The 259,272-nt window shown below is 44.6% G+C and overlaps 4 protein-coding genes across 4 annotated transcripts; all 4 read right to left on the bottom strand.

Annotated features, from left to right (window-relative positions):
- Positions 1-13,205: 13,205 nt before the first annotated feature.
- h1-10 (H1.10 linker histone) lies at positions 13,206-15,508 on the bottom strand. The gene has a single exon (XM_080218631.1). The coding sequence runs from the start codon at positions 15,048-15,050 to the stop codon at positions 14,520-14,522; it is 531 nt and encodes a 176-aa protein (XP_080074757.1). The 5' UTR covers positions 15,051-15,508; the 3' UTR covers positions 13,206-14,519.
- Positions 15,509-22,762: 7,254 nt separating this feature from the next.
- rab7a (RAB7a, member RAS oncogene family) lies at positions 22,763-55,165 on the bottom strand. Its single transcript, XM_080218632.1, has 6 exons — positions 55,024-55,165; positions 42,097-42,158; positions 32,193-32,319; positions 30,160-30,378; positions 27,576-27,704; positions 22,763-23,797 (listed from the first exon to the last, which is right to left on the bottom strand). The coding sequence occupies exons 2-6, from the start codon at positions 42,147-42,149 to the stop codon at positions 23,702-23,704; spliced, it is 624 nt and encodes a 207-aa protein (XP_080074758.1). The 5' UTR covers positions 42,150-42,158; positions 55,024-55,165; the 3' UTR covers positions 22,763-23,701.
- Positions 55,166-72,703: 17,538 nt separating this feature from the next.
- Positions 72,704-179,351, bottom strand: LOC145363106 (host cell factor 1-like). Its single transcript, XM_080218633.1, has 26 exons — positions 179,063-179,351; positions 159,434-159,582; positions 155,596-155,756; positions 154,056-154,261; positions 151,349-151,433; positions 151,137-151,243; positions 150,470-150,649; positions 146,817-147,179; positions 144,190-144,365; positions 140,523-140,720; positions 139,254-139,481; positions 134,788-134,889; positions 133,246-133,465; positions 127,005-127,141; positions 125,956-126,103; positions 122,600-122,808; positions 120,755-121,013; positions 119,862-120,022; positions 106,112-106,502; positions 103,323-103,625; positions 100,493-100,611; positions 87,606-87,749; positions 85,143-85,331; positions 81,872-82,169; positions 76,685-76,733; positions 72,704-75,754 (listed from the first exon to the last, which is right to left on the bottom strand). Exons 1-26 carry the CDS (start codon positions 179,220-179,222, stop codon positions 75,709-75,711), a joined length of 4,788 nt encoding a protein of 1,595 aa, XP_080074759.1. The 5' UTR covers positions 179,223-179,351; the 3' UTR covers positions 72,704-75,708.
- A 5,844-nt stretch (positions 179,352-185,195) lies between these two features.
- rpn1 (ribophorin I) lies at positions 185,196-213,939 on the bottom strand. The gene is made up of 10 exons (XM_080218634.1): positions 213,604-213,939; positions 202,058-202,122; positions 198,995-199,301; positions 198,285-198,494; positions 197,015-197,207; positions 195,585-195,684; positions 192,828-192,966; positions 189,481-189,600; positions 188,061-188,306; positions 185,196-185,978 (listed from the first exon to the last, which is right to left on the bottom strand). The coding sequence occupies exons 1-10, from the start codon at positions 213,838-213,840 to the stop codon at positions 185,796-185,798; spliced, it is 1,800 nt and encodes a 599-aa protein (XP_080074760.1). The 5' UTR covers positions 213,841-213,939; the 3' UTR covers positions 185,196-185,795.
- Positions 213,940-259,272: the final 45,333 nt, after the last annotated feature.

Genomic DNA, 259,272 nt, shown 5'->3' on the forward strand with positions numbered 1-259,272 from the left:
TTCTTACTATGACTGTACCTGGAGAAGGTCTACATGCTCCTGAGGGTGGACAACGGGGCCCTGGTGTTCTCCATTTATGGAATTTCTAACCCTATTGGGTGCTGTTAACCCCATTAGCTGATACCCAGAAGGATGTGGCTAGGGAAATAAGAGACATCAGGAGGCCCATTCCCAGTGAATCCTTACCCCACCCCCCACCCCCCCCCCACCAAAAACCCGGTGAAAACTAGGCAGAGACCCAGTGACGCTGGAAGAGGGTGTGAGAGACTAACCTTAGCGAAGAGGACCCTGAGTCCCAGAGGCAGCAGAGCTCAGGAACCTGGGTCCAGCACCTCGGGCAAGTTCATCAACACAGTATCAGATATCATAAAGTATTAAGTTATTCTGGAAATTAAGAGTTAATGAATTAAATATGTAATAGGGACTTGTTGTGGGCTGATTGCAGAATGAATTTTATCCTTCTTGTGAGTCGAGGCACCTGGGTAACATGTCTGCCCAATTCCACACAACAGACACAATCGCAAAGGGAGGGTGTGGGAACAGAGGAACCTGGTGACATAGGAACTAAAAGCAGGAGTAGACCGTTCTGCCGTTCATTATGGTCATGGCTGATCATCAAATTCAATATCCTGATTCCCCCATTCCTTCCCCCCCCCCCCACTCCCCATATCCCTTCGTTAGGGCATCATGGTTAGCACAGGCTTAGAGGGTCGAAGGACCTCCTCTGTACTGTACGGATCCTATCAATTTCCTCTAACCCATCCCATCAAGATCCTGGTTAACACGATCGTTGAAAAGAGCAAACCAGGAGCTTGGATACATTTTTATCAGATAGAATTAAGTCGAGAACCTCGATGAAATTTCTATCCATGCTTAGACCATATTCAGAATACAAAACGTGGTTCTAATTGTCATGTAATAAAACATATCGAGGCACTGGAGAGGGTGCGGATAAGATTTACAAGGATGGTAATGTGAGGTTTTATTAATCAGGAAAGATGGAACTGCCTGGGTCTGAGTGCTGAGATCTTTTGAACTGTGACAAATTCTGGTAAAGTAGAAGGAGTGTTTCCATTGGTTGGGAAGAGGAAAGTTTGAGGTAATCAACATAAGACCATCGCCAAGATATCAAATGGGATTCAATAGAACCATCTTTATCCAGAGAGTGGTGAGAATGCGATTGAAGTGAATAGTTAGAAATAGATCAGAGGGGAGGTTTGATAAGGGTATCACGATTCAAGGGTTACTGGTACAAAGCTCAGAGGAGGCTCAACTGAAGCATACGTGCCAGCATGGACTCGGGCTGAATGGCCTGTTTCTGTGCCTTATATTCTACGCAATTGACAATCATTATGGGTTAGGGTTGGATTGATTTTCATGCCTCCTCCTTTATGTAACTTGCCCTAAATGGGCATTGGTGATCAGAGACTAGATTGGAATAGTACAGTGCAGTGCCTTCTGCAGTCTGGCATGGTGAAGAAACTCTCCTTCTCTCACTGCCTGTCACCGGGTGTATTGGAAGGATTTACAGGTTGGTAACCAACCTGTTTTGCGACATTACAATGCACATTACATGGCCATCAAATCCTGGAGTGGGAGCTGAACCCAGAGCATCTGTCCCAGAGGTCAGGATGCTAGTCACTGCGCCCCAAAACCACACAAACTTTGATGCTATGACCATTAAATTGTTTGTTCACACTGACTGTGATATGTTAGAGGCTGGATAGACTGGGACTTCTTCCCTGGAGTGTCGGGTGATCTTACAGAGATCTATAAAATAATGAGGGGCAGAGATCAGCTAGCTAGTCAATATCTTTTCCCAAAGGTAAGGGAGTCTAAAACTAGAGGGCAGAGGTTTAAGGTGAGAGGGGAGAGATACAGAACGGTTCAGAGGGGCAATTTTTTCACACATTGTCTGGATCAAGCTGCCAGAGGTAGTAGTAGATGTGGGTACAACTTTGTCTTTGAAAACGCATTTAGATAGTTACATGGATACGATGGGTATGAAGGGATGTGGGCCAAACGCGGGCAATTGGGATTAGCTTAGTGGTTAAAAAAAAAGGTGGCATGGACAGGTTGAGCCAAAGGACCTATTTCCATGCTGTAATCTCTATGACACTATGTTGATTTAAAAGCCATTAACTTTGTCCACATAATACTCCACACTCTCACTCGAACCCATCCCCGCAATTTTCACTGCAAAAAAAGCAAAGGTCCCAAAGCATTTCGCAGGAGAAAAGCATTCCCTAGACACTGCTCCCATCAAACACTCCCAGGACAGGTACAGCACGGGGTTAGATACAGAGTAAAGCTCCCTCTACACTGTCCCCATCAAACACTCCCAGGACAGGTACGGCACGGGGTTAGATACAGAGTAAAGCTCCCTCTACACTGTCCCCCATCAAACACTCCCAGGACAGGTACAGCACGGGGTTAGATACACAGTCAAGCTCCCTCTACGCTGTCCCCCATCAAACACTCCCAGGACAGGTACAGCACAGGGTTAGATACAGAGTAAAGCTCCCTCTACACTGCTCCCATCAAACACTCCCAGGACAGGTACAGCACGGGGTTAGATACAGAGTAAAGCTCCCTCTACACTGTCCCCATCAAACACTCCCAGGACAGCATGGGATTGGATGAAATTCCCTCACATTGTTGCCACACCATTTGCCTCAATCCCAGTGGTTGGAGGACACCCCCTTATACATCAGTGACAGTTTGCATTGCCTGCGCTATGGTCCGTATCCTCACTCTGTACATCCGGGATAACTGGACAGCCAACAGGAGGAGGTATCTTGGGATGATTTTCTCACAATAGCCCAGTGCGATTCAGAAACTGTAATCCCAGCTCCAGCTGAATAGACTTCATTCAGTTCATATTCATTGAGAAACAAGGCAAGTATTGTTAACATCCACTTCACTGTTCTTTGTTTGGGAGCTGCCACTACCAGAGTTAATCAGTTTCTTATTCTTCATCAATTCCTTTGAGCAGACAATTTAAAGGACGATAAGAGGTTTCTAAAATCCTGATTGGTTTTGGTAGCATAAATCAGGAGAAATGATTTCCAGTGGTAGGTGGGAAGGAAGGTTACAGATTGTAAATTCATGCCAAATTTCTGTGACCTGAAATATACTGCCTGAAACAGGAAACAGATTCAAGAGAAAGTGAGAAGGGAATTGGACAAAAGCCTGATTTGGTGAGTCATTTAGTGGTATTATTGCTACACAATTAATCCAGAAACTCAGCTAATGTTCTGGAGACCTGGGTTCGAATCCTGTCACGACTGATGGTGGAGTTTGAATTCAATAAAAAATATCTGGAATTAAGAATCTACTGATGACCGTGAAACTATTGTCGATCGTCAGAAAAACCCACCTGGTTCACTCATGTCTTTTAAGGAAGGAAATCTGCCGTCCTTACCCAGTCTGGCCTACATGTGACTCCAGATCCACAGCAACGTGGTTGACTCTCAACTGCCCTTCAAGGGCAACTAGGGATGGGCAATAAATGCTAGGCCCAGCCAGCAACACCTGTGCCCTATGAATGAATTTAAAAAACTCTGGGGGTCAGTGTTGTTCCTGCTGTCACAGTGTGCATGTTCTCAAACATCATCCATTTCATAGTAACTAGAAGCATAGTAACTAGAGGCCATTCAGCCCTTCCAGCCTGCTCCACCATTCAGTTTGATCATGGCTGATCATCAAATTCAACATCCTGATCGTCCCCCCCTTCCTCCCATATCCCTGCTATATCTAATTCCTTCTCCAAATCAGGCAATGTTTTGGTGTCAACTGCTTTCTATGGTAGTGAATAGTTTCACCATTCTCCTGCTATATGTTGGGTACTATGCAAATGACAAGTCTATTCCCAAAAGGCTGATGTTGATGGTGAAATACACCATCAAATTCAATATGTGAGTTCAGCCTTTGGTTAAAAAACTTGCTGGGGTTTTGGAGAATGGGGATCTGAAATCCAGCACTAAACCGACAGTCTGTGGTTCTCTCCACCCTTCCCCAGAGTGGTGAAGCTGAGACAACCTATAGACGCCACAAGAAGGCCCAAAAATAGCATCAATGCTGCTTGAGGGGGAACTGGGAGAGCAGAGGAGCAAACAGGAATGTTGCCCAAGACACTGAGCTGCCAGGTGTGGAGACAATGATAATCTTACAGCCTCTGGGATGGACGGGACGTGTTGTCCAGGTACCTGACTGAAGGCTGCTCAAACAGGGACTGGGTTCAGAGCGAGGCCAGGGAGCCCGGCTCACACCGGAAACAACTCAAAGACAATCTCAAAGCCTTCATGAGGGTCTGAGCCACTCACGTCAGCACATGGGAAGCTGCTGCCCATCGCGACTACAATGGCCACTCATCGCCAGGAGTGACGTCCATCTTTTTGGTAAAACCACTAAACTCAATCAAATCAACTGAGGGACAAATAAACATTCTGTCCCTCTTCTTGTTAACTTTGTTTTTTAAAAAGCGTTTACGATGGCTATAGAGGGGCGTGGGCCAAATGTGGGCAATTGGGACTAGCTTAGTGGTTAAAAAAGGGGTGGCATGGACAAGTTGGGCCGAAGGGCCATGCTGTAAACCTCTGTGACTCTAATTAAACCAAATGAAATTAGCTGAGGGACAAATCAAAAGGGGCAGTCCCCAAAAAGAATGGAACCACCCAAAACAAACAATAAAATAGGAATTAAACTTAAAGCATCAAATTAAAATGTGATTACAGGGCTGGATAACACACCCCAGCCCCTGTGGTGCCCAGCAGGCATGGAAGGCTTCAACAGTGCCCTTGGACATCTCATGCTCCCTCTCTCCAGGAAATGGTTTCCAGACCTTCCCAACAACAAGAGCAGTGACTGAGGGAGAATGATGAGAGAGATAGGAAGAGAGGGCAACAATTCTTCACCATCTCCACCAGCCCATGGCCAGACCCTCACTGTGGGAGAGACTGGAAGCTTAGAACAGTTTTATAAATCATTGATAGAGCTACAGTCAATGTAAATATCTCACTTAAACCACAAAAGATGATCCTCGACAAGTGGGCTTGCTAAAGATGATGACATGATCAACCTTAGCAGTGAAGACCTCAACAGTAGAGCAGCCACAGAGGTAAACTTTCCAAACTCAGGCACCCAGGAGGATTACCTGTGGTTAGGGGGTGGGTATTTTACAGATAAAGCACAGAGATAGCGCACAAAACAAGATTCCACACGACTCAATCCGGGAGTGTATCACCGTGCCCTCTGGCAAAGGCTTGAGATGGTGGCACAGAATCCTGGGATTGGGAAATGTTCTGGAGAATCTCATTCACACATTCAGCCCTGCCAAAGTGACCAGAACAACACTGACCCCCAGAGTGACCCAGGAACCACACTGACCCTCAGAGTGACCCAGGAACCACACTGACCCTCAGAGTGACCCAGGAACCACACTGACCCCCAGAGTGACCCAGGAACAACTCTGACCCCCAGAGTGACCCAGGAACCACACTGACCCCCAGAGTGACCCAGGAACCACACTGACCCCCAGAGTGACCCAGGAACCACACTGACCCCCAGAGTGACCCAAGAACCACACTGACCCCCAGAGTGACCCAAGAACCACACTGACCCCCAGAGTGACCCAAGAACCACACTGACCCCCAGAGTGACCCAGGAACCACACTGACCCCCAGAGTGACCCAGGAACTACACTGACCCCCCGTGACCCAGGAACCACACTGACCCTCAGAGTGACCCAGGAATATGAACTGACCAACAGAGGGTCGAATGGATCAGTGCAAAAGTGAGTTGCATTTTTGAGGAGGTCGCTAACATGGGAGACAGAGGAGTAGCTATAGGTTTGGGCCGGAGTTCTCCATGCTCGCCAGTAGTCGGGATTCTCCAGTCCCGCTGCAGTGAATACGGATTTTCCTGAGCGCCAAATTCTCTGTTCTAGCTGGCAGCGACAACGGGATTGGAGAATACCAGCCACTATTTATATAAACTTTTCAAAAACAATCGGCAAGTTTCCACATTGGGTAACAAACGAGGAGAAGCAACGAATTGTGGAAAAGCTGCTTGGGAAAGGGAGGGAAGAGACAGAGAGTGGGGATAATGACGAGAGACTCCCTTTGGCAGGATGTGAGTAGGGGTGCCTGGACTGGGGACAGTAAACACAGTAAGAAATCTGACAACACCAGGTTTCAATCCAGCCGATTTATTTGATAGTAAACTCACAAGCTTTCAAGGTTTCCCTCTTCGTCTGGTGAACAGAGAGTTCTGGCCTCAGACAGAGCAGATAAAGCACAGACAGTTTACAGATTACTGATTAGAATGTGAATCTTTACACCTAACCTGCTCTCCAAGTGGCCGACAGTGTGAGTGGGGACAGTCAGTGACTGAGGGAGGAATGCAGAACAGAATCTCAGTGTTCACAGGTTAATAGGCAACAAAGTAAATATTGTTGATGGGAGAAAGTTACAGAAGAGCGAGTGACCGAGAGGTCAGGGTGCAGCAATGGAAGTGATTTATCTGATATGGACCAATAGGGATTGGTTAGTGTGATGGGTATATCGTTGGACAGTAACGCAGAGATTGTGAGATTAAATTCCACCAAGGTTGAAGCAAAAATACGGTTTGTAAAAAAACGTGGAGATAAACAGCTATCAGGATTATTGTAAGTAATTTGTTGCTATCCTTTTCCAGAACTTGGTCCACATGATGCCCCAGTCACACAATAATACAACTGCCATCTTACCCTGGCTACGCAGTTCAACGTTTCAGCAACAGATACGTTAACTGTTCACCGTGAGTAATCAGCACCTTCGCCAAATTCAATTTCCACAGAACCACAGAATCCCGATAGGGCAGAAAGAGGCCATTCGGCCCACTGAGTCTGCACCAACCACAATCCCATCCATGCCCTATCCCTGTGTTTACCTTGCTAATTCCCCCTGACACTAACGGGCAAGTTAACACGGCCAATCCACCTAATGCACATCTCCATGAAGAGTGGGAGGAAACCCACACAGGCACGGGGAGAATGTGCAAACCCCACACAGACAGTGACCCAAGAGTGGAATCGAACCCGGGTCCCTGGTGCTGTGAGGCAGCAGGACCAACCACTGTGCCACTGCGCCACCATGATAGGGTTTTAACTCATGAATTGTATTGCCTCTTCCCCCATTAAGAAATCTCACAACACCAGGTTAAAGTCCAACAGGTTCATTTGGTAACGCGAGCTTACAGAGCACTGCCCCTTCATCAGGTTAACCACAACTTGCATTTATGTAGCGCCTTTAGGTATTGTAAAAGCATCCACGCGTTCTTCATAGGAGCCTAATCAGATCAAATCAAAAGGAGATGTTCGAGGAGGTGATGAATAGTTTGGGCAAAGGGAAGGTTTGAAGGAGTGTTTTAAAGGAGGAAAGTGAGGTGGGGAGGTTTAGGAAGGGAATTCCGGAGCTTGGGGCCCAGGCTGCTAAAGGCAAGTCTGCCAGTGGTGGGATAATCGGACCAGGATCTCAGGAGACTGGAATGAGAAAATGCAGAAATCTCAGAGGGTAGTGAGGCTAGAGGGGGTTACAAAGAGACAGAGGGGCGAGGTCATGGAGAGATTTACAAATAAGGTTGAGAATTTTAAAATACAACCTTTGCTAAAGCAAGTGTAGGTGAACCAGCACCAGGGTGAAGGCATTTCATATGAACTGGGACAAAGGCAGCAGAAATATTGAAACCATCATGTTTACACAGGGTGGAATGTGGCAGGCTGACTGAGGGAGCTTTGGAATATTCAGGCTTTGAGGTAGTAAAGACCAGGAGAGGAACGGAGACGGGAATGGATCCCAGCAATGTTACAGAGGCGGGAAAATGCAGCCTTCACTGAGATTGCAAAGGAATAATGGCTGAGGTTCCACTGAGTAAAAAGTCTGACAACACCAGGTTTTAGTCCAACCTATTTATTTGATAATATACTCACAAGCTTTCGGGGTTAGCCCCTTTGTCAGGTAAATGGAGTTCTGGCCTCAGACAGAGCATATAAAGCACAGACAGTTTAGAGATTAGACAAGCCAGATCCCAGTGAGAGTTGGCAGCTTCAGTGAAGGAAAGAACATAAGAACATAAGAACATAAGAAATAGGAGCAGGAGTAGGCCATCTAGCCCTTCGAGCCTGCCCCGCCATTCAATAAGATCATGGCTGATCTGTCGTGGCTCAGTTCCACTTTCCCGCCCTCTCCCCATAACCCTTAATCCCTTCTCTTATCAAAAACCCATCAACCCGCTTCTTAAAAATATTTAGCGAGGCAGCCTCCACCACTTCAACGGGCAGAGAATTCCAGAGATTCACCACCCTTTGAGTGAAGAAGTTCCTCCTCAACTCCGTTCTAAACCGCCTCCCCTTTATCTTGAGGCTGTGCCCCCTAGTCCTACTGTCTATTTTGAGCGGGAAGAGTCTCTCCACCTCTATCCTATCCATCCCATTCATCATCTTATACGTCTCAATGAGATCTCCCCTCATTCTTCTAAACTCTAACGAGTACAAGCCTAGTTTATTCAGCCTCTCCTCATAGCTCAATCCCCTGAGAGTTAAAAGCAAAAATTGTGGTTTTGCTTCAATTTCACATCACACCCTTAACACAATGAACCCATTATATCTCCCACAGCAACACACACACACACACACACACACACACACACACACACACACAGACTCTCACTGGGGTACAGGTCCCACACACACTGACTCTCACTGGGGTACGGGTCCCAAACACACTGACTCTCACTGGGGTGCGGGTCCCACACACGCTGACTCTCACTGGGGTGCGGGTCCCACACACGCTGACCCTCACTGGGGTACGGGTCCCATACACACTGACTCTCACTGGGGTACGGGTCCCACACACACTGACTCTCACTGGGGTACGGCTCCCACACACACTGACTCTCACTGGGGTACGGGTCCCACACACGCTGACTCTCACTGGGGTACGGCTCCCACACACACTGACTCTCACTGGGGTACAGGTCCCACACACACTGACTCTCACTGGGGTACGGGTTCCACACACACTGACTCTCACTGGGGTACGGCTCCCACACACACTGACTCTCACTGGGGTACGGCTCCCACACACACTGACTCTCACTGGGGTACGGCTCCCACACACACTGACTCTCACTGGGGTACGGCTCCCACACACACTGACTCTCACTGGGGTACGGGTCCCACACACACTGACTCTCACTGGGGTACGGCTCCCACACACACTGACTCTCACTGGGGTACGGCTCCCACACACACTGACTCTCACTGGGGTGCGGGTCCCACACACGCTGACTCTCACTGGGGTACGGGTCCCACACACACTGACTCTCACTGGGGTACGGCTCCCACACACACTGACTCTCACTGGGGTGCGGGTCCCACACACGCTGACTCTCACTGGGGTGCGGGTCCCACACACGCTGACCCTCACTGGGGTACGGGTCCCACACACACTGACTCTCACTGGGGTACGGGTCCCACACACACTGACTCTCACTGGGGTACGGGTCCCACACACACTGACTCTCACTGGGGTGCGGGTCCCACACACACTGACTCTCACTGGGGTACGGGTCCCACACACACTGACTCTCACTGGGGTACGGGTCCCAAACACACTGACTCTCACTGGGGTGCGGGTCCCACACACGCTGACTCTCACTGGGGTGCGGGTCCCACACACGCTGACCCTCACTGGGGTACGGGTCCCACACACACTGACTCTCACTGGGGTACGGCTCCCACACACACTGACTCTCACTGGGGTGCGGGTCCCACACACGCTGACTCTCACTGGGGTGCGGGTCCCACACACGCTGACCCTCACTGGGGTACGGGTCCCACACACACTGACTCTCACTGGGGTACGGGTCCCACACACACTGACTCTCACTGGGGTACGGGTCCCACACACACTGACTCTCACTGGGGTGCGGGTCCCACACACACTGACTCTCACTGGGGTACGGGTCCCACACACACTGACTCTCACTGGGGTACGGGTCCCACACACACTGACTCTCACTGGGGTATGGGTCCCACACACACTGACTCTCACTGGGGTATGGGTCCCAAACACACTGACTCTCACTGGGGTATGGGTCCCACACACAGCTCTGTGATATCGCTCAGTTGCCTGTAGCAGCCTATCAGCTGCTGCAATTTTCTCCTAGGCGCACCTTCAGTTGCTTCATTAATGACATTCTTTCCAGCAGAGGGTCAGCAGTGGGGATGTTGGTTAATGACTGCACAATGTTCAGCACCATTCGCGTCTCCTCGGACCCTGGTCGAAGGGTCTTTGTTGCGCTTTGTGACTCAATGACTCTGTGACTGTGTCCAAATGCAGCAAGACCTGGGCAATATCCGTGTCGGGGGGATTAGGGGGTAAATACGTGGGGTTGGAGGGGACCTGGGTGGGATTGTTATTGGTGCAGGCTCAATGGGCCGAATGGCCTCCTTAAGAACATAGGAAATAGGAGCAGGAGTAGGCCATCTAGCCCTTCGAGCCTGCCCCGCCATTCAATAAGATCATGGCTGATCTGTCGTGGCTCAGTTCCACGTTCCCGCCCTCTCCCCATAACCCTTAATCCCCTCTCTTATCAAAAACCCATCAACCCGCGTCTTAAAAATATTGAACGAGGCAGCCTCCACCACTTCAACGGGCAGAGAATTCCAGAGATTCACCACCCTTTGAGTGAAGAAGTTCCTCCTCAACTCCGTTCTAAACCGCCCCCCCTTTATCTTGAGGTTGTGCCCTCTAGTCCTACTGTCCTTTCTGAGCGGGAAGAGTCTCTCCACCTCTATCCTATCCATCCCATTCATCATCTTATACGTCTCAATGAGATCTCCCCTCATTCTTCTAAACTCCAACGAGTACAAGCCTAGTTTATTCAGCCTCTCCTCATAGCTCAACCCCCTCAACTCCGGAATCAGCCTAGTAAACCTCCTCTGCACTCCCTCCAAGGCCAAAATATCCTTGCGTAAGTACGGCGACCAAAACTGCACACAGTACTCCAGCTGCGGCCTCACCAGCACCCTATACAGCTGCAATACTTCTGCATACTTCTGCACTGTAGGAACATTATGGTTCCCTAATGTCTCCTTAAGTGACTGTGTTGTGTATAAGCACCTTGGGTTTTTCATTAAATTTAAGGTTCCATGTCAGTTGCTGCTGTTTCTCACATTTGCTGGATTTTTTGCAGGTTTTTTTTTGCCATTTTATACCAAAAGAGCGATTCCCGGAGGGAGCTGGGATTGAACCCATCCTGGCTTCAGCTGACCCCCGGGTCTATTTGCAAAAGCTGCACTACCTGCAGACCTGCAGTAGGTGGCAGAGCTGAGCAGCATGGCGGTCCAGAGAGGAATCTGCAGATTGTGGAGAATTTTCATATCCACTGAAGGGAATTAACAGAATCATAGAATCCCTACAGTGCAGGAGGCCATTTGGCCCATCGAGTTAGCACTGACTCTCCAACAGAGCATCCCATCCTAGCCCTATCCCTGGAAACTCATGTATTTACCCCACTAATCCTCCTAACCTACTCAAATTGGGACACCAAGGGGCAATTTAGCATGGCCAATCCACCTAATCTGCAGATTGTGGGAGGAAACCGGAGTACCCAGAATATTTTACATGTGAATTTATATTTAATTAACACCTAAAGCCAATAAAACAAACCATGGAGCGTAAAAAGTAAAATTTGACAATGAGCTACATAAGGTGATTTGAGACCAAATTGCCAAAATGCACTTAGGTAGCACCTTTCACATCCTTAGGGCACTCCAAATCTCTTTGCAGTCATTCAAATACTTTACATGGTCATGTAGGAAACACAGTAGCCAGTTTGTGCACAGCAGGATCCCACAAGCAGCAGTAAGGTGATAAATGGCCAGATGTTTTGCTAATGTTGCTCACTTTGTGGTTGCAATGAGGTTGGGGGGGTGGGGGGGGGAGGTGCGAGAGGTTTTGTTATGGAAATGGACATGATGGAAATCCAGCTCTGGGTCCAACTCCACATCCTGACATCCCTAAAATCTCAAATTATTATTAAAGCCAATTATTGTCCATGCTGGAAATCTGAAATAGAAACAGAAAATGCCGGATAATCTCAGCAGGTCTGGCAGCGTCTGAGAGAAACAGTTAACATCTGGAGTTCTTACAACCACTCCACCCTTCTACAGAATGAAATGGGATAGAAATGTGGGGATATAATCCATCACATCCCTATTCTTTCTCAGTTCTGTCGTACGGACATGATGGGAGGGGGGAATTTTCCCGTCTCGCTGAAGATCACACCAATCCGGGAAAATAGCGAGCGGGTTTTAACGAGAGCTTTCACACCCAGTGCGAAACGATTTGCGATTCTCCGGGTCCCTTTCCATCGGCGCGAACCAGATCCCGCCCAGAAAAGGAGCAAGGTCGATCAGCACAAGATTGGCTGGATCTCAATCTCATCAGTGAGTTCCCCCGCTCCCGGAATCTTCCCACCTCTCCCCGCGGGAGGTCACACCGACGTGAATCACACTGGTTTCCAGTAGCAGAGGCTGGCGCGATGGTCACGCCGGGATGGGGGGAGTCATTGAAGCCCCCAGGTGGTTGAGACATCGCCAGGCACCCATCAGTCAGCCCGGCAGTGCCAAAGTGGTGGGGGCCATAACAGAGGGGGAAAAGAGGTGGAATCTGCTGGGGGGGAAGATTATGTAGGAGGTGGGTCATGAGGGGGGAGGACCCTGATGCCAGTGGCCTGTGTCAGGGAGGCGGTCTGAGAGATCAGAGTACCATTGTAAAAAAGCCCCAGAGCTCTGAAGCCAGCTCTCTTCACCCCCCACCCGGAGACAGAGCAGACTCCATGGGCTGTGTGGCCCATTCCTGCTCCTATTTCTGAGGAGGCAGGGAGATGGCAGCGAGATTTTGTGGTTTGTTACGTGTGGGAGCTAACTGTACAGGACCAAGATATGAAATAAAGGTGGGAGTGAAATACAAAGGATTTTTATCACACCTCAAGCATATAATTCTATTTCAGATCATTGGGACATCGAATTGCAAGCCCATTACTAATAAAAAAGCTACAAAATGTGTTTTGAATGTTTTAATTGCCCTTCACTCTCTGTGGGAGTTCCAGCTGCCGTTTTAAGTGAGTGCTTCCTGACCAGAAACTAACCACCGATGTCTTTTTTAAAACATTTATTCATTTCGCAAGTAGAATACACTACTGTGTAGGTTTGCGGTTACAGTATTGAACATTTCCACAGCTTTGACACATTATACAAACTGCTCAGTAAAGAAATTCGCTTGGAAACATCAAAATCTCGAAACAAAACCAGAGCGCCGCTTTCCCCCGGTACACTGAAGCCGAGATGAACCCGAAACAAGGAAAGGCACATGGCGAGATTCCGGCAATGGGATACCCACCAGGAGCTGGGAGAGGAGGGGGAATCCATCCAGTGCTCCAGAACCTTGCATTCTGCAAACAAATACTGACTGGTGGAGGGTGCATTTCTGAATTGAGAAGCTGGAAAAGCAAAATCATTTTAAACCGTTGGTCCCATTGTTCTTACATTTTACTTACAAACTCCTTTTATTTCCCCCGTCCCCAAGCCCCCCATTGTAACATGTTCCGAAAGGGGAAAAAAGGGGCTTTAAAAATCCCATTTTAATCTGGAGATGCCATTGCCGGTTTGAAGATGTTGCAGCCGCCAATCAGCGCCCGGATCACATTCCCGCCACCAATGTAACTATTATTTTGGCTGCACACTGATTGGCTGAGAGCCTCAGCTTGGCAACAGTTGCCAAGGGAACAGCAAACCAGCAGCTTCCTGCACCTTTAAACCCGATTTGAAATTTAAACGCTGGGTTATCCCCAAACAGCCTCAAAAACAAAGGGGAAATATTTTAAATTCCCAATTATACTTCTACCACCGCGGAATTTCTAAGTCTGAACGAGGAAAATGAAATTTATGACCCATCGGAACAAAACTAATTGCATTCTCTTGATCCAAAGTCAAATTAATCAGATCAGATTGGCGGTATCAATAGTTTTATCCCTCAAAAGTGTTGCAAAAATAAACATGTATCAAAAAAAAATCCGTATCCTTCCAGGAAATTACAAAATTTCCCGCGACCATCCCAGAGTTTTTGTGACCACTGATTCAGACGAATTCATTCAACCGGCTGGAAGCTTAGGCAATGAAAATAAAACAGACACAAAAAAAATCTCCAAAACAAACACACACAAAAAGAAACAAAAGCTACTGCCTCCCGGGGAGGGAAAATATCAACTCTGCAAACAAAAAAAACAATCTGGAAGAAAATCTTCCCGCGTTCTCAATCGGCGGCACATGATGGGACCTCAAATTACAAAATAACCCCCTCCCCCCCAAAAAAACAAAAAAGGTGATACAATAACTGGAAAATTGTTAATATCAAAAAGTCAGCTGCACTTTTTTTTAAATTTTGCAACAACAAAACACAAAGAGATGAGTTTTAAGCTTTCTTGGATTTCTTGCTGCTTTTGCTCTTTTTACTCCTGTCTTTGCTGGATGTTCCCGAGCGGCTCTTGCTGCTTTTCCTGCTCTCTGACTTCTTGCTGGAGGCGCCTTTCTTGTGGGACTTCTTGGTCGCGCTGCTGGAAGCCGAGCTGGAGGCTTTCTTCCTGGCCGCCTGTATGGCCTCCCCCTTCTTGGTGATCTTGAAGGAGCCGTTCGCCCCTTTGCCCTTCACCTGGTTGAGGGTGCCGTTGATGACCAGGGCTCGCAGGGCGTAGCGCAGGTAGGTGCGACCCTGCCGCTCGTTGAACCAGGGCACGGTCTTGGCCTCCTTGTAGATGGTGGCCAGGGAGGAGCCGTTGCGGGCTCCCAGCCTCTGCACTATTTCCACCAGCAGCGCGCTGTACTTGCCCTGCTGGTTCTTGCCTTTGCCGGATTTCTTCTTCTTGGAGCCCGCCTTCTTGGCCGGGCTCTTCTCCTCCTCGTCCTCGGCCGGAGCAACAGGCAGGGTTTCCACATCTGCAGACATGTTCAGGCTGTTGCTGCAGAGACTGATGTTAAAATTGCAGAGAGAAAGAGGTGGGGTTGGGGGGGGGGGGGGGGAGGCGGACAATGGGGGAGAGGAGGGCTGGGGGCAGCTTGCAGAGGTGCCCCTGTTTGCTGGGAGATTCTAATCTGTGGGTTTGTCTGTCTCTGAGATATTCTCTCTGTCCCTGGGTCTCTCTGTCTCTGGGAGACTGTTCCTGGATCTCTCTCTGATCTCTGTCCCTGAGTCTCTGGGTTTCTCTCTATCTCTCTCTGTCTGACCCTGGGTCCCTCTCTGTCCCTGAGTCTCTCTCTGTCTGTGTCTCTCTGTCCCTGGGTCTCTGTCTCTCTCTGTCCCTCTCTCTCTGTCCCTGGGTCTCTCTCTGTCTCTGGGTCTGTCCCTCTCTGTCTCTGGGTCTCTGTCAGACTCTCTGCTCTCGGATCCTCTCTCAAACTGCGGGATTTTTTTGCTGCAGCCGCTTATTTGGCTGCTCTGAGCGAACGTCAATGGAAACAGCAACATCCCCGGCCAGGATCCGCATTAACTTGTGCTTCTTGCCGCCCCTTCCCGGCTCCTTCCCGGGCCCGGGCTGACCCGCAGGCGGCCGGAGGGGGGCCAGGACGGAAGGGCGGGCTGTTTGCTGCCGGCTGCCGGCGGCGGGCGGCGGATCCGCGGCCCCCAAAGGCCAAATACCCCGCAAGTGAGAGCGGCTCCCCAGCCACATGGGGCAGCCAGAGATGGGGGTGCTGCCTTCAGGGGGGGATTTGGAGCCCGCCCGGGGGTCGCAGCCCCGCCAGAGCCGCGGCTGGAGCCGGGGGAGAGAGTGGCCCGTCCCCCCGGGTCACCCTCAGCACCTTTGGGTGCGAAACAGGACCATAAATCCCGGTTTAATTTGTTACAACTAACACAGTGCGCGCCCCCGCGCGGCCGCTGACGGAAAGGCGGCTGAGATTTGGGGGAAAGTCACAGATTTCCGTCTGAAATTTACATCCAAAAAAACAACCAAACATCATCATTCAGCCGCAGAAACAAACTGCAAACCCAAACAAGGACCCCACCACCCCCCACCCCACCCCATTACCCCCATCACCCCCCACCCCACCCCATTACCCCCATCACCCCCTAACCCTCAACACCCCCATCACCCCCTAATCCCCATCACCCCCCAACCCCCATCACCCCCCACCCCACCCCTAATCCCCATCACCTCTCTAACCCCCATCACCCCCCCAACCCCCATCACCCCCTAACCCTCAACACCCCCATCACCCCCAATCCCCATCACCCCCCAACCCCCATCACCCCCCACCCCACCCCTAATCCCCATCACCTCTCTAACCCTCATCACCCCCTAACCCCCATCACCCCCCCAACCCCCATCACCTCCCAAACCCCATCACTCCCCTAAACCCATCACCCCTCTAACTCCCATCACCCCCCCAACACCCATCACCCCCTAACCACCATCACCCCCCAACACCCATCACTTCCTAGCCCCCATCACCCATCACCCCCTAACCCCCATCACCCCCTAACCCCCAACACCCATCATCCCCTAACCCCCAACACCCATCACCCCCTAACCCCCAACACCCATCATCCCCTAACCCCCAACACCCATCATCCCCTAACCCCCAACACCCATCACCCCCTAACCCCCATCACTCCCTTAACCCCCATATCCCCATCACCCCCCCAACCCCCATCATCCCCTAACCCCCATCACCCCACTAGCCCCCATCACCCTGTTAACCCCATCACCCCTCTAACCTCCCAATCACCCCCTAACCCCCTCTATCCCGCATCACCCCCAATCCCCCATAACCCCCTAACCCCCCCATTGCCCCCTAAACCCCATCACCCCCCTAACCCCCACCAACCCGCCTAACCCCCCATCATCCCCTCTCCAGCTCCCACCCATCTCAACATTACACTTACTCATTTTGAAACATTTCCACTTTATTTCCAGCCTTGTTCAGTGTTTTCCGCGATTTTTTTTGAAATATCGGGGTTTTCTGTGGATGGACAGCGGTGCAAATTGTAAAAGTCAGAATTTTCCGCATTTGATCTTGTAGAGAATTTGTTGAACTGACCTTTAAACTGTGCTGAGCTTGTGTTTAATTTTGAAAATGTCAGAGTGGGCGGGGAACCATTTCTGGGGATTTAAACTGATACAAGTTGGAGGTGAAATGTATGGAGACAGATTGAAATCGTTCTCTTGTTAAAGCTTGTTTTTTTAAGTATAAAAAGTTACCTAGATTAAATAATGTCACAATTAGTGTCTGTTCCCCATCTGGGCTTAATTCATTCCATGAGCTCTCATTTCAAAAAACTTTTTAAATGAACTTTGCCACTTTCCCCCTTCCTGAGCCGCTCCTCTCCTGCTGTTTGTGGATTTTTTTAATGACTTTAACATTGTTGGAAAATATTCCGAGGGACAGCATTAATCTGCACTTGGAGAGGCAAGGATTGATCAAGGATAAGTCAACATGACTTTGTCAGGGCAGGAGAGCACACATTTGATTTTGTTTGAGGAGGTGGTTAGGAGTGTAGGTAAGGCCAGTGCTATTGCTGTAGTCTGCATGGATTTCAGCAAGGCTTTTGACAAGGTCCCACATGGGAGACTGGTCAAGAAGGTAAGAACCCATGGGATCCAGGGCTATTTGGCAAATTGGCTCCAAAATTGGCTTAGTGGCAGGAAGCAGAGGGTGATGGTGGAATGTTGTTTTGTGATGGTGTCTCTACTCCTCACAGGAGACATACTGTTCTCCACTGAATCTCACATAAGCCTCGCTTTTTTTCCTTATCCAGTCTTGTATATCCCTTGACATCCTGGGGTCTCCGGGCTTTTTGCTTCCACCCTTTACTGGAAAATGTGGAGATTGCATTCTCTCCATTTCTTTCTTGAGTGGGTGGGTGGGGGTAAGTGGAGCTGAGTCCATGAAAAGATCAGCCATGATCTTATTGAATGGCGGAGCAGGCTCAAGGGGCCAGACGGCCAACTCCTGCTCCTAGTTCTTATGTTCACCACCTGAAACACTTAGGTGGCACGATGGCACAGTAGTTAGCATTGCTACCTCACAGCACCAGAGACCTCAGTCTGATTCCCAGCTTGGGTCACTGTCTGTGTGGAGTTTGCACATTCTCCCTGTGTCTGCGTGGGTTTCCTCCAGGTGCTCTGGTTTCCGCCCACACTCCACAAAAATGTGTGGCTCAGGTGGATTAGCCATGTTAAATTGACTCTCATATATGGGGGATTAGCAGGGTGAGGTTAAGAGAATAGGGGCTGGGTGGGATGTGGTCTGTGCAGACTCGATGGGCTGAATGGCATCTTTTTGTACCATAGGGATTGTATGATTCTATGGTATGACTCAAAGTGTTGCCTCTTGTACAGCCTTGATTCCCTTTACCCTACCCCTGGTGACCATGCTTTTAGGTGTCTGGATCTCAATCTCTGGAATTCCCTCTGTCTCCTTCTTCAAGACACACCTTTAGACCTGCTTCCTCTGTTCTGAGGAGGGTTGATGAGTGTGTTTGATGTCACCAACATGGATTTTAACAAGGACAATGACACACATGACAAGCTGGTCAGAAAATTAAAAGCTCATGCGATTCACAGGGAAGGAGCAAGTTGGATCCAAAATTGGCTCTGTGGTGAGTAGCAAAGAGCTCAGGGTAATGGGTGTGACTGCAAGGCTATTTCCAGCAGGATCCCAAAAGGCTCTGTACTGGGTGCCTTGCTTTGTGCTACATATATCAATGGTCTATGCTTCGGGGGGGGGGGGAGCAATTAAAAAAATTGCATTAAAATTTTCAGTTAGCAAGCAAGAAAGCAGGAAAATATCGATGGGCTACAGACAACTAGGCAGAAAAATGGGCAAATGGAATTCAGTCTTGAGGTGAAGTGGTGTGTTTGGGAAGGAGAAAACAAGACAAAGGAATAGACAATAAATAGGATACTAACATGGGTAAAGGAACAGAGGGATCTCAAAATCCATATCCACAAATCCTTGAAGATAGATGAACGAGAAGAGAAGAACATTTTTATTAGCCATGGCATAGGATATAAGAGCAGGGAGGTTATGCAAAAAAGTTAAAACACCCAGATTTTTAAAGAAATGTTATGGGACATGGGCCTTGTTGCCTAGGCCAGCTCTAACTGCCCTCCATTTCAGCACCAACCATATTGCTGGAGGCACTTGTAGGCCAGACCATCAGATTTCCATCCCTAAAGGACATTGTCAGAAAAACATCTGTTTCGCTAATCAACAATACTTTCCTAGTCATCATTAGACTTTTAATTCCAGATTTTTATTGAATTCAAATCTGCCAGTGCAGAATTTGAACTCAGGTCCACAGATCTTGTCACTGGACTAGTAATCCAGAGCAATACCACTGTGCCACAAGAGTTAGGAAGTTACATAATGTGGTGCCAGCTGAGATACAATGAATTAAATAAGCTCCTCTTGTGCTTAAAAAAGTTTCCAATTTTTCCTCTGGTTTTTAATTCAAGCAGGAGTTGCTGTTGCGTTTGAAGTCTCCCACTGTATTTGACTACATCTAGAGAATTGGAGAACTGCACAATTGCTTATACTTTACTTGGAATGTGTACTAAGGCTTTGTCCAATATGATTAGACTCTGTTCTGTGGGCAGTGGTTAGAACTGCTGTCTCACAGCACCAGGGACATAGAGGCTGTCAGACCAGAGCCTATGTCCCAAATAACCCTTTGGCAAAGGGTCATCAGGACTTGATATCAGCTCTTACAGATGCTGGAAAATCTCAGGTCTGGCAGCATCTATGGAAATGAGAGCCAGATATTTTCCAGCAAATTCTTTGTTTCAGATTCCAGCATCTGCAGTAATTTGCTTTTATACTGGAGAACAGCTAACATGTTCCCACTAAGAAAGGTTGTAGAGAAGCAAGGCAACTACTACAGACCAGCCTCATGTCTATGGTCAGGAAATTACTGGAGAAGATTCTGAAGGAGAGAATCTTTCCATTTGGAGAGGCATGGTTTGATCAGGGATAGTCAGTATGGTCGTCAGTGGGAGGTCATGCCTAGCAAATTTGATTGAATTTTGAGCATGTAACCAAGTGTGTGGATGAGGGTAGTGTGGTTGATATAGTTTACATGGAATTCAGCAAAAGCCTTTATCAAAAGTCCCACATGAAAGACTTAAAAAGGCTAATGTACATTGGATACAGGGTGATCTGACAAGGTGGATTTATAATTGGCTTGGTGGTAGGAGAGAGGATGGTGACTGGTCAGTAGTGTACCACAGGGATCCATCCTGGGCCCTTGTCATTTTTAATTAATATGAATTACTACATGGCAGTAGGATCATTAAGTTTGATGACCAAGATTGGTCAGGTGATTGAGGTTGTCTTGGGTTACAGGGAGATAAGACAAGGTAGTCAAACAGGTGGATATAAAGGAGCAGATGGAATTTAACAAAGGTGATGCACTTTGGGAGTAGTAATTTGATGAGTAAACCATGAAAGGTCTGACAGGCAAAATAGGGTGGTGAAAAAGGCACATGGTGTGCTCACCTTTGTCAATTAGGGTATAGTTGCACAGCTGTGGCCTCACCAGTTCTATGCACTGTTCTGGGTCACATTATGGGATGTAAATGCACTGAAGGGGGTGCAGAGGAATTCACCAGAATGCTGTCTGGGAGTGAACATTTAAGTTACAGGTTGGATAGGCTTGGATTGTTGTTGGAGCAGAGAAGATTGAGGGATGACCTGATTGAGGGTCATGGACAGGAAGCAAATGTTCCCCTTTGTTGAAAGATCAGTTAAGGGATATTAAACTAGAAAGTGCAGAAAAGATTTACTAGGATGCTACCAGGACTTGGATTGCGTTACAAAGAGGCCAAATAGACTGGGACTTCTCTGGAGTGTAGGAGGCTGAGGGGGAACCTTAGAGGTCTATAATGAGGGACATTTTCCTCAAAAATAGGGAGTCCAAAACAGAGGGCATAGATACAGAAGTGTCCAGAGGGGCAATTCTTAGAGGGTGGTGTCTGAACAAGCTTCCAGAGGTAGTGGAGGTGAGTACAATCTTTTAAAAAGCATTAAATAGTTCATGGTACAATGGGTATAGAGGTATATGGGCCAAATGTGGGCAATTTGGATTAGCTTAGGTTTAAAAAAAATAAGGGCAGTATGGACAAGTTGGGCTGAAGGTCCTGTTTCCATACTGTAAATCTGACTATGACAAACTGAGTGAGGAGTGGGAGGTTTTTTTTTCGGGGGGGGGGGGGGGGGGGGAGATTGAGGAAAACTTTACTCAGGATCCTGATGGTCTGCAACATGTGCCTGGGAAGGATGCCTCATCCTTTTAAGTACGAGTACACCATAACATTCAAGGTTATGGGCTAAATGCTGATGAGTAGGAGTAGTGGGTAGGTCAGGGCAATTCATATGTCAGTGCAGACATGGGCTGAAGGGCCTCTTCTGCACTAGTATTCTGATTGAGTGATTAGCCAAATGATGCTAATGGAACTTGCCCAATGAGAATGCATCCAGCTGTTTAGTAACCTTGGGTGTTCCTCCCTACAAGGGAAACCAGGATTTTAGGGAAATCATGCACAAGTCTATTGAATTTAGAATCTAACTAGAATGATGTTTATTTAGACTGATTACCAAATTAAGAGTGCATTGGATTGTGGGTTGTCTTGAGATGGATAGGAAGTAGGTTAGCAGACAGGAAGCATAGGGTTGGAATAAATGGGTCTTTGGCAGGCAGCAACTACAGGTTATTGCTGTGATCTGCCCAACTGATTTGGACAAAGGACATCTCCAAATTTGTAGATGATACACAGGCATCTCTGCAGCCACCTCTCAACTTGCCCTCCCCAACTTTGTAATTTAGACAGGCCAAATGGACAGATGCAGCATGTGGATTAATAGTTATTCACTTTACTGAAATTTGTTAGATTGAATGGATGTAAACAGATGGATATTCAGACCTTGGTGTCCTTGTGCATCAATTACTGAAGTGTACAGGTACAGCAGGCAGTAAAGGCAAATGGTAGGTTGGCATTCATAATAGATTCGAGTATAGATTTAGGGATGTTTTGCTGCAATTACTGGAGTTGGTGAGCCACATCTGGTGTGGTGTGCAATTTGTGTCCTTGCTATAAAGGGGAGTACAGGCTGATTCTGGGAAGGCAGGTCTATCAAATGAGAGTTCATTCATTGGAGTCAGATTTCACAATTCTAACAGGGGTAGATAGGGTTGATTCAGAAAGAATGTTTGATGGGGAAAGGAATAGTGGATGAGAGAAGAACCCAGAACTATGATAGTTCTGGATAGGAATAAACCTCAAACTTGGAAATTTTCATTGGTGAATTCACTAGGACAGAAGAGGCCAAAATGAGAGAGAGTTAATTATATATAGCTGTCAGGGAGGAAGAAAATCAGGGTAGGAGCTTGATAAGCTATAGCAGAGTGGGCTTGAAATGCCAAATGACTTATTCCTGCTCCCACTTTACACAGAAATATGCACAGGGTGGTTAAAATGGACCAGATAGGACAGCAGAGAAATGAGAAATCAGGCAACACAGCAATGTGGAAAGGGGATTTAAATCTGTCAAGGATAGAGCAAGGGTTATTTCTGGGCAAATCAGATCAATTGAACATCAAGAGTCCAACACATGGGGCAAGTGGGTAGAGGGGGAATGACAATGAAATACAAAAACACCAGAGTCACTCCTGTTCTATTTATTGGCAATATCCTCATGATTACAGAAATTTATCCCATTTACCTAGAATGTGAACTTTTTAGGAAGTACATTGAAGTGTTGTAACTTTAAGCTAAGAAGCAAGACTAGTAACTTTGGCAAATAGTCACTAGTACCAGACATGCTACTGGCAAGTCTGTTCAGAAGTAACTTCATGTCACTAATCTTAACAATGGGTAGCTACAGGCAAAACAAGTGGACTTTCTAATTAACTTAATACTGATTCTTGCATACAGTACTTCAAGCATGTTAAATCAATTTAAGAACACTTATAAACTGAAAAACCCAGATGCAAAGATAAAGCAGTGTATATAATATTGGACCAAAGTTATTTACTTGTATTTGCCAATAAAAAGTATTGGACTGGTAATGCCATCTCCCAAGAATTGCTGGTGCCCATTTAGCATTTTGTCCCCTTTGTCCCAAGACTTGATCAATAATGTGGGTTTAAAATGGGCTCAACTCTGGAGCTGAGGCAATGTGCAACACTAAACAGGGAGTGGAGAAGGAACAGGGTGAACAATCCACAGCAAGATAGTTTTGCTCAGGTCATCTCCAAGAACTGGGTTCAAAAGTGAGCTCTGAAGAGGATTTGGGGAGAACATTGGCCATTTCCAGTTCTTGCCTTCAGACAGAACAGACTTAAAAATTCTCAATTATTCATTTTACAGTACAATTGTAAAACATGGGTCTTCAGACAAATTTAGTTCAATATACATTAGTTTCCTTCCAATGTTACTACCAGTTATACAACAGCTCTGCTAATTAGATGCAGCTCTTCCTTGTGCACGCTGGCACTATGCAAGGTGCATGAAGGAATCTTGGCTTGTGGTCAGGAAGGGGAAGGGCAGGATGAGGACTGGTGTCAAAGGCCTGATCTGTGGAAACTACCCCCTCCCACACTCAGCAGCTGCAACTCTCCGCTGAAGTCTTCGCCCGGTCATTCTTGTCTAATTTGATTGGTTCTGGGAATTCGTTGTAGAGTTCCACTTCAGTTTCCTAGGAGACAGATTAAATTACATTTTAACTCGGCCTACAAATTAAAACAATTACATATGATAACTAGTCTGAGGAATAAATACCTTTGCTATAAAAGCAATGGTGTCACTGCTTAACACAAACTTTCACTAGTACAATCCTAATGTGATTAGAGCCAAGTAATTAGAAGCCAAATGATTTTGGCCATGGCTGAAGAAATGCTGGATAAACTATTGCTCAAAAAGGCAGCTGGCAAATAGCTACAGTGACAGTGTTTTAAATCAGATATTATATTAGTGATACCTCATGGGCCATTTGAAGTAAGGAGTGGATTGACAAAGTTAGCAACCCTCCTGAGGTCAAATGACTATTTGGGCTGATGGCAGCTCCAGATCAATGCAAAATTTTCCTCAATGGTTTGTCAATGAGTCAACTTTTTACTGCCTGATTGGACTTGTGCCTGGAGTGGCACAAGGTCCTGGGCACTTGTGGACTAGGTAATTTGAACATATGCTGTGACAAATGACAGTAGTCCTGGGATCAATTTGATTTATGTCACATGTATTGTGATGTCAAAAGCATCATTTCTTGTATACAATACAGATGAAGCTGTTCATAGAATACATGGGGTGAAGAAAGGGGATGACACAGAATAGTGTTAGTCATAGCTAAGGTGTAGAGAAAGATCAGCTTCATGTATGGCAGGTCCATTCAAAAACTTGATGGCAGCAGGGAAGTTGTTCAGCATCAAAACACCACAACTTAGTTCCACAGTCCCTCAGAATGGCTGTGGGCTCATTTCCTCTCCCCACCCTTTTGCGGCTCCCATTCTGGTGGGATGCCAGTTTAAGCATCAAATGACATCTCTGGGAAAAAAGTTTGGGAAGCACTGGAATAAGTGACTGATCAGAATTCCATAAACCCCAAATTGTGTTTAACAATTGGTAGTAACTCAAGGGCTGGATAGAGATATTGATAACAAATGCAGGGAATTGGTAGGCAGGACAAGTGGGTGAAGGGAGAATTGAGCAGGTTAACTGGTATGGAGAATTTGGCATATGCCACAACCAGGGTACAAAACTGAATATTTCAAATAAGGCAAGGTCATAAAACAGCACAAAGATGCTAGCAGAGAGTTGTTTGGGTTTTGACATTGAGACTACTAGTACAAGGGGAAAATAGACAGTTCAAGCAGTTGCAAAATTATTTGGCAGGAGCCTGAAATAACACCCCACCTACTGAAGAATGGCAGATATTGGCCAGAACTCTACCATCTTGCCTGCCACAGAATTGGAGTGGATGAGGGATATTTTATCTTTAAACATAAAGGATAGTAAGAGTTTTTATAAAGAGGCTGGCTAGGGTGAATGTTTGACCCTTAGAGGATGAGGGGGGATTTAGTGGTAGGGGATGAGGAAATGGCTGAGGGCTTATACAAGTTTTTTGCTTCAGTCTTCATGGAGGATGCAAAGAGTTTGCCAGGTATTAAAGATAGAAGATGGTAGGAGTTGAGGGCCTGAATGCGATCTGTCACTAGAGAGGTAGTGCTCAATAGACTAGTGGGACTGATGGTGGACAAGTCCCCAGGACTGGATGGAATGCATTCCAGGGTTCTGAAGGAAATGGCAGAGGTGATAGTAGATGCCTTAGTGATTATTTTCCAAACCTCGCTGGATTCCAGGGAAGTGCCAGAAGATTGCAAAATGGCTAATGTTACACCACTGTTTAAGGGTAGCAGGCAAAAGGCAGGAAATAAGCTGGTTAGTTTAATGTCTGTTGTAGGAAAAATGCTCGAATCTGTCAAAGGAGAGATAGCAAGGCACCTTGAGAAAAATTGTTTGACAGAGCAGACGCAGCACAGATTCATTAAGGGGAAGTCGTGTCTGATGAATTTATTGGAATTATGAGTATGTGTCTAGTGTGGTGGACAGAGGGGAACCGGTGTTTGATTTTCAGAAGGCGTTTGATAAAGGTGCTGCACAAAAGGTTGTTACAGAAGGTTAGGAGGCATTGAGTGGGGGTAAGGTATTAAGTGTGGATAGAGGATTGGCTGTCAAATAGGAGGCAGAGTAGGTGTTAATGGGTGCTATTGGAGTGGTGGTTGGTGACTAGTGGAGTGCCCCAGGGATCAGTGCTGGGGCCTCAGCTATTTACCATTTATATAGATGATCTGGAGGAGGGAGCTGAGTGTAGGGTGTTGAAATTCAATGACACAAAGATAAATGGAAAAGCAAATTGTGTGGAGGGTGTGCAAAGTCTGCAGAGGGATCTAGATAGGCTAAGTGAGTGGGCAAGGACCTGGCAGATGGAGTACAATGTTAGCAAGTGTGATGTTATCCACTTTGGTAGGAATAATAGGAGGGACTACTATTTAAAGGGCAAAAAGCTGCAGCATGCTATGGTGCAGAGGGACCTGGGGGGTCCTTGTGCATGAGTTGCAAAAACCCAGCCCACAGGTGCAGCAGGTGATCAGGAAGGCAAATGGGATGCTGGCCTTCATAGGTGGGGGATTGAATATAAAAGTAGGAGGTCTTGCTGCAACTGTACAGGGCACTGGTGAGGCTGCAGCTGGAGTACTGTGTGCAGTTTTGGTTGCCACACTTACACAAGGATATTTTGGCCTTGGAGGGAGTGCAGAGGTGGTTTATTAGGCTGATACCAAGTTGAGGGGGTTGAACTATGAAGAGAGGCTGAACAGACTGGGCTTGTACTTGGAGTTTAGAAGGATGAAGGGGATGGATAGGGTAGAGGTTGAGAGGTTCTTCCTGCTCAGAAGGACAGTAGGACTAGAGGGCATAGCCTCAAGATGGGGGGCAGTTTAGAACTGAGTTGAGGAACTTCACTCAAAAGGGTGAATCTCTAGAATTCTCTGCCTGTTGAAGTGGGAGGCTACCTCGCTAAATATATTTAAGACGGAGTATAGGTTTTTGGTAGGCAAGGGGATTAAGGGTTATGGGGAGAAAGTGGGAAAGTGGAACTGATCCACTTCAGATCAGCCATGATCTTATTGAATGGCAGGACAGGCTTGAGGTGCTAGATGGCCTACTCCTGCTCCTATTTCTTATGTTCTTACAATGGAAATCTGTTGACCTTGGATGGAAATTTCTGCCCTCAAGCCTGTAAAATCCTGCCCAACATGTTTATGTCAAGATAGTATAGGTTTGTTTTTTTAATTCTCATGCCACTGGCTAGGCCATTGTGCAAATCAGCAATCGCCTGAGTGAGCTGCCTTCTTCAAAAGTACATTGGTGCAAGTACCAGTGAAGGAATTATGCAGTTCCAATTCAGGATTGAGACACTGGGGTGAAGATGGTGTTCCCAGTGCAAGGGCAGTGTCATTAGATCCAATTAATGAATTACAGCAAGTGAGCTGAAGATTAAACATTTGGCTGTCAGTCAGTCAAGAACTCTGATGCCAAATTAGTTCACCAGGAAGTGTAAATGCCAGACAGCTGACTTTGTCAAGTGGACTGTACAACTAAACAGCTTCAAACTTGTGAAGCAATAGTGGTGTAATTGTACCTTTTACACCCCCCCCCCAATGAATTTGGAGGTCTTCCAGATATTAAGGACATTATGGGAAGGGGGCAAAGTTAAAGACTTGGAAATTTGCAGGAAAGGGAGTGACATACATCCATCACTTCAGATGTGTTGGTGAATTTTACAAGACCCAATTTGGCCAAAGCTACAAAACAGGAAAACATGTGCCATATCACAAAGATGGTCTTGAAAGAGCAAAATTTGTTCTAAGGTTAATATCCCCAGCAACTAAAGTTAGAACTAAGCAATCAGACCATACCTGTTTAAGTGCATTCCGTGCAATTGTTTGAAAAGCCTGTTCCACATTTATTGCTTCCTTTGCACTGGTTTCAAAGTATGGGATATTATTTTTGCTCTGACACCATGCTTGTGCTCTTTTTGCAGTGACCTAGAAAGAGCAACAAGGGGACATTTCAGCAAACACTAGTTACAAATGCAAGTTTGATAGCTTTTGTTCAGTGCAGGAATATTGAGGGCTGCAACCACAGCTCCTGCACTGCCAAATATACATTTCTTGGATGCAATGTGGTCTATTTTGTCTATTGACTGTCCCTAGTTGGCCTAACTGGAGGTTCACTGAAATCACTAGCCCTGGTGATATTTGATTGCAGGATTCTGATTCATGACAATGAAGGAACAGCACATTGCTATATCCAGGTTAAGATAATGTACTTGCAAATTCTTCAGGACTGCATGCAGGAGAGCCAACTTTATTTAGTGGAGTGTTGCACTAGGAAGTGCAAGCTTCTGGCTGCAATAGGTCCCATCTGTCACTTACATACAAAAACCATGACACTACTTTGAAGAGCAGAGAATGATCCTGCCAACATTTATCCCTCAAGATTTTGCCAAAAATTTGTTTGAGAGTTTGTGCACACACTGGCTGCTCCATATCACCTACAATGGTGACTATTGGAGGGATGGGTACTAAATCTACTGGCTGGGCACCAAAACATCCTGGAAGCCATCAAGCAAATACAGCACAGCCTCTTTGGATCACCAAGCTTGTGCTTATCAGGTTGTCTTATCTAAATCAACTGCCTGTACCCCTCTATACCTGTCTGCTCATGTGCCTATACAGATGAGTCTTAAATGTCACTAATCTCTCAACCTCCTCACTTGTGTATTCCAGGCCCCACTATCCTTTAAAACATCCCCTGCACATCTCTACTGAATCCTTCCCCGTGAAAAAGCTTCCAACTGTTGACCTGATTCATGCCCCTCATTTATAAACTCAGGTTACTCCTCAGCCTCTGAATAACTTGGAGTGGTTCTCTCTCCTTAGAGAATATCCTCCATACCAGACAAACTAGTAAGCTTTTTTGTATTCCCCTAAGCTACATGTCCTTCTGGTACTGTGATGACCAGAATTGGAGACAGCATTCCAAATGTAATCTGAACATTATACAGTAATATTTTGCCAACTTTTATATTTGATGCCCTGACTAATGAAGGCAAGCATGCCATATGCTTTCTTCACCACCTATGCTACCACTAGGCAGTGTGGACCTGCACAAGCAGATCTGTGTCTATGCTCCATTGGTGAGAAACTGAAAATCACAAGCCCTAATGTGGTTAATTCTGTCCTAAAGACAATACTAGTGCCATCACAACTGAAGGCAGAGAAAGTGCAATGATACAAAACTATTTACCATTTATATAGATGATCTGGAGGAGGGAACCGAGTGTAGGGTGTCGAAATTTGCTGATGACACCAAGATTGGGGGAAAGGCAAATTGTGCGGAGGGTGTGGAGAGTCTGCAGAAGGATCTAGATAGGCTGGGCGAATGGGCCAGGAAATGGCAAATGGAATTTAATGTTGGCAAGTGTGAGGTGGTCCACTTTGGTAGGAAGAATGGTAGGAAGGACTATTACTTACGTGGCGAAAAACTGCAGCAGGCGACGGTGCAGAGGGACCTCGGGGTCCTTGTGCATGAGTCGCAAAAACCCAGCCTGCAGGTGCAGCAGGTGGTCAGGAAGGCGAATGGGATGCTGGCCTTCATAGCGAGGGGGATTGAATATAAAAGTAGGGAGGTCTTGCTGCAGCTGTATAGGGCATTGGTGAGGCCGCAGCTGGAGTACTGTGTGCAGTTTTGGGCGCTGCACCTGCGCAAGGATATTTTGGCCTTGGAGGGAGTGCAGAGGAGGTTTACTAGGCTGATACCGGAGTTGAGGGGGTTGAGCTATGAGGAGAGGCTGAATAAACTAGGCTTGTACTCGTTAGAGTTTAGAAGAATGAGGGGAGATCTCATTGAGACGTATAAGATGATGAATGGGATGGATAGGATAGAGGTGGAAAGACTCTTCCCGCTCAAAAAAGACAGTAGGACTAGGGGGCACAGCCTCAAGATAAAGGGGGGGCGGTTCAGAACGGAGTTGAGGAAGAACTTCTTCACTCAAAGGGTGGTGAATCTCTGGAATTCTCTGCCCGTTGAAGTGGTGGAGGCTGCCTCGCTAAATATTTTTAAGAAGCGGGTTGATGGGTTTTTGATAAGAGAAGGGATTAAGGGTTATGGGGAGAGGGCGGGAAAGTGGAACTGAGCCACGACAGATCAGCCATGATCTTATTGAATGGCGGGGCAGGCTCGAAGGGCCAGATGGCCTACTTCTGCTCCTATTTCTTATGTTCTTATGTTCTTAAAACATACTAAAGCAATGAGAAATTCTCTACAAGCTATTTGAACAAAAGAATTTCCCCCCCTATGATGTAGTGTCCTGTAAGTGTGGTGTTCAGCTTGCCACCACATCATAAGGCATGGGGTCCACAGGCAAGTGCAGAGTGGACCGCTTTAACAAGCAAATGAACAGTTTATTGTATACATCATTGAAAGAATTATACATACTTGTCTGTTTTCCAAATCTATCTTGTTCCCTAGGACAACAAATGGGAAGTTTTCTGGATCTCGTGGGCTAGCTTGAATGAGGAACTCATCCCTCCAGCTATCAAGGGTTTTGAATGTGTTGGGTGCGGTTACATCAAAGACCAACACACAGCAGTCAGCTCCTCTGTAGAATGCAACTCCCAACGACTGAAATCTCTCTTGTCCTGCAGTATCCCAGATCTGTAGACAAGAACCACAAGGTTTAAAGCTTAGACCCTGGGAGTCTAGCAACACCTGTACCACATGGTACAGTTATTTGCAAAACAATTAGGAAAACATTTTGGGAATCTTCTTCAAAAGACAGACAACCTACTAGAGATGAGAATGAAGCTGTTTTTAAACTTGGGCACTAACATTTGGGTCAAATTGAGCAGACATTGCAAAGTCTAGGTTCATGCAATGTCCAGTCAAACCTCAAACAAAAGTAGTGTTAGCTTAAGCTACGAGTTGAAGTCTGCAGGATGCCCAAATAGGAAAGAATGGATACTTGAGGTCCAAAGAGGGCTAAATGCCCTCCCAAACATTGCTCAGAACTGTGTGAGCCCCATGATTAGAGTAGAAAGTGTTCGTTTCCTCTTGGGTGAGTGGGTTTCATAAAACCCACAGCCATAAAACAATTTCAGCACTATTCCATCATTTATAACCAGTTTGAGTTGCATATTGCAAAACTTAACGGGCAGGAAAAGAAAAAAATCAAAGTGTCACGATTGTAGCTAGTGGACCATTCAGTCCTTCAAGCTTGCAATGCCATTCAAGATAGCAGCCTTATTTCACTTTATCCTCCTATAACCCTCTACTCTGAACAGATATCCAACACCACTTAAGAAAAGCAAGACCCTCAACTGCTTTGGAGACTGAATTCCAGATTTTCCTCATCTGCATTTAATAAGGAGGCCCATTATTTATTAAATGGTGTTCCCCTAGCAGAAACATCTGACATATCCACTTTTAACCCAAGCCACTTAAATCTTGTCAAAAACCCTTCATCCCAGGAATCAGGTTAATGATCTCCTTCAATTATAATTTGAGATGAAATGTACATACTCCAGATATGGATTAAGGCCTTGCACAGCTATAACAGTCCCCAACTTCTAAAAACATTTAATTTGCTTTCCAAATCAGTTACTGTACCCATGTGATTCTACCATAAATTTCTATATTCATACATCCCATTTCTCTACTTCTGTCAAATCAGACAAGCTGCTTTCCTCCCCACACAAGTCACCCTTTTGCAGTCTGCCCCCTTTTAAAGTCTTTTCTACCTGATCTGAGATCACTTGGTCCTTTCATCCTTGAAGTCTTGATGGAAACATTCCACTGAAAATTACTGAGTTTGTCAACCAATAAATCCTCTATCTACAAAACTAGTTGTCACAGCATCATGTAGCAACATGGCACCTTAAAGGCCTTCTGGAAATTGAAATACACTACAGACACCCCTTAGTCAAAATGGCTCATTGCTACTACCTCCTTAAATGGTTTGACATTTTCTCAAGTTGGACTAACGGTTAGTTTCTGGCTTCACATTCCTCTAGTGCCTTCCCACAATTTGAAATATCACAACCAATGCATCCACTATCTCTGCAGCTACTTAGGATACAGGCTATTAGGTCTAGTGGTCTCAGCTACCACCCTCCAGTGTTCCCAGTACCATTTGTCTAATGATTGTTATTGTTCCAAGTTCATCCATTTTTCTTCTATTTCAACAGCTTGTCTTCTGTCAAGACTGAAAAATAGTTCTATTTGGATTTCCCATTAGTTTGCCAATCTCACCTCCACTACAGGAATACTAGTTACCTCAATTTCTATTTAGGAGACACTGCTAGTTTCTAACCTTTATCCAATCTTCTGGCCTGCCACTAATCTTTGGAATTGAAGTGACACCCTGAATTAGCCAATCATTTGAATCCAAATGGAAACAGTTCACCTTTACCAGCTTCCAAGTCCCAAATAAAAAAGTGACCAAAGATAAAGGAAATTTGGTTTAGCATTACCTGCATCGTCACCAATCGATCGTCCACCATCACCTCCTTTGTTAGAAAGTCTGCCCCTATTGTTGCTTTATACTGGTTACTGAACTTTTTGTTTACATACTGGTTCATCAATGAAGTTTTCCCTACCCTAAAAAAGAAAGTTTGGTAAATGAGGTGTGCTGAAGCAAATTGTACTTGAGTTGCTACAAATTAGCACAATCTACTTGGTATTTATTGGCACAAGAACAGGTCAAGCTTCTCCCTAATGAATCCAAACCAAGAGGGTGGCATCTGCAAGTAGCCCATGGCATAAGTTACCAGGTTAAAAAAGTCAGGACCATTCCCTAGAGTGCTAGGTGAATTCCAGAATTCCAAGATGGCACCAGTGAGGTGACTTCTTGCAAGCTGTGCCCAGCATACCTTCCAATTCTTTTATTCTGTGCTATGCTTTTGAAAGTTTTAGACCAAATGCTTTAATGCAATTTTTAGATTTGGCAAATGGACTGATCATTAAGTTGATCTTTCTCTACACCCAAGCTATGGCCAACTACATTCTGCACTTGTTTCCTATGAAAGATAGGCTGAATAAACTAGGCTTGTACTCGTTAGAGTTTAGAAGAATGAGGGGAGATCTCATTGAGACGTATAAGATGATGAATGGGATGGATAGGATAGAGGTGGAAAGACTCTTCCCGCTCAAAAAAGACAGTAGGACTAGGGGGCACAGCCTCAAGATAAAGGGGTGGCGTTTTAGAACGGAGTTGAGGAGGAACTTCTTCACTCAAAGGGTGGTGAATCTCTGGAATTCTCTGCCCGTTGAAGTGGTGGAGGCTGCCTCGCTAAATATTTTTAAGAAGCGGGTTGATGGGTTTTTGATAAGAGAGGGGATTAAGGGTTATGGGGAGAGGGCGGGAAAGTGGAACTGAGCCACGACAGATCAGCCATGATCTTATTGAATGGCGGGGCAGGCTCGAAGGGCCAGATGGCCTACTCCTGCTCCTATTTCTTATGTTCTTATGTTCTTATGTTCATCTGTATGGCAAGCAAGAAACAATACTTTTCACTAAGTCATGTTTGATTTATCACATGCATCAGAAATTGAATCAATGAATCAAGTCAATTCTGATTGTAGTTAGCACTATAAAACCAGGTTTAATGAAGACTTAAGACCAAGACCATTTGTTCCAACTAGTCCATGCCTCCTCCCATTTCAAAATCTACTAGTAACCATCTTCCCCTTAAAATCTGCAGTCACTTCACCCATTCTATAATAGCAAGTTCCACATCATTAGATTAAGATACCTCAAAATACCCAGGATGGTGACTATTCAGCTGGAAAAGAATTAACTTGTGTATATATACCATCTCACTGAGCCAGACCTGAAGCAGAATGGTATTAAGTTGGTCTAATAGTTGAAATAGAAAAGCTTTAACATGTGAACTTAGCTAGCAACCTGGAGATGTGATACCTGCAATGTGCAATCCAGAAGTTTGAGATGTAACCAAAAGCTTTAGTTTACTGAAAGTGTTAAATTTAACATAAGGAATTAAGAGGAATAATTGAAAGGCTGGTTTAAGGGCAGCCCAGAGTAAGCTATGTAGATAAATGGAGCTTAGGGTTTCTGGTTTCAATTCCTACAGGTGTATAGTTTAGAACTGTGCAGTTTGCAGCTCTGAAGATGGACTTGGAGCAAAACTTCATTGAAAGCAGAAGAGTGTCTGGGGGAACAGGAGCATCTCCCTTTTGGTCTCAAGTCTTGGGAACATAGAAAGCAACAAGATTAGTTTGCAAGTATTGAAAAGAGAAGAATAAGGGATTCAAACACCCACAAGTCCGTGAGACTGTAAGTTAAAGCTTTCTCAATAGCTGGAGCCGAGGAGAATTCTCTAGGGAACTGGGTGGCCCCTGCACAAATTCAGGACTTCTTGGGGAAGTAAACCCAGCACATTATTGTATATAAAGTTCAAGTGAAATCCTGTGGTAGATCTATTGGTTAAGGTATTAAACAGTTCAAATGTATTTTAATGCAAGATAGATAAGAACATAAATAGGAGCAGGAGTAGGCCATCTAGCCCTTCGAGCCTGCCCTGCCATTCAATAAGATCATGGCTGATCTGTTGTGGCTCAGTTCCACATTCCCACCCTCTCCCCATAACCCTTAATCCCCTCGCTTATCAAAAACCCATCAACCTGTGTCTTAAATATTTAACGAGGCAGCCTCCACCACTTCAATGGCAGAGAATTCCAGAGATTCACCACCCTTTGAGTGAAGAAGTTCCTCCTTAACTCTGTTCTAAACCACCCCCCCTTTTATCTTGAGGCTGTGCCCCCTAGTCCTACTGTCCTTTGAGCAGGAAGAGTCTCTCCACCTCTATCCTATCCATCCCATTCATCATCTTATATGTCTCAATGAGATCTCCCCTCATTCTTCTAAACTCTAACGAGAACAAGCCTACTTTATTCAGCATCTCCTCATAGCTCAACCCCCTCAACTCCAGTATCAGCCTAGTAAACCTCCTCTGCACTCCCTCCAAGGCCAAAATATCCTTGCGTAAGTGCAGCGACCAAAACTGCACAGTACTCCAGCTGCGGCCTCACCAATGCCCTATACAGTTGCAGCAAGACCTCCCTACTTTTATATTCAATCCCCCTTGCTATGAAGGCCAGCATCCCATTAGCCTTCCTGACCACCTGCAGGCTGGGTTTTTGGCAACTCATGCACAAGGACCCCGAGGTCCCTCTGCACCATCGCCTGCTGCAGTTTTTTGCCACGTAAGTAATAGTCCTTCCTACCATTATTCCTACCAAAGTGGACCACCTCACACTTGCCAACATTAAATTCCATTTGCCAGTTCCTGGTCCATTCACCCAGCCTATCTAGATCCTTCTGCAGACTTTCCATACCCTCTGCACAATTTGCCGTTCCAATCTTGGTGTCATCAGCAAATCGACACCATACACTCGGTTTCCTCCTCCAGATCATCTATATAAAAGGTTTTGGTGCCTGTATACTGTACCCTCAAGTCAACACCCTGGAAGGGAATGGGTGTAATGCAAGTTTAGACAGACTTGCATTTAATGGTCTTCAATGCTTTTGAAAGACAGATATAACAAGACCAGGAAAAAAACTGGGAAATCAGGAGTACAGTAATTCTACAAGAGGTTTCAGGCTTTGAAAATACCCTGATTACATGCTAGGCTACATTAGATACAGGTCTTTTCAAAATGGAGGATGTGAAACTGTAGAGTGGTCACCAACTTAGAGGTAGTTGATAAACCTGAGGGAGCTGAGATGCAAAATACAATTGTGATGCAACTGAGATGCAAAACAATAGCCAAGAGCTCCTGTGCCTCCAATCCAATTTTGATTGGTATTATTGTAATTTATTCATGCAAGTTCAGATTTTATTAAATCCCAGGATATCAACTAGCATTTGGGAATCACCTGCAATTCCAATTTCTCATTTAAACAGGTAACCCTTACTGTTGTGCTAGAATTGTATTAGAGGACAGGTTCTAGGCAACAGCAGTGAGTGTTTTACTATTGTTAATCAGCAGGTGGCAGCTTGCAAACTAGTCTGAAATTCACTATCCCTCATGAATGACTGATAGTATCGCTGAGTATTTCAGATAAGGGATCCTCCTGTGCTTGGGTGGCTGTTAAAATGATCCCATGGCTTAAAGAAAAGCAGGCACTTATCCTGGTACTGTTAAGTAGACAGTGATGTCAGCAGGATATATACTGCATGAAGAAAGCACTATGGTTAAAGATTTCTAGCAAAGTGATTTCAAATGGTTGTCCCAGGGATAATTTCAGCTTCAATTTCATAGGCTATTTTGCAATTTTGTCCATGTTCTCTCTCACCTCCAAAATGAGGAGGTGGTCACTATCACAACCAGCTGGCACTACATATACATGAAAAAAAACTGTTTGTTACAACCTTCAGAATTTAGATCATGAGACACAGGAGGAACAGAACAATCCATCTTGAGCACTGTAATCTGAGATTCAATCCATTTTATTATGCACCACTTGTTTTGCTGGTTTGAAGAAATGACGTCAGATTTGTTTATGTGCAGGCTGCAGATCCAGTTACAGCCGCAAGTACAGAGCACACTGGCAACAGCCTGCCTACATAATCTACAGTTTTCTACATAGTCTGATGAAAGACTAAGCCTTTGTTCCACTTGATTTTTCAGTGTAGGCCAACAAATACACAATTTTTCCAGTCACTATTATTCACAGGTCCCTTAAGTTTCAGTAAAGCAATGCTCAGTTATTCCAACTAATGAGCCAAGACAACTGCTACAAAAGTCAAATTTAGAAGCCTCAATTCAGTGATTATACTGATAATGTTAAATCCAATACCCTAGACCAAATACCACATGCACTTGAGCCAGTGCTTCCATCAGTACTAGAAACAGATCAGCTCGTCATCTGGCTGGCATTTGAAAATGAAAAAAATCCAAGGGTCACCTGGATCCTGCACCTTCAAGTAGGAGTCACTGGATAACTGCAAGCTCACCATGGTCCCAAGAGCCACTTCTAGTGTTAATATTTCAAGTGGAAAGGTCACAATCAAAGTAGTGGTCTGGGACATTTCTGGTCCTGAAAGTGAAATACCAGCTCCCCTTTGATTTTTAATCAGACAACCACAAGATGACAATTTTGATCATGAAATTGGACAAAACCAGCCTCAAATGAAATTCCAGTTAAACATGCAGGCCTGTACATTCTGCCTTTCATGACCAAAATACAATATTGATCAAAGATGTGTCTAAATAGCTTCATTTTTGAAAGAAAATTTACAAAAGGCTATTTGGCTGAGGTGTGCTCCAGCTTCTAATAGCATTCACTATAGGCCACATCACCTGAATGAACTTGGTGTGCTCAAGAGACTGATTTTGGTACTCAAGTCTGTTGATCAGCTATCATAGTACCAGACATGCTTTTTCCTTTCTTTTAAAAGGAGCAAAAATGTGATAGTACAGGATGGTTTTTGATCTTCCAAAAATGGGTTATGGACCCACTGTGCTTCTGCTGTGCCTTATTTTTGTAGCACCAAGTTGAAGGATGGAATATGGAGCTGCTAGCCTCATCCAATGAAGGTGGCCAAATACTAAGACCCAAGGATTAGAAGGACAGATACTGACTAATCTTTCAAAAAAAAGCAGCCTGTGAAGAGGTAGAGACTGCTGCGATTATTCCTTTATTACTTGGGCTGAACAAACAGAAGATTAAAAATCAGTGAGTGAATGTCAGCCATAAAAGTTAAATCTAGCACCAAAATAAAGAGCTTAAGCAGTTACTCTAGGTCCAGTTGTGACAATCCTTAAAGTTACTGAGCATTAAAAATGCACAGGTTTCATATCAAGTGAAATCTACATATTTAAATTAGGTGACTGATGGGGTGTACTAGATACAAAGTGGTTAAAGCTTGAAATGAAAAGACAGTTGGCAAACTATTTTAGTCACTGCTTTAACACAAGTGCATCAAATGGGCAAAAGGGGATGGCAAGGCAATTTAGAACAGCACAGGAACAGGCCCTTTGGCCCTCCAAGCCTGCACTATCATGCTGCCTGACTGAACTAAAACCCCCTACCCTTCCAGAGACCATGTCCCTCTATTCCCATCCTATTCACATTTGTCAAGACACTCCTTAAAACTCACTATCTACTTCCATTACCTCCCCTATGAGTTCCAGGTACCCATTACTAAAATCTGCCTTGTATCTCCTTAAACCTTGCCTCTTGCACCTTAAACCTATGCCCCTTGTAATTGACTCTTCCACATTGGAAAAAAGCTTCTGACTATCCACTCTGTCCATACCTCAATCTTGTAGGCTTCTAACAGGTTTCCCCTCAACCTCTGTCACTCAAGTGAGAACAAACCAAGTTTCTCCAATCTCCCCTCATACCAGGCAACATCCTGGTAAATCTTCTGTACCCTCTCCAAAGCCTCCACATCCTTCTGTTAGTGTGGCAACCAAAATTGAACACTAGATTCCAATGCAGCCTAATTAAAAGGTTCTATGAAGTTGCAACATGACTTACCAATTTTTAAAATTCAGTACCCTGGTTGATGAAAACAAGCACGCTGTATGTCTTCTTGACTAACTTCTCCATCCACATTGCCACTGACCTGTGTACTGTACACCCAGATCCCTTTGCCTATCAATAATTAAAGGTTCTGCCATTTACTGTAAATTTCTGTATTAGACCTTCCAAAATGAATGATCTCATTTGTCTGGATTAAACTCCATCTACTATCTCCACCCACATCTCCAACTGATTTATATCTTGCTGCATCCTCATTGCTATCTGCAAATCCACCAACCTTTGTCTGCAAAGTTAAAATCAATCCTGTTGCATTTTCCTCCAGAACATACACAAAAAGGTCCCAGTACTGATCCCTGAGGAACACCACTTGTCACAGCCCTCCATTCAGAAACATCCTTCCACTGCTACCCTGTTTCTTTGAGGGGCAGTTTTGTATCCATCTTGCTAGCTCACATCTGATCCCATGTGACTTCACCTGCACCAGTCTGCCATGAGGGACCTTGTCAAAGGCCTTACTGAAGTCCATGTAGACAACATCCACTGCTCTATCCTCAGAGGTTTTTCAAGGCAGTAACAACCAAGTTTGAAAGATGTGACCTCCCCTTCACAGAACCATGTTGCCTCACTAATACATCCACTTATTTCCAAGTGGGAATAAATGCTGTTTTGAAGAATCCCCTCCAGTAATTTCCCTACCACTGAAGCAAGGCTCAGCTTGTAATTACCTGGATTATTCTTGCTACCCTTAAAGGAACACTGGCTATTCTCCAACCCTCTGGGACCTCCCCTATAGCCAGTGAGGATACAAAGATTTCTCAAAGCCCCAGCAATTTCCTCTCTTGTCCCTCTATTCTGAGATATGTCCCATCAGGCCCTGGGGATTTGTCTACCTTAAATGTTTCTCAAAAACCCCAATACCTCCTTTTTGATTCCAACATGACTCAAATTATCTACACTTTCCCAGACTCATTCACAAAGTCCTTCTCTTTGGTGAATACTGAGAAAGTACTCATTTAAATATCTTGCCCATTTCCTCTGGCTCCATGCATAGATTCCCTCCTCTGAGTGGGCCAACTCTCTCCCTGGCTACCTCTTGCTCTTTATACATTTTCCTTAATCCTGCTGATCAATGCTTTTTCATGACCCCTTTAGCCCTTCTTACTTCTTGCATTCCACACTTGCTTTGTGTATTCCCAGCCTGCAGGCAAGTACATGATAGAGGGTAAGGAAATATATGCACCAAGTAGGTAAAACCTGAAAGCCAAAAAAGAGACCATGAGCAGATTGTTTAGGTGGTAGAACAGTAAACATGCTCATAACTTTTGTCCCATTTGTAGAAAATGGGATTGACAATGACACAAGGTGACTGAATGTAGCATGAGGCTTGAGATCTTCTATAGGTGCTGAGACTTCTTACTGTGCTTACCCCAGTCCAATGCTGATATCTCCACATCATCCTAAAGTAGGAAATGAACTGAAGTAGCTTTAAAAGTTGACTTGCAGTGTCCATAAGGTGGTTATGGGAAATTGAATTTGGCATGCTTTAGAAAATATCCCAACCACCTTGTCTTTGATACAGGTAGCATGCTAAATGCTAAAATAGGTGCAAAACTAAGTGACACTGCAATACTCCAACTTAGAAGCCAGACAAAATCTGTGGACGGAGAAAGAATGGCTGCAACAATGGCAATAGTGGCTTTAAGGTGACTATTCTGGCTGAGTCAAGCATTTTGGTTAACTTAAATTAAAACCAGATGTAGGTTGTGAAGAGGCTCTGGTCTGGAAGCTGTGATCTGAAGCTTCCTGTGTTGGTCAGATCAGGAAACTGTCTACATTAACTGAGACACCATGGCTTGATTTATGGCTGCTTTGTAACAGAGATGTAAAATGAACTATACAGTGTTGTTCAAAAGTAATTTCTCTGGATGTTTGAGCCATGTGATCAGTTTCTGGTTACATAATTGGCTGGATGATGGAGAATCATGGATAAAAGGCTGAGTTCTTTGTTTAGGAGTGACAACTCAGACCAACCATTGCAAAGAGACTTTGTACCCTGAAGTAGATTCTACACCTAGGATATTTTTGGCCAAGGCTTTCTTAAACTTGATGGTATCTATTTTCAGTTTAGTTAAAATTGATGTGCAGTGAGAGTTAAAGTACAGTTTAGAGTTAACCGTTGCAACTGTTGAGTTGCTACTAAAGAATGTTAAATAATTGAATTACTGTTCTTGTTCATCTCATTAAACTGGAATGCTTGGAAGGTGTTTAAATTAAAGCTGTAACAAATTCATACCTCAAGTGAAATCAAGAACACTAACAATTCCTTAGCTAATTGTTTGGCTAGCTCTGGGAAGAGCTATCCTTTTATTACTCTGCAAAACCCAGCAAAATTCAGCTCTTGGTAAAATGATCTAGCCTGCTTTTGCCACTCTGCATTCAGATCAAATTTTCTCCATGCCCATGCCAAAGATTGCTCTACTTAGGTTTATACACAGGAATGAAACTTGTCAATTCCTCTAGTCACCTGGCCCATCATGCTTGCTGTCAGATTGTGACACTTTGGGCCTTGAACAAATTATAATCTTTATATTACAAGCAAATAAGTGATTTGGTCTGCTGAAACTAGAGCATGGTTTCATGTGTACAATAGACAAGGTGCTCTATGCTTGGGTCATGCTCCTTGGTCAGCAGTCAGGCTCATTTGAAAATTTAATAGAACTAGTTCTAGTACATTGAAGTACCAATCATTGCTGATCAACAAGTACTGAATGATCAAATGTCCTCAAATTTGACAGTAACTAAGGATATAAATAGTCTGAGTGGGTAGATGGAATACAATGTTGTTAAATGAGGTCATCCATTTAGGTAGGAACAGCAGCAAAATGGGCTATTATTTAAATGGTAAAAAATTGCAGCATGCTGCTGTGCAGATGGGCCTGGGTGTTCTTGCACAAGAACAAAAAGGAGTTGGTTTGCAGGTAATTAAAGTAAATGGAATTTTATCCTTCATTGCTAGAGGGATGGTGTTTAAAAGCAGCAAGGTTATGTTGCAGCTGTATAAGTTGCTGGTGAGGCCAAACCTGGAGTAGCGTACAGTTTTGGTCTCCTTACTTGAGAAAGGATATATGGCACTGGAGGGGGTGCAGAGGAGATTCACTAGGTTGATTCCAGAGCTGGCTTGAGGAGAAACTGAGTAGACTTGGGCAATACTCATCGGAAGAGTAATAAGGGGAGATCTCAAACATGAAGGGAATAGATAAGATGCAGGGAAGTTGTTTCTACTGGCAGATGAAACTAGAACTAGGGGGCATGGCAAAGGGGCAACTAGATTTAGGACTGAGTTGAGGAGGAACTTCACCCAAAGGGTTGAGAATCTGGAATTCCCTGCCTAGTGAAGCAGTTAGGCTACCTCACTGAATGTTTAAGACAAGGATAGATAAATATTTGAATAGAAAGGAATTAAAGGTTATGGTGAGCAGGTGGGTAAGTGGAGTGGGTCTATGGAAAGATCAGCCATGATCTCATTGAATGGCAGAATGGGCTCAAGGGGCTGGATGGCCTACTCCTGCTTTTATTTCTTTTGTTCAGATAGAAAGGTCTGAGCTTTAGAATGAGCTTCCAAGATGATCATTAAAATTGCTTTTTGAACTTGCATCAAACTGAATGAAGGCCACTACAAAAAATATGGATTACTTGCTTTTAGTTAGAACATCTTGCACAAAGATTTGTAAGTTGGAGGAAGTGATTTAATATTTAAATAGCAAAAAGCTAGGACAGAATCTGTTGCAAATTGTAACCCTTTTCAGCGACTGCATGGAGATGGGCAGGAGTATAATTGTGTTCAAGGAAGTGAAATTACTTACCCTGAATCTCCCAGGATGATAACTTTCAGTAAAACCTTCTTCCTAGATGTCATTTTTTAAAGCTGGAAGAAAAGAGATTTACTTTAGGCAAGTTTATTCACAGCATAGATGGAAATGTTCAGGGAGCTCACTACACTTGCTTGCAACTTCACACTATATGCACCAAGTTGCAGGATCCCATCTTTACAATCGAGTGCAGGATGAATGGCCATACAATGAGGAAACATTGGTGATTCATTGCAGTGCACCCTATGCCCTACCTCATTGTACAGCATTTGATTCAACTGAAAAAAGTTGGTGTGCTGTGGAATTGTCAGAGGTTGGGAACCACTGGCATTCTGAACTGCTTCCAATGCAATTTACATTAAGTGAAGCACTTCCTTGGTACAGCACTGCATTGTACTAGTATTGTGCTCAAGTCTCTGGAGAGAAGTTAACACAAGCTCTGCTTCAGGCTTGTGCCAGCTCATTGACTGAGGCACAACTGACAAGCTACATCACACCCAGGGAATCAAAATATAGTTTATCCCCATTACATGAAGGGGAGAAGGAAAACAAGCTGCATCCTTTCTACAAGTGTGCCCACTGCAACCCCAGTTAATTTTCCAGCAACATTGCATAATCACTAGTTAGCGACACATTCAGCTACTTGTCAGTTTCCTGACATAAGACACTGACATAGCACTTGATTCTGGTCACTTTGGCATATACAGCAAAGGAAAGCCAGATCCAGAGTTTAAACAGATACCTGCAATCAAAAGAAAACCCATTTACTAATTTTCATTTTGAAGCCATGTCCAGCCTCTTTGGCTTTCCCTCCAACACTGATTGTTCCAAGAACACAGTCATGTAATGGAACAAGTTAACCAGCAGTAGAGATGACTATTCAGGCCACCATGCCCATTCTTTTGGGCTGAGCCCAACTGTATCCCATTAGCTGGTGAGGAAAAACTAGAAAATGAGTACAAGCGTTCAGAGGCAAAAGAGGGAAAAAACAACCTTCCACTTAATCCTCCAATTCTAATCTACATCCCAACTGTCTTCCCAACATGATCAACTAACATTAGGTTGGCTCATGTACACAGCAGTAACCCACAAAGATTAGTGACATTTCTGAAGTTCTGCATTCTAGAAGGGGGAACTTCAATAGATTTTTGCATTTCAAATAAGGCAAATACAACTGACATGAACAGATTAAAGTAACTACAATGACAACCATGAACTGAGTTATTTACCAAGGATAGGCAAATGCTGGCCTTCTAGCCACACCATCCCACAAAAGAAAAGCTGGCTTTAGCAGCAACTTGAAGTTGTCCTCCAAAAGCCTAAAAAGAGCAGAGTGATATTGGTGCCCAAGTCACCTCTGATTTGTTCATTAGCATTCCTTATTTCTCCTGAGAATGCTGCAAATACTTGATGTGGCCACTGAAGTCTCAGGGATGTAAATTAATGATTGCCAGTATTGTCATCTAGATTGGATGCCATTTTATGAATTTACTGAGATTTGCATAATTCTTAAGGCAGAAGGGGTTTGCATATTCTCCATGTGTCTTGTGGGTTTCCTCCCACAATCCAAAGATTTGGATGTTAAGTGCATTGGCCATGCTAAATTGCCCCAGTACTCCAAGATGTAGGATAGGATGATTAACAGGGAAGGGTGCACCTGGGCAAGATGCTCAGTTTGTGCAGGCTCAGATCAGAGCCTCCTTCTACACTAGTGAATGAATCTAGGGGTATTGGGCAAATTGATACACCTGAACCCAAAATCAGACCCACAAATCATGCCATCAATACTAGCTTTAAATTGGCTATGTTGCTGGCTTGTATATCCTTAATTACATCAGATGTCTCCTGGTAATCAACAGTTCTGATTTTCAATGCCAAAGGTGGCATCCATTTTAATTTTCAGGACCAAGTGTATGAACAACCTAAATGGACACTGCCCTGATGTGAAGTGCTCATGTGATCAAGTTTGGTTGCCAATATCAATGACCAAAACAAATGCAAGCACTGAAACAGGGACCATAAGCCATCTACACTAGCACCTTAAATTTTTAGTGTTTTGGAATAAAATATGTACAAGATACTCTTGTTCAGTCACATGCTTACAGAAACAGACCCATTCACCCAAACATGTACACCAGGCAGATGCCTTAACATTTAGATTATGCAATAAAATTTAAATGAGCACCCTCCATTGAAATATTTCTTAAAATTAGCATTAGTTTTGCACCAGTGTCCAAGACACCAGTCTCATCCTTAGATCAGTTTCATTTTATGAGATGCCATACTGCAGACTTGACCCAACACAAATAAGATGACACTAATCCAAATTGGCCTATAGAGGGTGTTTTGACAGTAAGAAACATGCTAGTGTTCAGAAGACTTAGAGTAACAGGCAAGGAGACATTGCAGAAGTTATAGGACCACAATTCATAATGTGAGTATACTACATTGAGCTGACTCTGCTATTTATGATCATGGCTAAGTGAGCTTCCATTCCATTTTCCCCCATCATATCATTTCTCTATTCTGATACCCCAGGGTACAGAAACAATTCACAACGTGAGCAAAAAAATTTCTCAATCTGTCCTCAATGATCAGCCCCTAATCTGGAGACAGGGTCTGTTGTAAATTCTGATTAAGTGGAACAGTAAAGCCCCTCCAGAATGTTGTACATTTAAACTAGATTGCAGCTTCAATTTACTCAGTCCCCTTCATCTGACTGAAAGTAAATTTCAAGTACAGGGCATAATAAGAATTCTGAAGCTTCACATGCTTAGGAAAATCTTAAGACTTCAAAATTAAGATCTGGAAAAGCAAAAGCTGTCCTTGTGAAATCTAGGTACAATGTTAAATTGGGAAATTCCATTGAAAGATAGCTTTACATCTGAGATTCATTGTACACTTATTCTGCACATATTAAAAGCAGCTTTACTATAAATTTGGTTCTGGATTAAATTTCATGTTGCTGTTTGAGTCAGTTATGCTATGGCATGCTCACTGATTCTATACACAAAGATTAACTCTAATAACCCCAGATTTCACAAATGTTTAATATTAGAATCAAGTGATTTCCTAGTTTGCCACACATTGGACCTACCCATCACTTCATTCATCTTTCTTCCAATATCCCACTGGAAAGCTTACCAACCATGATAATTTTGATATTTGAAAGGAAGGGAGCACAAGAGTGTTTTGTTCTCCAGTAACATCCCACCATCAACTATTAACATTCATGTGTCAGCAGCAACCTAATCAGATGGACAAGTGATCAAATGGAGAGAGTCTGAAAACATAACTATTTAATGCCAACATCAAATCTGGCAGACAAGTTACTGAAGGTCTGCAAGACTTATTTGGACTCCCATTTCTTTCTTCTTGTCAAAAGTGGTTACATTTCAATCCTGAAAGGTAGGGAGGGGCATCAGACAAGTTACTTCTACAGAGAACCAGTCCAGATGACAGGTCAAGTGTTGTATTGATTCATTCATAACATAAGAAATAGGAGGAGTAGGCCATCTGGCCCTTCGAGCCTGCTCTGCCATTCAATAAGATCATGGCTGATCTGTCGTGGCTCAGTTCCATATTCCTGCCCTCTCCCCATAACCCTTAAATCCCCTCTTAGCAAAAACCCATCAACCCATGCCTTAAAAATATTTAGCAAGGTAGCCTCCACCACTTCAACGGGCAGAGAATTCCAGAGATTCACCACCCTTTGAGTGAAGAAGTTCTTCCTCAACTCCGTTCTAAACCACCCCCCCCCCCCCCCTTTATCTTGAGGCTGTGCCCCCAAGTCCTACTGTCCTTTGAGCGGGAAGTGTCTCTCCACCTCTATCCTATCCATCTCATTCAACATCTTATACGTCTCAATGAGATCTCCCCTCATTCTTCTAAACTGAGTACAAGCCTAGTTTATTCAGCCTCTCCTCATAGCTCAACCCCCTCAACTCCAGCATCAGCGTAGTAAACCTCCTCTGCACTCCCTCCAAGGCCAAAATATCCTTGTGCAAGTATGGCGCCCAACTGCACACAGTACTCTAGCTGCGGCCTCACCAATGCCCTATATAGCCACAGCAAGACCTCCCTACTTTTATATTCAATCCCCCTCGCTATGAAGGCCAGCATCCCATTCGCCTTCCTGACCACCTGCAAGCTGGGTTTTTGCGACTCATGCACAAGGACCCCGAGGTCCCTCTGCACTGTCGCCTGCTGCAGTTTTTCCCCACGTAAGTAATAGTCCTTCCTACCAAAGTGGACCACCTCACACTTGCCAACATTAAATTCCATTTGTCAGTTCCTGACCCATTCTCCCAGCCTATCTAGATCCTTCTGCAGACTCTCCACACCCTCTGCGCAATTTGCCGTTCCACCAATCTTGGTGTCATCAGCAAATTTCGACACCATACACTTGGTTCCCTCCTCCAGATCATCTATATAAAATGGTAAATAGCTGAGGCCCCAGCACTGACCCCCAAGGCACTCCACTAGTCACCAACCGCCAATCCGAATAGCACCCATTGACCCCCACTCTCTGCCTCCTATTTGACAACCAATCCTCTATCCACACTAACACCCTACCCCCAACTCCATGTCCCCTGACCTTCTGCAATAACCTCTTTGGAGCCCAGGAAGTCAGAAAGACTCATACTTGCTATAAGCTCAGTCCTGCTTTGAATGGAGGTTACCTCAGGTTTGAGCATAGCTTAGGTTTCTCCTCAACTGCTGCCCAAGCCAAGAATAAAAATGTATCCTTGTTCTTTTATATAACCTTTTATGATCCTGCAGCCAAAACATTGTGTAGTAAGTCACAATGTAGGAAACAGCCAGCCAATGTGCACAGCAAATTCCTACAGGAGAAAATGACCAAATTACTTGAAATAAATTGACTGAAACAGAACTCTGCTGCTACTTTAAATTCACCCAAAAGTAGGCAACTCCCTACAACAGATGGCTCTCCCAAAGCAAGAGTAATACCAGATTACCCCATGTGTGGAAGGCCTTGAACCCATTACCTCCTGACAAGTAAGCTGGTCAAACATGTTTATGGTCCAATATTCTGACACCCATAGTAATTCATTATTCCAGTGGCTGATGTACACCAGTTCTCAACTGCATGGAAGGGTAAAATTCTAAACTTGCATATCTGGTGGCAAAATAGTCCCTGGGTGAAAGATGATTTTTGAAGTTCGACTTATCCTAGCCAAAGCTAAAGAAACATTCTAGAGATCAGTGAACTAAAACATTTTCAACAGACTACCTGACTGTTCCAGCAACCCCATTTGCTGGATCTTCAGTATTCTGGGCACACTTAATTTTTAGCATCCACAGTTAGAGGCATCAGGTTTAATTGCTTTGCTGAAATAGCTGGGAAGACATGGGGAGTAGGAGAGTTGATGCTAAGATTGCTGGAATTGTGGACATCAGGAGGGCAAGATTAGATTCTGCTGATCAGAGTTAAGCATCTAGTTAGCATTTCAGATCCAACTGTGAACACCATTAAAAGTAGAATATCCAAAATTTGTGATAAACCAGCCTCTTAGGAGAATAAGCAGTTCTGACAGGTCACTGCATCCAAACTACTAGACAAGTGGAGTGGTAATTACACTAGTTACATCAAAGTTAAATAAGTGTAGCATATCAAGGTGGGCTGCCAATAAGCTACTACAAATGGATAGCTTGGAGCAATCTGCTTCTACATAGAAAAATATTTGACTGTTAAATTTAATCAAGTGTATTTCATGGGGTGGGGGAGGAAAGACAATAGTGCAGTGATAAAGGTCCAGGCTCTCTAGATGCACCAATCAAATCTAGTGAAAGTCAAGTTAAATTAGTAATGGTTAAATTATAGTGAAAACCAGCAGTTTACTAATGCTGTTTAGGGAAAGGGAATCTCCATCCTTACTTGGTCTGGCCTACATTCAACTTCAGACCCAGAGCTCTTGGCAACAAGGGCAATGAATGTTTGTCCTGCCATCAACACCCATCTACCACTCAAATGACTGTTATGACTAGCCAATTCTACAAGTAGAGTTAACTGTCAATAAGTGACAATGCAGATCTAGAGAATGGTCATTTTACTGTAGCAATCCTGGAGAGGAGATAACATCAAGACATTATGACAAGAATCAACTAATTAACAGGAGTTGAGAAAGTGACAGGTCAATAAAATGCTGGAAACATTCAAGAATACTACAGCACAGGAACAGGCCCTTCGGCCCTACAAGCCAGCACTGACTATGCTGCCTGACTCAACTAAAATTCCCTACCCTTCCAGGGACCATATCTCTATTCCCATCCTATTCATGGATTTGTCAAGGTGCCCCTTAAAGTCACTATTGCATCTGCTTCCACTACCTCCCCCTGGCAGTGAGTTCCAGGCACCCACAACCCTCTTAATTTCATAATGCATTATGAGCTGATGCTAGTTCATAGAGGCATGCAGTAGGACACCATATTGTGCAATGTGTGAAGGGTCAGCCAGATTTGAAATGCTGGCTCCATTCTCAGATGCTCTCAGGTCAGCTGAGCTTTTCCACTGTCTGATTCCAGGATCTGTAGTTTACTTTGTGTGGCATAAAGTAGCCAAATTAGGAAAAGTAAATGCAATTGTGTCAGCATAGCAGGAGATTAGGAGGGGACCACAGGATCAACGCAAAATGGACTTTCAACCTAGATTTATATAGCACTGCTTAACTTAATACCCAAAGTATGACAAGATTAGGAAATGATCAGAACCTCAAAGTTAGATTAAAAGAACAAAGTTTGAGATCTAGAGCTCAAGGCCTTTACAGTTGAAGACAGCCAACAGTGGAGCAATGCAAAACTAGGAATTTGCAAGAGGCAGAAGTATGGCAGATATGACGGCTGTGGGACTGCAGAAGATTACAAAGGATAGGGAAGACAGTGTAGTGTTAATGGAATTGTAATCCAGAAAACCAGGCCATGTCTCTTTTCAAATGCATCCTGGGCATCAATGGCTGGGTTAGCATTTATTGCCTATCCTTACTTGGCCTCACTGCAATCCATAGTGTATGTACACACCCAATGCTGGTGGGGCATGTTCCCAGGATTTTGACCCACAAGGTGGACATGGGTTCAAATCACTACAGAAGGCAGTGAAATTTGAATTCAAATCAATCAGTCTAATAGCAACTGAAATGGTCATCCATCTGGTTTGTTAATCTCATTTACAGAAGGAAATTTACGTACGATTTCAGATGTAGTGTGGATGATTTTTAACTGCCCTCTGAAATGGAGAAGCCACTCAGTTCAGGGGCAACTGAGAATGGGCAAACTTACCTGCCAACAATATCCTGATCCTATGAAACAGCATATAAGACTAAAGTTGGGGGGTGAAAGACAGGTAACTGAACATGAATGGTAATGCAGCCAATAGATCAGACAACAGCAAAGAGCAGCATGAATGATGTGGTCAACCACATCTAGGGCAGCAGGTCAAAAAAGATAGTGGTGTCAGTCACAAATATGACATTGATAAAGACCTCAAGTACTGTGGTCTGTGGCAAATCACACCCAAAAGAGAAAGTTGCTAGCTGTTCCTATTGCTATCTCTAGTTTCAAATTCAGTTTCTCTGAAGAATGTTCTGATCACCAGGTCACACCCTGAGAAATTGCCTATACTTTAGTTGGATTAGAATCCCTACTGTGCACAAAGAGGCCATGCAACCCATCAAGTCTGCAGCAAACAATTCCACCCAGGCTCTATTCCTGTAACTCCATTATCCTGCTAATCCCTTGACACTAGAGTTAATTTAACATGGTCAATCAACCTAACCCACACATCTTTGGACTGTGGGAGGAAACAAGAGCACTTGGAGGAAACCCACAAACAGGGTGAATCTGCAAACTCCAGTGACCTGAGGCTGGAATTGAACCTGGATCCCTAGTGCTGAGGCAATAGTGCTAACCACTGCCACCCCACTTGAAGGTGGCAATTTTATCCTCGTGATCCCTGTTGGAGAGGGAATCACAATTTACCAATTTGTCATTTGCATTGGTTAACACATGAAGATACTTTATAGCTTGGGTCAGATTCAACACAAGAGCAGGTTTTCAAATAGACAGTACAAACCAGGGAGGACTAGAGGAACCCAAATGATAAATTGCAAGGAGGTAGGCAAAAATATGATGCAAGTGTGCCCAGCCACAAGCTGGTGTATAAGCAGGGAGATCAGTGTGAAGGGTGAAGTCCACGTGACAGGTTTCCGCTGCAGTGGTTAGAGGTGGCTGCAATGACACATCTTAGTAAACCAAGAACAGGGTAAAATATCACAGATTAGAAAACTGGCCAGGAGGAAAAATTCTCCATTTCCTCAGTGAAGCTTAAGCATCAAGAGGGTTCATCACCCAACCAAGTCCACACTTACTTTACACAATGACAATATTAATATTTTAATCAGAGTTCAAGACAACCTGCTGCAGATTTAAAAAAACTGTGGCAGGCAACAAGTTGCCACTTGCAATGCCCAAGAAACACCAACTGACTACACTTACTTAATGGAATACACTAATAGTACTGGCCCTCCCAAGTAATTAAGCATCTATCTTCATTTCATTGGTGTGGACTTGGTATTGTATTTAGTTGTCCAATCCCAATGATCTGAGCGAATTCAGAATCTCCATTCAAAGCAGACTGTTGCTACCTCCCCTCCCTCCACTAAGGAATGCTGCAAATGTCTCCTTTATCAGGTATAAATATCCAATTAATTCTTAAGGGATGAATATGCTTTTAACACCCTTTCAGGGATTACTTGTCAGCTCAAGTCATTCCTCAAGGTGAATTGAAGCTTCCTCTGTCCACAGGACTGACACCCCCAACTCCATGCCATTCCAGTAAATATACCATGAGCTAATTTTCCTGTACCACCCAGAATTGGACAGTGCTGAGTCAAACTAGTGATTTATGAACTATCAAACTTCCTTGTTTAGTCATTTGAAATGATTTTTAAAATAATGGACTGTCAGAATGTCCTGCAACCTAGCCATTTGTTCCTGCACCCCAAAATGAACCAGTCCTTATAGACATACAACAGCCTTTACCCACTGATACTTCATTGGAGTGTTAATTTCATCATGCAATGTGGTCAAGTATAAAAACTATTTAAACAGAAGTGAACCTTTGCTACAAGAAAAAAGAGAATTCAGGGTTAATTGGAAGCTAATATAGTACTCTAGCCAGAACTGTTTAACCTCATGTTCTGTAAGGATTAGGTTGTCATGAATAGAATGTGTTAACAAACAATGAACCACCAAGTGATTTCATGTTAACAGCAGCCAGAGACCAGCTGATGTCCTGTATAGTTTGGGTTCTGCTCAAGTTCAGAATAGCAGCTGAATGTCCTTTAAATTGAGCTGAAGGGCCTTTTCCAAACTCACAGCAATACCTGACTTAAACAAAATCCAGGGATGTGTCTGTACTTGCCACAGATGATCTAAAACACTAATGTAGGGTTCTCAATTCCTGTATCACTGTACTAAAATGCAGAAGCACTATATTGGTGGTACCTGTGTGAGCACCATTTCAGACTCAAATAATTCCCTATATACTGGCATCAGGAAGAAAATTCCCAATATATAGGAAAATATACAAATATATAGGAACTCAGTCAAAATGAAAAAGATATGCATTAGTTTTGATACTTGGGCACTGATGTGCCCAAGTTCCTGCAATAAAAATTTGTGTAGATAGGACAGATCCTTCTGCAGGTCCCAACATGTAGAAATTTAAGACTGTCAGTACATATTTCTGAAGAGAATCTCATGTAATCTAAGTGTATACTGATGGCAGGAACTCCAGCAGGAAGTGCAAGGGAGATTAGCACAGGAAAGAACATTAGAAATCCTGTTAAATGCTGATACTTCAGTTCCTGGAGTGGAAGGAAAATGGTACTTGTGGAACTGGAGCCAGGAAATACAGGATAAACAGAAGTGGGTATTCTGCTTTGTTTAGATGCACAGGTATGTTTTGTGTAACACCATGATGCTACTGGGTTTGAACACATGGGAAACATTTGCAATTGATTGCCAATTACTGACCCAGCAAGTCCAATAAACTTGCTTATGTGAAATAAGAACTTTGTGTTCCAAATGTCTTATGATCATGATGTCCCTATTGGCCTCAAGCTATACTTTAGTATCAAGAATGTTAAGGAATTTAAAATTTCTCTGCTCTTCCAAGTGCTATTAAGTTTGAGACTCAATCAGGGCCCTAGTTTAGCATCACCTCCAAAAAGACAACCCAGCACTGATGTCAGCTGCATTATCAGCAAGTTTCTGGGCTGACATACAAACCACAAATTTGTGGACAACATAGCCAAGTATAGAGTACAAGTCAAAGCTGGAGAATGAGGGGGGGGGAAAACAAGACACTCCACTTGTGTTAATTCCTAATTTTGTTGTTTCAAAGTGGAATCATGAAGAGAACTAACCATCAAGTGCCTTGCTAAGGGGACAAGGCAAGCCACCACCAAGGAGTCAGAATTCCATGTGAAAACATCACTGTACTTCTGATTTAATTATTCAGAAGTGGTGCAGTCCATTCCTAAATTAAGTGACATGCAATCCCTACCAGTCCATCTACAACAGCTTGTGGGAACAAAAGACAACTTGTCAGTAAAATTACTTCTGAAGTGGTTTTATCAGCTGGCTTGGTACTGGATGTTTCAATCCTCTGCAAAATTGCCTTTCCCACCCTCCTGACAGACAGTGACCAATGGGAACAAGTACCCAGGACCCATTAACTTGTTGCAAAACTTACTAGGAATTATTTTGTTGAGGTCTATAAAATAATGAGGGGCATAGACCAGCTATATAGTCAATCTTTTCCCAAAGATAGGAGAGTCTAAAACTAGGTTTAAGGAAGGGGGAGTTACAAAATTGAGGATGGTGTGTCTGGAACCAGCTGCCAGACCTAGTAGAGCAGGTACAATTTTATCTTTTAAAAACATTTGAGTCAGTTACATGGATATGGGCTAAAAGTGGACAATTGGGACTAGCTTAAGGGTCAAAAGGGGCAGCATGGATAAGTGGGACTGAAGGGCCTGTTTCCATATTGTAAACCTCTGACTATGTCAAGATCCATTAACACATTCAGCTGAATCACACTGGGCACTTCAAGTCATAAATTACTAACACCAGTACTTAAGGCACTTACATAGCACTCAATTCTCACCTACAGCTGCTCCCACCACTAGATTTCATATCACTGGAATCCCAATGACATCATACCATTGTAAATTGCTGGCAAATTTGCCATCAAGTTTCAGCAACCCACCCTCAATCAATACTTGAGGACTTCCCCTCAAGAGCACAAGCCAGAATTATTTACACAGCAAAAGAACAAGTTGACATTCAAGCCCTCAAGCCTGTTGTCAGCTGATATCATGGCTGACCATTTACAACACCTTAGAGGTCAGAAATTGACTCAGACTGAAATTTACACATTATCAACCCCTTTCCAATGTAATCCCCAGTTCTAGACACAAGGGAAACTACATCTTGCAATCTCATTGAATTTGTCTAGAATGGAAAGTGCGTCATTAAAACTCTAGGAGGGATAGCACTATTCTACTTCTTGTCTCCTCATGGAACAGTTAGTACAGGAGTAGTGAATAAAGTGATAACCCAAACATGAACAGCTGTGCCTTTTACATCATACACACTTCCAACACTAATATCTACATAGAAAAAACTGAAATATTTTAAAAATTAAAAAAACAAGCTGTCAGAAAAGCAGCCATGTGACTGGCTCAGTCTGTAGTATTAGTCATGCCCCAAAGCAAAGGATCCTACCACAGAAATACCCTCGGCAACATATGAACTGGGCTTGGATACTGGATTCAGAGTGTAACGTTAAGTCATGTGTTTCATCAGCTGCAAGGATCACAAGGAGCAGGTTTCAGACTTCCAGCACCACAATCTTATTTACATAGAACCACCTCCAATTGGACAAAGGCTGTAACATGAAACCCAGCTAGCCACAAAATAGGTCCCAGTTGGTTCACTCAGCTGTTCATCATCCAGCTTAGATACAAAGCCAGTCAACATCCAGTAAACAGAAGTCACAAATGCCCAATGTGACAGTAAATAATAAAACTAGGGTGTAGTGTTATAAGGGGCACACCCCAAAACCTGACATTTTGACAAGCAAAATTTCACTTTTGCACCCCAGAAAAAGCTTCTGGAACAACACCAGCCAAATGAGAGCTGTGTTTTTAGCATAAACAAGGAAGTAAAGGGCATTCAAAATAAAGCCCACTCCATAAAATTGAGCTTAGTCACCCAGAAGCCTAGACATACACTTTGAGACAGTTTGGAAGTTATCACTGGGTCTAGATACATTGACCTGTCAACAACCCAGATCAAACACTATGCTTGCCAGAAAAGGGGAAGAAAGAGCTTCATCAAGTAGCAAGATTATAAAGCTACACAAGCTCGCGAAAGAGAATATTATACACATGACACGTTAAGTGAAATCATGCTTCAAATCTGAATGCTTTGAAAGACAAATTGTGGTAGAGGTTTAAAACTGTATTGGGTTTAAAAAAAAGTTGGCAGCAAACGCAGCGTGTAAATCAGGTTATTGGCTAATGTTTGACTTTTTGTTTTGCTGAATGATTGTTAAAGAGGGAGGGAACTCCCCAGCCGCACGGGAAGCTGATGAATATTTGATACAGGACAGATGCTGCTGCAGGGCCCGCGAGCCACCGCTCCGGTCACCCACAGGGCACGGTTACCAGGGGCCCGGGGGCGGTTGCCAGGGGCCCGGACCGCGCGAGCGGAGCCGTTGGCCAGGCCTCGAGCCTCCCGCTGGGCCCGGCTCCCACAGGCCGCATTCCCCCCCCCTCCCTCCTTAGGGCGGGATCGCCTCCTCGATCCCTGTGGGAAGCCCTCCCCGGGACCGACCTGAAGCGGGCGGGTGGGCTGACTGTTCTCTCTCTCTCTCTCTCTCGCTAGGCCGGGGCCGCTTTCTCCGATCCTCGCCGCCTTCCCTGTCGAAGCTGCTGCTCCCAGTCGCCGCTTATCAGCCGGAGGGCGCGTCACCGCGTCTGACGTCACCACGTCGCCCCGCCCCCTCACTTGTCTTCCGGGATTGGCCGCCGGGTCCTAGCGCCCGCTATTGGAAATGAGTCAGTGGGAATGGGGTTGCCAACCCTCCAGGATTGGCCTGGAGTCTCGAGGAATCTTCAGGACGCAGCCATTCTGAAGAAATATCGTCCGGATATAATTAACTATTGTTTCCATGTGTCATTTTTATAAAGTATTTCTCTGTACCTTTTTGTATTCGTGGCACCTGTGCATCGCTGGCTGTAAGAAGTCTGTAAAAAGTCTGACAACACCAGGTTTTAGTCCAACCGATTTATTTGATAATAGAAGTGTCACAGCAGATTGAAGTCCAACCTGTTAGACTCTAACCTGGTGTTGTGAGACTTCTTACTGTGTTTACCCCAGTCCAAAGCCAGCATCTCCACATCATTGCTGGCTGGCCAGCATTTATTGCCCATCCCTAGTTGCCCTTGAGAAGGTGGTGGTGAGCTGCCTTCTTGAATTGCTGCAGTCCATGTTCTGTGGGTTGACCCACAGTGCTGTTAGGGAGGGAATTGCAGGGTATTGACCCAGTGACTGCGAAGGAACAGCAATATTTTGCCAGGCCAGGATGGTGAGTGACTTGAGAGGCGCCTGCAGGTGGTAGTGCTCCCATGAATCTGCTGCCCTTGTCCTTCCAGGTGGAAATAGTCATAGCTTTGGAAGGTGCTGTTTAAGGATTTTGGTGAATTGCTGCAGTACACCTTGTAGGTCGTACACACTGCGGCTACTGAGCATCGGTGGTGGTGGGACTGGATGTTTGTGGGTGTGGTGCCAATCAAGCGGGGCTTCTTTGACCTGGATGGTGTTGAGCTTCTTGAATGTTGTTGGAGCTGCACCCATCCAGGCAAGTGGGGAATATTCCATCACACTCCTGACTTATGCCTTGTGGATGGTGGACAGGTTTTGAGGAGTCAGGAGCTAAGTTACTCTCTGCAGTGTTCCAACTTCTGATTTGCTCTTGTAGCCATTGTGTTTATGTGGTGACTTTGAGTTTTTCAGTTGAGTTTCTGGTCAATGCAAGGGTGTTGACAGTGGGGGATCCCAATAGTAACACCATTGAATGACAAGGGGCAGTGGTTAAAGTGTCTTTTATTGGTGATGGTCATTGCCTGGTATTTGTGTGGCGTGAATGTGACTTGCCACTTGTCTGGATATTGTCCAAGCCTGGATATTGTCCAGATCTTGTTGCATTTGAACATGGACTGCTTCAGTATCCAAGGAGTGCAGAAGGACCTCGGGGTCCTTGTGCATGAGTCGCAAAAACCCAGCTTGCAGGTGCAGCAGGTGGTCAGGAAGGCGAATGGGATGCTGGCCTTCATAGCGAGGGGGATTGAATATAAAAGTAGGGAGGTCTTGCTGCGGCTATATAGGGCATTGGTGAGGCCGCAGCTGGAGTACTGTGTGCAGTTTTGGGCGCCGTACTTACACAAGGATATTTTGGCCTTGGAGGGAGTGCAGAGGAGGTTTACTAGGCTGATGCCGGAGTTGAGGGGGTTGAGCTATGAGGAGAGACTGAATAAACTAGGCTTGTACTCGTTAGAGTTTAGAAGAATGAGGGGAGATCTCATTGAGACGTATAAGGTGATGAATGGGATGGATAGGATAGAGGTGGAAAGACTCTTCCCGCTCAAAGGACAGTAGGACTAGGGGGCACAGCCTCAAGATAAAGGGGGGACGGTTTAGAACGGAGTTGAGGAAGAACTTCTTCACTCAAAGGGTGGTGAATTTCTGGAATTCTCTGCCCGTTGAAGTGGTGGAGGCTACCTCGCTAAATATTTTTAAGACGCGGGTTGATGGGTTTCTGATAAGAGAGGGGATTAAGGGTTATCGGGAGAGGGCGGGAATGTGGAACTGAGCCACGACAGATCAGCCATGATCTTATTGAATGGCGGGGCAGGCTTGAAGGGCCAGGTGGCCTACTCCTGCTCCTATTTCTTATGTTCTTATTAATTGTGAATGGTGCTGAACATTGTGTAATCATTGGCAAATATCCCCACTTCTGACTTTATGATGGAGGGAAGGTCATTGATGAAGCAGTTGAAGATTGTTGGGCCTAGGACACTAACTCCGAGGGACTCCTGCAGAGATGTCCTGGAGCTGAGGTGACTGACCCTCCACAACCACAACCATCTTCCTATGTACCTGGTATAATACCAACCAGCGGAGAGTTTGCCCCCTGATACCTAGTGATTCCAGTTTGGCTAGGGCTCCTTGATGCCACACTCAGTGAAATGTGGCTGTGATGTGAAGGGCTGTCACTCTCACCTCACTTCTGGAATTCAGCTCTTTCCATGTTTGAACCAAGGCTGTAATGAGGTCAGGAGCTGAGTGACCCTGGCGAGACCCAAACCCAGCATCTCTGAGCAGGTTATTGCTGAGCAGGTGCTGCTTGACAGCAGTGTCGATGACCCCTTCCATCACTTTACTGATGATGGAGAGTAGACTGAATGGGCGGTAATTGGCTGGGTTGGATTTGTCCTGCTTTTGTGTAGAGGACATATCTGGGCAATTGTCCACATTGTTGGATAGATGCCAGTGTTGCTTTTCCAGTAGAGTTACAGACTCCGCACAGAAGTGACCCAAGCCGGGAATCAAACCGGGTCCTTGGTGCTGTGAGGCAGCAGTGCTAACCATTGTGCCACCATGCCACAGGGGCACCACAGCAGTACCCAATGCACACAGTATCAACACAAACACCTTCCCTGAAAGAGACTCATTGAATCAACCTTCCAAAAACAACAATTTACAATTTCATGATAGCAGGAAAGAGTTTAAATAGGGGCCATGAAGTGTCCTTGGCAGGCAGACTTATGGAGAATCCCAAAGCTTTTTATGCATGTATAGGGAGGAAAAGGGTAGCTAAAGAAAGGATAGGTCCACTCAAGGTCAGTGGAAGAAATTTGTGTGTGGAGCCAGATGAGGTGGGTGAGGTCCTTAACAAGTATTTTGCATCAGTATTCACAAAGGAGAAGAATGTGGTGGATGGTGTGTGTAGAAAGGAGATTATTGATGTTCTGGGACATGTTGAGATAAAAAGGGAGGAGAAATTGGAGGTTTTGAAAAACATTAAGGTGAACAAATCCCCAGGGCCAGATAGAGTCTATCCCAGAATACTGAGAGGCTAGGGAAGAAATTGCTGAGGCCTTAGTCAAAATCTTTGTATTCCCTTTAGTCACAGACAAGGTATCAGAGGACTGGAGAATAACTAAGATCATTCCTCTGTTTAAGAAGGGCAGAAGAGACAATCGGGGAAATTACAGGCCTCAGAGGTGAGATTCTTAGGGACAGGATGTACTCACATCTGGAAGAGACAGGCAGCATGGTTTATGAAGGGGAGATTGTGTCTCACAAACTTGATTGAGTTCTTTAAGGAAGAAAAATTGACCAGGGCAGGGCAGTGGGTGTTGTGTACATGGAGTTTAATAAAGCCTTTGATAAGGTTCCTCACAGCAGGATGACACAGAAGGTGAAGTCATATGGGATCTGAGGTGAGCTGGTAAAATGGATATAAAACTGGCTTGGGCACAGAAAGCAGAGAGGAACAGTGGAAGGGTACTTTTCTAACTGGAGGTCTGTGACAAGCGGTGTTCCCCAAGGATCAGTGCTGGGGCCTCTGCTGTTTGTAACATATATAAATGAAAATGTAAGTGGTCTGGTTAGTAAATTTTCAGATGATACAAAAAGTGGGAGAGTAGCGGATAGTGAGGAGGATTGTCAGAGGATAGAGGAGGATTGTCAGAGGATAGAGCAGGATATAAACCAGCTGGAGACCTGGGCCGAATGATGGCGGATGGAATTTAACCTGGACAAATGTAAGGTGATGCGATTTGGAAAGTTTAATACAGAAGGAAAGTATACAGTAAATAGTAGAACCCTTCAAAATATTAGCATACGGAGAGATCTGCAGATCCACAGTTCCCTGAAGGTGGCACCTCAGTAGACAAGGTGCTCAAAGTGTATGGCATGCTGGTCTTCATCAGTCAGAGTGTTGAGTATAGGAATTGGAAAATCATGTTGCAGCTGGATAAGACTTTGGTTAGGCAGCATTTGGAGTATTGTGTACAATTCTGGTCACTACACTAATGGAAGGATGTTGATGCATTGCAGAGGGTTCAGAAGAGATTTACCAGGATGTTTCCTGATGTGGAGGATATGGGCTACAAAGAAAGGTTGAACAAACTTGTAATGTTTTCATTGGAGCGTTGGGGGACCTGAAAGAGGTTTACGAGATTATGACAGGCTTGGATAGAGTGGATAGTCAGAGTCTTTTTCCCATGGTCAAAGGGTCAGTTACTCAGGGGCACAGGTTGAAAGTGAGAGAGGGAAAGTTTAGAAGAAAAGGGGCAAGTTTTTCACACAGAGAGAGCAGTGAATGCTTGGAACGCGCTGCCAGAGGAAGCAGATTCTCTAACAATGTTCAAGAGGTATCTGGATAGATACATGAATAGGCAGGAAATAGAGGGATATGGACCACACAGAGGCAAGAACATATTAGAGAGGATAGACTTGGTGGGCCGAAGGGCTTGTTCCTGTGCTGTACTGCGCTTTGTTCAAACAGCAAAGTGAGAGAGAAAGAGCAAAGGGAAACTTTCCTGTTGAAATATGCATGACAATTGATAAAGGGAGCAGCAGAGTCATGTGGATGGAATCCATGAGTCATTCAATCTTGGGGATACCAGTCATGTATCTTGTGATGTCGATCTTTACAGCATGAGATGAAATAATTTCAATTCATCTGGAGACAGCTGATTGACGAATGTTACTGATACCCCATTGTCAGGTAGGAATGATCCTCTGGTGCTGAGGTCAAGAGCATTCCTGCCCTGATAGTGTCCGTGTAAGAAGTCTCACAACACCAGGTTGAAGTCCAACAGGTTTATTTAGTCGCAAAAGCCACTAGCCTTCAGAGCGCTGCTCCTTCGTCAGGTAAGTAGGAGTTGTGTTCACAAACGGGGCATATAAAGACACAAACTCAATTTACAAAATAATGGCTGGAATGCGAGTCTTTCCAGGTAATCAAGTCTTAAAGGTACAGACCCAGGTGGACAAGGACCATCATTTGCTGGTGATCCATGCTGTCACTTAATGCAGACTTTCTCTGAAAACAACAGTCAGCTTTCCAGGTTCCTTCACTGAGTGTTGTTTGCTTATCTTGACTGGAATGTTCTGCAGTAGATGATATGTGACTAGCATGGTGCCTCACCAATCAGTCATGTGCCCTAAGGTGTTGGATAGGACAGTGTAGAGGGAGCTTTACTCTGTATCTAACCCCATGCTGTACCTGTCCTGGTAGTGTTTGATGGGGGACAGTGTAGGGGGAGCTTTACTCTGTATTTAAACCTGTGCTGTACCTGTCCTGGGAGTGTTTGATGGGGACAGTGTAGAGGGAGCTTTACTCTGTATCTAACCCCGTGCTGTACCTGCCCTGGGAGTGTTTGATGGGGGACAGTGTAGAGGGAGCTTTACTCTGTATCTAACCCTGTGCTGTACCTGTCCTGGGAGTGTTTGATGGGGACAGTGTAGAGGGAGCTTTACTCTGTATCTAACCCCGTGCTGTACCTGTCCTGGGAGTGTTTGATGGGGGACAGTGTAGAGGGAGCTTTACTCTGTATCTAACCCTGTGCTGTACCTGTCCTGGGAGTGTTTGATGTGGACAGTGTAGAGAGAGCTTTACTCTGTATCTAACCTTGTGCTGTACCTGTCCTGGGAGTGTTTGATGGGGATAGTGTCAAGGGAGCTTCACACTGTTTCTCTAGCCTTGAAGAGTGATAATGCCTCTAAATACTTTAATTGCTTTCTTATTTTCTCACAATGACTGGGTGTAAAGGCAGTAATATGATGTCAGAGTTACCTTGGTTAATGAGATACTCAGTGTGTATCGGCTGATACATCAGATGTTCCAGGTTCAATCTTGATTTCTCCTGAGTCAGATGATCTCAGCCAATGAGATTGAGGAGAATTGGATAGATGAACCTTGCACCATGAGTTTTTTGTCATTTAATCTCTCTGACTCTCCATTCTATCACACACTTTGATCTTCATTCTCCCCCCCATACCCTCCCCACTTTATTTCTCCAGTTCTGATAAAAGGTTACGCAGCCGCTAACTCAACTTTACTGACAGATTCTGCCAGTTATGTTGAGTTTTCCCACCAATTTTCTGTTTTATTCAGGTTTGTGTCACACCGTGTATTTACCTTATGAAACAGATGGGGTTCCTGACGGGGGTCTGGATCTTAGAAAGAAGGAATACCAACGTTCTGCAGATCCCTTTCCAACCTCAGGCTGATTCTTGCACAGTCAGTGAAGGAGTTCTAAAGTTTATTCACTGTTGCAATGTAGGAAACGTAATGGCCAATTACCACACAGTAAGATCCCACAAACTGCAATGAAGGAACTGCTTTTTGGCTAGATTCTGGAATCATGAGCTGACGTTAGGTTGGGACAGGCTGCTGCTGCTGTTAGATTTAAGACTGCTTTGTGTGTTAGACCACATTCCACCAGATGTTTCATTTTGTACAACGTGTGAAAATGAAGCAACTTCCTTCTGCGTTTGGGGCATTAAATCATGATGTTTGCTGCTTCCTCATTTCTGCTTTGATTAGAGCCTTAGAGGTTTACAGCATGGAAACAGGCCCTTCGGCCCAACTTGTCCATGCCACCCTTTTGTTTTTTAAAACCTCTAAGCTAATCCCAATTGCCCCATATCCCTCTATATCCATCTTACCCGTGTAACTGTCTAAATGCTTTTTAAAAGATAAAATTGTACCTGCCTCTACTACTACCTCTGGCAGCTTGTTCCAGACACTCACCACCCTCTGTGTGAAAAAATTGTCCCTCTGGACCCTTTTGTATCTCTCCCCTCTCACCTTAAACCTATGTCCTCTAGTTTTAGACTCCCCTATCTTTGGGAAAAGATATTGACTATCTAGCTGATCTGTGCCTCTCATTATTTTATAGACCTCTATAAGATCACCCCTCAGCCTCCTACACTCCAGAGAAAAAAGTCCCAGTCTATCCAGCCTCTCCTTACAACTCAATCCATCAAGTCTTGGCAGCATCCTAGTAAATCTTTTCTGCATTCTTTCTAGTTTAATAATATCCTTTCTGTAATAGGGTGACCAGAACTGTACATAGTATTCCAAGTGTGGCCTTACCAATGTCTTGTACAACTTCAACAAGATGTCCCAACTCCTGTATTCAATGTTCTGACCGATGAAACCAAGCATGCCAAATGCCTTCTTCACCACTCTGTCCACCTGTGACTCCACTTTCAAGGAGCTATGAACATGCAACTCTCTCCAGTACCCTGCGATTGACTGAATAAGTCCTACCCTGGTTCAATCAACCAAAATGCATCACTTCGCTGTTATCTAAATTAAACTCCATCTGCCATTCGTCAGCCTACTGGCCCAATTGATCAAGATTCTTTCTAGTTTTCTGCCATCCTTGAGCTGCTTTGACATTATCCTTAATAATGGCGGGATAGCATGTTAAAGTGTTTCGAGAATCTCCTTGACCCCTTCATTGCTTAACCATCCATCACCATTCAAATGGGATGTTAAACTGAAACCTTGTCTGAATGTTAACAATTAGCCACTATTTCAGAGAAAGGCAGAAGAGCTCACCCCAGTGTCATTTACAACTTTTATCCCTTAGCTTCGATGCTGAAATGCAGATTATCTGGTCATTAACACAATGTGAAGACAAATTGGAGAAGTGAGGACTGTTTTCCTTAGGGATGAGAAGGGAAAGAAGCAATGGGGACACGAGGAGAAACCTTTTCACTCAGCAAATGGTTAGGATCTGGAATGTACTGTCTGAGAGTGTGGTGGAGACAGATTCACACAGCGAGTGGTTAGGATCTGAAATGTACTGTCTGAGGGTGGGGTGGAGACAGATTCAAACATTGAGTGGTTAGGATCTGGAATGAACTGTCTGAGAGTGTGGTGGAGACAGATTCACACAGTGGGCCCGATTTTACCATTTAGGTGCGAAAACACAGTAAAGTTGGGTGTGAGGCCATTAATGCGATCTGCACCCGCATTTGCGCAGATGCCCACTTTACCAAGGCCAGGAAATGGCCGCAATCCAAATCGTGTCTTTCCCGTCATATTCCTACATCCAAATTCGGCCCGAAACAGACCTGCTCGGCAAAGGTCTGTTTCAGGCGCTCCAGCTTCTCAAGAGATAAGTTCAGAGCTTCCAACGGCTCTCTGACTCACATTAGTGGTGGAGACAGGCCAGATCATTCTCTGGTGGGTGAGGGGAGGGAGGGGTGGGGGTGGGGAGGGAGGCCAACTCATTCTCTGGTGGAAGAGGCAGGAGAAGGGAGACCTGATTACTTTTTTGTGGGCGGTGGGCAGAGGCAGGTCAGATGTATCTCTGATGTAGTGGGGGAGGGAGGGAGGACTTATTGCTCTCTGGTGGTGGAGGTGGGACAGTGGTGGGGAAGACAGGCCATATCATTGGTTGGGAGGCAGGAGGAGGGCAGAGGGAGACCACATCAATCTCTGGGGAAGAAGGGGTGGGGGAAGCCCACTCATTCTCTGGTGGGAGGGGGTCCAGTGTTGCGGGGCGGGGGGGGGGGGGGGAGAAGGGGGCAGGGAGTCATGACTGGTCTGGGTAACCGGGGGACTGGGTGGATAAGGGGGACAGTTATGTTATGGGAGTGGGGTGATATCTGTGGGGGCCATCGCTCCCACTTTTTGCTCCTGGGCCGGTTTATCTGCTTTTTGCGGCCCGGGAGAGGCACAATTTTCAAATTTTTTTCTAACCGTGCATGCGCATTTCAGAGTTCCGATCGTTTCGAGCACACTAAATCTCACCCACAGTGCGATTCAGACTTATGATTTTTTTTTCAGGCTAAGTGTGTGTGGGGGCACTTGAAAGCAGATTTCCAAGTCAGGTCTGAATTGCGCCCAGACTCAGCACTTAAAACAAAAATGGTAAAATTGGACCCAGCGAGCGGGGTTAAGATCTAGACTGCACTGTCCGAGTGTGTGATGGAGACAGAGTTACACAGTGAGTGGTTAGGATCTGGAATGCACTGTCTGAGAGTGTGGTGGAGACAGATTCACACAGCGAGTGGTTAGGATCTGGAAAGTACTGTCTGAGAGTGTGGAGGAGACAGATTTAGTCAAGATTTTCAAAAGGGAATTAGATTACTCTCTGGAAAAGAAGAACATGCAAGGTTACAAGATGAAGGTGAGGAAATAGCCACTGGTTAATTGCTCAGAGAGTCAGCACAGATATGATGAGTTTCCCACTGCACTGTAACAAATCTTGGCCTCAAGATGTACTAAAGCTCTCCATGACTAATAAAGTACTTTTTGAAGTGTTGTATTCACTGTAGTAATGTAAGAAATGGGTCAATATGGAAAGATTCTGTAAAAACTGGTCTGTAAATCTAGTGCAGGTGAATGAGATGCTGAAATGAGGGTGAAGCTTCACTCTCCCCATTCTGTGCACACCACCTTTCGTAGAATCATAGAAACCCGACAGTGCAGAAAGAGGCCATTTGGCCCATCGAGTCTGCACCAACCACAATCCCACCCAAGCCCTACCCCCATATCTCTACATATTTTACCCACTAATCCCTCTAACCTATGCATCTCAGGACATTAAGGGGTAATTTTAGCGTGGCCAATCAACCTAACCCGCACATCTTTTGACTGTGGGAGGAAACCAGAGCACCCGGAGAAAACCCACGCAGACACAACGAGAATGTGCAAACTCCACAAGATAGTGACCCAACCCAGGTCTGTGGAGCTGTGAAGCTGCAGTGCTAACCTCTGTGCCCTATTGAACTATGCAATCTGCAATTTATACCCTGGCTAAGAGAGAGAAATCAGGCAAGTACCTCCTCCTGATGGGAAAGGATTTTATGGGGAATCAGATGAGGGCAGGTGCAGGCTCCAGTATGAGCTGCATTAAGGTAAATACAAATCAACACTCAGTGACTGGGCTCACCTCCAACTGCTGGCCTCCCACTTCCCATTCATTTAAGCCCAAAACTCTGCCATTCATATCCAAACTTGTGTCAAATCCTATCCACCCATCACCCCTGTGCTCTCTGACCTGTTCACCTATCACCTGTGTCCTCTGACCTGTATTTCTGGTCTGTCAGTGCTTTGAATTTAAAAATTGCATCCGTGATTACAAATCTCTCCACAGCCTATCCTATTGCTCCTCCAGCCCCACAACCAATGTAACCTATCATTTCTTTTGGAATGTGGGAGTAATATATTTAAGCGCATGGCCTCTTTATGCTAGGGCAGCACGGTGGCACAGTGGTTAGCCCTGCTGCCTCACAGCGCCGGGGCTCCCGACTTGGATCACTGTCTATGCAGAGTCTGCACGCATTTCCTCTGGGTGCTCCGATTTCCTCCCACAGTCCAAAAGGCGTGCTGGTTAGGTGCATTGGTTATGCTAAATTCTCCCTCGGTGTACCCGAACAGGCACCGGAATGTGGCAACTAAGGGATTTTCACAGTAACTTTATTGCAGTGTTAATGTAAGCCTACTTGTGATATTAGTAAATAAATTTAACTTTAATCTGCAAAGCCATGCATGTGCAGTAACTTAAAACAGCCTGCACAAGGACTTTCAGATGATTTGATTTATTATTGTCACATGTATTAACATACAGTGAAAAGTATTGTTTCTTGTGTGCTATACAAAATATACCAATCATAGAGAAGGAAATGAGAAAGTGCAGAATGTAGTGTTACAGTCATAGGTGGGATTGGGGGGGGTGGCGGGTAGAGAAAGATCAACTTAATGCAACCAGAAAGAATACTTTCTGTGGTATATCGGCACAAATTGGTGAGAGTCATAGCTGACATGCCAAATTTCCTTAGTCTTCTGAGAAAGTAGAGGCATTGGTGGGCTTTAACTATAGTGTTAGTATGGGGCGGGGTGGATGGGAACCAGGACAGGTTGTTGGCAATCTGGACACCTAAAAATTTGAAGCTCTCGCTCCTTCCCATTTCGTCCCCATTGATATGGACATGTTCTCCTTTACGCTTCCTGAAGTCGATGATAATCTCCTTCATTTTGTTGATATTGAGGGAGAGATTATTGTTGCCGCACCGGTTCACCAGATTCTCTATCTCATTCCTGTACTCTGTCTCATCATTGTTTGAGATCCAACTCACTACAGCTACAGCCCACTAGGTGGCTGTGCAGCTTGTAGGGAACATTGCATGCAGCCCTCCACGATTTCCACGCTTTGTAAATTCTGACCCCTCTGATTTTCATTGTTTCAATTTGCAGCCGTACCTACAGACCCTAAGCTCAGAGATTCCATCTCCAAACGTTCCTGCTTCTATCTCTCCTCTATGTCGTTCTTAAAATCTATCTCTTTGTCCAAGCCTTGTCCTGTCACCTAAGATCCTCTCGCACGACATTGTAATCAAATGTCATGTTGCCTTTGATTACACTCTTCTGAGATGCTTTAGGTTTACAATGTTTTTTATTTGTTCATGGGCGTTGCTAGCTCGGCCAGCATTTGTTTCCCATCTTTTACTGCCCTTTGAGGAGTAGGGATGAGCCGCCTTCTTGAACCGCTGCAGTCCACTGTAGAGCCTGCGTAAGATGCTTTTTCGGAGTTTTGGTGCAGACCTGATACGAATTACCTGTAGGAGGCCATTCAAATCACAATGATCCTTCCACAGAAGTGGAAAATGTGGTATGGATCTTGATTAATATTTTGGCCCATGGTCACAAAGGAGGGGGAATTACAGATATTCTAATTAAGGAGGAAGAGTGGGAAATATTAGATGTGATAAACATTGGGAAAGAGAAAGTTTCAATGGGATCAGTATCCTTGAAAGTGGATAAATCACCAGGGCTGGATGATGTGTACCCCAGGGGTAAAACTAACCCGAGAGGAAATTGCATAGGGTCTATCATTTTCCAAACCTCACTAGATACAGGTTTGGTACCGGAGGATTGGCGATCTGCTAATGTTGTATCTCTGAAGCGAGGGATAGGCAGTAAATAACTATAGGCTGGTCAGTCTGACCTCAGTGAGGGTCAAGTTACTGCATTTTTTTGAGGAAGTAACAAGGATTGGCAAGGGTTGTGCACTCACTGCAAATGCACAACGTAGTGGATTTTAACAAGGCTTCTGGCAGACTGATTAAAAAAAAGGGGATCCAGGGAAATGTTAGCAAGCTGGATCCAAAATGAGCTCAGTGGCAGTAAACAAAGGGTAATTGTTGATGGGTGGTTTTGTGACTGGGAGACTGTTTCTAGTAGGGTTCCACAGGACTCAGTTCCAGATCCCCTGCCTTTTGTAACAGATCAACAATTTGGATTTAGATGTAGGGGGATGATAAAGACAGTGAAGGAGGCAGATGGAATCCTTTCATTTATTAGCTGAGGCACAGGATAAGAGCAACAGGGAGCTTATGCTAGAATTATAAAACATTGGCTGGCTGCAACTTGATTACAGTGTGCAGTTCTGGTCACCCTATTACAGAAAGGATATAATTCTGTAAAAAACAACGCTGATTGGTTAAGGCATTGAGGTTCTGTGGAACGATCATTTTGATTAGGTCTACGTACTGGGTAGACTTGAAACTGGGAGCGTTTCAGATCTGACTTTTAGACCCATTCTCAGGCACTCTGGGAAAAAAAAAGCAGCAAGTCCAAATTACACAGCAGAAGCCTGTGGGCTGGGTTTAACACACCCAAATCCTGCAGTTCCAAATCCACAACTCCAACTGCACACACAGTAAAAAAGATAAATGTTACCCTGCCACATTGCTCCCGGCTGAATAATGCCTCCCCTGGCTCCCCACCGACTCTGCCCCATCCTCACAACATTATTGACCCCCCCCCAACACCTAGACCGATCGCAGGTCACTCCCCCCACCACCCATCACAGTAGACCTTCCTGCACCCTCCAATCTGAGTCAGAGAGCCATCTGACCCATCTCCCCCCCCCGCCCCACCACCCCCAAATTGAGTCAGAGAGCCATTTGATGCCCCTGCCCCTGCCCCTGACCCCGATCTGACTCAGAGAGCCACCGGAAGCTTGGAACTTACCTCCTCAGAAGCTGGAGTGCCTGATTCAGACCTTTGCGGACCATATCTATTTTGCACCAAATTTGGAGGGGTGAATACAGTGGTAAAAGGGGCAAGTTCCGGTAAGTTTGGACATCCAGCCCAGTCAATTCAAGTGCAAGCAAATGCATTTAAACTCACGTCACACCTGCTTTGGGTGCCATCCCAATGGTGGCCATTTTCAGCCCTTGGTAAAGGGGGAACTAGTGTGGAGGCGGGCGTGGATCTCACTACTCGCCTCCTGCCCAACTGTACCAAGTTTGTGTGCCAGAAAATGGGCATAAAATTGGGCCCGTTAACACTGTTTCTCACTCCACAGACTCTGCCAGACCTGCTGAGTTTATCCAGAATTTTCTGTTTCTACATCAAAAACATTTCAGTATCTGTAAAGCACTTTGAGATGTCCAGAAGTCATGAAACGACATGTATAAATGCAATTCTTTATTTTCTCCTCAAAAGAACCCCACTGTTATCTTTGGAATAGAGAAAATACTGTTGGTAAAGCAACTTTTAAAAGTGGTTGGTTCTGGCCAGTACCTTGAAGGCAGCTGGGATAAGTTGACATGGACAGTTACTGTTACAATAGTGTTTCAGGCAGTAAATTACTTGTGTTTATCGTGTCTTTGAAATAACAGTTCCACAGCACTTTACAGGAGCTTTATAAAACAAAAGTTTAACACAGCCACATAAAGGTATTAGGATAGGTGACCAAAAGCTTGATCCAAGAGGCAGGTTTAAGGAGCACCTTAAAAAAGGAAAGCAAGATGAAGAGGTTTAGAGAGGAAATTCCAGAGCTTGGGGCCCAGGCAGCTAAAGGCATGGCTGTCAATGGTGGAACAATTAAAATCAGGTGCTCTCAGAATAAGAAGTCCAGCCTTGTGTGAAATGGTTAAGCAAGCCACTCAGTTGTACCCAACTGCTACAAAGGAAACAAAAATGAATCAAACCTACTGACATTAACCTGGATATGACTCCTGACTAACACCTGGAACTTGTGCCAAAATTGGGAGAACTCTTTGACACACGGGCCAAGCAATAGCCTGATAATAGCCACACTCATGGAATCATACCTTAAAAATGTCCCAGACACCACCATCACCTCCCTGGGTATGTCCTGTCCCACCAGCAGAACAGATACAACAGAGGTGGTGGCACAGTGGTATACGGTCTGGAGGGAGTTGCCTTTAGAGTCCTCAACATTGACTCTGGACCCCATGGAGTCTCATCAGGTCAAACATGGACAAGGAAATCTCCTGCTGGTAACCATTTTCTGATCCTCTCGGCTGATGAATCAGTACTCCTCCACATTGTACAGCACTTGGAAGAGGACTGAGGGTAGCAAGGACGCAGAGTGCACTCTGGGTGGGGGTCTTCAATGGCCATCCAGGAATTACCGTTGACCAGAAACTGAACTGGTCCAGCCATACAAACACAGTGGTGACAAAAGCAGTCAGAGACGGGGAATCCTGTGGCGAGTGATGCACCTCCTAACTCCCCAAAGCCTGTCCACCATCGATAAAGTCAGGAGCATCTATAAGATGCACTGCAGGAACAGACTCCTACAGCAGCACCTTCCAAACCCACAAGGGCAGCAGATACCAGGGAACACCAATGCTCGGAAGTTCCCCTTCCAGCCATTCACCATCCTGACTGGGGAAATATACTGCCGTTATTTTACTGTCGTCGGGTCAAAATCCTAGAACTCCCTAACAGCGCTGTGGATGGACATAACCCTCAGTGACTGCAGTGGTTCAAAAAGACAGCTCACCATCACCGTCTCAAGGGCAATAAATGCTGGCATAGCCAGTGACACTCATCCCGTAAATAAATTTAAGAAACTCCCACTGGTGCTGGATATACAAAATAAGTGACGAGGAAGGCAGACATAAACACCCAATACAGGATCAGGAGTCAGTCACAACCTCTTGAGATTTTATTGAATGGTAGAACAATCATGGCTTATTTGACTGCAACCACTCGCTTACCCCCCAACAACCTTTCACCCCCTTGTTTATCAAGAATATCTCTAGCTCTACCTTAAAAAAAAATCAGACTCTGCTCCCACTACCTTCTGAGCCCCTCAGGATCTTCTATGTTCCGATCAAGTCATCTCCTACTCTAAAAGCTCCAGTGAATAAAAGTCAGCCTGTCCAAACTTTCCTCATAAGACAACCCGCCCATTCCTAGTGCAGGGCCAGTAAACCTTCTCCAAAACACCTCCAATACATTTACATCCTTCCTTAAAGATGGAGACCAACACTGTACACAGTACTCCAGATCTGGTCTCACCAGTGTCCTGTACAACTTCCCTATTTTTACATTCAGTTCCCGTCGCAATAAATGATAACTTTCCTAATTACATACTAGTATTTTGTGACTCGTGCCCCAAAGATACCTAGATCCCTCTGAACCTCAGAGCTCTCAAACTCCCTTACCCTGCTACAAAGGGTCAGCATTTAAGAGTCAAGATCTAGAGACACATGTAGGCCAAGCAGGGAGAGCAGATTTCTTTCCTTAAAAAGGATATTAGTGATAATGTTCTGTGGTCAACGTTTGACTGTTCATTTCAGATGTCTCTGAATTCAAATTTCACCATCTACTGCGGTGGGATTCAAACCTAGGACCCCAGAGCATTAAATTCTGAAGTTACCTAGTCTCACGTACATCATCTCTGTATAATATAGTTTACTCCGAGTTCAATTCCATCCTCCTCTGAGCATAAGGAGCAGAACACTTCAATTGCTTGCTCAATCATGCATGAGTTTAGAACATTATTTTCTTTACCTTGTGTAACCCGTTTCTTGCATCGCTTGGTGCCATTAAGATTGCCACAGATGGCTCATCTTAAAAAGGAATTGTGCTTGTGCATAATACATTACAGATTGCTGTTTGCAGCTTAGAGGGATCATTTGTCTGCACTCCGTTAACTAATTAGCTGTGCGAGACATTGCCACAACCCAGCCTGAGATCTCTTATTCTTGCGCACTTTGTAATGTTACAAGTTTTTCTGTAAACCTGAGCCCATTCAAACTACTGCCCTGCCCTTGTTAATATAGAGAACCATTTGCACCAAGTCCCATTTGCCCATCATCACTCTGTCTTCTCTTTGATTCTAGACCAGCCACATCTCAAATTTAAAATTCTCATCCTGGTGCTCACATCCCTCCATGTCCTTTTGTCTCAACCCATCACAATGACACCCCCTGGTCCAACAATCCTCCAAAATGACTCATCCAAATCTGGCGCTATACAAATAGCTGTTTCTGGAATGAACTTCGGATCTGACTGCCTACACAACTCAGCCATGCTCAAAGTACATTTCACCAGGTGGACATTTAGGGAACACTCTTGAGGGACAAAAAGGGGGAAAACTAGACAATTGAAAATACAAATGCAAGAAAAAGCAAGAGAATTAAGTTTAACATTTCAGGGAAACAGAATGTTTATTCAAAAAAGGTTTTATTCAAAAAAAGCACAAAAAAGGTAGCAAAATGATTTATAATTTGACTTTTCTACAATGGACAATGTTTTTTTCTGTGTTTTCCTTTAAATCCAAAAAAATATAAATTCATTACAACTGGTGAAAGCAGCAGAGAAGTACATATAAATGTTACCAACTTCACAGCATGGGGAAACATAGCTACATACAGCATTCAGGGTGGGAGAAAGCGGGAAATATCTTTCTCTGGAGAGCAAAATCTAAACTACCTGTATTTCCCACCACCTCCCTCCCACCCAGTTTAAACATGTAAAAACTATACAAAACCCCTTTCTTAAAAAAAAACACATTAGCACACTTCCTATCTGAGCTGTACATAATATTACAAAATGACTGGGGCCTAACTTCGGCCTTTTTTTTTGCATCATTTAAAGACATACCCTGTACAGAGAGAATAGCTCTCCTCAGATAACTAAAACCCTTCCAATTTCACCACTGGCCTGCCTGTCAAAATAAGCAATAAACCATAGGTTATTTTCTGAAAGCTGAAGCAAAAAGGCTTCTGGTGTAGGACCTGGGAGGTGTCCTTTGAACTCAAGACAGCTAAGGAGAAGTGATCCAAGGAAGGAATGAAAAAAAAATTAAAGCTTATATACAGTTTGCTAAGTTATGAAATCCAGATAGATACATCGTGTATATATATATCTCTGTGGAAAAATGGATAAAAAAAGTGGGAGAGGGTATCAGTATTTCTTCTTCCAAATCTCTGAATAACTATATATATTTAAAAAGACACAGGCTACCAGTTATCGTATTAAAAAAAAACCTTCAGTTTTCATGCACTGACAAATAAAACCAGGGAGATTATGCTGTTTATGTTGGAGATGTTGTTTAAAACATCTAGCGGAACAAAATACAAGTGGCTGAAAGAGACTGAGAACAGGATTATAATGATCCACCACCCCCCCTCCCCCTCCACCCCCACCACCTGCCCAGACTTTTCCTGACAGTTGGATAAAATTTCTGATCACTAAAGAAAGAAAAAACCCATATAAATATAAAATAAAAGGCCTTGGCCCTTATTCCTGCAGTAACTCAATGTTTCTTAAACGCCGAGTTCTGCTGCAGGAAGTTAATTTGACGAAAGAGAATTATTTTGCTAGATTTTGTCCAATGACAAGTATTTGCTTTCCAAACAGATGAATCATATTTTCACATGGATGGATTTTCTCTCTTTTTTAAATTCACATAAATATGTATATGTATTTTAAAAATGCTGTTGCGATTAGAAGTCAAATATAGCTTATGAATAAACTGCAAGACACCCAGGATTTTGGTACAGAGTAACAAACGCCATATGAAATTTCCATACTCAAATCACTTAAAAGTAAAAGTCATCTGGCTTAAATCATAAATATTGTTCTTCCAATATGCGAGTCCAAAGAACATGAGGATACAGTACTGAGTGTACAGGTCAGTCATTGTATAATACTGGGATACAGTACTGGAGGATACAGGCTCATCAATGGAGGTGGCAACATTTTGAGGGGATAAATAAAGATCACAGAAATGTACTAGCACATTAATGAGCAACATCTTTTGGTAAGTGATGGTACCAAAATATCAAAGAAGTCTTAGAGACACCAGTGCAAGACTTTGATTAGGAAAGAATCTGTGCACCTAATACTGAAGTAAGATGATTTGCGAAAAATAAATAGTTGCCAGTGCTCCACCCTCAGCAAGGTGGAACTGAAAGTGCATGCAAGGTCCAGCACATTTGGCTGTTGAAAGTTGGGGAAGAAAATCAGCTCAAAAAAGCCCCCGCAAAATTCCCCCAATGCTTCGCTGACATGTCTTCAGATATCTGCTGCCACCAGTGACTGTTTTCACACAAGTTTAGATGATGAGTGTTGGTAGGCTACTCTATCATCAAGATATCATAATGGAGCCAATCCAGCATACAGGTCTCCAGGAGTTGCTGTTGATGATCACCAAGGCCAGGCAAGATTCTTCAGAGACGGTGACTGATATCCTCATGCCCAGTAAATTTCACTCACCTCAGAGGGTGGCCCATTAAACACGACCTACACGGTTTTCTTGCCCGAGTCAGTACTGCACTGGCTGTGTAATTACTCATCCATCTATCCACTCTAGGAAATTTACGAGCTACACTACTCCACCCAACTTTGTGCATGCAACACACTGAGACTCAATGTTTCTAAAACAGGAGTCTGATCTTACGGCTGTGCACCTGGGCCACGCCCCAACCTGTCAAAAAGGTCTGACAGTAATCAGAGCTGGAAACATCCACACAGCCACGCTGCAGAGTGACTCAGCCACACACTGCTTTCGTTGTTTGTACGAATTCAATTGCAACTCATTTTATTCTGTCATTGCATGGTTGGGCTGAAAAGCAGTGAGGTTGTTTTTCTCCATTTGGGCACATTCCCATTCCACTCTCAATCTCCTCCCTTTCACATCATAATCTAGTTAGAGCAGGGGAAGGGGCAGAAACTCAAGACCCCAATCAAGAACCTGCAAGGGTTGTGAGAGGGCTGAGAACAGCATCAGAGAAGGCTCTAGCCACATACACAACACGTGCTATGCTTGCCTGTGAAACTTCGGGATGGTAAAATTTATTATTTAGAGTTAGAACTTGTTGTCTCCTCTTAGGTAAACTATGCACTCACCTCCCCCCAGACACACAGGACAGCCAAGAGAAGAAATCTTTGTGGAAAATAAAATTATTTTCTACCACTTCCATTGCATTTGGGCAAAATCTCAAAACATATATTTCTAGTTTGGATCAACTATATCTCAGGTTTATGCAGACCAATAACCCAAGATCTGATCACACAAATATTTATCATCCAACCACTTGATATACAGCTACACAGCTGTCTCAGAACTACAGATTAGAAAGTTGTATTCAAAGCTGTTTTCAACCCTTACCCTCACTGCCTCTACAAAACCTCCAATTTCCACTTAAACACATATCCGAATTCACTGCATTTCTAGTCAGAATTGAAACCTCTCCTCCCAACTGCAGTCTGGATACAAAACATGAACTCATTTGGAAATATAGGTCACCGTTCCTCAACAGCGGAAAACACTGCCGTTTCCTTTTGTGCTAACCTGTAATAACATGGCACAATATTAATGTACACAAAGCTTTGTGTTGTGGCAGTGTCAAACCGTTACACAATATATTCACAATTGCCTCTAATAAGCATCATAATGGAATAGTACACACACACACACACACACACGAAAATGTTACAGGTGAAGATGATGTTTGTACAGAAATATGTTTTCAGCTGAGGATTTGAAGGTATTAATAATACATAATTAATTACATGGAGGTTTTTGAGTGGGAAAAGGAAAAGAAGAAGGAGAAGACAGACACACAACAGAGAGAAAAGGAGACCAACCCCATTCCTCAGGAGAAGGGAAAAAGCTTGTAAACCTTCAATTGAGTCCACTGGAGGGAAGTTATTTGCAGTTCCAAATGATGATTCCTTATTAAAGGCTGCAACATGGTTGATAATGCTGGCTGTGCTCGCTGGTCTCAAGATTTGCAAGTTGCCAAAGCAAGAAGAGTTAGAGACAGTTGTGAGATATGCAGAAAGAAACACGTGCTGCTTCAAAAACAGCTGCTGGGGGTGGGTGGAGGAGAAAAATTAAAAATAAGTTCCAACTTGGATGAGAAATATCAGTAATATTTGTTTTGGCGATTTGGATCATTTGGCAGGTAAATGCACTTCAATACAACAGGGTGCCTTTCCTTCAAATAATACCATCAGTTCAATGCAGGTACTTTCAAATGAGATTCTTGTCCTTGTAAATGAAGAATAATAGAAGTAAGGACTTTGTTCTCTGAAGCAAAATCCTGCTGCTGGGTGGTGTGCCGATATACCAAGGTAGATTCTGCATTACTTGAGTTCTTAGTTATTTAAAATAAAAAGGCCAAAGTTCGCAATGCATCTGGGATTTAGGATGCACCTCCCTTAGACTTCTTGTTCACACTTATTAGCTTGCTGTTTCCATGAAGAAAAAAAAGAGAAAAAAAGGAAAATTACAAAAGGAACATTACATTTCTGCCTTCTTATAAACAGCCGCAAATGAGTAAGGCTAAACCCTTCATATGACAGGTCAGAATGAAGACACTTGGGTCCATTTGAACTTCTTTCCAGAACACCACCCAACAAACCTATGCATGGCATTAGCTCACCATCTCCTGGACCAACATAAATATTGTGGTGTCTGCAATTCTTGCTGCTAACCTGTTTGAAAGATGTATTTAAAGAAGGTCTGAGCTGCCAAGCTGCACAGATCACAGGTGCCCCTGGTGTGAGCCATGTTAGCTGATCTCAGGTTTGACAGCAGTACAGGCATCACAAATCACCAATACAGGGAAAGAGGCAAAATAAATTCCCCATCATTTTTCACTACTGGTATGACCTTTTCTTAATAGGGTCAGGCTTGGCTGGGATTTACTCCAGAGCTAATAGCCTGTTGATATCCAGGATCAAGAATCAGACACAAAAACAAGTGACAGAATGAAATCAGCCTTTATTCTTACAAGGGGGTAAATTGGACGGTATAAAGAATTAGCATGTTACCTTTGGCTGCAATTGGTTTGATCTGATTCCAGCCCAGAACAGGAGTGGGGCATTGAGTTCAATAAGCCCTTTAGTTAGACAGGACAGGTACCTCATGGGGTTAGATACAGAGTAAAGGTCCCTTTACACTGTTTCAATTTGCATTAATTCCATCCTAAGAACATTCCTTATTACAATGTATTTTCCCAAAGTCCACTGCCTTCAAATTATCTGCTAACACCGCAACGTAACTGATTCAATGACTTGCTGGGTCAATATGCTCTCAGTTCTTTAATAGAGGAAGCATCAAATGAGCCTAAATTCCATTTTCAATGAAAGGAGCTCCCACAACACAAAAATACTTACTCATCAACAGAACGCTTGGTTGCAGGCCTTGCCCCATCTTTGCTGGCATCTTCAAAACAAAATAAAAACTTGTTAGAACCAATATTTCCAATAGCCATCGCTACAAGCTAACTTTAGGTGCCAGCCAATACTGAGCATGTAGCATTGCCACCTTAGTCGGAAGGCTGCGGGTTCTAATCACACTCCAGAGATTTAAGGACATAATCCAGGCTGACTCTGAAGTGCTACACTGTCAGAGGTGCAGTCTCTCAGATGAGGTGTTAAACCAAAGTCTTGTCTGTCCTCTTGGGATGGATGGCAGAAGATCCCACTGCTTTATTTTGAATAAGAACAAGAGTTCTCCCCATTCCGATATAAAGTACAGAAAAGGCCCTTCAGCCCATCGACTCTGCACCAATATTAACTACCTACTACTAAAGGTGCGCTAATCCCATTTTCCTGCACTTGAAATGTCATAACATTGAATGATATGGGACAAGTGCTTCTTCAAATATTTTTTAAAGGTTGTAAGGTTTTTCGGCCTCCACTCCCTTCCCAGGCAGTGCATTCCCGAGTGAAATTTTGTTTTCTCAAACCCCTCTGAATCTCCTGCCCCTTACTCTGAAACTGTGCCCCTACACACTTCAATCTTGTCCCCTCAGCCTTCTCTGCTCTAAAGAAAACAAAGGCTATTTAGTTCTCCTTATAGCTCAATTATTCCATTTCAAGCAACATCCTGGTGAACCTCCTCTGTACCCCCCCCACCCGAGCAATCACACCCTTCCTATGGTGAGGTGACCAGAACTACATACACAAGTCCAGCTGTGGCCTAATCAACACTCTGTACAATTCCAACATTACTTCCTTGCTCTTTTATGCTATGCCAAGACTGATAAAAGCAAGTGTTCTATATGCCCTCTTAACAATCCTATCACCTGCTCTAACCACTTCCAGGATCTGTGATTAATCACCTCAAGATCCCTCTGTTCCTCTGAGCTTCCAGCGTCTTGCCATTCATTAAATACTCCCTCGTCTTGTTTCTTCTTCCAAAGTGCATCAACTCGAATTCAATAGGGTTAAATACCAGCTGCCAGTGCTCTGCCCATCTTATGTAACCTATGACCATCTTCTTAACTATTAACCACTCGATCAATCTTCTTGTCGTCTGCAAACTTGCTTAACGTTCCCCGCACATTTTCATCTACATCATTAATGTAGATAACAAACAATAAGGGCTCCAATATTCATCCTTGTGGCACACTGCTGGACATGGCATCCAATCGCACAGTCTTCTACTACTTTGTCCTATTACTAGGCCAGTTTCTGATCCATCTTGCCAAATTTCCCTGAATTCCTTGTGCTTTAACCTTCTCAAATCAGTCTCCCATGTGGGACCTTGTCAAAAGCTTTGCTAAAATCCATATAATGACATCAACTGAACCTTCCTCGTCCACACACGATCACATTTTCAATAATTCCAACAAATTTGTGAGGCATGACCTCCCTCTGACAAAGCCATGCTGACGATCCCTAATTAATCCATACCTTTACAAGTGGATATTAATCTCTCCGTCAGAATTTTCTCCAATAGTTTCCCATTCACTGACATGAGACTCACTAGTTTGTAACTTCCTGATTCCTCTCTATCTCCCTTCTTGAAAAGTGGAACCACATTATCCACCTTGCAGCCAGATTGGAATTAAAAATTTGCATTGGAGCCGCTGCAATTTGCCAGTAGCATGGGATGCAATTTATTCAGGCCAGGGGATTTGTCCATTTTTAAGCCCCTCAGAGCCTCTAAAACCTCCCAATTTCCTATGTCAAAACATGCAATTCCCTCTCAGTCTCTTTTCATGAATCCTTTACCTACACTCTCCTTTTCCTGAGTGTAGACTGAAGTGGAGTACCATGTTGTAATCACTATCACTAAAATACTCCCACATTGCCACATGGAACACTTGTCCAGCTTCATTCCCCAGAATCAGATGCAGCAATACACCATCCCTTGTTGGGCCTTCTACATATTGTTCTAAAAATCTTCCATGGATACATTTCAAAAAATCTACCCCCTCTAAACCATTTATACTCTGACTATATCAATTAATGTTGGGAAAGTTGAAATCCCCAAGTATAATTATTCAATTATTATTCTTACACACCTCTCTGAACTGTCTATATATTTGCTTCTCTATTTCCTGCTGACTCTTTGGGGGCGGAGGGAGTGTGGGGGGCGGTGTGTATAATACACTACCAGTATTGTGACTGCCTCCTTCATTTCTACATGAGAATAGGCTGTCATTATTCCTACATTATACCAATACTATTTGCTGCAAAACTCTTTTGGATGCTCTGAGTTAGTGGAAGATGCTACCTAAATGCAATTTTGTCTTTTACCAGTCTGCTCAGATACCTAAGTGAGTAACCAGTGGGGAACAGTGGGTCAGACGTTCTACATTCATTGAAATCGCAGGAGACCCTAAAATCAGCCTGTAAATAAAACCTCCTACTCAGTCATCTTCCTCTTGGAGAAATGCCACACGGTGAATAACTACAAACATGCACAAATACTTGACACTGTACAAATTAGACAGGAAATCCTACAAAAACTTGACAGCTTGATACAAGGCGAGATGAGAATTAAAACCCACAAGCTGAGAGCATTTTATGTTTAAAGGATCAAAGTAAGACAATTAAGATTCACAAACAATCTGATCTAAATTCAAACATGAATGAGACAGATAAAAAGCACTTCTCTTCAAAAACAAATCCACACAATGGTATTTCAACATCAGAAAATTTTGTGAAAATTAGAGAAAATAAGCAAAGTGCACGGAACACAGCAAAGACAGAATGACATGTTCCAGTGATCCCTCATTTCGAATGAAGGCTCTCACCAAAAACAACTTATATTTAAGTATCTTTACTATAATCAAACAGTCCAAGGTGCTTGCTTCAAGAGGCATTGTAAAACCAGGTTTAACAAGCCATGTAAGGAGACGACCAAAAGCTTTGTTAAAGGTCACCACCACCCTGACTTGGAAACATATCACCATTCCTTCACTGTCACTGGGTTAAAATCCTGAAATTTCCTTCCTGACAGCACTGTGGATGTACCTACACCACATGGACTGCAGTCATTCAAGGCAGCAGCTCACCACCACCTTCAAGGGCAATTAGGAATTGGCAATAAATGTCCACCTAGCCAAAGCTACACATCCTGTAAAAATGAATTAAAAAGGTAGGTTTTAAGGAGTGTCTTAAAATGGGGAATATAGCAGAGAGGTGGAAGGGTGTAAGAGACAATTCCAAAGCTTAGAGCCTCGGGAGCTAAACTATACGGTCACCAACTGTGGAGTGATTCAAAACAGGGTGCTCAAGAAACCAGAATTAGAGGATGCTGGTGTTTCAAGAAGGTTGGAGAGCTGGAGGAAATGATTGTGTTTGGTTGCAAGGTAACAAGAGGATTTGTAAACAAGGATGAGAATTTAAAAAAAAAGGCCAAGGCACTACTTAACCAGGAGCCAGTCTAGGTCAGCAAGCATGGGCTTATGTCACCGAAATGCAGCATGCAGATCAGAAATAGGAGGGGGGTACAAAGATAGATCTTTGGGGGACAACAGAGGTAACGATGTGGGAGCAGAAAGAGATGCTGTTACAGTTGCAAGTGATTCTCCAAGTTCAATTAGATAAATAGAGCCAGGTGGAGAGATGATGGTGTACTTAATTGTGTCATAGACAGGTAAAGGAGAACGAAAAGGGATAATCTGTTTTTGCCACAGTCGTGCAAAATGTAATTGGTGAAATTGATATAAGCTGCTTCAGTACTGTGGCAAATAGAAATCTGATTGATGGGATTCAAATCTGGAGTTCCAGGAAAGATGGGAACAGATTTGAGAGGCAAGAACACCTTCAAAAGACTTGAGAAGAAAGTGAGGCTGGAGATGGAGGAGTAGCTTGAGAGGACAAAGAGGCCGAGGGCTAGTGTTTGAGGAGAGGCATGGTGATGGTAGATTTGAAGAGAGGACCAGAACCTGAGGAGAGAATATTAATATTGGCTAACATGGGAGGAAGACGGCATGCTGGGTGGTCAGCATTTGAATGGAAATGAGATGTAGAGAACAGGAGATGGGTCACATAGATAAGATGAGCTCAGAGGGGCCAGAAGGGAAGAAAGGAGAGAAAACTGAAACATTCACCCAGCTTTTTTGCAGATGCTGATTGACAAACCTATTGTACAGCTTCAGCATCCTGAACCAATAGGTTCCCATTTAACCTGAAATAACTTACTCAATCTGAAAGCATGAAAGGAATTTGAACTAAACATGGAATCAAATGATACACTGTTTTCAGCTCCCCCAGAGTCTTGGCTTCACTGAGGTGAGGTAGTAAAGGGTGAAGAATGACAATGGAACTGTACCCAAAGCACAAATAAATATTTTCTGAATAAATAAAACAGGAACATGCCATTCTGCTTTTGAGCTGGTTCCACTATTGCATTAATCCTAGATAATCTATACTTCAATTCTACTTGCCCATCATTTCTCCAAATCCCTGGATTCGCTTTTCCAGAAAATCAACTTGAGAGTACAAAACAAATTCGGTGCTATTTGGCCTGGGCCTTAGGAATTTCTTTCCTGGACCTCTTAAGATGCACATGAAAACCTACTTCTCTTGACTAACCTTTTGAACACTTATCCTATTATCATGGGTGTGTCCTAGTATCCAATTCTGCTGAAGGATGCTCCCATTAAGTGACCTGCAATATTTTACGAGGGTAAACGCTAGTGCTTCAGTGCCAGGGACCCAGGTTTGATACTGGCCTTGGGTGACTGTGTGGAGCTTGCATGTTTTCCCAGTATCTGTGTGGGGTTTTCTCAGAATGCTCTGGTTTTCTCTGACAATCCAAAGATGTGCAGGCTAGGTGGATTAGCCTTGATAAATTGCCCCTTTAGTGTCCAAAGACATGTAGGTTAAGTGAATTAGCCATGGTATATGTGCAAGGTTATGGAGATAAGACTGGGGGTGGGGGCTAGGTTAGATGCTTTTAAAGTCGGTGCAGACTCAATGGGCCAAATGGCCTCCTTCTGCACTGTAGGGATTCTATGATTTAAAGCCAAATGCAAGATGTTGCTATAATCTCTGGGTCAGTCATGCTTATACAAATTCTTCCTCACTCTGGGTACAAGATAATGAATCATCCCAGCTCACCTTGTAACCACCTGACCTGGGTGGCTGGTCCATAGCCCTTCTCATTCTTGGCTGCTATCCTAAAGATTATAGCAGGCTTTGTGGTTGTATCAATGTGTGCATTTGCTAGATTGGATGAAGATACTAGACAGCTGGGAACAGGCCCACAGTAAACACGGACAAAGAGCAGATGGGAAGTCCCTGCGGGCTTGGGGTCTGTTGCCTGTGACCCTGGAAGTGCCAGATACACAGAGTATTCAATTATGCTTCCGGAAGTGACAGCAGGAGGCTCCCAGGAGAGTTGTGCACCTTCAGCAACCTGCAAAATAAAACACACCCAAGTTTATCAATCCTGTTCAATTAAACTCTGAAACAATTGTCTAAACCTTCTAGTACAATACAGAACATTGCAATGTAATCTGGTTACATGGATTGATTTAATATCTAAATGCTCCCTTTGTCAAGTGATCAGTATGCTTGATCCTTCACTTCCATGATACCGTTAACCAATGGTTTAAAACATTATTAATAAACCGCTTATTCTCTTCTTGCTAAGACACTCTCAGAATGGTACTGCTCTGTCACACTCAGTGCAAGCAGTGATCAAATGAAGCCAGTGATGGCACTTCATCTCGGAATCAGATCTTTTACATTTACTCATTTATGGGATGTGAGCAAGGCTGACTGAGCCAGCATTTATTGCCATCCCCAACTGCCAGTGAGTAGCTGATGGTGAGCTGCCTTGACAACTAAGCAGCTCAAATACTCTCAAAAATTGACTTATAATGAACAACCACATTGTTGTGGCAGTCTGGAGTCACGTATAGAGCAGACTGGATAAGGATAGCAAATTTTCTTTCCTGCAAAGGATATTAGTAAATCAGATACCTCTGGATTCATGGACTTAAGGTATCCAAGCTCATAATCCCAATATGATATTGAGGCAGTGCACTGTCAGTCTTATCAGATGGGTCATTAAGTCTAGGCCAGGTGGATGCAGAGATTCCATGACACTATTCAAGGTTAGAGGATTTATTTTCCCACTGCTCTCATCTGTGCACTCGCCCCAAACAGTTGAAGCGGTCATTTATTTTTTGTGTCATTAGCGAAACCTCGCTCTATAAATCGGTTGCTGCATTTGTCATGTGGTCATTGTTTTGCATGCAAAGTAAAAGGTGATTTAGAATGCCCTAATGTTGTGAAGGGCGATATACAAAATGCAAGTTCCTACTTGCATAGGAAATGCACATGAATATTAGGGCCATTGAGATTTACAGCATGGAAACAGGCCCTTCGGCCCAACTTGTCCACACTGCCCTTTTTAAAAAAAAACCCTAAGCTAGTCCCAATTGCCTCATATCCCTCTATATTACCCTTGTAACTACCTAAATGCTTTTTAAAAGACAAAATTGTACCCACCTCTACTACTACCTCTGTCAGCTTGCCCCAGACACTCACCACCCTCTATGTGAAAAAAATTGCCCCTCTGGGCACTTTTGTGTCTCTCCCCTCTCACCTTAAACCTATGCCCTCTAGTTTTAGGCTTCCCTACCTTTGGGAAAAGATATTGACTATCTACCTTGTCTATGCCCTCATTATTTTATAGACCTCTATAAAGGTTACCCCATAGCCTCCTGCGCTCCAGAGAACAACAGTCCCTGTCGATTCAGCCTCTCCTCATAACTCAATCCATCAAGTCCTGGTAGCATCGTAGTAAATTTTTCCAGCACTCTTTCTAGTTTAATAATATCCTTTCTATAATAGGGTGACCAGAACTGTACACAGTTTTCCAAATGTGGCCTCACCAATGTCTTGTACAACTTCAACAAGACGCTCCAACTCCTGTATTCAATGTTCTGACCAATGAAACCAAGCATGCCAAATGCCTCCTTCACCACTCTGTCCACCTGTGACAACATCTTCAAGGAGCTATGAACATGTACCTCTAGATCTCTTTGTTCTGTAACTCTCCCCAACGCCCTAACATTAACTGAATAAGTGCCCTGGTTCAATCTACCAAAATCCATCACCTCACATTTATCTAAATTAAACTCCATCTGCCATTTGTCAGCCCACTGGCCCAATTGATCAAGATCCTGTTGCAATTGGAGATAACTTTCTTCATTGTCACCAATCTTTCCTTTAGTGGATCAAAAGTTTGCAGTATCAGCTTCTTCTGCTTTCAAACTCTTCACTGAGTCATACAAGCTTTAAAAAATGGAATGAATGATAGAGAACTGAAAATGATATCCACTTTTGTAATGCAGGGAGTACAGATTGCACTGTTTATTTACTTTTCTTGATCAAATCATTCCTGGTTTAGTAAATGCTCAGCAAGAGCAGGATTATGGTCTTGGCTGAATAGAGAAGTTACAAGAAACAAACAAACAGTCAGTCTCAGTCAGATGGTAGCCTCAGCATGGCACTATGCCTCTGGATGCGGTTGGGAGAAATCAGTCAGGGCTCACAATTCTCACCCAACATCCTGTGCTAAAAATACATAAACCATCATCATACATAGATAAGATTGAACTCCGTTGCGATACCAGTCAAATAACTGGCTAGGCTGACACGAAAAATAACTTCAGGAGAACATAAACTTGAGAATATACAGGTCTGTATCATAAGAACAGGAGAAGACCATTCAGTTCTTCAAACCTGATTCATCATTCATTTAGGTCAAAGCTAATGTATATCTCAACGTGGATGCTGGCGTTGAACTGGGATAAATACAGTAAGAGGCTTGTGCTACCAAATAAACCTGTTGGACTTTAACCTTGTGTTATGAGACTGTATATCTCAACTCCATCTACTTCCCTGGATTCTGTAATCATTAATCCCCTTACCTAACAAATATGATCAACTGTGGTTAGGCTGGAAGCACTTTAGAGAGCACACATATGAATAGGTAAAAGGCCAGTCCAGTAGTAGTATCAGCAGTGCTTGCTAAAGCAACAGAAATAGGATGATAGTAAATTCACGAACAGGTAAAAGTAAAGAGGTTTAGAATCAGCGAACTCTATTTAAGACAAACCCAGCTAAAGATGAACACAGGAAATCTCAGGCATCTGAAAAACACAGGGTCTGAAAGCCCCTCTGCCGTACACTGAAATTTCTCCTCTGGAAATACCTCTAACGTTGCTGATAACTCAAAGAACAAACTGGAGCAGCACCCAAGAGAAACCAAGTGCAAGGTCACTGAAACAGGAAAACACTTTGAATAATTCAAAGGCCATTCCAGTTAGAGTCAAGATTTAGATACACAACTTGGTTTAAAACGATCATCACTAACCTTGCTTATCTTGATGGCAGATGGTGCACCTGGGAATCCTGGCATGCAGGTCTTGAAGGCTGAAATTTCACTAAATGGACCCCGACCACAAGCATTTATGCCGGCTACTCGAAATTTATAGGCAGTGCCCGACTGCAGCTTCACAGTCTTCAGATTGCTGTGATCTGGGATATTATCTCCACTTCCATCCTGTGGGAAAATAACATCATATTGATTGAATCTAAATTGATTTCACTTTCTTTTACAAAGGTTCAACACACAAAATGCTCTGCTCATAAAAGTTCCCAGGCTACACTATGTTTACAGTATAAAACAGGTCATTCAGCCCAACTATCTGCTAGCACTTGAGCTCCAAGTGAGCCCCCTTCTACCCAACTTCATCTAACACTATCAGCATAGTCTCCTGTTCCTCTTGCTTTCATTCTCCTCCACTTTCATTTAGTTTCCCTTCAAGTTTTTTCACCTCAATTATTCCTTATGTTATGTTCCACTTCCTAATCTCTATGGGTAAAGGAACATTACTTGAATTCCTTTTTGAACTTATTAACAAGAATCTCATGTTTTGGATTTCTACATGTACTCACTGGTTCATGCTAAGGGGAGAATGCTGGCCAGGACACTGAGAACATCCTTATTTTCTTCAGTGATATATGAATATTTTACTCCACTCAAGCAGGGAGGTAAATCCATTGCTTATGTTCTATATTCATCCAAAGGATGGTATCTCTGGCAAAGCAGCACTCCTCAGTACTGCACTGAAGTCGTCAGCCTAGATTACATGCTCAAGCTTACAATAGGGATAAAACCCTTAACCTTCTGACATAAAAAGCAAGGGGGTTTTTAAACAAACTTTCAGCTGATAAGTTCTTAGGTGACACACCCTAAATTAATAAAAAGCTGTTTTTTAAAATGCTACGATGCAGAAGAATTCACAGATGATTAATAATAGATGTAAAAGATTGCACTTCTGAACCAGTGCTTCGACATCATTTGGATGGAGAATGAATATACCTTCCCTGTCTATCACATCTAATTAGCTGCAACAATGGAATACAAGGCGTAAAAACATCATAACTGTCTTTTCAGATAATACTAGAACTGTCAGGTTATACTCATCAGAAAAGGCTGAACAGGCTTCTCAAAAGACTGAAGGAATGACCTAATAGTAGCCTTAAAAATTCCGATGTGGTTTTATTGGGATTACAGGGGGACACAGTAAATTAGGGATCAGGAGACAATCACAAATCAATCCAATAGGGAATACCGGAGAAACTTCTTTTATTTAGAGAGTGGTAGCAATGTGCAATTTATGATCATGTGGAGTAGTTGAGGCAAACAGCAGAGATATATTTCAGGGGAAGCTAAGTAAGTACAAAAGAAAAAGAAATAGGATATGGCTGGAAGGCAGTCCATTCGGAACACAAATACTGAAAGACCAGTTTGGCCAAGTAGCTTGCTTTTGTGCTATAACATTTGACACAACTCTGAGCAATTACATTACTTAAGGGAGGTCTGGGTTTCCTCCAGGTGTTCCAGTTTCCTCCCACAGTCTGAAACGCGTGCTGGTTAGGTGCATTGACCCGAACAGACCCCAGAGTGTGGCGACTTGGGGAATCTCACAGTAGCTTCACTGCAGTGTTAACGTAAGTCTTACTTATGACTAATAAACAAACAAACTTTGTTTGTTCATTACAAAATAACTGATACCAAAAATAGAAAACAAAACAATGGCAATGATAAGGGTGATGGGGAGTTGCTGGCATTAGACTGGGGTGGGCACAGTAAGTAGTCTCACAACACCAGGTTAAAGTCCAACAGGTTTACTTGGTGGCACAAGCTTTCGGTGAGTCACCTGATGAAGGGGCAATGCTCCAAAAGCTCATGTTACCAAATAAACTTGTTGGACTTTAACCTGGTGTTATGAAATTGATAAGGGGAGAGAGAATTGCATTTTCTTCTAAAAAGGTGGGTCAAATTTAGACATCTTCACCAAAAATAAATAAAATAATTTATTTCAGTATAGTATATAACAGATTTATTTCTCCTTGTCCCAGATAGCTAAGACCAGATATGTGCCTTGTGGTGCTGTGCAGTACTGAGCTGGAGAGAACAGAAGGGTTGCAACTTTCATCCCTCATGAATCTCACTAAATTGGGACACTGCAAAGCCTTGAGCTTCGAAACCTACCCCTTTTCCCCTCCCACCCAGTATGCTCATGCACAATGTTTGAGCTCACAAATGAAGGGCAGCCACTTGGTGGTAGTGCTGAGAGCAGAATAAGTAACGGAGTGCCCTTTGAAACATCTCCCAGCACAGTCCTTGTCTTAGGAAGACCAGCAAGAGGGATAAAATGTATTGAAATATTTTACAGTTTAAATGTACGCTTATAGAGAACAGGCAATATCTGAAGCATCAATAAAGGGTGTGGTCACTTTAACAATAGCATTTGCACACACATCTTACCTCTTCTCCTTGGGAGCCCTCTGCAGGCAGGAAATAGGACACCACCACCGTGCTTGTAGTTTTAAATACACCAACATCATACCACTGATTGGGTTCCTTCCTGGCTGTTGGTTTTGGCTGGGTATGCGTAGATGCATCATGTTTCTGAGGAATCACATTAAAAACACTGGTCACCTGCAAAGTTCTCAGCTTTTGATTTCTAGGGAGGACTTCAAAAATTAACCAGGGTAAGCCAGCAGTGATCAGAAAGAAAATGCTGCAGTTTAATTTTGACAATGGGTGTACATCTGAAATGTTGACCATATACAAGTAAAATACTCAAAGTCTGGCTGTCCAAAAAACCAGATGTTTTCCTCTGGGGAAATCTGAGCACTATTCCCAGAACAAGGTAGGCAGAAGAATGAAGACATCCCCTATCAGGCTGATCTCAGAGGATCGAATCAGTGAGTAATGTGCACACACAGGACCAGAATCATTGCAATGGTTTAAAAATGGTTTCCTCCAGGCCCTCCCTATTCTCTGGATACAAAGTTGCCTGTTCCACTGATGGGATAGAGTTGGTGATCCCTTCCACTTCCGATTGCAACATTCCCTGGCACTTTTGGGGAGAGGATCAGAAATCAGTCACTTCTCTCTGTCCTCATGAAGCCTGTATTGAAGGAATTGGTTGTAATTCAAAATCCAGGAAAATTAGAAATCTGGCATGGTCTCAGTCCTGAAGGCGCAGCGTTTTGGACAACATTCCTGCAATTTTAAGGATGCTGGTAGATCTGCTACCATTTCCAGCAATCTCTGTTTTAAAAAGATATGAGGTGCACAAGCAAAGGATGCAAGGTTTTTCTCCTTTCTGGAGTTTGCTGAACAATGCACACCATACATTCTAGACTCTACACTAAAATTACACCAGCCTGGATGTTACCTGTCCACTCCATCACGTTACCTAGTCATGTTCTCTTTGTTTCATTTATCTATTATTGTCAATTTTGCAGGTAATGACAATACAAAGAAATTTCCTCAACTCTGAGTCTCTTGATAGAATAGAATCCCAAGGCAGCTCCTAGGAGAGGGGAGGTCACCCTGCTGGGAGTCTTTTATAGACCTCCAAAAAGTTCTAGAGAGGTTGAGGAAAGGATTGCGGAGACGATCCTGGTTAGGAGTGAAAGTAATAGGGTAATTGTTATGGGGGACTTTAACTTTACTAATATTGATTGGAATTGCTATAGCTCTAGCTCGTTAGAGGGGTCAGTTTTTGTTCAAAGTATGCAGGAAGGTTTTTTGACTCAGTATGTTGATAGGCCAACTAGAGGTGAGGCTATATTGGATTTGGTGCTGGGTAATGAGCCAGACCAGGTGCTAGACTTGGAAGTTGGTGTGCATTTTGGTGATAGTGACCACAATTCGGTTACGTTCACCTTAGTGATGGAAAGGGATAGGCATGAACCTCAGGTCAGTAGTTTTAGCTGGGGGAAGGGTAATTATGAGGCTATTAGGAGAGAATTAGGAAGCATAGGTTGGACTAGGAGATTACAGGGACTGGGAATGTCCGAAATGTGGAATTTTTTCAAGGAACAGCTACTGCGGGTCTGCAATAGGTATGTCCTTGTCAGGCAAGGAGGATTTGGTAGGGCTAGGGAACCGTGGTGTACTAAAAAAGTTGATTCGTTGGTTAGGAAGAAAAAGGAGGCTTATGATCGGATGAGGCTTGAGGGCTCAGGTAGTGCATTAGAAAGCTTTAGATTGGCTAGGAGGGAGTTGAAGAAGGAGTTAAGAAGGGCTAAAAGAGGACATGAGATGACTTTGGCTGATAGGATTAAGGAGAATCCTAAGGCGTTCTATAGGTATGTCAAGAACAAAAGGTTGGTTAGGGCAAGATTAGGGCCAGTTATAGACAGTAGAGGGAAGTTGTGTGTGGAACCGAAAGAGATTGGAGAGGCATTGAACCAATATTTCTCTTCGGTGTTCACGCAGGGGGACATGAATGTAGCTGTGGAGGACACTGGGGTGCAGGGGTGTAAAATAGAAAGTATTGCAGTTGAAACCAGGGATGTGCTGGATATTCTAGAGGGCTTGAAAATAGATAAGTCCCCTGGTCCGGATGGGATTTACCCTAGGATTCTCTGGGAGGCTAGAGAGGTGATTGCAGAGCCTCTGGCTCTGATCTTCAGGTCATCGTTGGTCTCTGGTATAGTACCGGAAGATTGGAGGACAGCGAATGTTGTCCCATTGTTTAAGAAGGGGAACAGAGACAGAGACTTCCCCGGGAATTATAGACCGGTGAGTCTTACTTCTGTTGTGGGCAAGGTTTTAGAAAGAATTATTAGGGATAGGATTTATAGTTATTTGGAGAGTAATGAATTGATTAGAGACAGTCAGCATGGTTTTGTAGCAGGTAGGTCGTGCCTTACTAACCTTATTGAGTTCTTTGAGAAAGTGACCAAAGAGGTGGATAGGGGTAAGGCAGTTGACGTGGTATATATGGATTTTAGTAAGGCGTTTGATAAGGTTCACCACGGTGGGCTTCTGCAGAAAATGCAGATGTATGGGATTGGGGGTAATCTAGGTACTTGGATCAGGAATTGGCTAGCAGATAGGAGACAGAGGGTGGTGGTTGATGGTGAATATTCGTCATGGAGTTCGGTTACAAGCGGTGTGCCTCAGGGATCTGTTTTGGGGCCACTGCTGTTTGTAATTTTTATTAATGATCTGGATGAGGGTATGGAGGCAAAAACAAGGTATATTTTTCTGTTTATTCCGTTTAACTTTTTATTTTTAGTGCTAAGTCGCGAGTTTCGGCGGTTTTTTTTTAAATTAGTTAGAAACCGGAAGTCGTCACTAGGACGCTTACTGGTAGTTGTAGTTTTTTTTCTCGTGCCCCTAACACTATAAATTAGTGCAGAGAGGATTCCCGATTCTCTACACTGGTAGAGAATCCCACCCTTCCACCTCCTCTAACCTAATTATAAGTGTGAGGGAAGTTTTTTTTTATATTTTTACTTTTCTGCTGGTAATTGATTCAGGGATGGCAGTTCAGGCTGTAAGCTGCATCTCCTGTGGGATGTATGTAGTGAGGGACTCCCACAGTGTTTCAGGTGATTTTACTTGTGGGAAGTGTGTTAGATTGCAGTTTCTGGAGGAGCGTGTAAAGGAGCTGGAAGGGGAATTAGAGGAGCTCCGTATAATTCGGGAAGTGGAGGAGGACATAGAAAGGAGTTATAAGGAGATAGTCACTCCTAGGAATAAGTCTTGGGTCACTGCCAGGAAGAGGGGCAAAAAGCAGTTGGGGGGACAATCCCCTGGGGCTGTTCCCCTCCAAAATAGGTTTTCGGTCCTGGAGGCTACAGTTGAGGAGAAATCAACTGGGGATAGCCAAAGGGAGCAGGTCTCTGGGGGTGAGCCTATTGGCAAGCCTCAGGTGGTTAGGGGTAAGAGATTGGGCCTCGTGATTGGGGACTCCACAGTTATGGGGACGGATAGGAGAGTTGGAGGTAAGGGTAGGGACTCTGGGCTGGTGTGTTGCCTACCAGGGGCTGGGGTCCAGGATGTATCGGACAGAGTATTCAGGACTCTTAGGGGAGAGGGAGATCAACCCCAAGTTATAGTTCATGTGGGGACACATGACATAGGGAGATTAAGGGAAGGGGATATTAAGCAAAGATTTATGGAGTTGGGGTGGAAACTAAAGGCGAAGTCAGAAAGAGTAGTTATATCTGGACTCTTGCCTGTGCCACGGGATAGTTTAGAGAGGAATAGGGAGAGGGAAAGTTTGAACTCGTGGCTGAGGGGATGGTGCAGGAGGGAGGGGTTCAGGTACTTGAGCAATTGGGGCTCATTCTGGGGAAGGTGGGACCTCTATAAGAGGGATGGTCTACACCTGAACCAGAGGGGAATCAATATCCTGGGGGGTAAATTTGCAAAAGCGATGCAGGAAGGTTTAAACTGATTCGGAGGGGGGGGAGGGATAGTGAGGAAAGGGGGTGAAAGTGAGGGGGGCATAGTTGGGGAATGCAAGGCACGGCATAGTGGGGGTGGGGCGGAGCAGGGTTTGAAATGCGTGTACTTTAATGCGAGGAGTATTCGCAATAAAGTGGATGAACTTGCAGCGTGGATCAGTACCTGGGACTTTGATGTTGTGGCCATTTCTGAGACATGGATAGAGCAGGGTCAGGAATGGATGTTGCAGGTTCCGGGGTACAAATGCTTTAGTCGGAGTAGAGAAGAAGGTAGAAGGGGGGGTGGGGTAGCATTGCTAGTCAAGGACTGTATCACAGTGTCGGAGAGAAAGTTTGATGAGGACTTGTCAGTTGAGGTAGTATGGGCGGAGATTAGAAATAGGAGAGGAGAGGTCACCCTGTTGGGAGTCTTTTATAGACCTCCTAAAAGTTCTAGAGAGGTTGAGGAAAGGATTGCGGAGACAATCCTGGTTAGGAGTGAAAGTAATAGGGTAATTGTTATGGGGGACTTTAACTTTACGAATATTGATTGGAGTTGCTATAGTTCTAGCTCGCTAGAGGGGTCAGTGTTTGTACAAAGCGTGCAGGAAGGTTTTTTGTCTCAGTATGTAGACAGGCCAACTAGAGGTGAGGCTATATTGGATTTGGTGCTGGGAAATGAGCCAGACCAGGTGCTAGACTTGGAAGTTGGTGTGCATTTTGGTGATAGTGACCACAATTCGGTTACGTTCACCTTAGTGATGGGTAGAGATAGGCATGAACCTCGGGTCAGCAATTTTAGCTGGGGTAAGGGCGATTATGAGGCTATCAGGAGTGAATTAGGAAGCATGGATTGGATTAGGGGATTACAGGGACTGGGAACGTCTGAAATGTGGAGTTTTTTCAAGGAGCAACTACTGCGAGTCCTTGATAGGTATGTCCCTGTCAGGCATGGTGGATTTGGTAGATCTAGGGAACCGTGGTGCACTAAAAGAGTTGAGTCGATGGTTAAAAAGAAAAAGGAGGCTTATGTTCGGATGAGATTGGAGGGCTCAGATAGTGCACTAGAAAGCTTTAGATTGGCTAGGAGGGAGTTGAAGAGTGAGTTGAGAAGGGCTAAAAGAGGACATGAGAAGACTTTGGCTGATAGGATTAAGGAGAATCCTAAGGCGTTCTATAGGTATGTCAAGAACAGAAGGTTGGTCAGGGCAAGATTAGGGCCAGTTACAGACAGCAGGGGGAAGTTGTGTGTGGAACCGGAGGAGATTGGAGAAGTATTGAACCAATATTTCTCTTCGGTGTTCACGCAGGGGGACATGAATATAGCTGAGGAGGACATTGGGTTGCAGGGGTGTAAAATAGACAGTATTACGGTTGATAAAGGGGATGTGCTGGAAATTCTTGAGGGGCTGAAAATAGATAAGTCCCCTGGTCCGGATGGGATCTACCCTAGGATTCTCTGGGAGGCTAGAGAGGTGACTGCAGAGCCTCTGGCTCAGATCTTCAGGTCGTCATTGGTCTCTGGTGTAGTCCCGGAGGATTGGAGGATAGCGAATGTTGTCCCATTGTTTAAGAAGGGGAACAGAGACTTTGCCAGGAATTATAGACCGGTGAGTCTTACTTCTGTTGTGGGCAAGGTTTTAGAAAAAATTATTAGGGATAGGATTTATAGTTATTTGGAGTGTAATGAATTGATTAGAAATAGTCAGCATGGTTTTGTAGTGGGTAGGTCGTGCCTTACTAACCTTATTGAGTTTTTTGAGAAGGTGACCAAAGAGGTGGATGGGGGCAAGGCAGTTGACGTGGTATACATGGATTTTAGTAAGGCGTTCGATAAGGTTCACCATGGTAGGCTTCTGCAGAAAATGCAGATGTATGGGATTGTGGGTAATCTAGGAAGTTGGATCAGGAATTGGCTATCAGATAGGAGACAGAGGGTGGTGGTGGATGGTAAATATTCATCATGGAGTGCAGTTACGAGTGGTGTGCCTCAGGGATCTGTTTTGGGGCCACTGTTGTTTGTAATTTTTATTAATGATCTGGATGAGGGTATAGTTGGGTGGATTAGTAAATTTGCTGATGACACCAAAGTTGGAGGTGTGGTAGATTGTGAGGAAGGGTGTCATAGTCTGCAGGGAGACTTAGATAGGTTGCAGAGCTGGGCCGAGAGGTGGCGGATGGAATTTAATGCGGAGAAGTGTGAGGTAATTCACTTTGGTAGGAGCAACAGATGTGTCGAGTATAGGGCTAACGGGAGGACTTTGAATAGTGTGGATGAACAGAGGGATCTAGGTGTGTGTGTACATAGATCCCTGAAAGTTGGGAATCAAGTAGATAAGGTTGTTAAGAAGGCGTACGGTGTCTTGGCGTTTATTGGTAGGGGGATTGAATTTAGGAGTCGCAGTGTAATGTTGCAACTGTACACTACTCTAGTGCGGCCGCACTTGGAGTACTGTGTGCAGTTCTGGTCCCCGCATTACAAGAAGGATGTGGAGGCGTTGGAGAGGGTGCAGAGGAGGTTTACTAGGATGTTGCCTGGTATGGTGGGGAGGTCCTATGAGGAGAGACTGAGGGATTTAGGGTTGTTTTCGTTGGAAAGAAGGCGGCTAAGAGGGGATCTTATTGAAACATATAAGATGATTAGAGGTTTAGATAGGGTGGATAGTGATAGCCTTTTTCCTCGGATGGAGAAAGCTAGCACGAGGGGGCATGGCTTTAAATTAAGGGGGGGTAGCTACAGGACGGATGTCAGGGGTAGGTTCTTTACCCAGCGGGTGGTGAGGGATTGGAATGCCCTGCCTGCTGCAGTTGTAAATGCGTCTAGTTTGGGGGCGTTTAAGAGATCTCTGGATAGGTTTATGGACGAAAAGGGATTGGTATAGGCTAGTGGGTCATTGTTTTTGTAACTGGTCGGCGCAACATCGTGGGCCGAAGGGCCTGTTCTGCGCTGTAATGTTCTATGTTCTATAGTTGGGTGGATTAGTAAGTTTGCTGATGACACCAAAGTCGGTGGTGTGGTAGATTGTGAGGAAGGGTGTCATAGTTTGCAGGGTGACTTAGACAGGTTGCAGAGCTGGGCCGCGAGGTGGCGGATGGAGTTTAATGCGGAGAAGTGTGAGGTAATTCATTTCGGTAGGAGTAACAGATGTGTTCAGTATAGGGCTAACGGGAGGACTTTGAATAGTGTGGAGGAGCAGAGGGATCTAGGTGTATGTGTACATAGATCCCTGAAAGTTGGGAATCAAGTAGATAAGGTAGTTAAGAAGGCATACGGTGTCTTGGCGTTTATTGGTAGGGGGATTGAATTTAGGAGTCGCAGCATCATGTTGCAACTGTACACAACTCTGGTGCGGCCGCACTTGGAGTACTGCGTGCAGTTCTGGTCCCCACATTACAGGAAGGACGTGGAGGCTTTGGAAAGGGTGCAGAGGAGGTTTACCAGGATGTTGCCTGGTATGGAGGGGAGGTCATATGAGGAGAGACTGAGGGATTTGGGGTTGTTTTCGCTGGAAAGAAGGAGGCTAAGAGGGGATCTTATTGAAACATATAAGATGATTAGAGGTTTAGATAGGGTGGATAGTGATAGCCTTTTTCCTCGGATGGAGAATGCTAGCACGAGGGGGCATGGCTTTAAATTAAGGGGTGGTAGTTATAGGACGGATGTCAGGGGCAGGTTCTTTACCCAGAGGGTGGTGAGGGATTGGAATGCCCTGCCTGCTGCGGTTGTAAATGCGCCTAGTTTGGGGGCGTTTAAGAGATTTGTGGATAGGTTTATGGACGAAAAGGGATTGGTTTAGATTAGCGGGTCAGTGTTTTTTTTAAAAAAACTGGTCGGCGCAACATCGTGGGCCGAAGGGCCTGTTCTGCGCTGCAATGTTCTACGTTCTATGTCAATTGCTGTCAAAATTTACAGACAGGCAGAAACATTATATTCTATCCAATGCTGCATGGTCACTGGCACGTAGCATTGAACTCTGGGGCAGAGTTTGAGAACTGTGATCATGACTTTCAGCTGTTATGTGTGAGGTGATTCATTTTGGTAGGACAAACTTGAATGCAAACTTCAATGGCAGGTTTCTAAGGAATGTGAAGGAACAGAGAGATCTTGGGGTTCATATCCACAGATCTCTGAAGGTTGCCACTCAAGTGGATAGAGCCGTGAAGAAGGCTTATAGAGTGTCAGTGTTTATTAACAGGGGGTTTGAGTTTAAGAGCCGTGGGGTTATGCTGCAACTATACTGGATGAGACCACATTTGGAATATCGTGTTCAGTTCTGGTTACTTCACTATAAGGTACCTCACAATAGGTTATTACAGAAGGTCAGGGGGCATGGAGTTGGGGGTAGGGTGTTAGTGTGGATAGAGGACTGGATGTCAAATAGGAGGCAGAGAGTGGGGGTCAATGGGTGCTATTCGGATTGGCGGATGGTGACTAGTGGAGTGCCCCAGGGGTCGGTGCTGGGGCCTCAGCTATTTACCATTTATATAGATGATCTGGAGGAGGGAACCGAGTGCAGGGTGTCGAAATTTGCTGATGACACCAAAATTGGTGGAAAGGCAAATTGTGTGGAGGGTGGGGAGAGTCTACAGAAGGATCTAGATAGGCTGGGCGAATGGGCCAGGAAATGGCAAATGGAATTTAATGTTGGCAAGTGCGAGGTGGTCCACTTTGGTAGGAATAATGGTAGGAAGGATTATTACTTACGTGGAGAAAAACTGCAGCAGGCGACGGTGCAGAGGGACCTCGGGGTCCTTGTGCATGAGTCACAAAAACCCAGCTTGCAGGTGCAGCAGGTGGTCAGGAAGACGAATGGGATGCTGGCCTTCATCGTGAGGGGGATTGAGTATAAAAGTAGGGAGGTCTTGCTGCAGCTGTATAGGGCGTTGGTGAGGCCGCAGCTGGAGTACCGTGTGCAGTTTTGGGCGCCATACTTACGCAAGGATATTTTGGCCTTGGAGGGAGTGCAGAGGAGGTTTACTAGGCTGATGCCGGAGTTGAGGGGGTTGAGCTATGAGGAGAGGCTGAATAGATTAGGCTTGTACTCGTTAGAGTTTAGAAGAATGAGGGGAGATCTCATTGAGATGTATAAGATGATGAATGGGATGGATAGGATAGAGGTGGAGAGACTCTTCCTGCTCAGAAAGGATAGTAGGACTAGGGGGCATAGCCTCAAGATAAAGGGGGGGGGGGGGCGGTTTAGAACAGAGTTGAGGAGGAACTTCTTCACTCAAAGGGTGTTGAGTCTCTGGAATTCTCTGCCCGTTGAAGTGGTGGAGGCTGCCTCGCTAAATATTTTTAAGACGCGGGTTGATGGGTTTTTGATGAGAGAGGGGATTAAGGGTTATGGGGAGAGGGCGGGAATGTGGAACTGAGCCACGACAGATCAGCCATGATCTTATTGAATGGCGGGGCAGGCTCGAAGGGCTAGTTGGCCTACTCCTGCTCCTATTTCTTATGTTCTTATAAGGAGGATGTGGAAGCATTGGAGAGAGTGCAGAGGAGATTTACCAGGATGCTGCCAGATTTGGAGGGTAGGTCTTATGAAGAAAAGTTGAGGGAGCTGGGGCTTTTCTCTTTGGAGCGGAGGAGGATGAGAGGCGACTTAATAGAGGTTTATAAGATGATGAGAGGGATAGATAGAGTGGACGTGCAGAGACTATTTCCTTGGGTGGATGTAGTTGTTACTAGGGGGCATAACTATAAGGTTCATGGTGGGAAATATAGGAGGCATGCCGAGGTAGATTCTTCACTCGGCGAGTGGTTGGGGTGTAGAATAGACTGCCTGCTGTGACAGCGGAGTCGGACACTTTAGGAACTTTCAAGCGGTTATTGGATAGGCACATAGAGCACTCCAGAATTATAGGGAGGGGATAGCTTAATCTCGGGATTGGGCATAGTTTGGCACAACATTGAGAGCCGAAGGGCCTGTACTGTACTGTAATGTAATGTTCTATGTGGTCTGCCTTCAGTTCTCCAAATCCTGTTCTGCAGCATAAAAGTTGGGATGAATTTTGAGCCTCACCATTTTGTAGAGGTGCTGTAGTGGTGGAATAAACTACTCATCATAAATCATCCATATAGTACTAGCCACACAGAACCTCGTAACAAGTGAAATTATGTGCCTATTTATTTAGGCAAATATGCCAACATTTACTCCAGTAATATGCAGAAGATAAGAAGCCAGCTCAGTATATTAGTGCGGTCGAGGGATAGGGTTGCATATCAGTCAGCAGAATACTTTGTTCCTTGAACAACATAAGAAACATAAGAAATAGGAGCAGGTGTAGGCCATCTAGCCCTTCAAGCCAGCCCCGCCATTCAATAAGATCATGGCTGATCTGAAGTGGATCAGTTCCACTTTCCTGCTTTCTCCCCATAGCCCTTAATTTCCTTGAGCCACGACAGATCAGCCATGACCTTATTGAATGGTGGGGCAGGCTCGAGGGGCTAGATGGCCTACTCCTGCTCCTATTTCTTATGTTCTTGTCTGTCAAAAACCTATCTACTCGTGACTTAAATATATTTAGCGAGGTAGCCTCCACCACTTCAACAGGCAGAGAATTCTAGAGATTCACCACCCTTTGAGTGAAGAAGTTCCTCCTCAACTCCGTTCTAAACTGCACCCCCCCACCCCTTATCTTGAGGCTGTGCCCTCTAGTCCTGCTGTCCTTTCTGAGTGGGAAGAATCTCTCTACCTCTACCCTATCTATCCCTTCCATTATTTTATACGTCTCTATAAGATCCCCCCTCATCCTTCTAAACTCCAACGAGTACAGACCCAATCTATTTAATCTCTCTTCATAGTCTAACCCCCTCATCTCCGGTATCAGCCTAGTGAACCTCCTCTGCACTCCCTCCAAGTCCAAGATAGCCTTGTACAAGTGCGGCGACCAAAACTGCACACAGTAGTCCAGCTGCGGCCTCACCAGTGCCCTGTACAGTTGCAAGACCTCCCTGCTTTTATATTCTATCCCCCTTGCTATAAAGGCCAGCATCCCATTCGCCTTCTTGATCACCTGCTGCACTGCAGACTGGGTTTTGCGACTCATGCATAAGGATCCCCAGGTCCCTCTGCACCGTAGCATGCTGCAGCTTTTCTCCCTTTAAATAGTAATCCCTACTATTATTTCTGCCAAAGTGGATAACCTCACACTTACTAACATTGTACTCCATCTGCCAGGTCCTCGCCCACTCGCTCAGCCTATCCAGATCCCTCTGCAGACTTTCCACACCCTCAGCACAATTTGCTTTTCCACTTATCTTTGTGTCATCAGCAAATTTTGTCACCCTACACTCAGCCCCCTCCTCCAGATCATCTATATAAATGGTAAATAGCTGAGGCCCCAGCACCGATCCCTGCGGCACTCCACTAGTCACCAACCGCTAATCAGAATAGCACCCACTGATACCAACTCTCTGCCTCCTATTAGACAACCAATCCTCTATCCACGCTAACACCTTACCCCCAACTCCATGCCCCCTAACCTTCTGAAGCAACCTTTTGTGCAGCACCTTATCAAACGCCTTTTGAAAATCAAGAAACACCACATCCACCAGTTTCCCTCTATCTACTGCACTGGTCACATCCTCATAGAAATGTAATAAATTCGTCAGACACGACTTCCCCTTAATGAATCCGTGCTGCGTCTGCTCTATCAAACCATTCTTTTCTAGGTGCCTCGCTATTTCTTCTTTGATGACGGATTCAAGCAGTTTTCCAACTGTAGACATTAAACTAACTGGCCTATAATTCCCTGCCTTTTGCCTGCTACCTTTTTTAAACAGCGGCGTAACATTAGCCGTTTTCCAATCTTTCGGCACTTCCCCGGAATCCAGCGAAGTTTGGTAAATAATCACTAAGGCATCTACTGAACAGTCATAGGATTTGCTGCAGGTGGACAGGCAAAATCCCAGTTTACCCAAAAGGATGAATTTTTAAAAATCTCCTTGTCCAAAGCAGGAGTTCTGTAGCTTTTTGTACACAATGACCAGTGCAATTCAATAGCAATAGCACGTCAACCACTTCAGGCTGCATTCTGTTTAATATTCCTCCATGAATCAACATCACTGATCAATCAGCTCTAGAAGGCTGTGGAACCCTACCATGCACAAAAGAACTTCTAGACCCGCCTTTAAATCGCTCGCTGTTTCACAGTATCTTGTAGCACGTTAAGCATTTTATCATTTATTGTTTGGGAGTGGGGAAGAACAAGGGAAAGGAATCTGATAAGCTGCTACTCAATAGCAAGTCTTAATTAAATCACATTGATGAAACAGCTCAATCTTAATACTCATCTATTTCTATCTGACTTCAAGGAAATCTTTTCATACATATTTTTATTTTTTTGTACAATACTAGTTTTGGTAGATATTTGACTTTTCATTTCCACTACAGTTTTTCTGCATTGAGCACCCTCGAGGAATGAGGGGTATTGGAGAAACGCAATACCTTCTTAGACAGAGATCCAGTACTTCGAGTGATCCTGAGTCAGGACCAATACAGTTAAACGAACAGGAAAGTTTCTCTGCTACAGCTCAATGATATATTTCAGCTACATTGCATCCTATGCAATACCAATAGCTCACTGACCAGGACAATTTCATTATCACTTTGAATTTGAGTTGGCTTTCCGTTGCAAACCCTACAGGTACTGGATGCAGACTGAAGTACCATTTGTATCAGTAGAAAGAAACGTCCACCCCATCAATCTGTTTTGGATCTGAATACATGTCCCAGAGACTAAAAGCCAATCACTTGTTCAGAATTCCTAACATCATTCATTAATGGTGTGAAGTTGAGATGCTTTCACATTATAAATAAGGAACCACATAAAAGTATTTATAAAAATCATTCTGTTAACTTTCATTCTGCCCATTTCGAAATGTCCAAGATTGTTGTACATAATTTACAAGGGAGGCGATAATATTAAGTTACCTGCCTTTACAGAAGCACTTACCGACACAGGAATGCCAATTCCATTGGCCACTTGGGCTAAAGCAGTGGCTGCCTGCAGTTTCATTGGACTAGAGATTTGGTTGGTTGATGATGTTAAGAGGGAAGTGTATGGTGCCAAACCTGTAATAAAAGGAAAGCAATAGTTATTTTTCCTATAATACTTCCCTCACTCACAGTTTGAGCACCCATTTAATATTCTCACACTGTAATGGAATGGAAATTCAGTCCCCATTTCAAGAAAATATTTGTCTCACATTGAGTCTGCATCCATTATGCTTACTAGCTGGTATGTCGCCAAGCTGAGTAAGTTGAAGTCAAGAAATGAGAAGTAGGTCAAGCAATTAGGTGATGCCCATGCAGATGAGTGATAAGCTGCAGAGGAGAGTGGGAATAAGTAAGTCACCTTCAGGAAAAAGATCACTGGAGCAGCCCAAGGAGGATTGGACAGAATGTGTTTGGATGAATTAGTCAGGAAGGAAGGGAGACATAAAAACACCAGGGTATTCAACAACATTTTATTTTACTTTTTCTTTCACAGAATGGGGTGGCAATGACTAGGCCTGCATTGTTCATGCCAAATTCTCCCTCAGTGTACTCAAACAGACGCCGGAGTGTGGTGACAAGGTGATTTTCACAGTAACCTGTGAATACATGCCTACTTTAGTCACGAGTTCACTTGTGACTAATAAATAAACTTAAAGTTTTTATGTATGTATTGTACTGATGCACACAAGTGTATTTAAACTGTGCCAAAGGTTAAAGATACTTCAACTACTGCCCTCCCCTAATTCGTCAAAAAGGCGGTGGTGAACCCATTGGATTTCTACATTAAAAATATTTTACATGAGCAATAGTTTTTTTTAAGTAGCTTCTGGAACAAAATCATTATTTTCATTTATATACACTTTAAAAAAGTAACAGGGACATTTAAAACCCAGTGGGATGCTCTAATAGGAAAAAGACAAAACTTAACGTATCTCTCCAATAGATACAATCTGCTTTGCTGTCTGTGGGATATTCATAGTACAGAAAGGCAACTAACTTGAGGCGCGATTGGGAAAAATGTAAGAATTTTACTCAGTCCAGCTTGGACATAGTGCAAGGTGGCACAGTGGTTAGTACTGCTGCCTCACAGCACAGGCACACAGGTTTGATTCCTGGCATGGGTCACTGTCTGTGCAGAGTCTGCATGTTCTCCTAGTATCTGCATGGGTTTCCTCTGGGTGCTTCAGTTTCCTCCCAAAGTCCAAAGACGTGCTGGTTAGGTGCATTGGTCATGCTAAATTCTCCCTCAGTGAACCTGAACAGGTGCCACACTGTGGCAACTAGGGGATTTTCACAGCAACTTCATTGCTGTGTTAATAGAAGCCTACTTGTGACACTAATAAATAAACTTTAAAACTTTAGGTTTTTATGTATGTATTGTACTGGTGCACATACGAGTGTACTTAGACTATACTAAAGGTTAAAGTACCCGTAATCATTAATGTGTATGCAGCCAACATCCCACTTGCTGTTTCTGGCAAAAAAATATATGGCACTAACTGCAAGCTAAAACACTACTTTGAAATGCTGGACTATCCAATCAGTGAGGGTTTCCTATCCACTGCAGTATCAGATACTGGGCTAACAACATAAAAGTCACAAGGTCACCACACTGCATCATAGCATCGTGTGAAACCACACTGTGGTCACTTCTTTTCACCCAGTGTCCACTGGCAGAAGCTATTAGATTGTTTTGATTTATTGTCACATGTATTAGTATACAGTGAAAAGTATTGTTTCTTATGTGGTATTCAGACAAAGCATACCTTTCCTAGAGAAGGAAACAAGAGTGCAGAAAGTAGGGTTACAGTCACAGCTAGGGTGTACAGAAAGATCAACTTATTTGCGAGGTAGGTCCACTCAAAGGTCTGATGGCAGCAGGAAAACAGTTGCTCTGGAGTTGGTTAGTATATGACCTCAGACTTTTGTATCTTTTTTCCGACGGGAGGAGGCGGAAGAGAGAATGTCCGAAGTGCATGGGATCCTTAATTATGCTGGCTGCTTTGCCCAGGCAGTGGGAAGTATGGACCACGTCAAAGGATGGGAGGCTTGCATGATGGATTGGGCCACATTCACGATCCTTTGCAGTTTCTTGCAGTCATGGGCAGAGCAGGAATCCCAAACTAGTTCACTGGTGTTGCAGCTGGGAAGCTGCCATCTCTGCCTAATCTGGCTGACACTGGACTCCTCATCCACATTATGTGGCCAGCTCAAAACTTTTAGCAAGCCATTTGGTGAAACAACACAGACAAAATGTCACCATGCCCTTGTGAAGGTGCACCATTATTGATGACATCCTCTAAACAAGTGGCATTTATTAAAGTAAAATATCCCATGGCATTGCACAGGGATGTAAATCACAGAATTTGATATTGAGCTACATAAGGAGGCATTAGGACAGATGACAAAAAGCTAAAAGAGGTTTAAAGGAGTATATTGAAAGAAGAGGAGTTGGAGTCACGAGTGAATTTCAGCACTTAGGTTCTGAACGGTTCAAAGCGTGGCCATCGATGGTAAAGCAATGAAAAAAAATCAGGACCCCAGAATGACAAGAATTTGGGGACTGCAGAAGTCTGAGGATTGTAGGGCTGGGGGAGATTTCTAAGATAGATGAAGACATGAAATCAAGCAGAAATTTGAATGGATGCACAAAAATTTTTATATCTGAACCAGAGCCAATGAAATCAGTGAAAATAGGGGCAATAGTTGATGAGTTAGAATACGGACAGCAGAATTTTGGATGACAAACAGAAGAGGAAAAACTAAAGCTATTTTACCATACATACCTGTGGTCTTCTGAATAGGCATCTGGACACTTGAGACTGTATTGGGCATTTCCTGTGGTCCATTGGTCTCCGAGGTAGAGTCATTGAGACTATCTGCTGGTGCTAGAGCCTCTGCCGGCCGGGAAGGCTGGTTGCTCTCTGCAGCTTGTTGCTGGCGTGCTCTTTCTATGTCTTGTTGTGCAAGTTCAGCCAATGGTACAATGGACTGAAGGGACACCAGTGTCTGCAGTGCCTGTTGCGACAGCTGTGCTGGCTGCATTGTTGCTAAATCTGCTGATGAGGTATCCATGGCCTCTTCCCCCGCTGCAAATTATAAAGAGCATGGGGGGGAAAAAAAAAGTTTTAATCTACTTAACTATTATTAACGGTTATCAATAGATTGAAGAGCACAAAGATTGGTTAATTTTTTGATAGAAGGACAGAGACTTAACTGATAGCATGTTAGTGTAGTGGCTTGGTATATTAGTGTAGTGATTATATGCTATAACTAGTAACGTTGGATCCAACACAAATTCAAGTCCCACCACAACAGCTAGGGAATTGACATTCACTTATTAACTAAAGCCAAAATAAAATGCTAGCATAGTCATGGTGACAATGAGCTAAAGATGCATCTGGTTTATCCTTTCAGTAAGAAAATCAGTTGTCCTAGTTCAGCATGAATGTGATGGCATGGTGACACGATGGTGTGCACTACTGCCTCAATGCGCCAGGGACCCAGGTTCGATTCCCTGCTTGGGTAATCGTGTGGAGTTTGCATGTTCTCCCTGTGTCTGCGTGGGTTTCCTCCAGGTGCTCCCGTTTCCTCCCACAGTCCAAAGATGTGAGAGTTAGGTTGATTGGCTCTGCTAAATTGCCCCTTAGTGTCAGGGGGACTGGCACGGTAAATACATGGGGATAAAAGGTTAAGGCCTGGGTGAGATTGTTGTCGGTACAGACTAAATGGCCTCCTTCTGCATTGTAGGTTTCTATGTACGACTGATTCCAAACCCACATCAACGTAGCTAACTCTTAGCTGCTCTTTGAAATGGCCTAACAAGACACTCAAGTTGTGTTCAAAGCAGTGGCTCATTACCACCTACGAGGAGGATTAAGGATGGACAATAAATGCCGGCATTGTCAGCAACATTCGTACCCCCTGCATGAAAACGAAATATTAAAATTAAACCTACAGATGCTGGAAAGTCTGGCAATATGCTAAGAGAAAAATAACAAAAAAATACAGTTTGTTAAAATCTCAAAACAGCAGACAACTTAATATTTCAGGCAGAAACCTTTCATTGGAACTAAAAAGGGTGTCACCACCATATTTCCCTATTCTGCAGTGCAGAATTGGGAGACTTGGAAGGATAGAGGATATTGGAAATGACCGCCCCACCCCCCCGCCCCTCTCTCTCTCTACAGCTAGTGTCACCTGCAAGCATACAGCACAAATGTGGAGTTGAGCAAACAGAGATGATAGTTCACTGTGTCAGACACACGTGTGTTCTCACATCATTTCGTAATATTCAGAGGGTGAAAGGTGCTGTAGCTCAGCATCACTAACCACATTCTGCTTGCCTGAAGCAGTGACAGGTTTCAGAGAATGGATACAATCTAGTGGGATTTGTGTTCGCCGGAGCATGCAGTTTGCAGAGTCTGTTTGAAATCTGATTAAGAACAAGCATTTTCTTTTGCTGTTTGCCAATTTTCCTCTCACCTTTGCCTTTCTGGTGCGCAGTTCCATGGCAGCATGTGTCCTCTGTAATCTTGTCTATGTGGACACGCTTCAGATGGTCCAAAGCAACAAAATTTGGCTCAAACCCCAACTGCACTTTTAGGCACTATGCCACCAAAAGATATTGTTGTCAGGGTGCAGTGGAGATTCATCAAAATTATACCAGATTAGAAGGACAAAATTATGAAGACAAGTTGCATACAATACTTAACGCATTTTGAGTAAAGATGGAGGTGAACCGACTGCAGAGTTGAAAATATATTAAAAGTAGTAACAATGGGGAAAGATATTCTTAGATAAGAATCAGGCTTTTTAAAGAGGGATACTATATTAGTAGCACGATCACAGTCATAGAAGGTGGAGGCTGCCTCGCTAAATATATTTAAGATGCGGGTTGATAGGTTTTTGATAGGCAAGGGGATTAAGGGTTATGGGGAGAGGGCGGGAATGTGGAACTGAGACACAACAGATCAGCCATGATCTTATTGAATGGCGGGGCAGGCTTGAGGGGCTAGATGGCCTACTCCTGCTCCTATTTCTTATGTTCTTATGTAGAAACAAGGAACTTCCCCCTTCCCCACTCAATTTCCCAAAGGCTGTGAACACGCTGGGTCAAGATTACAACACTAAAGATTGATAGATGTTCAGAAGAAGAGTCATATTGGACTCAAAACATTAACTGTTTCACTCTCCACAGATGCTGCCAGACATGCTGCAATTTTCCAGGTTTTTTAAAATTTCCAACATCTGCAGTATTTGGCAGCTGTTTGTCGGATAAGGACATCAAGGGGAAGAGGGAGCTAATGGAGTGAATGGGAAATAATATACAAATGAATCATGATCTAATCAAATGGTACAGGAGCACCAAGCAGCTGAATAATCTTCTATTTCTATATTGATTAGCTATTGAACTGCCAAGGTGATCACAATCTTGTGAATTTGTTTAATACTAGTTGGTGCCCACAACATCCATGCAATATTTTTGTCTCTAGTTTAGCTTGCAGTCACTTATAACCACATGCCCCATTTACTAGCCTTCCAGTTGGGAATCCACACCTGAACATAAACCTACCTGCAGATCCAGCTGCTTTTGACACCAGAGACACCTGTGCTGCTGTCGCCGTCCTGGTTTCATCAAGCGCCGCCAACCTAGCTGCCTCTTCAGCAGCTGCCGCTACAGCCAACTCCTCGGGGGACAGACCCAGCTCGGCGAGGGTCTCTGGCCGACTATCAGCCAGCAGCTCTCGAGGAGGGAGAAGCTGGTCTTGCTGAAGGCTGACACTAGGTTGAGGTTGCAGCACCTGTGTCAAGGTAGCTACTGTTGTTCCTTGGTTTGTGCTGCTGGAGACTTGAACTGCTAACGTGGCACCAGTACCTGGAGAGCTGGCAGGCAGACTCTGTCCAGCAGTAGACACAGAACCTTGCTCAACATTATTAGACTGTGCTTCAGTTAATGGAGCGGCCTACAAAGGAAAAAAGAGTTTGGCAGCTCAATGATTTGTCCTTAAACACTAAATGGGATATAAATGACACAGACTTCATTTACATTGAAGTAATTAAGTCACTATGCCAACTTTGGCAACCCCAAAATCTGCACCGAACAATTATTGATCTGAATTTTCAGGGAAATTAGCCTAAAGTCTCAAGTGGCTTGTCTCATGTTCTCTATTAATGTTAGTCAGAAATTCAAGTAAGCATTTACACAGCTCATAAGCATTTTCATCATGGAAAACAACAATTTGAAATAAATCAACTCTATCACTCAAAGGCAAACCACCTTACATCCAGTCTTAAGAAACTCTGAACCATGGTGAAGTATAGCTTTTGCTCAATATAAAGTATAGAAACTCTCCATGTAGAGACATGCCTCATTTGCCAGATATAAAAGTGACAGAAACAAAAGGCCCAGGGATCCAAAAGTGAGCAACACGACAGCTCAGTGACTATCACTGTTTGCTGTGCAGACACATGGATTTGGGCCAGTGTCTGTGGGAGTTTGCGCATTCTCCCCGTGCTTGCGTGGGTTTTCTCCGGGTGCTCCGGTTTCCTCCCACACCCCAAAGATGTGCTATTAGGCTGATTGGAGATAATAAATTTTTCCTAAATTGGTTTCCCTCAATGTGGAATGCCATAAACAATAGAAAAGGGTCATGGGTGGAGGGGGCAACCAGTAATGTTAAAATGGCGGTGTGGGCTCGTTGAGCCAAAGGGCCTGTTTCCCAGGCTGTTTTTGTTCTTTGTTCTTTAAGGACAGGGGTACTGCTGCAATTTAACTATTTACAAGTAGGCAGTCTACAAAAAAAAAGTCGGGTGGCATGGTGGCATAATGGTCAGCACCGCTGCCTCACAACACCAGAGACCTGGGTTCGATTCTCGGCTTGGGTCACTACCAGTGTGACATTTGCGCACTTTGCCCATGTCTGCGTGGATTTCCTCCTGGCAGCTAGCTCCAGTACAGATATGGCAATGGTGAACCAATGGTAGTCATGATGTGGAGATGCCGGCGTTGGACTGGGGTAAACACAGTAAGAAGTCTCACCAGGTTAAAGTCCAACAGGTTTATTTGATAGTAAGATCCACAAGCTTTCGGAACGCTTTTCCTTCATCAGGTGAGACTTCTTACCATGGTGAACCAAAACAGAAAATGCTGGAAAATCTCAGCAGGTCTGTGGAGAGAGAATACAGCCACGTTTTGAGTCTGGAAGGCCCTTTGTCAGAGCTGAGGGCAAAGAAAATCAGAAAATATTTATACTATGAGGGTGGTGGGGAACGGGGTGGCTGTAAAAGAACAAAGGGAGTGTAAATGGAAAATTAACTGAGAGCGGTGCTAGAAGTGTCCATTAAGAGGTCAGAATGTGTGAATTGCAGGGCAGAAGTATAGAATGGTTAAGGCAGTTGGCTGAAAGTTGGTGGGGGAGGGGGGATGGTGGTGGTGGTGGGGAGAACAAGAAGGGGAGTGGGAATGGAGAAATGGAAAAATGGAAGAAATGAAAAGAGGATGATAAAAATGGATGAATGAAAAGAAAAAGAAACAGAATGAAATAAAGTAAATGGAAATGGGGAGAAGGTCTCTTAATGGACACTTTTAGCACCTCTCTTGGTCAATGTTGCCCTAACTTACATTCCCTTTGTGCTTTCACAACCCATTCCCCATCTCATAGGTTAAATCTTTTCTGACTTTCTTTGCCCTCAGCTCTGATGAAGGGTCATCCAGACTCTATTCTCTTTCTACAGGTGCTGTCAGACCTGCTGAGATTTTCCAGCATTTGCTGTTTTTGTTTCAGATTCCAGCATCCACATATTTTGCTTTTATGACATGGTGAACAGTCTTAAATCATGTTACGTGGCATGATTTTGTCAGGCAACAATAGAGTCACAGCAACACAGAGTTGAAATGGCAATATGGTGGCTGCAAAACAAAGTTTTGAAGACAGTGCTCAAATAAAGCACTGGTAGGCAGACTGGTCCCTCACGGTGAGATTGCAGCATATAGCCTGTCAGTCAGGGAGTGGGACAATGCATCGAGTAAACCAGCATTAACTTAGCTCAAGTCAGGAAAGATGAGGGACCAGGGTGTGGGCTGGAACAGGGCAGGAGAGGGTCAAAGAAAAATAAAAAACCCTCAATAATCAGACCAAAGAATGTGGCAATTATAATAGGCAGAGCCTCTGAAAAGCAGCCAAAGCAACACTCATCCCATGTACTATAGGAGAAGGAAGGTCAAAGAGATATTGTCAAAATGTGCACAAAATTCCCTCATTAGGATGCAGCTGACTTACTTTGCGAATTCAGAATGTTTAAATAGCGCGCAGGGCTATGGTTTCTTGATTCAGACATGAATCAACTTGACAAGCAAGCCATGAAAATTAGCGTAGCGATTTAAATAAGATTTGCACAGGCGGAATATGTCAAGGCTATTGGCAGGAAGAGCTAACGGATCCCCAAAAGATAGGGACAAGACCAGGAGTTCATGTCATTTTGACAACAGTGTACAGAATTCACAGACCACTTCATCAGCAAATGTAGCGGTTGTGTGTTCAGTGATTTTTCAAGCCAGAACTATGGTTCTGTTTGGTACAATGGTTCACTAATCAATCCTCCTGTTTGTTATAATTGTTCTACAATGTGAAGACAAAAAAGCCCAGCAATTGTAGGTCTACTGGTGATCTTGCACTATAAACAATGCATGGAATCAGCCTGACCTACAACAGATCAATTTCAGAAATTACTCTTACCATCTCAGTTCATGACTTATCAAAATATTCAGACTTTTTTGACAAAATTGACAGATTCAAAAGGAGTTACAACATCACGCTTGCAGCAAAATGCAAAACTGTCAACAGATCTGTATGTTTTGCACAACTCAAAACGTTAGCAGACGACAAGCAGAAATAGTAAGATTCCACACTCAAACTGCAAAATCATCAGCTGATGGCCTGATTCAATTCAACATGTCCACAAACACCCAAGACCATTTTGACCATACCAGGATGAGCTTAGCATCTTGTGGGGAGTCATTTTTGAAGGCAAGCAGGTCATAATACCAGAATCTTTGTGAAATGATATTCTTCAACAACTTCTTCACTCTCCCAGGGACACAGATGGGATGAGAAGTCTCACAAGAGATACAGCCAGGTATGAACAGTTACATTGAAGTAGTCATCAAGTAGTGTGAGGCATGCCAAGAGCATTTACCAAGGCAGCAAAAGAACCATCGATTCCACATGAAGCTCCTGTCCATCTTTGGTCCAAAATTATATCCAACTTCTTTCATGTTAATTGCACTAACTTCATTTTTATATTGATTTTGATTTATTGTCACATGTATTAGAACACAGTGAAAAGTATTGTTTCTCACGTGCTATACATACAAAGCAAACCACATGTAGAGAAGGACATGAGAACATAAGAACATAAGAAATAGGAGCAGGAGTAGGCCAACTAGCCCTTCGAGCCTGCCCCGCCATTCATTAAGATCATGGCTGATCTGTCGTGGCTCAGTTCCACATTCCCGCCCTCTCCCCATAACCCTTAATCCCCTCTCTCATCAAAAACCCATCAACTCGCGTCTTAAAAATATTTAGCGAGGCAGCCTCCACCACTTCAACGGGCAGAGAATTCCAGCGATTCAACACCCTTTGAGTGAAGAAGTTCCTCCTCAACTCTGTTCTAAACTGCCCCCCCCTTTATCTTGAGGCTATGCCCCCTAGTCCTACTATCCTTTCTGAGCGGGAAGAGTCTCTCCACCTCTATCCTATCCATCCCATTCATCATCTTATACGTCTCAATGAGATCTCCCCTCATTCTTCTAAACTCTAATGAGTACAAGCCTAATCTATTCAGCCTCTCCTCATAGCTCAACCCCCTCAACTCCGGCATCAGCCTAGTAAACCTCCTCTGCACTCCCTCCAAGGCTAAAATATCCTTGCGTAAGTACGGCGCCCAAAACTGCACACAGTACTCCAGCTGCGGCCTCACCAACGCCCTATACAGCCGCAGGAAGACCTCCCTACTTTTATATTCAATCCCCCTCGCGATGAAGGCCAGCATCCCATTCGCCTTCCTGACCACCTGCTGCACCTGCAAGCTGGGTTTTTGCGACTCATGCACAAGGACCCCGAGGTCCCTCTGCACCGTCGCCTGCTGCAGTTTTTCTCCACGTAAGTAATAATCCTTCCTACCATTATTCCTACCAAAGTGGACCACCTCGCACTTGCCAACATCAAATTCCATTTGCCATTTCCTGGCCCATTCGCCCAGCCTATCTAGATCCTTCTGTAGACTCTCCCCACCCTCCACACAATTTGCCTTTCCACCAATTTTGGTGTCATCAGCAAATTTCGACACCCTACACTCGGTTCCCTCCTCCAGATCATCTATATAAATGGTAAATAGCTGAGGCCCCAGCACCGACCCCTGGGGCACTCCACTAGTCACCATCCGCCAATCCGAATAGCACCCATTGACCCCCACTCTCTGCCTCCTATTTGACAACCAGTCCTCTATCCACGCTAACACCCTACCCCCAACTCCATGCCCCCTGACCTTCTGTAATAACCTCTTGTGAGGTACCCTGTCAAACGCCTTCTGAAAATCCAGAAAGACCACATCCACCGGCTCTCCTCTATCCACCGCCCTAGACACATCCTCATAGAACTCCAGTAAATTTGTCAGACACGACTTCCCTTTAAGGAAACCATGCTGCGTCTGCTCTATCAAGCAGTTCCCCTCAAGATGCCTCGCTATTTCCTCCTTGATGACGGATTCTAACATTTTACCTACAACAGACGTTAAACTAACAGGCCTATAATTCCCCGCCTTTTGCCTGGCACCCTTCTTAAACAACGGCGTAACATTAGCCGTTTTCCAATCATCCGGCACTTCCCCGGAATCCAGCGACGTCTGAAAAATAACCACCAAGGCATCCACTATCACCTCCGCCATTTCTTTCAGGACCCTCGGATGCATTCCATCCGGTCCTGGGGACTTATCCTCAATCAGCCCCTCCAGTCTGTCGAGCACCAACTCTCTAGTAACAGTAATGTCATCGAGACCCTCCAGTCCTACCACCTTTCCATCTCTAACATCTGGCAAATTATTCACGTCCTCCTCCGTGAAGACCGAAACAAAAAAGTTATTCAAGACCTCCGCCATATCCCCATCCCCTACCACTGAGTCCCCGTTCTCATCCTCTGAGGGACCAACGTTCACCCTAGCCAGCCTCTTCCTTTTTATATATTTATAAAAACTCTTGCTATCCTTTTTTATATTAAGCGCTAGCCCAGCTTCATAGTTTCTCCTACCCTTCTTTATCAACTTCTTTGTCAATCTTTGTTGACATTTAAACCTCTCCCAATCCTCTTCTCGCCCACTACTCTTAGCTACTCTGAACGCCTCCGCTTTTAATTTAACACTTTCCTTCACCTCCTTCGTTATCCACGGCTTATTACCTCTCCTCCTACTGTCCTTTTTGACCATCGGAATAAATTTCCGCTGAGCACCAAGAAAGACCTCCTTAAAGATTCTCCACTGCTCCTCAGCAGACCTACCTTCCAACGCGCTCCCCCAGTCCACATTCGCCAATTCTTCTCTCATCCTACCGTACTCCCCTCTGTTCAAACAAAGGACGCGTGTCCGGGAACCCACTTTCTCCTCCTCCATCTGCACCAGAAACTCCACCATACAATGATCACTCTCCCCAAGAGGATCCTTCACCGCAAGTTCCCTAATTCTACCCGCCTCATTACATAGCACCAGATCCAAGATAGCTCGCTCCCTCGTCGGCTCCAACACACACTGTTCGAGGAAACTATTCCGGCAGCATTCCAAGAACTCCTCCTCGAGCCCACCGCGTCCAACATGGGTCGACCAATCAATATGCAGATTGAAATCCCCCATAACTACGGCCATCCCATTCCTGCACGCTGCACTTATTTGTGCGTTAACAGCCCGCCCCACCTCCAGATCATTATTGGGGGGCCTATAGACGACACCCACCAGCATCTTCCTTTCTTTGCTGTTCCTAATCTCTACCCACAACGATTCCACCTTCTGCTCCTTGGCTCCAATATCATCCCTCGCTACCACCCTGATGCTATCCTTAATCAGCAGAGCTACGCCCCCCGCTTTTCCCTCCTGCCTATCCTTCCTAAACACTTGATACCCCTGGACATTCAGCTCCCAGTCCCTGTCACCTTGCAGCCATGTCTCTGTAATGGCCACCAGATCATATCCATTTGTGTCGATCTGCACCACCAACTCATCCACTTTATTCCTAATGCTTCGCGCATTCAGATAAAGCACCTGCATCCCAGCCTTCACCTGGACCTTAACGCCACCAACCATACTCACGCCCCTTACTCCCTCTATTATTGGGACATCCTCGGCCTCTATCCTTACCTGTACCGTCTCCTTAACTTTAGACCCCGTAATGTCACCTACCCTCACACCCTCCCCCCCACTAATTAGTTTAAAGCCCTGTCTACAGTCCTCTTTACACGATTAGCCAGCACTCTGATCCCAGCACGGTTCAGACCAACCCCATCCCACCTGAACAGGTCCCACCTACCCCAATGCTGGTGCCAATGCCCCATAAATTCAAACCCATTCCTCCCACACCAATCCCTGAGCCACCCATTCACTTCCTTAATCCTATCAACCCTACGCCCGTCTGCACTCGGTTCAGGCAGTAGGCCAGAGATGACTACCTTGTCGGTTCTACTTTTTAATTCCATTCCCAGCTTTTCATACTCCCTCCCCAGATCCTCAGTTTGCATTTTGCCTACGTCATCGGCACCCACATGAACAACTACGACCGGATTCTCACCCTCCCACTCCAGGTTCCTCTGCAGCCCAGATGTGACATCCCGGACCCGAGCACCAGGCAGACAACACATCCTTGTGTGCACTTTGTCATTGTGACAAAGGACAGTGTCAATACCCTTCACCCCACTATCCCCAGTTACAACTACGTTCCTCTTCCCCTTCTCTTTGCCTATGGCCTGCTGCATCACTGTACCGTGTGCAGTCTGCTCACCGACCTCACCTCCCTCGTTCTCGTCCAGACTGGAAGCAAGAACCTCAAACCTGTTATGCAGCTTGAGAGGCTGAGGCCTCCTCTCCCCACCCTCCTTCCTCCTCTCAGCAGCCTCCTCTTGTTCCTGACCCTTAGAGTTAGCCAGTCTGGGGGGGTGGATGTCTCTTGCACCCCATTGACAATGGCACCCTTTCTCCCCCTGATGAGCCTCAGCGTCCATAGCTCAGAGGCCAGCTCATCTACCTTGAGCTGGAGCTCCTCCAGCAACCTGCACTTACTGCAGATATGGTCACTGGGGAGGACCCTGGGGTCCACCAGTTCCCACATCATACAGAAACCACACATCACATGCCCCTCCATTATTCACTGCAGTAATTTTGAAAATTTCCACACGAACTCACCTGGCCCTTTTTCTCCCCAGCCCTTTTCATATTAAGCCCTAATTGCTCACTCTGCTTCCCTCTCACTCCGCTGCCCGCTCAGACGCTGCCCGCTGTCTACACCAGGCCTCCTTTTAAACCTGGCGCTGATTTAAAGCTGGCTGGCCCACAACTCCTTCTAACCACTCCCTCAGAATTCTTAAAGCAGTAAATACAATAAAATAAATGCTTTAAACAGTTCTACAAAGAACAAAGTGCTTTAAACTTATTTAAACAGGTTTTTAACAGGTAAAAGAGAGTGCAGAATGTAATGCCACAGTCAGAGCTGGGGTGTAGAGAAAGAACAGCTTAATGTGAGGTTGATCAGAAGTCTGATGGCATCAGGGAAGAAGCTGTTCTTGAGTCAGTTGGAACATGACCTCAGACTTTTGTATGTTTTTTCCCCCCAATGGAAGGAGGTGGGAGTGTGTATGTCCGGGGTGCGTGGAATCCTTAATTGTGCTGACTGCTTTGCTGAGGCAGTGGGAAGTGTGGACAGAGTCAATGGAAGGCTAGTTTGTGTGATGGATTAGGCTACATTCATGGCCTTTAGTAATTTCTTGTGGTCTTAGGCAGACCAAGAGCCCATACCAAGCTGTGATAGAACCAGAAAGAATGCTTTCAGTGGTGCATCTTTAAAAGTTGGAGAGAGCTGTAGCTGACATGCCAAATTTCCTTAGTCTTCTGAGGAAGTAGAAGCATTGGTGGGTTTTCTCAACTATAGTGTTGGCATGGGGAGGGGCGGGGGAACAAGGACAGGTTGGTCATTTGGACACCTAAAAATTTGAAGCTCGAACCTTTCTACTTCACCCCCGTTGATGTAGATAGGGGCATATTCTCCACTACACTTCCTGAAGTCGATGACAATCTCCTTAGCTTTGTTGACATTGAGGGGGAGATTATCGATGCTGCACCAGTTCATCAGATTCTCCTTCTCATTCCTGTATGTTTATCACGTCATTATTTAAGGTCTGACCCACTACAGTAATGTTGTCAGCAAACTTGAAAATCGAATTGGAAGGGAATTTGGCCACACAGTCATAGTGTATAAAAAGTGTATAGTTGGGGGCTGAGAACACAGCCTTGTGGGGCACCAGTGTTGAGGATGAACGTGGAGGTGTTGTTGCTGCCTATTCTTACTGATTGTGGTCTGTGGGTTAGGAAGCTCATGATCCAGTCGCAGAAGGAGGAGCCGAGCCCCAGGCCAGGGGGTTTGGAAGTGAGTTTTGCAGGAATAATGGTGTTGAAGACTGAACTGCAGTCAATAAATAGGAGTCTGACATAGGTGTCCTTGTTATTCAGGTGTTCCAAGGTTGAGCGCAGGGCCAGGGCGATGGCATCGGCATCTGCTGTGGACCTGTTGCAGTGGTTGGCAAACTGTGGGGATCCAGGCAGTCCAGGGGGCTGGCATTGATTTGTGCCTCGACAGATTTCTGTAAACAGAGACTGAAGATGTCTGCGAATATCCCCGCCAGCTGATCCGCCCATAATCTGAGTGCTCGTCTGGGTACCCCATCTGGGCCAGTCGCTTTTTGTGAGTTGACCATGGAGAAAGCTGCTCTGACATCTGCAATGGTGACTTCAGATACAGGTTCACCCGAGGCTTCTAGGGTAGAGGGTGTGCTTTCGCTGACTTCTTGTTCAAAACGGATGTAGAATGCATTGAGCTTATCAGGGAGGGGTAGGTTGGGGCCAGCGATTTTACATGCCTTCATCTTGTAGCCTGTTATGTCTTGCAGATCTTGCTATAGTTGGTGGGGGTCTGTGTGGCTGGCCTGGGACTCTAACTTGGTCCAATACCGTCTTTTGGCATCTTTGATGGATCTCCTTAGATCGTATCTGGCTTTCTTGTATCGGTCAGGGTTGCCTGACTTGCCTCAGACCTAGAATTCAGCAAGCAGTGGATATTCCTGTTAATGCATGCTTTCTGGTTGGGAAAGACGCAGAGTTGCTTCTTTGGCACACAGTCTTCTACACACTTACTAACGAAGTCGGTTACTGTTGTGGCATATTTGTTCAGGCTTGTCGCAGAGCTTTTAAATACTGACCAGTCTACTGACTCTAAGCAGTTGAGTAGGAGATGATTCAATTCCTCAGACCAACTGACTACTTTACCAAATAGTCTATGTCTGACAATTGCACAATATGGCAAGGACAACTGCCTTGCGTATCAAGTGCTATTTTCAGTTATTTGATTATAGAGATCATCGTAGATTACAACGTGCAATTCATTGGTAAGCCATTTCAGGATGAGAGAGAAGTGGAATATTGATCACGCCACTTTCCCATATTACCCAGATTTAACAGCCTAGCTGAATGAATGACTCTCACTGTGAAATCCCTAATTCTCTAATGCAAGATGTACATATTGCAATGTTACATCTGGGAGCAACACCTTTAGTACAATTATTCCATCACTAACAGAGATCATGGTTAGCAAGCCGTTGTGTACCAATTTACCTACTTTTACCCATTCTACTCTCCCAGAAACTAGAGATTAACATTTTTTTTAAACTGCATGAGATAATGACTGGTGCATGATAAAAATGCAGGTACAGAATTGCCACATTTACAGGTGGGACAAGTTCACATCCAGAATCCCCTAGAAGCTATGCGGCAACCTGCCGAAGTGGCAAGGATTTGTTAGAACCAAGATCCTACAAGTCATTACACACAAGCTCTGCAGTGAGGTGAAATCAAAGAATCAAGAAGTGTTAACCATAACATAGAATGTCGGATCCATCCCAGATCCTCAACCACTGTACAGTCCTATTGTATCCAGGAATCTATCATTAAGGAGGAAATTGCGAGGCATCTTGAAGGGAATTGCTCGATAGAGCAGACGCAGCATGGTTTCATTAAAGGGAAGTCGTGTCTGACAAATTTACTGGAGTTCTATGAGGATGTGTCTAGGGCGGTGGATAGAGGAGAGCCGGTGGAAGTGGTCTTTCTAGATTTTCAGAAGGTGTTTGACAAAGTACCTCAGAAGAGGTTACTGCAGAAGGTCGCGGGACATGGAGTTGGGGGTAGGGTGTTAGCGTGGATAGAGGATTGGTTGTCAAATAGGAGGCAGAGAGTGGGGGTCAACGGCTGCTATTCGGATTGGCGGTTGGTGACTAGTGGAGTGCCCCAGGGGTTGGTGCTGGGGCCTCAGCTTTTTACCATTTATATAGATGATCTGGAGGAGGGAACCGAGTGTAGGGTGTCGAAATTTGCTGATGACACCAAGATTGGGGGAACGGCAAATTGTGCGGAGGGTGTGGAGAGTCTGCAGAAGGATCTAGATAGGCTGGGCGAATGGGCCAGGAAATGGCAAATGGAATTTAATGTTGGCAAGTGTGAGGTGGTCCACTTTGGTAGGAAGAATGGTAGGAAGGACTATTACTTACGGGGTGAAAAACTGCAGCAGGCGACGGTGCAGAGGGACCTCGGAGTCCTTGTGCATGAGTCGCAAAAACCCAGCTTGCAGGTGCAGCAGGTGGTCAGGAAGGCAAATGGGATGCTGGCCTTCATCGCGAGGGGGATTGAATATAAAAGTAGGGAGGTCTTGCTGCAGCTGTATAGGGCATTGGTGAGGCCGCAGCTGGAGTACTGTGTGCAGTTTTGAGCGCCGCACCTGCGCAAAGATATTTTGGCCTTGGAGGGAGTGCAGAGGAGGTTTACTAGGCTGATGCCGGAGTTGAGGGGGTTGAGCTATGAGGAGAGGCTGAATAAACTGGGCTTGTACTCGTTAGAGTTTAGAAGAATGAGGGGAGATCTCATTGAGACGTATAAGATGATGAATGGGATGGATAGGATAGAGGTGGAGAGACTCTTCCCGCTCAAAAAAGACAGTAGGACTAGGGGGCACAGCCTCAAGATAAAAGGGGGGCGGTTTAGAACGGAGTTGAGGAGGAACTTCTTCACTCAAAGGGTGGTGAATCTCTGGAATTCTCTGCCCGTTGAAGTGGTGGAGGCTGCCTCGCTAAATATTTTTAAGACGCGGGTTGATGGGTTTTTGATAAGAGAGGGGATTAAGGGTTATGGGGAGAAAGCGGGAAAGTAGAACTGAGCAGCGACAGATCAGCCATGATCTTATTGAATGGCGGGGCAGGCTCGAAGGGCTAGATGGCCTACTCCTGCTCCTATTTCTTATGTTCTTATGTTCTAGGACAAGATCTCAAATGCAACCTGGAACAATATCCACAGATCAGTGTGATCAATTAAGAAACCCACAGACAAGGTTACCATTACAAGATCTAGGCATACTAGCCGATTACCTCTACACTTTAGAGATTCCTAGATTCACCAATTCTACACATTTATGTAATTGTACCTAAACAAGTATTGTAAATGGACACTCTTGTTCTGGTGGGGGAAATATCTTTAAAAAGGAAAATGCCAGAATATGCTTTTCAGGGATAGCATCATGCTTTTACTGGAAGGCAAATGTGTCATGCGATTCATGCTTATTTTCACTTTGATCTATGAACAGAAAACAGCTATGCTGCTGATGTCTTCAAGCTTTCTGTCCACGTATGTATGTTCTCGTATGTCTCATTTAAAGAAATACATCCACGTGTTTCCGCAATGCTTTACAACTGATTGATACCTTTATCTTATAAAACAGTGCCTTTCCCAAAGCCAATAAAAAGGTATTATCTGATTTGAATGGGTGATTTTAAAGCAATTGGCTTAGCATTGCCTGCTTTAAACCCTCACAAAGTGTTAACCCATAACACAGGAATATCGATTCAACATAAACATTGCCCCTTATTTGGGAAGTAAATGGAGCTTGTGGAATGTCACTTGGCAAAGTAATCATGTTGTTGTCTGCCTTTAAAAAACAGCTAAAAACTGTTTGTAGGCAGTTCTACCAAAGCCATCAAATCATCAGTTCAAGCAGTCTACAAACTAGGCTTGAAGTTCACCGGAGAACCAATCGTCTAGCAATCCAACTGAAAGGAACTTCATACGCTGCTAGTTATTTGCTTCACAAGACCTTCCATTCAACTTTAAAGCATCAAAATCATCCAAGCAACTGTCTGCCATGTGAGAGACCGGAGATTGTAAGCCAAAAACTGAGGTAACCACAATTTGTGATAGATTTTTGTCTGCATCAAACCTGTGTGTATCTAGGTCAGATCAAGTACACGCGGAGTAAGAATAAATAACCTTTATTTTAAACTCACCAGAGCTTGCTGCAAGTTATTTAATTAGATACACAGTCCCAGGGTAAAAAACACAAACCTCCCCAATGCTCCTTCCCTATTGGAGGAGCCTCCACTCGCTTAATAGGGGAGCTTGTATTCTTCGAGGACCATAGGAGATCTATTGATGGTCCCCTGTGGCCATCACATCACCACCCGTCTTCCACTCCTAATTCAAGAACTTCCTGATCAAGCTTTTACCTGAGAAGCTATTTTTGTCTGATTACACTTCCGTGAAGCATCTTGGATCTTTTCTCTATGTTAAAGGTGGCATACAAATGGAAGTAATTCTAGGGGTTGTTTGATTAATGTCAATGAAATACAGTGTGTGGCTTGGCATGGCAAGATTCCAGAAAATGGAATGAAAGAAGTGACACTTCTTGTGGCTTTGGTAGAAATAGAAATATGGATTTCAACAATGGAACATGCCAGACAGTTTGAATTATACCATGGATCTTTCCATCTACATTGTTTAATGTCTGAAGGATAGCTCCTCCAACAATGCATCACTTCCCATGCACAGCTCTGCAATGTCAATCTAGATTTTGCGTTAGAGGAAACGATTTGGAAATTTCCCGTTATCTAATAGCATCTAATGAGTGATTAGGCAATCACCTGGGTTCAAGCCCACCTTCTTGTACTTGTGTCATACCCCTATGTATCTCTTCCTTGCCCTACCTGTGTGGAGGGTCCAGGTGCAGGTGTGGACTGTGTTACCATGGTAACTGCCCCACTCTGAGCTGTGGATGCTGTGGTTGCAGTGTTTGTTGTTCCTGCTGTTGCTGTTTCACCATGCACACTTTCAGGGATACCTTGCGCGTTCATGGCAGGTGGCTGGACTGTGGAGTTGGAAGGAGAGAGAAAAAAATTAAAATCGTACAAGACAACTGACTTCATTAAATTTTGCCTGTGATAAATTCATCACCACAGTTAAAACAAAAGACACGCATTCTCATAACATTTTTCACAACCTCAAAACTTCCTATGGCACTTTAGAGACAAATTTGCATTCAATGAGCCACAAGCAGCAATGTAATAACAAACAGAATAATCTGCTTTTGTTTTGCTTGATTGAAGGTTAAATGTTGACCAAGACACTAAAAAGAACTCCACTGCTTTGAAATACTGCTGTGGAATTTTTTTTATACTGACCTGGGAGCAGATAAGGCCATGATTTCATATCTCATTTGAAAGACTGTACCACCAGGAGTGCAGCACTCCCCATGCACTGGGAGAATCAGCCTAGATTTTTGTGCTCAGGCCCACAATCACTGAATCAGAGGCAAAACTACTCACAACTGAGCCACAGCTGGCACTCACTCAGTCACAAATAGTTAACTCACATGTCAGTTATATAACTTCACAACAAAGGATTAAAAGTTGACATACAATGAAATGACCATTTAGGTGAGGCCCCTTGAGTCCGTTCCACTTTTCAATCGGATCACTGTTAATTTGAATCTCAACTGCATCTACTGCCTTAGTTCTGTGGTCATAAAGAGCTGTGGTCACAAAGAGTTAATCAGTAAACCAAACTATTCCCAATGTTCTCATTCCTGCTGCACACTTGCCTTGGTTTGCCGCAATGTTTGCTGTGGTCGTTGTAGAAGTGTTGGTGGTATTGGTTTCTGATGTCTCGTGGGGAGGATTTGAACATCTGACTGGCATTTCTACAAACTCGAGTTTGTGGGTCTGAGTTTCTGAATTCATGGTAGCGACTCGAGGTGCTGCGACCAAAGTTGACCCTGAATTTACAAGCTGTTGTGCTTGCTGCGTCACCATGCCACTGGGGGAGGCAATGATTGTGACCCGGTTTGGCTCAGACACCGGCTGAAATAAATTCACAGACACAGATCAGAGATGCAAAGAGAGACCATGTGATCCATTCGTTGTTTTTCACCCATTTTAAACTATTGGAAGGTGCATAGCAAAAGCAATTGAATCAAAGAGCAAAGTTTTCTAGGGTATTTTGACAGATCAGCATGAAGAATCAGTAAGTAAACACAACACAAACTGAAATATAAAGACATGGTCTGAACAGAGGTACTCTTACTCCAGGAGGAGGGTGTTAAGGTTGGCCAAGGACTAGGGAGAAATTTGGTGCTCTCTACGTTTGTCTCTAATTCACATTCTGGAAAATGAATCCATAAACCTGATTTTTTCACTGATATTACTTCTCTTAGAACCACAGAATTATAGAAAAGTTATGGCACAGAAAGTGGTCATTCACGTCATCATGCCTATGCTAGCTGAAAAAAGCAACTAGCTGCCCATTCTAATCCCATCTTCCAGCACCAGGTCTATAATCCTGGGAGGTTTATAGTTGTCCCAGTACCTTTTAAATAAATTGAGTGTTTCTACTTCAACCGCCAATCGGGGCAGCAAATTTAAGACATACATCACCCACTGGGTGGAGCCATTATTCCTTGTATCCCCTCTAATCCTTCCACCAACCACCTTAAAGCTGTACCTCTTGGTAATCTCTCCACTAAGAGAAATAAGTCTTCTCTGTCTATTCTATCTCTGCCTCTCAATTTTGTACACCTTAATCAATTCACCCCTCAGCCTCCTCTAATTAAGGAAATTAATCTGAGTCCAATTAAATTTTCCTCAGCTGCAATTTCCCAGCCTTGACAACATTCTTGGAAATCGCGCTATGCTCTCTCCAAAGCAATTGTGCCCATTTTGTAATGTGGTGAACAGAATTGTATGCAAAAATGCTTTTGTATTTTGTCCCTTGTACTACAAAGAAAAACCATTCCCTAATGCCTTCTTTAACACCTTATCCACCAATCTGCCATCTTCAGGGACCAAGGACATGGACTCCAAGGTTGCTTCTCACTTTCTCTAGCCTTTACGACATTGTCCAGTTTGAGCATTCCCTTGCTTTGCTGTCCTCCTAAAATGCACAACCTTACACATCTTCAGATTGAATTGTATTTGCACTTTTCCATCCAGTCAACCAAACCATGAATTCACTCGAGTCCACAGCCAGCCTCTTCACTATCATGGACAATTTTTGCTTCAACTGCAAATTTACAGTAATAGGCAGCTTGCAAACAATGTTGCATCAAAGGTCGAACCCACGCCTCCTGGTTCTACATTTAGCCAAATGTATTTAACAATCTAACCTAGTTGTTTGTGGTTTAACAGGTAGTCACATTAATTATCTGCTTGCTGCTACAGGCAAATCCAGCGGTTTTAACACCTATCCCTCCCCCTCGGCTACCACCCAACCAATTTTCACTCAAGGGTCACATGAAGTCTGAGGCAACATAATAGGTTCGCAGCAGGAAAAGGTTTGCTAAAGTCACAATATGCCTATCGAAATGGATCAACAATTTCCAAGGTTTGGGGTTTTCCATAATTTCATGGTGTGGTGAGGACATAATGTTATGTTCCAATAGAGTTCCTACCTGGATGGTGATGATGGGAGCTGTGGAAGTAGTTCCAGTTACAGCAGTAAGTTTCTGAGTGGTATTGGGGGATGCACTGATTATCTGGCCAGTAAGGTTAGCAATGGTACCAAGGGTGGCAATGGGTGTGTTGAGTGTGGGTGCAACAGTTGACACTCCTGCAAGTGTAGTGCCCATGGTACCTGCTATCGTCCCCAGTGTGGTGGTACCTATCAAAACAATTTAAAATAAGTCAAAAAGTTAGAGGCGTTGAATGACAGTTTACAATCAACTCCAAAGTCTACATCAAAAATTACACTGAACCAAACTGTCAGTTTTTCCAGCATTTTCTGCTTTTGTGTTACTGACTTTTATTGATTTATGAGGAACATTTGTAGAACATTGTATAAATTTTTATTTTTAGGTAATTTCACCCTTTAATTTTTGTGTTTCTATTGCCTATTCTTTGCCCATCAGGTCTGACACCTGAAGATGATCCAACAATAGGCAAGAACACAACCCCAGCTCTCTCCTGGAGGCTTGCTACAGGACAATGTAGTGATCATGAGCACAAAATCTTGCTATTATTTCTCCAATCTTTAGTCCATGCATTTCAGCATCAATTATAGTAACATACTGGCTGACACTGGCTAATCAAAAGCAAGATCTTCCTGACGCCTAAGGGACAATATGGCACTGGCTGCAGTATTTGTCCACTAAGCCACCATCTTGCCAAGTTTCCTCCTAATCATTTTGTTTATTCATTTAAAGGATGTGAGCGTCGCTGGCTAGGCCAGCCTTTATTGTCCATCTCCAGTTGCCCGTCAGGTGGAGGTGAGCTGCCTTCTTGAACTGTTGCAGTCCAAAGTTTAGGTACACTCACAATTCTGTTGGGGAGGGAACTCCAGGATTTTAACCCACAACAGTGAAGCAACAGTGATTTATTTCCAAGTCAGGATGCTCAGTGATTATTTCCAAGTCAGGACTTTTAGGGGACCTCCACAAGAAACAGAAGCAGGAGTCTGTTTTAAATGATGCGGCAAGATTTAATAATGAGCAGACTGGGAATCCTTAACATTGTTACACAGTGGTCTCAGCTAACTCACAAGAAATAGAAGCAGGAGTAGGTCACCAGGCCCTTCAAGCCTGCCCTGCCATTCAGTGCCACCATGGCTGATCTATGCCGGCCTCAACTACTTTTCTGTGGCATTTCCCCATAGCCCTCTTTTCCTTGAACTAGCAAATATTTATCTACTTTTACTTTAAATACTTCTAATCACCCATCCTCCACTACCCTTGGGGGTAGAGAATTCAACACTCTCTGTGAGAAGAAATTTCACCAGAGTTTCAAATGCCCTGCTTTTATTTTGTAACTATGCCCCCTTGTTCGAGACTGTCCTACTAGTAAAAACATCTTACCATCTATCCTGTCAAGCACCCTCAAGATCTTGCATGCTTGAATAAGGTCACCCTTGCTCCTCTAAACGCCAAGGAATACAGACCCAGATTATTTAGTCTCTCGACAGCACAAACCTCTCATCCCAGGAATTAGCCTGGTGAATCTCCTTTGGACTGCCTCCAATGTTACTATATCCTCTTTTAGGAAATGGGTATACGCAGTATTCCAGGTGAGGCCTCACTACACCCTGTACAATTTCAACAAAACCTTCCTATTTTTGAACTCCAACCCCTCTGCATTTAAGGCCAAAATGTTGTTTGTCTTCTTAACTACTTGTTGGACCTGCCTGCTGGCCTTTTGTGATTCATGCATCAGAGCACCTAGATCTTCTCACTCACCTGCAGTCTCTCTCCATTTAGATAATACTCTTTTTTTTGATTTCTCCTAACTAAAGTCTATAATTTCACACTTCCCCACATTAAACTCCAGTTGCAAAGTTTTTGCCCAGTCCCCCAATCTATCTATCTATCTATACCCCATTGCAGATTCACAATAACCTCATCACAATTTGCCTTTCCACCCATTTTTGCATCATCTGCAAATTTGGAAACCTTACATTCTGTTTCTTCCTCCAGGACATTAATGTAAATAGTGAACAATTGCAGGACCTTGCAGTACTAGTTACACTTTTCCATTCTGAAAAGAACCCATTTATTCCAACACTGTTTTCTATGTGACAGCCAGTTTTCAATCCATGCTAACACACTTCCTCTAATTTCGTGAGCTTTTACTTTATGCAGCATCTTGTCTAATGCCTTTTAGAAATCTAAATATACTACATCCACAGGTTCCCCTCTACCTACTCTGTTATATCCTCAAAGAATTCTAGAAAATTTTTTGAACACCATTGATCTTTTATAAAACCATGTTGACTAGGTTTGATTATAATCAACTTCCTAGAGGATTGGCTATTTCCTCTTTGATTTCTGATTCCTGTTCCAGATGGTGATGTTCCCAGGTTATCTGCTGCTCTTATCCTCCTAGATTAATGTGGCCACGGTTTTGGAAGGTACTGCCTAAGGAACCTTGGAGAGTTCCTGTAGTGCATCTTCGGCTGCCACTGTTCGTCGGTGGTGGAGGGATTGACTGTGGAAGGGGAAGCAATCAAGTGAGCTGATTTGTCCTGGATGGTGTCGAATTCGAGTGTTGTCAGGGCTGTACTCATCCAGGCAAGTGGAGAGCATTGCATTACACTCCTCACTTGTGCCTTGTAGACAGACGTCTGCCACTTCCTTTCAGAATGCTTTCTGTTCTTTTCAAAGTACTAGGACTGACCTGCTCAAGGTCACAAATGCCATCCTTTCGGTTATCACTAATGGTACCATATCCATCTTTATCCTCTTCAGCCAGTCTGTGGTTATCATTCTATGTGCCTTCACTCTCATTCCTCTGTGGTACTGTCATCACTTGACGCGACACATTTCCACCCCAATGCAGCAAGCACATCTTCACCAATGACTCATAGCCAAGTCACAACGAACAGTGTACGTCCACCTCTGTGACATTGTCTGACTTGCCTCCACTGATGCCCTCAGCCAGCTCTTAACTCCATGCATGATTTCTTCACTAATCTCTATTCGCCTTAATCCCATACTGCACAAATTTAGCGTTCCACTCCCTTATTGTTCCCATTTTCACCAATTAAATTCATAATCCTTGAATCTATCCATAATTCCTAAGACAGCTTGACTCCTTCCTCTTTTGCACCCTCCTCCAGTCCTAAATATCGGTGCCTCAGCTGTCTGGGCTCTATTTTACAATGCTCGCTTTTACCCCGTGCCCTACCCCTCGCTGTATTTTAAAAGGCTTAAAATGCATCTCCCATCACTGTTTCATGGCTGTGTCTCGGAAATGTTTTGGGACATTTATAACATTTACAAGATTAACAAAAATTAACTGCACGTGGCATAGTTCGTACCTGTGGTCCCCTTTACTACCAAAGTTGTAAGTGCTGGTTTGGTGGCAGATACAGTCACTGGGGTGATCAGCCTGACTCCACTAACTGGTGTGCCAGAGATTGTTCGCAGGATAGTGCCAGGCTGCCCTGCAGCTCCTTTCAGCAATACCTGGAGAGGGAGTGTGGTGGTGGGGAAGAGAACAGAGAAGTATTTTAAAAGAAGGCAGGCTTCACTATGTAAACAGACAGGAGCAAGTACAAGGAAAACCAGCTTCCATGCTCAAAATAATTAAAACAGTAAGATGAAGCTCTTTCTGACTCTTAATCCTATTTGCCAGCAAATGTTAGCAGTTTTGGATTGGAGCAGGTCCCTTGATGTCAGCCAGAGGTAATATCTATCTGAGGGAGGAAAGTAAGATGTTTTCCTTCCCGTTGTATGGTCTCTGTTGGACTTGTAAAAAGAAGAATGCACATCAACAGTCATGGGACCAACAATACCAGAAAACTCCTAACCTTCTGGATGACGGATACTTAAACACTTCATACTTAAAAGATTGATGAAACTTTCCAACCCATTTATCTCTTACCAACATCGCCACTGCCCAACAGTGTAGCATTTCCCAGTGCTCAGCACTTTGCTTCTCTCCCCCAACAAGTTTCCTTCTATTCTCTCAAATTCTCAGTAATTAGAATATTCCCCTTCTTTCTACAATACAGCAGGTTAGGTGAATTGGCCATGCTAAATTGCCCCTTAGGTGTCCAAAGGTGTGTAGATTAGATGGATTAGCCATGGTAAATGCATGAGGTTATAGACAGAGCGGGGTCATGGGCCTGGTAAGATGCTCTTTCAGAGAGTTGGCATAAATTTGATGGGCCAAATGGTCTCCTTCTGCACTGTAATGATTTTATGATAATTGGGTTTCTTGACAAAAAAAAGTATTGTACACAGCATATTTAAAAGTTCCTGACCCAACAATTTACTTGTGATTGTTACCTTTTAAGGGGAATGGAACAGAAGGAAGTTTAAAAGAAAAACAAAAAAGATTCAATAGTCCGCATCCTGTACGAACCTGGGTGAGTCCCTGTTGTCCTGTTTGCAATTTGGGCACAGCAGTGATGAATTTTGTTGGTGTTCCAGTTCCTGACGTCATTACTTTTGTGGTGATGATGGTAATTGGAGATTTCATACCAGGACTTCCTGTGACACCTGAAATAACAACAAAGAAAGCAATGTAAAATTCGAGTCAATCATCCCATTTTACTACATTATTAGATTTCTTTAGATCAACTGGTAGATCAAGCATAGACTGCATTCCTCCCACTGTCTGCACGGGTTTCCTCTGAGTGCTCCAGTTTCCTCTCACACTCCAAAGATGTGTGGGTTAGGTGAATTGGCCATGCTAAATTGCCCCTTAGTGTCAGAGGACTAGTTAGGATAAATGCATGGGTTATGGGGATAAGGTCTGGGTGGGATTGTGATCGGTGCAGACTCAATGGGCCGAATGGTCTGCTTCTGCACTGTAGAATTCTATGATTTCTATAGCACCTTGCACAACCTCAGGATGCCCCCAATGAATTGCTTTGAATATAGTCATTTGTTGCAGTGTAAGGAATATAGCAGCCAATTTGCACACAGCAAAACCCCACAAAACCCAAAGTGGTAAATGCCAAGATAATTTGTTTTGGTGATATTGCTTGAGGAATAAATATCTGAACACCTAGAGTCATTGTTTACAGCATGGAAACAGGCCCTTCAGCCCAACTTGCCCATGCCATCCCCTTTTCTTTTAGAAGTGACTAAGCTGGACCCAATGCCTGCATTTGGCCCATATCCCTTGACAGCCATCTTATCATGTAATGCTTTTCAAAAGACAAAATTGTACCCGCCTCTACTACCACTTCTAGCAGCTTGTTCCAGACACTCACCACCCACTGTGAAAAAAGTGCCCTTCTGGATCTTTTGGTACCTCTCCCCTTAAACCTATGACCTCTAGTTTTAGACTCCCCTATCTTTGGGGAAAAAATATTGACTGTCTAGCTGATTTTTGCCCCTTGTTACTTTATCGACTTCTACAAGAGCACCCCTCAGCCTCCCACGCTCCAGAGAAAAAAGTCCCAGTCTATCCAGCCTTTCCTTATAACTCAAAACCATCAAGCCCTGGTAGCATCCTAGTAAATCTTTTCTGCACTCTTTCCAGTTTAATAATATCCTTTCTATAATAGGGTGACCAGAACTGTACACAGTATTCCAAGTATGGCTATATCAATGTCCTGTACACTTCAGCAAGACGTCCCAACTCCTGTATTAAATGTTCTGACCAATTAAACCAAGCATGCTGAATGCCCTTTTCACCACTGTCTACCTGTGTCTCCACTTTCAAGGAGCTATGAACATGTACCCCTAGATCTCTTTGTTCTATAAACCAATACCCTACTATTAACTGAAAAAGTCCTATTCTGGTTCAATCTACCAAAATGCATCACCTCGCATTATTCTAAACTAAACTGCACCTGCCATTTATCAACCCACTGGCCCAATTGATCAAGATGCCATTGTTCACTATGTCACCAATCCTGGCGTCATCTGCAAACTTACTAACCATGCCCCCTAAATTCTCATCCAAATCATTAATGTAAATGACAAATAACAGCGGACCCAATACCTATCTCTGAGGCACACAGTTGGTCACAGGCCTCCAGTTTGAAAAACAACCCTCTATCATCAAGCCAATTTTGTATTCATTTGGCTACCTTACCCTGGATCCCGTGAGATTTAATCTTATGCAACAACTACCTGAAGGTTAGAGGATGGCAAACTATGCACCTTTATTTACAAAGGGCTGCAGGGAAAAGCCTGGGAATTACAGGCCTATGAGGCTCACATTAACCCTAAGGGGCGGCACGATCGCACAGTAATTTGCACAGCTGCCTCACAGTGCTTGCCATTGGCCCTAAGGGGCAGCACGGTAGCACAGTGGTTAGCACTGCTGCCTCCCCGTGCTGCCCCTTAGGGCCAATGGCAAGCACTGTGAGGCAGCTGTGCAAATTACTGTGCGATCGTGCCGCCCCTTAGGGTTAATGTGAGCCTCATAGGCCTGTAATTCCCAGGCTTTTCCCTGCAGCCCTTTGTAAATAAAGGTGCATAGTTTGCCATCCTCTAACCTTCAGGTAGTTGTTGCATAAGATTAAATCTCACGGGATCCAGGGTGAGGTAGCCAAATGAATACAAAATTGGCTTGATGATAGAGGGTTGTTTTTCAAACTGGAGGCCTGTGACCAACTGTGTGCCTCAGAGATAGGTATTGGGTCCGCTGTTATTTGTCATTTACATTAATGATTTGGATGAGAATTTAGGGGGCATGGTTAGTAAGTTTGCAGATGACGCCAGGATTGGTGACATAGTGAACAATGGCATCTTGATCAATTGGGCCAGTGGGTTGATAAATGGCAGGTGCAGTTTAGTTTAGAATAATGCGAGGTGATGCATTTTGGTAGATTGAACCAGAATAGGACTATTCCTGACTTGGGTCACTGTCTGTGTGGAGTTTGCACGTTCGCCCCGTGTCTGCATGAGTTTCCTCCAGATGCTCCAGTTTCCTCCCAAATTCTGAAATACATGCTGGTTTGGTACATTGACCTGACCAGGTGTCGGGCTGTGGTGACTAGGGGAATTTCATAGTAACTTCTTTGCAGTGTTAATGTAAGCCTTATTTGTAAGTAATTAATAAATAAGCTTTTAAGCGGAAACATTAACAACATTAACAATTTCCCTGGGAAACAGCCTCAAATGGTGGGTCCTCTAGTCCTCGAAAACAATAATCAAATCAAGACTGCTTTACACCTCGGGCACTATCTGTGCTGGGACCCCAACTGTTCACATTACATATTAATGATTTGGACACGGGAACTAAATGTATTATGATATACAGTTGGGTGGGAGGGTGAGCTATGAGGAGGATGTAGAAATGCTTCAGCATGATTTGGATAAGTTGAGTGTGTGGACATATGCATGGTAGATTCTGTATAACATGGACAAATGTGAAGTTATCCACTTTGGTAGCCAAAAATAGGAAGACAGATTACTTGCATGGGTGTAAATTGAGACAGCTGGATACTCAGGTGAGACCTTGGTGCCCTTGTGCATCAGCTGCTGAAAGTAAGCTCGCAGGTACAGCAAGCGATGAAGAAGGCAAATGATACGTTGGTCTTAATAGTGAGACGATAGAGTATAGAAACAGGGACGTTTTGCTGCAGTTGTATAGGGTGTTGGTGAGGTCACACACTGCTGTATTGTGCGTCATTTTGGTGCCCTTATCAGAGGAAGGATGTTCTTGCTACTAAGGGATGGCACGGTGGTTAACACTGCTGCCTTATGCTGCAAGAAAGGATGTCCCGAGGCATGGTACATTGGGGAGACCATGCAGATGCTACAACAAATGAACGAACACCACTCAAAAATCACCAGGCAGGAGTGTTCTCTTCCTGTTGGGGAACACTTCAGCAGTCACAGGCATTCAGCCTCTGATCTTCGGGTCAGCATTCTCCAAAGCAGCCTTCATGACATAAGACAATGCAGAATCACTAAGCAGAGACTGATAGCCAAGTTCCGTACACAAGATCAGCCTCAACAGGGATCTTGGGTTCATGTCACACTATCTGTAACCCCCATGACTTGCCTGGGCTTGCAAAGTCTCACTAACTGTCATGTCTGGAGACAATATATATCTCTTTAACCTGTGTTTAACCTCTCTCCACTCACATTTATGATCCAAGCTTCCACCCTTCTCTCATCCTCATATGGCCCATCTCTAACACTTCCCTTCTCTTTCTTGATTTCTCCACCTCCATTTTTGGGGATAGACTGTCTACTAATATTTACTACACACCCACTGATGTTCTCAGTTACCTCGACTATACTTCCTCACACTTTGTTTCCCAGAAGGACTCCATTCCATTTTCTTCTCGTATTTGTTCTGATGATGCTATCTTCTGCAATGACGCTTCCAACATGTCTTCCTTTGATGCTCAAACAAGGATTTCCCCCATTGTGGTTGACAAGACCCACAACAGTGTCCAACTCATCTCCCACACTTCAGTCCTCAACCCTTGCTCTCACTACTAGAACTTAATAGGGTTCCCCTTATCCTCACTTTCCACCTCACCAGCCCCCCACATTTAAAGCAAGGCTAACATTTCTGCCAACTCCAATGTGATGTACCATGAATCACATCCTCCCATTCCTTGCCAGCATTCCAAAGGAGTGTGCAGCTCTAAGAAGTCATATAAACTCAAAACTTTAGCTCTCTTCACAAATACTGACAGACCTGCTGAATCTTTCTGGCATTTCCTGCTTTCATTCCAAAGCAACAGTTCTCTCCACAACACCCAATCCACTTTATCATCCCCAATACAATACAAAAGATAACACCTGGCTTACCTCCTGACTCCTCACTGACCAAGGCCCCAAAAATTCCTTTCAGGGGAAAAAGTGATTTATTTATACTTTTTTCAAATTGGTATAGTGTGGTCACGGCTCACAGGGAAGACTAAATACAGAGGGGATTGTGAAACATCTAAGTCTACAAGTACGACCTTGACCTTCTGATTGCTTGTCATTTTCATTCAGCACTTTTTTTTAAAAAGTTAAGTTTATTTATTAGAGTCACAAGTAGGCTTACGATAACACTGCAATTATGTTACTGTGAAAATCCCCTAGTCGCCACACTCCGGTGCCTGTTTGGGTACACTGAGGGAGAATGTAGCATGGTCAATGCATCTAACCAGTATGTCTTTCAGACTGTGAGAGGAAACTGAAGCACCTGGAGGAAATCCACACAGACCTGGGGAGAATATGCAGAGTCCGCACAGATGGTGGCCCAAGGTGGGAATTGAACCCAGGTCCCTGGCGCTGTGAGGCAGCATTGCTAACCACTGTGCCACCTGTTGCCCTTTTGCTCTCATGCTTACATTTCTGCCCTCAGCCTGCATGCAACGTTCCAGCAAAACCCAATGCAAACTGGAGGAACAGCACCTCATCTTCTGATTGGTCACTTTACAGTCTACTGGGCGAACACTGAATTCAACAAATTCAGACTATAAACTCTGTCCTTTGTTTTGCAATTTTTGCCAACCATATGTCTGCATCTTATTTTCATGCTTTTGCTTTTTTCAGAGCTGTCTTTTATTCTGCTGCATAATCTTCTAATTCTGAACCCATACTTTTTTTTTTAACTACAACAATTAGTCCTCCCTTTTTGTTCTATGATATCTCTTATATAATCTGCCCCCCAACTTATCCCCACTCTTCCCTTTTCTCTATCTGACCATACCCAACTTTTTAAACAGCATGAAGCCCATCTCACTTCTACCTGTCTTCAGTTTCAAAGACAACATATTGAACTGGAAATGTTAACTGTTTCACTCTCCACAGGTGCTGCCAAACCTGCTGCATTTTCTCACACTGTTACTTCAGATTTCCAGCATCAGTAATTTTGCTTTCGTATTTACATCCCTTGTTTTGATTGCCTATTGTTTTAAAGGCCACTGTGAGTCACCTCTCAGACTGTTCTTTTCTTGAGATCCCCAACCTGTTCAGTCTTTCCTGATAGCTAAACCCTCTCAGTACTGGTACCTGCAAATTATTTTCATGATTTGGAAACCACAACTAACTTAGAGCACTTTGAATGTTGCCTAACGAAGGCTGTACACATGTTTAACATACATTCATTGCTTTTCAGTTCTATCTCTCTAGAAACAAACCCTGTGCTTTGGTGCATTTCTATGGCCTTGATAACCTGCATTGCTTTCTTTAATAGAGCATAGGTCAGCTAGATAGTTAATATCTTTTCCAAAGGTTGGGGAGTCTAAAATTAGGAGGTTTAAGGTGAGGAGGGGAGAGATACAAAAGTGTCCAGAAAGGCAATACTTTCACAGTGGGTGGCGAGTGTCTGGACCGAACTGCCAGAGGTAGTAGAGTCGGGTACAATTTTCTCTTTTAACAAGTACTGAGACAGTTATACGTGTAAGATGGGTATTGGGGGGATATGGACCAAATGCGGGACTAGCTTAGTGGGTTTAAAAGAAAAAGGTGGCATGGACAAGTTGAGTCGAAGTGCCTACTTCCATTTTCCATGCTATAAACTTCTATGATTCTATAATGATTTGTGAATCTGTATCCCTAGACCACTTTGCTTCTGTACCTCACGTCAGACACTTACTTTTCAAAAAATAAGTAGCCTCCTTTATCCTCCTATCAATTTGCACCATCTCGTGCTTATCTATATTCATAGAGATCATTTCTCTGGACGGTACCTGTAGTTCCTGGCTGCGAAATAAGTGCAGACATAGGGATTGTTTTGAGGATGGTGGTTGCTGGTTTTGAAGAGGCAGGTGACACATTGCCAAGGCTGACGAATGTCTGCTTAAGGCCCACATTCCCGGCCTGGGAGGTGGTGATGATGGTGGCAGGCTTCCCGTCTGCTGAAGTAACGAGCTTCAAAATGGTAGCTCCTGGAGGCAGCTGACCTTTGGTCTAACATGTTCAAAATAATAAAAAGCTGTCAGTTCTACTATAGGAGAATGAATCCAACAGTTCAAAATAAGTTGTAGTCTGGACAAACAAACCGCTCGTGAAAGCTTGACAGCGTGCAAAAGATGCATTTTTAAAAATAAAATGACCAACATAAAGCTGAGTTGCAAAAACAGTAGTAATAATAAAACCATATTTGTTTTGCAGTTTGCCAAAACATCATCTAATTTTAATTTCAAATGTTTGCAACACACACATTTAAACAAAGAATTTGGGAATTATTTATTCTTTGCACACATTTTACACCTGATGCATAATTTAAAAATATCCGAATAGGTCAATGACAGAATATTTGAGGCTGGGATTGCTCCATTTACAATAAGCAACCCAAGAGTTCAAAGGAGATGCAGTTTTCAATGCTGAAATTGTTCAGTATTAGCACTGCTGCAGGGGAAGGGAAAACAACACATCATATGCCAGAGGTTTCCACACTAGCTCTAACAATTTGAACTATGTAATCAGTAGAAACTGAGGGCCCAGCACTGTGTCAGTCACTCTTTTTGTTCCAAAAGCTAAAAAGGATGTTAACTTTGGGGCAGGGAAAAAGTTTGAAATGAAAACACGAGGGGGATAAGTAAATCGTCGTGCTGCGGTGTGGACTGAGCTCTAGTGTTTCTCAGCTGTAGACCAAGGCTGCGCACTTCCCAATCTCAGATGCTGGGAGTAACGCACCGAAACTAAAATGGGCACTGATATTTTCTTTTTTCCCCCCTTAATACCCTAAGAATTTTTTGGGCAAGGAAATAAAATGTAAACCAAACTTATACTGTTTGTAACTGGAATTAAATCTCTTGGAATTAAGTTAAGTTTCTTTCTGAAATGAACAGAATCGGAGCTCCCTCATGAGTGCGGAATAAGGCTGGTTGACACAATGACAATTTGCCACCTTCACGCCCAACTGTTCCATTAATGTGTGTAAATCTCAATGGGGAGAAATGGGGAAGGTGGGTAGAGTATGAGAACACGTGGCTCCCAAGGTATCTAAGCTAATGGGAAAAGCACAATATATTGGACAGAACAGCTGCTCAGACATCAGAGATATGGGTTGGTATGAATTAAATCATTTCTCAAGGGATACACAAATCCAGATGTTTTTGTGCACCTTCATTGCATTGTTGGTGAGAAAAAGACCAGCTCGTGCACCAGACCTGTCGTTCAGAGCTTTTCCATCAATAATTGCAGACTTTTCCAGTTAATTCATTAAAAAAAGCTCAATATTAACCCGCAAAACAAACCACTCATATAATGCAGGGTAATTTACCAACCTGGAAAATCTGTGTAAGTGGCCCAGTGGAGCCTGGGCCTGAGATAGTGGCCTGTTGCCCGGGTTTAGCCTGCAGGGTTAACACTTTTCCCAGGTTAGAAATCTAGGACGAGAGAAATGGAAATTGCAACAAAGGCAAAATACACGGAAAATTATTACACACTAAAATGACAACACAAACACCAAAGCTGATCATCAAGGCTTTTCATTCTTCTGTCACTTTCTTTCATAGTTACCAAAGCAAACTACTAGCTTACCCCGCCCTCCCATCGATAAGCCACAAAGAAATTAAAAGTAAAGTTGTCTTGGTGAAATCTCTTGGCTATTATCCAAATGCCAAACATTTCTGAGGATAAAAGCAGCAACTTAATTTGAAGGGCTATTGAGGTGCAGGTAATAATCACACGTACCATACTACCAGGTCAAAGAATGAGGTGTTTCTTGCACACTAATTTTCCTGCCCACTCCCACCACAATTTCCCTTGGAAGCAGAAATTTCTGTTGGATTAAACTGCCATAGGTACCAGCACCTGATTGACATCAGTTCATGCACTGGCATCAGTTCATGCATTGGCCATGATAGAACAGCCCTGTGGGCACTAACTTATGGTAGGAGGAGATAACAGCTAAGCCAACTCCATTCTGCTTCCTGCATTATCTAGCATGAATGACTGGACAGTGATTAGAAATTAGAACCCTGCTGACAACATTAGAACCTCTACCACCTCCTTGACAGAGGCCAGTTAACTCAGTTGAATCTGGGCGTCAAAAATCAGGGCCCTTCCTGGGTCATTGTTCAGTTTCACACAGTTTATCACTTCGAGCAGGGGGAGCAACGAAAGATTAAACTTCAACATTGCTTGATATTGTACAGGTTTTTGAACTGGTTTTACTTTTAAAGGACAGAAAGGATCTTGACATGAAAAGTGAATGTTTCTCTCTCATGGAGAAACACAAATAAAATTAAACATCATTCAGATCAATCATGTTTCTACAAATTTTTTTGACGTGTTGAAAAACAAGTTCTTTATTTCGCCCATCAAAACTGTCTCCAATTATTCGCTCCCCTTCAGTTTTCTCTGCTCCTCACCCGCAGCTGTTGTAGTATAGCTAAATGCAGTTCAGAGAATCAGTGTGCTATCTACATGTGTAACCGTAATACACAACTTGATGTCCCACATGAGGTGTGATAACTGGTGCAGAATGAGAGTTGAACCTTCCAGAATTGGCATTGCTGCTCCAATATCAAAGGAAGCTTACAATAAGGATACATCAGAGCAGCACAAAAATGAGTAACAGATAGTTTGATGCAATCACTAGTTTGAACAAAGAACACTACGGCACAGCCTGCACCAATCATGTTGTCCTATTTGACCTGCATCCCTCTATTCCCCGCCTGTTCATGTGTCTATCCAGATATGCCTTAAATGTCACTAAAGCGTCTGCCTCAACTACCTCACTTCGCAGTGCATTCAGGGTCCCTACAACTCAAAAAAAACTTTCTCTGCACATCTCCACTGAACCTATTCCCCCTTGTAATTGTCACTTTTGCCATGGCAAAAAGCTTCCATCTGTTCACCCTTTCTATGCCCCTCAGTTTATAAAATTATCAGATCGCCCCTCAGCCTCCATCTCTCCAGGGAGAACAATCCCAGTTTATTCAATCTCTCCTCAGAGCTAATACCCTCCAAAACAAGCAACATCCTGGTAAATCTTTTCTGTACTCTCTCCAAAGCCTCTACACTCTTCTGGTAGTGTGGTGACCAGAATTGGACACAGTATTCCAAATGTGGCCTAACCAACATAATTTGCCAACTTTTATACTCGATGCCCCATCTGATGAAGGCAAGCATGCCATATGCTTTCTTCACCACCTTTTCCACCTGTGCTGCCACTTTTACGAATCCATGGACCTGTACTCCTATATCTCTGTGTCTATGCTCCTGATGGTTCAGCCATTTATTTTATAGCTCCCACCTCAGTTGGATCTATCAAAATGCATCATCTCGCATTTGTCTGGATTAAATTCCACCTGCCCAATTTTCCAGCCTATCATCACTATCCAGCAATCTTATCCCCAAACTTGCTAATCAGACCAGCCATGTTTTCTTCCAAGTCATTTATATATACATATTACAAACACAGAGGTCTTAGCACTGATCCCCGCAGAACATCACTAGTCATAGACCTCCATTCAGAAAAACACCTTCCCACCATGACACACTGTCTTCTATGGCCAAGCCAGTTCTCATCCGCCTAGCCAGTTCATCCCTGATCCCGTGGGATTTAATCTTTTGCACCAGCCTGCCGTGAGGCACCTTGTCAAACGCCTGAACACACTCAGTGACTGGCACAGAGAATTCCAAAGATTTATCATCCTGAGTGAAGAAATTATTTTTCATCTCAGTCTTGAATGGAACAAAAATAGAAGATGCTGGAAAACTCAGCAGGTCTGGCAACATCTGCGGAGAGAGAAACAAAGTTAATATTTCAAATGTGTTGACTTCTTCAAAGCTCTGAAGAGTCATACAGACTTGTAACATTAACTTGGCTTCTCTCTCTATTTCATGGGGGGTGCTGGTGTAGAGTGCCAAGACGTCCATTGTGACAACGAGTGTTCCTGTTCAACTGGTCCATGGCTGCTGAGTTTCTGTAAGAAGTCTGTAGCGTCATGATAGAAGCTGGGGGTTCCGTGTACGATGGGTTTCAGGATGTTTTTGACGTAGCCAGAGAGTTGTCACACAGGGTCTCACTGCCTGATACGACAGGGCAACAGCATGTGTTGGCCTTGTGTATCTTTGGGAGGCAGTAGAGATTCCAACGCAGGGAACATGTGGGATGACTGCACATAGGATACTCTGAAGATCTGGATCAATACAGTGTCCAATAGTTTACAGGGGGATCAGTGCCAGGTCCCCTATTAGTTATCATTTATATAAACCACATTATACATGACTAGGTGGGGGGGGGGAAGAAGAAGGGATTTAACCCTGAAAAGTGAGGTGATATACTTTGGAAGGAGTAATTTGACAAGGAAGTTTTTGTTGAATGGCATGACACTTGGAAGTTCTCTGGAACAAAAGGGCCCTGGCATGTTTGTCCATAGATCCTGAAGGCAGAAGGGCACGTTAATGGAATGCTGATAAGGTCATATGGGACACTTGCTTTTATCAATCAAGCAGGGAGTTGTATAGAACTTTGGTGAGGCTGCAGCTGGAGTACAGCGTGCAATTCTGGTCACCACATTAGAGGAAGGGTGTGATTAGATTGGAGGGGGTGCAAGGAGATTAACCAGGATGTTGCTTGGGATGGAACATTTAAGTTAAAGAGGTTGGATGGACTTCGATTGCTTTGCTTGGAGCAGAGAAGATTGAGAGGGGCGACCTGATCGAGTTGGACAGGACTATGAGAGGCACGGACAGGATGGATAGGAAGCAACTGCTCCCCTTAGTTTATGGGCTAGTCACGAGAGGACAAGTTCAAGGTGAGGGATGAGGAAAAACCTTTTTACCACAAGGGTGGTGATGGTCTGGAATGTGCTGCCTGGGAGGGTAGTAGAGGCAGGTTGCCTCGCATCCTTTAAAAAAGTACCTGGATGAGCACTTGACACATCATAACATTCAAGGCTACGGGCCAAATGCTTGTAAATGGGATTAGGTAGGTAGGTTAGGTGGTTCTCACTTGCTGGTGCAGACCGTGGGCTGAAGGGCCCCTTCTGCACTGTATGATTGTGATATCTGCCCTTGGGTAAGGAGAACAAAACTGTACACAACTCTCCAGGTGTGGCCTCAGCATGACTCTATGCACTTGCAAGAAAACATCTTTCATCCTATACTCAAATCTTCTTGCAATAAAGGCCAACGTACAATTTGTCTTTCTAATTGCGTTCTGCACCTGCATGTCATCTTTCAGTGACTTATGAATAGGGCCCTTTGGACATCAATATTTCTCAATCTCACACCATTTAAGAAATACTCCTTGTTTGTTTTTTTCTACCAAAGTGAATAACTTCATTTTTTTTTCACATTATATTCTATGTGCTGTGCTTTTGCCCATTCACTAAGCCTATCTAAATCCCCTTGAAACCTCTGTGCATCCTCCTCACAAGTGCCGCTCCCACCTCGATTTGTATCATCAGCAAAATTGGAAATGGTGCATTTGGTCCCCATGTCTATATCATTGATACAGATTGTGAATACCCAAGCCCACAAGAACTAATCCTTACAGTACTTGGCTGGTCACAGCCTGCCAACCTGAGATTAACCTGTTTATTCCTGCTCTACTTTCTGTCCGTTAACCAATTCTCAATCCATGCCTGTATATTACCCCCAATCCTATGTGCTCTAATTTTGTTTTCTAAACTTACTAACCAAGGTAATAATTTACAATCATTCTCCGAACAATAAGACCTGACAGTAAATACAAATTCACCAGCTACAGAACACAATCTAGAGTTGACATCCTTACCAGCGTGCTTCCGCCTGCCATGGAGATAGGGCTTTTAACCAGTGTGATGGTTTTTGTGACCCCTCCCACCATAGTAGTCACCACCTGTGCCTGCTGGGCCACAGTGACTGTCCCCGATTTGTGCACCGTGATGATGGGTCTAGCTGAAGTAGTGGCAGCAGCAGAATGAGTGGGAGTCACTAACTGGGCAGCAGCAGTCTTCAACATCGAGGTTGCTGGTGTGTTAACCTGGAAAGCAGAAGCAAATCAACACTGAGATAAGTAGGCAAAAGGAATTCCAGGAATAAAGATGCCCCATCCCCTCACTGTTTGGAGTAAACAGTAATATGAAGACTTCACACTCAAAAGTCTTCAAAACCACACAGAAGCCACACCACCTGTTCCAGTCTGGCACTGTGGTTAGCACTGCTGCCTCACAGCGCCAGGGACCCCAGTTCGATTCCTGGTTTGAGTTACTGTTGTGTGGAGTTTGCACATTCTCCATGTGTCTGTGTGGGTTTCCTCCAGGTGCTCCGGTTTCCCTCCCCAAAAAGTCCAAAGATGTGCAGGTTAGGCGAATTGGTAATGCTAAATTCTCCCTCAATGTACCTGAACAGGTATAAAGGAGGTTTACTAGGCTGATACCAGAGTTGAGGGGGTTGAGCTATGAGGAGAGGCTGAATAAACTAGGCTTGTACTCATTAGAGTTTAGAAGAATGAGGGGAGATCTCATTGAGACGTATAAGATGATGAATGGGATGGATAGGATAGAGGTGGAGAGGCTCTTCCCGCTCAGAAAGGACAGTAGGACTAGGGGGCACAGCCTCAAGATAAAGGGGGGGCGGTTTAGAACGGAGTTGAGGAGGAACTTCTTCACTCAAAGGGTGATGAATCTCTGGAAGTCTCTGCCCGTTGAGGTGGTGGAGGCTGCCTTGCTAAATATTTTTAAGACACGGGTTGATGGGTTTTTGATAAGCGAGGGGATTAAGGGTTATGGGGAGAGGGCGGGAATGTGGAACTGAGCCACGACAGATCAGCCATGATCTTATTGAATGGCGAGGCAGGCTCAAAGGGCTGGATGGCCTACTCCTGCTCCTATTTCTTATGTTCTTATGTTAACCAAATCAAAATTAACCAACCTATTGGCCAGTATAATGGTTATGGTCATGAAAGGATTGTTCATATTCACTAATAATCTACCTGTGATTCTATTTCATACCAGTCTCCAAGGGTAGAGTGCGCAGGTATAAAATACTTAATGGATTTTTTTAAGAAAAGGAAGTGACTTACCATGACCGATGGAGTGGCGACCTTCACAGTGGTAGCCAGTGTACTGGTTCCAGGAGCAACTGCCATAGTTTTGACCATGGTTGTACTAGCGTGAAGTCCAATTGAGGTAACTGCTGTGCTGGAAGGAATCTTCTGAGTAGCAGCAGCTGCTGCAGCCAAAGCTGCCATTCCACTCATCTGCGGACTGGAAGTCAGTGGCTGGGAGACAGAAAGGTTACAAACAAAAGCATCAATAAAGGCACAAATGGGATGCAACACCAATCTCCAACACAACACCAAACTTCCCCTTCACTCAAAGCACATTTGGAAAAGGGCAGAGGAGCCAACACTATCCAGATCAAACTTATGAAGAAAAACTTAAAGGGCTCTCTGCTTCCTACTGATAGAGGTCATGGAAGCATTTTCTAGCTTCCATTTCTTCTCCTTTCTCCAAAGAGTGAAGACTAAGCAGTCCAGAGGAAAAGCAGAAATTAACAGCACAAATGATTGTAGCCTATCAACGGTCTCAGAAAACCATGGTTCATGACAGATTAAATCTAATAAAAAGCCAAGTGATTTATTCTGTAGGAAGAATGAGGACGGACAGTATAAATTAAATGGTATAATGTTAAACAGGATTCAGGAAGAGAGAGACCTGGGGGTATATGCACACAAGACTTTGAAGTTAACAGAACATGATGACAAGCCCATTAAAGATTTATGAGATCACTGAATTTATAATTAGATGCATTGAATACAAAAGCAAGGATGCTAGGCTAAACCTTTATGAACAATGCTTAGTTCCCCGATAGAACATCATAGCCAACTCTAACTTTAGAGATTCATGTACCAAGACTCTATACCTCAGGGTTCTACAATCTCTTTCCTTTTACTACACTGTTTTTCTGTTCTTCCTGTCAAAATGGACAAGTTCACATTTTCTCACATTATATCCCATTAGCCAATTTCTTCCCCCCACTTACAACTCACTTTGCAGACTCCTTAAGCCCTCTACACAACCTACATTCATACCATGTTAACTCCCACAAAGTCCAAAGTCCATCGGGAAATCACCAATTGATCTCCCTGTGGAGCTCGTTAAGTATGAGTTCCCCTGGTAACAGGCAGTGACCTGCCCAGGACTGGGCCTGCTGAACTGTAGTCCCAGGCAGGGATTACACCACAGTAGTAGTTTTACATGAATTCTGTAATAAACTATGGGTTTTTTTCCAGTCAGGCTTCCTGAGTCATTATCTATCTACTTTTGCACCTTCAGCAATTTTAGCAACCATACACTCAGTTCTTCAGTCCAGGTCATTGACATAGATTATAATTAGTCCTAACACTGAACCCTACACTCTCCACTTGTTAGAACTTGTCAACTTGAAATGACCCATTTATCCCTACTCTCTGCTTCCTGTTCGCTAACCAACACTGTGCTAAAAAAACAAAATGTTTGGAATGATGAGCTCAATAATACTCCTTCAGAATCCTCTGTTCAGGCCTACATGCTACCCTCTACGCTACGATCTTATTTTACCTTTACAAATGTCTTTGAAAATCCACATATACCACATCTACGGGTTCTTCTTGATCCATTTTGCTTAACACATCCTCAAAGAACTCCAATTAGTCAAACACTTTCCTTTTTGCAAAATCATGTTACTCTGTCTGATTTGTATTAGGATCTTCTTGGCACCCTATTCCTTATTAATAGATTTTAGCACTTTCCCTATGATACCTGTTAGGTTAACTGGTCTGTAGTTTCCTGCTTTATATCTGCCTCATTTAATAGAGAAGTTACATTCACTATGTTCCCAATCTGATAGGACCTTTTCAATTTCTAGGAATATTTTGAAAAATGCAGCCAATGTATTTACCAGCTCAGCATCCTAGGATGCAGGCCACTAGGTCCTGGGTCTTGTCAGTCTTCAGTTCTAATAGGTTTATCAATATATTTTCATTGATGATTGTAATGGCTTTACGTTCCTCTCTACCTTTCATCTCTTCGTAAATCCCCAGTGCAGGAGAGGCCATTTGGTCCACTGAATCTGCACCAACTCAGGAGTATCTTACCCAGGCCGTCTCCCCTGCCCTAACCCTGTAACCCCACGCATTTCCCATGGCCAATCCCCCTAACCTATACATCTTGGGACACTAAGGGCAATTTAGCACAGCCAATCCATTTAACCTGCGCATCTTTGGACTGTGGGAGGAAACTGGAGCACCCAAAGAAACCCATGCAGACACAGGGAGAACGTACAAAATTCCACAGACAGTGACCCAAGGCCAGAATTGAACCAGAGACCCTGGAGCTGAGGCAGCAGTGCTAGCCACTGTCGCCCTGCTTGATCTTCAAGAATTTCTGCAATGTTATTTACGCCCTCTACAGTGAAGGCAGACAAAATATTTGTCTAACACTTCTGCCATTTCCTCATTTCCCAATTTTAATTTTCCAAACTCAAGTACCAATGCTGACTTAGTTATTTTCCCTTTGAAATACTTGCAGAAATCCTTGCTATCTTTTTTATATTTCATGCTAACTTTCTCTAGTACTATAATCTTTTTCTCATTTTTATTTCTGGCACCAAACTTCAGAAGAAAGCCAATAGAAAACAGTAGCAGCAGTAGACCATTCTGCCCTTTGAGCCTGCTCTGTCATTTTGATCATGGCTGATCATCACATTCAACATTGAGATCCCACTGTAAGGCCTCGAGAAGAGGAAGAGATTTACAGAAATGATCTCATGACTTCAGTTACATGGAGAAACTAGGATTGGTACATAGAAAAAATATTTTCTGTACAGGAGGCTTTTCGTCCAATCATATTTGCATTCGCTGCTATAGGATTGAGGATTCCCCCACTGTTATGCAGTGAGGGGGCTGGTGGTCTCTATCTCTGCTGTCCCTTTTCCACTATGTTTCCGGGCCACAGAAATCTTGACCTCCAATGATAAGATTCACCATGCTTCATCCCACTCTGTTATTCTACTATAACCATTTACATCTCCTCTTGGCCCATTTTTCATTTCTTTACTTGTCCCATGACCTCCTCTGCCATGCACTGTCATTCCCTTCCCTTTGTCATTTAATCTCTTTTGTCTTCCAGCCTTTCAACAGAAATTCCCCTCAACCCCCTGTTTTTTTTTCTAAGTCTCTTCACTTACTTAAAACCTAACAGCATATTCTAGTTGTAATAAAAGGTCAATTACCTGGAGCAAAGTGTATTTTTTCTTCTGGAGATATTACAAAAACAAAGAGAAAGAACAAAGGGGAAATTCTGTGATGGCTTGGATGGCAAAAGAGATCAGTATTTATCAGTTGAACAGAATAAATGAAACTAGGGACTTTCTAACATGCACTAAACTGGGTTATTCAAATGGCCACAAACATTTTTCTGGTGCACCACTCTTAAATAACCACTTGAACACTTGCTGTGCAAAATACGAATTACAACAGTCTACGATGCTGATCGCTAAACCTGTGCCTCCAATCACATGCTTAGTTCATGCAGAAGCACCTGGAAAGAGCATCCTAAATAATAAATTGCATCAGCTATTTACCCAGTCTGAGGAGTTTGACCAAAAATTACACAGGATTTAAAGGGCTTCAAATCACAATATGTAGTAGTGCACCTGCAGAACTGCACGCCGTACTCTACAGAAACCACAACAGATGTTCAACTTACAGTCCCTGCTGTGGTCTGCGCTGGCATTACCATGCGAACACCTGGTGGAAGAGCTGCCACGGTGATGGGTGTTTTGTTCAGAGGTGCAGCTTGCCGTTGCACAGTAATGAGGGGTGTGGCTGAAGCTGCTGTTGTGACCACCAGCTGCCCTGTTGTGGTTCTGATCATCGGTGAGCCTATAATGAGAGGTCAGTTAAATATCAGCTCAAAGAAATTAGTGAGCCTCGAAAGAGAAGGATTTGCATTTCTACTCTAAAAGCATCCCATAGCAGTTTACAGCCAATGAAGTACTTTTTGGAATTGCTGCAATTTAAAAAACATGATGAGCTATTTACACACAGCAAGTTGCTGCAAACAATATCACATTTGTGTTAATGTCGGTTGAGATATAAATGTTGGTCTGGACACTGCTCAGAGCTCCCTGCTTCTCTTGGAATATTACTATAGGATCTTTCACATTAACCTATGATGGAAAACAGGGGTCTGGTTTAATAGCTCAGGCGAAAGATGACACCTTGTGACAGTACAGCATCCCCTCGGTTGTGCACTGGAACGTCCACCAAGATTTTGTGCTCAACCTTCCGATCATAGCATCCCTACAGAGCACAAAGAGGCTATTTGGCTCATCGAGTCACACCAACAACAAGCCCACCCAGTCTCTATGCCCAAAACCCAACATATCTGAATTTGCAGTATGTAAAAATTATAAATGTCTTGATATTCTTTTAGCTTATTAATATATATAACTTTTCCACAGAGAACGTCTCTTCCATCTCCCTGTAGATTTATTATAATTTTTATTGCTATTTTAACTGAGTAATTCTTTCATTTTGAAGACAACTTTTTAGACTGCGCTTCCTCCACATTAAAGCTTTAAATTAGTCCCTTTTTCTCCATTTGCAACAGCTCAGCATTATTTCTCAGTTATCATTTATTGTTCACTCCCTACACATCTTGGGACACCAAGGGGCAATTTAGCATGGCCAATGCACCTAACCCACACATCTTTGGAGTGTGGGAGGAAGCTGGAGCACCCATGCAGACATGGGGAGAACGTGCAAACTTCACACAGACAGTGACCCAAGCTGGGAATCGAACCCAGGTCTCTGGAGCTGTGAGGCAGCAGTGCAAATCACTGTGTCACCCGATCCAAGAAAGGAGAGCTACCATGGGTCATGGTTGACACCTCAAGCAGCTGTGTCCAAGACTTGTAACATTGTGAACCTCTCTGCGGTGTGCATTGAGACATACAAGCCAGATATAAAGTTTAAATCAATTTAGACATTACATAAAGGATTGGACTGGTCTCACTGCTCAGAATTAAACGTAAAGAAAGGAACAAAAACTCATTTACATAGTATGTTTCACATCCCAAGGATGGCCCAAAACGCTTCACATTCAATTGAGAGATCAGCTTACTTCTGAGGTACAATCACTGGTGTTTTGTAGATAAATGCAGTCACTAAAATCACTGCAAGGTTCCACAAATAACAAGCAACAGAAATAAATTGGTTGATCCATTATTGTTCGTTCAGGGACAACCAAGAGAATTCCTGCTCTTTAAAAACTGCATAGGATCTCTTATGGCACTCAAAGTGCCCCAGTGTTTCTTCTGGCTGGGTTCAGCTAACTTCAAGTTTTGAGCTGTACTGCTCAACACCACAGCCGAAGATACATTTACCCCAAGCCACTGGCAGTTAGATAGGCATTCAGGATGGGATATACGAGGAAGTATGGGGGCGATTCTCCCATCCCGCTGTGCTGATTTTCTAGTGCAGTGGAATGGGAGGTTTAAACATGGCCGGATTAGTGCAATCCGCGCTAGGCAACCAAGCACCATTTCTGGCACCGTCTTTTCTGCCTATTTCCAGTGCGGAGCTGCATAATGCACCTCGTAATAATTATAATATAAATTTAAATATAACTAGTGGGCCTGGGACTGAAGTCTCTGGGGCCGCTAGCCTCTCCCCCTCCTCTGGGAGTATTTCACTCCAGTGAGGTTTATAGTAGCTCCCCATTTGCGAGGAGCTAGCAACCCACCAGAGTGAAGAGGGAGCAAATCAGGGCAACTTGGCAGTGTCAGCCTGGCCCCCTGGCATTGCCCAAGAGGTAAAGTGGCAATCCCCTGGGGGCACCTTGACACAGTCCACCAGGCACTGGGCAGTGCCAAGGGGCTAGGCAGGGATCCTGTTGCCACTCTCTGCCTATGAGAGGGAGAAGGAAGGTGGGGGAAATCGGGACTGCCAGGGAGTGGGGAGGAAAGGAATTAGAGGGCAGCAATGTGGGGCTGGTCAGCGATTGAGCTAGCAGGCAATTAGGAGGCCATCAGTGCAGGGCTATTGCGCGTGGGCTGATCTCTGCGGGAAGTTACTGTTTTAACAGCATAAATGCAGCAATTTCTCGAAGCTGATAGAGGAGGTTGATGACAAGATGTCATTCCCACAAAGTTAACTTTGATTTGCAGTTTATAATGTGCATCTTCTTTGCCACAAACTGCTGTTATTAACACATCAATAATGGCAACGTGCGTTAAACTCACCAGCATCTGTCATAAAAAAACTTACGCATCATATTCAACACTTCATCAATAATTTTTCTACCAGAGGAAATCAGATGTAGTGGCTTACCTGGTCCACGTGGAGAAGCTACAGCAGCAGGAATTCTGACTACAGTTGGTGACGTTGCACCAGTGGTTAGGGTTGCAGTCTGTGTTCCTACAGCAGTTGTTGTCTGTGTAACAAAGCGGATTCCTGGCTGTACCGGAGCAGGTGACATCGGTGCCGCTGCCGCAGGAGCAGGACTGCTGGATGGCCGGATGCCCGTGACAGCAGAACTTGACAAAGGGGTCACAGCGGTAGCAGCTGTTGGGACGTCGTACTTCTGAAGCTGAAGCAAGTAGCTGTCAGCAGTGGGTATTGATCCCCAACTGACCTCAAGGGAGTTGGTACTCGCCCGAACCAGCTGGACTTTACTTGGAGCAGGAGGTTTTTCTAATAAGAGAAAGGTGATGGGAAATTTAGTTTACATAGGAGATACAAATGAAACAAGTGAATGGTATAGAGCTGGGGAAAATATGGTAAAGATGAAGGAGCCATTTGGTCCATCTAGCTCTCCCTCTCTTCAGCACAGCACTTGGCACCAGAGATTTTGTCTTCACCATCTTTCTGTGTATTACTCAGTGCAGAAACATGTTCTCTGACATTGCATTTTAGCACAGTTTACTCCCATTCCCTTTGTTGTACAAATTATGACTTTTTTTCTTAGCATAATGCTGTACACTCTTGCGGTACAAAGAATGTTTGTCCATCGTGTGTTCGTATCAGCTTTCAAAGCACAATCTAATTCATGCCAGCCCCCTACCCTTTTCCAAATACACAAATTATTTGCTTTTGCTAATCCTTCCCCTTTCACATACCTAAAGAAACTTTAGCGTCATTAGCTTACTCTCATATTCTATTTTCCTTTCCAGGGGAATTTCACAGTAACTTCATTGCAGTGTTAATGTAAGCCTTCTTTGTTACTCAAATAAATTTTACATTAATCTTTTACTTAGTTCTCCTTTGCTGAATTCTAAAACGTTCACAAATTTTCAGGCTTACCATATTTTTGGACAACTTTATACACCTCTCCCTTTGATCAAATGCAATCCTTGACTTCTTTTGTTATCTACAGTTTGAACACAGTGCTGGGTTTTCGTGCATTAAAGGAATGTAATTTTGCTGTAAATTATAAATGCGTTCTTTAAACGTTAGCCATTCTCTATCTACCATCATACCTTTCAACAAAGTTTCCTAATCTAGCCAATTTGCCCTTCATAGTTTCCTTTTCGATTTGAGACCTTAATCTCAGTTTCAACAACATTTTCAAACTTAAATGTAAAATTCTATCGTATTATGCCTGCCTTTTCTTAAAGGCTCCTTCACAACAAGATCTCATCGCACAATTCTAGATCTAAAATAGCCTGTTCTGTAGTTGGTTCCTCAACATTTGGCTCTAAAAACGTTGTCTTGCACATGTTCCAAGAAATGATCCTCCACAACTAATTAGATTTACTCGGTCCATATGTAGATCGAAATCTCCCACGATTACTCTATTACTCTTGTATATACACCTCATGTCCTGATCTATACTGTGATTTTCATCCACTGCTCTTTGTTTATAGGAACCAATTTCCATCGATGTTTTCTCCACAATGTGATTCTTAGTTCCACCCAAATTGATTCTACATCATGACGTTTGAACCAAGGTATTCTCTCACTACAGTACTAATGTCCCCTTTATTTAGCAGAGCTATCCCTACCACTTTTTCCCTTTTTAAATATCATATACACTTGGATATTCAGGTCCCAGCTTTGGTTCCTTTGTAACCATGTCTCTGTAATGGCTCCATGAGATCATATATATGAATTTTTTTGAGCTAACAATTCTATTTTTATTGTGAATGCTGGGAGCATTCAGATAGAGCCCTCAATTCATTTTTTAAAACTGTTTTTGTAATTCTGGCCCTATCTGCTAACACGGTTTGCAATCACTGTCCTTTCTGCCAAACTCGGATTATCATTACCTTTATTGCTACCTTGATCTATTGACTTATCATTGCCTTTAACTTGCTCAACCCTCTTCTACATGGTTAGTTTCTCCCTCTCGTTAGTTTAAAGCCTTTTCTAGTTACATAATTTGCTAGAACACTGACCCCAGCAGGATTCAAGTGTAGACTGTTTCAATGGTGTAGTTCCAACTTTCTCCAATCTGGTGCCATTAGCCCATGAATTGAAACCCATTTCTCCCACACCAATAATTGGACCATGAATTCAACTATTTCTTTTACCCAATGTCAATTTACACATGGCTCAGATAATAATCCAGAGATTCTTATTGTTGAGGTTCTACTTTACAATTAGTGCCAAGCTCAATGATCTCTATGTAAAGCCTTTTCCCTAGTCTTACCTATAAAGGTTGGTATCTACAAGCACCACAACCTCTGGATCCTCCCCCTCCCACTGCAAGTTCCTCTCCAACCCTTAGCAGATATCCTGAGCCATAGCAAACCTTTGAGTAAATTTAAGGAAGAGATGGACAGATTTTTTAATTAGTAAGGGTTTGAATGGCTATGATAAACGGACGGATAAGTGGAATTGAGGTAGAGATGAGATCAGCTGTGATTGTATTAAATGGTGGAGCAGGCTCAAGGGGCTAAATTGCTACTCCTGCTCCTAGTTCTTATGATTCTTAACTTTGGTAGTGAATTCCAGATTCACACCTCTAATTGAAATAATTTCTCCTCTTTGTTTTAAAATCTGTCACCCAGATCCTAAAACTATGACCTTTTGTTCTAAATTACCTCACAAAAGGAAACATCCTTTCTACATCTACCCCGTCAATCCCCTTTAGCATCTTGTACACTTCAAATTAGATCTCCTCTCATTCATCTAAATTCTGGACAGTATAGGCCTAAACTGCCCAGTCTCTCTTCACAAGTCAAACCCTGTATCTCTGGAATCAATCTCGTGTGTTAGAATGTAAAATGTGAAAACATGACTAAGTTATAAGGGTCAGCTGACCCAGTCAACCATGTAACCAACAACAGAATGATATGATGATTAACTGACCCAGTATAAATTAAAATGGGAATTATGGGGAACCTGGAATGGCCCAGGCTGAGGCCTCAAGTTTGGAGTAATGAAGTTTCTTTATTAAACTTCTGATTTGTAAGCTGGAGTAAGTTTTGTTATATTTTTATTGTCTACATTTGAAGAGTTCCTTCTGAATTAACATAGTGAACCTCCTGTAAACTGTAGTACAACTACTTTGTTTTTCAAGTAAGGAGACCAGAACTATGCACAACACTCCAGGTGCAGTCTCACTAATGCTTTGTTGCTGCAACACTCTCCTACTTTTATACTCTATTCCTTTAGCAATAAATGCCAAAATTTAATTTCCTTATTACCTGCTGCACCTAATGGCCGGATGCCATCAGGTAATTTTAGGACATCCCATGGCAGTTCATGGCATCAAACTACGTTTGAGGTCTAGCCACTGTTGTAATGGAACAGTCAAATTGTACACAGCAAGGTCCCACAATCAGCAATGACCAGATAATCTATTCTAGCATTACTGGTTGAGGAATAAATATTGGCAAGCAGAATTGGACTTATTCTCTCAATTTATGAAACCTGCAATCTCTAAAATACCATCTCAATCTTTTCTTTACACACCTTAACTTTCTCTAACATTTGATGCAGTATGTACAACTGCAAACTGTTCTCTAAAATGTACTTACCTGTTTCAAGATACCACAAGTCCTTACAACAGACTTGATTGTTCCAAGCTTTTCTGTATCCATCTCGACCACTCCACACGTAGAGACGTGTACTTATGGAAACTGAACAGTGGCCAGCTCTAGCACGGGGAATGCTGTCCTCAAATGATTCAGTAGAAATCTGAGTCCAAGTCATTGTTTCTAGTTCAAAGAAATGAGATTAATAAGCCATTAAAGAATCTGGTACAGTCGCAAAACCCCAGTACACCAATGCAATATTGGCCTAGTGCTTATTGAAAGTAAGGGAACAGGAGTCATCCAAAAAAAAAGAGAAATATAGTTTAAAGACAAAGTTTCTACTAACCCCACCTCCCCAAACCTACCCATTATATTTCCATGATAATGCTACTGATGAAAAATTAAAAGATGTACAGGATTGTTTATATTGGCAGTAATCTTGTTTCAGGGTTCGCACGACAGACAAGAACAAAGTTGAATAGTCCCTATACCATTTGGCTCATTCACTCCCAACTTGTCAGCTGTTTTGCTCTTGCAAGAATCCACCATGCAGAATTTTCAACTGTGATTATATGAAATATCAACTCATTCTTTTCCATTAATAAAATTACACAGGGACAATACTTAAAAAGCAATGCAAAATGTAATAGTTAAAAGGAACACATCATACCCAGATCCAGACATGCCAAAGTATTTGTGCACTTCCACTCTTTCTCATGCGTGGGAGCTTTGACATCTTCCAGCACAAGAGGGACCCAGCCACCAAAAACATACATTCTGGGAGGGAACAAAATACAACAAAATGAAGGGTATTGCTAGGTGCAAGTACAATTAGCAAACATTTCAGTTCAATTCCTCTTAAGAATTAAAACAGATTCTCACTTGCTCCCAATCATCGTGGCTGAGTGTAGGCTTCGGGGCAGTGGTGGAACGCCGGCAACTTCTGGTTTGTTCCATGTTAAAGTTGCTGCATTATACAAATATAATTAATTATATAAATATAATTTAATGAAATCTGGTCAACCTGAAAGGCCAATGCATTTGGTAAATAAATACCACAAGATGAAAGATTATTTCCTGTGGCCAGCGAATCAGTACCCAGGGGACACAGATTTTATGGTAATTGGCTAAAAAAATCAGAGGGAAGACGAGGAGAATGCTTAAAAATAAATGCAGCTATTCACAATCTGGAATACATCTTGTGACTGAATAGCAGAAGCAAATTTAATAATAACTTTCAAAGGAAATAGTGTTAAATACTCAAAGGAGAATAACTTGAAAGGCCAAGGGAAGAAAGCAGGTGACCAAGACTGATTGGACAGCTTTTGTAAATATCTAGTACAGGCATGGTGGACCAAATGGCCTTATTCTGTGTTGTATTATTCTGTGATTGAAGCATTTATCCAAGTTGGCATTCCAAATCTTGCTATATTCTAAAACCTTAAAATTCTCTGATTGTTATACTCTAGTGAGTAAGCTGAGCCAGATGAATTGGACTGGTGCCAGACCCAGGTTAGTGGGTCAGCTGAGGATGACAGGAGAAGCAAGTCCTATCCAGCAATCTCAGCTGGAAACGTCATGAATGCTTCTGTATGCAAAGCATGTCAGGGAAGATCAGGGTCAAGCTCAGCAGTGACCGTCTCTACTCCCAGATTACCCGCCAAGACAGAACCATTTAGAGTCTGGCAAGAAGCACAGTCACTTTGGTGAGATAACTGATAACTACACACCAACAAGTGTTGGCACCATTAGGAGATAAGGAGGGTGGAAAAACTGAACAGGGGCTGAGGGGTGGGAAACAAAGTTCTACAGCACTTTGTATAATGTGGAGATCAAGGAGGTCTTAAGTATGACCATTTGTCTTTGCTGAATTATCCATTCGTATGCAAGGCAGCTGTGCAGGTGCTATGATCAGCCTGCATGTCACCATTCATGAGATTTGCTGAAAGTTCATTTGTATAATTGATGGGTCTGGCTTTGGCTGTAACACTTTGTCCCCCTATTCTCCATGTCATAAGAACGTAAGAAATAGGAGCAGGAGTAGGCCATCTAGCCCTTCGAGCCTGCCCCGCCATTCAATAAGATCATGGCTGATCTGAAGTGGATCAGTTCCACTTTCCCGCTTTCTCCCCATAACCCTTAATTCCCTTGCCTACCAAAAACCTATCTACCCGGGTCTTAAATATATTTAGCGAGGTAGCCTCACCACTTCAACGGGCAGAGAATTCCAGAGATTCACCACCCTTTGAGTGAAGAAGTTCCTCCTCAACTCTGTTCTAAACTGCCTGCCCCCCCCCCCCCCCCCCCCCCCACCCCCCCTCCCTTATCTTGAGGCTGTGCCCTCTAGTCCTGCTGTCCTTTCTGAGCGGGAAGAATCTCTCCACCTCTACCCTATCCATCATCTTATACGTCTCAATAAGATTCCCCCTCATCCTTCTAAACTCCAACGAGTACAAGCCCAGTCTATTCAGCCTCTCTTCATAGTCCAACCCGTTCATCTCCAGTATCAGCCTAATGAACCTCCTCTGCACTCCCTCCAAGGCCAAAATATCCTTGCGCAAGTGCGGCGACCAAAACTGCACACAGTACTCCAGCTGCGGCCTCACCAGTGCCCTGTACAGTTGCAGTAAGACCTCCCTACTTTTATATTCTATCCCCGTCGCTATAAAGGCCAGCATCCCATTCGCGTTCCTGATCACCTGCTGCACCTGCAGGCTGGGTTTTTGCGACTCATGCACAAGGACCCCCAGGTCCCTCTGCACCGTAGCATGCTGCAGCTTTTCGCCCTTTAAATAGTAATCCCTCCTACTATTATTTCTGCCAAAGTGGATAACCTCACACTTGCTAACATTGTACTCCATCTGCCAGGTCCTCGCCCACTCGCTTAGCCTATCTAGATCCCTCTGCAGGCTTTCCACACCCTCCGCACAATTTGCTTTTCCACTTATCTTTGTGTCATCAGCAAATTTCGTCACCCTACATTCAGTCCCCTCCTCCAGATCATCTATATAAAATGGTAAATAGCTGAGGCCCCAGCACCGATCCCTGCGGCACTCCACTAGTCACCAACCGCCAATCCGAATAGCACCCATTAAGTCAAAGATTACAAGTCTCCAAGGACAAGTCTAGGAAAAAAGGAAGGAAGGGGTAGTAAAAGAAAATAATCAAATGAATTTAACTTTACTGAGGAACATAATTATTCTTTCCAGCCTACCATGTATTTTTGAATCTTTCATAAAACAACAAATACTCTAACCTCCTGCATCTCTAATGGTGCTTTCATGTTAGGAAAAAGCAGCAGATGGCAAACAGAAGCTGCTCCTATCACAAAGTGGTCTTTTAAACATAAATTATCCACCCTTCATTGCTACAATGCAGATCTCACAAGCCATCATCAGGGCTCTACTTAAAGTTAAAAGCAGAAAGTTGGCTTCATGCACTTATAACAATTTCAACAAGTCTTCTCTAGGTTGGCACTAGGTATGATTAACCAGAAAGCAGTAGTCAAATGTATCTGTCGGGTTACTGGATCGCCAATTATTCAAGTCCCTAAAACAAATTTGTCTGTACGGAAATAAAATACGTTTACCAATATCCAACATCCACAGGTCTCCAAGTCGGCAGCCACTCATTCCACCATAGATGACAAGCTTTGCTTTTTTTTCCTTGTTGCGATACACGACTGCAGTGTGGGACTCTCTGGGTGGCGGAGGGCTTCCATAGGTGACTGGTATGTCCCATCCTACAACTCCTGACCCTGGCTTCAGCTCCAATATATACAAGTCATTTAAATACCTTTCAGAAAATAGGAAATCAAAAATATAAATGTTGTATAGATGTTATTGTTTGATTCTGTTGATACTGAACAAGTAATGTAATAGTTGTGGCAAGGACCTGCAATCCAGAGGTCACAGGTCAAATTCCATCATGGCAAATTCAATGGAGCTAGTAATTTCTGGACTGACACCAGGAGCGAAAAATGATCATAAAAACTGCCATTTGGTCATAAAAACACAATTAATGGTATTCGAGAGAAAAAAATTGCCAATTCTTACTCTTCCTTTCTTACAACTGACTCCAAACTCACAACAGCAGAGATACAAGAATAAGCCCATTTCTTGTTTACATCACAGCTGATGCTATAAACTCCATTTACCCATTTTTGCTCCATATCTCCCAACACCCTGACCTAATAAAAATGTCTCACCCTGGTCTTGGAAAATTTTAACTGACCCATAGGCTTTTGCGGGAAAAAGTTTCAGATTTGTACCATTCTGTGAAGAAGTGTTTCTTCAATTTACTCCTGAATGGCTTTTAAGTTTAGCATACTGAACAAAATTTAATTCAACCAGTCCATGAATATGAGGCACAGGTTTAACACTCTGTCCCTGTTTTGGCTTTCCCCAAAGTTTTTGTGTTTGCCCTATTCTTTAAAAAATGATTATTACATTAATTGGAAGGATGTGACTTAGTTGAAGGAGAAAAATAACTTGGAGGAGATCGATTAACTAGCTGAATATAATGTAAATCTTAAACAATTTGAGCTAATTTTCAAAATTTATGTGCACAATAACAAACTCACAACTTGAGGCACTTTTACATTGGACGCAGAGTCAAAGGATCCCAATATGCGGGTCTCACCAAACATAATACTACTGTTAACATAAACTAAGCAGTGCAAAGACAACAATTCAAGCTGCTAAAACAATACCACCTTTTTTTTAACTTCTTGTTTGCTCCCTGCATCGTATGAATTGACTTGATCTATGTGCATGAGGTCTAAGTTTTAGAAAAATAATTGACATTTTTAGGCTGTGCATGAGTACATCCTTGCAGCATGTATATTTCAGATTTGTAGAACAGCTTTCATGACGTTCTTCACAGTGGTCTCCCACAGTTAACGGAAACAGGAAGATGAACTAGTTTCCCTCCCAACGCCAGGATGCAGCTGTGCCTCCACACTGCTAAGCTAGAAAGCATCTTCCATTTCCTATTACCCCAATCTGATCAAATATGTCACCCTTTTGGAATTCATCCATTACCAAATTAGTTCACATCTGGAATTAGGGTCAAGCTTGGTGTAGGGAGGAGAGAGATTAGGAAGAAGAATAATCACTCTGCCTTCTTACCGAGGAATATTGTTTTTCGGATCTTCACTGTCATTGGCTAATCCCCCAAATAAATAACATTTATTGTCAATTACAGAAAAACAATGTCCAAGACGAGCACATGGTGCAGGGCCGTTTTTGGGAGCTTTAGCCTTCAATTTCTTCCATTCCCATCTGCTTGCCTGGAAAACAGGAGCATCACAATATTAATGACCAGTGATTTCTGCCTTGGATAATCACCCAATCATTCACCATCAATTACACATCCTCAGTAGAGCCAAAACTAAGTTGAGATTTCAAAATTAGTCCCGCAAGCTAAGTCAACAGCCCCATTCTTGATTGAACAGTCACTTCTCCAAATCACATTTCTTACCAGCTCAAACTCATAACTCCTTTGTGTTTGCACAGGTTTAGTGAAATAAATCAAACAGACAACTTGAATATCACCTTCAAGACTAATGATGTGGTTCTGATGCTTTTAACAGTTAAGATTTTGAACGTATTTGATGACCTAGCCAGGTATCAACTGAAACCACACCTAGGCAGAGCCCAGGTACAACAGATGAAAAAAATTACATTCCTTGCACTGACAATCACAATCCCAATGTCACAGTTAATTCTTTCCATAGAACCCCTACAGTGCAGAACAAGGTGATTTGACCCATTGAGTCTGCACTCTGAAAGAGCATCTTAGTCAGGTTCACTTTCACACCTTATCCCCCTAACCCTACACGCAGTTACTATGGCTAATCCATGAAATCTGCAAATCTTTAGACACTCGCTTTTCACACACAGCGAGTGAAAAGAAGGGAACAGTTCGCACAATCACTCTGAAAATTTCCCTTGGGGGGAAGACAATGACAAAGTAGTAATGTCACTGCAGTAGTAATCCAGGGGCTCAAGATAACTCTCAGGGGGCATGGATTCAAAACCCATGTTGGTGGAATTTAAATTCAATTAATTTATAAATTCAAATCAATAATGAAAATCTGGAATTGAAAACTAATCTTAAGGGTTGATCAATCGCAAAAATGTATCTGGTTCACTAATATTCTTGAAGAAAAGGAAATGTGCCATCCTTACCAGGTCTGGTCTATATGTACGGCCAGACCCACAGTAATGTGATTGCCTCATAAGTCTTAATGGCTTTCTGAAATAGCCTTACAAGCCACTGTTATACCAAACCACCAGCACTGTGGATGTACCTGCACTAAATAAATGCAGCTTGTGAAGAAGAAACCTCACCGCCACTTTCAGGGCAATTAGCAACAGGCAACAAAATGTTAGCCTAGCCAGCAATGCTGACATTCTATTAAAACTAAACGTCCCTACGGAATTGCAGAAGGTCAGGGGGCATGGAGTTGGGGGTAGGGTGTTAGCGTGGATAGAGGATTGGCTGTCAAATAGGAGGCAGACAGTGGGGGTCAATGGGTGCTATTCGGATTGGCGGTTGGTGACTAGTGGAGTGCCCCAGGGGTCGGTGCTGGGGCCTCAGCTATTCACCATTTATATAGATGATCTGGAGGAGTGATCCGAGTGTATGGTGTCGAAATTTGCTGATGACACCAAGATTGGTGGAACGGCAAATTGCGCGGAGGGTGTGGAGAGTCTGCAGAAGGATCTAGATAAGCTGGGCGAATGGGCCAGGAACTGGCAAATGGAATTTAAAGTTGGCAAATGTGAGGTTGTCCACTTTGGTAGGAATAATGGTAGGAAGGACTATTACTTACGTGGCGAAAAACTGCAGCATGCGACGGTGCAGAGGGACCTCGGGGTCCTTGTGCATGAGTTGCAAAAACCCAGCCTGCAGGTGGTCAGGAAGGCGAATGGGATGCTGGCCTTCATAGCGAGGGGGATTGAATATAAAAGTAGGGAGGTCTTGCTGCAGCTGTATCGGGCATTGGTGAGGCCGCAGCTGGAGTACTGTGTGCAGTTTTGGTTGCCGCACTTACACAAGGATATTTTGGCCTTGGAGGGAGTGCAGAGGAGGTTTACTAGGCTGATTCCGGAGTTGAGGGGGTTGAACTATGAGGAGAGGCTGAACAAACTAGGCTTGTACTCGTTAGAGTTTAGAAGAATGAGGGGAGATCTCACTGAGACGTATAAGATGTTGAATGGGATGGATAGGATAGAGGTGGAGAGGCTCTTCCCGCTCAGAAAGGACAGTAGGACTAGAGGGCACAGCCTCAGGATAAAGTGGGGGGGGGTGGTTTAGAACGGAGTTGAGGAGGAACTTCTTCACTCAAAGGGTGGTGATTCTCTGGAATTCTCTGCCCCTTGAAGTGGTGGAGGCTGCCTCGGTCAATATTTTTAAGATGCGGGTTGATAGGTTTTTGATAGGCAAGGGGATTAAGGGTTATGGGGAGAGGGCGGGAAAGTGGAACTGAGCCACGACAGATCAGCCATGATGTTATTGAATGGCGGGGCAGGCTCGAGGGGCTAGATGGCCTACTCCTGCTCCTATTTCTTATGTTCTTATTCTGCCAGTAGTGGTTGCAGGACAAAACAACAGTTAGAAATAAAAATTCTCTATCAGCTGGTTCAGAGTTTAGGGATAAATATCAGTGTAGTTAAAATAAACATGGCATCAAAAAGTAATTGGGAAGAGGCCAGAATCTTTTCTTTCCACCTAAACTGGTGCTTTAGTAAACAGAAGGCGAGGTTTATCTAGCCTGGCTCAAAGCGTATTTGTTTTGACCAGAGCACAAACACTCTGAAAACTCCAGTGTTCACGATTTTATTTGGAAAGCATTTCCCGGAACTGGATAACTTGAATAAATGTTCCAAGTTTTTGGCTCAAGAACCTCAGTGTGAAACAAGCAAATAAAAACAGCTGTCGGATTGTCAAGGGAAAGTGCAGCAGACTTTGAAGAATATTTCGCTGAAGTTATAAACTCACCACACAAATCAACCTTTCTAATAGAATTATAGAATCCCTACAGTGCTGGAGGAGGCCATTTGGCCCAATGAGTCTGTACTGACCACAGTTCCATCTTGGCCCAATCCCTGTAACCTCACATATTTAACATGCTAATTCCCCTGACACCAAGGGGAAATTTATCATGGCCAATCAACCTAACCCACACATCTTTGCACATTCTTATGTCTGTGTGGGTTTCCAAACTCCATACATACAGTGACCCGAGGCTAGATTTGAAACTGGGTCCCTGGAGCTGTGAGGCAGCAGTGCTAACCACTGTGCTCTGCCGAAAGGTGAGCCAGACTCGAAACATAAGCTCTATTCCCTCCCCACAGATGCTGTCAGACCTGCTGAGATTTTACAGCATTTTCTGTTTTTATTTCAGACTCCAGCATCTGCAGTAATTTGTTTTAAACTTTCTGGAATGCAATTTAAGAAAAAAGAATGTCGGTGGACTGAATACTGCAGTTAGGTATTGGATTGTGTTTCATATGATTCAGTAAGTATAAATGTTCCACAGTATGTATCACTCAGAATCTCAGTATTCAGGCCCAATCTCCAGTCTGTCAACTCAGGTCAGACGAGCAGCAGCAGGGGAAAGGAAAACATTTAGTCTCAATGTCCCCTGAGCCTTATTTAGGGAGGGGTGGAAACTGGAGAAAAAAAATCTAGGAGTAAGGTCAGTCAATATCGAAACTAATGTTTCCTCTCAAGTGACCCACGGTAAAAATACATGCAGGTACTTCTTTATACATTCAAGCTCTGATTTCTGTTGGTTTTCCCAGGGAAACTGTGATATTGGGACAGAAAGCTTTGTTTTTATTTCATAGGCACTGACAAAACACAGCCATTAAAAAACATTATATTGATGGATGAATAAAAGTTATTTTTTAGCAACACCCCAGGATGTCGCAAAGCACTTGACAGGCTACACTTTACCTGTAGCTCGTACAGCTCATTGCTGTACTTCCCATACTCCACCATGCCACCGAACACCAACAGTCGAGTGCCATCACATACGAATCCATAGGCTGCACATCCTGCGGGAATGTCCCCTCTTACTGCTGGGATGAACCACTGATTGGTGGCTGAAAGCAGGCAAAAGATTGAAAATGTCATTTCCCCATTGTCTCTCACTACCAGTGTACTAAATAAGCCAGTTACTTGCACTTATATAGTACCTTATCACAATAAAAAGAGACTTGCATTCATAGAGAGTCTTTTATGCTTTAAAACAATGCATCTTCAGTTGTAGCCACTGTTGTAGTGTGGGCAACATGGCAGCCAATAGACACACTTCAAACTGCCACAAACAGAATGCGATACTGATCAGATAATCTATTTTGTTGAGTAAAGGATAAATATTGCTAGGATACCTCCCTCCTCTTCTTCGGAACATTGTCATGGGATCTTTTACATCCACCCAAACAAGCAGTTAGAGCATTGGTTTAAGCTCTCATCCAAAAGATGACTCCTCAGGCAATGTAGCACTGCCTCAGCACTGCTCTGGATTATGAGTTCTGATTTTTGTACTCAAGCCTTAGAGTGGGACTTGGGAACCTGGTTGGCAAGAATGCTACTAACGGAGACACAGCTGGCACAAAAACATCAAGTGTTTTTTCAAAACATCAAAATAACATGTCAACAAACTGGTAGAGACCGAGACACAAACAGGCAGAGACTGCGTCTTTCCCTGTGTAAAGGCAAATATGAAGTTTACACAAACTAAGAATGAATCCTGCAACTCCAACACGAAGCTTGGTGGGGGCCTGGGAAATTTTTAAAAAATGTCAGAAGCCTTAGCTAAAAAAAAGTATATTAAGATTGCAGGCAAAAATGATGTTCCAGTCAATAGAGCTGAGACTGCTGAAGGATTAGTCACTTAATGTGAGGGAGAAAAGGTTACTCAGAATACCAGAGGATGCAAGGTTAGGAAAGGGTGCAGATAAAGAAGGGCATAAAGATTTTAAATTGTATGACTGTTCGGCGATTGGCCTGGGGTCAGTCAAAGGTGGGTCCAGATGTGGTGGTGCGAACTGAATAGGAGACCTTCGTTTTCAGAGGGTGCAGGGTAAAACCACAAACACAGAATTTTCCTGGACTCAGCTTCAGGTGGGACACCAGCTTCTTCTGCTTTCATCTTGGAATCTGTGACCTCATCACCTGACAGGGCAGACATAGGGGTCAGCTTCAATTCGTGGTCTGATGATGGTAAGGGCCATCCCCATGGCTGGGGATGAGGCCTGCATTAGCATGGGCTCCCTACCCCCGTCCAGCTGCTTCTTCACAATTTTGCCCTGCACTTTTATTTTAAAGATGCAGGTCCCGTTTTCTCCTTTATGCTCCTGGGGACCCAACTAAGACAGTCACTGTTCCTTGTGTGAACCAGGACACTGGTTTTGAATGTTGTCCTTGCAAAATCATGATTTTTCTTCTGGTTCTCTTGTTGGGACTCCACCTTGCCACCAGATTTTAGAACAGTAGACTGAGTCTCGTCCAAAGCCATCATCCCAGTAACAATTCCATTGGGATAATTCCTGCTGTTGTGTGAGGGGTAATCCAATAGTCGAAGAGAAAAGAAATGCCAGTTTGGTCTCTATGGACGTTGTTTCTTCATGCCAAGATTCATTGTTCATTCAGCCAACACATTTGATGACAGCTGATAAGGCTGCCTGACCAAGTTTGTCTGCATTAGAGCTGGGCCACCATACATAGCTTCTGACTAGCATTTTCATTTTTGATACTCCAGGGTGGCTGTGGTGCAATTCCATGAGTGTCAGATGCTGTCCTGGACGAGAGATAACTATGTGGGATCCCCAGAGAATGATACCACCCTCAAAACTGAGCTCGTTTTCCTTTGCCAGATAGGATTGCATTTCACCTTTTAGTTATTTATTAGTGTCACAAGTAGGCTTACATTAACACTACAATAAACTTATTGTGAAAATCCTCTAGTTCCCACACTCCAGTACCTGTTCAGGGTACACCGAGGGAGAACACTTCCTCTGTAATGTTCCTTGCAGTTGGCACATCCTTAATAGCCCTTTCCTAGCCATTCACCCAACAGCATAAGTAGGTCATGCATTTGATTGGAAGACATTTTTCTCAGATGTACCTCAACTTCTGATAATCTCCATCAAACCTTTCAGGTTTGGCAGGTGTTCACATTCCAAAGTCGCCATGACCAGGACATTATCCAGGTACACCACCACTTGGGGGTAATCTTTGCAGTATATTCTCAATGACCCATTGGAAAAAGGTGCTTGCGGACAAGATCCCGAAGACAGGCAAATGCACTCTTATAGGCCTTTATGCTTATTAATTGTCACGTATTTTGGAAATATGCATGGCTCATGTCCAAGTTAGAGAATGCTTAACTGCTTGCTAACTTGGCATACAGATCTTCGACTCGGGGGATCGATCAAATTTAACAACCGGATTGACTGTGAGCTTATGATCTACACAAAGTCAGACAGATTTATCCACTCTCGACAGGAACGACACGTGTGGCAGACTCCACAAATTGTACAAGCCTTATGCCCAGGTTTTCCAAGCGTTCAAGTTCCATATCCGTTTTTTCCAGAGTATGGGACTGATTTCATTCTAAAATACTTAGGTGTAACACTGAAGTCAATATAGATCTTGGTTTTGCCTCCCAAGTACTTCCTGGAAAGCCTCAGGGTACTAATTGATAATTTTGTACAGTCACCCCACACTCAGCCTGATGATCTCCAGCCAGTTCAGTCTAATGTGCTGCAGCCAATCTCTCCCCATAAGGCTAGTCCATGTGCCCATACAATGATAAGGAGTTGAGTGATTGCTACCTGTAAATCACTGAGGTCACTGTAGTGCCCCCCATTTGTAATGGTGCCCCCATGTAGGTGGCTAGCCTGGCCTTTGTGTCTTCTAAGCTCTGGAGCTGGATACCAGTTCACAGGCAATCATAGGTCGATGACCCACCCCCAATCGATTACAGAAAATGTAGTCATGGCCACCTTCATTTTTCACTTATTTATTGTCACAAGTAGGCTTACATTAATACTGTAATGAAGTTGTGTGAAAATCCCCTAGTTGTCACACTCCAACTCCTGTTTGGGTACACCAGGGGAGAGTTCAGCATGGTCAGTGCACCTAACCAGCACGTCTTTTGGACTGTGGGAGGAAAGAGCACACGGAGGAAACCCAAGCATACACAGGAGAATGTGTGGACTCTGTACAGATTGTGACCCAAGGTGGGAATCAAACCCAGGTCCCTGGTACTACAAGGCAGCAGTGCTAACCACCATGCCGTCCCATGAGTGGTCATTTACTAACAGCTCCACCATTATGGAGCTTCTGCAACTACAACACACAAGTCAAAGCCTGAGACCTTCAGTCCCGGTCTGGGTAGGGGCATTTGATTTTGAACTCCTGCTGCTTCTTTCCTATTGGGAGAGCTTCTGTTTGCTCAATAGAGGAACTCATATTTCATCAGCCCCACATTGAGGTCTATTGCCAGTCTCCCATGGTCATAACACTGTTCATCTTCATCCCAACACCTGCATATCCAAGGAGCACAGAACCACAAATCTCCCAATATATCCATCCAGCTGAAAAATCAGGAAAAAAAAATCCCAAAACAATCAAAGCACTTTTCCCAGTTTTTATTCTCCTCTGATGTCCTCATCAATCACACCCAATAGCAAACGACAATCAAGTACCAGTGATGTAGTTCAAGCTTGCAGTCATGAATTTCTGGAGAAGATCTTTGTGCAAAAGCCAAGAACAATGGCATTAGTAGGAATGACCTTCTGAAAAGATACTTCAATTCCTTTAAGAGATGTAAGAAATAAAAAAAACCATTGGGCACCAAGCTGGTCATCAATTTCCACAGCTTCCGATGATACTCCTAAAATCTACACCAAGTTTGAGTCAGAAGCCTTAACTCTAACTGATGCAAACCAATGTTAATGCTAATGTTAGAACGAAGGTTATCTGAATACCCAATCTAGAGAATGTTTCAAATCAAAAACAGATTTTAAAAACAGCAACAGGAATATGCAGACAGATGCAGTGCGAAATTAACTCACAATGACCAGAAAAACTATCAATTCTTCACAACCAATATCATAGCTGCATCTGGAGTACTGTGTACAGGTTTGGTCTCCTTGGTTGAGAAAGGATGTATTGGCATTGGAGGGGTTACAGAGGAGATTTACCAGGTTGATTCTGGAGTTGAGAAGGTTGGTTTATGAGGAGAGACTGAGTAGACCTGGGCTATACTCATTGGAATTCAGAAGAATAAGGGGAGATCTTACAGAAACATATAAAGATTATAAAGGAAATAGATAAGATAGAAGCAAGGAGATTGTTTCCACTGGCGGGTGAAACTAGAACTAGGGAGATGGCCTCAAAATATGGAGGAGCAGATTTAGGATTGAGTTGAGGAGGAACTTCTTCACACAAAGGGTTGTGAATCTGTGGAATTCCCTGCCCAGTGAAGCAGCTGAGACTACCTCATTGAATTTTTTTAAGGCAAGAATAGATAGATTTTTGAACAGTAAAGGAATTAAGGGTTTATGGTAAGCAGGCACGTAAGTGGAGCTGAGTCCATGAAAAGATCAACCATGATCTTTCTGAATGGCGGAGCAGGCTCAAGGAGCCAGGTGGCCTGCTCCTAGTTCTTATGTTCATCATCATTGACCCTTTAACTCAGACTTCAAGTTTACTAATGATTCTACTATGTGATAACCTAGTGCCTTGTGAAAGTCCACACAAGTCATCTGCAAGAAAAATACAAAAGTGAAGATGTGGTGAATGTACACGTAAGATGCAATATGTAAATACATATTTAAATATAGTCTGCCTTTAATGATCATCATGCTTGAAGGGTAAAAATATGAATCATCCCACAGAATGTTTATTTTGATAAAATACATCGGAATTGCTGGATACATAAGACCAAATCCACCTTCTATTATCCTGGCAATTGCGTGACAGCATGATAATGGAGTTACTGGTTAAATTATAGTGATAGCGCGTTCAGAGTTTCAAGCTTATTCCATCCTCAATGTACAAAAAGCAGAATAAAAATAAACTCTCACCATGGTTCTTTCGACATTTGAAAGACAAAACAAAATCAGTTCATGCTTTCCTTTGAAAAGGCAGGATTGAGTATAGGTACTAAGGTCAGACATGAACTGAAACCAGGAACATCCTTTGCAACAAGCTGTCTTTCTTGGTTCAGCACTCCTGGTGGCTGAAGGGCAGTTAAGAATCTGCCAAATAAATAAAGCACTAAACTATGAAGTGTGGGCAACATTCCCTCCACACCAGGGCAGCCATCTTAATCACAATGGGGTCAGCAGACTGAATCTATTATTCTTCATGAGTGACTGTGCACAGAAAACAGGAAAGGACTGTCAGTTTAGATTACAAGCTCAAACTCAACAATATTTTGACATTAAGGCAACAATGAAACAGCTTGAATATAGTTATTCATTTAGTTGCACACAAACTTGAGTGTTGCTGAAAAAAAAACATTTTTCATCTAGCACTCATCAGACCAATCACGACAACACCAGTGGCAGGGAATCAACAACTTTATACCAAACAAGAGCAGAGTTGATTGGTAGGCAAGTGGAATCTGATTGTCTGTGGCAGTTGTCAATCCACCAAATAATGGTGACTGACAGTTAACTGCCAAACATTGTTTGAAAATTTAAACCAGGCAGCTCAACTCCAATTGGCCAAGGCAATACCCTATGGATTGAACCTGCGAGTGGCTATCATTTATTTTGTTTAGCTGAAACATGAGCAACATGTGTACATGTTCTTTCTTTCTGTAAAAAAAAAACAGTGCCTTCTTCATTGTGTGTATATGTAACTTCCAGTACAGGCAAATGTGCCACACTGCAAGTCCAACTTAGATTGTCAGCATAACTTTTTAATTGCAATAGCAAATGTTGTCCAATCACAGGATCACATTTAATGTGAACTTTGCAAGCATGAACTGAAAAGGGCCAAGACTTTAACCGGTGAACTGAAGAGATATTTGATATAATCTGCCAGTTTTTGATACGTGCTGTCTACATACCTCGCATCACATTGGCACGGAAATTCAGATAGCTATCCCATGTTGTTTGTATGATGGATAGAAAGTCTTTTTAGTTTGACTGCAACATCCTGTTACCACTTGTGTTACTACTGTACAGTAGCAGTGTCAAGCAGCTAGTTTCACTGCTGCTCACATTTTTGAGATACTTTGCCATTCCGACTGATTTTTCAGGGCCAGAAATGATGGCTTTTGGCATGTCCATGAGTTTGCGTGTTGTATAGCGCAAAATGATTTGATCAGAGTGGCCATGATCTTAAAAGTTTATTTATTTGTAACAAGTTGGCTTACATTCACACCGCAATGAAGTTAGTGTGAAAATCCCTTAGTCGCCACACTCCAGCACCTGTTTGGTGCACTGAGGGAGAATTTAGCATGACCAATGCACTTAGCCAGCACGTCTTTCGGACTATGGGAGGAAACCTACTCGGGTATGGGAAGAGCATGCAAACTTTGCAGTGGCCCAAGCTGAGAATCGAATCCAGGTCCCTGGCGCCGTGACGCAGCAGTGCTAACCACTGTGCCACCCCAATGTGGCACTGAATTTTTAAAGTTTCAATGGATTCTGTATTAGAATTAAGACTTTAATTTTTTCATAGCTATTAATGTTGCGATGTACTTATTCATTTTAAAAAGCGTAGTGTTTTGAAAAATTCATTAATAAACTTTTAAATAAGTTGGTATAGCAGACCTTCTCTTGTAATCTTCTGTATGCAGTACAAGAACTCTTGCATTTCTGAAAGTGGGAAGATGCAATTTTTGAAGAGAGACCCCCCCCCCCCCCAACAGATTCTTATAATATCCAGGCAGTTATAAAACTTGGTCAACAAATTATTCAATAGCTATCTGGGAAAAGGTAACATTTCAATAATTGCTTTCCTTTGGAAATATGTTGTTCCACTTTCTCAGACCCAAAAAAAAAGCATGTGTGAATTTGCTGCCTTGAACTCAGGTAAGGATTGTTGAGGGAGTGCTCCACATTTTGGGACTGAAGTTATAATCCACTTCATCCTGACCAGCAAAAACAATTGCTCAGTGTCTACCCTATCAAGCACCTTCAGAATCTTGTACATTTCAATGTGATTTCCTCTCATTTTTCCAAAGTCCAGAGAAAATAGACCCAATTTTCTCAACCTCTAATGGCACAACCCCATTAAATCAGGGACCAATTTAACAAAGCCACTGCCAAGCAATCCCACAAGCAATAAAAATCAGATCAAAGCTCTACAGGCCTGCCACAGTTATGAATGGTGAATAATTAAACAACAGGAAAAGGAAGCCCCACCAGCACCCCCAACCTCAAATAATGGTGGAGCCCATACATCAGTGCAAAAGATACCTTCACTCTCCTCCTGACAAGTCCAGCTAATATGATTCACTTTACATGGTATCGAGAAACAGCTGAACATACTAGCTACAAAAAAAAAGCTATGGCCCGGATTAGATCCTAGCCGTAGTGATGAGAAAATATGCTCAAGAACTAGCCATCTCCAGAACAGCTGCAGCACCAGCATCTACCTGGCAATCTGGAAAATGGTTAGGGTATGTCCTGCCCACAAAATAAAAGCAGGAAAAATTCAATCCAGCCAATTACTGTCCCAACAGTTTATTTTTGATCAACAAGGCAATGGAAGGTGCCATCAACAGTGCTATCCCTGGTCATTGACGATCAATCTGGGTTCTGCTAGGGCCACTCATCTCCAGTTAACTTTACAGTCTTGATCCAAATATAGACAAAGAGTTGAATTCCAGGAGTTGATTTATTATTGTCACGTGTATTAACAATACAAAATTATTGTTTTTTTTGCGCGCTATACAGACAAAGCATACCATTCATAGAGAAGGAAATGACAGAGTACAAAATGTAGTGTTACAGTCATAGCTAGGGTGTAGAGAACGATCAACGCAATGTAAGTCCAATCAAAAGTCTGACAGCAGCAGGGAAGAAGCTGTTCTCGAGTCGGTTAGTATATGACCTGACTTTTGTACCTTTTCCCTGAAGGAAGGTGATGAAAGAGAGAATGTCTGGGGTGCGTGGGGTCCTTCATTATGCTGGCTGCTTTGCCAAGGCAGTGGGAGATGTAGACAAGTCAGTGGTTGGGAGGTTGGTTTGAGTGATGGATTGGACTACATTCACGACCTTTTGTAGTTCCTTGCAGTTTTGGGCAGAGCAGGAGCCATACCACGCTGTGATACAACTAGAAAGAATGCTTTCTATGGTGCATCTGCAAATGTTGGTGAGAGTCATAGCTGATATGCCAAATTTCCTCAGTCCTCTGAGAAAATAGAGGCATTGGTGGGCTCTCTTAACTATAGTGTCAGCATGGCAGGACAATCTCCTTCATTTTGTTGACATTGATGGAGAGATTATTGTTGCTGCACCAGTTCATCAGATTCTCTCTCTCATTCCTGTACTGTATCTCGTCATTGTTTGAGATCCAATCCACTACGGTGATGTTGTCAGCAAACTTGAAAAATCGGACTGGAGGGGAATTTGGCTGCACAGTCATTGGTGTATAAGGAATATTGTAGGGGGCTGACAATACAGCCTTGTGGGGCACCGGCGTTGTGGATGATTGAGAAGGAGGTGTTGGTGTCTATCCTTACTGATTGTGGTCTGTGCGTTAGGAAGTTCAGGATCCAGTTGCAGAGGGAGGTGCCGAAGCCCAGGCCACAGAGGTTGGAGATGAATTTCTTGGGAACAATAGTGTTGAAGGCTGAGCTGTAGTCAACAAATAGGAGTCTGATATTGGTGTCCTTGTTATCTAGGTGTTCCAGGGTTGAGTGCAGGGCCAGGGAAATGGCATTTGCTTTGGACATATTGCAGCCGCAGGCAAACTGTAGTGGATGCAGGTAGTCCGGGAGGCTGAAATTGATTCGTGCTATGATTAACCTTTCAAAGCACTTCATAATGATGGATGTCAGGGCCCACTGGCCAAAAGTCATTAAGGCACGCTGATTGATTTTTCTTCGGTACCAGGATGCTTGAAGAAGGTAGGGACCTCAGATCGTTGTAAGGAGAAATTGAAGATGTCTACGAATACTCCCGCCAGCTCTGCACAGGATCTGAGTGCACATCCGGGTACCCAACCCAGGTCAGTCGCTTTCTGTGGGTCGACCTACAAGAAAGTTGCGCTGATATCTGCAATAGTGACCCAGATACAGGTTCATCCAGGGTGCAGGGCATGCGCTCGCTGACCTCTTGCTCAAAACGGGCGTAGAATACATCGAGCTCATCAGGGAGGTGCGTGTTGGAGCTGGCGATTTTACATGCCTTCATCTTGTAGCCTGTTATGTCTTGCAGACCTTGCCATAGACAGCACGGGTCAGTGTGGCTAGCCTGGGACAATATTATCTTTTGGCATCTTTGATGGATTGCCTTAGATCATATCTGGCTTTCTTGATTAGATCAGCGTGGTTATTGTGTTAGTTAAGTGAAATTGACTGCCCTTTCAGTAATTTGACTGAATGTGACATCAAGGTGCTCCAGCAAAACTGACAAGATTTTGTCACATGTATTAGTATACAGTGAAAAGTATTGCTTTGTGCGTGCTATACAGACAAAACATACCGTTCATAGAGTAAATAGGGGAGAAGGAAAGAAGGTGCAGAATGTAGTGTTACAGTCAGAGCTAGTGTGTCAAGAAAGAACAACTTAATGTGAGATAGGTCCATTCAAAAGTCTGGTGGCAGCAGGGGAGAAGCTGTTCTTAGTTGGTTGGTGCACGACCTCAGACTCGTATCTTTTTCCCGATGAAGGTGGAAGAGAGTATGTCAAGTGCGAGGGGTCCTTGATTACGCTGGCTGCTTTTCTGAGGCAGCAGGAAGTGTAGACAGAGTCAATGGACGGGAGGCTGGTTTGTGTGATGGACTAGGCTTCGTTCATGATCTTTTGCAGTTTCTTGCCAGAGCAATCGTTTTAGCCGTGATCTTATCAAAATCTCTACAAACAGTAAGCTTTGTCTGTATAGCATGCAAGAAACAATACTTCTCACTGTACACTAATACATGTGGCAATAATAAATCAAATCAAGGAGCCATACCAAGCTGTGATATGCCACAGAAAGCATCCTTTTTGAATATATCTGTAAAGAATTGAAGAGTTGGAGAAGACATGCTCAATTTTCTTAATCTCCTGTGAAACTAGAGGCATTGGTGGGCTTTCTTAACTATCACAGAATCTTACAGTGCAGAAGGGGGCCATTCGGCCCATCAAGTATGCACTGACCACCTACCCACCCAAGTCCTAACCCCATAACCCCAGGCATTTAGCTTAGCTAGTCCCCCAGTCACTAAGGGGCAATTCAGCATGGCCAATCCATCTAACCCGCACATCTTTGGAATCTACCACACATGTATTGCATCTGCCTGGAAAGGGCATGTCCTCCACAACGCTTCCTGAAGTCAATGACTATCTCCTTCATCAATGGGAGCCAGACCTAGTGCAATGGTTCTGGTTGTTGCCAATTAACTCAGTCCCAGGGCATCACAGAACCATACAACATTACAGCACAGAAACAGGCCTCTTGGCCCTTCTTGGCTGTGCCAAACCATTTTTCTGCCTAGTCTCACTGACCTGCACCTGGACCATATCCCCCTACACCTCTCTCATCCATGTACCTGTCCAAGTTTTTCTTAAATGTTAAAAGTGAGCCCGTATTTACCACTTCATCTGGCAGCTCATTCCATACTCCCACTACTCTGTGCGAAGAACCTCCCCTCAATATTCCCTTTAAACTTTTCCCCCTTCACCCTTAACCCATGTCCCCTAGTTTTTTTCTTCACCTAGCCTCAGAGTGAATGCAAGCAGGCTTTTTCCACTATCTATACCGAACATAATTTTATACACTTCTATCAAATCTCCCCTCATTCTTCTGCTCTCCAGGGAACAAAGTCCTAGTCAACTTTTCTCTGTAACTCAGTTTCTCAAGTCCCAGCAGCATCCTTGTAAACCTTCTCTGCACTCTTTCAACCTTATTAATATCCTTCCTGTAATTAGGTGACCAAAACTGCACACAATACTCTAAATTTGGCCTCAATGTCTTATACAACTTCACTATAATATTCCAACTCTTATAAGGACAATGTTCCAAAAAGCACTCTTTACGACCCTATCTACCTGTGATGCCACTTTTAGGGAATTACGTATCTATATTCCCAGATCCCTCTGTTCCACTGCACTCTTCAATGTCCTACCATTTACCTTGTATGTTCTACCTTGGTTTGTCCTTCCAAAGTGCAATACCTCAGACTTGTCTGCATTAAACTTCATCTGCCATTTTTCAGCCCATTTTTCTAGTTGGTCCAACTCCCTCTGCAAGCTTTGAAAACCTTCCTCACTGTCCACTATATCTCCAATCTTTGCATCATCAGCAAATTTGTTGATTCAATTTACCACATTATCATCCAGATCATTGAAATAGATGACAAACAACAATGGACCCCAGACTGATCCCTATGGCACACCTTTAGTCACAGGCCTCCTCTCAGAAGCAATCGTCCACTACCATTCGCTGGCTTCTTCCATTGAGCCAATGTCTAATCCAATTTACTACCTCTCCATGTATACCTAGCGACTGAACCTTCCTAACTAACGTCCCATGCGGAACCTTGTCAAAGGCCTCACTGAAGTCCAGATACACAACATCCACTGTCTTCCCTTCATCCACATTCCTGGTAACCTCCTCAAAAAACTCTAATAGATTGGTTAAACATGTTCTATCATACACAAAGCCATGTTGACTCTTCCTAATAAGCCCCTGTCTACCCAAGTATTTGTAGATCCTATCTCTTAGTATTCCTTCCAATAATTTACCTACTACTAACGTCAAACTTACTGGCCTATAATTTCCCGGATTACTTTTTCAGCCTTTTTTAAACAACGGAACAACATGAGCTATCCTCCAATCATCCAGCACCTCACCTGTGGGTACCAACATTTTAAATATATCTGCCAGGGCCCCTGCAACTTCATCAGTAGCCTCCTTCAAGGTGTGAGGGAATATCCTGTCCGGTCATGGGGATTTATCTACTCTGATTTGCCTCAAGACAGCAAGCACCTCCTCCCCTTTAATCTGTATAAGTTCTATGATCTCCCTATTTGTTTACCTTATTTCCGTAGACTCCATGCCAGTAAATACAAAAGCAAAAAACCCATTTAATATCTCCCCCATTTCTTTTGGTTCCGTACATAACCAACCACTCTGATCTTCAAGAGGACCAATTTTATCCCTTACTATCCTTTTGCTCTTAATATACTTGTAGAAGCTCTTAGGATTATCCTTCACCTTGACTACCAAAGCAACCTCATGTCTTCTTTTAGCCCTCCCGATTTCCTTCTTAAGTAGTTTCTTGCATTTTTTATACTCAATCACTTTTATACTTATCACTGCTGGAGTTCCACAGGATAGTAACTCAGGTTCAAAAATCTTCAGCTGCTTCATCAACAACTTTCACTCTATCATAGATCAGGAGGTTACTGATACTTGCATATAATTCGGAACCATCTGCAAGTCCTCAGTTACTGAAACATAGTGTCCATGTGTGGCAAAACCTGAACAACAGTTGGCTTGGGCTAATAAACTACAAATAACATTCACACCACACAAGTGCAAGGCAATGACCATCTCCTACCGGAGAGAATTTAATCGTCTCCCCATGACATTCAACAGATCAATCATCACTGAACACCATCCCCCTCCCCCAGCAATCCCAGGGATCAACATTAATCAGAAACTGAACTGGACCAACCATATAAATGCCAACTACAAAAGCAAATTAAAGGCTACAAATTCTGCAGTTAATAATTAACCTGCTTATTCCTAAAGCCTGTCCACCATCCAAGTCAATGTGTGATAGATCATAAGACAAAGAAATTGGAGGAGGACATCGGTCCATCCAGTCTGCTCTGCCATTTGATCTCATGGCTGATCCAATTGCATTCCTAACTTTCATCTTCTTGCCTACCCTATCCACAATTGTTGATTCCTTTGTCTCGCTCAAAGTCGAGTATATTCAATAACCCAGCCTCCACTGCTCGATGGAAGTGAATTCCAAAGAATCATTAATCTCCAAAGAAATCCTTCCACATCTTTATCTGAAATTGGACTCCCTCATAAAAAGGGCACATCCTCTTAGCACCTGCCCTGTCAATCCTACATCAGAATCTTATGTTTCAATAAGATCACCTCCTCTCAATCTCCAATAAGGTCTCGCCGATGCCTTGTACAGTTGCAGCAAGACTTCTCTCACACCCTTTGAAATCAAGGCCTCACTTGGAAATATATTGCCAGACTTTCACTATCACTGGGTCAAAATGCAGGAATTCCTTCCCTAACAACACTGTGTTATCCATACCACATGGACTTCCAAGGTTCAAGAAGGTGCCTTGTGATCACCTTCACAAGGGAATTTAGGAATGGGCATTAAATGCTGGCCTTGCCAGTGATGTTCACATTCCATAAAGCAATTCATTGATTGTACTGCATTCCTAAAGTGCAGTTTTCACTTGGTTTGCAAAAGCGTGGAAGAATTGCATTAACAGGCTTTAAGATTTTACACAAGAAACTTTCTAGGTGCACGCACATGCCCTTCTTTCCAAGAGCATAATTTTAGATTGACAGGCTTATCAGTCCTGAGAGGTGCAAGTCTGATCCAAAATGTTAGCATATTGAATTAAATATGAATGCCTTGTGTAGTTTGGCCCCAACCATGACATTAACTCTCAATGGAGGTGAAAAAAAAACAATTTGCAGTTAAGTTGAACTGACACCTTGCTATAAAAAGCAGTTGAAATCAAGGGACATTGGAGACTTTTAAGTTTAAACTTAGAGCTGCAACAACTGGAGTGGTCTACTTGAAAAGGTGTTGACACTGATTTCATAACTAATTTTAAACAGAAACAGAACACAACATAACATAAGAACATAAGAAATAGGAGCAGGAGTAGGCCATCTAGCCCTTCGAGCCTGCCCCGCCATTCAATAAGATCATGGCTCATCTGTCGTGGCTCAGTTCCACATTCCCGCCCTCTCCCCATAACCCTTAATCCCCTCGCTTATCAAAAACCCATCAACCCGCGTCTTAAAAATATTTAGCGAGGCAGCCTCCACCACTTCAACGGGCAGAGAATTCCAGAGATTCACCACCCTTTGAGTGAAGAAGTTCCTCCTCAACTCCGTTCTAAACCGCCCCCCCTTTATCTTGAGGCTGTGCCCCCTAGTCCTACTGTCCTTTCTGAGCGGGAAGAGTCTCTCCACCTCTATCCTAACCATCCCATTCATCATCTTATATGTCTCAATGAGATCTCCCCTCATTCTTCTAAACTCTAATGAGTACAAGCCTAGTTTATTCAGCCTCTCCTCATAGCTCAACCCCCTCAACTCCAGAATCAGCCTAGTAAACCTCCTCTGCACTCCCTCCAAGGCCAAAATATCCTTGCGTAAGTGCGGCGACCAAAACTGCACACAGTACTCCAGCTGCGGCCTCACCAATGCCCTATACAGCCGCAGCAAGACCTCCCTACTTTTATATTCAATCCCCCTCGCTATGAAGGCCAGCATCCCATTTGCCTTCCTGACCACCTGCTGCACCTGCAGGCTGGGTTTTTGCGACTCATACACAAGGACCCCGAGGTCCCTCTGCACCGTCACCTGCTGCAGTTTTTCTCCACGTAAGTAATAGTCCTTCCTACCATTATTCCTGCCAAAGTGGACCACCTCGCACTTGCCAACATTAAATTCCATTTGCCAGTTTCTGGCCCATTTGCCCAGCCTATCTAGATCCTTCTGCAGACTCTCCACACCCTCTGCGCAATTTGCTGTTCCACCAATCTTGGTGTCATCAGCAAATTTCGACACCATACACTCGGTTCCCTCCTCCAGATCATCTATATAAATGGTAAATAGCTGAGGCCCCAGCACCGACCCCTGGGGCACTCCACTAGTCACCACCCGCCAATCCGAATAGCACCCATTGACCCCCACTCTCTGCCTCCTATTTGACAACCAATCCTCTATCCACGCTAACACCCTACCCCCAACTCCATGCCCCCTTACCTTCTGCAATAACCTCTTGTGAGGTACCTTGTCAAACACCTTCTGAAAATCAAGAAAGACCACATCCACCGGCTCTCCTCTATCCACCGCCCTAGACACACCCTCATAGAACTCCAGTAAATTTGTCAGACACGACTTCCCCTTAACGAAACCGTGCTGCGTCTGCTCTATCAAGCAATTCCCCTCAAGATGCCTCGCTATTTCCTCCTTGATGACAGATTCTAACATTTTACCTACAACAGACGTTAAACTAACCGGCCTATAATTCCCTGCCTTTTGCCTGCCACCCTTCTTAAACAACGGCTTAACATTTGCCGGAAGATTGGAAAACGGCTCTTTCCCGGAATCCAGCGACGTTTGGAAAATAACCACCAAGGCATCCACTATCACCTCCGCCATTTCTTTCAGAACCCTCGGATGCATTCCATCCGGTCCTGGGGACTTGTCCACAATCAGTCCCTCCAGTCTGTCGAGCACCGCCTCTCTAGTAACAATAATGTCATTGAGACCCTCCAGTCCTACCACCTTTCCATCGCTAACACCCGGCAAATTATTCACGTCCTCCTCCATGAAGACCGAAACAAAAAAGTTATTCAAGACCTCAGCCATTTCCCCATCCCCTACCACTAAGTCCCCCTTCTCATCCTCTAAGGGTCCAACGTTCACCCTAGCCAGCCTCTTCCTTTTTATATATTTATAAAAGCTCTTGCTATCCTTTTTTATATTAAGCACTAGCCCAGCTTCATAGTTTCTCCTACCCTTCTTTATCAACTTCTTTGTCAATCTTTGTTGACATTTAAACCTCTCCCAATCCTCTTCTTGCCCACTACTCTTAGCTACTCTAAACGCCTCTGCTTTTAATTTAACACATTCCTTCACCTCCTTCATTATCCATGGCTTATTACCTCTTCTCCTACTGTCCTTTTTAACCATCGGAATAAATTTCTGCTGAGCACCAAGAAAGATCTCCTTAAAGATCCTCCACTGCTCCTCAGCCTACCAAGGATCCTCCTACCTTCCAACGCGTTCCCCCAGTCAACATTCGCCAATTCTTCTCTCATCCTACCGTACTCCCCTCTGTTCAAACAAAGGACGCGTGACCGGGAACCCACTTTCTCCTCCTCCACCTGCACCAGAAACTCCACCATACAATGATCACTCTCCCCAAGAGGATCCTTCACCACAAGGTCCCTAATTCTACCCGCCTCATTACGTAACACCAGATCCAAGATAGCTCACTCCCTCGTCGGCTCCAACACACACTGTTCAAGGAAACCATCCTGGCAGCATTCCAAGAAGTCTGCAGAAGGATCTAGATAGGCTGGGCGAATGGGCCAGGAACTGGCAAATGGAATTTAATGTTGGCAAGTGTGAAGTTGTCCACTTTGGTAGGAATAATGGTAGGAAGGACTATTACTTACATGGCAAAAAACTGCAGAATGCAACGGTGCAGAGGGACCTCGGGGTCCTTGTGCATGAGTCGCAAAAACCCAGCCTGCAGGTGCAGCAGGTGGTCAGGAAGGCTAATGGGATGCTGGCCTTCATAGCGAGGGGGATTGAATATAAAAGTAGGGAGGTCTTGCTGCAACTGTACAGGGCACTGGCGAGGCCACAGCTGGAGTACTGTGTGCAGTTTTGGTCGCCGCACTTACGCAAGGATATTTTGGCCTTGGAGGGAGTGCAGAGGAGGTGTACTAGGCTGATTCTGGAGTTGAGGGGGTTGAGCTATGAGGAAAGGCTGAATAAACTAGGCTTGTACTCGTTGGAGTTTAGAAGAATGAGGGGAGACCTCATTGAGACATATAAGATGATGAATGGGATGGATAGGATAGAGGTGGAGAGACTCTTCCCGCTCAGAAAGGACATTAGGACTAGAGGGCACAGCCTCAAGATAAAGGGGGGGGGGGCGGTTTAGAACGGAGTTGAGGAGGAACTTCTTCACTCAAAGGGTGGTGAATCTCTGGAATTCTCTGCCCGTTGAAGTGGTGGAGGCTGCCTCGCTAAATATATTTAAGACGCGGGTTGATAGGTTTTTGATAGGCAAGGGGATTAAGGGTTATGGGGAGAGGGTGGGAAAGTGGAACTGAGCCATGACAGATCAGCCATGATCTTATTGAATGGCGGGGCAGGCTCGAAGGGCTAGATGGCCTACTCCTGCTCCTATTTCCTATGTTATGTTCTTATCATATATGTGCTTAAACTAGATGGGGGAGGAAAAGTATCAGCAAACATTTTCACTGCTGATCACCAGATTGTGAAGACTTGCACATCAAATGCATTCCTTACATAAAAAAAGATAAATTCACACTGCAGAGCAAGGTACTTGGCTTCCAGAATTGGCCTTGGCTAGCACTATGAAAACAAATTCAACAATTTCTGATCAGTTGAGAAAGTGTTTTGATTTTGAATGTGGTACTTTGTGTTGTGGAATACTGGAAGGTTGTAAACACAGTAAGAAGTCTCACAACACTAGGTTAAAGTCCAATAGGTTTATTTGGCAGCACAAGCTTTTGGAGCGCTGCTCCTTCATTAGGTGAATGAGGACTTGTGTTCACAAACAGGGCATATACAGACACAAACTCAATTTACAAGATAATGGTTGGGAAGCAAGTCTATAGGTAATCAAATCTTAAAGATACAGACAACACGAGTGGAAAGAGGGCCAAGCACAAGTTAAAGAGGTGTGTATCGTCTCCAGCCAGGACAGTTAGTGAGATTTTGCAAGCCGAGGCAAGTTGTGATGGTTACAGTTTGTGTGACATGAATCCAACCATTATCTTGTAAATTGAGTTTGTTTCTGTATATGCCCTGTTTGTGAATGCAAGTCCTCACTCGCCTGATGAAGGAGCAGCACTTCAAAAACTTGTGCTGCCAAATAAACCTGTTGGACTTTAACCTTGTGTTGTGAGACTTCTTACTGTGTTCACCCCAGCCCAACATTGGCATCTCCACATCAGGTGATAAACATCCAGGGAACTATAACCCAGCAAGGATCAGGTAGAAGAAAACTGGGGCTGTGAGAAATTAAACAAACTACATTTGAAAACCTTTTTTTCAGAAACTTTAGGAGAAATGGAAATTTTAATGTTTGCATCTGAGAATGCAAATGAGCAACGTTTGAAAACTGTGTTTATACGTAGCATGGAGCAAATAAAACCATGTGGCATTATTTAATAGCCAAATTGAGTCAGTTCCTATATAAAAAAAGAAAAACATATCTGAGCAGCTGAAAAAAAAGTCAGACCACTGGCAACCACAATACACTACAGTTCACACTAACTGCAGCAATCTTAGGAAAGAACAAACCAAATATTACAACAGATTCTCGGAATGCAGCTCGACAATTGACCAAACTTGGAACTCACTCAACAATTCAAAAAAAATCATAAAATACCAAAAGGTGGAGAGGAATGCATTATTTCCTGTCCGGGGTATCTACGCTGTATCAGATTTATTGAAAAAAAGATTTATTTTTAAAAATAAAATTGAAGAATTTAATTTCAAGATGATTTTTTTAACAGCTGCCCTGGTATTTTTTTTCCACAGCTGCCCTGCTTCCTTTACTGCAGAGGATGTTGGATGTCTTTATACAACCTCCCTCTGCACATGATGAAGCTTTTGAAGCTTCTTCCCTTGACAACCAAACAGAAATGGCGCCTTGTTTGTACGCATTAGAGAGAAAAAACTGAATCCAAAACCATGACAACCCCACTGCAACCAGCGAGTCCAAACACAGCGCGCACAGTAAGACTGAATACTAACTGTAAGTGAGGCGGCAGAGGGACAAATGTCACTGGAAAATAGGCACAAAAATAAAAATAAATCAAGGCAGGAAAACTGAGGGAACCGGGCGCCGCCATGTTGAGTTCCCTCTGTAATTTAAAGCCGGCGGAAAATATTCGACTCCCCTCCCTATCTCAAATAAAAAGCCAATAAAAAATATTCCATTAATAATCTCGGCTGTTTGCAGTTTGTTTGTCAAATCGCGGATTTTTCTAATAGAGGGAGGGGAGGGGAGGATCCTGACATTCGCTCCATTAACGACTCCCAGACTGGGGGAGTTGACCGGTTTTTGTTTCGGGATTTTCTTGAACGACAGAGAATTTCTCATAAACTGATTGTAAATATATTTTTGTGTGTGAAGGGATGTGGCGCCAAATGGCGCGCTCCGGGTTGTCCGCTCGCGGCACCGCCGCCGCCATTTTGAGGCAGGCAGTCGAGGGGGAGGGGCGGCGGCGGCCGCGGTCCGCCCGGATCCCCCGCTCCATCTTGCTCTCCGCTTCCCTTCAGCAGCCGCCCTGCGCGCGCGCGCACTCGCCACCGGCCGGCCGCTCCTCCCACCTCTGGGAGGGGAGAAGACACAGACAGTGAGAGAGAGAGAGAGAAAACATTGCGGCAAATTATTACTATTCAATCCACCTGAATTATAAACGTGCAACTCATCCACGATCCCTTCGTTGCCCCCGCCGAAAACGACCATCAGCTCTTTAATAGAGACAGCCCGGTGGCCGTGGCGGGGCCGTGGGACCGGCCCGCTCGAGTTGGTTACGCGCTTCCATTTCAGTATGGGAGCCGCCATCTTGGCGCCGCTTTCCCTGAAAAAGCGGCAGGGGAAGAAGAAGGGAGCCCGGATGTTGTCAGCGCAGGACCCTGGGCAGGCCGAGACTGCCTAATTCGGAGCCTGTCATATCCACCACCCAGGGAAACAGCTCCCCGCAGATCCAGCTCTCCTGTTTCATTTCTGCTCTCCAAATAAAATTTATTTCACTTTTATATCGTTTCAGGCTTCACAAAGTGACGTTCGTTCTCCTTTCAGGGGATCCTTTGCGCAGGCACTGTTCCTGCCACCAGGAAGAAGGCGGGGCCCGGAGCGACCGAATTCCCGGATGTCAGGTCTGGCCCCCTGGGTGGAGGTCGGGAATTATGTGACTGCTTATTTCACGTTTCTAAACAGAAATACTGCTTTCAATTCATTCCAAGAGACAGATTTCGTTTTTAGCGCGATCACAATGTGAGGATCACAAATATCATTCAACATCTCAGTCACAGGCAATATTCGCAGACACCCAAAGACTAGGGGTAGATCCCCGGATGTCCCCTGCCCCAGAGAGGGAAAGACCCCAGAATTTAAAAAATAAAAACAATTAATTAAAATTAATTTGAACAAATAAACCATCGGATATGGTTTCGTTAAACAGACAATCGACAGAAAACACAGTGTCTTGATGGGAAAGGCCAATACCGTAGACACCTATATGGGACTTAGCCATAGGAAAGACCCCACTATCAATTTTTTGGGGGGTTAAAATCTCTGACATTTTCTGTCTTAATTTTTTAAGGACGTTGTTTGTGCAGGAAATTATACAATGCAAAACAAATTAATGCAGCGGGAATTTCTTTTGCAATAAGGCAGATGACTTGGACAGCTCATCCTGGGTCCTGTTGAAACATGACAGTGAATTGTTACTTGTGTGGATTTTACCTGGAGGGAGGGGGAGCAATGATGGTACAATCAATATCTGGTCTTTATTTATTGCAGAGAATCAATATCTGATCATTTATTTATTGCAGATAATCAATATCTGGTCTTTATTGCAGAGAATCAATATCTGGTCTTTATTTATTGCAGGGTATATGCATATATGTTGATATCTGACAGATTTAATTATTGCAGGATATGGACATAGTTTATACCTTGATTTTTATGGTGGTTTCAGGTTATCAGAAGGAATTTTAAAAATCTTGTTTGTGTGTAGTGGAAACGTTACACTACCAATGAAGAGGTGTTAGTAAAATCTGAAACCAAAATAACTTTATTGACCCAGACCAGAAGACAGTTGCATTATCTTGGGCACATGAACAAAATTGGAAAATCTGATGGCACCGAAAAAGATCGATGGTTAAAAATAAATGGAAGCAGACAAAGGATAATCTTTCTAAAGCACCCTGCAAACTAAATGACTGCACCACCAAAGATGATTCACACCAAGATTAACATGGAGGTCCATGGTTGCCAAAGCCCTCTTAGGACATGGCAAAGAAGAGAATGCGTGTACATGGATGGACTTAAATTTCTGCAATACCTTTTACAACCTCAGAAGATCTCAAAATACTTGATACTGACAGCAAATTAAGTACTTCACTGAAGTGTAGTCAGTATTGTAATGTAGGGCATAGTAGTCACTTTGGACACAGTAAGATCCCAACAAACAGCAACACGATAAATGCACAAGGCTCAGTTGGTAGCACTCTTGCCCAAGTCAGAAGTTATGGGTTCAATTCCCAGTCCAGGTTGACATTTTTAATGCTTTACTGGTCAAGCACTGCCCTGTTGGAGGTGCTGTCTTTCAGGCAAAATGTTAAATAAGTGGCCTTCTATCTGAATGGTTATAAATGAATAGGGAATGTGCAATGAGACCTCAATGTCTTTGTACACCAGTTGCTGAAGTAACGTGTGTAGTTTTGGTCTCCTTATGAGGATATTCTTGCTATAGAGGAAGTGCGGCTAAGGTTTACCGGGCTGATGTACAAGGATAGATTGAGTTGGTAGGATTATGTTTGGGGGAATTCATAGAAAACTATAAAATTCTAATAGGACTAGATAGGAAGGATGTTCTGGATGGTAGGGGGAATCCAGAACCAGGGGTCACAGTCTGAGATGTGGGTTAGGACTGAGATTAGGAGAAATTTCTTCACCCAGAGAGTGCGGAAAACGGAATTCTCTACCTCAAAACACAGCTGAGACAAAAATACTGTTTTCAAGGAGTTTAATACAGCTCTTGGGGGTGAAGGAGATCAAAGGAAATGGGGGAGGGGGCAGGTTGGATCAGGACAAAATGGCCTTCTCTTGGGTTTTATGTTTCTAAGTTTGTCTGGACATAAAGATCCCACATATTGATAAGCAGAGACAATTCCTTCTCGCTCTCACCAAATGTCCTAATTTATCCCTGGTCAATATCACCAAACAGATTAACCATTTAGTTTCACGTTGCTGCTATTGGAGCTTGCTGTTATCACATTAGTTGCTGTTTCCAGCATTGTGACAGTGACTACACCGCACCAAAGTATTTCATTGTTTATAAAGGCAATACATAAGCGCAAGATTTTTTCAGACAATGGTTTTGTGATATTCATTGAGGGATAAATATCAGAGAGGATGTACAATAAATGGGAGATGGCAAAGCTAAACTCACATAGAATGCAACAAGAATGTCTGCCCTGTCATAAATTATGTCCACATTTATGATGTGAAAGGCAATGTCAATTGGTCACGCTGCAATTTACATCCACTTATCACTTGTTGCATTTAGAAGCTCCTTTACCAGGATAACAGAGAATCTCCTTCCCTACAATTAACCATTTTCCCAAATACTGAATGTTTTGTTAACTGAGATGTGCTGGTTAGGTGCATTGGCTGTGCTAAGTTCTCGTTCAGTGTGCCCAAACAAGGGCCAGAGTGTGGTGTCTAGGGGATTTTCACAATAACTTCATTGCGGTGTTAATGTAAGCCTACTTGTGACACTGATAAATAAACTTTAGCTTTAAAAACTCCATAAAGAATTTTTGTAAATAATGACTTATAAAAAGGCTAAACAAGTTTGAGGAATTCTGCAACTTAGAGCCCAGGCAGCCATGGAGGAGGTATTCAATTTGGGACATTCCTGCAGGCTGTGCAGTTATCTTGGAGTTGTGGGTCTGGGTGAACTCAGATGGGATGAGCCTTCTGAAGAATTTGAAAACAAGAGTGAGAAAGATATTTCATTGGAGGCAGTTAAGAGAAGGTTCACTAGGTATGGAGGGATTGAATGAGGTGATCTCATTGAAAGATATAGGATTCTTAGAGTAAACACCATGATGATGTTTCTCCTCATGGGAGAGTCTAGGACCAGAGGGCAGAGACTCAGAATAAAGGGGCACCAATTTAAGACTGAGGAGGAAGAATTTCTTCTCTGAAGATTGAGAGTCTTTGGAACTTTTTGCCAGAGAGAGCTGTGGGGGGGGCAGAGTCCTTGTGTATATTTAAAGCTGAGGTAGATCAATTTTTGATCAGTAAGGGAATTGTACCTGTCCTGGGGATGGGGACAGTATAGAGAGAATCTTACCCTCTATCTAACTGCATGCTTTACCTATGCTCAGAGGGTTTGATGTGGAGACAGTGTGGATGGAGCTTTACTCTATCTAACCCTGTGCTGTACCTGTCCTGGGAGTGTTTGATGGGGACAGTGTAGAGGGAGCTTTACTCTGTATCTAACCCCGTGCTGTACCTGTCCTGGGAGTGTTTGATAGGGACAGTGTGGAGGGAGCTTTACCGTGTTCTCATCGAACACTCTCAAGACAGGTCCAGCATGGGGTTAGACAGTGTAGAGGGAGATTTACTCTCTATCTAACCCTGTGCTGTACCTGTCCTGGGTGTATTAAACAGGGAGAGTGAATGATCCTATTGAACGGCAGTCTAAGCTCGAGGGGCTGAATGGCCTACTCCTATTTCTTATGGTCTCAAATATGCATCCTGGTCCTCCAACTTCATCTGAACTGCACAAATTAGCAGATAATCGAACAACTGATGACATCTGACAATTCTGAGTGTAAGCATTTCCAAAGTGCCAACTCTATTAAACTCAACCACATTAGAATAACTGGATTGAATGTGGAGGGCCTCAGTTTAAAACCCAGTTGTGACAGATGTGTTCAGGATTTTCTGTTCTGCTGCAAGCCTAAATGAATTCAGCACTCAGGATGTGAAAAATAATCCAAGAGCTCTCTCTGGTGGTTCAATTGATAAATGCATCCAGCATTGCTATTCAGAGCATAAACACAGGAAGTTAACTGTTCACCTTCAGACAGAAATGACTGTAAAACAATTGAAAAAAAATATAATTTTAACCTCAAACTTGGATTTAAATGTGCCAACTTTACTTTAATGCAACAGTTAATTTTTTCTCTTCAGTTACTGCCAGGTGTGTGGAGTGCTTCCAGCACTTTCCGAATGTATTTCAGATTTCCAGCACGTCAGTTACATAAATATTGTCTTTGGCCTGTGCACTGTCAAGCTGGTCTTCACTGTTTACTCACAGGGGATTCATCTGACTGAACAAGATAGACTAAAGATAGACATTTCAAGGAACACTGGTTCAACAGAAGAGGAGATAGAGGCACTCAAAATTCTGAGAACTGGAGGAGGAATGGAGATCATTTTCAATAATTTCCAGCCTGTGGTAAAGGTTACAAGTGGCTGACGCGAGTGGGCTTCTGCTAGATCCCAAATTCAGCTTTCAAATGTCAGCGGTTCTCTTTCTCCCCATCCTGCTCCCTCCCTACTCCACCTTATCTACTTCCCTGCACCCTGAATTCCGATCCCCAACTCGCTCCTCCCTGTGCTATCACTAGACGTTAGAAAAACTTTAATTAGCCAAGTTAACTGCAATTGACTAACAGTAATAACGAGTACATTCTTTATTTGTCCAAAACAATATTGACAACTTTAGCTTTAATAGCTATTTTGCTTGTTTTCCTAGTGTTGTTCTTCATGTGTTATAGTAGTTGTTTCACTGTAATTATCAGAGCTCTTCAACCAGGGAACAGAGCCAAACCCTGGCTAATTTGTTTTTTTCCCTTTGCCCTAAGCTTTGAGGCAATTGTAATAATGCTCCCAGTGTTCTGGTGACTGAGTGCATAGTGGGATTTCACTAACTGATTGTTTACACAGATAATTAAACTTGCATAGGCTAAGAATATGGATTGAGCAATGATTGTCACTCATGAAATACAGAATGCTCAACAGAAGAAAGCAGAAGTCACAGCAGGACAGGGGGTAAAATTAGCAAAGCAAACCTATTATTTTTCACTGAAGTAAAAAAGTCTAATATTCATATAGCATCTCAGGACCTCTTTTAGAGCCAAAGTATTTGTGAAGACTAAACACTTGGAGGAAACAGCAATTCATTTGCACACAGCAAGATCCCAAGTGATGAGGAATGAGCAGATCATGCACTGCTTGATTGACACAGAAATGTTGGTTCCACCAAAATGGAAGTGAATTAAATTTTGAAGTGAATGAGTGTTGTTAACTTTGGGGAAAGCTGTGAAATTAAACGGAACTTTCTCCCTCTGGGTGCAAAGGGCTGGGCTGGGCTGGGCTGGGCTGGGCTGGGCTGGGGGGGGAAAAAAAATCAATCAGTCTTTGTAGTTCCCGACAGCCATCACTTAACTGATCATTCAGCTGGCAGACTGTTCATCTGCTGCCAAGCCTGATCCTGACTGAATCTGATGGTCTCTCTCTTACCACCAGAGGACACTTGACAGCTATCAGGAGAATGATGATCTGACTCATTTCTCTCTTCTTCACCCCAGCCACTGAAGATTTCTTGGTGGGTATAGAGTGATTGTTTGGTATACTCCTGTTGAACAGTGCCTCTTCCTGTTCAAGAATCTAGCTCTAGTTTTCTAACTCTCCCCTCCCTTAGATTCCCCCCCCCGCCCCCGCAGTGTATAAGGGAGAGAAATGTAAAGATTAAAATATTACATTAACAGCCACAAGTATCAGAGACAGGGAAACTGATTCAGTTGTACTTTTAATTTTTGCTCTGTCCAACTTTAAGAAATTCAAGAGTGTTGAAGTAAGTATCTGACCCGGGGGAAGCGGAAGCTGAACTGGGGAGGGAGCGAACCTACCCCCCTCTCCCACTGGAATAACCGTCCAGAGTCTGAGGTTTCACGATGATTCACAGTAAAAAAAAACGCAGCTTATTTTCATCTCCGTTAAAAAAAAAATAAAAAATTAAACTGATTACATAAGGGCAATGTTTGGTCTGTAAAGGTTCTTCAAATAAACATATCGCGATCATCTTCACACTCAGCAACTCGCTCCTAATCTCACTCCACATCATCATTACCCTGCTGTTAAAACCGCAAAAGGACTTGTCAGCAGGGGCATAGGCAGAGGATTGCTTAACAACTGAAAAAGAGAAAAATAAGAGCAACTTTCCTGTCTGCTGTAAAAGCCTCAACTCGGAAGCAGTCAGCACCCCATGACCCAGTTATATTCGACCCACACCATACATCAAAAAAGAAATAATTGATTTAATACCATCTGATCTTGCATTTACAGGGCAACAGGAGATAAACCAAAATGCACACAGGTTTCTGATCTTGACTACAAGGTGTCCAAGATGTTATCAATCCTGGACACCAGGTCTTGCCGCTTGGAGGTGAAGTGTTTGTCATTCTCAATGTACACCTCCTTCTTCACTTTGCCAGCCACCAGTCGCTCTGCCTCCTGAGATGCCTTCAGTGCCAGATCCTTCACCTGGCCATCCAGCTTCTGGATCTCAGCCACCTGAAGGAAAATGTCAGAGTCAGCACCAAATTACACACAGCCCACCCCAGCCCCTCTCCTTCCCACATTCAGGAGCTCAAACAAAAAATGACATCTCTGTAGCGAATGAATCAAATATCTCAAATGGGAACAGGGTGGAACCAGGAGATAATCTTATGGACAAGAGATGGCATGAGGAGAAAAACTAGCAAAAGATGAGAGTTCTGGGCTAGGAGAGAAGAGGGAGGCAGTGGAGGTCTAGATCTTGGTGAGAGTAGTCCTCCAGCTCCTCACAAAGGTTGATGAGGGTCAAGAAGAACAGGGGAATAAATGGTTTAATGAATTTGTTTGTTCTGGAAGGGAGAAACTAGAGCGTTATCCTATTCAAGGATGATCCTGTGAGGAATTTTGATTAGAGCTAGGTGATAGTACTTCATGAAAACTGCCACTCTCAACAAAGAAGAAATTACAGCACAGGAACAGGCCCTTGGGGCCTCCAACCTGCACCAACTATGCTGCCCAGGGACCATATCCCTCCATTCCCAGTCTATTCATGTATTTGTCCAGATGCCCCTTAAAAGTCACTACCATATCTGCTTCCACTACGTCCCCCTGCAGCGAGTTCCAGGCACCCACCACTCTAAAAAAAATACTTGCCTCGTACATCTTAACCTTGTCCCTCGTACCATAAACCTATATCCCTCCTCTAAACAAGGGATAGAGCCTCTCCGCCGTCTACAACAATACCAGAAAGTACTCTCTTAATTCCTTTCATCCCATTAAAAAAGAGGGAGAGAGAAGCAATGGATAACTTCAGAGCCAAGCGCTGGAGAAAATGCTGGAAAATCTCAGCAGGTCTGACAGCATCCGTAGGGAGAAAAAAGAGCCGACGTTTCGAGTCCAGATGACCCTTTATCAAAGGTCTTTTGGTTTCAGGTGCCAATGTCCACAGCAATTTGCTTTTAGGCTTAGAGCAATGCCGTTGTGGGGAGGGAATAGATTGGAGCCACCCTCTGTCCGTTCATAGCTGTTTGATAGTGAGGAAGATATCAGGTCCAGTAGACAAGCAGAAAACAAATGGAATTCAATCTGGAGAGATGTGAAGTAATACATTTAACTAGGACAACCAGGCAAGGAAATTCAGGTAGGATTCTGCTGGATAAGATGGGTAAGGAGATATAAGGGATGAATTCCAGAGAAGAGTCATTGTGGATTAGAAACGTTATCTCTGTTTCTCCCTCACGGATGCTGTCAGATCTGCTGAGTTTTCCAACATTTTCTGTTCTTATTTCCAGCATTGACAGCATTCTGCTTTATTTTGGAAGGGACACTTTCCTTTATTGGTCAAGGCCTTGAGTATGAGAGCAGGAAAGTAATACTAAAGTCAATAAAAACACTAGATAGACTTGAGCTAGAGTGCTGGCTGGGTGTTTTTGGAATACGATAGAAAAAACTCAATCTCTACAAATCTGGGCTGACACCATAGTGCAATATTGAGGGATGCACCACTATTAGATGTCTAAGGTTATATGACCCCTAACTGCCCTGTCAGATGGATGTAAAGGACACAGGATCCCATGGCAGTCTTTCAAAGAACAAGTGAATTTTCCCAAAAATTGCTCAACCAACTAAAATGTCTGCCATGGCTCAGTTGGAAGCATAATCTTAAGCTGATTGGTGTAACAAATTGTCCCTAAATTAGTCTTCCCTCAATCTTCCCCAATAGGCATAGACAAAGGTCATAGGTATAGGAGGGCACTCACAATGTTAAAATGGTGGCGTGGGCTTGTTGGGCCGAAGGGCCTGTTTCCCGTGCTGTGTTGTTCTTGGATACAATTGAAGTTTCAAATATTGTGTTTTTTCATTGCAAAATCTGCAGTGTTTTTTCCAGCTTCCTAATAATTCAGCCAGTTAATAACAAGTATATTTACCTGTCTAAGGTGTGTTTGGATCATGATATGGAGGGAGCTTTACTCTGTACCTAACCCCATGCTGTACCTGTCCTGGGAGTGTTTGATGGGGACAGTGTAGAGGGAGCTTTACTCTGTATCTAACCCCGTGCTATATCTACCCTCTGATGTTGACCAAGCATGAATCTTTTACCTTCTCAGCCAGGTCTGATCCTTCAGCCTTCAGCTTTGACTGCAGGGCGCTGATGTCGGCAGAAAGACCCCGGTGTTCTATTTCCAGGGTCTTGCGGCCACTATTCAGCGTGCCAATGTCCCGTGACTGCTTGTACTTATTCACAGCCTCTTCAAAATGGCGGTACAAGCCCAGCCTTTTGTTGACCAAAGTCAGAACCTGTTCTGTGATGGACGCTACCTTCATCCTGGCTTCCGCAGCTGGGTCCTGTAGGGGTTGAGGTCATGTGGAAAGAACAGGGAAGAAATAAAATAAAACCAAGAAATGCTGCTGCTATGGTTAGCTTAGAAAGTGTAACCAAACTGGATTCTATACAGTTCAATGTCGCCACAAACTCTGGGAGTGGGACAGGGGAAAGAAAATTAAGAAAAATGATTTTGATACAGAGAGGGTTTAACCAAAGTACGATGTTGCAGGTTTAGAAACTAACAATACCATCTTTAACACAGTGAAACAAGGTACCTCACAGGAATAAATATGAACCAAAATCTGATACCAAGTCATTAAAGAGATTAGGACATGTGGCCAATAGCTTGGTCAAAGGAGAAGATTTTAATGAGCATCTTAAAAGGAGGAGAGTGAGGTGGAGGGGTTTACGGAAGGAACTCCAAAGATCAGGGTCAGGCAGTTAAAGGCACAGCTACTAACAGTGGAGTGATTAAAATCGGGGATGCTCAAGAGGTTAGGATTAGGGGAGCACAGAGACCTTGGAAGGTTGTATGGAGTAGATTAGAGATAGGGAATGGTTAAAAGTCACAGAGAAGTTTGAACACAAGGAAGATTGCATTTATATGCCAACTATCACCATCAAGTGCCACAAAGCTTTACAGCCACTGAGGTACATTTTTAAGAAGTGCAGTCACCAATGTAACACAGAGAATCTGTCAGTCGGATTGTGAACAGCAAGGTCCAACAGACAGTAGTGTTATAATGTGATTTTACCTGAATGACTGATGTTGATCTGGGACAGGGAGTCCAGCAGTGAAGCCAGACATAGGGCCTCTCTTTAGGGTCTCAGCTGAAAGCTGATCTCAGTTGCAGCATTTGTGCATCAAACTTGATTTCTTTTTCTGTGCTCGAGTCATGGAGTGGGACTTGAACCCACAATCTTAACTCAAAAGCAAAAGCATTACCAACTGAGCCACAGCTGGTAAACGGATAAGAAATTGAGGGGGGTAGGGAGTGGTTGTGTGTGCATGGGGTTAAATCAAGGTCTTACCAGCCTGAGAGCCCAAGTAGGTCAGAGGATATAGTGAGCATGGGACTAAAATTTGCCGCAATATATAAGCAGCAGAGTTTTAGATGGATTAAACTTTCTGGAGCAACAATTTAATGGGAGGCACAATGACAGTATTATTGAGGTTAACTTTAACCAGCTCACCTTGGTGATTGAGAAATCCAAACGCACATAAATGATGACAGTGAAGAAGAGAATGTAGAAAGCTCCGACCACCAATAGGGGCTCCTGCAGCATCAAGATCCTGTTGAATGTGTAGTGAACCTGAAAACAAGAGAAAAAAAAGGACAGAAAGTGCAATTATTATTGCAGGCAACTCCCTGACGGCTCAACAATTTCAGCAAGAAGTCTCTCAACACCAGGTTAAAGTCCAACAGGTTTATTCGGTAGCACAAGCCACTAGTTTTCGGAGCACTGCTCCTTCATCAGGCGATTGGGAGTTTTGGTCACAAACAGGGCGTATAAAGACACAAACTCAATTTACAAAATAATGGTTGGAATGTGAATCTTTACAGTCAAGTCTTAAAGGTACAGGCAATGTGAGCAGAGAGAGGGTTAAGCACAGGTTAAGGAGATGTGTATTGCCTCCAGACAGTCCAGTTAGTGAGATTTTGAAAGCCCAGGCAAATCATGGGGGTTACAGATAGTCATGTGTGCTGAGCAGAGACTAATAGCCAAGTTCTGCACATGAGAACAGCCTCAACCAGGATCTTTGGTTCATGTCACACTATCTGTAACCTCCACGACTTGCCTGGGTTTGCAAAATCTCACTAACTGTCCTGGCTGGAGACAATACACATCTCTTTAACCTGTGCTTAACCCTCTCTCCACTCACATCCTCTGTATCTTGAAGACTTGATTACGTGTAAAGACTCACATTCCAACCATTATTCTGTAAATTGAGTTTGTGTCTTTATATGCCCCGTTTGTGAACAAAACTCCAATCACCTGATGAAGGGGCAGTGCTCCGAAAGCTAATGGCTTGCGCTACCAAATAAACATGTTGGACTTCTTTAACCTGGTCTTGTGAGACTTCTTACTATGTTTACCCCAGTCCAAAACCAGCATCTCCACATCAACAATTTCACACAGCGTCCTCAGGAAGGGATGGAACAGCGAGGAGACATACATCAAACCAATGAACACACAAATATTACTAGTACATACGAAGGTATAAAATTCACACCTCACAGGCAGTCCCAGACAGTGATGGGCTTGGGTTGGGAAACCTAGAACAGATTTAAATACAGCCCAGATTAATGCCTTGATGATCGGCAATGGAGGTGCAAACACAGCCTTAGTTTGTCTGTGCATGATGGCATTTATCCTAAGCTGCTTAGGGAGATGAGGGATGTAATTGCTGGGCCTCTGACGCAAATCTTTGTCTCTTCTTTAGACACAGGTGAGGTCCCAGAGGACTGGAGGATAGCGAATGTGGTACCGTTGTTTAAAAAGGGTAGTAGGGATAACACTGGTAATTGTAGGCCGATGAGTTTGACATCAGTGGTGGGAAGTTGTTGGAAAGGGTTCTTAGGGATAGGATGTATAAGCATTTAGAGTGTGGCAATTTGATTAGTGATAGGCAGCATGGATTTGTCAAGGGGAGGTCGTACTTTATGAATCTGGTGGAATTTTTTGAGAAGGTGACAAAAACGGTCGACGAAGGACGAGTCGTGGATGGCGTCTACATGGATTTCAGTAAGGCATTTGACAAAGTCCCTCATGGTAGGTTGGTAGAAAAGGTTGAGGCTCATGGGATACAAGGACAGATGTCTAGATGGATTAAGAACTGGCTTGGTAATAGGAGACAGTAGTAGTGGAAGGGTCCTTTTCTAGCTGGAGGTCTGTTACTAGTGGTGTGCCTTTGTTATTTGTAATATACATAAATGACTTGGAAGAGGGAGTAAGTGGTGTGATCAGCAAGTTTGCAGATGATACGAAGATGGCTGGACTTGCTGGTAGTGAGGAGCAGTGTCAGGCAATACAGCGGAATATAGATAGGCTGGTATATTGGGGAGAGAAATGGCAGATGGAACTTAATCCAGAGAAATGCGAGGTGATGCATTTCTGAAGAAAAAATGTAGGGGGGAGTTACACGATAAATGGTAGGCCTATTAAGAGTATAGAAATGCAGAGGGACCTGGGGGTGCAAGTACACAAGTCCTTGAAGGTGGCAGTACAGGTGGAGAAGGTGATGAAGATGGCCAATGGTATGCTTGCCTTTATAGGGAGGGATATAGAATATAAAAGTTGGCGTCTAATGTAGCAGTTGTATAGAACGTTGGTTTGCCTGCATTTGGAGTACTGCATCCACTTCTGGTCGCCTTACTACCAGGACGTGGAGACCCTGGAGAGAGTGCAGAGGAGGTTTACTAGGATGTTGCCTGGTATAGAAGGCCTGAGCTACAAGGCAAGATTGTGCAAATTGGGGCTGTTCTCCTTAGAAAGGTGGAGGATGAGGGGAGATCTAATAGAGGTGTATAAGATTATGAAGGGTATAGATAAAGTGAACAGCGGTAAGCTTTTTCTTAGGTTGGATACAATAATTACGAGGGGCCACAGGCTTGGGTGGGGGGGGGGTATAACTCAGATGTTAGAGGGAGGTTTTTCACAGAGGGTGGTGGGGGCCTGGAATGCACTGCCAAGTAGGTGGTGGAGGCAGGCACACTGGGGTTGTTTAAGGCTTACTTAGACAGGCGCATGAGCAGACTAGAGATGGAGGGATACAGGAGACTTTTCCAAATAAAGATCAAAAGCTTTGGGACGTCCCTGGGAATCAATTGATTCCTATGGACCTTCCAAAATATTTCATGGCTCACTTGCTTTATTTCTGCACTTCTGGGGCTTCTGTAAATGTCTGTCTAAGTTTTGCATGTTCACAGGTGATTCGGTCCGCCTTGTTGACCAAGAAGGGGCATATACGCGGTGGGTCATGTGAGGGCCGCTCTTGGATGTTGCTTTGAGAGTTGCCTAGTGCTTCAAGTCATTAATGTACACTTAAACTGGACCATCTGACAGGTAACATGACAGCTCAGTGACTATCACTGTTTGCTGCACAGATACATGGATTTGGGCCAGTGTCTGCAGGAGTTTGCGCATTCTCCCCGTGCCTGCGTGGGTTTTCTCTGGGTGCTCTGGTTTCCTCCCACATCCCAAAAAACATGCTCTTAGGCTGATTGGTGTAACAAATTGTCCCTAAATTAGTCTTCCCTCAATCTTCCCCAAAAGGTGTAGACAAAGGTCATGGGTAGAGGAGGGCACTCAATGTTAAAACAGCGGCGTGGGCTCGTTGGGCTGAAAGGCCTGTTTCCCGTGCTGTGTTGTTCTTTGTTCTGAAAAAAGGCAAACGCGTCACAATACAAAATACACAAATTGAATATCACCGGCTCCGACATGTCAGCCTCACTATCACCAATTCTCCTTTTCCCTCCCCAGTCAGGGTATTCACTATGAGCCCCTTATAACTGGTACATCACATCCAATCAACTTACAACAATATCCTGAATATGCTGCTCCACCAGATTAGACTTGTGAGCAATGATGACAGGCCGCCCAAAAGTGTCCAGGTAGGTATAGTGAAGCTCATCAGGCTGTCGGTTTATCTCATATGGAGTGTCGACGTGAATGTTCCTATGGAATTGCAGGGAAAAATGAACTGTCTGAGCACTTACACTTTCATGCTTTGGGCAGGGCATTTTAATGCTAGATAAAGGAATTTTCCACTCAATCACCCAGCGCCCCCATCAGACACTCTCAGGACAGGTACAGCACAGGATTAGATACACAGAATAAAGCTCTCTCTACACTGTCCCCGTCAAACACTCCCAGGACAGGTACAGCATGGGATTAGATACAGAGTGAAGCTCCCTCAACACTGCCCCATCAAACACTCCCAGGACAGGTACAGCATGGGATTAGATACAGAGTGAAGCTCCCTCAACACTGCCCCATCAAACACTCCCAAGATAGATACAGCTTGGGGTTGACACAGAGTAAAGTTCTGTCTACTCTGACTCAATAATGTGCCAAAGATTGTTATCTGCAACAAGTAATGTACAGATGAGAAAAATATACAGATGAAAGCAGCAGCCTCTTCCTGCGTTGACTGTCCAGCCTCATACAGATGGATTTAATATGTTTCAGACTCTCTCATATCACCAGGTTTAAAACTGTTCAGTGTAATCTTCTCTTTCCTTCACCATCAATGTCCCACTAAACCAATTTCTCATCGTTTAAAGTGTGCGGTGCAATTGGTAAAGGTGGAGGAGTATCGCATCAGGCAACGTTTTCGTGCCATGAGCAGTGAAAGCTTGTACATCTCAAGTCTGGGCATTGCAATTGGATGCAGTGAGCAAAGGGAGGCAAAGAAAATGGCCTGGTTTTCCAACTCTCCTTCACTGTCCCTCAGATAGCAGCATATAATTTACTAATTGCTCCTAATGACTAACTTCATTACTTTTATTTATAAAATGCCATCAATATAATGTAGCCAAGGCCCTTCAAAACAATGTTATCAAACTAAATGTGACTCCAGCTGCGTGAGTGATATTAGGATAGGTTTTATGTTTATTTGTACAGACTGGGCTGCAGTTATACTTTAATTTAAAGATAACAATCCATTCAATAGGTTCAGTTGATCTGAATACTGTGATGCCACCAAAAGTAGATGTCTCAGATAGAAAATCAGGATGTCTGATCTGATGGTCTGATCTGGATAGGCATGGCCACAACTTGAGCTATTCCTCATATTATTTGTGGAGCAAGTGACCACATCAGCCAGGCTCATACTCAAGCAGTTGAGGGTTCTTCAGGTTTTCTGTGGAAGGCAAAACCTGGGATTTCACTTGATCAGTTACCAGGTTGTGGTTGGTGATGTTTGCAGACAACAAAGAGATGTCCATCAAGAGATGGGGCTGTCTTCAGGTTATAGGGTGTGGAGAGTGTTCTAATAGGATCTATGGGATTTGATCTGTTTTCAATCCAGTGTACAGGAGTGCTTTGTTAGCAGTCAGCCAGTGATATTCTTTGAGGATGTTATCCTGCAGGCATTGGGAGATTCAATACATTCTAGCACAGGAAGCCAATCCAGTTGTGTTGGTCTCCACGCCCCAGAAATGGTCACCATGACTTCCTGGGGGTGGAGGTTGGGTATGTATCAGGTTTGTGTGAGGGTTCCTGAGCTATTAAGCAGCAGTACGTTGGGTAGACCAAGGGGAGTGAAGCAGTGTGTGGAGCATTCGCTACCCCAGGTGCCACTGTCCAGTTTCCAGATGAAATTCACTCTTGTCTAGAGCTTTGCTGCTGTGTTCTGGAGGTGTTGCTGATAGGTCAATGTACAGTTGAGTGTGTTGCCAGGGTACTTTGGATTGGGTTGCGGGTGAGGGGTCAGCTACAGGACTGGATGTGAAATTCTTGCTTGACCTTCAAATTGTTTAGGTGAAAGGTCGAAACAACAGTTTTGGACAGCGTTTGGTCAAAGTCTCCATTTTTTAAAGTGCACAGATCTTTAGTGAATGTTTTCTCAGAATGCTGAAGGTCTTTACTCTGAAAAATCAGCCCGAGGCATCAGCGTATATGTGAAGAGCCATGAGTTTGTGGGAGGGCGGTCACTGGTATACATGTTGGAGGGTCAGTGTGAGATCAGATCCCTGTAGGAACTCTGTAACTCTCTACATTCTGCATTCTTTCATTTCCTTCTGTCTATGAATGGTATGCTTTGTCTGTATAGTACGCAAGAAACAATACTTTTCATTGCATACTAATACATGTGACAATAATAAATCAAATCCTCTTGTAATACAGGATAGCATTCCAATAACTTTCTTAATTACTTGCTGTACCTGCATGCTAACTTATTAGAGAAATGCAGATATCTTAGAATGGCCTAGGGCTGGAGGAGATTACAGAGGTAGAGAGAGGCAAGGCCATTGAGAGATTTAGAAGCAGGAGTGAGAATTTTAAATTGAGATGTTGCTAATTGGGAGCCAATGTAGTGAGCAAATGGATGATGGGTGAACAGGTCCTAATGTTTGTGTGTTCATTGACGCTGGTTAGACAAGTGAAAGACTAAGTTTGATTCTGGATTAGAAAAGAAGGCAATACTCACTAGGAGCTCTCACTTTGTGAGACCAGCGACTGCATCCGATATAGGACATTACCCAGAGGGGAGCAATTCTCAGGAATAAAAATACACCCCAGACCCCAAATAACCCTTCCCCCAAACCCCGAAAGTCTGGCTGATCACTTACTTTGTTCCCTCTGGAAGGACAAGTTTCACGGTAAGAAAATCAATTACTTGATCATCAAATACATGATCAACAAACCTCATCTTCAGAGCGTACTGGTCACCTGGAAAGAGACAAGAAGTGTGATACACGTGCAACTAAACAGTTTCAATGAAAGAAATACAATACACGCATAACTAACCAATCACAGTAACGGTGCAGGGGTCAGGAATGGGAGACATGTGGGTTTGACCCAATCTCAGCAGCATTATTTCTGATACTGATGGGTTAGTGAGTCAGTACAAAGCCTGGCATTGAACCACACAGGCCAATGAGATAACCCCACAGATCTGACCCTGGGCAATTTGTAACCATTATCATTAGCCTCAGGGAATTGGAACCTTTCCTGAATGGATATTGGGTCTGGGCTTCCACAGAGTATACAGAGGTCCCCTGCATACAAACAGGTCTTTTGGCCCAACCATTTAAGCAGGAGGCTCCACTTTCTGTAGTTGAATACCCCATTGACACTCAATCTAGTTTTGCAGTGGCTGGGAATTCTGAAGTAAGTAATTCACCTCCTGACTCCCCAAAGCCTGTCCACCGCCTAGAAGTCCCAGCTTAAGATGACAAAATACTCTCCCCTTGTCTGGGAGAGTGCAGATCCAACAACACAAGAAGCTCAACACCATCCAGGATAGAGCAGCCTCCTTGATTGGAATCCCTTCCACAAATGTGCACTCGCTCCACTATCAATGCACAATGGCAGAAGTCTGTACCATCCATTAGATGCACTACAGGAACCTAGCTAGCACCTTTCAAACCCACGACCAATACCATCTAGAAGGACAAAGGCAGCAGATACCTGGGAATACCACTACCTGGGAGTTCCCCTCCAAGTCACTTACCGTCCTCACTTGAAAATGTATCACCGTTCCTTCACTGTCGCTGGGCCAAAATCCTGGAACTCCCTCCCTAACAGCACTGGGTGTACCTGCACCACATGACTGCAGCGGTTGAAGGTGGCAGCTCACCACCTCCTTCTCAAGGGCAATTAGGGATGGGCAATAAATGCTGGCCTAGCCAGCCAAGCCCACACTCCTTGAATGATAAAACAAAAAGCACGAAGGCCAGTCATTTAGATGAGGTACTGCTTGAAATGCTCAGTAAAAGTTCTTGCCTTCCTGCAGGATAGAGAAACAGAACAAGAACTGTGGGGTTTTGGACAGTGATGTGGCACTTCACCCAGGGTTGACAGGCTTCAGACTGGTCCTCACGTCTGTTCAGAATTACAGACACCACCCACAAACAGATTCCAGTCAGTTACCCTCAGTAACTTTCACTGCAGGTGAGATAAGCAATTTTCAAAGTGGATGCTACTCGAAGAGTCTAAATAAATAGCACTCACTGTTTGACCTCTCACCCCCATTTCAGAAGCTGAGATAGGTACTAACCGAGATTGTAAAGATACTCATAGCTGGGCAGGTTGTATCCAATGACATAGTGAGTCTTCCAGCCGCCGAAGAGCGGGAAGCGAGGACGGACTTCCATCTCCACGGAATCATCCAGAACTACCAAGTGGCTGGTGGAGATGTTACCAATATCATCGCGATAGTAAACATCCTGGGCGGCAGCAGGTAGGATGGTCTGCAATAAACAGCAAACAGTTTTAGAACTACTCCTGTTTCTGTTGCACATCAATAACTTGATACAGTTTTGAAATTTTCAGATGCCATAAAACATGGAGGTAATGTGAACTCTGAAGATCGTGACAGACTGGAGGAGGACAGAGACAGGTTGGTGGAATAGGCCACTACATGGCAAAGTGTATTCTATGCAGAAAAGTCTGAGCCACTATATTTTTGTAGGAAGAAAGAAGAGAGACATTTGGATTACTTGAACCTATTTTGTTGAACAGTCTAGCAAAATCAAAAGCTATTCAACCTCTCAAGTCTGTTACTGGTTCTTTCAAAGAGCAATCCAGTCAGTTCACTTTCCTGCTCTTTGCCCATTTTCCTGCCAAATTATTTTCTCCATGCCAATTTCTTTTGCCAATTGCCTTATGTCCTCTGGTTATCAACACTTCAACCACTAACTGTAGTTTCTTTACATTGTGTCGGATTCTTTTAATTTTAAATATCTCTATCAAATGTCTTCTAAGGAAAAGAACCCCAGCTTCTCAAGTCTCTCTCCATGCAATGGTAATCCCTCATCCTTGGAATCATTTCAATAAATATTTTCTGGCTTATCCAGCACCTTCCACAATGTGGTGCCCAGAATTGGACACAATGCTCCAGTTGGGTTGGAATTACTGTTTTGTATGCATTTAACATAACTTCCAGGTTTCTGTTTTCTATGCCTCTATTTATAATGTTCAAGATCCCATATGCCTTATTAAACTATCTTGCCACCTTGAAAAATATGTTTACAACCATCTGCAGGTCTGCGATTAGAACTGAACCCCAGTTCCTCAACTGAATTATACAGCTGAGAAAATGACTATTCAGCCAATCACATGTATGCCAGCTTAAAGTAGGGTTTTCCATGATTGAACCCAGGATCTTTGCATTCTGATCAGTGAAAATCCATAAACGTGAATCATTCTGTCCACCTGTGAAACCAACAAGTGACCCAAGTCAAACTATCCTGCAGATTGATATTACTGCCCCACATTGTACTGTAGCATTTGTTTCATCTCCCGTGTGGCAGGACAGCGAAGTGTACCTTGAAAGACTTAACGGATGAGATGCCACTGTCCGGCTGTCTCTGGTAGTCATAGCGTGAGAATGGCCCTTTCAGGACTGCGCCGCAGTGCTTCAGATCAATGGTCTCCTCCACAGCAATATTACCCCAATGCGACACCTCAATTAGACGGGTCATGCTGACGATAGCCAGAAAAGGGCTGTTATTCTCGTAATGCAACCTCATCGTATCCTGAAACGTTAAGAAAGATCACAAACTAATTATTCACTCTGCACAAATTGACAGTCACATTTGTCGACAAATGTCACTACACCACACTGACTTGCATAATCCCTTATGCCATTTGAAAGACATGGCCCAAGGCACAAATCACTAATGGAATGCTGACAGATATAATTCCCAATCTTACTGGGTTCATCAGGCAAAGGTGTAACACACGTTTTGCCAAGAGGCTGGCAAAGCAGTGTAAACTGCAGAGCAGAACCCCTACTGCCACTACAAATACAGCAAACAAAGTTAAATACATGCAGGAGACATACATCCAGATTAATGAGAGCAGACTGGGTCCCAGCTGGACTATTAATCAGTCATGTCTCTTTTACTCTGAATGGTTCACAATGTGAATGCGACATTGTGTGCCAAATTTCAGGAAAAGCCAAGGAGTTTGACAAGGAGGGTGTAGGTAGGATTCGGAGATGGGGAAGCATTAAAAACAAACTTGCTGTCCTCACCTGGCTGAAGGCCTCAATGTCTTTGAATGGTCCGTAATCAACAGTGTCCTCAGATTTGCTGGGGTTACCAAGCTTGGTGTAGCTCTCAACGTTCTTCGAAGCAAGCTTGACGCGAGTGGTCTGGGTCTTGGTGAGATACGGAGAGTAGAAGTAGTGATTGCCCTCAAAGACCACAAATTGCTTCTCAGCCTGAGCAATGTGAGTTGGGAAAGGGCGCAAGACATGTGTGTATATAGATTCAAGTGCCAGCCTGACTTTGGCACCAGCAGCTAGCTGCGTTCCCAACTTCACTTTGAAGAACTTGCCACTGCAAATAAAACAGAAAATAGTGGACTCGCTCTCAGGTGGTTTCTTTGGAGCATTAGATTCAATAAACAAAAGCCCCATGAGTTAACCCAATATAGTTTTACCACCATACTGCACACTCAACCTGATGATAGGAAATTATTTGCTCACAGGGAATGGGTGACATGGGCATCACTACATTTATCATCCAGTTCTAGTCTTCAAGTTGAAATTGGGTCTTCAAGTTGGAATCGTGTTTAGAATGGAGGGGTTTGTGAGGCCACTTCACAACAAAGGACTGAAGTGTCATGTAGGCCAGACTAGCTGCCTTCACTGAAAGGAGGAAGATAGTCCTTCACAGCAATTTGTAGCATTTTCTCTTTTGGGATTAGCCCCATGAGTCTCATGAATTGCCCTGGTAGGATTTGAACTCCCAATCTCTGGGTTGCTAGTCCAGTAGCATAGTCATTCCTGATTTTCTCTTGCTTTCAGCTACTTTAGGGAGTTTCAGGATATTGACTCAGCGATAACAAAGGAAAGACAGATATTTGTCTAAGTTAGGATGGTGTTCCCACATGGCAGTGCTCTTGTCTTCTAAGTGGCAATGGTCATGGTTTTGGGAGATGCTATCGAATGTGCCTTAGCAGGTTCCTGCAATGTTTCTTGTAAATGGTAAACACCGCAGTTACATTGCATTGGTAATGCAGTGAGTGAAGGTTTAAGCTAGTAGACTGAATGCTAATCAAGTGGGCTGCTTCATCCTGGATGGCACTGAGCTCTCATTGTTGCAGCAAGAGCCAGAGAGATGGAAACATTTTACTGCACTCATGACTCAAGCAGAAGGTGGAAGCGCTTTGGAAGTTTTTTTTGAATGTGATTTGCATTGGAGATTGTAATATTAAGCCAATATAACAAAACCATTGGTGTAAGATAGTCTCCAAGAAATCCAATTCAAAAGAAACCGCTTAAAGTTTATTTATTTACGTGTAAGGCTTACATTAACACTGCAATGCAGTTCCCCCGTTGCCACATTCCGGCACCTGTTCGGGTTAATGCACTTAACCAGCATGTCTTTCAGACTGTGGGAGGAAACCCATGCAGACATGAAGAGAACGTACAAACTCCACAGTGACCCAAGCCAGGAATCGAACCCAGGTCCCTGGCCCCGTGAGGCAACAGTGTTAACCACTGTGCCACTTTATCCCGAGAGCAGTGGGAACGTAGAACAGGAAGTGGTTGAAGCAAACAGCATAGATGCATTTAAAGCAAAGTTGACAACTATGAGGGAGAAGGGAATAGAGGATTACGATGTCAGATTTCACGGTGGAAATAGGGGAGTGTGCTCAAATGGAACATAAGCACCAGAAGGTTGACCCAAATGGTCTGCTTCCGCGATGTATATCCTGTGTAAATGAAGCTGGAATGGCAGGATGAAATTCCATGGAGTAGGCTTGAGATGACTGACCAGTGGTGGGGAGAAAAGCAAATGGATGCACGGAGATCAAAAATTCATAAGTTACACGGATCCTGGTGTATCCACCTTCCACTGACAGATCTGTAACCATTACTCAAATGTATTCCCAGCATTTTGTTGACAGGTAAATTTACAGACAGAATGATTTATCATGTGGCTGGATGATTTTCTGTACTTCAAATGGACACACTGCCACCTTTACATCTCACCAACATGCAGAGTTGGCACAAGCCAGATGTTGCAACATAAAAAAAACTGATTCATGGGATTTGGGCATCACTGGCCATGCCAGCAACTATTGCGCCTAATTGCGTTTGAATTGAGTGACTTGCTAGGCCATTTAGCACAGAGGGCATTTAACATTGCTGTGGGTCTGGAGTCAGACTAGGTAAGGATGGCAGATTTCCATCCTTAAAGGATATTACTGAAACAGGTGGGTTTCTACGACAAACTTCCAATTCCAGATTTTGACTGAAATTAAATTTCACCAGGATAACGCTCAGACTCTGGTCCTCAAAGCATTACTGAGTCTCTAAATTACTGGTCCAGTGACAATACCGCTACGCCACCACCTCTCTATCCACTTCCCTCACTGCTTTGAAATAAACCAGATGGCAATGACTTCTCAGAAAGTGAATGTTACAAAATTCAAGCTCTCCAATGGCCCACCATGAAGGCAGTTCACCAATCCTCTGTCCCAGTGTTCGGAATAGCTAAGCTCGCAGGAGTAGGAATGCTACAACTGGTCTTGATCATACAGGTTAGGGAATGTGTGAGAAATTAGAGGGTGTGTAAATAAAAATAACTGCAGAAAGTCATTCAGCTTCTTGGGTTTACTCCACTAAATTAAAATCAAAGCTGTTCTGTATCTCAATTTCACTTACCCACCTTGCTCCATATCCCTATGTCCCTTACCTAATAATATTAGTCTTGGAAATCCCAATTGAACCATCTTCTACAACCATCGATCACACTTTTTGTCATTTTGAATCCCAGTCACAGCACAGGTACTAAATGATTAAAACGCGATGGTGTCAGTTTTTATGTTTTAAAATAAAACTTATTGGGAATGATTTGGAGCTTTCAAATACAGAAGCAGTCAGAGAAATGGATGGTTGAAGAAGTTGCAATAGCAACATTAACAAAAGTGAATGAAAATCACGTAACATTGAGAAAGGAGAGGAGGAAGCAGGTTTTTAGGAAACCACTCGCATTTTTTGCAGTTTAAATGCAAAGAAAATAGATGTGGAAAACTGGACATTCAATTTGGACAGTACCAGGCAGAATGAAGATAAACTACTTACCTCTGCCCTGTGACACGTGTCTCTTCCAAAGCCAATGAAATTTCTTCTTCATCATCGGATTTCAACTGAATAAAATAATACAATCCAATTAATCAACATAAAACTTAGACAATTTATCTTATGAAATAATACCAGAAGCCATCTCTGCTTTGGAGCCCAGATACCAACTTTCAGCAAGCTTTTCAATGGAGATAAAACGTGCCCATACAGATTACTTTCCACTAACAGATAGAAATCACTTTTTTGCCTTGGTTCAGCTCATGGTCAGAATGGCAAACACTGAAATGAAATAATAAACTTGCACTTATATAATTCTCCCATAGCCTTAGCACGTCCCAATGAACTTCACAAAGGTGTGGTGTGGGCAATGCTTTGCTCCAATATCTCATCTGAAAGACAGCAACTGCGATGGTGTACCAGACCCTCAGTACCACACTACATTGTCAGTCAAGATTATATGCCCTGGTCTCTGCAATAAAGCCTGAACTTTGTTACAAGTGAGCAATAAGACAAGGCTGATATACGATCTCTCATACACCAACTGCCTGCTGATTTCAATCAGCTAATTTCACACATCTCAGGAAGAGAAACAAGAGAATTGTGGAAGGACTCAGTCCTGTGGCCTCTTGATAGATCTCCCTATGGATTGAAATCGAGTAAAGTTCCCTCTACACTGAGGGAACTTTACTCAGTGTAAAGTTGAGTACAACTGTACCCAAACACTCCCAGGACAGGTACAGCACAGGGTTAGATACAGAGTAGAACTCCCTCTGCACTGTCATAAGAACACAAGAAATAGGAGCAGGAGTAGGCCACCTAGCCCCTCGAGCCTGCCCCGCCATTCAATAAGATCATGGCTGATCTGAAGTGGCTCAGTTCCACTTTCCCCCCCAACCCTTAATCCCCTTGCCTACCAAAAACCTATCTACCCGCATCTTAAATAAACTCAGCGAGGTAGCCTCCATCACTTCAACGGGCAGAGAATTCCAGAGATTCACCACCCTTTGAGTGAAGAAGTTCCTCCTCAACTCTGTTCTAAACTGCACCCCCCCCCCCCACCTTATCTTGAGGCTGTGCCCTCTAGTCCTGCCGTCCTTTCTGAGCGGGAAGAACCTCTCCACCTCTACCCGATCTATCCCCTTCATCATCTTATACATCTCAATAAGATTCCCCCCCTCATCCTTCTAAACTCCAACGAGTACAAGCCCAGGCTATTCGGCCTCTCTTCATAATTCAACCCCCTCAACTCCAGTATCAGCCTAGTGAACCTCCTCTGCACTCCCTCCAAGGCCAAAATATCCTTGCGCAAGTGCGGCGACCAAAACTGCACGCAGTACTCCAGCTGCGGCCTCACCAGTGCCCTGTACAGCTGCAGCAAGACCTCCTACTTTTATATTCAATCCCCCTTGCTATGAAGGCCAGCATCCCATTTGCCTTCCTGATCACCTGCTGCACCTGTAGGCTGGGTTTTTGCGACTCATGCACAAGGACCCCCAGGTCCCTCTGCACCGTAGCATGCTGCAGCTTTTCGCCCTTTAAATAGCAGTCCCTCCTACGATTATTCCTGCCAAAGTGGATAACCTCACACTTGCCAACATTGTATTCCATCTGCCAGGTCCTCACCCACTCGCTTAGCCTATCTAGATCCCTCTGCAGACTTTCTACACCCTCCGCACAATTTGCTTTTCCACTTATCTTTGTGTCATCAGCAAATTTCGACAACCTACACTCAGCTCCCTCCTCCAGATCATCTATATAAATGGTAAATAGCTGAGGCCCCAGCACCGATCCCTGGGGCACTCCACTAGTCACCAACCGCCAATCCGAATAGCACCCATTGACACCTACTCTCTGCCTCCTATTTGACAGCCAATCTTCTATCCACGCTAACACCTTACCCCCAACTCCATGCCCCCTAACCTTTTGTAACCTTTTGTGCGGCACCTTATCAAACGCCTTCTGAAAATCGAAAAACACCACGTCCACTGGTTCCCCTCCGCCCACTGCACTAGACACATCCTCGTAGAATTCCAATAAATTCGTCAGACACGACTTCCCCTTAACGAATCCGTGCTGCGTCTGCTCTATCAAACAATTCCTGTCCCTCATCAAACACTCCCAGGACAAATACAGCACGGGGTTAGATACAGAGTAAAACTCTTTGACACTGTCCCCATTAAACACTCCCAGGACAGGGACAGTACAAGGTTAGAAAGCACTCCGTCACCCATGTCTAGGAGGGATCTTTACTCTATATCTAACCCATTGCAATATATTTGCCATTATTCGAAAGCCATTAGAACAAACATCCCAAGTTACCCAACATGAAAGACAGCATTACTAAACCAATGCAGAAAAGCAAGACATTAGATAAAACATTGTTTAAATCTACCAGTTTCAGCAGTGTACACTTGAGGGGGAGAGAAGACACATGATTGTAATGGTGTAGGGAAACTGAGCAGTTTGTACACTGCAAACAGCAATAAATAATAACCAGATCTTTGTTAAGTGACGATAGATGAGGGATAAATATTGCTCTTCTTTGCTTTTCTTCATATACTGCAATGGGAAGCATTCCATCTACCTGAGTGGACAGGTCGGGCTTTGGTTTAATGTCCAACCAAAAGACAGCATCACCAACAATACAGCACTCCAGGGTGCAGCACTGGGTATATTGAACTGGTCTCAAGTTAGACTCAAACACAGCAACGTCTGACTCAGAGGCAAGTGTGTTATCTAACTGATCCAAGACTGGCATCTTGAAAACTCCAAAATTGGTCTCGGACTTTAAAGACCCATGGTCTCAAGTAAAGAGACCTGCACCAACAACTCAATATCTGAGCATCAGCCCCTCAATATTATCCTGCTTCTACAGTACATCAAAACAGGCAAGAGGTTTACAAGGATCTTCAGGGAAGTGCAATCAGACAAGGTTAAAAAGTTTAAAGTTTATTTATTAGTCACAAGCAGGCTTACATTAACACTGCAATGAAGTTAATGTGAAAATCCCCTAGTCAGAAACATAGAAAAACAATGCACAATACAGGCCCTTCAGCCCACAAAGTTGTGCCAAACATGTCCCTACCTTAGAGATTACTAGGCTTACCTATAATCCTCTATCTTACTAAGCTCCATGTACTTATGTAAAAGTCTCTAAAAAGACCCTATTGAATCCGCCTCCATCACCGCTGCTGGCAGCCCATTCCACGCACCCATCACTGTGAGTGAAAAACTTACCGTTGATATCTCCTCTGTACCTACTCCCCAGCACCTTAAACCTGCGTCCTCTTGTGGCAACCATTTCAGCCCTGGGAAAAAGCCTCTGACTATCCATTTGATCAATACCTCTCAACATCTTATACACCTCTATCAGGTCAACCCTCATCCTTCGTCTCTCCAAAGAGGAAAGGCTGAACTCCCTCAACCTATCCTCATTAGGCAAACTCCCCAGTCCAGGCAACATCCTTGTAAATCACCTCTGCACCTTTTCTAGGCTTCCAAATCCTTCCTGTAATGAGGCGACCAGAACTGAGCACAGTACTCCAAGTGGGGTCTGACCAGGGTCCTATACAGCTGCAACATTATCTCTCGACTCCTAAATTCAATTCCTCAATTGATGAAGGCCAGTACACCATAAGCCTTCTTAACCACAGCTTCAACCTGTGCAGCTACTTTGAGTATCCAAATAACTCAGACCCCAAGATCCTTCTGATTTTCCAAACTGCCAAGAGTCCTGCCATTAAATATTACATTCTGCCATCCTATTTGACCTGCCAAAGTGAACCACTTCACACTTATCTAGGTTGAACTCCATCTGCCACTTCTCTGTCCAGTCTTGCATCCTATCAATGTCTCGCTGCAACTTCTGACATCCCTCCACACTATCCACAATACCCCCAACCTTTGTGTCATCAGCAAACTTACCAACCCATCCCTCCACTTCCTCATCCAGTGGATTTATAAAAATTACAAACAGTAAATGTCCCAGAACAGATCCTCGGGGCACTCCACTGGTGACTGACCTCCAGGCAAAACATGACCCATCTATAACCACTCTTTGCCTTCTGTGGGCAAGCCAGTTCTGGATCCACAAAGCAACGTCCCCTTGGATCTCATGCCCCTTCACTTTCTCAGTAAGTCTTGCATAGGGCACCTATCAAATGCCTTGCTGAAGTCCATACATACTACATCTACTGCCTTTACTTCATCAATGTGTTTAGTCGCATCTTCAAAAAATTCAATCAGGCTCGTAAGGCATGATCTGCCTTTGTCAAAGCCATGTTGACTATTCTTAATCATATTATACCTCTCCAAATGTTCATAAATCCTGCCTCTCAAGATCTTCTCCATCAACTTACCAACCACTGAGGTTAGACTCACTGGTCTATAATTTCCAGGGCGCTCTGTACTCCCTTTCTTGAATAAAGGAACATCCGCAATCCTCTGGAACCTGTCGTCTCCATTGATGACAAAAAAACCATTACCAGAGGCTCAGCAATCTCCTCCCTCGTCTCCCACAGTAGGCTGGGGTACATCCCATCCGGTCCTGGCGACTTATCTTACTTGATGCTTTTCAAAAGCTCCAACACATCCTCTTTCTTAATATCTACATGCTCAAGCTTTTCAGTCCGCTGCAAGTCTGCACTACAACCACCAAGATCCTTTTCCATAGCGAATACTGAAATAAAGTATTCATTAAGTACCCCTGCTATTTCTTCTGGTTCCATACAAACTTTTCCACCGTCACACTTGATAGGTCCTATTCTTTAAAGTCTTGTCCTCGTGCTCTTCACATACTTGTAGAATGCCTTGGGGTTTTCCTTAATTTTACCTGCCAAGGCCTTCTCATAATCCCTTCTGGCTCTCCTAATTTCCTTCTTAGGATCCTTCCTATTAGCTGTATACTCTTCTAGATCTCTAAAATTACCTAGCTCTCTGAACCTTTTGTAAGCTCTTTTCTTCTTGACTACATTTATTACAGCCTTTGTACACCACGGTTCCTGTAACCAACCTTAGGTGCCACAATCCAGTGCCTGTTCGGGCCTGAGGGAGAATTTAGCATGGCCAATGTACATAACCAGCATGTCTTTCGGATTGTGGGAGGAAATTGGAGCAACCTGAGGAAACCCCATGCAGACACAGGGAGAATGTGCAGACTTCACAGTGACCCAAGCTGGGAATCAAACGTGGCTCTACGGCACTATGAGGCAGCCGTACTAACCACTGTCGCCACGCTTTGGACTTTTGAGGTTTAGGGTCTTGGCAGCTGCTAGCACAGCCAACAATGGAGGAGTGGTGGAAATTAGGAATGTATAAAAAAGGGTAGAACTGGAGCAATGCTGAGTTGACAGGCTGGAGGAGATTACAGTGATAAGGCACTGGGCCAAAAGCACAGTGGGTGATAGGCAAATGGGATTTTGTGCAACTTACTTATTGACACCTCAAGCAGAGTGTGCACTCCCCACAAAAGCCGAATGAGTCGGTTGGTAGGTGTCCTCAGACTTTTGTACCTTTTTCCTGACGAAGAAGGTGAAAGAGAGTATGTCCAGGATGCATGGGGTCCTTAATTTTGCTTTTCCAAAGCAGCAGGAAGTGTAGACAGAGTCAATAGGTGGGAGGCTGGTTTGAGTAATGAATGGGCTTCGTTCACTACCTTTGTAGTATCTTGTGATCTTGGGCTTCATGGTCAACGGCGACCCGGGCAACTGCCTGCATTAAAAATGATGCAGACCAAATAAATAAAGAGAGCAAAAACTCTCCCTTTGCAAAGTCTGGTCTGCATGAAGTCTGAAAAAGTGGAAAACAGAAAAGCCATCTCCTTAGTACCTGAAGTCATGGCGTGTGATGACGTCTGGTGCAACAACAATAATCTCTCTCTCTCAATATCAACAGAATGAAGGAGATAGTCATCGACTTCAAGGAGTGTAGTGGAAGACAAAGGGGGATGAAGTGGGAATGGTCGAGAGCTTCAAGTTTTTAGGTGTCCAGATCACCAACAATCTGTCCTGGTTTCACCATGCTGACACTATAGTTAAGAAAGCCCACCAACACCTCTACTTTCTCAGGAGAAAGCAAATTTGGCAAGTCCACTCTGACTCTCATCAACTTTTACAGGTACACCACAGAAAGTATTCTTTTTGATTGTGTCACAGTTTGGTATGACTCCTGCTCTGCTCAAGACTGTAAGACACTACAAAAGGTTATGAACAAAGCCCAATCCATCACGCAAACCAGCCTCCCATCCATTGACTCTGTCTACACTTCCTGCTGCCTCGGAAAACTAGCCAGCATAATTAAGGACTCACACACCCCGGACATTCTCTTTTCCATCTTCTTCCGTGAGGAAAAAGATATAGAAGTCTGAGGACACGTACCAACTGATTCAAGAATAGCTTCTTCCCTGCTGTCATCAGATTTTTGAATGGACTTACTTTGCACTAAGTTGATCTTTCTCTACACCCTAGCTATGACTGTAACACTACATTCTGCACTCTCTCGTTTCTGTCTCTATGAACAGTATTCTTTGTATCATGTGCAAGAAACAATACCTTTCACTGTATACTAATACATGTGACAAAAATAAATCAAATCAAACGCTGCACATAACCTATACTTTTCAGCGTTGGCAGGAGTTTTTGGCACTCTCAAAATGGAATACGGGCTAGTAGAACACAACAGTCACCCAAAGGAATGGATGTGGGCTTTGAGAGCAGTGCAGGGCTGGAATACGCTCATACGATAAAGAATTTTAAACATATATATATTTTTATTGAAGATTTTCCACATTTGTACGAACAATGCAACTGCTATGAAGTGGAGGTTGGTCCCCCACCCTGAGAGCTAACACCTAACCACTCACAGTACCTCGCATCATAATCTGTGAAGAGGTACAATCTGCAAAGAGGTACAATCTGCTCTTCAACAACTTTTGTGGTTCAAAAACAATTCTCTGACATTAACAAAAAAGAAACAAACAACACTACTTATTTAACTAACAGTAACAAGTTAACTAGCTATTAACAAACTGAATAAACACGATTCTAATGGAATGATGTTTAGATCAATACAATTCCCACTTGACAAAAAGAATAGAATTTTTAGTCACTCTCTAAATTACAACCAGGTTTTGCGTCTCCCAGAATTTTCTGGTCTTCTCTGTTGATTTCTTGTGTCTGGAATCCCTGTCTTCTTTTGCTATCTTCACTATTGAGATGAAGCTTTTTTTTTAAAAAGGAATAAATGAAGTTATGAGAGCCAGCGGTTCTCTCTCTGAGCTGTAAGCAGTGACAGGTGGTAGATGCTTTCCCCGTTTGTTTCACTGTCCCTCATCTCTTATACCCCTGATGACATCAATATATTCCACAGTATGATTGGTTCTCAGGTTACCAAAACATCAATTTCAAATCTAACAGATTGCTAAGTGCCTCATTTAAACTGATTGAGCAAAATTCAAACATTTAAATGCCTAAAGCCTGTTAGCAAGACAACCCTGCTCTTCATCCTTCAGTACAATGTTTCAGTCTGTGTACTTGCACCAACCATATGCACCTGCATTTTTTAAAACTTTCTAAACACAAAAAAGTACCTTTTAAACAGCACCATGCAATACTTTCACCTCTTAGAATTTTACAATTGTTTTTATAATTTTACAAACAAACTCAAGGATTGTGCTGGACTGTACCAATCATTTTACCTACAGAATGATATAAAAGAGCACTAACGCAGTTGGTTCAGAATATTAAAAACAACGAAAAGATATTGCACAGATCGCGAGAAAAAGGATAACAAGCTAAAGCCACGAATACATGGCATAATGGTGCATGCCCTCGCTTACAGGATACTAGAGACAGAGCCACGTAACTTACATTCCAGGATTTTCAAAGGAGCTGTGGCCATTGTGTATTCAGCCAAGGACATTAGGGAGTATTGACACAGGTATAGAAAAGGCTGTTCAGCCAAAAATTCTTGCTCCACGCTTAGGTGCTCACCGAAGTGTACTTTTCCAATTTCCAGCTATACCAGGAGTGCCACTGAGAAAAACAATGTCTTTTCCTAGGATGTGTGCTCTGTCTACATCATTACAGGAGTCTGTCAGAGATTCTCTGCCTTCAAAGTGACAAAAATACAGAAACTGCTAAAACTAATGGCTTTAAGGGGTTTTCCTCACCAGGTGCGTAGACTCACCTCCCCACAGTGGCACTTATTAGCCATGAAAATCACAACAGTATGCACCACCATTATAAATGCAATGGTTATAAGCAAAAAAGGATAAATATCTCAATGCCCTGCTGCTATACAATCTATGATGTGGAGATGCCGGTGTTGGACTGGGGTAAACGCAGTAAGCCATACAATCTACCCAGTGCGTTCCCCAACACACTCAAGCTCTTTACACTATTAAACCACTAGAATTCAATTTTGACACAGGACCAAAAGCAGTGCCACCTGTTGCCTGATACAAGGATATAGAAGCATTTTTAAGCTTGGAGCAACTAAAGGAACCTGCTGAGGGATACACTCCATTATAAAAAAACAGGCAAATTTCACCTCAGTGCTTATAGACTAGATCACCCTGTCAACATTAATTATCAAAATCAAAGAAAGAAAGAATGCAAGTGACAAGCAGTAATGTCCAGGATTGGTGATGAACTGCAGATTATGGCTCCAAATTATTGCCTTCCATGGAGTTAACAGGACAAGGCCTTAATAGGATTATCAACCAGCCTTAAGATCCATCAGATGTCACCCTCAGGGTAGCAGGGTAAAGCAGGGAATTCCAGACAGCTTTCAGATGCTTTCCAGCTTCAGCAAAACCTCTGCTACTGAAGCTATGAAAACGCATGTTACTGGCCAGGGGCCAGATCTTGAAAACAGGGTACAACAGACCTCTTTAAGATTCATACATCCAGCATTTGTGTTGACATGGGGCGGCACAGTGGACCAACGTGGCACCAACCAAATCGCCATTTCTTCGTGTCATTCCCAAACCTGGAATGCACCACAAAGATCCAGCCCTCCTTGGTTGACAGCATGGTGGCACAGTAGTTAGCACTGCTGCTCTCAGTGCTAGGGACCCGGGTTCAATTCCCGGCTTGGGTCACTGTCGGTGTGGAGATTGTACATTCTCCCCATCGCTGCAAGGGTTTCCTCCCACAGTTGGAAAAACATGCTGATTAGATGCATTGACCCAAATAGGCACTGGACTGTGGCAACTAGTGGAATTTCATTGTAACTTCATTCCGATGCTAATGTAAGCCTTACCTGTGACAAATAAACTTTATTACTCTGAAGAATGGTGGCCAGTTCTCAAAACCTTTAACTAGGAACGCCTTCTGGAAAGCCGCTCTCAGGTCTATCAGGATATCTGACATCCAATTTGGCTGATTTTCCAAGGATTGAAAGCAGGCCTCAGGTGAGGAAGCTGCATTCCTGACAATAGCAATTCATTCCTCCACTTCATCAAGCTATCAGCATTCTGCAGTTGAGAAATATGAGCACTAAAATTGTGCCAAAAGCAGAGTTTTACCTCTATAACCGTAAGCATAATGGCAGTCATCACCTACAACACCACTGGTGGACAGGCCACTCACTGACCAAATCGCCATATTAACAGTGCAACTCCATCCAGAGTGTTTCTTCCAATTGAGGATTTTCATGACTTTACTCTGCACTTTATCCCAAAACTTAACCAGAAATCTTCCAGGGACATAGTACAGAATTTCCACTCCTAGATTAGGTACTTGTGGCATCAGGCTAAAAGAAAGGGCTAAAAGTTGAGTAGCGTTAGAGCTCATGGAGACGCAGCTGTTTCTGCACTCACGTCACATGAGCCCACATGCAAAGAATTTTACAGAAACTAAATGCAGAAGTTTCATACGACAGCCAAAAGACAGCTTTCCACAAAGTATAAAAGTACTTCCTGACATAGCTAATTTCAAAGCATCTTTTGGATGCCACCAGGCTAGTTCCAACCATACCCAATAGTGAAATGAGACTGTTGTGTTGGTTCAATGGGTTGTACTCACAACTCTCAACCAGAAGCTTTTGAGTTTGAGAAACATCCAATACTTAAGCACAAACACTCAGGTTGGCATTCTAAGTGCAGAGCGGAGAAAGCACTGCACTGCCAAGAGACAGCATGTTTCAGATGTGTTACTAAATAGGTCCAATCTCTAAGAAAATGCTGTTGTTGAGGAAACTGGAGCACCTGGAGAAAGCCCATGCAAACATGGGGAGAACATGCAAACTCCACACAACTGGCAATTGAAGTCAAACTGGCGATTGACCAGGAAACAGAAAATAACTCCTCTTTTTCAAAGTACTACTTTGTTTTTTTAAACTTTAAAACTTATCCTTCAATCAACATCACAACAACAGCATTATCTAGACACTATCACATTAACGTGTCAGATCTTGCTGAGCACAAATAAGCTGCCACCTTTCCTGCATTAAAAATAGTGACTACGCTTCAAAACTACTTTAAGACATCCAATGATTGTCAAAAGTACTACATAAATGCAATTCTTTCCATTGGCTAGTGAGTCAAGGTCTAGGTGAAGAACGAAATAGAAACAGAAAATGGTGGATAAACTCAGCAGGTCTTGCAGCATCCATGGAGAGAGAAACAGTTAACATTGAGTCCATATTACTCTTCTTCAGAGCCATTAGTGTTAACTGGGGAAATAAATGAGATCCAGTGAGAGTTTGAACGCAACAGAAAAAGCAGAAAATTGCTAATTGGGCAGCACGGTTGCATGATGGTTACCACCGCTACCTCAGATCACCAGGGACCCAGATCTGATTCCTGGCTTCAATCACCAGTTGTGTGGAGTTTGCACATTCTCCCCATGTTTGCAAAGGATTCCTTCAGGTGCTCTGGTTACCTCCCACAGTCCGAAAGACGTACCAGTTAGGTACATTGGCTATGCTAAATTGCCCTTAGTGTCCCGGGACGCGTTGGTTAAATATAAGGGGTTGTGGGGATTGGGCCTGGGTGGGATTGTTGTCGGTGCAGACTTGGTGGTCCGCATGGCCTCCTTCTGCACTGTAGGAATTCTATGATTCTAACTTAATTGCAGTGTTAATGCAAGCCTATTTGTGACACCAAGAAATAAACTTTAAAAAAGTTTAAACTTTTTATTAGATATTTTAATACAGATCACTCCTTAAACTTGGTTTTCTGAAATTGTAATGTATGTTAATGATCAATGGGATTAGGATCTGAGTGTGTGTGGGTAAATGACCCTGAGTTTTGTGCATACGTGTCAAACTCCTGAGACTGCAGGAACACGGAAGCTCAGCAGTGTCATTCATTCAACCAACCCCAAACCACTTTCAAAGACACGTTAACGCTCCTTATCTTTCCTGGAAATCAATGAATGCCCCATTTGTGCAAATGCAACGGGTTATTCCGCTTTATCAACACTTTTGGATTAATCTTTCCGCAGCGCATTCGGTTTGCCAAATAAATGTTTGCAATTAAAGTTCGCAAAGAAGCATTTGCAATTAACGTTACTGAGCTTCACTGGGCAAACTGAATAGCTTACGGTGACTCCGAAGTAGGCCAGGTGCTTCTCCAGGCCCGGCTCCACCGCCAGGATGAAGGATGAGGCCGGGGAGGGCCCGCTGTTGGACAGCGTCAGATCGGCCGTGATTTTGGCCAAGTGAGTCCCCAAATCTATCGACCGTTTAACATCCTCGTTCACCAGGGAGTCGCCATACACCGGCCGCAGGGAAGCCCAGAGCCCAACGAAGAGGATGATATGGGAGAGGAGGCCGTCCATCTCACAAAGAGTGCGGATGGAGCCGGATAGTGTTGAGCTGTTCCCCGCCGCCGCTTCCTTCACTCTCCCCCTCCCCCATTGAGCGAAACAAGATGGCGGCGCCCGCAGCGGAGGACCCTCCCCGCCCTTAGCAACGGGCGGCGGCTAACTCATTGCCTGACCAAATCACCCGTTTTTTAAAAATTAAATCATGTCTATAATGTCAGTGAATTGCGAGGTTTGTGTATGATTTTTAGAACAGAAAAATATTTTCCAGCCAGCTATAACACTATATTTTGCACCCTCTCCTATCCTTCTTCCCTATGTACTCTATGAATGGTATGCTCTTTCTACGATAAAAGCAAAATACTGTGGATGCTGGAATCAGAAACAGAAAATGCTGGAAAATCTCAGCAGGTCTGACAGCATCTGTGAGGAGATAATAGAGCTAATGCTTCGAATCTGGCTGACCCTCAGCTGACGAAGCGTCACCTGGACTCAAAATGTTGGCTCTATTCTCTCTCCCCACAGATGCTGTCAAACCTCCTGCGATTTTCCAGCATTTTCTATTTTTGTGTTTGGTATGCTTTGTGCCTATAGCGCGCAAGAAATAATATTTTCATTGTATCCCAATGCATATGACAATAATAAACTACATTCTGCATCCTCCCCTTTCCTTCTCTATGTACTCTATGAACAGTATGCATTGTCTGTACACTGCACAAGAAACAATACTTTTCACTGTGTATTAATACATGTGACAATAATAAATCAATTCAATTCAGATAATGTCTGGACACCCCAATTTACCATATGGGTTGTCAACTCTGGTTGGACATATTCCAAGAGGTTTTATCACATAACCAGGCATCCTCTCTTCATTGGTTGTCTAACACATCCATCCTTCACAAGGTCTGGAAAGCAATTGGATGATTCTTGACTGTCAGTCATACCCAATATGGCTCTTTTATCCCACGTCCTATACATGGAATTACAAAATACTGTATTCATTATACAGAAGCTGGCCATTTGGTCCATCAGGTCAATGCCAGTGTTTATGCTCCTTAGGACCATCTTCCTACTAAACCCCAATACTGCCTATCAACATTCTTCTACTGCTTTCCCCCTCATGTGTTTAGCTGGCTTCCAACAACATATATTTATTTATACCTGTGACTACAGAGTGGGCTGGACTTGATGGATGCAATTCATGTTCTTGATACGAGGCTCAACTGCAAAGCTTTCAGAACGTGTCATCCTCCGGTATTGCAGAAGATGGCTGCAACACCATCCATGTTCTTGCAGTGAGTTCTTTGATGACAAATGAGAACTATTTGTTGCTGAAATTGAGTGTCTGCAGATTGAACATGGGATCCTACTAGATACACAAGGATGGGGACCATAATTGTCCAGGTGAGTCAACAACAACAGGAATTTATGTTCAGCGTCAGCAATGCAACAGCTATCAGAGTAGTAAGTATTTCCATGGGCTGGTTTTCACTATTCCTTATCATGGACAACTTGTCCTCACTTGTGTCCAGAATCTTACCGCCTTGCCTGCCGCAGGAATCGGAGTGTGCAAGGTGCAGACATGGGAAGGTCTGTTGCCCTTGGGTGGGATTTTACAGTTTTGGGATGAGGAAGGCCATAAAATTCCGCCCATGGACATTTATTTTTCTCTATTTCACTGTTGCTTTTAAACCACCTTTAATTTTGAGTTGCTGACCAACTTTGACAATGCTTCCCAGTTGTCAATGCAACATGAAAGATCTTCATAGAATCCTGCAGTGTGGAAGGAGGCCATTCAGCCCATCGATTCTACACCAACTCTCCGACAGAACATCCTGCCTAAGCCCCATCCCTGTACCCCATGTATCCACCCACCTATTTATCCCACTAATTCCCCCACTATACATATTGAGATACAAAGGGGCAATTTAGCATGGCCAATCAACCTAACATGCTCATCTTTGGACTTTGCTCTTCAGGAATTGCTCCTCAGATATTCACACCTCATGATCTGACCAGCATGTCTTCAGTATCAGAGATCTGATATTTGGCATGTCACCTTTTGTAAGATTCTTGTTGTGTGTCACCCTCTGACGCCAAGGAAAGATTCCTGACACCTGTTGATTGAAGGAAAGAGAATATGTTGCCTTCAGGTTAGGAAGAGGAATATAATAAGAATAACATGAGGAGATTGCAGCATGGTAACTAACCACAGATGTACTTAATGATATAAGCGAAGAAGAAATGGAATAGATTTCCATTTTTATCTCCCTTTGATTGAATGAGCACCACAGAGGCTTTGGTGAAGTCTACAGTAACATTGACTCATGTGTTTGACTTCCACACTATGACACTTGTAGTTTGGTGACTCAGATGGTCCCTTAATCTATAAATTCTCACACTGTGGATTATGTAGCTTACAGAATATTTGAGAAAGGTCCACATGTTGAGTGAAGGCTTCAAGGAACAACGTAAACAGCTCTGCTCATGCAATCCTAACTGTCACGGTCAAATGCGGGAACTCCAATCTGTCTTAAAGTTGACACTCAAGAAAACCCCAACTGATGGCTCCTGTTCTCCAGTTTTACCACAGTATCCTGACCACCACCTGGCACCCCACTGATAAACCCAAGGTTGGCAGCGGCAGAGCTATTAACCGGAAACCCTGGACTGGCAACACAGGCTCTGTCTAGATTCTCACAGGAAGCTTTGTGTGGAACGCTCGCCTTCAGTTGTTCATGCAGAAGCAGCTGGGCAGGGAGGGAGTGGAGGGGGATGGGAATGGTTCGGGGGGGGGGGAGGAGGAGATGACTGGGCAGCACTTTGCGGAATATGTGTCCTGATTCATGCTCAAGCAACCACAGAGGCCTTAGAGAGTCAGAGTTAGAAACACACTTACTGGCCCAAAACTTTGTGCAATATGTTGGGTTTGATATTAGCATCACTCTGACAGATTCACAGCAATTACTGTACTAAACACTCTTCAGCTGGAGTCATCCATTCTAATCTTCCCCCTCCTTGTCTCCTTTTAATATCTTCCTTTCCAATACTTGTCCAATATCCCTTTTAACTGATACGATGGTCCTCATCTTGATAGCTAATCAAACTGAAACATTCCTTGTCCTAATGATGCTCCATGTGATTGGTAGAAGTGTTCGAAAGACTGCAGTGATCCAGATCCCTCCGTTTCCACGGTATCATACCTGGTTACTCCAAGGTGCAATACTAGTTTGTCAGCATGGGTCAGCTTTCCAGTTGTAAGAATGTGGCAAGGTTTTGAGGTCTTTCCTGTAGCAGTTCCAGTCCAGAATTATAGGGGAAAAACATTCCATAGGTGCGGGTCCCCATGGGAGGAATTACAAACCAAACCCACATAAAAATGCAAGAACAGTGTCGTGAACTAGTCACCTAGTATTCATCAGTACCATGAACTGAAAACCCTCTTACAACACCTTGTGCATAACCAAAACTGGCTACTTTATTAGAATGGGGATCTCTGGAATCCAAGAGGAGTCAGGGAATGTCACCAATGTTGCAGTTAACTATAGTTTGGGAAAAGAAGGAGATTATTCAGCTCCTTGATGCTTCATTCCATTTTTTCCATTGGCCCATAGTTCCAATAGCTTTTTATGAAGAAAGTTGCAGGTTTCCACTCCCATTTGTGGGAAGAAATCTTTCCTCACGTCACTCCTGAGTGGCTTGACACTAATTTTAAGGTTATGCCCTCAACTTTACTCCGATGCATTTCTTCATTCAATGGGGAAATCGTTTCTCTCTATCTGTGCTATCAAATCCTAGAATCAACTCAACTCCACTTCAATTATGTTACCTTTTAATCTTGTATACTCAACATAATACAAGCCTAATTGATCCAAGTTGTCCTCATAGCTCTTGTGGTATCTGTTAAAATTTTGAGAGAAGTTGAGTAGTAAAGAGCTTTGAGAAGAACATATCAGAGTGCATGGCTTGTATTGGCTGTGCTCTTTATCACTGAAGGAAGAACAGATGGTAAAGGTTGGGAAGCGAACCTTAGACCAGGTTTGGAACAAGGACCAGAACTTTACGTTCCATTTCCTAGCGATTTCTGTGGCTGTGGGGGAGAGGTAGAGTGGTGTGTGAAATTTCTTGGAGAAGAGGGATTCCCTTCAGATTCCTGCCTACCCTGAACTTGTGGTGCCTTTATATGAGGACAGGAAGGGCCTCAGATGGCTAGCCCACCCTTGCCCTAATTAAGGCCCTTAAGGACATTTCCCACCCAGCCTCAATTTTTAAGCCAGTGGCAGGTGGGCAAATGACAGCTCAGGGGTGGAAACACATAAAGATAGTTGTACCTCCTCCACCAGAAGGTGATGTGGATTTGGGGGTGTGGGGGTTGTAAAGTTCAGCTCAATGTTGAATGGTCAGGGGAGTTAAAGGAAAATGATGGTCTGTATTTGTCTGAAGAAATGAAACATGGAATAACCCTGTGTAAGTGGACCATGGCAGATCTGGAGCAGTTTTTGTTAGAATTGTCTTCCTTCTTTTATCGATGTGACAGGTTTTATTGCTCACAAATAGAACACTTTCTATCTTGGGCAACTAACACTCAGTATCAAGCATTCTAATATTGAGGAACAGCACTTCATCCTTCAATCAGACACTTTACAGACTTCCAGATTAGAAATTGAATTCAACAATTTCAGATTACAACCACTGTGTAATAAGTCTTCGGAGGCAGAAGTTCCTTCAGCAAAATCCCTTTCTTTGCAACTCTAACAGCAGTACACAGAGTGCTAGTAATTAACAATCTATCTCCAGGGGTGCCAGGGGAACTGACACTCCTGGTTAAGTATAAGGCAAAGACGCCATGGTTGGTCCATCAGTTGGATCCTTAATCAGAGAGTTCATATTTCAATGGGCCAACCTCAATGGCCAATTGAAGTCATTACACACTGTTCCCATTCAGTTTCCTTTTCTGTTTGGACAGCAGCTGTTGATGATAATTCTGCTGTTACCATTTACACATCCCCCTTGACCCAGCTTTTGTGCCTTTACTTGACCCGTTACCACCTTATACCATCATCCCTTTTATCTTTTAATCTCTCAGATAAAAGCAACTGCTGCAGATGCTGGAAATCTGAAACGAAAACAGAAAATGCTGGAAATACTCAGCAGCTCTGGCAGTGTCTGTGGAGAGAGAGAGAGAGAGAGAGACAGGGTTCATGTTTCAGATCTAAATGATCCTTCTACAGAGCTCAGACCTTCTGGAGAAGGATCAGTTAGATCTGAAACATTAACTCTTCTCTCTCCACAGCTGCTGTCTGAGTTTTTCCAGCATCATTTATTTCAGATTTCCAGCATCTGCAGTATTACATGCACTTGGGTCACCACCATTGCGGTGACACAAACTCGAATCATCTTTCAGTTTGGTCAAAGGACTCCCAGCTCACCTTCCTCCCACCTCAGGAAGATGAAAGAAGCACCATTTTATAGAACCGTATAATACAACAGGAGGCCCTTTTGCCCAAAGGTCTGTGCTAGCCCTTTCGAAGAGATATTCAGTTGGTCCGCCTGTCCACATCCGTATAAAATTCTCTCTTTCAAGTATTTATCCCTTTGGAAAACTATTATTGAAACTATTTCCACTGCCCCCTCTCCCCAGCCATAACCCTGAGCCTAACCACTTGTCCATAAACAAATTCCTCCTCATGCTGCCTTTGTCAATCACTGGATGAATCCAGACTCCCAGGTTAATCATTCAAGGGATGTGGGCGTCGCTGGCTAGACCAGCATTCATTGCCCTCGAGAAGGTAGTGGTGAGCTGCCTTCTTATAAACTGCTGCAGTCCCTGAGGTGTAAATAAACCCACAGTTTTGTTAGGGAGGATGCTCCTGGATTTTGACCCAGTGGCAGTGAAGGAACGGAGATATGTTTCCAAGTCAGGATGGTGAGCGACTCTAAGGGGAACTTCCAGGTGGTGATGTTCCCAGGTATCTGCTGTCCTTATCCTTCCAGGCTGGAGTGGTCATGAGTTTGGAAGGTGTGAAAGTTCATAAAATCAGTCATGGTGATCAGAACACTCTCATTGATTGTGATAGAAACTCATCTGGTTCAGTAATGCCCCAATGTCTGTGGAGCCAGCGTTGCTGCCACACCAGTGTGACCACACCCCGGGGTTTCTGTGCACAGAGTGCCAGAGAATCCGGAGGGAAAACTCAGCTGTGCAACTGGAGAGATACATGCAGCTGTCTTTACCTCAGCCAGCACTCTGCGCAGAGTGGAAAATTCCAACCAAGGCGCGTGAGGGCTGATACAAAACTGTCAAACACACCTCCGAATAACTGTCAACGGTTGGATTGAGAAGGAGGTTTCGTGCGGCCAATAACTGGATGCTGTAAGAACAACTCATTAGGCTCGAGGTAAGGGGGTTTCCTTATTTCCACACACCACGTGATCTTGGAAAGGAGCAGGTTTCATGGTCCGAGTAACCTTTCTTCATTGGCTGCATTTATCGGCCAATGTTTTGCGTCTGCAGTTGTACACTGATGATGGACTCAGGTCAATGACCATCATCTTCATAAGGGGCAACTTGCAACCTGAACCCAGCTTGTTTACTTTCTAGAACAATGCCCCATGTATCAGGATGTATTGAGATGGCAATAATCTCTCCCTCAATATCAACAAAATGGAGGAGATTGTCATCGACTTCCGAAAACATAGTGGAGAACATGCTCCTGTCAACATCAACGGGGGCAAAGTAGAAATGGTCAAGAGCTTCAGGTCTTTAGATGATCACCAATAACCTGTCCTGGTATTCCCCCCATGCCGACACTATAGTTAGGAAAGCCCACCAAAGCCTCGACTGTCTCAAGAAAGTAAGGAAATTTGGCTTGTCCACTACAACTCTCACCAACTTCCATTGATGCACCATAGAAAGCATTCTTTCTGGTTGTATCACAGCTTGGTATGGCTCCCACTCTGCCCAAGACAGAGAACGTACAAAGGATCATGAATGAAGCCCAGTCCATCACTCAAACCAGCCTCCCATCTATTGATTCTGTCTACACTTTCCGCTGCCTTGGAAGAGCAGCCAGCATATTGAAGGATTCCATGCACCTGGACATTCTCTCTTCCACCTTCTTCCATCAGGAAAAAGATACAAAAGTCTGAGGTCATGTACCAACCAACTCAAGAATAGCATCTTCCCTGCTGCTGTCAGAATTTTGAATGGACTTGCATTGACTTGATCTTCCTCTACACTCTAGCTATGACTGTAACACTACATTCTGCACTCTCTCATTTCATAGAAATCATAGAAACCCTACAGCGCAGTAAGAGGCCATTTAGCCCATCGAGTCTGCACCAACCACAATCCCCCCCAGGCTCTACCCCCATATCCCTACGTATTTACCTACTAATCCCTCTAACCTATGGATCTCAGGACACTAACAGGCAATTTTTAGCATGGCCCATCAACCTAACCAGCACATCTTTGGACTGTGGGAGGAAACCGGAGCACCTGGTGGAAACCCACGCAGACACGAGGAGAACATGCAAATTCCACACAGCCAGTGACCTCAAGCCAGGAATCGAACCTGGGTTCCTGGTGCAGTGAGGCAGCAGTGCCAACCACCGTCCCACCCAGTGCGCATGTACAATGCATGGGCATTGTTGGCCATCTTGCATGGCCATATTGCATTGGCAGGAGACACGGGCTGCGATATACCACAGGCGGGACAGAAAATCTGACAGACCAGCCATCGGTCTGTTGACTTCAAGCGAGGGAATTTCCATAACCACAGAAGGTGGGACAGGATAATCCCGGCTACAGTGTTTCTTGTTCCCATGTCTTCCCCCATTCTCTCTGTTGAATGTCATTCAGTTTTTACAATCATAATTTAGTCTTGCAATCGTTACATTTTTCAGTCTGTTTGTGACATTCAACACAGAGCTATTCAACTGCCTTCAATTCGTAAGTTCCTCAATCTATTTGCCGTGAGGTGATATGTTCAGAAGGGGCTCCTTGAACTAATTCCCCCTCCTGTACCAGCTATCGCTAAACCATGTCAGTAGTGGCACAGTGGGCGGTATTATTACCTCTGACTCAGAAGGTTATGTTGTCATTGGGGCGAAATGGTAGCACAGTGGTTAGCACTGCTGCTTCACAACTCCAGGGACCCGGGCTCGATTCCCGGCTCGGGTCACTGTCTGTGTGGAGTTTGCACATTCTCCTTGTGTCTGTGTGGGTTTCCTCCGGGTGCTCCGGTTTCCTCCCACAGTCCAAAGATGTGTGGGGTAGGTTGATGGGCCATGCTAAAATTGCCCCTTGGTGTCCTGAGATGCATAGGTTAGAGGGATTAGTGGGTAAAATATGTAGGGATGTGGGGGTAGGGCCTGGGTGGGATTGTGGTCGGTGCAGACTCGATGGGCCGAATGGCCATTTTCTGTACTGTCGGGTTCTATGATTCAAGTCCCTGTCTGGAGATTTTGACACAATAATCTAAGTTGACACTCCTGAGTGTCACTCCTGAGGAAGGCATAACAGAAATGCAAACCTTTCCTTTTTCACCTAACTTGGGTGGCACGGTGACACAGTGGTTAGCGCTGCTGTCTCACTGCACCAGGAACCTAGGTTCGATTCCTGGCTTGGGGCCACTGTCTGTGTGGAGTTTGCACGTTCTCCCCATGTCTGCGTGGGTCTCCTCCGGGTGTTCTGGTTTTTCCCACAGTCTGAACGTTGTGCTAAATTCTCCCTCAGTGTATCTGAACAGGTGCTGGAATTTGGCGACTGGGGGATTTTCACAGTAACTTCATTGCAGTGTCAATGTAAACCTACTTGTGACACTAATAAATAAACTTTTCTTTACCTTATAACCTTAATTTTTGGCTTTTTTCTTTCCCTAACCCAGAGGAACTGAGGCCAATTGTGGAACTCTTGCTGCTGTCTGGGACGCAGTTAACAAACACCGTGACTTTGAGAGTTAAATTATGAGGAAAAACTTGGCTCGCAATTCCTTGAGTTTAGAAGATTGAGAGGGTGATACTTTGAGGATTCAATATGTTCGATAAAGATAACCCATTTCTTGGTGGGGAAATCAAGAGCGAGTAGGCATATTCTTAAAACTCAAACTGAGCTGTTCAAGTATGAAATCAGGAAGCACTTCCTCACAGTTGAAGAAATCTGAAAATGTTCCTTCCAAAAGGTTATGTGTTAATCACAGGATCGTAGAATCCCTACAGTACAGAAAGAGGCCATTCGACCCATCAAGCCTACACTGAACACAATCCCACCCTTTTCCCGTAACCCCACATACTTATTCTCCTAATCCCCCTGACACTAGAGTTAATTTAGCACGGCCACTCCTCCCAATCTGCACATCTTTGGACTGTGGGGTGAAACCGAAACACCCAGAGGAAACCCACACAGACAGGGGGAGAACGTGAAAGCTCCACACAGACAGTGACCCGAAGCTGGGATTGAACCCGGGTCTCTGGTGCTGTGAGGCAGCAGTGCTAATCACTGTGTCACTGTGCTGGCCTGTTTTAAACTTGAGCTTCCTACATTGAGATTGGTAGGTTTTAGCTGGGTGAGGGTATTAAGTGATAGAGACCAAAGTTGGGTAAATTGCATTGAGAAGATGGTGGTGAGCTGCCTTCTCGAACCGCTGCAGCCCATGTGGTGTAGGTACTCCCACAGTGCCGTTAGGGAAGGAGTTCCAGGATTTTGACTCATGCTCCAGAAACATGGGTTCAAATCCCACCAAGGCAGCTGGTGGAGTTTACATTCAGTTAACAAACACTGGCCTCATCAACGATGACCATGAAATCATTGTCGATTGCCAGAAAAACCCACTAATGTTCTTTGGGGAAGGAAATCTGCCATCCTTACCCAGTCTGGCCTACATGTGACTCCAGAGCCACAGCAATATGGTTGACTCTCAACTGCCCTCAGGAATGGCCAAGTGAGACACTCAATCATGATGAATTGCATTGGAAGAAGCCCAGTGAGTGTAGCCACACCAGAGAGACTGCAGAGATTCACAATAGCGGCTCATTATCCTGCTCTTGAGGGTGGTTAGGGGTGGATACTGTATACTGCCCTTGCCATTGCACCCTGACTGATATCTGACACATGCAGATTAATGGATTAATGAATTTCTTACAATACAACCACAAAGATATCCGGTGAAAATATGTTTCCATTCCTGTTTCAAACATCGCTTCTTGCTTTTCCAACTCTTCACATGCCTGTTTTTGTGGTCACTGACCAGTTTAATTTAGACTAATCACCAAATGACAAATTGCTGATTTTATATAGAGCAGTTTTAAGGAAGGAAAACACACACACACACAGACACACACACACTCACACACAAACACACACACACACACTCACACACAGACACACACACACACACACACACAGACACACACACACACACTCACACTCACACACACTCACACTCACACACACACAGACACACACACACTCACACACAGACACACACACACACACAGACACACACACACTCACACACAAACACACACACACACAGACACACACACACTCACACACAAACACACACACACACACTCACACACAGACACACACACACTCACACACAAACACACACACACACAGACACACACACACTCACACACAAACACACACACACACACACACACACAGACACACACACACACTCACACACAGACACACACACACACACTCACACTCACACACACTCACACTCACACACACATACACACACACTCACACACATACACACACACACAGACACACACACACACTCACACACATACACTCACACACACACACACACAGACACACACTCTCACACACACACACACATATACACACACACACACAGACACACATATATACACAGACACAGACACACACACACACACACACCCACTGACACACATATACACTGACACATATACACATGCATACACACATACACTCTCACTCACAGATGTACACACTCTCTCACACACACACACACACGCACACATAAATGCTCTCACTACTAAAGACGCACACTCTCTCACACACACACACTCTCACTCACAGACACGCACTCTCACACACACATGCACACACTCAAACACAGACGCACACACAAACATGCATACACAGACACTCTCACTCACAGACATGCACACTCTCTCACATACACACAGACACTGATGCACACACACACACATACACATACACATACTCTCTCACACTCACACACTCTGACTCTCACATTCTCACTCACACACATGCACACTCTCTCATACACCCACCCTCTCTCACACACATACACACACATTCATAAACCTCTCTCATATACACACATACACAATCACACACATACACTCACACACAGTCTTTCTCACAAACACACACACCCACATACACATGCACACTCTCACACATATACATACTCTCTCCCACACTCGACTGGGAGAAAACCGGAGCACCCAGAGGAAACCCACACAGACATGGGAAGAACATGCAGACTCTGCAGAGACAGCAATCCAAGCCAGGAACTGAATCTGGGTCCCTGACACTGTGAGGTAGCAATGCTGACACTGTGCCCTATTGTACATTCAGCTGCCAATTGATTTGAGCTTTGATGAAGTGCCTTGGTAGATTTTATTACATTAACAGGCGCTGCATCAATGTAGGCCACTGTTGTTGTTCAGTGATTGCTGGTAGGATCTTGATGGAGTGGCATGGTGGCTCAGTGCTTAGCACTACTGCCTCACAGCACCAAGGGCCCGGGTTCAATTCTGGCCTTGGGTCACTGTCTGTGTGAAGTTTGCACATTCTCCCCATGTCTGCGTGGGCTTCCTCTGGGTGCTCCGGCTTCCTCCCACAGTCCAAAGATGTGAGGGTTAGGTTGATTGGCCATGTTAAATTGACCCCAGTGTCAGGGGATTAGCAGGATAAATATGTGGAATTCTGGGAATAGGGCATTGGTGGGATTGTGGTCGGTGCAGACTCAATGGGCCGAATGGCCTCCTTCTGTGCTGCAGGGATTCTATGGATTCTGTTCTACGATTCTGTGACTTGGCCATCGAACTTTGGGAGAAATTTGAATTTCCCATTAGAACCATTCAGCCACCAGGTGTCACACTCCACCACGAAATAAACATCTCCTCCTAGTCCATCATTCTGCCTCTTTGCATCCAGGGACAGTGAGAGCCACTCAACTGTCCCCTTGTCAGATTGGAATGGTAAATGTTGGGATCGATGTCTACATCCCTGTGCATCCAGGGGGAAAATAAAACAGCGTTTCCGCTGCAGCCCCTCTTGAAGGATTCAGTATTACAGTGATGACATTCCTGAGCTAACAATGCAGAGAATCTTTATCTGAATCCGACCACGAGACTCAGTTTGTTTTACGAAAAGCTGGTGTCGGTAAAAGTGACCATAAAACCGTTTAAAAGCAAATTCTGCGGACGCTGGAATCTGAAACCAAAGGAGAAAATGCTGGAAAATCTCAGCGGGTCTGGCAGCATCTGTAAGGGGAGAAAAGAGCTGACGTTTCGAGTCCAGACGACCTCTGTCAAAGCTGAGGGTTTAGGGCTTTTAGGGTTTGATAATGGGTCATCTGGACTCGAAATGTCAGCTCTTTTCTCTCCTTACAGATGCTGCCAGACCTGCTGAGATTTTCCAGCATTTTCTCCTTTGGTACTATAAAACTGTTGTTGCGGAAACCCAGTTTGTCACTCATGTGAGAATGGAAAGCTGCCCATTCTTACCAGGTCTGGATCTCTATGTGACTCCAATCCCCACCTGACTGTCTTCTGCCATGACAGCCAATCACAATGAGGCCATGATATGGGGTTGCCAGCCTTGGACTGGGGTAAACACAGTAAGAAGTCTCACAGGTTAAAGTCCAACAGGTATTACGAGTTTTCGGAGCGTGCCTGGTAACTCACCTGAGGAAGGAGCAGTGCTCCGAAAGCTCGTGTTACCAAATAAACCTGTTGGACTTTAACCTGGTGTTTTGAGATGACTTACTGTGCCAATCACAATGAGGGACACTGTTGCTGCAGCTTTATCATAAAGCTGGCAGAATTGATGCCGAAATTTCTTATGAACTCACAAGCGACTGATTGAATGTTAACCGGGGACCCACGGAGTCATGTTAACAATTCAGTATTAACACAGAGGCAGTTGGAACACATTGCTTGCCTGGTTAAATGTGACCCAGCTACTTCTGAACTGGGAGGCTGTGAGGTCGAGCCCATAACCCAGGCTGACTCTCCCCAGTGCGATACCGAGACAGCGCTGTGATGGCCAGCTTCTCAGCGAGACATTAAACCGGGACCTGCGGTGCCTGTTCAGGTGCATGGAGAAGATCCCATGGCATTGCTACCCCGAGCAGGGGAATTCATCCTGAAGCTAGGGTGCCAACCCTCCAGGATTGGCCTGGAGCCTCCAGGAATTAAAGATTAAACTCCAGGACATCCCTGTGTGTCATCCCGGGGGGGAAAAATCATCGGAACCATCCAAAACATTGTTTTATCATTGTCTTTGAACTTTTCTTGTTACCACGTGATGTGTTGGTTAGTTGCATTGGCCATGCTAAATTCTCCCTAAGTGTACCTGCGGAGCGGCATGGTAGCACCGTGATTAGCATTGCTGCTTCACAGCGCCAGGGACCTGGGTTCAATTCCAACTTCGGGTCACTGTTCTGTGTGGAGTTTGCACATTCCCCCCGTGTCTGCATGGGTTTCCTCTGGATGCTCTGCTTTCCTCCAAAGATGTGCGGGTTAGGTGGATTGGCTATGCTAAATTGCCCCTTGGTGTCTGGGGGACTAGCTAAGATAAATGCATGGGGTTATGGGGATAGGGCCTGGGTGGGTTTGTGGTCGGTGCAGACTGGATGGGCTGAATGGCCTCCTTCTGCATTGCAGGGATTCTGTGAGTCTATAACTCTACTCGAACAGGTTCCGGAGTGTGGCAACCAGAGGATTTTCACAGTAACTTCATTGCAGTGTTAATGCACGCCTATTTGTGACACTAATAAATAAATTTTTAAAAAATATATAACAACATTGAAAATGGGGGAACAGACTGTTTAACTGACAATTACACATCAGCCAATTGGGTAACAAGTCTTTGTGGGTTCTGATTGGTGTAGGAAGGCAGTGTGTCACACAGATGGATGTGTTGGCCAACCAATGGCAGGAAGGTTGGGCAAGTCATGTGATCAAACCTCCAGGAGCACATTTAACCCAAGTTGGCAACACTACCTGAAGCCAATATTAGTCCCTCAATGACTCTAAACCAGTGATCTAGTTGATCTTGTTATCTTTCTGTTTGTGGGAGCTTGCCGATTGGCTCCTACATTACAACAGTAACTAAACTTCATTGGGCCGAAGGGCCTGTTTTCATGCTGTAAACCTCTATGACTCTATGATTCTCAGTCAAAAGTGCCTCAGTGTCTGGGAAAGACTTTGTAATGTCTTAAGGTGATTGTGAAACATGCTGTGTAAATGCAAGTCTTTCTTTTCCCATTGATCCTGCACTTGGTTGAAGCAATGAGGTTACCCTGAGGCTACAAATGTGAGGTACCGCATTTTGGGAGGTCAAGTACAGATAGGAAATATACAGTAAATGGCAGAACCCTCAGGAGCACTGATAGGCAGAGGGATCTGGGCGTACAGGTACACAGGTCACTGAAAGTGGCAATGCAGGTGGAGAAGGTAGTCAAGAAGGCATACGGCATGCTTGCCTTCATCGGCTGGGGTATTGAGTTTAAAAATTGGCCAGTCATGTTGCAGCTTCATAGACCCTTAGTTAGGCCACACTTGGAATATAGTGTTCAATTCTGGTCGCCACACTACCAGAAGGATGTGGAGGCTTTGGAGAGGGTACAGAAAAGATTTACCAGGATGTTGCTTGGTATGGAGGGCATTAGCTATAAGGAGAGGTTGGAGAAACTTGGTTTGATCTCTTTGGAACGATGGAGGTTGAGAGGGCAACCTGATAGAAGTCTACAAGATTATGAGGGTCATGGACAGAGTGGATAGTCAGAAGCTTTTTCCCAGGGTGGAAGTGTCAATTACTAGGGGACACAGGTTTAAGGTGCGAGGGGCAAGGTTTAAAGGAGATGTACAAGAAAAGTTTTTTTACACAGAGGGTGATGGGTGCCTGCAACTTGTTGCCAGGGGAGGGAGTGGAAGCAAATATGATAGTGAGTTTTAAGGGGCATCTTGACAAATCCATGAATAGGATGGGAATAGAGGGATGTAGTCCTTGGAAGGGTAGGGGGTTTAGTTCAGTCTGGCAGCATGGTCAGTGCAGGCTTGGAGGACCGAAGGGCCTGTGCTGTAATTTACTTTGTATTTTGTTCATTGAAGAAATTTTTTAAAGCCTTTTGGCTAAGATGCAAATGAGGTCAAGCCTTGGAGGGGATGCAATGCTTGCTCCAATCAGCTTGGATGGTGTAGATCAAGCCCAGGACAGGAGGTGGTGAGCCCTGTCCTGTCAGATTGGATTGGGAATGTCTCACTCACTGAGACTTTGAATTGGACTTTGATTGATTGAATTGGATATATATTTTTAAAAATCCCTTTAAAGGCACATTTTTAGAAAACTGTGGGGCCTTAATGAAGCTTTTTCTGTTATTAGTCCTGAAGTGAGGCCTGTCACTGTTTCAGGGATCTGTGAAAGAAACCTACTCAAAAAGGCCTTTAAAACGTGCCCACCACTGCATGTAATATCCTCTCGAAACACCAGAGGCCAGCCTTTCCAAAGAAACAGGAATTCCACCAAGTTCTCCAGCTTCCATCGTGTGCCTGTTCTTGGCTTTGCCATTCTCTGGACACGTGAGCGGATAATCCAAGCTGACATTCCCCAGTGTCGTGCTGAGTGACTGCTGCACTGTCAGAGATGCTAAATCAAGGTTCTCACTGTCAGGTGGACATAGAAGATCCCAGACAGCATTATTTGAAAAATCAAGCACGAGGGCTTTCCCCGCTTCCCTGAGTCAATTTCCATCTCTCGAACAACGTCACCAAAAAAACAATTACCTGGTCTCATCACACTGAGATTTGTGGGATCTTGCTGTGCACACATTGGTGACTGCTTGACCTATAATACAACGGTCACCTCACTTGTGAGTACTCCATTGACTGGGACATCTTGAAGTCAACGCAAGATCCTGAAGTCTATGGAGTGAAATTTGAACCTTTAACCATTGCTGATAGCAGCCGAGGGTGACTGAGCTAAATCACTCAACGCTGAACACATTGAAAAGCCAACAAATTTTCAAGTAACTCCATGGTTTGAGTTTCTGGGTGAGAAAGGGCAGTACGGTAGCACAGTGGTTAACACTGCCGCTTCACAGCTTCAGGGACCTGGGTTCAATTCCCGGCTCGGGTCACTGTCTACGTGGAGCTTGCACATTCTCCTCGTGTCTGCATGGGTTTCCTCCCATAGCCCAAAGATGTGTGGGTTAGGTTGATTGGCCATGCTAAGTTGTCCCTTAGTGTCCTGGAATGTGTAGGTTAGAGGGATTAGTGGGTAATATATGGGGGTAGGGCCTGGGTGGGATTGTGGTTGGTGCAGACTCGATGGGCTGAATGGCCTTTTTCTGTACTGTAGGGTTTCTATGATTCTATGAAACAGTTTGAGTAGGAGGTCAGGAGAAAAAGAATGCAGATGCGGGAAACATCAGAATAAGTGCTGGAAATGCTAAACAGGGCGGGTAACCTGTGATTTGATTCATTATTGTCATGTATTAACATACAGTGAAAAGTATTGTTTTTTACGCGTTATATAGACACAGCATACCATTCATAGGGAAGGAAATGAGAGGGTGCAGAATGTAGTGTTACAGTCACAGCAAGGGTGTAGAGAAAGATCAACTTAGTGCGAGGTAGGTCCATTCTAAAGTCTGACAGCAGCAGGGAAGAAGCTGTTCTTGAGTCAGTTGGTACGTGACCTCAGACTTTTGTATCTTTTTCCCGATGGAAGAAGGTGGAAGAGAGAATGTCCGGGGTGCGTGGGGTCCTTGATTATGCTGGCTGCTTTGCTGAGGCAGCAGGAAGTGTAGACAGAGTCAGTGGATGGGAGGCTGGTTTGTGTAATGGATTGGAACTACATTCATGATCTTTTGTAGTTCCTTGCAGTCTTGGGCAGAGCAGGAGCCCATACCGAGCTGTGATACAACCAGAAAGAATGCCTTCTGTGGAGACAGAAAGAGAGTCTTAACATCTCAAGTTGCTGAGCTTTTATGGAAATTGGAGAAAGGTGGAGGTGTGACATGATTTAAGCAAGTGGCGAGGAGGAGAAGGTGCTGGGGGCTAGGAGGGTCAGGGGTGGCTGGGAGGATTGGGGGGACTGGGAGGAGGGTCAGGGGTGGCTGGGAGGATTGGGGGGACTGGGAGGAGGGGCGGGGGTGGCTGGGAGGATTGGGGGGACTGGGAGGAGGGGCGGGGGTGGCTGGGAGGATTGGGGGGACTGGGAGGAGGGGCGGGGGTGGCTGGGAGGATTGGGGGGACTGGGAGGAGGGGCGGGGGTGGCTGGGAGGATTGGGGGGACTGGGAGGAGGGTCAGGGGTGGCTGGGAGGATTGGGGGGACTGGGAGGAGGGTTAGGGGTGGCTGGGAGGATTGGGGGGACTGGGAGGAGGGTTAGGGGTGGCTGGGAGGATTGGGGGGACTGGGAGGAGGGGCGGGGGTGGCTGGGAGGATTGGGGGGACTGGGAGGAGGGTCGGGGGTGGCTGGGAGGATTGGGGGGACTGGGAGGAGGGTCGGGGGTGGCTGGGAGGATTGGGGGGACTGGGAGGAGGGTCGGGGGTGGCTGGGAGGATTGGGGGGACTGGGTGGAGGGTCGGGGGTGGCTGGGAGGATTGGGGGGACTGGGAGGAGGGTCGGGGGTGGCTGGGAGGATTGGGGGGACTGGGTGGAGGGTCGGGGGTGGCTGGGAGGATTGGGGGGACTGGGTGGAGGGTCGGGGGTGGCTGGGAGGATTGGGGGGACTGGGAGGAGGGTCGGGGGTGGCTGGGAGGATTGGGGGGACTGGGAGGAGGGGCGGGGGTGGCTGGGATGGTTGGGGGCCATGAGGCTTGGGGGCTGGGAGGCTCAACGCGGCTGGGAGGATCAGGAGGTGACTGGGAAGGTCAGGGACTGGGAGGATTGGGAGGGTTGGGGGCGTTGGAGGATTCGGGGTTTGGGAGGATCGGGGGGGCTGGGAGAGCCTGTGGAGGGTGGGGGGGGGTTGGTCAGGGGGGTTGGGAGGGTCAAGGGGATTGGAGGAGGTGGGGAGTGAGTGCAGAAAGGAACGAAAAGGGAAGATCTGTGATTGGGTGGAAGGCCGTAAGATGGGATGATGGAGTAAGGACAAGGAGGAAGGGAATGTGACGTATAACGACACAGAGGCGGTGTGTCCAGAGGAGGTAGAAAAGGCAACAACACAACTCCCACCCACAGCTTTAGTCCATAACCATGGGAGTTGTGGTTACAATTAGGGATTATTAAATTTTATACTGAGCCCAGAAGACGGTTAAGTGGATGCAGTGGGAGCCACCAGGAACCTCCCATCATTAGTGGGTAGTGTGCAGTCTGCAAAGACGGTGAGATTACTGAAGATAAATGTGGCACAGACGTGCAAGTGGCACGGTGGCACAGTGGTTAGCACTGCTGCCTCACAGCACCAGGGACCCGGGTTCGATTCCAACCTTGGGTGACTGTGTCTATGTGGAGTTTGTACATTCTCCTCATGTCTGCATGGGTTTCCTCCCACAGTCTAAAGATGTGCTGGTTAGGTGGATTGGCCATGTTAAATTGCCCCTTAATGTCAGGGGTGTTAGCAAGGTAAATGTGTGGGGTTACGGGAATAAGGCCTGGGTGGGATTGTGGTCGGTACAGACTCAATGGACTGAATGGCCTGCACTGTAGGGATTCTGTGGTGCTATGAAAACAGGTGAAACCAAATACCTGTTCACTGACCAAAATCATTTCACTGAAATCATCCAGAGTCTCTGCACCTTGTTTCCATTTTGATTTATGGGGTGTGGGCATCCCTTGGTAGGCCAGCATTTATTGCCCATCCCTAATTGCCCCTCAGGAGATGGTGGTGAGCTGCCCTCTTCAACCCGCTGCTGTTTTTATTTAAGGATGCAGCAGGGGGGGTGATGGTGTGGGGTGAGGTACGGCAGTGTAACGCTCAGTCAATCCAGAAAATAAGGAATGCAAATCACACCAAGCGGTTTGAGAATTTTAATTCAGTCTGAAGATTGAAAATAAAAAACCAGCGTCGGTAAAGCTGCCGTAAACCTGTCCGAATCTCGTAAAAATCCAACTAGCCCAGCAATATCTTTAAAGGATTAGAATCTTCCAACCTTACTCGGTCTGTCTGAGTCTCTATGTGACTCCAGACCCCACACCCAGTGTCTGAGTCTGTATGTGACTCCAGACCCCACACCCAGTGTCTGAGCCTCTATGTGACTCCAGACCCCACACCCAGTGTCTGAGCCTCTATGTGACTCCAGACCCCACACCCAGTGTCTGAGTCTCTATGTGACTCCAGTCCCAGTATCTGAGCCTCTATGTGACTCCAGACCCCACACCCAGTGTCTGAGCCTCTATGTAACTCCAGACCCCACACCCAGTATCTGAGCCTCTATGTGACTCCAGACCCCACACTCAATGTGCTTGACTCCAGCTGCCCTCTGCAATCCTGGCCATGTCAGCAGTGCCCACATTTGGAGAATTATTACTGTTGTAAATGACTGGTTTACGATGACTATCAGTTGGAAGTTCAGAGAAGCATTGACCAGGTTAGACAAGGAAAGTCACAATTATGCAAAGATGTGGAGGTTAGGTGGATTAGCCACGCTAAATTGCCCCTTAGTGTTGTGACATGTGTAGGTGGGGTGGGGGGAGAGGGATTAGCGAGGTAAACATGGGTATAGGATGGGAGGGAGGCAGATAGGCCTGGGTGGGAGGCTCAGTCAGTGAGTCAGTGCAGACTCGATGGGCCGAATGTCTTCCTTCTGCTCGATAGGATTCTATGATTCTATTAAGAGATTGACTCCAGCGGTCAGAGACTGGAGTTACCGATATGATACAGTCCGGCCCTGTTGATCAGGGGTACGAAACAGAGGTGGGAAGAACTTCTGAGATATGGGAGCAGGATATAGAACTTTGTTAGCTGCATGGGAACAGAAGATGGCCTTTTTGCTCTTTGAATCTGTTCCACCACAATATGGACCATGATCTGTATCTTCATCTGTCTTGGTACTGAAACTGATAACACCCCAAAAACCTCTATTATCTCACTTTATAAGTGTTTCCCACTCTCAGCAGCTTTGTGGTGGAGAGAATTCTAGATTTCCATTAGCCTTTGAACCATAGAATCCTACAATGCAGACGGAGGCCATTCGGCCCATCATGTCTGCACTGACCACAATCCCACCCAGGCCCTATCCCCACAATTCCATGCATTTACCCTAGCTTGCCCCCCTGACATTAAGGGGCAATTCAGCACGGCCATCTTTCAGAATGTGGGAGGAAACCGGAGCACCCGGGGGGGGGGGGGGGGGGAAACCCACGCAGACACGGGGAGAACGTGCAGACTCTGCACAGACAGTGACCCGAGCTGGGAATCGAACCCGGGTCCCTGGTGTTGTGAGGCAGCGGTGCTAACCCACTGCGCCACCGTGCCGCCCCTGAGTGAAGACGTTCTTGCTGGGGGTGGGTGGGGGGGGGGGTGACCCCTGAGTGACCTGGCTCTAATTTTAAAGTTCGGCCTGAATTGTTCTGGACTCCCTTCTGGAGAGGAAATCAGTTTCTCCTTATCTCACCCCCACATCACCAGTGGGGAGGGGGGTGGGGGTACACAGTGTTGGTGAGGGAGGGACTGAGTTTCCCCGGCGCCCGGGGATTACACACTGTCTAGTTTGTAACCTCGCTGGCTGTTGTTGTGTGTTTCTGCTTTGTTTGGTTTACGCGAGAGGCAGCAGCGAGCTCGGGGCTGGACCGGTGATTGGGAAGGCAAACCGGGAGGGCTGGGGACGGTGGATTTTCGGATAGCCACCATTTCAGTTTAGGACCATCCCGGGAACCCCGAGCTCCGGAAGCCGGAACCGGTGGGGGACAGGCTCCATGAGGAACGCTACAGGGTCACATATAGCCTGAAGCCACACTGTAGGTACTTGTTTGCACAAAGCGCAGATAGGAATCAAAAGCCTGAGATGAAGGATTTGCAAATAGTTGGAGTTTAATGATGCCTATTTCATTTTGTTTTGTGTTGTGGTTTTTTTTTCCCATCTCATTTATTTTAATAAGATTTTTAAAAATGTTTATTCCTGCTTATCTGCTGAAGGAGGAGATTTCAGACTTGTTGAGTAACCCAGCACAGAGGCTGCTCAGCCCCCTCTTACTCAGCTGCGTGCCTCCAGGCAAAAACACTTCAAGGTTTTGCAAACTGACCACACAAAACAACAACATTTTACAGGGATTATCGCCCAAGTCACATTGATGGCCAAAGGGTGTTTGTCGCATGAGGACTCTGGGTCTGTACTCGATGGAGTTTAGAAGGAAGAGGGGGGAATCTTATTGAAACTCACTGCGAGGCCCTGGATAGAGTGGACGTGGAGAGGATGTTTCCACTAGTACGAAAAACAAGATCATTCTTTTAGCCTGAGGGCACAACCTCAGGTTAAATGGACAATCCTTTAAAACAGAAATGAGGAGGAATTTCTTTTGCTGGAGAATGGCGAATCTGTGGAACTCTTTGCCACAGAAGGCTGTGGAGGCCGGGTCACTGGGTGTCTTTAAGACAGAGATAGATAGGTTCTTGATTAATAAGGGGATCAGGGTTATGGGGAAAAGGCAGGAGAATGGGGATGAGAAAAATATCAGCCATGATTGAATGGTGGAGTAGACTCGATGGGTACACTGAAGGAGAATTTAGCACGGCCAATGTACCTAACCAGCATGTCTTTTAGCTGTGGGGGAAACCGGAGCACCCAGAGGAAACCCACGCAGACATGGGGAGAACATGCAGTTTCCACACAGACAGTGACCCAAGCCAGGAATCGAACCCAGGTCCCTGTTGCCTAATTCTGACCCTATGTCTTATGGTCTTAAGGGTGGAGAGCTGGAGGGGGTCCTGGGTGGGATTCTAGAAGTGACGGCTCAACCATCAGTGGTATCAAAATCGGGGAACCCCAAGAGGCCAGAACTGGCTGAGTGGAGGTTATCCAGAGGGAACTGGAGGGGATTGCAGAGATAGGGGGTTTGAATTTTAAACTGGACGTCTTGTTGGATTGAGAACAGAGCAAGCGCAAAGCTGATAGGTGACCAGGACCTGCCATGAGTTAGGACATGAACGCAGGTTTAGGGAGGGTAAGTTGGGTTGATTGAATGAAGTGTTCATTTAGTGATGGCTGCAATCCTGAGGCCCCGTATCGGTCAAATCAAGCAGAACCTGACACTGAGATATGGTAGTGATGATGTGGAGATGCCGGCGTTGGACTGGGGTAAACACTGTAAGAAGTCTCACAACACCAGGTTAAAATCCAACAGGTTTATTTGGTAGCACAAGTCACTAGCTTTTGGAGCATTACCTGATGAAGGAGCAGTGCTCCGAAAGCTAGTGACTTGTGCTACCAAATAAACCTGTTGGACTTTAACCTGGTGTTGTGAGACTTCTTACTGAGATAAGGTGCCAGGGATCCATTCCCAAGGAAAGCAGATTTGCTCAGATCTTGGCCTCTGCTAATCCCCAACTGGCATCTTTGGCCTTAGTCTGAGCAGAGAGGTCTGAAGAAATGTAAAGCAAAAAACTTATTTATTAGTGTCACAGGTAGGCTCACATTAACACTGTAATGAAGTTACAGTGAAAATCCCCTTGTCGCTACACTCCAGTGCCTGTTTGGGTACACTGAAGGAAAATTTAGCACGGCCAACGTACCTAACCAGCATGTCTTTTAGCTGTGGGGGGAAACTGGAGCACCCAGAGGAAACCCATGCAGACATGGGGAGAACATGCAGTTTCCACACAGAGTGACCCAAGCTGGGAATTGAACCCAGGTCCCTGTTGCTGTGAGGCAGCAGTGTTAACCACTGTGCTACCGTGCTGCCAGGAATTGAACCCGGGACCCTGGCGCCATGAGGCAGCAGTGCTAACCACTGTGTGACTGCGCTGCTGGGACTTGAACCCGGGACCCTGGCGCTGTGAGGCAGCAGTGCTAACCCACTGTGCCACCGTGCCCCTGGGAATCGAACCCGGGACTCTGGTGCCATGAGGCAGCAGCGCTGTAAGAAGAGTCATATGAACTTGTTTGATTCAGTTTCTCTCTCCACAGACACTGCCAGACCTGCTGAGCGTTTCCAGCACTTTCTGTTTCAGATTTCCAGCACTCACAGTATTTTGCCTTGAGGTTGCCGGGGTCGATAGCTCAGCTGTTGGGTCAGCATCGCTGGCAGGTGTGCCCGTAAAGAGAAAAGATGTAGGAATCAGCGTGGCTCACGCTCTGTGCCTTCCTAATCGCAAAGTAGCCGCTGGTTACAAAGGTGAGGTGAACTGGGCGTGGTTGGGAAAGCCCAATAGAATTACATTACACAACGTCCCAAAGCACTTCACGGACATTGCCGGAGTTTTGAAAACTAGTCAGTGTTTTATGCAGGAAATAGGACAGCCAATTTGTGCACAGCAAGATCCCACAAACAGCAATGAGGTAGGTGGCCAAATAACCTGTTTATAATAATGATGGTTAAAGGGTTAATATTTCCCCCCCTCCCCAATGCAGAGAAGGACCCTCCCGCTCTTCCGAATGGTTCTATAGATTCTTTTACACCCTTATAAGAGGGTAAAAAGGACCTCTAGTTAACACTCCATCTGGAAGAGGGTGTAGAATCACTGCCTTGGGAGCGTCAGCCTGTATTTTGTGCTCAGGCCCCTGCTGTGGAATTTGAACCCATAGCCTCCCGGAGCAGAGGGGAGGGCCCCAAAAGCTTTAACTCGTTAGCACGTCAGCCGTTAAAGGGTTAATGTGCAAAAGTGACGGCCTTTTCCGAGCTGACCTGGTGTTGCTGGGAGTATTTGATCTGGAGCCGACGATGAGGACTTTAGTGCCACAGAGGGTAATAAATAGAGCCCGTAGACACAGGACGAGGCCATTCAGCCCCTCCAATACGTTCCGACATTCCGCCAGGTTGCGTCTGACCTGCATGCACCTTTGTTCCTGTCCTTTTAATCTCCTACGGGACAAACATTGCAACGTTAACACACCAAGCACTGAATATTCGTCAAAAGTCTAAGCTGGGTATTGGTGCCACCAATATTTTAACTGTCTCTTATGACTGAATTAGCCCGAGTGATCTCCCACTCCGCTCAGAGACCCTCAGGCAAGCACGCTTATCACCCGAAAATTTAAAAAGGGTTACAAAAAGTGCCAGGGCTCCTGTTTGAAGATTCATAAACTGCTTAGGATCCTTTTTTTTTCTCAAGTTGAAGCCACAAGCTTATTAAGCTATTGTGACAGTTTTATCATTAATCTCTGTGCTTTCACATCCTAGTCAAGTTCATTTTTATCACAGTTCCCTTCATGTCATGGTGTGTTTTCCGGACTGAAGCTTATGGTGACCAGCAGGCCCCAGCTTTGGGTTTTATCTCGCTCTCCTCTGTCAGCGGATGCCTGTCTCACACGCAAGTGCCGTTACCACATCAGGATAAAGGCTCGTTACCCCCACCCCCACCACCCCCCCCACCTCGCCCCCACCCCCCCCCACGGCTTAATCCCTTTCTAAACGGAATTCTTCAAACCTCTGTCACCGCAGCCTCGATATTATTAGAAAGACGCAAAAAAATATAAAACACATCAATAAAAGTCCTCAATTTTTGGCATTTAACTGCCACGGTAAGGCGGTAAAATACCGCCTGCGCGGGAAAGCTGGCAGAGGTCACGGCGGCTGCACTTGTTGGTGTCGGGTGGGTGACCACACGTGGGGACATCTCATGGGCGTAACAAGGAAGGGAAGCAGGTTTTCTGGGGTTCTTTAACCTGAGGTTCGAGCCCCCACTCCAGAGCGTTTGACCCAGGCCGACACATAGGAATAAAGAGGCAGAAGGAGGCCAATTAACTCTTTGGTTCCACCATTCAGTGAGGCCAATCTGTGACCTAACTCGGTATCCCTTTGCCTCATATTTTCTCAATATCATTGGGAACAAACATCTACCAATCTCAGATTTCAAACTAACTATTGATCCAGCAATAATTTGGCCCTGGCTTGAAGGGCCCAAGGCCCTGATCCTGTGCTGCTCTTTGTTCTTTGTTCTAATTCCCATTTATAGAGGATAGTTCCAAACTTCCGCCACTATTTATGTGAAGAAGATATCTCCTATTTTCACATTGGGCTGTATTTATTGGACTAGGCCCCCTATTTAAGGGGGAGGCAATGGCTGAGTGGTATTATCGCTAGACTATTAATCCAAAATCCCAACTAATGTTCTGGGGACCCCGGTTCGAATCCCACCACAGCAAATGGTAGAATTTGAATTCAATAAAAAAAATCTGGAATTAAGAATCTGCTGATGACAGTCTCGATTGTCGGAAAAACCCATCTGGTTCACTAATGTCCTTCAGGGAAGGAAATCTTCCATCCTTACCCAGTCTGGCCTACATGTGATCCACAGCAATGTGGTTGACTCTCAACTGCCCTTAGGCAACTAGGGATGGACAATAAATGTTAGCCCAGCCAGCAATGCCCATGTCCCACGAATGAATCAAAAAAAATAACTTGGGGCTCCCCAAGCAGTGGAAATAATTTCTCTCTTTCTAGCCGATCGATTTTCCCTTTACATTTTGAAGACTTTGATTAAATCACTCCTTAACCTTATAAATCCCAAGGAAAACAATCCTAGTTGCTTCTCTTAATTTGAACTTGCTACGTCATGTAGTGCTTGAGGAGAAGAGTGTAGGTATACTTATGGGATAGTTGGATAATCACCAGATGGAGACAGGAGTAGAGGTTTTTCTAATGGAGTTAACTGAGGAAAGATGGGAGACAGTTTGAATGGAACATTATTCCAGTGTTGTACATTCTATATTTAGGGAAGGATGATAAATACTGACCTAGTCAGGGAAAGGGGGAAAGGGGGAAAGGTGGGATCAGACTACTGAGTTGCATGATCAGCCATTATCATACTGAATGGTGGAGCAGGCTTGAAGAGCTGAAAGGGCTACCCCCAGCTCCTATTTTCTATGTTTCTATGAGGTCCACATCCAATTTGTGAATAAAGAACCATATAATTTCTTTAACCCTTGGAGTATCATTCTGATAAATCTACGTTGCCCTCCTGTCAGGGTCAATATAGTCTTCTCAAAGTGCAGTGCCAGGACTGCTCACAGTAACTTCAACTGTGGTCTGAAGTTTCAAAAGCCACAAACTGTAGCATTTAAATCCACTTACTTATGTTAACAAACATTGTGAAATTAACGGCAGAGATCAGAAAATCTGAGCTCTTAATCAAATAATGTTTCTTCTGGGGAGCAGGTGTTCTTGTATTTAAATAGCTGCATGTATAGTATGGTGAGGGCCCAGACAGCTATTTGAATAGCAAAATATCTGCTGTCCTGTGAAACACGGGGGTTTGCCCTCCCCCACTGCCCTCAGTGGGGATGGCACAATGGCACAGTGGTTAGTACTGCTGCCTCACAGCGCCAGGGACCCGGGTTCAATTCCTGGCTTGGGTCACTGTCAATAGAATATTTCCTTTCAAGACTCCTTTTTATACAGCTGACTTTACAATGTGATGTTCATTGTGCCAGGGAGTGGGACAACGGGTATGGGGTAGTGCAGATACTGGTACCTGTGCCAGCACTTGGTACAGGGGCATGAGGGGGCTGAGGGGTTGGATGGGGGCATAACTGGGCATGGGGAAATGAGGGGGAATCTTTTGAACTTACCTTGTATAAGGTCCCCTCATGCAGACTGGGGTTCGTGACTTCTCTGAGGGGGCGATGAAGCATGACTCTTTAAAATTTTGCCTGACTACCTGAAAATTGCAGAGGAGTAGGAAATGTCGATCTCTGTAAAGGGGCCAACCAGGGCAGGAATGCCGAAGGTGGGATTCTGACGGGAAGCACTCCACACCCTTTAAAGGAACTCCTGAACGTTGCACAACCTGGGAATGGGTTTGGGAATTCCAGGATCGGGACCCATCCTCCAATTTGACTTGGTTCAAATTTGGGTCATGAAGATCATCATTCCATTTGTGATGTTGGTGTGCCTTTAAGAAATGTATTAGAGTCATGTTTCTATGCAGGATTGTTTTTAAGCAAGCAGCTCTGAGCATCACTACCATTTTGCCTGTACGTGGGAGCCTCTGTTGTTACTGCAGCAGCATAATTGATCTTAATGGTTGGAATGTTTGTTTTAATTTGAATTAAAGCAGGGTTGTTATTTTAGTGTTTCCCCTAGGATTTTTCAGAGTGGGGTTTGGTTAGGTTGATTGACAAGTAAGGCCATATGACTAGGTGGAGCTAGGCTTACAAAGAGAAATCAAGCTCAGTTTGCTGCTTGGGATCTTTAGAGAGAAGGTCACTTTATCTGTGTCTCTTTTTCTCACTGGATTTTGAGACTTGGATTTGCCAGGAAAGTAGTCTCTTTCTCTGAGATTTTGCTGTTTGGGGGTGGAGCTTTCTCTGGAGGCTGCTGTATGAGAGTCAGAAGCCAGGCATCTTTCTGCCTCTGTCCAGAGTGGTTAAAAGGCTGGAAACATAACACCCACGCGGGTATATCTGTTTTCTGCTGATTCTGAGGAAGGATTTATGTCTGTGAGAATACCACTTATATTGGAACAATAGAGATAGCTAGCCGTTAAGAATTATATCTTGTCATGATTAAGTACTTCCAACAGGTAACAGTTATGCTAATTCTTTTTGTTGCATTTTAACTGTGTTGTTAAAAATGAAGTTTGTTTTAATAAAAGCTCCCTAGTGGGTCAATTGAATCATACCTGGAGTGAAACACCTTATGCTCACCCTAACGCCAATATCAAAAAAAGTTAGGGACTAGGCTAACTTCATAATAAACCTTGGGGTTTCAGATCTGGTCGCTAACAAATTAGCCTTTTGAATGATTATCTGTATCCGTTCATGATCAATGTTAATGATCAATGTTACTTGCAAGATAGCTTGCAGTATGTGAGCATTTGGACTGTTACTTGGAGAGGTATTGGTCCCAGGACACCCGGAAGAACTCCCCTCTTTCAAATAGTGGCCATGGGATCTGGATTAATATCTCATCCAATAGATGATGCCTCAGACAATGCAGTACTCCCTCAGTATGAGAAGTGGGCTGTGACCAATGTGGTGAGGGACAACATAAAACTAAAACTAAAAGCATAAAAATAATGCCATGAACAGTGCAGATGCTGGTATCTGGTCAGTGAAACTAACAGATGACCAAACAAGCAAAAATAAATAAATTTGCAAATACATCAATATCAACATCAAACATTTTTATGAATATGTTTGGAGAATGAGCTCCAAATGTTAGCCCCTTGAAAGCTGGTAGCGGTGACGCTGTCAAAATAAAACTGCAGCTGGGCTGTAAAATTACTTTGCATCATGAGGGTACAGAAAAGATTGACCAGGATGTTGCCCTGGTATGGAGGGCATTAGCTATGAGGAGAGATTGGAGAAACTTGGTTTGTTCTCACTGGAATGACAGAGGTTGAGGGGAGACCTGATAGAAATCTACAAGATTATGAGAGGCATGGACAGAGTGGATAGTCAGAAGCTTTTTTCCCAGGGTGGAGAGACAATTACTCGGGGGGCACAGGTTTAAGGGGCGAGGGGCAAGGTTTAAAGGAGATGTACGAGGCAGATGTTTATACAGAGAGTGGTGGGTGCCTGGAACTCATTGCCGGGGGAGGGAGTGGAAGCAGATACGGTAGTGAGTTTTAAGGGACATCTTGACAAATACATGAACAGGATGGGAATAGAGGGATACGGTCCCCGGAAGTGTAGGGGGTTTTAGTTAAGTTGGGCAGCAGGGTCGGTGCAGGCTTGGAGGGTCGAATGGCCTGTTCCTGTGCTGTAATTTTCTTTGTTCTTTGTTAAATTTGAGTAGATGAAGTGAATGGGCAAAGTTGAGGCCAATTGGATTCAGTGTGGGGAATGTGAGCGCTTCACTCTGGACCCCAAAATTAGAAATGGTGCAAAGCCAGATACAGTGGAAGTCCAAAGAGACTTGGGGAATTGCTGGCTGGGACACCCAGAGGAACTCTTCTGCTCTCCTTCCATAGCGTCTGGGATCTTTCGGTCCCTCTGAGAAAGCCCGTTTCCAACATTTCATCTGAAAGGTGGCATTTCTGACAATGCAGCCTCCTTCACCACTCGAATGGGACCATCGGCCTAGATCACACTCCTCAGTATCTCGAGCAGGAACTGAGCCCAAAACCTCCTGACTCGGAGCTGAGAATCTGCTCCCCGCTGAGCTGACACCATTGTCCTGTCGGGAAACGCAACAATCATTTTGCGCACAGCAAGATCCCACACTGAGCACTGAGGTGAATGACCAAACAGTCGGTTTTAGTGATATTGGTTGAAGGATAAGCGCTGGCTTGAACATATTTTTCCTTTGTGAAGTGGTAAATGTTGCCTCTCTCACACTCTACAGTGTGTGTACCGCTCAGGGCCTCTCTCTGTTCAATCTGACAATGATCTTATTCACCACCCCTAGTGAGATAGCAAATCAGAGCGTGGATCTATGGGTCGTACTCCCAGCACCTTCAGGCAGGCACCAAAAGGAGTTTCCTGTCTGCTGTGGTGCCCATTGATTCTATAATCCTTATCTATCCGCAGAGCTGCCCTTCTGTAGAAATTTGCATGGAGACCATCTCTATCCTTCACCTGACTGCGCATCCCTTATCTCCATCACTACATCATGAGAACTTCATCGCCTTAGCATGGGAAGAAGCGAAGCTTGCAAACCAGACCGAGTGTGTGGTATTTATGTCAAGCAGACACTTACAATTTTAATTATGTGCGGGTAAATCAGTGCCAGGACAAGTGACTGAAAATAATGCTTGGCATTAACCCTCAGTCACTTTAGAAACAAATTATTTTATAAATCCAAGAATCACATATGGCCCATGGGGGATTAAAAAGTTCTGGCCACCAAAAATATGTTACTCTCCTACTACACATTTTTCATCCTGGGATGTAGCATGCCCAAGAGCTATTGCCCTATAAGCCTGGGTGAGTGCAGTACCAACAACACATACTATGACCCTTAGTTCTGGACTCCCCCACCATTGGGAACATTCTTTCCAAAGCTATCCTGTCTAACCCTGTTAGAATTTTATAAGTTTCTATGTGATCCCTCTCACTCTTCTAAACTCCAGTGAATATAATCCTAACCTCCTCATATGACAGACCTGCCATCCCAGGAATCAGCCTGGTAAACCTTCGCTGTGCTCCCTCTATAGCAAGGACATCCCTCCTCAGATAAGGGCACCAAAACTGTACACAATACTCCAGTGTGTTCTCACCAACACTTTATACAATTGTAGCAAAACACCCCTTTCCCTATACTCAAACCCTCTCACTATGAAGGTTAACATACCATTCACCTTCTTTACTGTCTGCTGTACCTGCGTGCTTACTTTCAGCGACTGATACACGAGGACACCAAGGTCTCACTGAGTATCCGCCTCTCTCAATTTACACCCATTCAAGTAATAATCTGTCTTCCTGTTATTGCTACCAAAGTGGATAACCTCACATTTATCCACATTATACTGCATCTGCCACGCAGATGCCCACACACTCAGCCTGTCCAAATCACACTGAAGTATCTCTGAATCCTCCTCACAGCTCACCCTCCCACCCAACTTTTGTATCATCTGCAAATTTGGAGATAATACATTCAGTTCCTTCTTCCAAATCATTAATATATAATGTTAAGAGTTGGGGTCCCAGCGCAGATCCCAGATCCTAGCACAGTTCTAGGCATCACTCAATTAGCTGTGATTTCTGGCTGAACTGATCCTGACTGAGGGTCACACCGCGTGCAGGTGAGCCAGCTTCACGGGGGAGGGGGGTCTTCGGGGGAAGCCACTCCCCCCTCTCCTCCTCCCCCTCCTCCCCTCCCTGCTGCCTCCCCCGTCTCCCCCCTCCATCCCTGCCCCCACTCCCTCCCCCCACTCTCCTCCCCTCTCTCCTCTTCCGCCCTTCCCCCTGCAAGCAATCTGTGGACTGGGGAACGTCTGAAGAGAAGGTACAAACACAGCATGGTTGGCGCAGGTTTGGAGGGCCGAAGGGCCCATTCCCGTCTTTTAATTTTCTTTGTCCTTTGTCCTACCAGCTGCTGGGTTCCTGGGGTGGGCCAGGAAGAGTTTCTTAGCTGGGAATCTCCATGATCAATGCATGGACCCCAAACAAGGTCAAAAGTCAGTGCAGAAGGAGGCCATTTGGCCCATTGAGTCTGCACTGACCACAACCCTACTAGGTCTTATCCCCATAACCCTACATATTTGCCCAGCTAATCCCTCTGACATTAAGGGACAATTTAGCCAGTCCAGCTAACCCGCACATCTTTGGACTGTGGGAGGAAACCCACGCAGACACGGGGAGAATGTGCAAACTCCACCCAGGCAGTGACCCGAGGCCAGAATTGAACCTGGGTCCCTGATGCTGTGAGGCTAACTCTGCCACTGTGCCAGCCATGTGCTATAAGTGACCATGGAGCTGGACAAATAACCCACAGACCCCGAGCTCAGGGGTAAAGAATGAAAAAGTATCATTGGGACGGCGAGCCTGTTGTTAAACACCAAGTAAAGAAATAACTTGCATTTCGCTCGTACCTTTCACATCTGCTTCCAAAATGCTTTACAGCCAATGAAATGAGTCACTGTTGTAATGGAGGAAACTGTTATGACGAGGCAGGAAATTAGTGCACAGCAAGCTCCCAGAAATAGCAGTGAAATGGAGAAGCAGCGAGCCTGTGTTTTAATGATCTCAGTTGAGGGATAAACACCGCTCTGTGGAAAGCTGGAAGGAATATTCTGCTGTTTTGTGAGGTTTTGTCACTGGCTTTTTCACCCCTGCCTGGGAGTGCAGACTGGTTTCAGATTAACATCTCAGCTGGAAGTTGGCACCTTTGGCAGTCCCCTCGACGCTGCCCTGGGAGTGCCAGCCTGCATCGTGGAACCAAATCTCTGGAACCCAGAACAGGCAGAGGGAATCCTATTGAAATAGTGAGCAATCCATGGTGCAGAGTTACAGCAGTGACTGAGCACACACTGGAGTCCAGGACTGGCCCTAACTCTTGATTGATATCAAGAATTCTACTTTGGCTTTGACCGCGACACTTCCTCTATTGACAACTATTGGACTTCCAGGGGCAGAAAATGGCAACTTAATTTACAACAGATCTCACCAACAAGGCTCACCAACTAACCAGTAGTAATTGGATCTGTGCCCAGTTTCAAGATGTGTTAGAAACAGCGAACATCTCGATTTTAACATTGTCATTCCTGCCGTCAAAACCATCCACAGTTTCAGCTTCTCTCGACCTCTGTAACCTCCTCCAGTCCGACAACACAGCATGATCTCCGCACTCCTCCAATAATCCTGAACATCCCTGATTTAAATCACTCCACCATTGGCTGTGTGCCTTCAGCTGCCTGGGCCCCTGGCTGTGGAAATCCCCCCCAAAACCTCTCCGCCTCCTTTAAGATGCAAATTTGCAAACAATCAGCTTCCAAATGATGAGGTAATCTGTTCAAAAGAACATAAGAACATAAGAAATAGGAGCAGGAGTAGGCCATCAAGCCCTTCGAGCCTGCCCCGCCATTCAATAAGATCATGGCTGATCTGTCGTGGCTCAGTTCCACTTTCCCGCCCTCTCCCCATAACCCTTAATCCCCTCTCTTATCAAGAACCCATCAACCCGCTTCTTAAAAATATTTAGCGAGGCAGCCTCCACCACTTCAACGGGCAGAGAATTCCAGAGATTCACCACCCTTTGAGTGAAGAAGTTCCTCCTCAACTCCGTTCTAAACCGCCTCCCCTTTATCTTGAGGCTGTGCCCCCTAGTCCTACTGTCTTTTTTGAGCGGGAAGAGTCTCTCCACCTCTATCCTATCCATCCCATTCATCATCTTATACGTCTCAATGAGATCTCCCCTCATTCTTCTAAACTCTAACGAGTACAAGCCTAGTTTATTCAGCCTCTCCTCATAGCTCAATCCCCTCAACTCCGGTATCAGCCTAGTAAACCTCCTCTGCACTCCCTCCAGGGCCAAAATATCCTTGCGCAGGTGCGGCGCCCAAAACTGCACACAGTACTCCAGTTGTTTTAGGATGGCACAGCGCTTAGCACTGCTGCCTCACAGCGCCAGGGGCCCTGGGTTCAATTCTGGCCTCGGGTCACTGTCTGTGCAGAGTCAGCACATTCTCCCCGTGTCTGTGTGGGTTTCCTCTGGGTGCTCCGGTTACCTCCCACACTCCAAAGGTGTGCGGGTTAGGTGGATTGGCCGTGATAAATTGCCCACTTAGCGTCCCAAGATGTGTGGATTAGGGGGATTAGCAGGGTAGATGTGTGGTGTGATGGAGATAGGGGCTGGGTGGGATTGTTGTCATTGCAGGCTTGATAAATATTGACCCAGACTTTGAGAGCACTCTCCAGCTCTTCTTTGAGATAACATCACATAATCTTTTACAATCAGCTGAGAGATCTGACAGGGACTTGATTTTTTAAAAACATATTGGCTGATGGGACCTGGGTGCCATTGGCAAGACCAACATTTACCGAGCATCCTTAAATTTAAGTGTTACATCCAAAAGACGACAATGCAACATTCCTGCACTGGTGTGTCAGGCTGGGGAGTTTGAGTAGGTCTCAGGTATGAGACTTGAACCCGGGATTTCCAGCCCCAGAATGAGTGATTAGAAACACGCCCTGGAGGGACAGTTGCAGATCCTCTGGCTGTGGGAGCAAGAGATTACACGCAGGGTGAGAAATGGACCAGTGTTACACCCTCAGAGAGGAAAATAATGTAGAGGATTTAAACTTGTGATGTTGGAGGGAAAAACTGAGCAATTATGAAAGGAGCGAGAGCAAAATGTAAAGGCAGGAAAAGATGTATTTGTGGTTAAGACCAGAATGGGACCATTAATGTAAGATGACAAATCCAGTCAGGAATTCTGGAGAAACGTCTTTACCCAAAGTGCGGGGAGGATGTGGGACTCGCTCCCACGGGGGGAGTGGGGAGAATGTGGGACTCACTCCCACGGGGAGTGGGGAGAATGTGGGACTCGCTCCCACAGGGAGTGGGGAGAATGTGGGACTCACTCCCACGGGGGGAGTGGGGAGAATGTGGGACTCACTCCCACGGGGAGTGGGGAGAATGTGGGACTCGCTCCCACGGGGGGAGTGGGGAGAATGTGGGACTCGCTCCCATGGGGGGAGTGGGGAGAATGTGGGACTCGCTCCCACGGGGAGTGGGGAGAATGTGGGACTCGCTCCCATGGGGGGAGTGGGGAGAATGTGGGACTCACTCCCACGGGGAGTGGGGAGAATGTGGGACTCGCTCCCATGGGGGGAGTGGGGAGAATGTGGGACTCACTCCCACGGGGAGTGGGGAGAATGTGGGACTCACTCCCACGGGGAGTGGGGAGAATGTGGGACTCGCTCCCACAGGGAGTGGGGAGAATGTGGGACTCACTCCCACGGGGGGAGTGGGGAGAATGTGGGACTCGCTCCCACGGGGAGTGGGGAGAATGTGGGACTCGCTCCCACGGGGAGTGGGGAGAATGTGGGACTCGCTCCCATGGGGAGTGGGGAGAATGTGGGACTCGCTCCCACGGGGAGTGGGGAGAATGTGGGACTCGCTCCCACGGGGAGTGGGGAGAATGTGGGACTCGCTCCCACGGGGAGTGGTTAATGTGAATAGTATCAATACATTTAAGAGGGAATTGGATTAACACATGAGGGAGAGAGGAATAGAAAGATTTGTTGATACAGAGAGAGGAAGGGGGATAGGAGGGGATCATGTGAACAGGGCCAGAAATCTGCTGCAGAAATCTGTGTAAAAACAGGCCTACCTCGCAGAGGGGTTGACCGAAGTCAGAGATTTATGACTAATAAGATGTGGGGAGCAAGTAGGACATAAAGAGTGATGCTGAGGAAAGTGGGCCAATTTGTTTTTAAAAGGAAATAAATGTTCTGATCCTGTCTGCACTGGAACCACAAGAGGGCAGGATTTCACCACAAATCCTCGACACCGGATTGCAAACTCTCTCCCAATTCTGTGAACCTGGGCATGGTGATGTTCAGAGAATGCAGACAGTGACTGTCCCTCTTTGCTCAGTGCAGTGAATCAGTGTCCCTGACTAACATCCTTCTTTACACCAAGTTTATTTCCCATCCGCGGTGAACTGCCAGTCTCCCCCAAGGTTGCAGCCGCCCCCGCCCCCCACCCCAGCCCCCCGCACAAACGCCTGTACTTCCCCCGGCACAGACCCTCGTACACAACTCCCCCGCACAGACTCCTGTACACCCCCCTCCCACACAGACTCCTGTACCCCCCCCGCACAGACTCCTGTACCCCCCCCACACAGACTCCTGTACCCCCCCCACACACAGACTCCTGTACCCCCCCCCGCACAGACTCCTGTACCCCCCCCGCACAGACTCCCGAACCCCCCCCCACACAGACTCCTGTACCCCCCCCACACAGACTCCTGTACCCCCCCACACACAGACTCCTGTACCCCCCCCACACAGACTCCTGTACCCCCCCCACACACAGACTCCTGTACCCCCCCCGCACAGACTCCCGAACCCCCCCCACACAGACTCCTGTACCCCCCCCACACAGACTCCTGTACCCCCCCCTGCACAGACTCCTGTACCCCCCCCTGCACAGACTCCCGAACCCCCCCCACACAGACTCCCGAACCCCCCCTGCACAGACTCCTGTACCCCCCCTGCACAGACTCCCGAACCCCTTACACAGACTCCTGTACCCCCCCCACACAGACTCCTGTACCCCCCCCACACAGACTCCTGTACCCCCCCTGCACAGACTCCTGTACCCCCCCTGCACAGACTCCCGAACCCCCCCCGCACAGACTCCCGAACCCCCCCTGCACAGACTCCTGTACCCCCCCTGCACAGACTCCCGAACCCCTTACACAGACTCCTGTACCCCCCCTGCACAGACTCCTGTACCCCCCCTGCACAGACTCCTGAACCCCTTACACAGACTCCTGTACCCCCCCCACACAGACTCCTGTACCCCCCCCACACAGACTCCTGTACCCCCCCCACACAGACTCCTGTACCCCCCCTGCACAGACTCCCGAACCCCTTACACAGACTCTTGTACCCCCCCCTGCACAGACTCCCGAACCCCCCCTGCACAGACTCCTGTACCCCCTTGCACAGATCCCTGTACCCCGCCCCCCCCAACCCCCGCACCCTCTCTCCACAGGTGTGAAGGCGGAGTGGCCTTTCCCACTCCCCCAGATCCTCCTCTCTGACTTTGCCCTCAGTCGCCCTCACTCTGCAGCTCAGGTCCTCCCCCGTTCTGCTCCGGCCTTTCACGGCCTTAATATTAAAATTCTCATTCCTTGTTTTCAAATCCCTCCTCCAAACCATTCTCCCAAATTCTCACCAGCTTTACAATCCCCCCGGGCTGATGGAAAGGAACGAAAAGGGGAATGGAAATGGGGAAACATCTGCCCCAGGAAGCTGCGATCGCTGTGGGGGGGGGGGAGCTGGGACAGCGAGAACTCTCAGCACTGAGGGTGCGTAGAGTGTTGTCGGGTAAAGGGTGTCATTTTCAATGGACAATCATTGGCTATAATCCGACTAAAGACTTTGTGCGAATGAGGAAAGTTAAAGACTCTCTATATCTGTGGCTCAGTGCGTCCTGAGTCAGGCTGTGGTCAGTTTCAGCCCCACTCCATGGATAACAAGTGAAGCTAACTCTCCACCATACTGCCCTGTTTTGGATGAGATCATAGAATCCTCGCAGTGCAGCAAAAGTAGGAATTGAGGGGGTTGAGCTATGAGGAGAGGCTGAATAAACTGGGCTTGTACTCGTTAGAGTTTAGAAGAATGAGGGGAGATCTCATTGAGACGTATAAGATGATGAATGGGATGGATAGGATAGAGGTGGAGAGACTCTTCCCGCTCAAAAAAGACAGTAGGACTAGGGGGCACAGCCTCAAGATAAAACGGGGGCAGTTTAGAACGGAGTTGAGGAGGAACTTCTTCACTCAAAGGGTGGTGAATCTCTGGAATTCTCTGCCCGTTGAAGTGGTGGAGGCTGCCTCGCTAAATATTTTTAAGAAGCGGGTTGATGGGTTTTTGATAGGAGAGGGGATTAAGGGTTATGGGGAGAGGGCGGGAAAGTGGAACTGAGCCACGACAGATCAGCCATGATCTTATTGAATGGCGGGGCAGGCTCGAGGGGCTAGATGGCCTACTCCTGCTCCTATTTCTTATGTTCTTTATGTTCTTACGTTCTATTAGTGTCACAAGTAGGCCGACATTAACACGGCAATGAAGTTACTGTGAAAATCCCCCAGTTGCCGCACTCCGGCACCTGTTTTCGGGTAACACTGAGGGAGAATTTGGCGCGGCCGATGCACCCTAACCAGCACATCTTCCGGACTGTGGGAGGAAACCGGAGCACCCGGAGGAAACCCACGCGGTTGTAGTGAGAATGTGCAGACCCCACGCTGACAGTGAGCCGGGCTGGGAATCGAACCCGGGTCGCTGGCGCTGTGAAGCAGCAGTGCTAACCCACTGTGCTATCTTGCCTCCCTGAAGGAAGCCATTCAGTCCACTGAGTTTGCGTCGACGGCAATCCCACCCAGAAACAATACTTTTCAGTGTATCCCCATACACGCGACAACAATAGATCAAATCAAAAGCATGCACAGTGTCCTGCGATTGGGGAAAGCGTGCTGAGTGGTCTGTACAGCACATTCAGCTCAGGAGGATCATTGGTACTGACTGTACTCGGAGAGGGGGAGCAACCATCTTACTGGACCCCCAGTGTTCCTTTTAACTCCTACAGGGTCCAACTGCTCAGACAATTAAAAAGTCTCTCCCATGCACAGGCTAACGCTCTGGGGGCCTAGGGTTCAAATCTGAGCGCGGCAGCCAGTGGAATTTAAATTCAATTCATAAAAATCTGGAACTGAAAGTTAGTCTCAGCAACGGTGACTGTGGAGCTGTTCTGGATTGTTGCAAAAACTCATCTGGTTCGTGAATGTCCTTTAGGGAAGGAAATCTGCCGTCCTTACCCGGTCTGGCCTACACGTGACTCCAGACCCTCTGGAATGGCCAAACAAGCCAAGGGCAATTAGGGTTGGGCAACAAACGTTGACCTTGCCCAGCGATGTCCATGTGCCATGAGAGAATAAAGAAAAACAAAGTATTTAATTACTCCTAATATCTCCTCCTGGGGTTCAGGATCAGTGCTATGTTCCTGTGAAGTGTTTTGGGTCACGTTTCGACATTCAGGGTGCTGTTGTTGGGACGTAATGAAAAGGTATCGCTGTGTGCTTGAGTGACTTTTTAAAATTTCACACCCTGAACTATTAACTCCTGCAGGAGTTAAGCAAACAATGTGAAAGCCTGCCTGTCACTCTGCTGATCTCCATTTTCCGATCGCTATTTCGACAGTAATTCCATTCGACACGTAGGTCACAGCTGGAGGCATTTCAACAGCCTAATGTACCCAGATGGAAATTGAAAACAAACTGCGGTGACATTCTGCTGAGGTCAGTCGGCTGCCTGTGTTAACTCGAACCTTTCTCTCCAACTGTGAAGTTCTGCCAAGGAGCCAAGACAGCATCAAAAAATTGCATTTATATAGCACCGGTAACATAGCAAAGATGTATAAATTGTCACATCGCAGGGGCGTAAACCCAACAGCCTTTGAGCTCCACTGGGGGGAGATCCCCTTCTCTGTGTGCACGGAGGGGTGTCCTGATGCTCGTGGGAAGGTGGGGAGGGGTGTTTGGGGGGAGTGGGGTGGGGGTGTCCTCATCTTCTGTACCCCTTCACTCCCCTAACAATAAAGGACCTTCTTAAAAATATTCAACGACCAATGGCTTTTTGGGAAGAGGGTTCCACAGAAATCCTCTGCGAGTAAAATATTCTCCTCCTCTCCATCTTAAATGAGATCCTTTTGTTTTTAAACTTGACCCTCTCCCATAGGGGGGAAACACTCTCTCAGCTGCCAGCCTGTCCACCCCCCCTCAGAATCTTAGCTCCTTCATGTTGACCACTTATTCAGTGCAGCATGGTGGCACAGTGGTGAGCACTGCTGCCTCACGGTGCCAGGGACCCGGGTTCGATTCCCGGCTCAGGTCACTGTCTGTGCGGATTCTGCACATTCTCCCCGTGCTGGGATGGGTTTTCTCCGGGTGCTCCAGTTTCTTCCCACAGTCTGAACGATGTGCTGGTTAGGGTGCATTGGCGATGCTAAATTCTCCCTCAGTGCAACCCGAACAGACGCCAGAGTGTGGTGATTAGGGATTTTCATGGTAACTTCATTGCAGTGTCAATGTAAGTCTACTTGTGAGACTAATAACTTGTGACACTCTCATAGAAAGCATTCTTTCTGGTTGTATCACAGCTTGGTATGGGCTCCTGCTCTGCCCAAGACCGCAAAGAAACTACAAAATGTCGTGAATGTGGCCCAACCCATCCATTGGCTCTGTCTACACTTCCCGCTGCTTCGGCAAAGCAGCCAGAATAATTAAGGACCCCACGTACCCCGGGCATTCTCTCTTCCACCTTCTTCCTTTGGGAAAAAGATACAAAAGTCTGAGGTCACGCACCAACCGACTCAAGAACAGCTTCTTCCCTGCTGCTGTCAGACTTTTGAATGGACCTACCTCGCATTAAGTTGATCTTTCTCTACACCCTCGCTATGACTGTAACACTACATTCTGCACTCTCTCCTTTCCTTCTCTATGAATGGTATGTTTTGTCTGTATAATGCGCAAGAAACAATACTTTTCACTGTACGTTAATACATGTGACAATAATAAATCAAATCCAATCATAAATTAACTTTACTTTCTAAGCTCTAATGGATTTGGCCCAACCTGCTCAATCTTCCTCATTTTTTTAACTCATTTCCATCATCTCCACGTCACGGCAATCTTTCTTCATCAGCTTAACCCCTTGTTGGGATCAGTCACATGTACCTGGTGTGTTGGTGCGGTGGGTGAGTGAGGTGCTGCCATTAGTTTCAGTGACGACGGCTGAACTTAGCTCGGGGTGTGGGACGGATGAAAGACCTTTGCTGAAACTGGGGTTTAATACGTTTCGGAGTTCCGGTGTAGGGAGCGTGCAGCAGGATGAAACTTTAAACACGACTCGCGGCCACCTCTCGAATTCCACAGGGCTCATTAGTAAGAGGAGAAGAGCCTGGTGCTCATTTCTATCAGCTCAGCTGTATTCAAAAGCCCAGCTGCGGCAGAGAGAGAGAGAGAGAGAGAGATGGAGAAAAATAAAACAAACAATGAGACAGACTCTGACTGAGACTCGCAGCAGGAAACATTCCCAGGAGCACCTGCTTCCTGCCCCTCTGTTTATTTGCTCCCCTGACACCATCTGCACCGTGGCCCCCCCCTCACCCCCCCAGACCCTGCTTCGTTGTGATAGTAACCAGAGAGAGATGCAAAACAAATTCAAGATTGACTAATTGTTATCCGAAGATGCCCATGCTCTTTTCTGACTGCCCGCCTCCGCTCCTCGGGCTTACCCTGGGAAAGAGAGGAAAAAATATAAATATTGCAGTTAAGGCCTTGCAAATATTTGCTATTCACTCCGTTATTCCCCTGAATCTGCAGTTTACTGGGCGCCACTTTCTAGTTTAACGATCAAAAGGGACATTCAACTTCAAACCCACACATCTGATCCCAGGCTGAGGCGCCTGTCAGTGCTGAGGGAGTGCCGCACTGTCAGAGGGTCAGTGCTGAGGGAGTGCCACACTGTCAGAGGGTCAGTGCTGAGGGAGTGCCGCACTGTCAGAGGGTCAGTGCTGAGGGAGTGCCGCACTGTCAGAGGGTCAGTGCTGAGGGAGCGCCGCACTGTCAGAGGGTCAGTGCTGAGGGGGTGCTGCACTGTCAGAGGGTCAGTGCTGAGGGGGTGCTGCACTGTCAGAGGGTCAGTGCTGAGGGAGTGTCGCACTGTCAGAGGGTCAGTGCTGAGGGAGTGCCGCACTGTCAGAGGGTCGGTGCTGAGGGAGTGCCACACTGTCAGAGGGTCAGTGCTGAGGGAGTGCCGCACTGTCAGCGGATCAGTACTGAGGGAGTGCCGCACTGTCAGAGGGTCAGTGCTGAGGGAATGCTGCACTGTCAGAGGGTCAGTACTGAGGGAGTGCTGCACTGTCAGAGGGTCAGTGCTGAGGGAGCGCCGCACTGTCAGAGGGTCAGTGCTGAGGGGGTGCTGCACTGTCAGAGGGTCAGTGCTGAGGGAGTGCCGCACTGTCAGAGGGTCAGTGCTGAGGGAGTGCCGCACTGTCAGAGGGTCGGTGCTGAGGGAGTGCCACACTGTCAGAGGGTCAGTACTGAGGGAGTGCCGCACTGTCAGAGGGTCAGTACTGAGGGAGTGCCGCACTGTCAGAGGGTCAGTGCTGAGGGAATGCTGCACTGTCAGAGGGTCAGTACTGAGGGAGTGCCGCACTGTCAGAGGGTCAGTGCTGAGGGAGTGCCGCACTGTCAGAGGGTCAGTACTGAGGGAGTGCCGCACTGTCAGAGGGTCAGTACTGAGGGAGTGCCGCACTGTCAGAGGGTCAGTACTGAGGGAGTGCCGCACTGTCAGAGGGTCAGTGCTGAGGGAATGCTGCACTGTCAGAGGGTCAGTACTGAGGGAGTGCTGCACTGTCAGAGGGTCAGTGCTGAGGGAGTGCCGCACTGTCAGAGGGTCAGTGTAGGACTGGAATCACATATGGAGCCAGACTGCTGAAAGTGGCAGATTTCTGAATCGGACATTAGTGAACCATTTGGATTTTAACAATAATCCAACAGTTCAATGGTCAGTTTTAATGGTAAATATGTCATTAGAATAATCATACGTTCCAGATTATTTTATAATTTGGGTTTGAACTGTGACAATTGGAAGTGAACTCAGTGTCTCTGAATGAATAATTGAGTTATATATTCATCGCACCATTCAACACCAATATCTGTGGGGCACTGAGTTACAGTTTTATTGTGGGGGGTCGCTCTCAGAATGATGAACCAGCTGCTTTTCTCGATCTACGCTGATGTCTGAGCCTTAGGTACAACTTCAAATCTGCAGATAACACAAAACTTGGAAGTATTGTGAACTGTGAGAGGCAAGTGTCGAGACAGCCACAGACAGGCTGGAGGAATGGGTGGACATGTGAAAGATTAAATTTAAACCCGAACCCGTGACTGCTGCCACTTGGAAGGATGAGGAGCAGCAGATACATGGGGAAACACGTCCACCTGCAAGTTCCCCTCCAAGCCACTCAGCGTCCTGAGTTGGAAATATATCGGCCGTTCCTTCAATGTTGCTGGGACAAGATCCTGGCGTTCCCTCCCTATCGGTTACATGGGCGTCCCTACACCACGTGGAACTGCAGCGATTCAAGGAGGCAGCTCACACCATCTGATCAAGGGGCAATGAGGGACGGGCAATAAATCGGCAAGCCAGCGACAAGGATGAGTTTTTGAAATAAAGAGTTAACATATTGTGAGAGCAGGTTACCAATAGGGAGAGCCAGAGGGAGAGAGATTCATCCCAGCAGTTCAGAAGGAAATGGCCTGATATATTAGCTGGGACAACGATGTAACCCAACCTAGAACCACCCAGAACAGAGGAAAGGGAGACACTAAACTCTCAGCAGGAGCCTTTTAAAAATGTCTCTATTTTAAGAAGTCCTCATAAAATTAAAGCAGCGTTTGCGTCAGTTTTGGGTTTCTGAGGAACTGCAAGGGCCAGGGGTTGGGAAACTGATAACTGCAGCTAATTAGGTAGAGTTTACAACTCAGAAAGAAGCCATTCTGCCCAGTTCAACCTTCGCACAAGAATATGGTGCCCTAGTGGTAATGTTCGCTGGATAAATAAGCAAGAGGCCCAGTGTAGTACTCTGAGAACCCAGATTCAAATCCCACCACGGTATTTGATGGAATTTAAATTCAACTAAAGAAACTTCACGTATGACGCAGTATTTTCTGAATGTGGACTCAGTACGGTAATGTGGAGAGTATTGCAGGAACGTGCTGTCGGGTATAATAAACCCACAAAGCAGCCAAAAACCCTGTGAAGTACAATAATGTCAGCCATGTCTCCCAATGAACCTGCATTTAGATAGCGCCTTTCACAAACTCAGGATTCCAGTCAATTCAATACTTCAGTAGTCACTGTTCCAATGAGGCAAACATAACAGCCAATTTGCCCACAGCAAAGCCCCCCACCCCGACACACAACTGCAATTTGACAATCTGATAAATTTCTCCAAGACATTGGGGAAAACTACACTGTAAAAAGTCTGACAACACCAGGTTTCAGTCCAACCGATTTATTTGATAGTAAATTCACTGGCTTTCGGGGTTTCCCTCTTCGTCAGGTGAATGGAGAGTTCTGGCCTCAGACAGAGCATATAAAGCACAGACAGTTTACAGATTACTGATTAGAATGCAAATCTTTACACCTAACCTGCTGTTCAAGTCTTAAAGTGGCCGACAATGTGTGTGGAAGGAGCACTGATCACAGGTTAAAGAGATGTGTATTGTCTCCAGACAGTACAGTGAGTGAGGTTTTGCAAACCCAGGCAAGTCATGGGGGTTACACATTGTCGGCCACTTTAAGACTTGAACAGCAGGTTAGGTGTAAAGATTTGCATTCTAATCAGTAATCTGTAAACTGTCTGTGCTTCATATGCTCTGTCTGAGGCCAGAACTCTCCATTCACCTGATGAAGGGGCTAACCCAAAAGCTAGTGAATTTACTATCAAATAAATTGGTTGGACTAAAACCTGGTGTTGTCAGACTTTTTACTGTGTTTACCCCAGTCCAATGCCAGCATCTCCACATCATGAAAACTACACTGACAGGGCAGACAGTGCTCAAACAATAGATAGCATATGGCAGTATAACCTTCAAACTCTGACAGTGCGGCACTCCCTCAGCACTGACCCTCTGACAGTGCGGCACTCCCTCAGCACTGACCCTCTGACAGTGCGGCACTCCCTCAGCACTGACCCTCTGACAGTGCGGCACTCCCTCAGCACTGACCCTCTGACAGTGCGGCACTCCCTCAGCACTGACCTTCTGACAGTGCAGCACTCCCTCAGCACTGACCCTCTGACAGTGCAGCACTCCCTCAGCACTGACCCTCTGACAGTGCGGCACTCCCTCAGCACTGACCCTCTGACAGTGCGGCACTCCCTCAGCACTGACCCTCTGACAGTGCGGCACTCCCTCAGCACTGACCTTCTGACAGTGCAGCACTCCCTCAGCACTGACTCTCTGACAGTGCGGCACTCCCTCAGCACTGACCCTCTGACAGTGCAGCACTCCCTCAGCACTGACTCTCTGACAGTGCGGCACTCCCTCAGCACTGACCCTCTGATAGTGCGGCGCTCCCTTAGCACTGACCCTCTGACAGTGCGGCACTCCCTCAGTACTGACCCTCTGACAGTGCGGCACTCCCTCAGCACTGACCCTCTGGCAGTGCAGCACTCCCTCAGCACTGACCCTCTGACAGTGCAGCACTCCCTCAGCACTGACCCTCTGGCAGTGCGGCACTCCCTCAGCACTGACCCTCTGACAGTGCGGCACTCCCTCAGCACTGACCCTCTGACAGTGCGGCACTCCCTCAGTACTGACCCTCTGACAGTGCGGCACTCCCTCAGCACTGACCCTCTGACAGTGCGGCACTCCCTCAGCACTGACCCTCTGACAGTGCGGCACTCCCTCAGTACTGACCCTCTGACAGTGCGGCACTCCCTCAGCACTGACCCTCTGACAGTGCGGCACTCCCTCAGTACTGACCCTCTGACAGTGCGGCACTCCCTCAGTACTGACCCTCTGACAGTGCGGCACTCCCTCAGTACTGACCCTCTGACAGTGCGGTGCTCCCTCTGAGCTTGATTACTCGGGTTATTTGCTGCAGTGGGACTCAATCCCAGAGTCTGCAGCGACTGAATGAAACAATGGTGAACTCTGGTTACATTCATCCATTTTCATTGTAGGAAGCTGAACAGCCTTGCAGTGTAAAGGAGACTTTTCCTGATTCCCTGTGTCTATTTATGTTACAGTTTTCTCTTTGAGTTCCATTGCAATTGAAACAGATGAAAGGGGCAGCTGGACAGTGGCCTTCCTGTTGTTTGGGATTCCTTCCATTATTCTGGCAGCGGCCCCCAGTGATGTTCCATATTCCAGGTGATTGTGGATTCTATTTT

The sequence above is a fragment of the Carcharhinus amblyrhynchos genome, chromosome 3 (assembly GCF_965287045.1).
Source record: "Carcharhinus amblyrhynchos chromosome 3, sCarAmb.v2.hapA, whole genome shotgun sequence".
Classification (NCBI taxonomy): domain Eukaryota; kingdom Metazoa; phylum Chordata; class Chondrichthyes; order Carcharhiniformes; family Carcharhinidae; genus Carcharhinus; species Carcharhinus amblyrhynchos.

Bases quoted from the DNA above. Each gene is read 5' to 3' on its own strand.
- h1-10 (XM_080218631.1), bottom strand. From the start codon at position 15,050: ATGTCTGCAGATGTGGAAACCCTGCCTGTTGCTCCGGCCGAGGACGAG.
- rab7a (XM_080218632.1), bottom strand. From the start codon at position 42,149: ATGACATCTAGGAAGAAGGTTTTACTGAAAGTTATCATCCTGGGAGAT. The intron at 32,320-42,096 runs GTAAGTAATTTC...TTTCTTTTTTAG, and splicing joins ATCATCCTGGGAGATTCAGG to GGTAGGGAAAACTTCATTGA. The intron at 23,798-27,575 runs GTATGGTCTGAT...TCTGTCTCCTAG, and splicing joins CACGGAATGCACTTAAACAG to GAAACTGAAGTGGAACTCTA.
- LOC145363106 (XM_080218633.1), bottom strand. From the start codon at position 179,222: ATGGCGGCTCCCATACTGAAATGGAAGCGCGTAACCAACTCGAGCGGG. The intron at 127,142-133,245 runs GTACCGTCCAGA...TTGTTATTTCAG, and splicing joins TTCGCAGCCAGGAACTACAG to GTGTCACAGGAAGTCCTGGT. The intron at 126,104-127,004 runs GTTCGTACAGGA...CTCCCTCTCCAG, and splicing joins GACAACAGGGACTCACCCAG to GTATTGCTGAAAGGAGCTGC.
- rpn1 (XM_080218634.1), bottom strand. From the start codon at position 213,840: ATGGACGGCCTCCTCTCCCATATCATCCTCTTCGTTGGGCTCTGGGCT. The intron at 199,302-202,057 runs GTAAGTAGTTTA...TTTTATTTGCAG, and splicing joins ACACGTGTCACAGGGCAGAG to TGGCAAGTTCTTCAAAGTGA. The intron at 197,208-198,284 runs GTACACTTCGCT...TGTTTATTGCAG, and splicing joins CATCCGTTAAGTCTTTCAAG to ACCATCCTACCTGCTGCCGC.